This window comes from Pelophylax lessonae, assembly GCF_965119305.1.
Source record: "Pelophylax lessonae genome assembly, chromosome: 12".
Taxonomy (NCBI): domain Eukaryota; kingdom Metazoa; phylum Chordata; class Amphibia; order Anura; family Ranidae; genus Pelophylax; species Pelophylax lessonae.
This window is the reverse complement of record NC_138779.1, coordinates 53,250,115-53,538,472: the sequence shown is the minus strand read 5'-3', so window position 1 is coordinate 53,538,472 and position 288,358 is coordinate 53,250,115. Positions and strand designations below refer to the sequence as shown.

Below are 288,358 nucleotides of genomic sequence, written 5' to 3'. Positions count from 1 at the left end.
CATAAAATGCCAAAAGGGAAAAATGGAAGTTTTGTTTAGGTGTTTAGGATAATATTCTACTGAGAATCACATCAAATTTAAGGGCCCTTTCACACGGGCTTTCCGATCAGGTCCACCTGTCACTTTTTCTGGTGGACCTGATTGGATGCTCCATGCACCCCTATGGAGTGGCGGATGTCCGATCCTGTCCATGAAATCCATACCAAACCTTATTTTCCATCCGTCTGGAGGATCGGATGAAAATGGACAGGCGGTTACTCTGGTGGTTATAGAGTTAGACTGGCTGAAGCGTTTCAAGGCCTCACCTCTCCTCAGAGCCACTATAAATATTATAATTATTTGTGTAGATAGTTTCCCTAGTTTACTTCACATTCACTTGGCATCAAGCAATACCTTCCTAGTGGACGGCCAAATATGGGGTAAAATTGGAATACGACAGGGCCATGGGTTACACTTATAATTTCAAAATTTATGAAGGAAAGGACAGCTAGCTAAACCCCCTCTAGATGCCCTACCTATATAGGGACAAGTGGTAAAATTGTCTGGCAGCTGAAATAACCACTGTTTGGAAAGGGTTACCAACTATATATAGACAATTTCTACACAAGTCTCCCACTTTTCCGCAATATATACCTAAAGAAGAGCGTGGCCTGTGGGACAGCATGGTCCAACCGCAAGGGCTTCCCACAGAGATTGGTCACCAAGAAATGGAAATGGGAAGAAAAAGCCAGTACGCGGAATGAAGAGGTACTAGCCCTAAAGTGGAGAGATAAAAGAGACGTCTACATCCTTTCCACAATACATGGTGACACCTTGGTGGAACTTCAGACAAGACAAGGTCCTGTCCAGAAGCCAAAATGTGTACATGAATATAACCTATTCACGGGGGGTTGGATATGAACAACCAGCTGATGCAGCTCCACTTGGCCACCAGGAGATCACTGTTTTGGTATAGGAAAGTCGCCATTTATTTGATTCAAGTGTTCAATTCATATGTTATTTTTTCCAAGTGCACCCAAAGGTCCCTAACCTATCTAAAATTTCAAGAGGACATTATCAAAGCCCTCCTCTATCCCGATGGCCATGCCTCTTAACAAATTTGAGAATCTTCTCCAAAAAGTCCCCTGCTGAGAACTGACCACCATGTGTCTGCTGTTGAGCATCTCCTACTAAGAATCCCCTGCTGGGGGTTGATCGCCCAGATTCTACTGCTGAGAGTCATTGGCCAAAAGCCAAAACCCATGAGTTTTATAACAATCCTCTACTGACAGGGGATCAACCATAAGTCCTTTATTGAGAGTTGCCTGCTAAGAATCCCCTGCTAGGAGTCATTTGCCAAGAGTCCACTTAAAACCTCCTGAATTGGCCTATGTTAACCCCTGATCAGTTACTGTAGGATAGTACCTGTTTAGGTAATCTCATATGTCATTTCCCTGGGGCAATCGCCATACTCAGGAATCCCTTTGGCCCATTAGCCTAGTCTATTGAGTCCGCTAGGACTCTAGGCGCTGGTTGGTCACTGAGACTGGTTAGTCATACTAAATACCTTGGACCTCTTTAAAAAAGGGGTCATTTGGGGGTATTTGTACTGTCCTGACATTTTAGGGCCTCAAGAAAAAAGATAGGCAGTCACTACATCAGAATTAATTAATTTTCAATGATATTTAGCCTAGCTTGTAGACTCTAAAACTTTCACACAAACCTATTGTCATACACTTACCAGGTTTTTTTTTTTACCAAAGACATGTAGCAGAATACATTCTGGCCTACATTTATGACAAAATTTGATTTTATTGGATTTTTTTAAAAACAGAAAGTAGAAAATATTGTTCTTTTTTTCAAAATTTTCGCTCTTTTTTCACTTATATCGCAAAACATAAAAAAAACCCAGTGATGAATAAATACCACCAAAAGAACACTCTATTAGTGTGAACAAAATTATAACAATTTCATTTTGGTGCCTAGACAGCAGTTCTACCATTATCTCCAATTAAGGCGTGCTTTGCAGGCTCAGACCCGAAATTCTACTATGATATTGATGGAGCATGCCCCGTGGGAAAAGTTATGCTAGAAAGTAAAAATTTTATTTGGGTACAGTTTATTATGACTGAGTAATTGTCATTCAAAGTGCGAGAACACTGAAATCTGAAAATTGGTGTGGGAAGGGAGGGGGTGAAAGTGCCCAGTATTGAGGTGGTTAAGTTTAACCATGATATTCCTCCTATAATCCCCATGTAGAAAAACAATTATACCCAAATTCCTATCAGAAACAGGTCAAATGCATTACATAGGATTTGTATCCATGATTTTCCACCCATTTTCCCCGTGTCGAAAAATAATTTAACACATATTTTTATCAGAAATAGGTTAAATATGCTCCTTTGAATGTGTAGTTATGATATTCCCCCATAATCCCCATGTAAAATAAAATTTATACCCAAAATGTTTTCAGAAACAGGTTAAATATGTTCTTTGTTTAAATATTTATATGCATATCCCTATCAAAAACAGGTCAACTGTGTTTCTAGGCATGTTTAGCCATGATATTAAACCCATAACCCCCTTGTAGAAAATTAATTATACCCATAATGTTTTCAGAAACAGGTTAAATATGTTCCTTGTTAAGTGTAACCATGATATTCCCCCCATAATCCCCATGTAGAAAAATAGTTATACCCATATTCCTATCAGGAATAGGTCAAATGCATTACATAGTCTGTGTATCCATGATATTCCACCCATAATCCCCATGTAGAAAATAATTATTCACATATTTTTCTCAGAAATTGGTTAAATATGCTTAAATATGCTCCTTGGAATGTGCAGCCATGATGTTCCACCCATAATCCCCTTGTAGAAAATTAATTATACCCTTTTTAATTATCCCCTTTTTAGAAACAGGTTAAATATGTTCCCTGTTAAGTGTAATTATGATATATTTCTTTTACTATGATTCTGTTGTATAGGTGCATATATTTATCAGCAAGTGAACAGGTAAACATTAGCAACTGCTCTCTGCAGGAAAGAATAACATATTTTGAGTAACAACAAAGTACGGTAATTACCATTTATGTGTGTAAAAAGTACACTGACACCTAGTGAGAGTGCTGAGCATTGCAGCCAATAATCCAATCATCCTATCATCCCAAAATGCAGTTTCGTAGATCCCTGATAAAACAAATGCACATGTAATATCACTGGATAACCGCTGCCTAGTCCAGCCTGGGAAGCCTTAGAAAGCAGCATTGTCTACTGATACAAGGCGCTGCTGCTGTGGGAGAACACTGCTGGTATACAGGAGGAAGATGACAGCATGAAGTCACACGCTTTGGGAGAGCTGGTGGGTGTGGAAACAAGGATCAAAGCCACCTATTTTTTTTCAGCAGACAGCGCTGCTTTTTGAGGCTCCCCAGGCTGGACTAGCTGGTCGTTATCCAGTGATGACATTAAATGTGCATTTGTTTCTGCATTCATGTAAGTGGCCGATTGTCTTTTATGTTTGTTATTAAAGGCTTTTATACTACACTTATGCTGGCAATACATGGATCAAAATTCAGCCAGTTCAGCAGGGACCAGCCGAGATTCGATCTATGTATGGGCAGCCTGATTGTACTCAAGTTGATCCATCGATTGACTTGGGTAGAACCAGCCTGTAGGATTTTTTTTACATTTGATTACTGCCAGCAACTATAGCTGCTGGCAGTAATCTTTGTGTTCTGCCAGCTGGGAAAGCTCCCCGTATCCCCCCGCCCACAATAGCGCTCTTTGTGTTGATCAAGTTAATTAATTAATTGATTACCCCATACACCCTCTGCAAAAGAGAAAATAGGCGCCGATGAGTGTAGCAGATGTAGCTTTATTACATGACAACAACATAAACTCACATAGAAGATGGTATATATCTTCATGGCTCTGGGGTCCCTTCCTGGTCCGCGGTGGTTCTGTCCTCTAGCTGACCAGCAGCCGGGAGATGACACTACAGAGAGGACCAATTGAAGGGACTGGATCAAACAGAGGCAGCGGTGGAACGCATGCCTCACAGATGGACCGCACGAGCGTGATGGCTGGGTGGGGCGGTAACAGGTTTTGGAGCATGCGCAGAAGTGCTCCTTCCTCAGACCAGTCTGAGGAAGGAGCACTTCTGCACATGCTCTTAAACCAGTCTGAGGAAGGTCTGAGGAAGGATCACCTCTGCACATGCTCCGAAACTCGTTACCGCCCCTCCACGCCATCACGCTCATGTGGTCCATCTGTGAGACATGCGTTCCACCACTGCCTCGGTTTGATCCAGTCCCTCCAATTGGTCCTCTCTGTAGTGTCATCTCCCGGGTGATGGTCAGCTAGAGGACGGAACAACCACAGACCAGGAACAGACCCGAGAGCCACGAGGATATATACCATCTTCTATGTACGTTTATGTTGTTGTCATGTAATAAAGCTACATCTGCTACACTCAGCGGCACCCATTTTCTCTCTCGCTTGCCAGGAGGACTTTGCTTCTTCCTGTTAGAGCTGCCCTCAGTGTTAGCGTGGTGCATCTGAGCACCCCAGAAGTCCGGTCATCGGTCTGGTTGCCCCTCTCCCATCAAGACTCTTGTATTGGGGACCCATCTCCCATCGGAAGCACCCAACAAACTCTTTCTCCCATACACTCTCTGCAATCATTGTATATAACAGAAGAAAAGTAACATAGAAGGCAGAAGAGGAACTTACAGGAAGGTCCCCATCACTGTTCTTGGTGTCTTTTTCTTCCATGTTCCCATAAAGGGATCTGATACAGATGTCCCCTCACAAATGTAGTATCTGGGTATTTATGGAAAAAGCTTGGTGTGTTCCTCATGGGTATTCTGGACTGGATGCCAATAATTTTCATAAACCTTGAACAAATATTGGCAGAAGGATTGTAAAGGCAAGAGATGTTGCAAGAGAAAATTCTATGCAAAGAAGATGTTGAATAAATATCAACATTGTATACTTTCAGATTGCGCAGATAGGATATGTATTCTTTCCCAATCTTCTATAATCCTGAAGTGTGTTTGGAGTCATGGGGAGAACAGAGGGTCACTACAGCTCTTGGTAAGGTATAAGGTATGAGCGTGTATAAAAGCATCCAACTTCCGTTTCCTGTGACCAATGAGATCAGTTGCACTTGACAAAAGCTCTCACTCATAAACCTACCCCTCTCTCCAGCACTCCTTACTCTATTCCTTTAGGCTGCATTCACACCTGAGCGTAGTGTCTTTGAGCTTTTTTCCAGTGTTTTTTTGCACATTTTTATGTGCCATTTTGGCGTGTTTTTATGAGCAACTTGCACGTTTTTATGCGCGATTTTGAGCTTTAGGGTTTTTTTAAATTAGCCAATAGAGAAAACTCTTATCTGTTGCTTTCTTTGTCGCTAGGCATTTCAGCTTTTTTAGCTTTTCCATTAGCTTTTATTTCTTTTTTTATTATGATTATTCCTTTATTTATTTATTTATTTTTCTGTTAGGGTAAGGGGTTAGAGTAAGACCGCATTCACACTGGTACGACTTGGACCGCGACTTGTCAGCCTGACAAGTCACGGTCCTCACGCTCCCATTGTGTAGTACAGGACCCGTTCTAATAGGAGCGACACAAGTCGCTCCAACTTAGAAAAAGGGTCCTGTACTACTTCGGGGCGACCTGGAGGCGACTTGCATTGACTTCCATTATGTGAAGTCCGTGCAAGTCGCGCCGAAGTCGCGCTGCACGCGACTTCACGGGTCGCCCCCTAAGTCTGAGCGACCTAATGTGAACAGAGGCTTAAGGTTAGGTTAGAGTTAGGATTAGGAGTTGGGGTTAGGATTAGGGGTTAGGGTTATCTATTATTTTTCTTTGTTAGGGTATTAATACTACTACTACTAATAATAATAATAATATTAATAATAATAAAAATAGAATAAATAAATGTAAAATAAATACACAAATAAATAGAAATAATCATAAGGAAATAATAATACAAATCAATAAATTAATACTAGGTAATAATAAATAAATAATTAACCCCTAACCCTTAAAAAACAAAATAATAATATAATAATAAGTAACTAAACACCCTAAACCTAACACAAAATACATAAATACATTATGATTATTAATAATATTATTATTAATAAAAAAATCCAGGTTTTGGTGTTCATTCATTATTATTTTCTTATTTTTATTTTTAATAATAATGTATTTATATTTTTTTAAGGTTAGGGGTAATTGTTATTTATTTATGTATTATTACGCATTATTAATGTATTTTATTTATTTATGATGATTTTTAGTACTTTGTGTATTTATTTTACATTTATTTATTCATATGATATTACTATTTTCTTTATTAAAAATTTTTTATTGAGCAAAAAATCACACAAATCCAAGTGACTGGCATGCTTCCATTCATTTCTATGGGAAAAACGTGCCAAAAACGCTTAACTCTGCCCAATTCGAGCTACAAAAAAAGCTCCAGAACTTTTTTAAGCTTCAGGTGTTTGGCTTCAGGCGACTTGGAGTGGAGATGTGAACCATCTCTTTAGAGAAAAATGTATTTTTTTCAAGGCTTATCGCTGAAACGCATTAGTCACTGCTTTTACTTGCGGATATGTAATGAATAAAACATTTTTAAGGATCTTCGGAGTTGCTGGCTCCCTCTTTCTAATGATTGTTTTCACCTCTGGCATTTTGGAGCTTCGAGCTTTATGCTACAAAATGCTGAGGTGACTGCAATATATGAAATTTATTTGAAAAACTCCTCTGTTGAAATGCTTACAAGCAAAGGTGATAGACCACAAGCGACAAGACAAAGACCAATTTGTCCCTAGTGCTGACTAAGACTCGGAATTAGAGTCTACCCCTCCTCTTCACCACTCATAATGCTTTACAAGTCTTGCAGAGAAAGTGCAACTGCAACATGGACTTTAAACCACTGTTAAAGATCCTATTACTCAATAGTTACAGGAGCTCAGAGGCAAGATTTCTTGTCATTCCCATCTACTGGATTTAAACCACAGGGTTGATGAGCTTGAGAATATAGTTATAAATATTCCCATTAGAAGTACATTGCTCTGGAAGTTTCTTATCATCCTCGGGATTTCTGGTATAGATGGAGTTTGAACCTCATCCTTCCTCAGTAGGCAACATATGTTGAATTTGAATACCAAAGATTCTCTGTGAGGAGGAAATATTAGTTCTGATTATCACATTGAGTAACTACTAGCAACAGGGATCAAAGATCGCCACTTGCCCACTTATAACAAAACAGGAAATAATAAAACAGGTGGAAGAATATTTATTGATGAGGACAATAAAGATGACCACATCTTCCTATCCATTCACCAAGACTGACTGCTGGAAGTTGTGCCCTTCCTGAGAGCTGAAGTTGGAGTTGAAGTTGTGCCCTTCCTGAGAGACCATCTATGGTAACTAAAAAACAAACTTGGACATTGTTATCACAAGAATCTAAACGAGCCTGCATTGTGCGATTGCAGAACAAAATTCCATGGAAGTAAACTGAAACAGTTTTGAAATGTATCTGTGAGGTGTAGGAAAATTGAGATTTTTCTTGCTATTTTGGTGTGTTTCAGAGTCATGTAGACTCTGGTTAAGGGAAGGGCCTGTATAGCTAATAGAAAATAATAGAAAATAGGAAATGTAGCCACCCTGCTGTAAGCATGAGTGTCTCTATACATTTAGTGTGCATGGTTGCAGTCAGCCAATACCATTTATAGTTTGTGTCTTATTCAGGATCCCCTAAGCTCAGCCTGGCTGTCAGTTCTCTCTTCAGTCAGTAGGTGGCAATGTTACTTCTGGCATTAGTGTCAAATCACAGAAAGGGTTTGAGTTATGAATTTTGATATCCTTTTCCAGCCAACCACTTGGAGTTTATTTTCCAGTGGTGCATCATGGGAAATGGTATTAATATTTGGGGTGAGCTATATTTGGTCTGCGGAGGGTGCAGGTATGGAGTTGATTCTTTATGCCTACCTGACAGCCTGAAGAGGCCTGTATGTGATTAGGTCTGGAGCTTAGCATACTTGAAAACTGTGCTGGATTTGCCAGGACAGTCACGCTTTTCAGTAAGCTATCCCTCCATAGCCATGTCCCGGCTGCATCCGATGAATCTGAGCCAGGGGACAGCAGCAGCTCTATATGCTCTTTTTCTTTCCCTCTGCATTATCCCTCGTTACTCTGCCTCTTATAGCACTCTCTCCAACATCTTCCCTGTACTCTTCTCTGCCCCCCAGCTCCAACCCCCCCCCCCCACAGCATGATCCTCCTGTGGCTCCCCTGTTGCCAGCCTCTCCTACTCTCCCTCCCACCGGCTTCAGCTGCTGCAAGTGAGCCGAAGAAGGATTGAACTAAAGTAAATATAGCCCCCACCGCTGTTCTGACACTCCCTGTCACGGTTCTCGCTGTGCCTTACAGACGGTCAGGCGTGGCCGCCGTTAAGTACCTAACAGGGGATTTGAACCGGGGTACTTTGATGTTCTGTCCTGTTATCCTGCCTCTGAGCCACACTTCAACTCATATGGATCCAGTCTTGTTTATCTGGCATTGCCTGCAGCATTAGGGGGCTGGACTTTCCCTGTGTATGCTCCTGTCTCTCATTGTCCACCTGAAGCTAATTGCTCGTTTAGGCAAGGTATAAAACACTGCCTCTCCCTGAGAGAAGTGTCAGTTTATTGTTCCTGGTTGACAGACTTAGTTCCTGTGTTCTTGTCTCCTGACCTTCTGTTCCAGACTGACTCCGGCTTCTGTCCTTACCTCCGCTCCGTGTTTATCCTGACTCGTGGCATGGACTGGAGAGGAAGGCCATTGGGAATCAGTGCACCAGAAAATGTAGATCTGTCACAGCAACTTTTGTGTGCCACTCTGCATGTGGAGGAAACCGCTTCTGTACCATAGACTGCTGCCCATATTTTGCCCTTCTGACCCCCCAGTACTGTGTCCTGTTGTCCCCTGTAGTTTTCACTCCTGACCCTATCAGTACTGTGCCCTAGTGCCCCCCTGTATGTTGCCCTCCTGACCTCCCTGTACTGTGCCCTGGTGCCCCTGAACAATACCTTTCTGTTCATGTTTCTGTCCTTGTTATGAGAAATCGTCCTATATATACAGTATTTTAAAATTGGAATATTACATACAGTTTGTAAAACATATGCCTGTAATAAATACATTAGGGTAAATTGTGGAGAGGGAGGTTGAGGCCTGCAAAAATCGAGGTAATATAGTGGCACCTTCCCCCATGTAGTTTACATGTGCAAAAAGAGAGGGGGTTACAGAGCAACCAACTGGTGGAACTGTACCAAGGGGGATTTGAGTGTGCCTCTAAAGATATCTGTATATGCTTGTATTTCCCAAAGGAGAAACAGCAAATAAAAAAAAATAACACAATTTTATTTAAATATCATATTATACAAATTCTGTAAAATCTACATTATTTGATCAAAACAGATCATAGCATTGAACAACTCATACAAGGTTAACGGTGATGCATAACCATTGCTGGAACTATGCGTTTCGCAGTGGATGCTTCCTCAGGGTCCAGCAAAAGTGTTTATACATTAGTATTGTGTCAGTTACAAAGATCTAAGGATATATAATACATTGATTAGAATTATGAAACACAGTATATCAATACATCCAAATAGACAGAAAATTATTTTAATTAATAAAATTTAGAGATATATTGATTTAATCTATGTTATTTTATTTCCTCTACACATTCACAAATGAGATTTTTTATTTATTTGTATCCATTTCTTTTCTAATTTAATGAGAGACAGGATCTCCTTATTGAAATTATTAATTTATTAATAAGGAGATCCTGTCTCTCATTAAATTAGAAAAGAAATGGATACAAATAAATAAAAAATCTCAGTTGTGAATGTGTAGAGAAAATAAAATAACAGATTAAATGAATATATCTCTGAATTAGAAACTAAAATTATTTTCTGTCTATTTGGATGTATTGATATACTGTGTTTCATAATTCTAATCAATGTATTATATATCCTTAGATCTTTGTAACTGACTCAATACTAATGTATAAACACTTTTGCTGGACCCTGAGGAAGCATCCACTGTGAAACGCGTAGTTCCAGCAATGGTTATGCATCACCGTTAACCTTGTATGAGTTGTTCAATGCTATGATCTGTTTTGATCAAATAATGTAGATTTTACAGAATTTGTATAATATGATATTTAAATAAAATTTTGTTATTTTTTTATATTATTTGCTGTTTGTCCTTTGGGAAATACACGCATATACAGATATCTTTAGAGGCACACTCAAATCCCCCTTGGTACAGTTCCACCATTTGGTTGATCTGTAACCCCCTCTCTTTTTGCACTAATAAATACATTAATAGGTTAATGAAATGCTTCTTGTAGAACCATACCCATTTTAGATGAATGCCCCACCCCTATTTAAAGTACATTCTCCGCCTACAATGACTTGCTGGACACAAAGCAAAAAAGATGTCTCCAGAAGTTTTTTTGAAATGTTGGCAACTATTGCTTGGGCCTGTGGCTATGTCTGTCTGGAAACAGGATGGAGTCCCGTAGAGGATGGTTGACTCTCCTGGAGAAGGAATGCAGTGCCATTCATATAGTTTATTGAAAGATCCTAGTCCACAGGAGTGTCGGATTCGAATTAAAGGCGCTTTCATGTGCAGTAACATGTTAAGTGACAGAGTTCTGCTTTAATCCGGAGCATCTTTTAAGCCCCGTACACACGTGTAGAATATAGTATGAAATGTTTTTCTAATTTAATTGCATGCAAGTCTCATATTGCATACACCAGCGATACTATATATATATGTATATATATATATATATATATATATATATATATATATATATATATATATATATATATAAAAATTACATATTTTTTTATATAGTAAATGTATTCTAATCATTAGTTAAAACAGTACATAAACATTTTAAATGTGGTAAAAAGTCATGTGCATAATTAGTACTCTAGGTATGTATATAAAAAACAGGAATTAACACTATATTTCTTCCGTACAGTTTCCCAGCAGCCCACTTGAGTGGATAGAAGTTGATCACAGTTTTAGGGACCTCTGGAATTTTCCTAATTGCGGAGGAGCTATGGATGGGAAACATGTGCGCCACCCCCAAACTTTGGATTTTTTACTTCAACTACAGGGGTTTTTATGTATATTTTTATATCATAATGCTGGCAATAGTAAATAGCAAAAAATTATTTAATAGATTTAGATATTGGAAAGAATGGGCAGAACTCAGTTCTATCATCGCCTGCAGACTGGAACTCTCAACTTGCCCACCACATGTGAGGACACAGTGAAAAACATGAACTTTATTTTTGTGCCTGATGATGCCTTCGCATTAGGTGAACATATCTTGAAACCGTTTCCTATGTGGAATCTGATACCAGAACAAAGGATCTTTAATTATAGACTTTCAAGGGCCCACATGGTTGTTGAAAATGCCTCTGGGATTATGGCAAACAGATTTCGCTTTTTTTTTAACAAGCATCATTATGGCAATGTACAAAATTGATACAATAGTGCATTGCTGTTGTGTCCTTCATAACTATTTAAGGCAAATTTCCCAAGCATACATTACACCATTGGAAAGGGATACTCAGAAAATAGCAGCAATTCTTGGTGGTAGTGGCCCCAGAGGTGAGGAAAGTATGGAGGTGCTCACACCATTAAGCAGTGGACATTCGAGGCTCCCTACACTAAATGCCAGGCAATGACCGCTGGACTAAATGAACTATTGTGCTGGCATTCGGGCAGTACCCTGGCAGTATGTTATGTAAACATATGTGACTTGATTTGAATATTTTCAAATACCCTGGAAAATTCTGTAATCAAATGTTAGAAGAAATATGTTCTAGTTTGAAGTACTGTAACTTGTGTGAACAATGCAGTTACCACTTTGGATTTTTTTATAGCTTCAAATACCCTTTCAAATCATTTAATCAAATCAAATGTTTTAATACATATATTCTTTTTCCTTGTGCTGGTGTGAACAATGCACCCTTTGGATTTGTAATACCCTTTAAAATCTTTAATCAAATGTGTTCTTGTTTGAAGTGATGTAACTTTTACTGTGCCTGTGCCAGCTGTCTGTAGACCGAAGGAAACAGAGCATGAAATAATTTAATTGCACATGTTTTAGTTCAGAACAATGCCAAACTATCTGGAAACAACAAGGCACACGTTGTGAATTAAAACCGGTTATGTGAAACATATCTAAACACAAAAAAAAAATAAAAAATCACCCAAAAAATCCCATATTTTTTATTGCACTATAAGTTGACAAAATGTTGGTACAAACAAATCAAACAAAAGTGGCTCCATGATTACAGAAGTGGGAAAAATATGTCTTTTTCTATAGAGAAACATATTTTTTTTTATTTATATGGTTATGTCAAAAAAGCATAATTTTGGTTAATCAAGGACATACCTTCAATAAACATTATTTGTTGTCGTGCCTTCTCTACTATTATTAGACAGGAGGAAGATCAAGAAAATTCCCTTGTTAAACATTAAAAAACACAATATTTCTGGCGCAAAAGATATTCGCTGTGTCTGCAAAAATTCAATATAAATAAATCCATACAATAGTAGTCCATCAATATGAAATATGAGTTCAGAATGCAAAAGGTGGCAGCTGTCCTCAGAGTCTAGCCAGCTCTGTATCTGAGAATAAAAGAAGGGGGGGTAACACTTAAATTCTGTGAGTTTTTATTATAGTGCGACAATAAATTGCTTGTGTATTACTACACTTAGGTGGCGCTTCCTTTTCGACCCCCCCCCCCCCCCCATTGGTAAAGATCATGGTATTTCCCAATTTCCATACCATATGTCCATTCCAAAATGAACATTCTCTTGTTAAACATTTTTCTTTATCCCGACTTCAATACCAAAAAGTAGAAGATGGGATAAACAAGAACATTGTTTTTCCACAAAGTATGTATTATCTGCCATAAAACAAAAAGATGAAAGAAAAAAAGGTCCAATGACCCATTCACACTATGTTGTTTTTTTTTTTTATCGCAGGCAGAATCGCCACGATTCTGTCCTGGCACAGCCCACTGCTTTATAGAAGCTATTTAACACCCTGGTACTGAGCACAGGCAAATATGCGGCCTCTCTGCACCTGGCCCTTTGCACCGAACGGCTGCATATTTGCGCCCACTGTGCTCATGGATCACGGAAAGCTCCCGATCTGTGCTTGCAATTGAGAGTTTTTTGTTCATGTGACTGTTGTGGCAGCCAATCACGTTGGTCACATGGGCCAGAGCCCCGTACCACCATTCCAATCCCTCTAAAGGGCCAGCAGGACCCTTTTAACGGGTTCAATGAATGCTACCTAAACATGATGATGTGCGATTGGATAGCATACCATTTGGAAATCGCCTACAGAAACTAGAGTATTCTTCTGATGGTTCCAAATGCCATAGTGTCAATGGGGCCTAATAGTTTTCATGCCATCCTTATAAAAGCAGAGAGAAAAAGCAAGATCATTATCTTGCTCAACATGCTTTTTCTGTCAACAATAACAAATTTAAATGCTTTTATTCCTTGTTTTCCTGTCCTCAAAATCATTCAGGGAAAAACATGAACACACTCTTGCTTAACATTTAACCGCTTGCCGACCGCCGCAAGTACATATACTGTGGCGGTCAGCCCCGTGCAGGCAAAGTGACGTACCGGTACGTCACTAGCCTGTGAGCCAATAGGGGGCGAGCGCACGCCCCCGTTCGTTCACGGACACCTCCGCGTGAGTGATCGGCGGACCCGATGTCCGCCAGTCACTCGCGATCGTCAGTTACAGAGGGAGAAAGGCAGGCGGCTAATGACAGGCAAAGCCGCCTGTCATTCTTCCCTGTGTAACAGCAGAGATCATACGGTCCTGCTATGTAGGATCGTAGATCTCTGCTGTTACATGAAAAGCCACATCCCTGCACAGTAAGAATCACGCCCCTAGGGACACACTTAACCCCTCCTTCTCCAATAAAGTTAACCCCTTCCCTGCCAGTGTCATTTTTACAGTAACATTGCATATGTATAGCACTGATTACTGTAGTAATGTCACTGGTACCCCCAAAAGTGTCAAAAATGTCAGTCAAGGATCCGATCTGTCTGCCGCAATGTCGCAGTCCCACATAAAAATCGCAGATCGCCGCTATTACTCCTTAAAAAAAAAAACAACAAAAATGACAAAAATCTTTCCCTTAGTTAGTAAACGCAATAACTTTTTGCTTATTGCGATTTTTTTTTTTACCAAACATATGTAGCAGAAAACAAATTGGCCAAAAATGTTAAAAATTTTTAAATTTTTAAATTTTTTGGGGGGAATTTCATATAAAAAAATATTGTTATTTTTGCAAAATTGTCGCTCTTTTTTTGTTTATAGGGCATGATCAAAAAATCGCACAGGTGATCAAATACCACCAAAAGAAAGCTCTGTTTGTGGGAAAAAAAGGACGTTAAATTAGTTTAGGTACAGCGTCGCACGACCGTGCAATTGTCCGTTAAAGTCGCGCAGTGCCGAATCGCAAAATAGGGCCTGGTCAGGAAGGGGGTAAAATCTTCCGGGGCTTAAGTGGCTAAACTATTGCAGTAAAGTGGAAAAAAACTAATAACAAGAAAAGTGACACACTTAATGAGCTCAGGAAAGTAGCAGATGCATTCTATAAATGATGTAAAAAAAAATCTGTATGCAGCAGAACCTCCAGTTTCCACTAATACTTACCTAAGCTTACTCTTGATTCAATAATGTGCACAAGAGCCTCATTTCCTCACGGAGTCTCCCTCATTCTGTATACAACAGCGCCCCCAGACCCCACTAGACCTGAATAACCTCGTTACTTCAAAGTGAGATTAAACTCCCTTGGTAGATTTTGACCTATAGGTAAGATTAGCCTTACCTATAGGTACATTAAATCTCCTAAATGTGTACCGTTTTTAATATATTTACCAGTGAAGACGCAAGCGATGTGACCAGCGCATGCGCTCTGAAGGAATGTCATACCAGTACCGTTCCTTCAGAGTCCTGGTCCGGGAACATTTTATTTTATTGTGTTAAAACGGCGGTTTTAATACCGATTTAGACACAATTTATTTAGAAAGTTAACTGGACACTTACGTGAACATGATGAGCTCTTCAAAAGATCTCAGAATGGTGTTTTTAACAAAGAGCTGAATAAAATAAGGGCATTCCAAAAATCAGGAACAGGAACGGAGGACTTATATGTACCATGCCTATGATATTTCTATGTTTTTTAACCAAACAGATTGATGCAGGAGCCTCTATAAGCACTTTCCCATCAACCTCTGCAGCCTCACCAGTCCCTGAGGGTTACTTATCCCCGGAACAAGATCTAGAAAATGAAGAACGATTCACACAGGTGTGGCAGAATTCCCAGCCATTTTGCTGGATGTGGGTCCGCCAGGGTTACCGCTAGCAACAACAGCACATTTAAGCATGTTCTTCAACTGTTAACACTGAGACAAAAAACAGTCCGGCATCTTTGGTTTTGTATTTATTTAGGAACTTGGATGGGAGAAGGGAATGAGTGGGATACTCCTCTGGCTCAACTATACACAATTAGAATGGGACACTGAAAAAAATGCCTCTTGATGCTGACTTGACGCTGGTTGAATGCAGGTCAACGCCCGTTGGCGTTACTTAACTCTGACTTGCTGTCTGTGGACTTAAACTGACTTCTGACACTCTCCAGTGATACAAAAGTCATTTGCACTGCTCCCTTTAGCCCTCCCGGCTGAGGTAGCTTAACTGTGAATACTGCTGCAACTCCTAACTCTTCGGGGCTCACACTAGCACCCCCTTTGCTTTTCAGGGTTAAATTCTGGCACCCCCTTTCTAATCTTACACAGGCTATCTGGCTTCTGGATCCCTTTGACCTTCTCCAGAGTGGTCCTCTATCCTAGGCAGACCCTGAGGCAGTTTACAGTACTCACGAGACTGCTTTCTTCAGAAACTTCAGCCCCCACAGCTCCGCACGGTCCTCAGCACACTGGATCCCTCTCTGCAGCTCAGCTCAACCCCCTGTCCTCTTAGGCCAGCTGCCTAGGACAACCGTTCCACGCTGACAGGAGGAGAGACAGCCGTCACCTCCCTCCTGGGACTCTGCTTCCCGCCAAAGACACTCTGTCATGTGCTACCCTCAGACTTATACCCCATCCCAGGATGCATTGCGGCATATTCTGCCCTCTGGGATAGATACAAGCCATGGTGTGCTTTCTCTCAAAGGCAACTGCTGCGCTGCAAAGAAAACCTAAAGGCTCCGTTGGCTTTGGAATTGTGGTAGACAGCAAACTAAAAATGATGTCAAATTAGCAACAACTGGCGGAAATGTTGCTGCTTGAAGTTCTGCATAATGGAGTTAATGGCCAATTAACACGCTGGACCCATTTAGAGGAACAAATGGGTCCAGTGTGTTAGAATTTACCCGCTGCTCTCTGATAGGCAGACAGAGCCAAAACTATACTCACTCTCTAGCACCTACCTAGGAGGGTGCTACATATATATATATATATATATATATATATATATATACAGTATCTCACAACAGTGAGTCCACCCCTCACATTTTTGTAAATATTTTATTATATCTTTTCATGTGACAACACTGAAGAAATTATACTGTGCTGAAAAAGTCATGTGCGTCGGGGGGAGTCGGGTGACGTCACTTCCGGGTTTACGGCCGTGACCGGAAGTTGTGATTGATACCGCATTGGCGGTCAGCGTTCACTTGTATCGTCTATTGTGTAAGTGTACTACATTTTCTATTAAAATTTTTTTGGGAACATACTGCACCATGATGGCCCCTCTTTTATTATTATCTCCATGAGACACCTTGGCACAGTGAAGGAGTCGTCTAGGAAGTAGAGGTCATTAGTGAAGAGGAAGGTGCTGTTTTTGTTCGGGACCCCACCATCTATCCACAACTGAGGAACATCACAAGAAGCTTTATTATTACACACGCGTGTTTGGTGTGTATTGAGGTAAGCGGGCACTACACACTATTTCATTTGGTGATAAAGAAGGACACTTTGTTTGATCATAATCTAAGCATCAAGATTTACGGTTTATTTGAAGAATCATCACTTTATACACTTATGATTTTTTCATATACCACTTGGAATCATTTGGACTTAGTTGTGTACTATTTTTGCTGCACGTCATTGAACATTTATGTTGTATGAGATTTTTATATATTATTTTCTGATTTTTTGGGAATACCACATTTGCACTTTTGATTATTGAAGGATTAGCGCGGATTTTTTAAAATGTTTTTTGATTGTTTGCACATTATCACTTATGGTGGGGACACTGAATAGAATTGGTTGCTTTTTCTGTTGTATTTGATTTATTTGAATATAATTTTTTGCACATATTTTGCACAAGTTTGTTACACCATATCTAGAGTCAGACCCCTCAGGTAGCGCATTGGTCCTCTTTTCATTTGATATACTCACTCTCTAGCACTTACCTAGGAGGGTGCTACATATATATATATATATACAGTATCTCACAACAGTGAGTCCACCCCTCACATTTTTGTAAATATTTTATTATATCTTTTCATGTGACAACACTGAAGAAATTACACTTTGCTACAATGTAAAGTAGTGAATGTACAGCTTGTATAACAGTGTAAATTTGCTGTCTCCTCAAAATAACTCAACACACAGCCATTAATGTCTAAACCGCTGGCAACAAAAGTGAGTACACCCCTAAGTGAAAATGTCCAAGTTGGGCCCAAAGTTTCAATATTTTGTGTGTCCACCATTATTTTCCAGTACTGCCTTAACTCTCTTGGGCATGGAGTTCACCAGAGCTTCACAGGTTGCCACTGGAGTCCTCTTCCACTCCTCCATGACGACATCACTGAGCTGGTGGATTTTAAAGAACTTACGCTCCTTCACCTTCCGTTTGAGGATGCCCCACAGATGCTCAATAGGGTTTAGTTCTGGAGACATGCTTGGCCAGTCCATCACCTTTACCCTCAGCTTCTTTAGCAGGGCAGTGGTCTTCTTGGAGGTGTGTTTGGGGTCGTTATCATGTTGGAATACTGCCCTGTGGCCCAGTTTCCAAAAGGAGGGGATCATGCTCTGCTTCAGTATGTCACAGTACATGTTGATAGATCTGTATGGGCTGTAAATCCTCCACCACACCTCCAGTGCACCCCGTAGCAATGGACACTCACCAGATATAACAGCAAAACTGGCACTTCTATGTTATCAGCATGAATTCTTCTCTTCAAACCATCCTCCTCCTCAGCAATTATGGTTCCTCAGGCCAGTACGGCTTCCCCAAAACAGATCAGTGAGCCTCTTGGTTTTCACTCAAACGGCCAGATCATATATCACAGAGCCACCAATTAGAGTGGAGTGAGATAAAGGAAGCCAATAGTGTGATACCGTTTTAAACTTTTATTGCCCACACATATTACACAAAGGTTTCCTCAATTATTATTTCTCTAGTGTTATCACATGAAAAGATATAATAAAATATTTACAAAAATATGAGGGGTGTACTCACTTTTGTGAGATACTGTATATTAAAAAGTTATCAAAGTTTTGTATGATAATGAATATTATTTAGATATTATATTATTGATTATTGTGGAGAATTATTGTTGATATTGCATTCTAGCAAGACTTGTTTTACCAAAGTGTAATAAAAATATTATGTTTAACACATAGATTTGGCTTCTTCTTTATGCTGAAACGTACTGTGTGCTCTTGTGCTCCTACTTCTATACAAATTTCTGATTACTACAATTGTGTCAAATACCTCATCAGTGTCAGTGCTGACCAGGAGGTTGATGAGGAGTGCTGAGTGCCCATCAGTGCCCACACATGAGTTAAGAAGAAAAATTACCTATTAACTATAAAAAAAAAAAACGATTTCATAAAGAAAAATTGGGTGATTAAAAGAAAACTGTTTGTGTGATAAAAAAACAATAACCGTTTACTTTGGGCACAGTGTAGCATGACCGCGCAATCGTATTTCAAAGCGTAAAAGCTAAACATTTGCCTGGGCAGGAAGGGGGTAAAATTGCTCAGAAGGGAAGTGGTTAATGGTGTTCTATTTTGCTTTTAATCTATGCTCACATCATGTTCCAAAGAGAGGACATTAATGGCTTATGAAATTGAACAATGGGCAGATGACATTACGCAATGTAATGTTAATGGCATTTTATAATCGCATAAAAATATCTAGTGCTAGATGAATGTCAGTCACTTGCTGCAACAGTACAACTCATTTTTTTTATTTGTTTTATTAGAATTTCACAAGGGATACATGAGAGATAATAATAACAACATACACATTGTCAGCATCACTAAAATGTTCTTTATTTTACAATATATTATTATCAAATATTATACACTGATATTATCCACAAGTAAAATGATTTTGTAAAATTGGTATGAAGTCAAATAACAATAGAAAAGATGATTTTTCGTTTACCATGATCAATATTTAAATTTTGCTGTTTTCTTTCCAGTTCGTTAGTTTGTTTCAAATCATGCGCACTGCCATTCCCTTGAAAATTTTTGTCTGATTACTATACTATTGATATGATCGTTCCTTCTGTTCACAAACAAAAAAAAATTTGTCTTGTTCATTCTGTAAGGCTCCATTCACACCTGGGCATTTTTGAGTGTTTTTCAGCTCCAAAAACGCTAAAAAAAAACATTCCAATACGCCCAACAAGTAAAACCCCATTCATTTAAATGGCCCCTGATCACATCTGAGCGTTTTGCAAAACACCTGTAGCTGAAAAAAGTACATGAGCTTCTTTTTGGGCTGATTGCCAGCGTTTTTGATAGATGTCAATGCCTGCCTCCAAAAACGCCTGAAAAAAACGCCTGAAAATCGCGGTAAAAATCGCTGTAAAACGCTATGCTCAAGTGTGAATGCAGCCTAAACTTCATACGATCAGCCATAGTCTCTGGTGTGACTAGTCGTGTACTAATGATTAGATTATCAAACGATCTATGCGAAAGCTATTACTTTCATACAATTTTCTCACCGTGTGTATCGGGCATTACCCTAATCCTCTCTCCCATCTATTGTAAATAATAAACACTAGAGATGTGCAGCCAAAACAAATTATTTTATTTCAGATTAATTTGTTAACCTCCCTGGCGGTATGATTATGTCTGGAATTACATACCAAAAGCGGTACAATTCTTTTCATGGAAATTTGGCGTTATGTATTATAGGCCTATAATTCTTAGTAATTACTGACTTAAACCTGACCAAAACAAGACTCTAGTAGACATCCCAGATGTGATAAATTTGAAACACAAACGCATAAATTATAATCGAATCAATAATATTATTTTATTATTTAATATATAATATATATAATAAAATTATATTATTGATTAGATTATAATTCATGCATTATATATTATATATAGACATGTGTGTGTTTGTGTGTGTATATATATATATATATATATATATATATATACGTATATATATATATATATATACACACACACATATATATATATATATATATGTATATATAATATATAACGCATTAATTATAATTGAATCAATAATATAATTTTATATATATATATACGCATATATATATATATATATATATACCGGTGTATATATATATGCATATATATATATGTATATATATATATATATATATATATAAATATATATATGCATATATATATATATATATATATGCATATATATATATGCATATATATATATATATATATATACACATATATATATATATATATATATATATATATATATATATATATATATATATATATATATATATATATACACATATAAAGTGTGTTTTGTGTAACGTTTTTTTTTTTTTTTGAATTTCCCTCCCTAGTTCCGCTCCCATGCAGCATTGCTGCTGCAGGGAACGGAACTAGGAAGTGATCGTACCGACGGAGGGACGGAGGAGCGGCGGGACTCTCGGCTGGCGGTCGCAGCAATGAGAGATCATCGCTGGATCGCCAGGATAAGGTAAGAGAACACCGCTGCGCTCTCTGCAATCCACCCTGAGCGTGACTCGGGGTTACCGCTCCTGCAATGAAAAATCAACCCCGAGTCACGCTCGGGATTACCGCTAAGGTGGTTAAGTCAATCATTTTGTTTTATCATATTCGCTATGTTAGACTGATTTGTTTTTGGAATTCGTTTCGTATATTCGGATTTGTTTTGTAAATTGGTTGTTCCAAATTGATTAGTATTTTCGGAAGTTATTTTAGAAAATTCAGATTCATTCCTTATGTCATAATGTTATTTCAGTGACTTGCTTGGGACTTTGATGTGACTTTGATGCAACCTGTTTGTGACTTTGATGCTTTGGGTCTTTGGCTTTGGGCAATCATAAAAAAAAGAGTGTGACACGTACTGTGTTATAGAGTGTGACACGTACTGTGTTATAGAGTGTGACACGTACTGTGTTATAGAGTGTGACACGTACTGTGTTATAGAGTGTGACACGTACTGTGTTATTGAACTTACAAAACCCTCTGAAGTCGCAAACGAATGAATATGAATGAATATGTTGTTTTCATTATAATTTATTTTGGATTTGTTGAAATTCGTTACTATTGTGATTTGGAAATTCGGATCAGTCCGAATGTCGGAATACCAAAATTTTGTTCGAACTCTGATTCCTAACAAAATGAATTGCACATGTCTAATAATCACCTTTCTGATTTTATCTTAAAGTGACTGGCGCCCATCTGCTCGCACATCCCACTATTGCCTAAGCGAGTTACACCCTGAGGTGAAATGGCAGCCCACCCTATCCACCTCAACTGTGGGGGTAGTACTTCTATTTTGGACTAATTACAGTCATTCGAGATTTGCCAACAGTTCGAGCCGAGCAAAAGTTTGGCCCGAACTTCGCCTGTTTACCCATTCTGTGAACATCCAAATTTGCAAGTGCCCCACAATGCACTGCACACTTCACAGTGCATTCTAGGGCCCAAATTGGATGAAGCCTTGCACCTGACCAGCACTTCGCCAATTAGCACTGTCAGAGCCCTGATTGGACAAAGTGATGATGACTTTCTCCAATCACTACTCAGTACTCATATTCCCATCCCACACTATAAAGGAAGCCTTTGTAGTGTGAAGTTGGAGATAGAGCAGAGCTTATTTTGCTACTAGCAGTTAATGTGTTCTTTTATTTTGACTCTGAGTATAGAGTGTTAGTGTATTGTTAGCATAATCTGTGAGAATAGTGTGTCGGTGTGGAGTGTTTTGGTGTAGTTCAGTGTTTAACGACGCTGGTGTTCCCCCATTTTTTTTTTAATCTTTTTTTTTTATATATATAATTTTGACAGTTTTTCATTGAATAAAATGCATCCAATTACACATTTCCCAGTATCTATAATCCATAAAATTTGGGTAATAAGCCCCACCCCCCCATCATGTCTGGGAGGCCAACAAGAAAAGGCAGACATTCCCATGTCACTATGAGGGGGCCAGGAGCATCTGTGTCCACAGGCAAAGGTGGACATGGTCTGTCCACAGGTAGGGCACCCTTGTCTCTGTATAGTGGTGGTGGACTGGCTTACTAAACCATTCTCATTCTCCTGATCCTCTATGACCCAAGCTAGCATTAGTGCACAGTCCACCACTTATTCTGCCTCCTTGTCCACAGCTACTCCTGCCACAGCCCCAGCATCATGCATGGATGAGTCAGCTAAGGTATTTGAACACAGCATCAGTCACTTGCTTATTGAGAATGCACAGACATTACTTGATTCTGATGTTTGTTCTGAGGTAGAGGAAGGGACTAAAATGAGCCTACAGAGAAGGGAGAACGCTGATAAACAACAAACTGGCAGTCATGTTCTCCCAGCCGCAGCATATTGCCAAGTTGGATGATGGAGGGGATGTTGATGATGAGGTCATTGACGCGTCTTGCGTGCCGGATAGAGCAGATTAGGAAAGTTAGGGTGAGGCACAACCACAATGAGGTAGGATGTCCTCTAGAGGCAGCCATCATAGAACAGTAGAGAGCAGCCACCCTAATCCATCAGATTGTGGAGCTGTTATTTCCCGGCCCACTTCCCATAGCTCAGCTGTTGGGCCTTTTTAAGCACAATCGCTCTGTTACAATTTGCAATCTCTGCCACAAGCAGATCAAGCATGGCAAAAAAAAACACCAGCCATTTGGGCACCACATGCTTAACAAGGCATTTGACCTTCCACTACTTAGCCCGTCAACAAGTAACTGTGTGCACAAAGACAGGCTCAGGGCACCTTGAGGAGGCGACAAGGATGGTGAGCAGTGACAATGCATGCATCAATGACACAATCCCTCTTGTGTTCCTGCTGAAGCATACTCTCCTCTCAAGGCCTGCTTTATGCAGACACCATTCTTGTGATGTCACACAACAAACAATACCTTAAGAGATATTTTTCAGTCCCCAGAAACCTTGGCAGTATTACGTGGCTGGGAGGAGGCGGTTCCACATACTGTAATCCTCAGTAACCTTGAGTACTCTGCTTCTCAGGCCTCCACAAACTTGTGGTGCATGGGCTCCCTTATTCTTCAAAGCCTACGAAAGGACCAGAGAATTTGTGGCATCAAGGATAAGGATAATTCTTGTCTGGCAACCCTCCTTGACCACTGTTTAAGTGGGGGGAAATCTTGGAACTCATGCTGCCCTGTCAGGGAAAGCAGGGGATTAAATTTCTTGAGGACTCCTGAAAGAGGCGTTTTTGTAATGCCTTTCCAGACTCTGATTCTAATGTCACTGAATAAGTGTTATTGGGATCTCAAATCTCTGCAAAAAGTCATTTTTTGGTATAGGTTTCGTGAGCACAAATAACCCCCAAGGACCAATTTTTTGACAGATGCATTTTTGACAGATGCAATTTTTTTACAGCAAGGCCAATTCTTGCTTTCATCAAGAGTACCTCTAGAAGGTTATCGGGTGAAAGCACCAACACCCAAAGATTAATTTTTCTGCAACTGCTTGACAGGGGCGTCAAGTTTCTAATATTTTCAGCAAGGACAATTCTTGCTTTCATCAAGAGTACCTCTAGAAGGTTACAGGGTGAAGGCACAAACAACACCCAAAGACCAATTGTTGCACAACTGTATGACAGGGGCCATAGCTGAAGATACAAGACACCTGCATCAAGAAGACTCCTTTGTCGTCGCCCCCCCCCCCCCCTACAAAGAAAGGAACATTTGGCATTTGACAAACCCCCATTACCAAGGAACTCTTTCTTAGAGGCCAGGTCATGTACTTTGTGCACAATTTATCAAACAGCGTTGAGTTTCTGTGTTTAATGGGTTGTGGCGTCAGGAGACAAAAGGAAGTAGTCTGACATTAAACTGGTCATTCTCTCTTCCTTTTCTGACTTGCAACTATAGGTACTGACCAAGTTACTGCTTGCTGCTCTTTATTCTACTAGAGACTATATCCATAATTTTCTTATTCATTTGTGTCAAAAGTTTAACCTCATATTTGCTTAAACCACTTTTTGTTGATACGGTTAACTATCAAACCTTGAGTAATAAATCATTTGTTTTACTACACCCTAGTTTTGGTGTATGTGCATTATATTTACTATTCATGAAATGTCTGAACCCAGGGTGTCAGAGGTGTCGGGAGAGTTGCAAGGTCAGGGGAACCAATGGGGTCAAGTATCTTCAAGTGGCCCTCACGGGGGTAGCGCTACATGTACAGGATGTAATCAGAATTAAAAGCTAGAAAATAAAGCCAAAGTGCAGGTATATGAATCCCTGAGCCAGCAAACTGTTGTACCCCATACACACCCCTGTAGTCATTGTACAGTATATATTAGAAGATAAACAATATAGAAGGCAGCAAAAGAACTCACAGGATGTTTCTTTCCTCCACTCTCCATGTTCTTATGAAAGGGTCTCCTGGAAACATGTCCTCGTAGGTGCTTCCCACTCTGGAGACTTTTTGGGCAGGTTGCCAGTGATTTTAAACAATGAAAAGTAAATTAAAAAAGAAAGGCATCCTACTAATAACTAAATTTGTACAAGTATAATATTTCCTGTAGGATTGCAAAAATAAATTTCCCAAGATACAAAGAGAACATTCTATGCAAACAAGTAAGCTGTGGTGGAATAATAAACATCTATACTTCCAGATTACACAATTAATACAGTCAGGTCCATCAATATTGGGACATCGACACAATTCTAAATTTTTTGGCTCTATACACAACCACAATGGATTTGAAATGAAACAAAAAAAGACGTGCTTTAACTGCTGACTTTTAGCTTTAATTTGAGGGTATTTACATCCAAATCAGGTGAAAGGTGTAGGAATTACAACAGTTTGTATATGTGCCTCCCACTTTTTAAGGGACCAAAAGTAATAAGACAATTGGCTGCTCAGCTGTTCCATGGCCAGGTGTGTGTTATTCCCTCATTATCCCATTTACAAGGAGCAGATAAAAGGTCCAGAGTTAATTTCAAGTGTGCTATTTGCATTTGGAATCGGTTGCTGTCAACTTTCAATATGAGATCAAAAGAGCTGTCACTATCAGTGAAGCAAGCCATCATTAGGCTGAAAAAACAAAACAAATCCAACAGAGAGATAGCAAAAACATTAGGTGTGGCCAAATCAACTGTTTGGAACATCCTTAAAAAGAAAGAACGCACCGGTGAGCTCAGCAACACCAAAAGACCCGAAAGACCACGGAAAACAACTGTGGTGGATGACCGAAGAATTCTTTCCCTGGTGAAGAAAACACCCTTCACAACAGTTGGCCAGATCAAGAACACTCTCCAGGAGGTAGGTGTATGTGTGTCAAAGTCAACAATCAAGAGAAGATTTCACCAGAGGGAATACAGAGGGTTCACCACAAGATGTAAACCATTGGTGAGCCTCAAAAACAGGAAGGCCAGATTAGAGTTTGCCAAACAACATCTAAAAAAGCCTTCACAGTTCTGGAACAACATCATATGGACAGATGAGACCAAGATCAACTTGTACCAGAGTGATGGTAAGAGAAGAGTATGGAGAAGGAAAGGAACTGCTGATGACCCAAAGCATACTACCTCATCAGTGAAGCATGGTGGTGATAGTGTCATGGCGTGGGCATGTATGGCTGCCAATGGAACTGGTTCTCTTGTATTTATTGATGATGTGACTGCTGACAAAAGCAGCAGGATGAATCCTGAAGTGTTTCGGGCAATATTATCTGCTTATATTCAGCCAAATGCTTCAGAACTCATTGGACGGCGCTTCACAGTGCAGATGGACAATGACCCGAAGCATACTGCGAAAGCAACCAAAGAGTTTTTTAAGGGAAAGAAGTGGAATGTTATGCAATGGCCAAGTCAATCACCTGACCTGAATCCGATTTAGCATGCATTTCACTTGCTGAAGACAAAACTGAAGGGAAAATGCCCCAAGAACAAGCAGGAACTGAAGACAGTTGCAGTAGAGGCCTGGCAGAGCATCACCAGGGATGAAACCCAGCGTCTGGTGATGTCTATGCGTTCCAGACTTCAGGCTGTAATTGACTGCAAAGGATTTGCAACCAAGTATTAAAAAGTGAAAGTTTGATTTATGATTGTTAATCTGTCCCATTACTTTTTGTCCCTTAAAAAGTGGGAGGCACATGTACAAACTCTTGTGATTCCTACACCGTTCACCTGATTTGGATGTAAATACCCTCAAATTAAAGCTGAAAGTCTGCAGTTTAAAGCACATCTTGTTTGTTTCATTTCAAATCCATTGTGGTGGTGTATAGAGCCAAAAAGGTTACAATTGTGTCGATGTCCCAATATTTATTGACCTGACTGTAACTGAACTAAATGCAACATTTTATTCTTTAGATTTTTTTTTTTGTGTAATCATTATTTTAAATGTAAACAGCACAAATAATAAAGTAAAGAAAATTAGTCAGCATCCATAAGAACAAGTCACATAAAATGTTTACAGGGGGAAACATTATTATCACAGCAACCACAAAGCTTCCAATGCCGCTATCTCTTGTCCAAAAGAGGCATACATCATCTACATTATGAAAATAAGAGTAAGACAACATGGTGTGCTGACCTGAGACATAATAGGATAGATGAAAAGAAAAAAGAAATGATGTCACAAACAGAATCAGTGCAAACAATGACCCGCTGATGCCGCCACAGAGGTGTACAGTTTAGACAAACAACCTTGGGTTAATTCAGGAAGTTCTCTCTCCCGACCACCCAGCGGCCAAGCGGCTAGGCCAACCACCCATGGGGCGAGACCTCATGTGCTGTAGGAATGCCCTTAAGTGACCCATGGAGGGAAGCCAAGCAGCAGTTGGAAAGTCAAACTACATATAGCATGGGTGAGACCAGTAACTAAGTCAAGCTGAGAGAAAAAGTGTATCCAGTATCAGGCCATGACAAAATAAATAAAACAATACAGGGAAATTACCCAGGATAAAGGACGCAAGGTGTTGCTGAGGCTCCGAAATGCGTCAACCACAACCAGGTCACAATCTGAAAAAAAGGGGTGCTAGCAGGAAAAATCTTGCTATGCCATAATCAAAAGAAATAGAGGTGGGAAAAAAGGAATCAGGATTGTTGGTGCACCTGAACAGTGATGTCACTAGGGTTGGTGTCACCTGGTCTGGTAAAACATGGTGTCAGCCCCCCCCCCCAATAATTATTTTCCCATAAAACACTGCATATAATGGCAATAGCAGTGACATTGCCTATCAAGCACGTCGCGGTGTGCATTCCAAACCATCCTGTGTAAATGATGCGGTCGGTGCCAGTGCGCCAATCCGTGCACTGTCACGGATGCCGGTGACACCATTGCGGTCGGATATCACTTCCTACTTGATGGTGTCACCCAGTGCTGGGACATCGTCATCCAGCGCTAATATGGCAAACTGCAACCCCCCCCCCCCCCCAGGTGGAGGGGGCAGGGCTAATTGCGGTGCACAAAGCAAAAGGCTCCATCCACACCTTTGCAGATGTGATGAAGTGTGCATGTTTTTGCACAGCATTTCAATGAACTGCCCTAAAATCACACTGAATAAAACACATGGTACTTTGTTATTATGCGTTTTGCCACAGGTGAACGAGCGCAAAGGCAAGGGGTATTATGTCAAAACAACTATATCACCCAAGCGCTCACTGCGATAGGGATGACAGGCTGGGAGCTTCAAACATAAGTACATGAAAGAGAAAAGGAGGTGCAAACACCTAGTGCATTACCCTTGGACACCTTTAAAAAGTTTATTAAAATGTCAAAAACATACTCCAAAAACATACTCCCAAACATGAAGAGTAATAATCGCATATAGAGCTTCCACCACATGTGGAATTGGACATGTCCCTGTGTTTGGACTGCTTTTTTTTTTTAAGTTTTTTAAGTTTTTTAAAGTTTTCATTGTATTATGAACTTATTCACTTTTATAAATTTTTATTAGATATGTACAATTCATGGATATATATGAATGTTTGGATATTATTTCCCCTGATTACAGGCTCTCTATTGTCATGTCCCTTTAAGAAATAGTGAGGGGAGGAGCCGCTATATTGTTATATAAATGAGGGCAAAGGATCTCTGGGGTGTTGAGATCTGAAGAAGGAGGCTACGCCTCCGAAACGTTGTCCTTAGCAACCCCATGCAAGTCATGCTCTGGGTCCCGATCGTGGAGTCTCCCTCTGCTTAACCGCATTGTCAGTTTCTCTGAGCGGCTATAGCATCGGGCTCCTGGAGGGTGTGTGGCGGCGGCTGGACCGTGCGCAGGCTCACCACATCGAGTCTCCTTGAGTAATCCGAGGCGGTTGGCTTAGCCGTACGATACTCACTGACTAGTGCAGGACGAACAGCTGAGCCGCCGAGGCTAGGAGGAGAGAGCCCTGTAAACATCATCGGGGGATATTTATTTCCATGCATGACTTCCTATCTGTTTGTGAGTACCTGTTTTTATGGCTTCTATTAACTTCAAATAAATGGTGTCACACTAGGGCGGTGTGCGCTCTGTTCCTTTATTTTTTATTTTTTGTATCCTTTCTCCAGTCATCTGATAAGTCACATGACAAGGGGAGAGTGGAAGGACAATCTGCCTTCATTCTTCAGTGCTGCACTGAGACTGAGGTGAGTTCTCAGTCTCAGTGCTAGCTGTCTATCGCCCCCTGCAGGCTGGAGGGAGGAGAAAGCTTAATCCTCCCTCCAGTAAGTGTCGACAGCTGCTCCTTGTGACAGAAGTGAATCCGTATTCACTCCTGTCAGGAGTAGCACTAGCAGTGCGCACCCCATCAACACAGTATCCAGGGGTGCCTACTTGGACCTGCCCTTGTATGGGCCCTGGTGTCACCCCTCTGGCAGTCCTGCACCCCAATAGGGATGCCACTGCCAGGAACCATTACAGTACATTGGTTTTGACCCATTTAGTTGATTTTTGTGATACACAAGATACTGTGTCCAGTACATAATCAGTCCAGATAGTGAAAAAGTCTAACACATGTGGTATTGCCATACTCTGGGCACTACCAAGGACTAAATTGTTCCAGGAAAACTCTTTTCATGCTGAGCTAATCAAAATGACCACAGCGAATAGAATTCTAGGATGCATCCCTAGAGGGATCACCAACAAGAGGAAGGAGGTCCGGGCTCCCCGAAATAGATCTTTAGTGAGACCTCATTTAGAATACTGTGTCCAGTTCTGGAAATCTCACTCACAGAAAGATATTGATGAGATAGAATGAGTCCAGAGATGGGTAACAAAAATGGTGAAAGGTCTGAGGGATAAAACATATTGAGGGCAACATCAGAAACTTAATATGTACAGTCTGGAGGAAATAAGGGAAAGGGAGACATGACTGAAACCTTTAAATACAACAAAGCGGTGAATAAGGTTCAGGAGGGCAGTTTTTTCAATATGAAACCGAAATCAAGAACACCGGGACATGAGCTCCAACTACCTGGAGGGAAAGTTCAAAACTAATCTTTGAAAGTATTATTTTACTGAAAGGGTAGTTGATGCTTGGAATAAACTACCAGCAGAGGTAGTGAGAGAGTCAACAGTAAATGGCTTCAAACATGCTTGGGAAAAACATAGATCTATACTCAGACAACAAAGTTAACAAATAAAAAAAAAAAAAAAATAAATGGGCACACTTGATGGACTACATGGTCTTTCTTTATCGTACATCACAGGACACAGAGCAGGCTTTAAATATAACTATCTGGGTTATGCGCCACCTATAGGTGAATGGACACTGGCAGATCAATCAAACAGGAATTCCTCCCCTATATAACCCCTCCTATACAGGAAGAACCTCCGTTTTTTTGCCAGCGTCTGTAAGGTGATGGTAACTGATGTGCTGCATGTGCTTGTGGAGCATACTTGGAGGTCCAGAACAGTTCTGCTGAGCATCATGTACTTCATTCGGATTCATTAAAAAAACTTTGAGCCAAAATGGGTGGTACTCGAGCCTTGCTGTATAGGGAGAATCCTCAAGGTTTTCCTGTAATGAAGCCTTATGGCACTAGACCCTGCGTAATGGCACCCTGTGTAGTGTTTGCTCTGACCAAGGTGCTTTCCAGAAGGGTTTTATACAGGTCTAGGGGAGACCTTGTAGGTCTTTTATGACAGAGCTCGCCGTGATGGGGGAAGGTTGGACTCCTGTTATGATTCAGAGTCCTGCTGCGGGAATGGTAAGTTTGCCTTTGTAGTATCTCTTAAGAGATCTCACTGTCTGTCATTCTTATAGTGGCCACTGGGGGGCAGTGTGCTGTTTGGTCAGAACAGAACAGTATCTTGTCACTCAGTGCCCAGTGTCAGTGGCCATCATCCCTGTAAATTGTAAACAAGAAAAGATTCCCCTATGTATGGGACTGTAAATGCCACTGAACACTGTGTTATGTATAAAATATCTTTATTTTTACAAAATACATACAATGATAACATAAATCAATAACATCACAGGGCATAAAAATATGCATGCATATGACAGACCAATTACCGAACACAATAGGGGCGCTTAGGAGTACAAGGTGATCGTGGAACCGGAACCGACCCTACGCGTTTCGGGCAAAAGAGCCCTTCTTCAGGGGTCACCCAAAGCTCCAGATACAGTACCTAGTATATCTAAAACAAGGAAGAAATGTTTTAAGTGTGGTATAACAAGGTTAGTCCGTATATATATATATAAGTAAGTAGACAATATGTTTACTATTTTAAGTTTCATAATATATACTCAATGTTCATGGACCTACCCTTAGCGTCTATCCCTATGGGTTGGATTGGTCTGTCAGCTAAAAGATGGTATCGCTACCATTAGGAGGAATGCCCAAATTCCCACAGGCCCGTTCCGGGGCTGCGAAGTCCGTGAGAGTATAGAAAGGAGTAGTAGCATCCGCCCAGAGGAACCAGGGAGGCACCACGATGACCGGCAGAAGAAATTGGCTCAGTATAAACTACTCCCGTAAGGGGGAGAGGGATATATCCATGTAACAACCTAGTACACAGAAAATGAAGTAGCAAGAATAGTAAAAAGTAGATTAGCTGATGGTAGGGATATACAACAAATTCGTCACTGTACGCTTAAAGTGACAAGAGGCAAATATTTACCTGTATTACACAGGAAGGATGAGACCGCAGAGGGTCCAGAATAGTACAAGTAGTAATAATCTTGTATAGGTAAGATCAAGGTGTATGTGTATCTGTAAATGTAGATGGTATACCAGTAAGTGAGTAACAAATAATATTAAACCATCTTAAGTAAAGAGTAGTGACTTAGATAGTTTTATAATTCGGAACCAACGCCCAAAGAGGAAGAGAACACCATAGGGTTGTGAGAAATGTGGAAGTATATAAGGTGAGTGTCAAAGAAAATAAAGACAAGAGAAAGGGTAGTACTCCTTTAGCCCCAGAATATGCGTCTATTTATTTATTTCGTCATGGCTTCTGATAAAGCAGTAACAATAGCCGCTCGTAATGACGTTTATCCCAAAAGGGGGGGAAAAGAACACTTTGGGCATATATATAAGCATCAAAGACAGATTTATGGCGGTGTATATATATGCATACTTATCTTAGGTAAAGGGTGCCATTTATAAGTCCGAATATATAGCCATAAGCCTCTATGTGAGGGCATTGAGGTATAATTGGGGATTATGCAAAAACGCATGCAAAAAAGAGCAGTGTACAGACCCATACAGATGGCAAAAAAGCAAAAAGTAAGTGTGCCAATGAAACATGCAGAGAGGGTCCCCATATGGGGGGAAAGAGGGTGCCCGTAGGAAACAGAATAAAAATATAGATATAAAAAGGAAAGGTGAAAGATGTGCCATTATATTCAATGGTGTCGACCAATCTGGTGAGAAAATAAGCTTACCTGTCTCCTATCTCGCTATGGGCTTGGCATCCTCTGCAGAGGAACGCCAGCCCGGGCTGTTGATAAAGGGTGAAACAGACGCCAGCGCATGCGCACTAGAGGCATGCGGCGTCATCACGATAATGTAGGAGCCAATCCGATCATCTGCCCGTGTAGCGCAGACCCCGCCCATCCCGGAAGGAGAGGCCGTGTCTGCGCTCCACGGGCACCGACGCGGGAAACCAACAGTTCCGGAGGGACGCTGGTATGAATGGGGAGAAAAAACCTCGAGGGCTCCCCCTACCCGCGCCGGGGGGACCTACAGCTGGCGCTGGGATGGTGCATAGAAAAGTCAGCCGAAAGCTGGCAAAGGAGAGAAAGTAGGAAAGGGGGTAAGGAGGGAGAGAGGGAAAAAGAAAGGAAAATGAGAAAGGAAGAAAAGGAAGAAATGAGCAGCAGAGAATGATCAGGGAGATTAAGGACGTGCCGTACAAGGCAAATCAGACAGAGTTTTGTATCTGACAAAAAGTTAATAAAAGATTGGATCACAATCCCTAATAGAGTAGGGATATTTAGTCATGTATTGCGGGGGTCTGACTATATTGTCAACTTTGAAGCCGATCATTGTGGAGAGTTCAAATCGAAATTGGAGGGGGAACCACAAATATGGATCGATATCAGTCTGCCATTTGCATGTAACAGATGGTGTAACAAATATATCTATACAGATTATAATGATATCACATTTACACTAGTATAGCCCCCAGAGGTATAACCGGAAACAGATATCCAATCTTGTACAAAACATATCCCCATGTATGATCTACACACAATCATTAACTTCACATTTAAATGTAACACAATGTCACAAGGAAGAACACACACAAATGTAGTACAGTGTCACAAGGAAGGACCGTAACTATAGGTACCCTAGTATTGTAGTATTGATTGTAAGGTGTAGTAAAAATATCTCCATATCTCTCATAATCCCATATGGAGCAATCCAGGTATCCTAATATCCCCATATATATATATGTATATCTACACATGCATGTATAGTATGCAACATGGGTAATGTCATGTTCACCAATACCAAATGCTTGATAAGATAAGGCCATAATTGGAGTATATCAAGGATTTTTTTTCCTCCCCTCATATGTAGACTCTGTAGGAGGCATGTCCATGTGAACAGATTGGGTGTAGGTAAATAAGAATTAAAGGATTTAAAGATTATATATTTGTATCCCAAATCAATGAAAGAAGGGACACTTCATATCAAGGGGAATTGGAGTTACTACTTTTCCCATCCACCTGAAGCAAAACCCTCCAGGAATGGTCGAAAACTGACGACATCATTCAAACCCGGGGCTGTGGTGGCATTGAGATCTATAATCCACCGGGTTTCCCGCTGTAGAAGGGTCTTATTCCAGTCCCCCCCACGGGGGCTGGGATGGACCCTATCTAGGGCGAGGAATTTGGGTACTGGAGGGATTCCCATGTGCATGTCTCGTACATGTCTACCAAGTGGTAGATCTGGGTCTCGTTTTTGCATGCTCAATACATGACGATAAATCCGTTTGTGAAATGGTAGTTGGGTCTTCCCCACATAGTAGGAACCACAAGGACAAGAAAGTAGATAGACCACCCCAGCTGTTTTGCAATTCACAAAGTGGTGTGCTTTGAATATTTTGCCATTGGGGAGACGAATATTTTTTTCTCTATTTATGTATTGGCAATAATTGCAACCCCCACAAGTGAAGGTCCCAAACCTTTTGCATGGGTCTTTACGATACTTATCAACAAATTCACTGCGTGTTAGATAATCTTTTAACGCTTTTGTCCTACGGTACGTAATGGACGGTTTTTTGGTGATATGTGGGCCAATGTGTGGGTCACAACTCAGCATGTGCCAGTATTTTTCAATTGCCTTCACCACCTGTCCATGTTGTTCAGAATATTGCATTATGATGCGAGGAAAATCCGCATCAGGCCCTCCTGATTTAGTTTTTTTATTTTTAAATAATAGTTCTTGTCGAGTAAATGAATTAGCTCGATTGAACGCTTTCCTGAGGCAGGTTTTGGAGTAGCCTCTTTTAGATAGACGTTTCCTTGGGTTATTGGCCTCGATTCTAAATTTGATGTCATTTGAGCAATTTCTGCGTATCCGAAGATATTGACTAAAGGGTATGGATCTGACAAGTGGTGTGGGATGAGAGCTGGTTGCATACAGGATAGTGTTCGCGGATGTGGGTTTACGGTATAGGGTGGTTTGTAAATTACCCAGAATGTCTTTCTCGATTGTAATGTCGAGAAAGTTGATGGAATTTGAGTCATAGCTCATGGTAAACTTTAAATTGAAGTCATTTACATTCATCAGAGCAATGCCCTCAACAAGCTCGTCCACGGAGCCGTTCCAAATGACCAAAACATCGTCAATGTAGCGGTACCAAGTCAAAATATGACTTGTCCAGCTTGTAGGTGAATCATCTGAAAGTAATTGACGCTCCCACTCCCCCAGGTACAGGTTGGCATACGATGGGGCACATGAAGTCCCCATCGCTACCCCCTGCACCTGGAGGTAGTGGGAGCCATCAAATGAAAAAATATTGTTGGTAAGTATGAAATTAAGGCCACGCACGAGGAACCCATTGAGGTCGCTCTGATGTCTATCAGTTTGAGACAGAATTTTTTGGATCACCCGGATGCCCCGTTGGTGTGGTATCGAACTGTAGAGTGCTTCCACATCGATAGCCACCAACAGGGCATCCGGGGGAATCACAGTGGATTCCAACATCTGAAGTAGGTGAATTGTATCCCTGACTTACGAGGGTAAGCTCTGCACGTAGGGACGCAATTTAGAATCAATGAATTTGCTCAAGTTTTCTGATATGCTCCCACATCCGGACACTATCGGGCGACCAGGGGGTTTGGATGGATGTTTATGTACTTTTGGCAAGCTATAAAATGTAGGGACAACTGGGAATTTGGTACGTAAATATTCCCACGTGGGTTTGTCGATGATGTTATAGAGGTAGGCGTGATCAACCATAGTATAGAATTCCAGATTGGATCTCTCAATGGCCCCCTTGGAGATAGGCCTGTACCACTCCCTATTGTTAAGTATTCGAAGACACATTTCCCTGTATTGGGTGTTGCTTAATATGACGATGTTCCCGCCCTTGTCTGACGGCTTTATCGTGAGATCATGTTGTTCTACTAGATGTTTTAGGGCTCTTTTTTCTTCATTCGACAGATTAGACATAGTCGTGGAGAATTTTATTTTATTTATCTCCTGTGTAGTCAGAGAGATAAATGCCGCCAGGTTTGAGTTAAGATTTAAGGACGGGAACATGTCCGATTTTTTACGGAATAGGGGGGTTGTCTGAACAATCGACTTATCGTGATCGGTCTCTACTGGGTTTAATAGTGAGTCCAGATCAATGGTGTCAATGACATCTCTTTCTTCCTGTTCCTCGAGGAGGGATATGAGGCAGTCTAGAGCTTCTTTCTCTTTTGTGGTTTTACTATCTATGTTTGTGGGGAGAGATTAAATACGAGTTTTTTTGTCATATTGGGATTTGAGGAGGACCTTTCTAGCAAATAAGTGTAGGTCTTTTATGATGGAAAATTTGTCCGGTTTGCTCTGGGGGCAGAAACTTAGGCCTTTTGAGAGTAAGGACAATTCCGCATTGGTGATGGGGTAGTCCGTGAGGTTAATAACATCACTATGGTCTTGTTCAGGGTTGTTATCGATGGGATTTGAGTAGGGTGGTATATACTGTCCCGGGGTTAATAGTTGTAGGCCAGGATCCAAGGAATCTCTTAGATTTCCTGGTCTCCTGTTTCTAAAAAACCGTCTGAGTCCTCTTCGTTCTCTGATCCTGCCTCCGTTGGAGCCGTGTTAGTGTTTGGACGTTTAGGTTGTTTTAATAAAGTATTAGTAGAGTCCGATGTGTTGGGGATATTACGGTTTTGGCGGGTGTTGTATGCCCCGATTACTGGGAGTACTCGACCCCCTTCTGTAATTTGTTTTTTCGATGGATTTTTAACTCTAGGTGAATTTCGTTTATTCTTAACCGATTTTCTAGGGACATCATGTTTAAAAGACGAGGAAGAGACGGATGAGTTCAAAGAGGAATTAGAGCCATATTGGTTTCTCGAGGGTCTTAGGCCTCTCGGGGGTTGATATGTGGAGGAATTAGACCATTTATATGCTACTCGATCACGGAACGCTACTCTGTCCCTACAGATTTTTCGTTCTTTTTTGATGATGTTTTCGCTAATGATTTTGTCAAGTTGTATTTTAATATTGGACTCGAGATTTTTATACCTCGGTGAGTCTTGGAATGGTGTTAGTTTCTCATATATTTTATCAATTTTACCTTCCAGAAGTTTTATGCGTTTATTATACTCCTCTACTAGCAATAGCATCATATTTTTAGAACAGATCTGAAGATTTGATTCCCAACGTTTTTTGAATGCTTCATCCAGATCCTCCATGGTAGGGAAGATCTGGATGCGCAGACCAAACGGGTTAATATCCTCTCTAACATATTGTTCAAAGTTCTCAATATGTAGATGTAAATTGGTTTTTTTCTCAACTGTTTTCTTAAGTTGGAAAAACAGAGAGTCCAATTCGGACTGTGTGCTGTTTGGTCTGACCAGGTCGTGCTCTGTGAGGAGTATTGGGCTGCAGTTTCTCCTTCAGCCACTAAAGGGCGTGGGATTGCTCAGTATAGTCTACTCCTGTGTAGTGGAGGCAGGAAGTGAAAGAGTGGCCATTTTGGCTTATGTTAAATTCACACGTGGGCTGAAGGTTCAGTGAGGCTCCTAGAGACACAGAGCAATATATGGATAGGTATAACAATCTAATTTTACAGAGCAATATATGACTGGATAATCTGTATACTTGCTACCTAATCCGGGGGGCCTGTACAACTGTTTGTCAATAAACGGTGTATGGGTATCGGTGCACTTAAAGGTGTTGTGTCTCCAGAGTAGCGTGCATTTGACCTGCAGGAGCTTACATTTAGGCTGCATTGAAGTGGCATAGAGGCTGCATTCAGGATGCATTGGATAAATATATGCTTGGCTAGTCCTGCTAAATTAGTATGGGGCCAAGCGCAGTTGGACAGGTGCAGTATCATATGTGATTATAGCCTGCATACCTGTGTAATTGCATTGAACTGTTACTGCATACATACATACATGCGTTTTTACATTGAACTGCATACATGCATGCATATTTGCATTGAACTGCATACATACATTCCTATTTGCATTAAACTGCATACATTTAGGCGTATCTGCATTGAACTGTATACATGCGTATTTACATTGAATTGTATACATGCGTATTTGCATTGAACTGTTTACATGCGTATTTGCATTGATCTGCATACATACATGCTTGCTTGCATTGAACTGCATACATGCATGCGTATTTGCACTGAACTGCAAATATAAATGCTTGCTTGTATTCTGGGCCAATTCTGATCTTATATATGTAAAGATCAAAATTTTTTTGCCAAACAATTACTTAGAACCCCCAAACATTATATATTTTTTAAACTGAGGCCCTGAAAAAACAAATGGTTGTTGTTGCAATTTTTTATGTCACACAATATTTGCGCAGTGGCTTATCAAATACAAATTTTCAGGAAAAAATATGCTTTAATAAATTTTAGTTTTAGTGCATACTAACACAATAAAATTCAAATTTTTTTAACAAATTAAATTGCACAGGCCTTTGTAATGGCGACAAAGTAGGATATATTAACCTTAACAGGTTACCAGTCTAGAGTTACACAGGAGGTCTGGTGCTAGAATTATTGTCCTCTCTCAGATTTTTCACGGCAATACTTTGCATGTGTGGTGTGATCACCTTTTACATATGCATTTGGGACCTAATTGCACAGGGGCACTTTCATCGACACCACCTAAACCCAACCCCCCCACTCACGCGACAACAGCAAAAGAGATGAGCCCGCAGGTGAACCTGGCCAGCTCACTCCTCTTTGTTCCCTGCAGAAGCGGAGCCTGCTGCTGCAAGGATAGTTAATAATCTTCTGATTGGGCAGCACTCGGGCAGGGAGTGTGGTCAGCTGGGCAATGGGGGAAGGGACCCCAGCCCTCACAGATGAATGGAGCAGATACGAGATAGCAGAGTAAGTCACCGATCGAGTTTTGTGTGTTCAGATTGGTGTGGTCAGGTGGGGTTTAGTTGGGTCTAGTGAGGGCTTTTTAAGTATGGGGGTGACTAATGCATGTTTTAGAGAGTTGGGAAAGATGCCAGAAGAGAGGGAGATATTCAAGACGTGAGTTAGAGAGTGTAGAATAGAGCCAGAGGGTGAACGTAGCATTTGTGAGGGAACAGGGTCCTGGGGGCAGGTGGTAAGGTGGAGGTTAGAGAAAAGTTTAGCAACCTCATTTACAGTGGCGGGGTTGAATGAAGAAAGTAATGATTGTACCTGTGGACATGGGGTGTTAAGTGGGGGAAGTATCTGTACAGCAGAGATCTCTTCAAGAATTGAATCTATCTTATGTTTAAAGTGATCGGCGATCTCTTGGGCAGTGAGTGAGTAAGTGGATGGAGGTAGTGAAGGACGAAGTAGAGAGTTGAAGGTAGAGAAGAGTTGACGGGGACGAGATGATAAGTTGTTAATGAGAGTGATAAAATAGATCTGCTTGGCAGTGAGGAGGCAGACATTGTATTATTTGAGATCAGATTAATATTGGCTGAAATCTTTCTGAGACTTACGCCACAGACACTCAAGAGCGCAGCTATGTTTTTTCAGACTTCTAGTGTCATCTGTTTGCCAAGGTTGTAGGGGTTGGATTCTGTGTTTAGTGAGGGGGACCAGTGTGTCCAGGGAGGATAACAGTGAAGTGTTGTGGACAGAAGTGATTAAGTTGGGGCAGGACAGGGATGAGATTTCGTCATAGAGGTGGTCAGTAGCAGAGTGGAGAAGAGAAGGGTTGAGGTGGCAAAGGTTTCTACGGGTAACTGTTAGGCAGTTGGAGGGAGAGGAGGTGGAAGAGAGGGAGAGAGTGAAAATTATAGGGTAGTGATAAGAGAGAGGGAAAGGATTGTTTCAGAGGTTGCACGGAGTGGGAGAAAACAAGATCAAAGGTGTTCCTGCCAGAGTGAGTAGAAGCCTGTTTCCATTGCTTTAGGACAAAGGAGGAGGTTAGACTGAGAAGTTTGGAAGTAGCAGGAGTGTTAGTATTAACAGGGATGTTGAAGTCACTGAGAATGATTGATTATGAGAATTTCTTTTTTGTCGATTTGTGGTGCCTCAAGTCAGGTGTGGGATTTTAAGGGCAGGAGTAAGGCGAGTAAACAATAGTGGTACAGTTTATAGATAAAATTTATTCACATGTATAATTATATACAGAAATTTGAGTGAATTGATGGGTAAAGTCCCATTGTGATAGTGAAGAGAAAGTAGTAGGTGTGTTTACACGTGAAAACGGTGACTTAGACAAGAAAAGTAGATGGTCCTGCTCTGCTGTTCCTCATATCAAAGAATGGGAAATGGTTGCAGAGAAGGGCCTAATCGGTATTCCGACATGTTTCGGCCTGTAGCGGCCTTTATCAAGGATGTTACCGATTCTAGGAATAAGTACAATAGATCTGTCAGTAATAATATATAGTTGTTCAGATTAGATTATATATAGAATTGTAATGTAACATACATATTTTTTGTCCACTTTCTGGAGTATTGCTTTCCCAGACTTTCTCCGGGAGCTGCAGGAACAATGCTGTATTGGGTGAAAAAGGTGTGGTAGGGTTGTAGTTTGAGCCACAAGTGAAAAACAACATGAAGGGTTGTTTGTAGTAAATAATATAAAGTATAATAATAATTACTTCTTGGGCCACGTTTTTCTGGTCCAAATGGTTCAATGTGGCTATGATATATAGATTTCCACATTGATAGAGATCATCTGTGGTGTTTGCACATTGATGGAGATCATCTGTGGTGCGGGGTTTATAAAATATAGTACATAGTAAAAGTAAAGGATGTGGTTTAAGGTAAAGTAGAACATCCTCAGTTGAAGTACTAAAAATCAAAAGTTTTGGAATTGTATAAAGAATTAGGACTTGGTTGAAAGATGTTTGCACATCTTTTCCAGGTCTATGCTTACGCTTTGTAGAAGGGTATTGGTGTAGTATCACAGCATGTTGCCTCCAGGTCCTGTCCTCCTGCGGTCCGGGAGAGACTGAGGATCTGGAGGTGTTCCCCGGCCTTTTAAAGGCTGTCGCACATGCGCAGTGATGTGCTGTGTGACGCCTATGGGCGGTGTCCGTGGTCTGACGAGAGATGCGTCTGCGTGCGGCAGATGCGGCATCCCTTGTAGCCGTGCGGACGTGCCCCTACGGCCGCCGACACGGAATGAAAGCCGCAACCCCCAAGGGGGATAGTGGAGGGTACAGGACCGACCAGTTGGCTTAAAGATGCCCCGATCCAAAAGGGGAATCGGGGCTTTCCGTGCCGGGAGTTCCTGGAGTTCTGGAAATGAGCAAAAGAGGTGGACGAACAGTATCATAGCAATATATGTGATATATTTAAGGTGATACACTGTACAGAAGTGTAAACACCAGTTAGGTACATATAAGGAAAAAATAAATAAAGTAAACAAGACATGGTATATATAGTAGTGTCTTAGTGCAGCAATATAATAGTGGAAGGAGAGGGGGGATGTGAGACGGTCTGGATCGGGTCAGGGTGGGGGAGGGTTTTTTACGGTCAGGTATCCCCGCATCATGTTTTGCGATGTATTGGAGGTTAGGATGGGCAAATGATGGCCAAATGTGAGGTTGATCCAAATAGAAGTGGGTTTTGTTGATGATGAGTTTAGTCTTTTTTGCCGGAAGAGAATCCTGGGAGGAATGGACGATAGCTTTGGGCTTCATTTAGCCCTGGTGGGGTAGTAGCCTTGAGAAGTGTAATCCAGCGCATTTCTAATTGTAGCAACGTTTTGTTCCAGTCCCCCCCACGTAGTGGGATATGGATCCTGTCCAGGGCCATGAAGTTAATTTTTGGCATTTTATAGTTGTGGTTGTCCCTCACGTGTCTGCCTAGTGGCACATAGAAATTGCCAATGTGCATGGTTTGGAGGTGTTGATTGACCCTTTTCCCAAATTCCTGTCGGGTCTTTCCTATGTAGAAGGACCCGCATTCGCAGGTCATCATGTATATTATTCCTCTGGTTTTGCAGTTGCAAAAGTGCTTTGGTTGGAATGGGTCTCCATTCGGTAAAATAGTATTAGTTATTTGACGGATGACAGGGCATTGGGCGCAGTCTCCGCATGGGAAGGTGCCTTTGTTCTTGCATGGGTCTCTTTTAGATCCTTCCTGGAATTCACTGCGTACTAGTTGTTGTTGGAGGGAGCCTGCTTTCCTAAACGTAATAGGTGGATGGTGTGGTAGGAACTTAGAGGTGCTGGGTTCTTCCATGAGGATGGGCCAATTCTTAGTAAAGATGTTTCTGATTTCCTGGTGTTCGTTGGTGAATCTGATGATGATGCGAGTATCAGTTCCAGTTTTGGTGGGTTGCTTGTTTTTGAAGAGAAGCGTTTCTCTGTCTTTGTTGTTGGCCCGATTAAATGCCTTGCGTAGTGAGGTTTTGGTGTAACCTCTTTCTAGAAATCGGGAAGTGAGTGCATCAGCTTCCAATTTGAAGTTGGCTGGGTCATTGCAATTTCTCTTGATTCTAAGGTATTGACTGTAGGGTATGGAGTGGATAAGAGGTTGTGGATGAAAGCTTGAGGCATGGAGAATGGAATTGCCTGCTGTCTCCTTTCTATAGAGAGTGGTGGAGATTTTTCCGGTGGGGTCTTTATATATTAGGGTATCAAGAAACGATATTTGATGTTTGTTATACGACATTGTAAAAAACATGTTATATTCGTTTTGGTTCATCTTAGTTAGTAAGTCAAGTATCATGTGTTCTGGTCCGTTCCATATAATCAATATATCGTCAATATATCTTTGCCATATGAGAATCTTGTCAGTATAGATGGTGTTTACTTCATTTGATAGGAATTCTTGCTCCCATGAGCCTAAGTAAATATTGGCGTAAGAGGGCGCGCAGCTGGTTCCCATCGCAACCCCACACGTTTGGATATAGTAGTTGCCACCAAATGTGAAGACATTATAGTTGAGTATGTATTGTAGCATGTCTGTGATAAAAATATTGAAGTTTTGGTCACGTTGATTGTGACAGCGACGTGTTTTTTCGATTATTTGTATTCCTTTGGTATGGGGTATGTTATTGTATAGGGATTCCACATCAATCGTAATTAAGTATGTTTCTTCTGGTATGGTGATGTCATTGAGTATTCTGAGAAGATGAAGGGTGTCTTGGGTATAGGAGGGCAGGTCTTTAACATGAGGGCGTAGGTATCGGTCAATAACTTTACTCATGGACTCTGAGATGCTTCTGTTTCCGGATATAATCGGTCTTCCGGGTGGGTCATCTATGTTTTTATGCAATTTAGGTAATGCATATAGTGTCGGAGTTTTGGGGTGTGGTGTTCTTATGTATTCCCATAGGTTCTGGGAGATGGTACCTTCCCAGAATGCGTTATCCACTTTGGTATAGAAAATTTGATCGTATGATTTGATCATAATTGGGGCGATCTGTTTGTAGCATTTGGTGTTGGAGAGTATTGTATGGCACATATTTTTGTATTTTTCTTTGCTCATAACAACTACATTGCCTCCTTTATCAGATGGCTTAATGATAATTGTGTCATTATTTTTGAGTTCTTGAAGGGCTCGTTTTTGTTTGTTGGTCAAATTGGACATATGTTTTTTCTCTCTGATTGCTTCTATGTCCTTGGTGGTTTGTCGCACGAACAGTGCGATTGCTGGGTTGGTGTTGAAGGAAGGGAATTTGTTTGATTTCTTTTTAAACGTAGGTGTGTCTGAAGTTGCTTCTGGCTCATCATTGTCAGAGTCTTGGTCTGGTTCACTTGGATCATCCCAATCATCTAGGTCACTTTCTTGGAGTAGTAGGTTGAGGTCCCGGATGGCTCTGAACTCAGCCGCTGTAAGTGTAGGTGTGGCTTTTGGTTGGGGTTGTTTGTGATAAAGAGTTTTGAGTAGCAAATTTCTGGCAAATAAGTTGACGTCCTTGATAGTTTCAAATTTGTCTAGGCATGTATTAGGACAAAAGGAGAGTCCTAAAGATAGCACTTCTTTTTGTTCCTTGGTTAGTGTGTGGGATGATAGGTTTATTACCGTTTTTCTTCCTCCTGTTTCTTCTCCGATTGATGTTTTCTGGGAGGTTTGGGGTTCGTTTTCCCTAAAAAAACACCCTGTTGTTTTTGGTCGACCTTCGATCTTGTGAACATGTTATAGGCTTTGGGGGGTTGGTCCATGTTCCCTGATTGCGTGGCTTGTTCATCTGCCATATTAGTTCCTTGGAATTGAGGTTCAGTTTCCTGAGTATTTTCCTCATCTGTTCTGCGTCGGGGTTCTTGTTGTTTTGGAGGTGGTCCTCTTCTATTTTTATAATAGTCAGGGCCAGAGTTGTATGAGGATGAATCTGATGAGTAGTAATGTTGTCCTGTTTTATCTGAAGGTCTGCCATATTGGGTTCTGCGATTGGTCCGTTGGTTTGCCCATTTATAAGCTCTGCCTTGGGCGAAAGCATTCTTGTCGCGCCAGTATTTCCTTTCTTTTTTTCGTAGGATGTCCTTTCCATATTCTTCAAGGTGCGATTTAAGTTTGTTTTCCTGTTCACTGTATAGTTGAGCTTTTTTGAGAGGGGCTAGTTGTTCGTAGGTTTTTTTGATGTCAAGGTCTAAGGTTTTTATTTGTCTCAGATATTCTTCTTGTAGAAGAATCATTAAGTTCCTTGAACATTCATTAAGTTGGTTTTCCCATTCTTTCTTAAGTTGGGTTGTAACATTTTCCATAGTGGGAAAAATTTGAATTCTTAATCCTACAGGGTTGATCTTCTCGCTAATATAGCGCTCAAATGTTTTAATGTGCCAGTGTAGTGCCGACTTTCTCTCCAAGTGTTTTTGGAGTGTTCTGAATAGTGCCAAGATATCGGATTCTGTTTGTTCTTTGGCTTTGAAGCTGGTGTGGATGCCTGACATAAGAGTCTCCCATTCATCACCAACCAGGTCCCCCACATCTTTTTCTCCTTCTTCTTCAGTCATCCTCGCTAGCTAAGAGGAGGATGTTGCTTTAGAAACAGGCAATCAACAGGGCTTTGCTGAGACTGTGGATAGTACCACAGCGCAAGCTATGTTTGCCTGGGAATAGTAGGTTTGGTGCTATTGCTGCTTAGCGACCATAAGATAAATTTTATAAAAATTGAGTATTTCCAGAGATCCGAGAGGCTGTGGATGTGTTATCCATCCGGGGTATTAGTTGAAGAAATGTTTTTGGATCTTAACTGGAAGGGAAAGTAATAGTTTCTGCCACCATCCCGAGAGTATAGTTTTGTCGATTTGTGGTGCCTCAAGTCAGGTGTGGGATTTTAAGGGCAGGAGTAAGGCGAGTAAACAATAGTGGTACAGTTTATAGATAAAATTTATTCACATGTATAATTATATACAGAAATTTGAGTGAATTGATGGGTAAAGTCCCATTGTGATAGTGAAGAGAAAGTAGTAGGTGTGTTTACACGTGAAAACGGTGACTTAGACAAGAAAAGTAGATGGTCCTGCTCTGCTGTTCCTCATATCAAAGAATGGGAAATGGTTGCAGAGAAGGGCCTAATCGGTATTCCGACATGTTTCGGCCTGTAGCGGCCTTTATCAAGGATGTTACCGATTCTAGGAATAAGTACAATAGATCTGTCAGTAATAATATATAGTTGTTCAGATTAGATTATATATAGAATTGTAATGTAACATACATATTTTTTGTCCACTTTCTGGAGTATTGCTTTCCCAGACTTTCTCCGGGAGCTGCAGGAACAATGCTGTATTGGGTGAAAAAGGTGTGGTAGGGTTGTAGTTTGAGCCACAAGTGAAAAACAACATGAAGGGTTGTTTGTAGTAAATAATATAAAGTATAATAATAATTACTTCTTGGGCCACGTTTTTCTGGTCCAAATGGTTCAATGTGGCTATGATATATAGATTTCCACATTGATAGAGATCATCTGTGGTGTTTGCACATTGATGGAGATCATCTGTGGTGCGGGGTATATAAAATATAGTACATAGTAAAAGTAAAGGATGTGGTTTAAGGTAAAGTAGAACATCCTCAGTTGAAGTACTAAAAATCAAAAGTTTTGGAATTGTATAAAGAATTAGGACTTGGTTGAAAGATGTTTGCACATCTTTTCCAGGTCTATGCTTACGCTTTGTAGAAGGGTATTGGTGTAGTATCACAGCATGTTGCCTCCAGGTCCTGTCCTCCTGCGGTCCGGGAGAGACTGAGGATCTGGAGGTGTTCCCCGGCCTTTTAAAGGCTGTCGCACATGCGCAGTGATGTGCTGTGTGACGCCTATGGGCGGTGTCCGTGGTCTGACGAGAGATGCGTCTGCGTGCGGCAGATGCGGCCAGGGCCGCTGATAAGGCAGTACAGCCAGCCCTCCTGTAGGGGGCCCGAGCCTCATCAGTCCAAAATGGGGCCCGGGCACCTGCAGGAGAGGAGAGCCGAGCCGGCTGTACTGTCTTGTGACTCCTGTGAAATCCCCAGCACTGCTGCTAGCTTTGTCCCTCCGTTCTCCAGTCCCTTTATTTAATCAGCTGTTCTATGCTGGCTTTGTTCTCAGTCTGCATCCCGATTTTGGAGCTGCAGGGACAGCTGTAGAGACTGTCTCTCTCTGCTTTTGCCTTGCAATTGTTACACTGCTGGGTCCTAAAACTCCCCCTCCCCTCCCCTCCCCCTGTGATCGGCAGTGTTCTCTAGTCTTGCAGCAAGGAAAGATGAAGGTAAGAAGTTTTTTGCCTGCTCCTCCTCCTCCCTGAATCCCCAGCTCTGCTCTCCTGACCTCACCATGCTCTGTGTGCACTGTAACCTGCAGTGGCTAAAGGATTTGAATGTTGTTTGTAATGCTTCTGCTGAAAACAGGGTGAGTGGGAAGGTGGGTGTGAAGGTAAATAAAGTTCAGAATTGCAGCTGATGCACATCTCCACCAGGCCATTTCTATAAGCCACCCCTGAGGCCCCATTCACACTAAGCAGAGCAGGGATGCATGTTACTGCTCACATATATATATATATATATATATATATATATATATATATATATATATATATATATATATATATATAATTTTATTTTTTTTAAGCTTGTTTTTTGCACATAGGGAAGTCCATTCACTTGAATGGGCTGCCCTACCCTTTGACAAACACACCATAGAAGGTCTAGAACAATTTTAGGTGTGCGGCTTTGCAAGTTTGCCACATGACAGAACATGGGTCTGCTAACTTTTTTTAGAGTGCCATTAAAAATTAATGGCACCACAATCACTATGTGAGTTTGCAGTACATTTTTAAAATGCGTGAGAAAACATGCGTTTCCCATGCACTTTGTCACATGTTCAGGAAATGCAAGGTGTTAATGCAGCCTAAGGACTCTTTTACATGGGCGCCTGAGCCATGGATTTACCGCCACCCCTGGCTGTGCATCCGAATCCTTAACAATGCAGTCACATAGGGCTGTACACATGCTGTGGCTGAAATGTTTTACTACACAGCTGCAGCATTTTTAACGCATGCTGCAGAGTTGGACATGTAGCACCACCTATCACGCTGGGTTCACACTGTTGTGTGGAGCGGCTCACAACAGGGGATCTAGTGCGTTCCTGTTCTCCATTTCAGGAATGAATCAGGCCCAAATTCTTGGCTCAATTCAGACCTGAAACAGACCAGAAAACGCACAGGACTCTTCTGCAAACCGCTCTGCAGCCACCCTGGAGCTTTGTGAACTGGCTCCATTAAAAGCCAGTCACACTCTCCTGACATACAAATTGGATGCAGAAAAACCCACGTCCAATTCGCATCAGTGTGTGAACCCAGCCTTAACCCGACCCCCCCCCCCCCTTTTCAGTTAAAAGGGGCTGATCTGCAACTGCAAGCCAAACACCTGACTCGGTTGCAGCATGGTCTCGCAATGTAAAATTACCATTCAGCAATTTTAAAAAAGTATAACAAAATACAGGTGTCAGGAAGTAGAGTTAGCAAGGGTATGATTTCTGTCATGGCTGCAAATCCGCATTGTAACCATGGCATTTTAGCATAAATGCAATTTGATATTTTTTTTTGGGGGGGGGGCCCTATCAGGTGGGCTGTAGGGGGCCCCGTAATTTCTAACAGCGGCCCTGGATGCGGCATCCCTTGTAGCCGTGCGGACATGCCCCTACGGCCGCCGACACGGAATGAAAGCCGCAACCCCCAAGGGGGATAGTGGAGGGTACAGGACCGACCAGTTGGCTTAAAGATGCCCCGATCCAAAAGGGGAATCGGGGCTTTCCGTGCCGGGAGTTCCTGGAGTTCTGGAAATGAGCAAAAGAGGTGGACGAACAGTATCATAGCAATATATGTGATATATTTAAGGTGATACACTGTACAGAAGTGTAAACACCAGTTAGGTACATATAAGGAAAAAATAAATAAAGTAAACAAGACATGGTATATATAGTAGTGTCTTAGTGCAGCAATATAATAGTGGAAGGAGAGGGGGGATGTGAGACGGTCTGGATCGGGTCAGGGTGGGGGAGGGTTTTTTACGGTCAGGTATCCCCGCATCATGTTTTGCGATGTATTGGAGGTTAGGATGGGCAAATGATGGCCAAATGTGAGGTTGATCCAAATAGAAGTGGGTTTTGTTGATGATGAGTTTAGTCTTTTTTGCCGGAAGAGAATCCTGGGAGGAATGGACGATAGCTTTGGGCTTCATTTAGCCCTGGTGGGGTAGTAGCCTTGAGAAGTGTAATCCAGCGCATTTCTAATTGTAGCAACGTTTTGTTCCAGTCCCCCCCACGTAGTGGGATATGGATCCTGTCCAGGGCCATGAAGTTAATTTTTGGCATTTTATAGTTGTGGTTGTCCCTCACGTGTCTGCCTAGTGGCACATAGAAATTGCCAATGTGCATGGTTTGGAGGTGTTGATTGACCCTTTTCCCAAATTCCTGTCGGGTCTTTCCTATGTAGAAGGACCCGCATTCGCAGGTCATCATGTATATTATTCCTCTGGTTTTGCAGTTGCAAAAGTGCTTTGGTTGGAATGGGTCTCCATTCGGTAAAATAGTATTAGTTATTTGACGGATGACAGGGCATTGGGCGCAGTCTCCGCATGGGAAGGTGCCTTTGTTCTTGCATGGGTCTCTTTTAGATCCTTCCTGGAATTCACTGCGTACTAGTTGTTGTTGGAGGGAGCCTGCTTTCCTAAACGTAATAGGTGGATGGTGTGGTAGGAACTTAGAGGTGCTGGGTTCTTCCATGAGGATGGGCCAATTCTTAGTAAAGATGTTTCTGATTTCCTGGTGTTCGTTGGTGAATCTGATGATGATGCGAGTATCAGTTCCAGTTTTGGTGGGTTGCTTGTTTTTGAAGAGAAGCGTTTCTCTGTCTTTGTTGTTGGCCCGATTAAATGCCTTGCGTAGTGAGGTTTTGGTGTAACCTCTTTCTAGAAATCGGGAAGTGAGTGCATCAGCTTCCAATTTGAAGTTGGCTGGGTCATTGCAATTTCTCTTGATTCTAAGGTATTGACTGTAGGGTATGGAGTGGATAAGAGGTTGTGGATGAAAGCTTGAGGCATGGAGAATGGAATTGCCTGCTGTCTCCTTTCTATAGAGAGTGGTGGAGATTTTTCCGGTGGGGTCTTTATATATTAGGGTATCAAGAAACGATATTTGATGTTTGTTATACGACATTGTAAAAAACATGTTATATTCGTTTTGGTTCATCTTAGTTAGTAAGTCAAGTATCATGTGTTCTGGTCCGTTCCATATAATCAATATATCGTCAATATATCTTTGCCATATGAGAATCTTGTCAGTATAGATGGTGTTTACTTCATTTGATAGGAATTCTTGCTCCCATGAGCCTAAGTAAATATTGGCGTAAGAGGGCGCGCAGCTGGTTCCCATCGCAACCCCACACGTTTGGATATAGTAGTTGCCACCAAATGTGAAGACATTATAGTTGAGTATGTATTGTAGCATGTCTGTGATAAAAATATTGAAGTTTTGGTCACGTTGATTGTGACAGCGACGTGTTTTTTCGATTATTTGTATTCCTTTGGTATGGGGTATGTTATTGTATAGGGATTCCACATCAATCGTAATTAAGTATGTTTCTTCTGGTATGGTGATGTCATTGAGTATTCTGAGAAGATGAAGGGTGTCTTGGGTATAGGAGGGCAGGTCTTTAACATGAGGGCGTAGGTATCGGTCAATAACTTTACTCATGGACTCTGAGATGCTTCCGTTTCCGGATATAATCGGTCTTCCGGGTGGGTCATCTATGTTTTTATGCAATTTAGGTAATGCATATAGTGTCGGAGTTTTGGGGTGTGGTGTTCTTATGTATTCCCATAGGTTCTGGGAGATGGTACCTTCCCAGAATGCGTTATCCACTTTGGTATAGAAAATTTGATCGTATGATTTGATCATAATTGGGGCGATCTGTTTGTAGCATTTGGTGTTGGAGAGTATTGTATGGCACATATTTTTGTATTTTTCTTTGCTCATAACAACTACATTGCCTCCTTTATCAGATGGCTTAATGATAATTGTGTCATTATTTTTGAGTTCTTGAAGGGCTCGTTTTTGTTTGTTGGTCAAATTGGACATATGTTTTTTCTCTCTGATTGCTTCTATGTCCTTGGTGGTTTGTCGCACGAACAGTGCGATTGCTGGGTTGGTGTTGAAGGAAGGGAATTTGTTTGATTTCTTTTTAAACGTAGGTGTGTCTGAAGTTGCTTCTGGCTCATCATTGTCAGAGTCTTGGTCTGGTTCACTTGGATCATCCCAATCATCTAGGTCACTTTCTTGGAGTAGTAGGTTGAGGTCCCGGATGGCTCTGAACTCAGCCGCTGTAAGTGTAGGTGTGGCTTGTGGTTGGGGTTGTTTGTGATAAAGAGTTTTGAGTAGCAAATTTCTGGCAAATAAGTTGACGTCCTTGATAGTTTCAAATTTGTCTAGGCATGTATTAGGACAAAAGGAGAGTCCTAAAGATAGCACTTCTTTTTGTTCCTTGGTTAGTGTGTGGGATGATAGGTTTATTACCGTTTTTCTTCCTCCTGTTTCTTCTCCGATTGATGTTTTCTGGGAGGTTTGGGGTTCGTTTTCCCTAAAAAAACACCCTGTTGTTTTTGGTCGACCTTCGATCTTGTGAACATGTTATAGGCTTTGGGGGGTTGGTCCATGTTCCCTGATTGCGTGGCTTGTTCGTCTGCCATATTAGTTCCTTGGAATTGAGGTTCAGTTTCCTGAGTATTTTCCTCATCTGTTCTGCGTCAGGGTTCTTGTTGTTTTGGAGGTGGTCCTCTTCTATTTTTATAATAGTCAGGGCCAGAGTTGTATGAGGATGAATCTGATGAGTAGTAATGTTGTCCTGTTTTATCTGAAGGTCTGCCATATTGGGTTCTGCGATTGGTCCGTTGGTTTGCCCATTTATAAGCTCTGCCTTGGGCGAAAGCATTCTTGTCGCGCCAGTATTTCCTTTCTTTTTTTCGTAGGATGTCCTTTCCATATTCTTCAAGGTGCGATTTAAGTTTGTTTTCCTGTTCACTGTATAGTTGAGCTTTTTTGAGAGGGGCTAGTTGTTCGTAGGTTTTTTTGATGTCAAGGTCTAAGGTTTTTATTTGTCTCAGATATTCTTCTTGTAGAAGAATCATTAAGTTCCTTGAACATTCATTAAGTTGGTTTTCCCATTCTTTCTTAAGTTGGGTTGTAACATTTTCCATAGTGGGAAAAATTTGAATTCTTAATCCTACAGGGTTGATCTTCTCGCTAATATAGCGTTCAAATGTTTTAATGTGCCAGTGTAGTGCCGACTTTCTCTCCAAGTGTTTTTGGAGTGTTCTGAATAGTGCCAAGATATCGGATTCCGTTTGTTCTTTGGCTTTGAAGCTGGTGTGGATGCCTGACATAAGAGTCTCCCATTCATCACCAACCAGGTCACCCACATCTTTTTCTCCTTCTTCTTCAGTCATCCTCGCTAGCTAAGAGGAGGATGTTGCTTTAGAAACAGGCAATCAACAGGGCTTTGCTGAGACTGTGGATAGTACCACAGCGCAAGCTATGTTTGCCAAGGTTGTAGGGGTCGGGCCTGATTCTCTGTTTAGTGAGGAGGACCAGTGTGTCCAGGGAGGATAACAGTGAAGTGTTGTGGACAGAAGTGATTAAGTTGGGGCAGGACAGGGATGAGATTTCGTCATAGAGGTGGTCAGTAGCAGAGTGGAGAAGAGAAGGGTTGAGGTGGCAAAGGTTTCTACGGGTAACTGTTAGGCAGTTGGAGGGAGAGGAGGTGGAAGAGAGGGAGAGAGTGAAAATTATAGGGTAGTGATAAGAGAGAGGGAAAGGATTGTTTCAGAGGTTGCACGGAGTGGGAGAAAACAAGATCAAAGGTGTTCCTGCCAGAGTGAGTAGAAGCCTGTTTCCATTGCTTTAGGACAAAGGAGGAGGTTAGACTGAGAAGTTTAGAAGTAGCAGGAGTGTTAGTATTAACAGGGATGTTGAAGTCACTGAGAATGATTGATTATGAGAATTTCAGAAGAGGAAAAAGTAGGGTAGCCAGGCAGAGAAGTCATCAATAAAGGCTGCTACTGGTCCAGGGGGATGGTAAATCACAGCTATCCTTAGAGAAACTGGAGAGAAAAAACGAATGCAGTGTGCCTCAAATGAGGAGAGTGGCAGAGAGGGTGAAGTACCTGAAAGGTGCTTTGTGGGGCTAGAAGGATTCCCACTCCCCCTCCCTTCTGTCCATTGGGTCTTGGGAAGTAAGTCCGGAGATGGCCACCATGAGAGAGGGCAGCAGGAGAAGTAGTGTAAGATTCATGAAGCCAGGTTTCAGGAAGGGCAAGTAGATTAAATGAGTTAGCAATAAAGAGGTTGTGGAGAAAAGAGAGTTTGTTACAAACAGAGTGGGCATTCCAAAGGGGGCAAGAGAAGGGGAGTCTGGCTTTTGGAAAAGGAGGAAAGGAAACTAAATTGTGTGGATTGCGGCTGCTGCCAGAGGGTTCGGGGTAATGGGTGCATTGGGTACAATTAAGTGATGGAGGCCCAGGCTTTGTGGATATATCACCAGAGGTTTGGAGAATCAGAAGGGTGATGGAGGTAATGTGGGAGTGCAATTTATAAATAGGGACATGCCCCAGTGTCCTGAAAATGTTATTAGTGTGTGGACTTAGATTTAGCAAGAGTTGGTGACTGTAGAAATAAGGAGAGGACAGAAGTGAAGGAGTTATATATAAGCTGTGGGGTAGAGATAAGGGGTGAAGAAAAGAGAGTTTAAGGAGAGAGGACACAAATGTCAGAAGGAGTGGTAGAGAGTGTATGTTAAGTGGAAGGAGAGCTGAAGGGCTAAACAAGATCACCTGCGTGCTGTGTTGTGCAAAGTATTTTCCTGTATACTTTCACTATGTGAATTAGCTGAAGTGCAGAGTCGGAAGTGCTCCCACTTACATAAATACCCCCACTTATAGAAAGAACCCCAGCAGCAAATGTGCACCCCAGAAAATGTGCTTTTCCAATAAAGATGCTTAGTTTTATACTGTTAGAGGTGGGGGTGGTGCTTGTCAATTTACTAATCAAGAATTAATAATGGACAGCTGCAAGTCAGGGCCCTTTATGGTTTCTTGCACTGGGGCCCTGAAGGTTCTATTTACGCTTCTTTGAGGAACTGTCCCTGATTTGGAACAAAGTCCCTCTGTCCTCCTCATTTGTCCCTCATTTTGGTCTGATCTATATAGTTGTATATAAAATGCACTTTTTATCTTTCAAAAAGTGTTTCCCAGTGCTAAACCTTTCATCCAATTTCTAAATTGCTGCATTTCTACATTTCAAAAGCCAATATTAGGGAATAGTAGTGGTAAAAATAAAAGCACTTTTGGGTTTAGCTAATCATTTATTTTATTATTCTCCTTTAGAGGGTGTGGCTATATACTTTTGCTGATAGGTGTCCCCCGTTCTCATCTCAAAAAGTTGGGAGGTATCCATAATCTCTGTTCTCATCTGCATAAGAGCTAGGGTTTGAGAAACAGCAGCACACTAAGCTTCCCAGTGAAAGGCTGTGCATGGGGGTGTGTCAGGAAAAGTCTGATGATTGGAGAAGAGCAGGCTGAGTTCCCAGCACAGTTAGAGAACTGACCCTTGTGTGTTCTCCTACTTAGTGTGGTCAGTTTTTAATAGGAAAGCAAAGAGACTGGCAGGAACACCAGCAATTTCACACAAAGGAAGCAATACAAAGAAAACAGGATGTTTTCTCATACCAGTACATGGTACAGCAGGTATATATCAGGAATATGAAATGTTGGGTTTACATATTCTTTACTTTGCTTTATTATTTTGTGTCTCCCATTTATTATTATGAGTTTTTTGTAGAAAATCGTATGATCTTTATCTGTTTCTATGTTTTCAGAGATATGACAAAAATGAACTGTAGGATTTTGTACACCTTTTGTTTTGAAACACCTGGAATGTACGATATTTAGCTGATTTAAATGAAAGCATTTCATTGGGATTTAAACATTCTTTATTCTCAAATTCTGATCAGTTCCCGATGCATGTATAAATTATTCATACATTTTTGACCAATGATAACCACTAATAAAGATTCTGTGATTTATGTGCTTACAACCTGGCGGTGAGTATTCATTAAGTTTGCAATGATTTGTTTTTACATTTCTAAATCTGGTTAGAGCTTTAAGTGAGAACATTAAAAAAACAAATACATTTTGATTAATTTTATTTCATGTATCTCTATTGTAATATTTGTCTTGATTTTCTTTTACATTTCTAAATACAGTATGGTTAAACTTTAGATTTACATTAAAGAAAAAAATTGTTTGTTTTATTATTTTGCCATTTTGTTTGTACATAATCTTATCATCTTTATCTGTTTCTAGATTTCCAGAAATGTGACAAATTCTCAGCAGCTCTTTGGTCTATTTTTTGAATTTTTTTTAATGGCTGGCTAGTCCTGCTAGTTGCTGGTACTAAATTTTATTGAATGCAGGATGTTTTTAATTTATTTTCTTTAAAGTATTTTGACTTTACACCATTAATGACCAAAAATAGAGAAAAAGTTATATAGTCAAAAGACTTGTCATATCATTCCCATCTCTGTGTAACATAGGATTTGGCTTTCTATTTAATCATGATACATATGTTAAAATCCAGAATTTTTAAAATTGTCTGATGGTCATAGGGACTTGTTCAGAGTTTGTATAGAGTGTTTATAGATCAAGGATTATTTGCCGCAAATCAACAATTGGCCGTATATATAGATTATGTAGTGATGTATAATGACATGTCATTAAAAAAGAAGTATGGGATTTTTTTTGTTCATTTTAGAATCATACATTATCTAGGTGGATACAGCATCAGTCCTTCATCCGCTGACTCTAAGGCTGAGAACTGAGCAATCAAACACCGCCGATCAATCAGTTCCCAGAGCTCCCTGAGCAGAGAGCTGGTAACTGTCAGTCACCGCTCTCTGATTTGCCCCTCCAGCGCTCACCGGAGTGCTGGGCTGTGAAGGGAGTGGGAGTGGCCGGCTCAGGCTCTCGGCAGCTCAATGTAAGGCTGAGCCGGGTGCCAGTCCAGGCATGTAAGCGGATCCCAACCATATGGTTGAAATCTTTCCTGAACCTGGACTGGCTCTGTGACATCAGCCAACAGGGGGCTTGCGAAAAATGGGTCACTGGAGTGTAGAATGAACTACACTCCTGTGATGCACAGGAGAATTACTTCTAAACGAGCTTTGGCTGTACTACTTTTAAATATAAAATGAAAAAAGAAAAAAAATGTCTCCATTGTTTGTTTGAAAACTGTCATTATCTAACAAAGCAGAAGCAAATACCCTGATAAGCTGGTACAATATTATTGTGTACTGATACAAAGTGTCTTACTCTTAGACATTGTATGCTATACTAAACATTTATTTATGGTTGTTACTGAGATCTGTGATGCCCAACTTTCCCTCTCTTGCTGATAGCTGTGTTATGCGGCAAGCTTACTTAAAGATGGTGCTCATTGGACTTTTAATAGCGAAGCATATAAAAGGCGTTTATTGCTGATGCACGGGAGGCGTTGAGCTGTCTATCTCGTATAATTCAACAATGACTACAGTTTTGTCTTATTTGATGATGATAATGGTAATATCGATTTTGATCCTCATATTTGAACTCACCTGGAAAGAAAATTGGATTCAGAATATTAAAATACTTATTATAACACTTCGTTCATCTAATATAATTTGTTCAAAATATTCGAAAAATAAAAAGTTCTTCACAGTGAAAAAAAAGCACAAAAGCTATTAAGGTTGGTAAGCTTTACTTAAAGCAGAATCAAAGTTTCCTTTTTAAAAACCACTAGCAGGCTTTCTCTTAACCACTTCAGCCCCGGAAGGTTTTACCCCCTTAATGACCAGGCCATTTTTACTTTAACGTAAAATTGCGCGGTCGTGCAATGCTGTTTTACCCCCTTAATGACCAGGCCATTTTTACTTTAACGTAAAATTGCGCGGTCGTGCGACGCTGTACCCAAATACAATTGATGTCATTTTTTTTCCTACAAATAGAGCTTTCTTTTGGTGGTATTTGACCACTTCTGCGGTTTTTAGATTTTTGCGATATAAACAAAAAAAGAGCGACACTTTTGAAAAAAACGCCATGTTTTTTACTTTCTGCTATAAAATATTCCCAATAAAAATTTTTTAAAAATTTAATTTTTTGATCAGTTTTGGCCAATTTGTATTCTGCTACATATTTTTGGTAAAAAAAATCCCAAAAAGCGTATTTTAATTGGTTTGCGCAAAATTTATAGCATTTACAAACTACGGGATAGATTTTTGGACTTTTTATTTATTTGTTTTTTATTAGTAATGGCGGCGATCTGCGATTTTTAGCAGGACTTCGACATTGCAGCAGACAGATCGGACCCCTAACTGACATTTTTGACACTTTTTGGGGACCAGTGACACTAATACAATAATCAGTGCTAAATAATATGCACTGTTACTGTATAAATGACACTGGCAGGGAAGGGGTTCATACTGGGGTGGTCAAAGGGGTTAAATGTATGTCTAATATGCTTACTGACTGTGTGGGGGGATGGTTCCGTGACAGGCACAGAGAGATTGCAGTTTCAGCTCAGCTGAGGTATTTGTATATCGCTATCATATCTCTTCTCAAGCGCCTCTTCTCTTTAGGGAGAATATGTTTAGTTGTCATGTAGTTGCCCACCCGATTATTTTTATTTCAGGTCTTCTTGTAAAGTGTCTATATCCTGATGTGAAGTTATTGCCCTGCTTACTTTTGTGTCGTCAGCAAAAACTGAGATCGATCTATTTATACTGACCTCTAAATAATTTTTAAATAAATTAAACAGAATTGGTCCTAGGACAGAGCCTTGGGGTACCCCACTTACCACCTTAGACCTTTCTGGGTACACATTATTTATTACCACCCTTGTACCCTGTAACCAGTTTTCTATCCATGAACAAACCTTATGGTCCATGCCTACAGACCTCAGTTTGTAAATTAAACATTTATGGGGAACTGTATTGAATGCTTTTGCAAAATCCAGATATACCACATCCACAGGCCTTCCCTTATCTAGATGGCAGCTCCCTTCCTCATAGAATGTTAACAGATTGGTCTGGCAGGATTGACCCTTCATAAACCCATGATAATTACTACTAATGATACTGTTTTCACCAGCAAATTCTTGGATATAGTCCCTTATCTTCCCCTCCAAAAGTTTACATACTTTTGATGTTAGACTGACTGGCCTGTAGTTTACAGGAATATGTCCTTTTTGGAGTATTGGTACCACATGGGCTTTTCTCCAATCAGCTGGTACCATTCTTGTCAATATGCTGTCCATAAGGATTAGGAATAATGATCTGGCTATAACCTGAATTCTTTGAGGACTCCCTGGTGTAAGCCATCCACTCCTGGTAATTTATTTGTGTTAAGCTTTTCTAGTCTTTGCTGTACACCGCCTTCTGTTCACCACAAGAGTACATGTTACTAATAATACAATCTTGGTTGTTATACCCCTTCTTTTCCTGTGTAAAAACTGAGGAGAAGAAAGCATTTAGTAAAGTTGCCTTCCCCTTGTCATTTGTAACCATCTTCCCTTCATCATCCTTTAAGGCCAATGTGCCCTGACCCAGCTTTTTTACTGTTAATATATATTAAATATACAGGCTTAAAAGCCTATTTAGTTGTAATGTTCACTATTTTACATGCTTGCTCTTCAATACTTATTGTATTTCATGTACAGATTGACAGAGGCACCTTTTAGTGGCCGTTCTGGAACCAGGAAAATTGCTACTTTATACATTTTTAAATATCCTGAATATATGGGTGTACAGTAGGTCCAACTGATCTGGGGGGAGGTGCACAATGTCCCTTCCCCAGCCTTTGACTGGACAGTGAAAAGAGATGTAGCAGACTGATAACCTCCCCTTTAAGTTACTCTGCTCTCTCCTCCTATGGGCATGTCCTTTGCTAGCATACAGAAGAATGCAAAAGGCTGCTACCAGATAAAATTCTGATTTTTACAATACTGGCATTTAAAAAAATACACTTGAATATGTACATTAATACTGTGTCTTTTATATCTAACTGGAGTTCAGGTAGGTACGTACACTGATTGTATTTACCCACTTGAGTCCTGAATGCTGTTTTAAAATGGCACTGTGGGACTATTTGGAAGGGTCTGAAAGGTCCTTGCCTGCATTTAAGCTGGAACTGATGAATGCTAGTGACAGCCGGCATCCAGCACTAAGCCAAGGAGATAAAACAATCAACTCCTAGGCTTCTACTCTTGCTATACAGCACTCCATAGGAGTGCCCATAGCAGATTGCTGTAAACACAATACTTCTGCAATTTGTTGACACCGAAGTCAGATGACATCACACTTGACAGCACTTCCTCCTAATACAGAGGCTAACCTACAACACAATTAAGGTGCAGAAATACTTGAAACCTGCATTGGATAGCTAGCTGCCTTATCTTTATTAATAATCACACCCAAATTTACACTATATTGTAAAATGTATTGGGACACCTGAACATGAACTTTAATGGCATCCCAGTATTAGTCTGTAGGGTTCAATATTGAGTTAACCCACCCTTTGCCGCTATAACAGCTTCAACTCTTCTGGGAAAACTGTCTACAAGGTTTAGGAGTGTGTCTACGGGAATGTTTGACCATTCTTCCAGAAGTACATTTTTTAGGTCAGCCACTGATGTTGGGCAAGAAGGCCTGGCTTGCAGTCATCGCTCTAATTCATCCCAAAGGTGTTCTATCGGGTTGAGGTCAGGACTCTGTGCAGGCCAGTCAAGTTCCTCCACCCCAGACTAGCTCATTCTTGTATTAATGGACCTTGCATTAACTTGTGGACCCACTAGGCCAAGCCTTAAGATGTTATATAAGAAGACATACAGGTTGAACAATAAGACTGTGCAAAGAGCAATGATTAAATGTGCAGTAACGCACTTACTACTGGTATGACTTAAGCTGGGCTGGCCTACCCTACACCTTAAAATCTGTACAATCTCCTTTAGATCTACCAACCCATACCTCCCAACTGTCCCCTGATTTCGAGGGACTGTCCCTGATTTGGAACAAAGTCCCTCTGTCCCTCATTCCCCTTCATTTGTCCCTCATTTTTGTCTGATCTATATAGTTGTAGATAAAATGCACTTTTTATCTTTTAAAAAGTGTTTCCCAGTGGTAAACATTTCATCTAATTTCTAAATTGCTGCATTTGCAGACATCCCAACCTGCAAAAACTCATTTCAGGGAGGTGGCAAAGTCATTTCAGGGAGGTGAGCCCCCCCCACATGCCGCCGTCCCCCCCCCCCCCCACGCACGCCTGCGCCGCACCCCCCCCCCCTTTCCAATTTAACACTACCAGAGAATAATGAAATGAAATGTAATCAGTATACCTGGTCACTGGTGCTGGTCACTGATGCTGGTACTGGTCACTGATGCTGGTACTGTTCACTGGTGCTGGTACTGTACTGGTCTGGTAACTGGTGCGGGTACTGGTCACTGGTGCTGGTACCGGTCACTGGTGCTGGTACTGGCCTGGTCACTGGTGCTCGTACTGGTCTCTGGTACTGGCCTGGTCACTGGTGCTGGTATTGGCCTGGTTACTGGTGCTGGTTACTGGCCTGGTCACTGGTGCTGGTCACTGGTGCTGGTACTGGCCTGGTCACTGGTGCTGGTACTGGCCTGGTCACTGGTGCTGGTACTGGCCTGGTCACTGATTCTGGTACTGGCCTGGTCACTGGTGCTGGTACTGGTGCTGGTCACTGGTGCTGGTACTGGCCTGGTCACTGGTGCTGGTACTGGCCTGGTCACTGGTGCTGGTACTGGCCTGGTCACTGGTGCTGGTACTGGTGCTGGTCACTGGTGCTGGTACTGGCCTGGTCACTGGTGCTGGTACTGGCCTGGTCACTGGTGCTGGTCACTGGTGCTGGTACTGGTCACTGGTGCTGGTACTGGCCTGGTCACTGGTGCTGGTACTGGCCTGGTCACTGGTGCTGGTCACTGGCCTGGTCACTGGTGCTCGTACTGGTCTCTGGTACTGGCATGGTCACTGGTGCTGGTACTGGCCTGGTCACTGGTGCTCATACTGGTCTCTGGTACTGGCCTGGTCACTGGTGCTGGTATTGGCCTGGTTACTGGTGCTGGTTACTGGTGCTGGTTACTGGCCTGGTCACTGGTGCTGGTACTGGCCTGGTCACTGGTGCTGGTCACTGGTGCTGGTACTGGTCACTGGTGCTGGTACTGGCCTGGTCACTGGTGCTTGTACTGGCCTGGTCACTGGTGCTGGTACTGGCCTGGTCACTGGTGCTAATCACTGGCCTGGTCACTGGTGCTGGTACTGGCCTGGTCAATGGTGCTGGTACTGGTGCTGGTCACTGGTGCTGGTACTGGTGCTGGTCACTGGTGCTGGCACTGGTGCTGGTCACTGGTGCTGGTACTGGCCTGGTCACTGGTGCTGGTACTGGCCTGGTCACTGGTGCTGGTCACTGGTGCTGGTACTGGCCTGGTCACTGGTGCTGGTACTGGTGCTGGTCACTGGTGCTGGTACTGGCCTGGTCACTGGTGCTGGTACTGGCCTGGTCACTGGTGCTGGTACTGGCCTGGTCACTGGTGCTGGTCACTGGTGCTGGCACTGGCCTGGTCACTGGTGCTGGTACTGGCCTGGTCACTGGTGCTGGTCACTGGCCTGGTCACTGGTGCTGGTACTGGCCTGGTCACTTGCTGGTACTGTCACAGAGTGGGGTGTCACAGTGTCACGGTCCTGCGCGCGCCAAAATGCCTCCTGGAGTAGAATGTGGCTGTAGTAGAGAGCAAAGCCGCTGCTTGCTCTCTGCAGCTCCTCCCACAGGCGGAGTGCATGACTCATATCACTCCGCCTGTGAGCCGGATCTACTTTGGCTCCGACGTGATGTCTGTGCAGGCTCAGCTTGCTGACAGCTGTCACACTCCTGCCTGCATCGATCGATGAGTCATCTCACCTGACTCACTCACTCAGACTGACTCACACACAGAGCCGGGATATTGCCCTGAGCTCGCGGGTGTCCGTGAGCTCAGGGCGGATAGCGGGAGTCTCCCGCGACTTGCGGGAGACTTGAGATGTCTGCATTTGTAAATTCAAAAAGCCGGTATAAAGGAATAGTAGTGGTAAAATAAAGTACTTGTGGGTTAAACTAATCATTATTTTTTTGTATAATTCCCCTTTAAGAGGATGCAAGCGGGGGGGGGGGGGGGCTGTCCTATGCTTGCATTGCTAATAGGTGTCCCTCATTCCCATCTCAGAAAGTAGGGAGGTATGCAGCAACAACAACATACTATGAGCACCTGCCTGACTGGATACAGATGAAATGGGTTGTTTAACCGCTTAAGGACCGCCCCACGTACATATACTGCAGCAGGGTGACCTCTAAGCAAAAAATCACATACCTTTATGCAATCTTCTTCTTTGGCTCTGGGACACGCACAGCTGGAGCCAATCAGCGTTCATAGAGAGGCAGAACAGCGGTCTGTCTATGTAAACAAGGCAGACCACCTTTCTGCCAGTGTCAGGAAGGACATTCCAGCCGGCAGAATGACTCTTCTAGACAGCCTCCTGATGCACTTATTTGTGCGCATATGTGAACGTCTATTGCTTGCATTCGCGAACGTCTTTTGCTCACGTGTGCACATCTGTTGCTCGCATTGGCACCAAGAAAGTAATATAAAAACTGAACCTGTGCTATGCTTCAGTGCTCTCTTGTCTACAGCGTTCTCGTGTATACCTGCAACCTGTTAGTCTGCATCTGACTACTGTTAACGACCCGGCTTGTCTTGACTTCTCCTGAACTCTCCCTGCATTGATCCCGGCTTGCCTTTGACCACGCGTCTGCCTACGCATCTGCACCTGATCTGTCTGCCTGTTTATGACCCGGTTTGTCTGATTCTGCTCCTGTCTCCACTGCTGCTGGACTGCCTGCTGCAAGCCCCTGCCTTTGTTCCACTGGTGTCCATCCGGCATTCCTGCTCCACTGCCATCTACTGATGGTCTCAGCCTGCTCCTGTCCCCTGCTCAGCGGTTTCCATCCGGCATTCCTGCTCCACTGCCATCTACTGAAGGTCTCAGCCTGCTCCTTTCTCCTGCTCAGCGGTGTCCATCCGGCATTCCTGCTCCACTGCCATCTACTGAAGGTCTCAGCCTGCTCCTTTCTCCTGCTCAGCGGTGTCCATCCGGCATTCCTGCTCCACTGCCATCTACTGACGGTTTCAGCCTGCTCCTGTCTCCTGCTCAGCGGTGTCCATCCGGCATTCCTGCTCCACTGCCATCTACTGACGGTCTCAGCCTGCTCCTGTCTCCTGCTCAGCGGTGTCCATCCAGCATTCCTGCTCCACTGCCATCTACTGACGGTCTCAGCCTGCTCCTATCTCCTGCTCAGCGGTGTCCATCCGGCATTCCTGCTCCACTGCCATCTACTGACGGTCTCAGCCTGCTCCTTTCTCCTGCTCAGCAGTGTCCATCCGGCATTCCTGCTCCACTGCCATCTACTGACGGTCTCAGCCTGCTTCTGTCTCCTGCTCAGCGGTGTCCATCCGGCATTCCTGCTCCACTGCGATCTACTGACGGTCTCAGGCTGCTCCTGTCTCCTGCTCAGCGGTGTCCATCTGGCATTCCTGCTCCACTGCCATCTACTGATGGCCTCAGCCTGCTCTTGTCTCCTGCTCAGCGGTGTCCATCCAGCATTCCTGCTCCACTGCCATCTACTGATGGTCTCAGCCTGCTCCTGTCCCCTGCTCAGCGGTTTCCATCCGGCATTCCTGCTCCACTGCCATCTACTGAAGGTCTCAGCCTGCTCCTTTCTCCTGCTCAGCGGTGTCCATCCGGCATTCCTGCTCCACTGCCATCTACTGAAGGTCTCAGCCTGCTCCTTTCTCCTGCTCAGCGGTGTCCATCCGGCATTCCTGCTCCACTGCCATCTACTGACGGTTTCAGCCTGCTCCTGTCTCCTGCTCAGCGGTGTCCATCCGGCATTCCTGCTCCACTGCCATCTACTGACGGTCTCAGCCTGCTCCTGTCTCCTGCTCAGCGGTGTCCATCCAGCATTCCTGCTCCACTGCCATCTACTGACGGTCTCAGCCTGCTCCTATCTCCTGCTCAGCGGTGTCCATCCGGCATTCCTGCTCCACTGCCATCTACTGACGGTCTCAGCCTGCTCCTTTCTCCTGCTCAGCAGTGTCCATCCGGCATTCCTGCTCCACTGCCATCTACTGACGGTCTCAGCCTGCTTCTGTCTCCTGCTCAGCGGTGTCCATCCGGCATTCCTGCTCCACTGCGATCTACTGACGGTCTCAGGCTGCTCCTGTCTCCTGCTCAGCGGTGTCCATCTGGCATTCCTGCTCCACTGCCATCTACTGATGGCCTCAGCCTGCTCTTGTCTCCTGCTCAGCGGTGTCCATCCAGCATTCCTGCTCCACTGCCATCTACTGACGGTCTCAGCCTGCTCCTGTCTCCTGCTCAGCGGTGTCCATCCGGCATTCCTGCTCCACTGCCATCTACTGAAGGTCTCAGCCTGCTCCTTTCTCCTGCTCAGCGGTGTCCATCCGGCATTCCTGCTCCACTGCCATCTACTGACGGTCTCAGCCTGCTTCTGTCTCCTGCTCAGCGGTGTCCATCCGGCATTCCTGCTCCACTGCGATCTACTGACGGTCTCAGGCTGCTCCTGTCTCCTGCTCAGCGTTGTCCATCCGGCATTCCTGCTCCACTGTCATCTACTGACGGTCTCAGCCTGCTCTTATCTCCTGCTCAGCGGTGTCCATCCGGCATTCCTGCTCCACTGCCATCTACTGACGGTCTCAGCCTGCTCCTGTCTCCTGCTCAGCGGTGTCCATCCGACATTTCTTCTCCACTGTGATCTACTGACGGTCTCAGCCTGCTTCTATCTCCTGCTCAGCAGTTCCCATCTGGCACTCCTGCTCCACTGCCATCTACTGACGGTCTCAGCCTGCTCTTATCTCCTGCTCAGCGGTGTTCTTCCCCTGCTTGATCCTGAGAGTCCGTCCAGCCCAGCTGCTAAAAAGACCAATAGGCACTCGTGCCACTCTGCACTCCTGCCTGCTCTATCAGGGGCCCCGAGTCAGAGGTGTAAGAGAGGCCTTCTTCCTCATATCAGGCTCTTCCACCAGGTACGTGACAGCCAGAGAGGAAAATGGATATCTCATGTTTCTGCTAAGCAGAAACACAGATCTCTTTTTTCCTTTAGTCAAAGCACATCCCCCTACAGTAAAGCCCTCATAGGGAACACATTTAACCCTTTGATTGCCCCTGGTGTTAACCCCTTTCCTGCCAGTGTCAATTACACAGTGACAGTGCATTTATTTTAGCACTGATCACTGTTAGGGTGTCACTGGTCCCCAAAAAGTGTCACTTGGTGTCAGATTCGTCCGCCACAATGTCATAGTCCCACTAAAAATCCCTAAACGCTGCCACTACTAGTAAAAAATATATAAAAAATATAAAAAGTCACTAAATATATCTCATAGTTTGTAGACGCTAAAACTTTTGCACCAACCAATCAATATACACTTATTGAGATTTTTTTTACCAAAAATATGTAGTAGAATACATATTGGCCTAAAATTAAGAAATTCGATTTTTTACATTTTTTTATTGGATATGTTTTATAGCAGAAAGTAAAAAATATATATATAATTTTGTTGTTGGTCTTTTTTTTGTTTATAGCACAAAAAATAAAAACTGCCAGAGGTGATAAAATACCACCAAAGGAAAGCTCTATTTCAATTTTATGTGGGTACAGTGTTGAACGACTGCGCAATTGTCAGTTAAAGCAACACAGTGCCGTATCCCAAAAAAATGGCCTAGTCAGGAAGGGGCTAAAGCCTTCCCGGAGCTGAAGTGGTTAAGAAGGACTTGTACCATATGGTTTTGCTAGATCTGAATGAGATAGTATAGAGATTACACAATCAGATATGTGTGGCCAGTTTCGGAACTTGTGTTGATAGCTGTTAGGCTCAGTTCACACCTATACAGTTTGCTTTTGATAATTTCTGCAGTGCTTTTTGCACACGTGATTTTTACCACAGTTTTACTGTGATTTGCGTTTTGCATTTTTTATGCTTTTTTTTTTTTTTTTGGCCAATTTGTTGTTCGGCAGATAAAAAATGCAAATCGAGGCAAAAACCACACTACATGCTTTCTGCAGCTTCTCCACTGAAGACTATGGAACCAAATAAAGCATTGTTTTGCTTTGAAAAAAGTTCCTGACCCTTTCCAAAAATGCAGCAGCCAAAAAAAAGCATAGATATGAACATTTACCATAGGAAACCATGTTAAATGGACTGTAGTGCGTTTCTGCACAAAGCAATAAAAAACGCATAGGTGTGAACCAGAGCTTGAGTCTAGTAAACACATTTTTGCTCAGAAATAAAAAGGAAAGGTCGCTGACTCGCTGTACTATGATGATTGTGCGGCGATCTCCTCCACTGTTCTATTGTCTTCTGACAGGGGTACTGCACCACCCCCACCAGAACACACCAATCAGCACTCACAGCCATTGGCTGCCAGCGCTGGTCAGCTGCTGGTTGGCTGCTGGTTTTCCAGCATACCCGTTCAAAAGAAGTCGTTTTGTGAGAATGACTTCTGTCAGGAAGGTAGCTGTACACGCTGTTCGAATGTCGGCTGGTTTCTGCTGAACTGGCTGATATTTAGATCAGGTGTACCCAGCATTAGAGACTCCCAGGCAGTGGTGCTGGTGGTGTCCTATTTGAAACGCGTACTATTTGGGTGCCTTGCACTGCGCTTAGCAATGAAGACAAACGCACCTTCTTAAACAGACATTGGTACAAGCAGTATGATTGGCTGCACGTGTCAATACATTTTTTTTTTTCTTTTCAGTTTGATCAAAAATTTTGTATTTGTATCGTTTCTCCAATTGTTCTTGATGTTTCTATGTTCTTCCCAGGACTTCATGTCCTCCTGTAGTGACTGTGACCTAGCCCAGAAGGAGAAATATTTAGGAAGCACTTACCATTTTTGACCAGTAGATGGGGACATCACAGCAGAGAATGTTAATATTAATTCCCAAATTGGCCAAATTAGCTTCTTTGAGTGGTGTAATATTATAGGTTATTTTTGTGCTCGGTGGGGTGTTCTGTAGAAATAAAGAATAATGATGCTATTAAATATTCACCTATCATCCTGTGCTACCTAAACAAATGAAAAATACCTAGCAAAAGATTGGGGTGCTTTGAGCATTGTAGGGACTGCACAGACAGTGGTGAGAGCAGGAAATAAGGGTTAGGCCCCGGGTGTAAAAGGGAGGAGAGGCATGCAGTAATAGTGAGAGGTGAGCATTGAGTGAAAATGGGGGCGGGGTGAACTAGCTTGCTGAGAGAGGTGCAGTGGTGATTGGGGGTGCCCAGCAGTGAAAGTGAGAAGAGGGGCGTACAGGCGCAGTGTTAAGCATGAGGTGGGATATGGCCTACAAGCAAGGTGATGGTAGTGAAGACACATTGGCAAGAGGAGGGGTAAAGATGCAGTGGTGAAAAAGGGGGGTTAGCAAGGGCACAGAAATGTTTAGTAGTGTGTAGCAACATGTATAGGCATGCAGTGAGGGCAGTGTGAAGTATCCATAGGGAGAGTTGTCAGAGGGGTGTCCAGGCGTAGTGATGAGAGCAAGGGGGTTCAGACATGGTGGTGAAATGGGGGTGTGCGGTTGTGATGTTGAGAGAAAAAGGGATGAGTGAATTGTGCGGATCAGATGGTGTTGGGATGGATCAGAGTGATGGTGGGGTTGCTGGCATGTTGGCTAGAGAAGGGGACAGTGTGCAGGTATTTTGGTGGGAGTGGTGGGGTGTGTGTGTGGGCAGTGGGTGGTTTAGGGGGGGGGGGCTACAGGTCGGGTTATTTATGGACGGAGGTAGGCGTGTCCCTCTCAAGGGGTATTTCAAAGTAGTTCCCAGTGACCAGAGATGTATAGTAACTAAGTAGAACTACTTCACTACTGTACTTAAGTACCGAAAGGCGGTATCTGTACTTTCCTGGAGTAGAATTTTTTTCTCCTACTTCCACTTTTACTTCACTACATTTTTTCAATGATTTCAATACTTCTACTCTGATATTTTTTTTTGTGCTGCATAGTTACTCGTTACTATTATACAAATTACCACTGCCAGAACAGTAGATGGCAGGTTTCATGAAGCTCAAAACATGTGTATTATCAGCGCATACGAAAATAAATGCTACTGTATGTATAAATAAAAGCTGCATTTGAAATAATAAAAAACAATATGATGTTCAAACTTTTGACTTTTTTCTTTAATAGCTACATAACACAGTACTTGTACTTTTACTTTCAGTACTTGAGTAGCAATTTTTTTTTCAAAACTACTGGTACTTTTACTTTCTGTACTTGAGTAGCAAATTTTTTAAAAAACTACTTGCAATACTTAAGTACAAAAAATGTTGAATACTTTAGTACTTCTACTCAAGTCACTTTTTGATCGAGCAATTGTACTTTTACTCAAGTATGGGTTTCGAGTACTTTATACAACTCTGCCAGTGACTTGTACAATGAAAAGTAGATTCAATAACAAAGGCATCCATCCAATAACTGAATTTTGAACAAATATTATGTTGGCAGTGTGATTGCAGAGATAAATTCCCTAAGATCTAGCAAGACAAAAAGAACATTCAATGCAAACAAGGAAGCTGTGATGGAAAAATAGATGTCCATGTTACGGACGTGACGTCAGACTATTTCCATCTTGCGTGACCACCATCTAAATGCCAACAAACTGAGAGGTTGTCACTGAGTTTGGTTATGCAACTACGCAATTAACCCTTTACTCTGCCACCAAATTTATTTATTGAAAAATATCAAATGTTCACAATATTAGCAAAAGCAATTATGACCTAAAAATAAATGTCTGTTACACACATTGTCACCACAGACAGATATATCCAGAGGTTTGCCATATAGTTGCCCTCTTTAAAGAGACAGGGACTGCAATCAATGAGCAATATGTCTCAGTGGTTCTCATACAGGTGTTCTTTGCTTTGATGGTAAAGGAGAGCAGAGGCTGTGAATGCAGTCCCTCTTTTCTTGTCCACGAGGGGGACATTGACAGAAATTATCTGATTAATTAAGAGGTCTGAAGAGTGCCCAATAGGATGTCACAGGTTAATGACCATAAGAAGGGATGAGTGGATTGTGTGGATCAGATGGTGTTGGGAGAAGACTGATGGTGGTGTTGCTGGTGTCTTGGCTAGAGAAGGGGACAGTGTGAAGGTATTTTGGTAGGAGTGGTGGGGTGTGTGTGTGGGCAATGGGTGGTTTGGGCGGGGGGGGGGGGGGCTACAGGTGCATTAGTGAAAGTTGAGGAGGGGGCATGTAGACATGGGTTGGGTTGTGCACGGGCACATTAGTAGAAGAGGGGCATCTCACAGGTGTTTTGGTAAAAGTGGGGCTAAGCATGCACAGGTGCAGTGGTGGAAGAAGTAATGTAGGCATGATGTAGGAAATATAACTGCAGGTACAGTGGATGCTGAGAGAAGGGGGTTATAGGCACAGTAAATGAGGAAATCTAGCTGAAGGTATAGTGGGTGTTGAGACAAGGCAGGTCGGACAAGGTGGTGAGTCAGTGAAGGGGTTTGCAGGCATATTTGGCAGTAAAAGAAATGAAGTTGCTATTGAATTGAATGTTGATAGAAAATAGGCTGCAGGCACGGTGGGTTCTAGAGGAAATGTCAGTGTGACATGGTGCATGCGGGGAGATGTGGGGGTGATGGGGGAAATTTGCAGGAAGGAGGATCAGTAGTAGTGGGGAGAGGGGCTGGCTGACATTGTAGGAGGGGTGTTGGGTGATAGTGGGGGTTCTGGCTGACATTGTAGGGGGTGTTAGGTGATGGTGCAGGTAAAAGTGGTTAGGTGATAGGTAGGGTACACTAAGCAGCAGCAACAGAGTTATGTTCCCTTCCCACACACAACCCATCGCTTTTCCTGTTTGCACCGCTGGAGATGCTGACAGAGGGGTTGAAAGGCTGCTTTTTTCTGCTGCTGTTGCAGTCGTCCCCTCCTCAGACTGCCTGCTGTCTGAGCCCTGATTATAGTTTGAAATCTGTCAGCAGGGCTGCTGTTAGAAATCATGTGGCCGTACAGCTTTCCTGACAGGGGACAGCCTCCCCAAAAAAAAATATCAAGACATTATTTTCACTAAATATACATTAAAATCATAATTAGGGGACACAATCACAAAATAACTTACAGAATTCCTGCTAAATCTAAGACCAAATTCCATTGAGTTGATAAAAAAAGCTCTATGTGTGATGATCTTTGGCTCACTCAACTGGGTGCTGTGGCCTGTACAGGTTGAATCATTCTTTTTATATTTGGTTGGAGCTGTGTACAGGCAGTGTATGTTACGCTTTGGGGACACAGTCGTAGGTCCTAATTTGTCAGGCAAGTGGGTGCTGGTATACAGCTTTGAACACTGACAGTGCATATTTGGGGCACAGTTTACTATGCTTCAGTTATGAATGAACACAGTGAGTGATCAGTACCGATCCCTCACTGTGTTCATTCAGGAAATGAAGGGACCGGTGAATATGACATTTATTGCCCTTCTATCCCCCCTATCCTGAAACGATTCCCTGTGACATGCAGCAGCCAGCAGAAGGGAGAGGAGGGGAAGCTGGAAGAGCTAAGGGGGAAACAGGAAATCAGGGGGCCCGGGCCACAGGGGGAAATTAATTCTAGACAGATGAACAGAGTTTGTGATCGGTGCAGTGGGGGTGTAATTACTGGAACCAATCGCCTTGCGTGACTCCCCCTGCAGGAGCTGAAAATCAGCGGGAAAGAGAGGAGGGGAATCTGGAAGCACTGTAGAGAAAAGGGGCACAGAGGGGACCTGCAAAGCAAAGTAAAGGGGGGTGATTGGTGTGGGGTATCAATTACTGGAACCAATCCCCCCATGGCTCTACCTACAGCAGCTGAAAGCTGGTGGGAGGGAGGGGAGGAGAAGCCTGCTTATAGCTGCTGCAGAGAGAGCCATGGGAGATTGGATCCAGTAATTGACCACCACCCCCCCCCCCCACTGCATCAATCCCCCCTTTTGTCCACAATCCCCTTCCTTCTGCTTTCAGCTGCCTGGGCCCCACGGTTAAACTGGCCCAGGCCCAGTACAGGAGGGATGGCTATATCCCCTTATCAGCGGCCCTGTCTGTCAGGGATGAGGAGGAGATGGCTGCAGCAGTAGAGATGTTCTTGACCGTCTGTTATCCCCGTGGACTGTATCTCTGGCAGGAGGAAAAGGATGTGATTCTGTGCCGGGAGGGAGGGCTCTTATTAGTAAAGCAGGCAGCAAGAGTGCGGCATTCAGGGGAATGTCCCTTCCTCTGATTGCTCCTAAGCACTGTAATATGACCACGCAGAGTGACCAGACATTACAGCACAGCAGTGGTGGGGCTCAGGTGCAGGCGTTGGGCTCAGGTGCAGGTGTGGGGCTCCAGAGCATGTTGTTGCTGTTGTTCCTTTCTCAGCCTCCTGCCTGAAGCCTCTCCTCCTCCTAGGGAGACTGGACAGAGTAAAGAATATCTAGGGACTGGTAGGGGCAGAGCGAGGATCTTTGATAAGCGGGCTGCAGGAGGTTGGTAAAAGCAAAATGACAGGCTGAGGCACATCTGATTTGATGTGGAATATTCTTACAGCCCGATTGGCCAATGGAAGAGGTAGGGAGCAGAAGAGAGGAAGGGGAACTTGCTACAGTAGGCAGAATCTACCAGTGGCAAAACAGAGGGGTTGCGGGGGGGCTCTGACTAAGATATTATCCTAATGGCAGTGGTCTCCAAACTGTGACCCGGGGGCAGAATGCAACCTCTGCTTGCATTTATCTGGCCCTTGGGGCACTATTCCTCCCATTGACACCCATAATGGGCCTTTATTACTCCCCGTAATGCCAAATGTGGGGCACTGTTTACTACCACTAATGCCAGAACAATTTTTACTCCCAGTGGCCACAGTCTGGCACCCCTAATGCATGAAGGACAGTACAGTGGCCCTTTGTTTAAAAAGATTGGAGAACTCTGCTCCATGGGAAAGTTAAACTGCAGAGAAAATGTAATTCTAACTTAGCTTTCATGTTATTAAGGAAGGAAGGAAAGGTGTAAGGTGCCCTTTCTCCAGGTAGGTATCTGAGTGTACTGTATATTCCATCTGATGTAAGAGAGATTCCCTTAGGCAACTTTTTAGAGGACAGGGGCCGTGGATCAGCTTAAAACTCAGATCTACTGTTATTAAATTGAGGAGAGTAACAAACAGGTTGTGTAAAGACCGTGACTGATTTTTATTTAAAGTCGCATTCTTTAGACAACCAGAGCAATTAAGGATTAGGAAAGATCCTCATCATTAGGTACTGAAATAATTCTATTTTGGAAAAACAGAGCCAGAATGGTCCTGGGAAATAAACTGGGTATTACCCAGAGAAAAGGTATTCAGTAGTCGCTAATTTTGCCCAACCTTTTGTTATAGAATACTGTACATTTCCTTGATCACCTTCTAAACCCCAATAAAGGGGGGTCTTCCAAACCCCAGAACCCTGAAATGTATTGGATTTCTATTGAATTTAATTTGACCTTATTATGACTGGATGTTTTTTTACCAGTCTGAATAAACTTAAGAAACTGTTGTCTGTGAAAACCCCAGGAGATCATCAGTTACATAAATACCTAAACCAGCCCATCTGGCAGCAACAATCATGCCATGATCAGAAGATAAGATTTTTTCCCTATTGAATTATGTGAACATTATCTGAACTTTACCTGTGCATTATGTACTGTAATGTATTGCTCTGCTGCCACATGATTGGCTGTTCCTAATATTTATAGTACAGGCTTTAACAGACAATATGTGCACTCAAGCGGTCGGTGAATGTGTATATTATCTATGATCTTAGATATACAGTAAGTAAAGTATTATGATATTGCCAATGGATGGAGTTCTCTGTTAAAAACTGTTAAAAAGAGGAATGATTACGATGTGTGCATATAAGGTGTCACTGCTTGCAGGATACACTTTGTTTTTATAGATACGGGTATCTCTATTAGACTTACATTGCTCTGGAAGTTTCTTATCATCTTCAATATTTCAGGTATTGATGGAGTTTGGGCCTCATCCATCCTCAGTAAGTAACATTTGTTGCTGTTAGAAGTCCGGATGCCAATGATTCTCTGTGAGGAGGAAATATTTGTTGATTATCACATGATGTGACTACTGGTGACAGAAACCCCAGATCACCACTTACCCGCTTATAATCATACAGGATGGTGGAAGAAGAATTATTGATGAGGACAAAGAAGACGGCCACATTTTCCTGTTCATTCAGGAAGATCGTCTGCTGGAAGTTGATCCCGTCCTGAGAGCTAAGTGGCATCATCACCATCTACATTAAAAAATATGGCCAGTGTTATTGGGGGGGGGGGGGACTACAACAGTCTACAGTGTGCTATTCTTTGGAACTCAATTTTAAACAATTCTTAATGTGTATCTGTTGGGTGTAGAAAGGTTGAGATGTTTCCTACCATTTCCTTGTGTTTCTGAGTCATGTAGACTCCAAATAGAGTTGACACAACAATGATGAGGACAAGAAGAAGTGCCACGGAAACTGCCACAAACCATGTCTTCTTGGGCTGCTTCATCACGGGGAAAGGGCTGTATGGCTGATGGATATAGAATACAAAAATAGAAAACATAATCTTATATCTCTCCTTATTTTGGACCCAAATCACTTTTCTGCTCTGCTTCTGTTGTAAACTAATTTTGTCATTACGTCACTCCCAAAAATGTTTGAGTATGGTGTAATCTCATGCTTTATAATTCAGCATCCTACTACATTGATACTGCTGTTTTTACTTTGTAGCAGATTATGGTTACGGTATTATTATTATTATATTTTTATTATTATTATATTATTATATTTTTATTATTATATAATAATATATATAATATTATTATATAGCACCAATAGTTTGAACAGTGCTTTACAACATAAAGGAGTCAGTACAGTTACAATACAATTCAATACAAGAGAGTTAGGAGGGCCCTGCTCATGACAGATTACAATCGAATACAGCCACAGCTGCCCACTAAGCATGCCCATAGATTTCCCTCCCTGCCATGTTAACACATTGTACAGTATATAGTAATGCAGACATCAAGCCCACTGGACGCATTTGGTATGAAATGGAATGTTAATTTCGAGCCAGGTCTTTGTGTCCAACATCAGTACCTGACTTCACAAATATTCTTTTGGACCCGAATTTCCACAGATATCCTTAAAAAATTTTGTGAAAAGCATTTGCAGAAGTTTGGATGTTTTTATAGCTGCAAAGGGAGGTCATATTCTACAAATATTTGGCTATTTAATGTATATTAATATATTTATTCACACCCAGATGTTTTATTTATATATTTCAGATTTAGGAGAAATAATGTGTTATAATAAACAGGATGTAGTGAGATCTAAAAGCCCAGAAATAAAGACAAGGTACAATTGTTTGACCCCCTGGCCCTGCAGACAGTTGTAGCTCCTGTAGAAGATAAGTGATATCAAAGGCAACAGAGAAACTCACAGGAAGGTTTCCATTGCTGTTCTTTGTGTCTTTTTCCTCCATGTTGCTATGAAGAGGTCTCTTGGAAAGGTCTCCTGATAGATGCAGCGTCGGGTTATTTATGGACGGAGGTAGGTGTGTCCCTCTGAAGAGTTATTTCAAAGTGGTTGCCAGTGACTTGTACAATGAAAAGTAGATTCAATAACAAAGGCATCCATCCAATAACTGAATTTGAACAAATATAATGTTGGCAGTGGGATTGCAGAGATAAATTCCCTAAGATCTAGCAAGACAAAAAGAACATTCAATGCAAACAAGGAAGCTGTGATGGAAAAATAGATGTCCATGTTACGGACGTGGCGTCAGACTACTGCCACCTTCACCAACTTGTGACAAATTGCTGGTCAACCTTACACCTTGCTGTCACTGATTTGCAACAATGCCACTCTCAGCCTCACTCTGCACAAAGATTTTCTATCTTGCGTGACCTCCATCTAAATACCAACAGACTGAGAGGTTGTCACTGAGTTTGGTTATGCAACTACGCAATTAACCCTTTACTCTGCCACCAAATGTATTTATTGAAAAATATCAAATGTTCACAATATTGGCAAAAGCAATTAAAATAAATGTCTGTAACACACACTGTCACCACAGACAGATATATCCAGAGATTTACCATATAGTTGCACTCTTTAAAGAAACAGGGATTGCAATCAAGGAGAAATATGTCTCAGCGGCTCTCATACAGGTGTTCTTTGCTTTGATGGTAAAGGAGAGCTGAGACTGTGAATGCAGTCCTTCTTTTCTTGTTCATGAGGATGATGCTGACAGAAATTATCTGACCAATTAGGAGGTCTGAGGAGTGCCCATTAGGATGTCACAGGTTTATAACCATACAATGTCCATTCCCTACCATACAGTTTTTTACAGGTATTAACCACTTCAGCCCTGGATGAAGGATCCCCTTCATGACCAGGCCATTTTTTGCAATATGGCACTATGTGTCTTTAAATAACAATTGCGCGTTCTACACTGTACCCAAATATAATGTATGTCCTTTTTTCCCCACAAATGGAGCCTTCTTTTGATCACCTCTGTGTTTTGTAGTTTTTGCGCTATATAGAAAAAAAATGTCTGACAACTTTATAAAAAAAAAAAATTATTTTTTGTAAAAACAAAATCCCAATATGTGTATATTAATGGGTTTGTGCAAAATCTATAGTGTCTACAAACTATGGGATATATTTATGAAATTTTTATTTCTTTTTTTACAAATTCATTAATTTATTTTTTGCTAGTAATGGTACCGATCAGCGACCTTTAGCAGGACTGCGATATTGCAGCGGGCAGATCAGACACATAACTGACACTTTTGACACTTTTTTGGGGAACCAATGACACTAATACAGTGATCGGTGCTAAAAATATGCACTGTTGCTGTCAGTTTTAATTTTTCGTCACCAAAAACATTTTCATTAAGATTTTCATCAGTGGCCTTTTTTACAGTGACGAAAACTAAACAAAAAGTACACCCCATTTTCGTCCACTGACGAAAACAATGACGAAAATCAATTCCGTTTTCGTTAAAGTAAACAATCACCATGTAAAACAACCTATTCAGTTTAAAATAGAAATGAAAGGCAAAACATTTTTGTATAGATAATAAAAAACATTGTAAATACCTTTTTTCCATTTTTTATAAGTAATCACATTCCCTATGTTCTCAGCTTCATAAGAGCTGAGGGAGGGGAAGCAGCAGCACACTGAGCTTCCCAGTGAATGACTGTGCATTCAGGACAAGTCTGATCATTGGAGGAGAGTTCCCAACATGTAAAGAAAACAAGCAAAGAAAGGCGCCTCTAAGTGTAGACTGTATATTCAATTTTAATTGTAATAAACACAAAACTCACATTGAAGTTTGTGGGGTGGAGCATATAAGGCGATGAAATGCCCAAACAAAATGTGGTGAATGAACCATCTTTCTCCTGCGCTCAGAAAAAGAGGCTTCCCCAACTGCTTTTCCAACTGGACTTTATGAATGGCGTCTCGGCTGGCTAAGATCTTGCTGCCCTAAAGGACTAGGGCAGTCCAACAATACTGCAAACAAAAACACAAAAGAAAGGCGCACTGACCTAGCGCATTATCCTCAATATAGGCTTTAATATCAAAACATAAAAATGGCTACTCACAAATGCAGGTGAAAATCAATCACATCAGACTCATAAACTTGAGTATCAGAAGTAGCCCATACAGATGTCCATTGTCTTATTAGGATGACGGCTGATGCGTTTCGAGGCAAATGCCTCTTCCTCAGAGCCACTGTGGCATGATCTACTCACAGGTTTAAATACCTGTGAGTAGATCATGCCGCAGCATTACCGGCCTCCTCAGACCACCGTCCAGAGCACTGTGCAGCATTACAGGCCTCCTCAGACCATCCAGAGTGGCTAAATCTGTAAGTTTGTTCAAACCTTAATACCATAAATAATTATTATTATTAGTTTGGAAATTGTAGAGAAATGCCTAAATATTGCATCACAATTTACCTAAACCCATTTGATTTTAGACCACTAAAATTAGTTGTAGTCGATTAAAATGTACTGAAGCTTTTAGTCGACTAAATATGTTTAAAACAAAAACAACTGCAAATTACTAAAATGGGACTACAACTAAAACGGCATTTTAGTCAAAAGACTGACTAAAACTAAATTGAAATTTCCTGCCAAAATTAACACTGGTCACTAATGACACTGGCTGGGAAGGGGTTAACATCTGCCTGTGTACTGAACGATCATCTCGTGGACATCGAGTCTGCGGGACCCACTGATTGGCTCGCTCTGTATAGAATCGCAGGGGAAGTGAGCCACCAGCGGCACGCACTCGCGCCTGCTACCCGGAAGTGCAGGATCACATGCTGGCAGTTGGCAATTGGTTAATATCTTCTAATATGTACAGGTTGCATTCTGGTAACTGGTATATTATTATTCGTAGCATGGAATTTCCATTCCAGAGCTGAACTAAAGAAGTTTTTTTTTTTGGGGGGGGGGACTTTGAATGAGACGTATAGTGACATACACTTCCATCCCTAAATCTATATATAAGAAAAAGGAGGGTTGGGACTTTAAATGAGGCATGTGTCACATGGCTAACAAACTAGTCAATGTTAAAAAAACGTATGTTTATTTTCTTGGAACAATAAATAGCAGAGCAGTATCGCAGTGGGTACATACATAGGATTGTAAACATGTCAATGACATATTGCAAATCATATATTGTATACATATAAATAACATGTGCAGAAGTCGCAGTGGCGGTGTTGCCGTCTTGGCTGACACTTGGGGACCTGCATCTGAGCCTCAGGGGGCGGAGATAGCCGCTCCAGTGAGGACGCTTCTCCTCCTTCGTCGTGCCAGCGTGACGTTAAGTGGGACTCTCCTGAACAGGCTGTGAGCATATAACACCCTCATTCAGGATTAGCAAGTTCCTTTGGTAACAAATCCTATGGAATACAACGCTTTGTAGCACCAGAAGGTAATCACGCTGCATCTTTAGTTCACTAACATTTCTGCTTTTTGAGCACACATCTTCACTTTCCTTTTCTTTGATGGCATATAAGTCACCCCTATATCACATTATATATTTTTCCCACAATTCTCTTTTTTATTTTCCCCACTCTATGGTCACGCTTTTTTGGCCCAACTTGCTTTTCCACATTGGTTCTGTACCCTTCACTCTATTTGTTTATGGGCCCCTCTCACGTTTATCAGCATACCATTATTATACATTCATTGTTATATACAATTTATTTAAATTCACAGAATTGGAGCCCATACCTACTATCACTTGGATACTTTTCTTTTGGGAGATAATTTAGGTGCTCCTGCTCCCTTCATGAGTCCCTGTTACTTCAGCTCCCAGGACAGACATTACAAGCAGCCCTTGCCTCCAGCTTCACATGCTCCACACACAGCTGATATGTGAGTATTCAAAGGGATGGGCAAATGTCTCTTAACTTAAAAGTCTATGGAGGTGCACTCCTGGGATTATAGAAAGGAATTTAGTACTGTTATGTGTCCCTATTCTACAAAAATGTCATGTCTGACCTGCGATTCCTGGAAAACATGGTTGCTTGGCGCACTCATGCAGCCTTTAGGGCGCCCAGTCTGTATTATCATCACAGTCCATACCTCCAGATTGCACAGTATATAAAGTATAACTAAAGCAAATGATAGATTAGTGAAAGGTTAGAGCCACTGCCATTTATTTATTGCTTTATGTGTCCCAGTTTGAGGGAATCGCTCTCTCTAACTGCTCTGTCGCCAGGAATGAAAATAAGGTTTAATCCAAAATTTTGAGTTGACACCAGAACAGGAATAGAGGGGAAATCTTGTTCCTGTGAGGCTGGGTTCACACCTAATTCAGACGCGGCTGACAGCAGGGGCCTGATGCGACCCTGTTCTCCGTTTTAGGGACAAACCAGGTCCGAATTTTTGCCTGAAAGACACACAGGGCCCCTGTGCAATTCGCTCCACAGCCACCCGGGAGATGTGTTAACCGCCACCATTGAGGTTTTGGTCTCAGTGGTGCATTTCCGTGCACCTTCACTTCCCCTTCAGACACTTATTTTCCTGCTTGCTTTCACTTTCTCCATGGATATTGGTTCTATAACTATTTTTACTCATCCTTACATTATGTAGGAGTACAAAGGAAAATTCCCCTGGGTTTGGGATTTTTTTAGGCACACAATTATAAATGATTTAGAGGTCTATGCAAAAAATTATAACATTTATTAAAGTGATAAACATATAAATGTAAACGATATAAACATTACAGGCAATGTATGATCATCAAGAGTACAACCATAACCATGAGATGACAAGAACCAGTGCCCAATATATTTCAGAAAGTCAGTTCCCTTCTTCAGGGGTGGTTCAAACTGGGAAGTGTTCTGACAACAAAAACAACAATATGATTATGCCGTTGAACATTGTGAAGACATTCATTATAGCATATATTGTTCATATACACATAACATCAAGTGAATCCATGTATTTTTCTATGTTTGTTATAAGGTAACCTGTATAGCTGTTGATGTTGTTAAAAAGAAAAGAACACTTACATGGTTAGTCTTGTGATAAACGTAAAGCCTGTAGGGTGGTTAAAAACAAGCTGGTCTGCCGCAAATGTGAATCCACCGTCCTAGATGTTTGTATGTCCCATAGGTCAGGAACGACCAGTGTGTTGGATTATATCATGGGAAAGATCTTACTGTGGGCCCCCTGTCTCCAAGCAAGTGTGGCCACCTGAAGTCCCAAAAGGAGGCTAAGGCACCAGAGGGTAGACAATATGGACCAACTATGGGGGGAGATATAACAAATAAGGGATATATTAATTAGTTTTAAAATCATTAAAGATCTCCAAAGACTTGCCAGACACCTGGGTCATCAGAGATGAAGTCCAGTGTGTCCTGTAGCAAAGTATAGAGGATAAGCAATTACCTGTATGGCCGTGGACAGCGAGCAGCACATATGGGGATCAACCAGCGTGGTCCAGAAAGTATGAGAATTGCGAGATAGTGTGTGGGTTTAAATGTTACCTTAATTAGGTCCAATCGTCCGCAGCTGGTGTCCTGCCTGACGGGGCTTCCTGGACCGTGGACGCCAGGACAGCCCCGCCATCGGGGATGCGCATGACATACGTCATCGCGCTGGCGGAACCGGAAATGGCGTCCGCGCTCCACCGGCACGGGTCACGCAACCGGAAGCAGAGGTCTGCATCCGGTTTACGATTGGCCGGGTCCGCCCATGTCCGCAGAGGACTGCAGTGGGCAGGGCCAGCCAGAGACAGCGAGCGCCATAGGGCGGTCTGTCTCACCCATGCCGGGGTGGTCACAGAAGCAAGGAAAGAAGGGGGCAAATCTGTTTGATATTACATAAGGGTCACTTGCTATTGTAGCATTTTAATGAACCTAATAAGTTCCAATGTAGATTACCTCACCAGATATATCCTAAAGAGTGTTAAAGGGAGATCTTTACTAAAATGTGGGAGTTATTGTAGACTTGGAATAAAGTCTACGCAGGAATTGGTTGCGGTGGACATTCACATGTCGGGAAACACAGCCTGAAATCAACCACTCCTTTACAATTCTGTGTATACAAGATGGTACATGTAGTAGACATGATAGATGTTGAATATTGAAAAGATGGTATACATACATGATAGAATACTATTAATCATAAAAATACAAAACATAGTACAGTACATCTATTTCTCCATCCCTCCCGAGGTGAATCCCTCCAAAAATGGTTTGAACGACATGAATCGTATCTTTCGCGATTCATTTTTTGAGTAAGGTTGAGGGCGTTCCCATCTCCTCCACGGCAGTACTTGTCACCATTGACGTAGAAGCTTTATACAGCTCTATACCCCACGAGAAAGGTATAGCTGCTATTCAACATATTATTTCACAAAAAGTACCAAATAATGCATACAGTGAATTTATACTTAGCCTCTTACGTTTCATTCTTACACATAATATCTTTATGTTCAATGGCTCCCACTACCTCCAGGTGCAGGGCGTAGCGATGGGCACATGTTGTGCCCCATCCTACGCCAACCTGTACCTGGGGGAGTGGGAGACATCCTTCCTAGATGATGAGACCATGTCGCTATATACGGACCACATCTCCTTGTGGACCCGTTATATAGACGACGTGTTCCTCATCTGGGAGGGTCCCCTTGAACTACTATATACTTGCCTGGAAAGAATGAATAGGAACGAGATCAACCTACTCTTCACAATGAATTTGGACCCTAACCGCGTTACGTTCTTAGACGTTGAGATTTTTAGAGGGAAGGATGGTACCCTGCATAGTGGACTATATCGCAAGCCCACGGCAGGGAATACCATCCTCCATGGCTCCAGTTTCCATCCTGAGCCATTAATCCGATCGATACCAATAAGCCAGTATCTTCGCTTTAGGCGCAATTGCAGCGACTTGCAATCTTTTCAACTCGCTGCAAATGATCTGCGCAAAAGATTGACAAGAAGAGGATACTCAAAGATGTCTCTCAAAAAGGCATACAAGAGGGCCCTCTCTAGTGATAGACGGGAACTTCTCAATCCCTCTAAATGTAACAACACTAATGACAGCAACAATATCAGGATAATTACCCCTTATATGTATCAACATAGTAAGATCAAAAAAATAGTGACCAAACACTGGCACTTATTAACCTCCGATCCTATCTTAGGACAGTATCTCCCCAACACACCAGGTTTCACCTATAAAAGAGCTCCGGCACTCCGTGACAGGCTTGTCCGGAGCGAATTTAACAGCAGTGATATGATGTGTTGCAAATATAAGGGTACCTATATATGCGGTTCGTGCCACTATTGTGGCTATATGTTGACACAAAAATCTCCCAGTCTACCTAATGGCCAAACTTTCAAGGCGCGACATTTTGCGAACTGTCGCACGATCGGTGTCATCTATTTACTCCTATGTACTTGCGGATGCTTTTACATAGGAAAAACCAAACAGGAGTTCTGGCGACTCGCTTACCGTCACATCCTCAGTTTGCGCAAGCTGGACCCTGAGCTCCCTCTTGGGCGCCACGTGAGTTTGGTTCATGGGGGAAAATTCCCCAAGATTAAATTCCTGATTTTGGACCGTATCCACCCCAGCTCCAGGGGAGGAGACTGGAACAAAAGTCTCCTCCAACTGGAGCTGAGGTGGATACATTCCTTAAGAGCCACTGAGCCTCCGGGCCTAAATGGAACTATGTCGTTCAAACCATTTTTGGAGGGATTCACCTCGGGAGGGATGGAGAAATAGATGTACTGTACTCTGTTTTGTATTTTATATGATTAATAGTATTCTATCATGTATGTATACCATCTTTTCAATATTCAACATCTATCATGTCTACTACATGTACCATCTTGTATACACAGAATTGTAAAGGAGTGGTTGATTTCAGGCTGTGTTTCCCGACATGTGAATGTCCACCGCAACCAATTCCTGCGTAGACTTTATTCTAAGTCAACAATAACTCCCACATTTTAGTAAAGATCTCCCTTTAACACTCTTTAGGATATATCTGGTGAGGTAATCTACATTGGAACTTATTAGGTTCATTAAAATGCTACAATAGCAAGTGACCCTTATGTAATATCAAACAGATTTGCCCCCTTCTTTCCTTGCTTCTGTGACCACCCCGGCACGGGTGAGACAGACCGCCCTATGGCGCTCGCTGTCTCTGGCTGGCCCTGCCCACTGCAGTCCTCTGCGGACATGGGCGGACCCGGCCAATCGTAAACCGGATGCAGACCTCTGCTTCCGGTTGCGTGACCCGTGCCGGTGGAGCGCGGACGCCATTTCCGGTTCCGCCAGCGCGATGACGTATGTCATGCACATCCCCGATGGCGGGGCTGTCCTGGCGTCCACGGTCCAGGAAGCCCCGTCAGGCAGGACACCAGCTGCGGACGATTGGACCTAATTAAGGTAACATTTAAACCCACACACTATCTCGCAATTCTCATACTTTCTGGACCACGCTGGTTGATCCCCATATGTGCTGCTCGCTGTCCACGGCCATACAAGTAATTGCTTATCCTCTATACTTTGCTACAGGACACACTGGACTTCATCTCTGATGACCCAGGTGTCTGGCAAGTCTTTGGAGATCTTTAATGATTTTAAAACTAATTAATATATCCCTTATTTGTTATATCTCCCCCCATAGTTGGTCCATATTGTCTACCCTCTGGTGCCTTAGCCTCCTTTTGGGACTTCAGGTGGCCACACTTGCTTGGAGACAGGGGGCCCACAGTAAGATCTTTCCCATGATATAATCCAACACACTGGTCGTTCCTGACCTATGGGACATACAAACATCTAGGACGGTGGATTCACATTTGCGGCAGACCAGCTTGTTTTTAACCACCCTACAGGCTTTACGTTTATCACAAGACTAACCATGTAAGTGTTCTTTTCTTTTTAACAACATCAACAGCTATACAGGTTACCTTATAACAAACATAGAAAAATACATGGATTCACTTGATGTTATGTGTATATGAACAATATATGCTATAATGAATGTCTTCACAATGTTCAACGGCATAATCATATTGTTGTTTTTGTTGTCAGAACACTTCCCAGTTTGAACCACCCCTGAAGAAGGGAACTGACTTTCCGAAATATATTGGGCACTGGTTCATGTCATCTCATGGTTATGGTTGTACTCTTGATGATCATACATTGCCTGTAATGTTTTTATCGTTTACATTTATATGTTTATCACTTTAATAAATGTTATAATTTTTTGCATAGATCTCTAAATCATTTATAATTGTGTGCCTAAAAAATCCCAAACCCAGGGGAATTTTCCTTTGTACTGTTATTCAGGGATGTGGCACATCTTTCTGGATCTTCAAACAAAAGAAATGACCGCACTTCCGATAACTTCAAAGAAAAGGAGTGTCTTTATTCCACATCAATCGAGTTGGCAAATACAAATACACACTGTGAGTGCAGGACAATCGGTGGACGCGTTTCACGACTGGATATGTCGCTTATTCATCACCAAATTCACTCTGGATGTGCATCGGCCATATATACACCCCATACATACAGCTGGCAACAATTGGAGTCATCAAGCTAGTTGTTCCTCCCTTTGGTCAGCTGTTGGGAATCTACGGCTAGATTGCACAGACAGAGTGATCCCAACAAAATCCAAACTTAAAAACACTTGTGAAAAAACATTTTACATATATATAGATATCAATCAAATGAATATCCTTAGTGGTAAGTGCTAAAGTGAAAAAATAATCAAGAATAAAAACATATATTCAGTGTATATAATACATTAATTATATATATAAAAAAGATATATGCATGTATAAAATATAAATAAAAGGAATATGTGTTGAAAAAACCTTTGTGAGTGACTTGAAAATTATGTTGATATACTATAAAATATTGATTGGTCATGTGCCATGTCACAAAAAATTCTTGATGTCTAAAAGAGCCATTTAACCGGCCGCAAAAACGATGTATTGTATTCAGAAAAGGAGCAGTTTAAATATCCAATATGCAAAAATGTGGAAAAAGTAAAAAGCTCTAATCTGTAAATTTCTGCCCAACAATCATGTGCAAAATAATGCGGTGGTATATTTTTGAAAAAATAAGAAGAAAAAGTGAAAAAATAAAAAAAATGAAAAATGAATAAAAAATTCACAGTGTATATGAATTACCGCATCGATGTCTCAAGGATATGTTTCCGTGAAACATTTACAGATGGTGAAACACTAGTAAAATTATATAAGAGATAGTCACATGTGTGTGAATCGTATGTATAAAAAAATTATTATTATTATCTCCATATATTAATGGATATACCCGATTCAACATAATCAAATGTGACTAATCTAAAAATGCAATGCACAGTGACATAGTTTATATTTATCTTATTTTTCTTGAGTTGTATAAACAGCGATGGGTGCTAATCAATGTGGACACATTGTAGCAACCCATTGCTATATTGAAACATGTTACTAATGTCAGTGTGCAACTCCTTTCTCATGGTTGAATTTCTCATATAGTGTTAAAACCACAAAACCTCTTTTTAGAAGAAAAGCCTTACAAAGAAAAGGCCGTCCAAAAAGAGGGGGAAAGGGGATTGTTTGGGAAGAAAAAGAAATACAAAAACAAGGAAGAATCGGGTACAGATCACTATGTATTAATAGAGTAAATTTGGCCAAAATTAGCTCACGATTTAAATTGGTTAAACATGCTAATAGGATACCCGATGTGTTAAAATCGGCCAGTCTATGGGTATACATGGAAGTTTATCTTATCTAAATCAATCTAAACAATCTAAGATTTGATTATTGTATTGTTTTATTTTATTATAATCTATTTTATCACTATGAATACTGACATCTTCCATGAATCCCAGAGGCAGGGGAGAAAAAATTGGGAATGAACCTCCAATATGTTGTTATAATTATGTATTTTAATATTGAAAATCTATGGTACTACAGATGACTCCAGGACTCTAACTAGAATGCATCCAATATTTTATCACATATATATGTACATCCTAAACGAGCATGTGGAGTCCGGAGTCATCTCTATGATTCTCACAGATCTTGAGAAAAACTTAATAGGTGCCATTAAAGTGCTTATATATATACATTCTAGCTAGGATAAAATGGTCTCAGATATTCCTATATGAAAAATTATCACTGGATATCTTGTATGAATTTTATCAAAGCAGGGGAATGTTGGTAATGATCATTATTCTGGACAGATGTTGAACTGGTATGAATACTAGTGTAACTAGTGGACGTTTAGGTATAAAAATGTGTCACGTCCCACTCAAAATTCATACCTTCGGGTATTCTTGTACGGAGTTTGAATATCCAGAAAACTTCACGTTTGCAAAGTATCTGAAAAATATCTCCTCCTCTTTTAGGTTTTGAGATTTTTTCAATGACCTGAACCATGACTAGGGAAATATCACCTTCATGTAGGCCGTTGAAATGACGAGCGACATTAGTTGATTTGAAACAACGAATGTCGCTTAAGTGTTCTCTAAATCTATCCTTGAGTCTCCTCGTTGTTCTGCCCACATATTGGGTTGAACACTTTTTGCAGGTGATCAAATATACGATATAATCAGAGTTGCAGTTAAAAAACTTGTCTATTTTGTAGGTCCTGCCACTAATAGTGGATTGAAAATGAGGACTTTTTAAAATATGGGGACAAGTGACACAGTCTTGTGCCCCACATCTGTAGTTTCCTCTACAGTGTAGCCATGTTAACGATGGGGGAACCTTCTTAGTTTGATACATACTAGGGGACAATACATTTCCCAAAGTAACCGCCCTTTTTGCCACAATATTTAGTCCCTTTCCCAGAATTTCATTACATGCATGGTCTAGATATAAAATAGGTAGATGTTTATTTATTATAGATTTTATATGGTTAAATTCTAGACTATATGGTAATGCCAACGTGACCGAAGGTGTAGATTTATCTTTTTTAAATTTTCTTTTTTTTCTACTTATATTCTTGTCACTGGAGGGACCCTTTGTCCTTTGTATAACATTGGGGTCAAATTCCTGGTTTGTGGATGCAGTTTGATTGGATGCAGTGAGTTGCAGAAGATCAGTGCGATTTCTCTCAAGGGCTAATCGATAGGCTCTGTCCAACATCCACTTGGGATAGCCTCTCTGGAGAAAGCGTTGGTATAGGGAATATGATTCCTCTTTAAAAGTATCACTGTTACTGCAAATCCTTCTGAGCCTCAAAAACTGCCCCACAGGGATCCCTTTTATTGTGTGGAGAGGGTGTCCCGACTTTGCATGCAATAGGCTATTGCCTGCCTGGGGCTTTCTATATAGGGAGGAAACAACTCTATCTCCTACATGACTCAAGGTTATGTCCAGAAATGCAATTTTATCCGGACTGGAAACGCCCGTAAAGGAGAGGTTTAAGTCGTTATTGTTCAAAAACAAAGTAAATAATTCAAGATCGACAGATAAATAGTAAATCGTCAATATAGCGACGGTACAAAAAAATGTTATCCCTATATGGGTTTCCACCTCCAAAGATGCGGGACCTCTCCCACCAACCAGTGGCGTCTCCAGCTTTTATATTTAGGGGGGGCACATGGGGGGACGGGATCAAAAGTAGGGGGGCCAACTATAAAACGCAATTTTTATATATATATATATATATATATACATACACACACATACATACACTATCTATCTTAGAATGCACTCCAGAGGCTTTGTTACAAATTCACTTTGTTTTATTTGTTGAAAATACAATGACACCTACACTGACACCTACACTCAGGGCCGGCGCTACCACTAGGCGGACTAGGCACTTGCCTAGAGCGCACTGCCACCTAGGGCGCAGCCACGGCCGCTGGTATACTGATTACATTATGCAGGATCTCCCAATTGCTATCCCGGCTCCCCACTCCAGAGGAAGCGGATTTTGTCTGTTCTCAGTGGTTTTCCTCCACAGAGGCGCTGAAGTCTGGCTCTGCACACCAGCTCCGAAGCAGAGGATCAGACTCCATCCCGACACAGACACTGACTTCTCTACCAACCAATCCCTGCTTAATGCAGAACACGGGGCTGCGCACTGCAGTCTGGGAGATGTAGTTTTCCATGACTCGCATCCTTCTCTGTGTATGGGCAGCTGGCACAGCTCTGAACTAAATTACCCAGAATGCAAGGGTTTGTCTGGCAAAAACTTTATTCAAACACCAGAAAACTTCCCAAAATGTGAGTTAGTTGCTGAGCAGAAGGGCAGTTGTGTCAGGCGGGTCACAGCTACTACAACCCAGATATCAGAGGATGAGGCGAAAATTTAGAACGGAGGACTGCTGAATACACATAAGGTGCTTATAGAGGTTGTATGGGGAATGCATGGAGTGTGCTGTAAGTATAGGGGGTGTATGGAGAATGCATGGAGTGTGCTGTAAGTATAGGGGGTGTATGGAGAATGCATGGAGTGTGTTGAGAGTATAGGGGATGTATGGAGAATGCATGGAATGTGCTGTAAGTATAGGGGGTGTATGGAGAATGCATGGAGTGTGTTGAGAGTATAGGGGATGTATGGAGAATGCATGGAGTGTGCTGTAAGTATAGGGGGTGTATGGAGAATGCATGGAGTGTGCTGTGAGTATAGGGGGTGTATGGGGAATGCATGGAGTGTGCTGTAAGTATAGGGGGTGTATGGAGAATGCATGGAGTGTGCTGTAAGTATAGGGGGTGTATGGAGAATGCATGGAGTGTGCTGTAAGTATAGGGGGTGTATGGAGAATGCATGGAGTGTGCTGTAAGTATAGGGGGTGTATGGAGAATGCATGGAGTGTGCTGTAAGTATAGGGGGTGTATGGAGAATGCATGGAGTGTGCTGTAAGTATAGGGGGTGTATGGAGAATGCATGGAGTGTGTTGTGAGTATAGGGGGTGTATGGAGAATGCATGGAGTGTTTTGTGAGTATAGGGGGTGTATGGGGAATGCATGGAGTGTGTTGTGAGTATAGGGGGTGTATGGGGAATGCATGGAGTGTGCTGTAAGTATAGGGGGTGTATGGAGAATGCATGGAGTGTGCTGTGAGTATAGGGGGTGTATGGGGAAAGCAAGGAGTGTGCTGTAAGTATAGGGGGTGTATGGAGAATGCATGGAGTGTGCTGTAAGTATAGGGGGTGTATGGAGAATGCATGGAGTGTGCTGTGAGTATAGGGGGTGTATGGGGAAAGCATGGAGTGTGCTGTAAGTATAGGGGGTGTATGGGGAAAGCATGGAGTGTTTTGTGAGTATAGGGGGTGTATGGGGAATGCATGGAGTGTGTTGTGAGTATAGGGGGTGTATGGAGAATGCATGGAGTGTGCTGTAAGTATAGGGGGTGTATGGAGAATGCATGGAGTGTGCTGTAAGTATAGGGGGTGTATGGAGAATGCATGGAGTGTGCTGTAAGTATAGGGGGTGTATGGAGAATGCATGGAGTGTGCTGTAAGTATAGGGGGTGTATGGAGAATGCATGGAGTGTGCTGTAAGTATAGGGGGTGTATGGAGAATGCATGGAGTGTGCTGTGAGTATAGGGGGTATATGGGGAAAGCATGGAGTGTTTTGTGAGTATAGGGGGTGTATGGGGAATGCATGGAGTGTGTTGTGAGTATAGGGGGTGTATGGAGAATGCATGGAGTGTGCTGTAAGTATAGGGGGTGTATGGGGAATGCATGGAGTGTGCTGTAAGTATAGGGGGTGTATGGAGAATGCATGGAGTGTGTTGTGAGTATAGGGGGTGTATGGAGAATGCATGGAGTGTGCTGTAAGTATAGGGGGTGTATGGGGAATGCATGGAGTGTGCTGTAAGTATAGGGGGTGTATGGAGAATGCATGGAGTGTGCTGTAAGTATAGGGGGTGTATGGAGAATGCATGGAGTGTGCTGTAAGTATAGGGGGTGTATGGAGAATGCATGGAGTGTGCTGTAAGTATAGGGGGTGTATGGAGAATGCATGGAGTGTGCTGTAAGTATAGGGGGTGTATGGAGAATGCATGGAGTGTGCTGTAAGTATAGGGGGTGTATGGAGAATGCATGGAGTGTGCTGTAAGTATAGGGGGTGTATGGAGAATGCATGGAGTGTGTTGTGAGTATAGGGGGTGTATGGAGAATGCATGGAGTGTTTTGTGAGTATAGGGGGTGTATGGGGAATGCATGGAGTGTGTTGTGAGTATAGGGGGTGTATGGGGAATGCATGGAGTGTGCTGTAAGTATAGGGGGTGTATGGAGAATGCATGGAGTGTGCTGTGAGTATAGGGGGTGTATGGGGAAAGCAAGGAGTGTGCTGTAAGTATAGGGGGTGTATGGAGAATGCATGGAGTGTGCTGTAAGTATAGGGGGTGTATGGAGAATGCATGGAGTGTGCTGTGAGTATAGGGGGTGTATGGGGAAAGCATGGAGTGTGCTGTAAGTATAGGGGGTGTATGGGGAAAGCATGGAGTGTTTTGTGAGTATAGGGGGTGTATGGGGAATGCATGGAGTGTGTTGTGAGTATAGGGGGTGTATGGAGAATGCATGGAGTGTGCTGTAAGTATAGGGGGTGTATGGAGAATGCATGGAGTGTGCTGTAAGTATAGGGGGTGTATGGAGAATGCATGGAGTGTGCTGTAAGTATAGGGGGTGTATGGAGAATGCATGGAGTGTGCTGTAAGTATAGGGGGTGTATGGAGAATGCATGGAGTGTGCTGTGAGTATAGGGGGTATATGGGGAAAGCATGGAGTGTTTTGTGAGTATAGGGGGTGTATGGGGAATGCATGGAGTGTGTTGTGAGTATAGGGGGTGTATGGAGAATGCATGGAGTGTGCTGTAAGTATAGGGGGTGTATGGGGAATGCATGGAGTGTGCTGTAAGTATAGGGGGTGTATGGAGAATGCATGGAGTGTGTTGTGAGTATAGGGGGTGTATGGAGAATGCATGGAGTGTGCTGTAAGTATAGGGGGTGTATGGGGAATGCATGGAGTGTGCTGTAAGTATAGGGGGTGTATGGAGAATGCATGGAGTGTGCTGTAAGTATAGGGGGTGTATGGAGAATGCATGGAGTGTGCTGTAAGTATAGGGGGTGTATGGAGAATGCATGGAGTGTGCTGTAAGTATAGGGGGTGTATGGAGAATGCATGGAGTGTGCTGTAAGTATAGGGGGTGTATGGAGAATGCATGGAGTGTGCTGTAAGTATAGGGGGTGTATGGGGAATGCATGGAGTGTGCTGTGAGTATAGGGGGTGTATGGAGTGTGCTGTAAGTATAGGGGGTGTATGGAGAATGCATGGAGTGTGCTGTAAGTATAGGGGGTGTATGGGGAATGCATGGAGTGTGCTGTGAGTATAGGGGGTGTATGGAGTGTGCTGTTAGTATAGGGGGTCTATGGAGAATGCATGGAGTGTGTTGTAAGTATAGGGGGTGTATGGAGAATGCATGGAGTAGAGAAAAGGACACACTGAAAACAACAAAAAAAACCTTCTCTTTTGTATCTAAACTAAGAAAAGGTTTTGGCATGAGATCCTGAAGCAATACAGACAGAGGTAATTCCTGTAGGGAAAACTTTTCAGCACTCACTAACCTCATGGCTGCACTCAAAGACACCCGGGGCTGCCAGCTAAGCTCCTCCTCCCAGGCCAGTGTGTAATCAGCCAGAGAGAGCACCAATGTGTGATTCAGCCACTCCCCCCTCTCCCCGCCCACCAGCTCGATCAGCCTGGGAGAATCCACTTTTCCACAGGCATATGAGAATCCTTAGACTGCTAGACCTAGGAGGCTAAACGCCGGGCACTGCAGCTTGATGGCCACCCCTGACAGGTGTGCACTCTAGGTCGACCTGCTCACCCGCCTGCAGACTTACTAATTTCTCGGGGGGAGCAATTTCCCCATTGCCCCCCCCCCCCCTGGAAGGAAGGTGGCAGGGGGTGGGACTGACTGTAACTGCTGTATGTGTACCCACAGCATGTAAAATAAACCCGAATTATACACTGCTGAGTGTCCACATACAGCAGTTACAGTCAGTCCCTCCCTGTCTCCTTCCTCCCCAGCAATATAACGTCCACTGTTTGTCTGTGCATGGGCTGTCTGACAAAGGGGGCGGGTCCCGCATATCAGTTACGCCCATCCCGACATCAGAGCTACATTTTGACAGCTCTACTCTCTCTGCTTGCAGCTGCCTGGCTTCCTACCAAACACTGGCGCTGTGCGCAGCACGAAACGGAATGAGAATCCAATCCATGACTGTTGTGCACATAAATTGGGGGGGCACATGGGGGGGCACAGACTAATTTTGGTGGGGCCATGGCCCCCTCTGGCCCCCCCCTAGTGACGCCACTGCCACCAACCCATGTAAAGGTTGGCTAGGGAAGGTGAGAACTTGGCTCCCATCGCTGCCCCGCATCTTTGGAGGTAGAACACACCATCAAAAGCAAAATAGTTATGTGTTAATAAATAATCAAGAATTTCTATCAAAAAAGCCTGTAAGGTAGATGACATCTCTGTATATGTTTCTAAGCTGTAACCAACCGCTTCCAAAGCTAATGTGTGTGGAATGGAGGAGTACAGACTGGACACGTCACACGTGATCCAGCTGTACTCCTCGGACCACACAAACGAATCCATAATTTTTAACAGATGGTTTGAATCTTTCAAATAGCTTGGAAGAACTTGCACTATATATTGGAGTTGTCCATCCAACCATTCTCCTAGTCGTTCGTTCAGGGAGCCAATGCCTGCTACAATTGGGCGTCCATGTACTGGATCCAATCCCTTGTGTATCTTTGGCAGGTGGTGAAAAATTGGTGTTATTGGGAACTCTGGGATCATATTTTCAGATTCCTTGATGGAAAAGGCACCTATGGCTGCCCCTTTCTTAACGAGCTGCTTTAGGACATTTTTGAACTTGTTGGTCGGATCACTTTTTAACGGTTGGTATGTATTTGTGTCAGTCAGTTGTCTCAAAGCTTCAGCTTTATAATGTATTTTATCGAGGACAACCACGGCTCCCCCCTTGTCCGCATTTTTGATGATGATGGAGTCATCTTCCTGTAATAATTTCAACGATTTCCTTTCATTTATGGACAAATTGTCTGCATTGGTATTTACATATGTGGACAGGTTGGAAGCCAGCTCAAAAATGTCATTTTCGACTAGTTTCTGGAACTTATCCATTTCAGCCGATCGGGATTGTATGGGATAAAAAGATGATGGTATATTCAAATTAACCCGTTGTGTTCCCTCATCTCTGTCGGGATATATTGAATGTGATTCATGGATTAGCTCCTCTAGCTCCGACACAGCACATTGTTCACGAAACGATAAAGTCGGAGAATGTATTTGGCTGTTATCAGGAGGATTAGAGTCCAGATCGATTCCCTCAATTATATTGTCCTCAGGGTCCACAAAAAAATGTCTCTTTAGGGTTAAATTTCGTACAAATTTGTTGATATGTAGTGTAGTATCAAAGGGGTCAAAATGAGTGTAGGGACAAAAATTAAGTCCTTTGGATAATAAAGATGTTTCATCTAAAGTGAGACTCCGCTGAGATAAATTTACTACATTGTTGAGCATTACTTGCGATGTGTCCTCAGATTGTATTGACCATTTGATGGATCGCTGGTTCTTCTTTCCTCCTTTCCTCCTTTGGGAAAAAACTACCATCAATGAATATCTGGATTTGGAGCGTATCCCGAGAGGTTTACGTATAAAAAAGTTTCCCACATTTGATCTCTTCAATGAAGAATTAAAAAAGCAGTGGACTGATACACTTTCCACCTGTTCCTTCAAACTCATGAAGCTTATAGTAGACTCGAAAACATTGGAACTAAAGAGGTTGCAGGATGAAATCTCTAAATTACAGGAAGAAATTACTCCATTAAAAAGTAACCCTTTGTTTACGGATTTGGATCTTAAATTAAATGATAAAATAAATAAATTGGAAACTAACACGATTAGCGGCAAAAAAGAGAAGCTACTAAGAGATAAAGTTGACTATGAAACAAACAATGTCTATATCTGGAAAAAAACAAACACCTGGAGCCGCCACTATCAAAAGAAAAAAGTCAGCTTTTCAGACCCGGAGGCCACGGGCACTGACACATCAGTAGCATATACATCGTCCGATACGTCTATTGACTACACACAGACGCCCAGACCACATCCTGGTTCCTTTAATGAGTCAAAAAACGAGCCACGAAGGGGCAGAAATGTAACAAAAAAGAAAAAAACACCAAGAAGGCCAAAACAAGGAGAGGAGGAAAGAAGAACCAGCGATCCATCAAATGGTCAATACAATCTGAGGACACATCGCAAGTAATGCTCAACAATGTAGTAAATTTATCTCAGCGGAGTCTCACTTTAGATGAAACATCTTTATTATCCAAAGGACTTAATTTTTGTCCCTACACTCATTTTGACCCCTTTGATACTACACTACATATCAACAAATTTGTACGAAATTTAACCCTAAAGAGACATTTTTTTGTGGACCCTGAGGACAATATAATTGAGGGAATCGATCTGGACTCTAATCCTCCTGATAACAGCCAAATACATTCTCCGACTTTATCGTTTCGTGAACAATGTGCTGTGTCGGAGCTAGAGGAGCTAATCCATGAATCACATTCAATATATCCCGACAGAGATGAGGGAACACAACGGGTTAATTTGAATATACCATCATCTTTTTATCCCATACAATCCCGATCGGCTGAAATGGATAAGTTCCAGAAACTAGTCGAAAATGACATTTTTGAGCTGGCTTCCAACCTGTCCACATATGTAAATACCAATGCAGACAATTTGTCCATAAATGAAAGGAAATCGTTGAAATTATTACAGGAAGATGACTCCATCATCATCAAAAATGCGGACAAGGGGGGAGCCGTGGTTGTCCTCGATAAAATACATTATAAAGCTGAAGCTTTGAGACAACTGACTGACACAAATACATACCAACCGTTAAAAAGTGATCCGACCAACAAGTTCAAAAATGTCCTAAAGCAGCTCGTTAAGAAAGGGGCAGCCATAGGTGCCTTTTCCATCAAGGAATCTGAAAATATGATCCCAGAGTTCCCAATAACACCAATTTTTCACCACCTGCCAAAGATACACAAGGGATTGGATCCAGTACATGGACGCCCAATTGTAGCAGGCATTGGCTCCCTGAACGAACGACTAGGAGAATGGTTGGATGGACAACTCCAATATATAGTGCAAGTTCTTCCAAGCTATTTGAAAGATTCAAACCATCTGTTAAAAATTATGGATTCGTTTGTGTGGTCCGAGGAGTACAGCTGGATCACGTGTGACGTGTCCAGTCTGTACTCCTCCATTCCACACACATTAGCTTTGGAAGCGGTTGGTTACAGCTTAGAAACATATACAGAGATGTCATCTACCTTACAGGCTTTTTTGATAGAAATTCTTGATTATTTATTAACACATAACTATTTTGCTTTTGATGGTGTGTTCTACCTCCAAAGATGCGGGGCAGCGATGGGAGCCAAGTTCTCACCTTCCCTAGCCAACCTTTACATGGGTTGGTGGGAGAGGTCCCGCATCTTTGGAGGTGGAAACCCATATAGGGATAACATTTTTTTGTACCGTCGCTATATTGACGATTTACTATTTATCTGTCACAAATCTGTCGATCTTGAATTATTTACTTTGTTTTTGAACAATAACGACTTAAACCTCTCCTTTACGGGCGTTTCCAGTCCGGATAAAATTGCATTTCTGGACATAACCTTGAGTCATGTAGGAGATAGAGTCGTTTCCTCCCTATATAGAAAGCCCCAGGCAGGCAATAGCCTATTGCATGCAAAGTCGGGACACCCTCTCCACACAATAAAAGGGATCCCTGTGGGGCAGTTTTTGAGGCTCAGAAGGATTTGCAGTAACAGTGATACTTTTAAAGAGGAATCATATTCCCTATACCAACGCTTTCTCCAGAGAGGCTATCCCAAGTGGATGTTGGACAGAGCCTATCGATTAGCCCTTGAGAGAAATCGCACTGATCTTCTGCAACTCACTACATCCAATCAAACTGCATCCACAAACCAGGAATTTGACCCCAATGTTATACAAAGGACAAAGGGTCCCTCCAGTGACAAGAATATAAGTAGAAAAAAAAGAAAATTTAAAAAAGATAAATCTACACCTTCGGTCACGTTGGCATTACCATATAGTCTAGAATTTAACCATATAAAATCTATAATAAATAAACATCTACCTATTTTATATCTAGACCATGCATGTAATGAAATTCTGGGAAAGGGACTAAATATTGTGGCAAAAAGGGCGGTTACTTTGGGAAATGTATTGTCCCCTAGTATGTATCAAACTAAGAAGGTTCCCCCATCGTTAACATGGCTACACTGTAGAGGAAACTACAGATGTGGGGCACAAGACTGTGTCACTTGTCCCCATATTTTAAAAAGTCCTCATTTTCAATCCACTATTAGTGGCAGGACCTACAAAATAGACAAGTTTTTTAACTGCAACTCTGATTATATCGTATATTTGATCACCTGCAAAAAGTGTTCAACCCAATATGTGGGCAGAACAACGAGGAGACTCAAGGATAGATTTAGAGAACACTTAAGCGACATTCGTTGTTTCAAATCAACTAATGTCGCTCGTCATTTCAACGGCCTACATGAAGGTGATATTTCCCTAGTCATGGTTCAGGTCATTGAAAAAATCTCAAAACCTAAAAGAGGAGGAGATATTTTTCAGATACTTTGCAAACGTGAAGTTTTCTGGATATTCAAACTCCGTACAAGAATACCCGAAGGTATGAATTTTGAGTGGGACGTGACACATTTTTATACCTAAACGTCCACTAGTTACACTAGTATTCATACCAGTTCAACATCTGTCCAGAATAATGATCATTACCAACATTCCCCTGCTTTGATAAAATTCATACAAGATATCCAGTGATAATTTTTCATATAGGAATATCTGAGACCATTTTATCCTAGCTAGAATGTATATATATAAGCACTTTAATGGCACCTATTAAGTTTTTCTCAAGATCTGTGAGAATCATAGAGATGACTCCGGACTCCACATGCTCGTTTAGGATGTACATATATATGTGATAAAATATTGGATGCATTCTAGTTAGAGTCCTGGAGTCATCTGTAGTACCATAGATTTTCAATATTAAAATACATAATTATAACAACATATTGGAGGTTCATTCCCAATTTTTTCTCCCCTGCCTCTGGGATTCATGGAAGATGTCAGTATTCATAGTGATAAAATAGATTATAATAAAATAAAACAATACAATAATCAAATCTTAGATTGTTTAGATTGATTTAGATAAGATAAACTTCCATGTATACCCATAGACTGGCCGATTTTAACACATCGGGTATCCTATTAGCATGTTTAACCAATTTAAATCGTGAGCTAATTTTGGCCAAATTTACTCTATTAATATATAGTGATCTGTACCCGATTCTTCCTTGTTTTTGTATTTCTTTTTCTTCCCAAACAATCCCCTTTCCCCCTCTTTTTGGACGGCCTTTTCTTTGTAAGGCTTTTCTTCTAAAAAGAGGTTTTGTGGTTTTAACACTATATGAGAAATTCAACCATGAGAAAGGAGTTGCACACTGACATTAGTAACATGTTTCAATATAGCAATGGGTTGCTACAATGTGTCCACATTGATTAGCACCCATCGCTGTTTATACAACTCAAGAAAAATAAGATAAATATAAACTATGTCACTGTGCATTGCATTTTTAGATTAGTCACATTTGATTATGTTGAATCGGGTATATCCATTAATATATGGAGATAATAATAATAATTTTTTTATACATACGATTCACACACATGTGACTATCTCTTATATAATTTTACTAGTGTTTCACCATCTGTAAATGTTTCACGGAAACATATCCTTGAGACATCGATGCGGTAATTCATATACACTGTGAATTTTTTATTCATTTTTCATTTTTTTTATTTTTTCACTTTTTCTTCTTATTTTTTCAAAAATATACCACCGCATTATTTTGCACATGATTGTTGGGCAGAAATTTACAGATTAGAGCTTTTTACTTTTTCCACATTTTTGCATATTGGATATTTAAACTGCTCCTTTTCTGAATACAATACATCGTTTTTGCGGCCGGTTAAATGGCTCTTTTAGACATCAAGAATTTTTTGTGACATGGCACATGACCAATCAATATTTTATAGTATATCAACATAATTTTCAAGTCACTCACAAAGGTTTTTTCAACACATATTCCTTTTATTTATATTTTATACATGCATATATCTTTTTTATATATATAATTAATGTATTATATACACTGAATATATGTTTTTATTCTTGATTATTTTTTCACTTTAGCACTTACCACTAAGGATATTCATTTGATTGATATCTATATATATGTAAAATGTTTTTTCACAAGTGTTTTTAAGTTTGGATTTTGTTGGGATCACTCTGTCTGTGCAATCTAGCCGTAGATTCCCAACAGCTGACCAAAGGGAGGAACAACTAGCTTGATGACTCCAATTGTTGCCAGCTGTATGTATGGGGTGTATATATGGCCGATGCACATCCAGAGTGAATTTGGTGATGAATAAGCGACATATCCAGTCGTGAAACGCGTCCACCGATTGTCCTGCACTCACAGTGTGTATTTGTATTTGCCAACTCGATTGATGTGGAATAAAGACACTCCTTTTCTTTGAAGTTATCGGAAGTGCGGTCATTTCTTTTGTTTGAAGCTACCTTGGATTGCGGATCCGACCAGCACCTGATCCCAGCCTCACCTAGAGCGGTCTCCCTTGTTTGGATTCTGCCACATCTTTCTGGATCACCTACCACGAGCAAACCCCTTACATTATGTAGGAGTGGCATTTGCTATCCAATTATCTTTAGACACCTGGTGGTGTCGTCTTTCAACCTTATGCAGTACCCCATGGAGATTGCACCCTTGTTGACACACTCTTTCAAAGGCGCCCGGGTCATGCTATTACCACAGTTCCCGGAAAAGATCACCTTAGTGGCCCGGGTATAGCAATACTGCATGCTGTTTGTACTGTAGTTTTATGTAAGTATACAGGATTTGATATTCCCATCCTTCCTCATGTGATGTGCCTTTTTTGATGCTTGAGTTAATATATTAGTTTACATCAGTATTTATATTAGCGTGTAGATACAATGCTGCATCTTCTCCTGAGGAAGTGGTTTTTCACCATGAAACGCGTAGAGATTTAAAAGACGCAGCCATGTTTTTATTCTATCTTTTTTGTTTAATACATTTTTATTGTACAAACAAATGTTCAAATACAAAGAGAAAACAAGGAAATCCCCAGGAGGGGGTATGCAACAGAGTGGAGTACAACAAGGTAAGTAAAACAGTACAACTTAAATAACGGGGAAACAGTAACACTCCGAGACTAAGAGGATAGTAGCCTAAGATAGGCTTATCACCAGAGCAACAAAGATAAACCAGCTCATATAAAGCCTCTATTGCATTATACTTAAATCTGATGATATCCATAATACCTTCCTGTTGTTCCATGCAATAAAAAGTGTCAAACAAGGAGAAAAGCAATTTATTAAGACTTATCAATTGCCTACAAGGTTTCAATGGCCTTGGGACATGTATTCAGCAAAAACATCAGCGTAGGTAAAGAACAACCAGCAGGCCCATATCTTGTGGGCCCATGAGGCAAAGCCCCTGTAGTCGAGTGTCATGTCTTCCATATGGTAAACACAATCTACTGCCAGTAACCGCTGCTTAATTGTGGGTATGGTTGATTGTTTCCAGAATCTGGGTATAAGTAACTTAGCAGCATTGAGGAGTTGTGAGGTGTAATCGATCAACGATAACGCCCTGCTGGTTCACCCGTGCAATGAAACAACACCCTGAAGGCAGGAACAACATTCCAAATGCTTTACTTAGAAAAGTCTAACATTCAGAGAGAATTCTTCCCCAATTCTCTGCACTAACTACAAGCTGTGTGCTGCCCCGGGATACCTGAAAAGATAGTGCCTGTACAATACAAAGTCTATCAAAGGCATTCCTCCAGGGCTGGTGTCTTTATGATGACTTTAAATCTTGATGATGAAAGACAACTTTGTTTTTCTCCTCACGGGTGTTATTTGTCGTCTCTCTCTCTTACAGGTACCGGTATCATTCTTAGCTCTTCGCTAGGCCTTTATCACTAAAATGGTGTTGGAGATAACTCAAACCCCAAACCAACCCTAGCCAGCTCTTTCCCAGGGGGAACCACCCACACTGGACCACTGTCCCATATTTATATCACAAGATTAGTGGGCCAGACCCAGAGAAGAACCTGCCAAAAGACCAAAGAACCTGGAAAGGCAACTAACTCTTACTCTCCTGGCCGGGACAGCTGGCTATTCCAACCTGCTTACAGACTGCATCCTGTAGTACCCTGGCTTAACCATTCCAGTGAAGGTTGTACCTGTCTATAAGGAACCCATCGACAACTGGCTGTAAGGCCTTTTCTAGAACTATGTTCTCTCTGGCAGGCCACACAATACAACCTGTCTTGGTCATGACCTTAGTTTGTCAAACTGACTGGGCTAGGGAAATTAGGAGATATATGATCACCTTTGGTAGTTGATCCCCTGATCATAGAACATTTAGAGCCCATGCCTGCAGCCCTGAGCTTTAGGGTGGACTGTTTTCTTGTGGTCTCCCCCCTTATTCCCTTGTATTAGTGAATATGAGGTGGAACATGCATGGAAGAAGAATTTACTGTGCATATCCTTTGAGAGACAGCATCTCTTTAGAGTTTCCCTGGATAAAATCATCAAGGATATTAATGGGGCAAGATACAGAAGAAGCTTAACCACTTGCCTACAGTGCACTTTCACCCCCTTCCTGCTCAGACCGATTTTCAGCTTTCAGCGCTCTCACACTTTGACTGAGAATTACTCAGTCATGCAACACTGTACCCATACAAAAATTGTGTCCTTTTTTTCACACAAATAGAGCTTTCTTTTGATGGTATTTGATCAATACTGGGTTTTTTATTTTTTGTGCTATAAATAAAAAAAGACTGAAAATATCGTGAAAAAACGCATTTTTCTTTGTTTCTGTCATAAAATTTTGCAAATTAGTCATTTTTCTTCACAAATTTTGGCCAAAATGTATACTGCTACTTATCTTTGGTAAAAATAACCCAAATAAGTGTATATTATTTGGTCTTTGTGAAAGTTATAGAGTCCACAAGCTATGGTGTGAATCATTGAAAATTGATCACACTTGATCACACCTGATGTACTGAAGGCCTATCTCATTTCTTGAGACACTAAAAAGTCAGGAAAGTACAAATACCCCCCAAATGACCCCTTTTTGGAAAGTAGACATTCCAAGGTATTTAATAAGGGGCATGGTGAGTTTTTTGAAGTTGTAATTTTTTCCCACAATGCAGTGACTGTTTACTACCGCCGGTGACAGCTGTGTTCCTACGGAACACAGTGCCACCGACATGACCGCGCTGCGCGCTCCCGATCGCGCATGCGCGGTCATCTCCCGGGCGCCTCCATTGTGATCGGCTGTGTCATTGGAACACGGCCGATCACGTGGGAAACAGCCACGCCCATTGGCTGTTTCCCCCCTGCCGGTGACGTGGGGTGTCCCGGGGACGGCGGCCCAGGATAATGGTCGCACCGCTCCGCCGTCATATGACGGCGGGCGGGTGGCAAGCGGTTAAGGTTCAGTCCATGAAAACACACCCCTTAATAGAGGCCAAGAAAAAGTCCTTTTGTTACTCCCAGGCCTCTACTTTAAAAGCCGCACCCAAGTCTAGCTCTCAGTTCGCCTGTAAATTGTGGACTGCCAAGCACCCCCAATAGGTTTGCCAACTCATCCCTTTAAACCCGAACACATATTAATTGCATAAGTTCTAAAGGCTAATATACTGCAGATAAGGCACTAAGTGAATTTATTTAAACCCTTAATTAGTCACAGAACCTGTGTAAATATTATGTGCTCTGGTTTAAAGAGATGAGGTGGCAACCCTACACCCGAAGCCTTCATCTAAATCCCCTTCAGCATGAGGTGGTGCCCTCACTTTCCAAAGAGGATGGGCACTCTGTTAGATTTGACAAAAACATAGAAAAACTGCTTTTCAAATGCTTTTGTGCTGGAAGTAGTTTCCAGTAACTACAGGTTACACTTTTGCTCCCAGCCCCCTCCCAGTTCATGACTTCAAACCTGCCTTTGTCAATTGCAGCAAATTTCCACGCAGCCCTAAAGGGTTTTCTAGAGCAATGCATTATTACTTCAGACTGTGGCAGAATGGTTCCAGGGGTTTTACACCAGCTTGTACACAGTTCCCAAACCAAAGGGAGTCATCTGTCCCATCTTGGATCTCAAGACCCCCAATGTCTACATTTGGGCCCAGAAATGTCATATGAAATCTATGTGGCCTGTTATAGCTTCCCTTCACCTGGGAGACCTTCTAGCCTCTGTGGATATCAGATTTGCATGTCCCCATTTTTCTCACCACACCAGTGATTTCTTTGCTTTGTTGTGGGCCCTCTGCACTTTCAGTTTGTGGCCCTTCCAATCAGCCTGTATTATGTACCTGACATGGTCACTAAGGTGTTAGAATGCTTTCTGGGTCTTATGCCAGACACAGCTAAAAGCCAAAGTTTTTCTTCCCCAGCAAAAACTTCAAACTCTCTGCTCCAAGACTTTGACTCTTTAGTCCAGTAGTCACCCGTCTCTTCCCTTATGCTTGGAATTCCTAAAACTAATGGTAGCCCATCAAGACAGTCCCATTGACCAGTGCAAGTCCAGATCCCTACTATGGAACTTTCTGTCAATCTGGGACAAATCAGTCTAGTCTTTGGGCAAACTAATTCATCTGACACCAAAGACCAAGTTGTCCCTGGCTTGGTGCGTCACAAATTCTGATCTGAAGTTGGGGAAGAATTTTCTTCTGGTCCTTTGTAAGATCCTCAAAATGGATGCAAGTGTGTCAAGCTGGGGAAGAATCCTGGGACCCTGTTGGTGCAGGGGACTTGGAGGAGGCTCATTTTCTGGTCAACGTTCTGAGACGTCAGTCAATTTAGCTGTCCCTGTAATGCTGGACCTCCCAGCTGAAAAATCATCCAATCTATGTTTAATTGGACAATGGCATGGCAACAGTGTACATCAATGAGTGGGAATCAGAAGGTTTTTCATGGCAAGAGAGGTAGAATGGATCCTGTACTTGGCAAAACTTTACATTCCAGATTTGTTCACTATTTATATTCCAGGTCTGCACAATTGGCAAGCATACTTCTGTTGCTGACAGTGCCTGGATCCAGAGCAGTGGTCCCTACACCCACTTACTGTCCCCACTGTCCCATCTATCTGGTGAGCATATTTGTTGCACACATGTATGAAGGTCGAGGTTCCTTATTTTATACACTTTGGAGCAGGAAGAGTTTTATAAGGACGTTTGGCGTATGGTATACTTTTCGCAGAGCACTGCATATGAAAATTTTTACACTTTATTGGTGAATAATTGTTTTGGGGCTTTTATTCATATTTTATTTTTCATGGAGTTTGATGAGTAGAATTACTATTGTGTTAGATTGGTTTACATTATTTATTGGAGCCTTGCACATTCTCTTTGATTTTTTCCCTTTGTACGTAAGGCATGTGGGCAGAGCTTGGTGCCTGATAAGGGGACCTTTGTGAACACACTCGCTAATGCCCTAGGAACACCGGCACAGGGCCGGTCATTTACAGTCAGCATTAAGCACATTACAAGCACATTGTTGTGCCAGCTGCTTTTCTTTCAATTTAGATAGAGGCTTCAGAAATGTTTTTTATATATTTTATTTTATCCTGTAAGGAACCCTTTGTGGACTTCCAAAAGGATCAGGTGATTTTGAGGCCCAGAATTTCCTTCCTACCAAAGATGGTCTGTCTTGAAGCAAGTTCTCCTTTTCACCTAAACAAAGTCACTGCTCTTCCATCTCTTTGGCTCCAGTTCATCAGAGAAAGATCTCCCTCCATTGCCTGGATGCAGTTTGTGTTGTGCTAGTCTCACACTTACTCTTTTTCTGAAGATTCCTTCCACCATTTCTCAGTTGCTTAGACAGACTTTGGGTGTTAATGAAAAAGTTCCATCCTTTCCTGTTCAGGCAAACCCTTCTAGATCTGTGGGTTCTTCTTGGGCTTTTTCGCATTAGACAACTGTTGTCCTGTTCACACTTTCTCCAAGTTTTATCAGGTAAATGTTCAGGCCTCACATAATGACAGCTTTAGACATAAGGTCATTCAGGTGGCTCTTTGAGATTCAAGCAGTCATCATTGTTTTTTGGTTATGGGCCTGTTAGCATATAGTTTGCTGTTGCCTACCCCTCATTTGGGATGCCTTTGAATATCCCAACTGCTTAAGACTTCCCCTGTCCTTCAATGGAGAAAGAAAATAGGATTTTTGTACTCAATGTAAAATTATTTTTTAGAGTCCATGACCCACCCCTCTGTGTTTATAATCATGCTCTTGGTAATGCATTGCTACAAAAGTAAGGCATACTGGGAGCAGGAAAGGTTATCCTGGGCTGACCTACAATTTTTTTGTTTGCCAATGTCTAATCCACCTGTAGGTGGCAGTATATTGATAACCTATATGTAAGACTTCCTATGTCCCCCAAAGGACTTCAAGAAAAGGGTTTATAGTGAGTGCAAAAATCCTAATTTTTGATGTTGTGTGTAGGCCTAATAGAAAGGATCTGAGTAGTTTTCAGGAACAACACAGACAGTTCATACATCCTATATCTAAAAAAAAATAAATAAACTCTGGTTAGAACCATTTTGGGAACCATCATATGCCAACTCCACCCAAAGCAAAGTTTTAGTTTGACGTGATTGCTGGAAAATTGAATCACATTATGGGTTCTTACATTTCTTGTGAGCTACTATTACTATGTTAAAATATGGTATCAGCCTGCCAATAAATTTTATATAATGTAGAAGTTCAGCTGTGAGAGGGTAATATCTTTGTTTGGCTTGAGACAGAATATCTCCCTATTATGGGAGGGGTAAAAACACAAATTATTGTGGGGAAATGTAATTCCTTGTGGAAGGGGCAGAGGCACAAACTACTGTGGCAAAATGTTATCTGTAGTTTCTGATTTATTAAGCAGATGACGTTGGTGATGTAGGGTTTGTAATGCTTTGTAAAGTATTGCATAATTACCATCATTTTTCTAGTGCAGTAAAAAAAGAAAAGAAAACATCATAATTCGTTTGTTAATAAAACATGCTTTCATTTCTTCCTCTCTTAAGAGCCAAGGTAAGTAAAACGTGCTTTGTTCCCTGCCAAAGCAGCTCACTAAAAGTACCTATACACTTATTACCTAAAGCTGACACCTGAGAAAAAGCCAATGGACACATTGTTAGGGAAATGGCAAACACAGGTTCTTCTGACCCAGTGACAGACTCTGGCGTAATATACTAGATGAAATGTATTTACACAGCAATAAAAAAACAATCCTAACTTCATTTATCATTTCCTCCTAGTGAAAACAGTTTCCCAATTGCCACATAGCAAATAGAAAGATTATAGAAAATAAACAGTGAGGAACTAAAGTCTGAAATTCATTGGTGGATGAGGGGTGTGATATTAAAATAAATAAGTGAGTTACTATCCATGGGCGTCCGCATGACGGGGGGCAATCCCCCCTCCTGAAATCTTAACCTCCCCCTTTAAAGTGGTTGTTAAGCCACTTTATACTATCCTGTCTGGTCTGTTTAATAATCTTGTGTGCCCGTGCCCCTGTGTATGTGTTTTAAAAAAAATAAGCCGTTCTTTACCAGTTTTCAGAGCGCTGATCGCCACTCACGTGACCCGCCAGTCACCCGCCTGCTACCTGTCTGACAGCTGCCTGCAGTGGGTGGGGCAGAGGATTCCCAGCTGATGGTCGGGAGGGGAGGAGGAGTGGCCGAGAGTAGGAGAGAGGCAGCGGGTCACGTGAGCAGTGATCAGCGCTCTAAAAACTGGTAAAAAGCGGCTTATTTTTCCCCTTTAAAAATAAATACTCACGAGACACGGCTTGCACGGTAACTGACATCAGCAGCCACGTGGACCACTGTTCTCAGCCCTAGGCCCCGCTGCTATCATTCCAGGAAAGGGGGAGCCCGGGGCAAGGAAATTGAGGAGATTTGTGACCCCCGTGCACAGAGGCACAGCACGTGACATCACAGCACGTAATGATGTCCAGTGAGCTCAGCAACACCAAAAGACCCGGAAGACCACGGAAAACAACTGTGGTGGATGACCAAAGAATTCTTTCCCTGGTGAAGAAACACCCTTCACAACAGTTGGCCAGATCAAGAACACTCTCCAGGAGGTAGGTGTATGTGTGTCAAAGTCAACAATCAAGAGAAGTCTTCACCAGAGTGAATACAGGGGGTTCACCACAAGATGTAAACCATTGGTGAGCCTCAAAAACAGGAAGGCCAGATTAGAGTTTGCCAAACAACATTTAAAAAAGCCTTCACGGTTCTGGAACAACATCCTATGTATAGATGAGACCAAGATCAACTTGTAGCAGAGTGATGGGAAGAGAAGAGTATGGAGAAGGAAAGGAACTGCTCATGATCCAAAGCATACCACCTCAATGAAGCATAGTGGTGGTAGTGTCATGGCATGGGCATGTATGGCTGCCAATGGAACTGGTTCTCTTGGCATCTATCAATCTCTATTTATTGATGATGTGACTGCTGACAAAAGCAGCAGGATGAATTCTGAAGTGTTTGGGGCAATATTATCTGCTCATATTCAGCCAAATGCTTCAGAACTCATTGGACAGCGCTTCAAAGTGCAGATGGACAATGACCCGAAGTATACTACGAAAGCAACCAAAGAGTTTTGTAAGGGAAAGAAGTGGAATGTTATGCAATGGCCAAGTCAATCACCTGACCTGAATCCGATTGAGCATGCATTTCACTTGCTGAAGACAAAACTGAAGGGAAAATGCCCCAAGAATAAGCAGGAACTGAAGACAGTTGCAGTAGAGGCCTGGCAGAGCATCACCAGGGATGAAACCCAGCGTCTGGTGATGTCTATGCGTTCCAGACTTCAGGCTGTAATTGACTGCAAAGGATTTGCAACCAAGTATTAAAAAGTGAAAGGTTGATTTATGATTGTTAATCTGTCCCATTACTTTTGGTCCCTTAAAAAGTGGGAGGCACGTATACAAACTGTTGTAATTCCTACACCGTTCACCTGATTTTGATGTAAATACCCTCAAATTAAAGCTGAACGTCTGCAGTTAAAGCACATCTTGTTTGTTTCATTTCAAATCCATTGTGGTGGTGTATAGAGACAAAAATATTAGAATTGTGTTAATGTCCCAATATTTATGGACCTGACTGTATTTGGAATTTATAGTTTATAATAATATTTTTTAATTCATTTTTAAAACGAAAAGATACATACAATATAGATACTGTCCAGAGAAAAGCGATAGGAAATAATTTCTAATCCAGCTGCACATATACATTCCATTTAAATCAAATCGAGACATTACAAATAAAAATAAAATAAAATGTGTACAACCCCATAGCAATGGAAAATCGGTAATAAACAAGAATGTAAGTATGAGTAAGAGCTGAATGCCCACAAATCTCTGTGCATGGGTTATGACTTCTGATTCAAATCAGACTGAAAAGAATAATATAGTATAGTAAAAAGAAAAGAAGAAAGGGGCATGAGCACTGATATCGAAAGAAAAGGCAAAGAACATAAGGTAGGTGCAGGTCTGGGAGAGACAAATTGAGGACCTATGAAGGCTCCCTATGGGGATGGGGGGGGGGGGGGGTAAACAAGGAAGGGGGTGAACGAGGAGGTTCCATTACTTATTGGTATTACGACTGCATTTGTCCAATTGTCAACTACGAATAGGGGTGGAAGATGGAGATATATTAGGTGCTAGAGTGGAGACCAAGTTTGTGATGTTGTAAAGTGGATCCAAATGTACCATAAAGATTTAAATTTATCCTACAACTCAGAATCAGTCACCAACATCTCCTCCATGCGCATTACATCATTCATAGTGGAAACCCAGAATGACAACAGAGAGGACATTGGTGACTTCCAAAATAAGGGTATGATTTGTCTCACAGGTGAGAGAAAGTGTCTCAACAAATATCTCTTCTGGGAGGCAACAGAGCCAAGTAGGATGGAAAGTTGAGCAATTACAGGTGAGGATGTTAAAGTTGTAGTACTGCCCCCTAGAGGACTGCTGAGAATTACACTTTCTGGATTCCCCTGGGTTACCCGTAGCAACTGATAGCATATAAACAGCACTGAAAGTTCTTGGCTCAGTCAATAATCAATCCAGGGGATGTTGTTTTTGTGTTTTTTATTTGGAACCGGGATAGGAGAAGGGATGAGTGGGATATTCCAACTATTGACTAAGTGTCATTTCTTCAGTGTTGTCACATGAAAAGATATAAAAAAATATTTACAAAAATTTGAGGGGTGTACTCACTTTTGTGAGATGCTGTACGTACAAATTGTCCATGCATGTGTGCAACCATACTCTACATGCCAGTCCCACACCCAAGCAATCGAGGAGGATTCAGGAAAACCAAACCTGGGAACCTATTTTATAATTATTTACCAGGAAAAAATGTATGAAAACTCAATCAAGTGTATCAAACTTGTTGGCCAAGGGATCGCTGAGTGTCATAACTGATCACATATGCAGCACCATGGCAGTTGCAGTTTAAACAGAGGCAGCTTCCTTGGCTGTAAAGGATAGGAGGGTTTAATTCTGCTTTAACAGCTTTAGGACCGCCCGCCGCACATTTACTGCGGCAGGCTGGCCCTCCTGCGCGAAACAGGGTAGCCATACGTCGGTCACGTGCTTGGTGCTGGGGGCGAGTACAGGGATGCCGATGCATAGGGCCGGTGGCTGCGATTGCCTCTGGGCACCCACGATCGATCCCTGCTGAGAGAGAAGGACGGTCAGCTGTTGTAAACACAGCCGACTGTTCTTCTCTCTGAAATGATCACAGAGCACCTGGGATCCTTCTATATAGTTTCACAGGTCTCTATGGTCATTCCACAAGCCCCTCTCCCCACAGTTAGAAAACACTCCCCTAGGCTCACATTTAAACCTTTGATCACCCACTAGGTTAAACCCTTCCCTGCCAATATCATTATTACAGTAACAGTGAATATTTTTAGCACTGATTACTGTAGTAATGTCATTGGTCCCCTCAAAAGTGTAAACAATGTCAGTTAGGGATCCGATCTGTCCACCGCAATGTCGCAGTCCCGCTTAAAATTACAGATCGCCGCCATTACTAGTAAAAAAATAAATAAATAAAAATGACATAAACCTTTCCCCCAGTTTGTTGACACGATAACTTTTGCGCAAACCAATCAAAATACTCTTATTGCAATTTTTTTACCAGAAATATGTAGCAGAATACAAATTGGCCTAAAAGGAAGAAAACTTTTGATTTTTACTTTTATATAGCAGAATGTGAAAAATATTTCTTTTTCAGAATTTTTGCTCTTTTTTTTGTTTATAGCGCAAAATTTAAAATGGCACAGGGGATTAAATACCACCAAAAGAAAGCTCTATTTGTGGGGAAAAAAGGACATCACTTTTTTTACAGTACAGTGTCGCACGACCGCGCAATTTTCATTAAAGTAACGCAATGTCGAATCGCAAAAATGGCCAGGTCATTAAGGGGGCAAATCCTTCTGGTCCAGAACTGGTTAAGGCTGTCGGCAGATCGGCCTCTATAAATTCGGCATTGCCTAAAAACGGAGAGCAACTGAGAATGTGCAGAATGGGGTAAAACAGTTATATTACTAGATTTTAAACAGTATAGACAATTATTTTTAATGTTTTACATAGCTATACCTGCAAAAGGGTGCCAGCCTGAAGTGATCTAGCAGGACTTAATTTTCTGACTAAAGCTCCACTTTATTGTATGATGATTATCTTAAAGCGGAGTTCCAGCCATTTACTCACCTGTCCAACGGTCCAGCGATGCGGCCGCCGGAAGCCTCGATCCTCTCCCTCGGCGCCGGCATCACTGCTGTGGGCACCCGGCTGTTACAGTTTGCGGCTTCACAGCCGGGTACCCACTGCGCATGCGCGAGTCGCGCTGCGTGCCGTGATTGGCCGGCAATCTTCTGGGACCTCTGACGTGTCCCAGAAGATTGCAGGGAGGGAGGGGGAGAGGAGAACTTCCGCTCAGGGCGCCGCGGCGCTCCGAGCGGAAGTGGGAGCGGGTACCTGTCAAAACTAGGTACCCGCTCCCCCCCCAAAAAATGACATGCCAAATGTGGCATGTCGGGGGGTCAGGACTCCCTAAAGCGGAAGTTCCACTTTTGGGTGGAACTCCGCTTTAAGTTCAAACTGTCAATCATGTAGGAAAATGCACTTCACCCTAAGTTTAAACCTTTAAACTGATAACATACAAAAACATTCCAGGTTTTATTTATCATTTCCTCATAGTGAAAACAGTTCTAAAGCTTCATTTATACCTGTGTGGTTGCAAAAGAAGCCAATTAATTTCGGTGGGTGGCCTACCCGCAGAAACATGGGAAAAGAAGTCCTCAACCATTTTTTTAAATTGTGCCACATGCGCCAAACCAATGGCACCTCCATATGGCTTCTGAAGTGCAGCGCATTTCTCTGCTGGTCAGGAATGCACGCATTCCCCACCCCCACCCTCCTAAATGCATCAGAGACCATGGTGGTGTATATTACATCAAGGGAGTTTACCAAAGTTCTGTTGTCTGTTCCAGTAAAGGTTCCCCGTGTGAAGGGCAGTGACCCTATTCAAGATGCCCAAAAGAATCCACCCCAGGGTAGTTTGTGACCCACACTTGGCGCCCCACAAGGAGGGGAACATGGAGGAGGTGCTACTTGCATATCCCCTACAGACAGGTTATAAAAAAAAAGGGGGGGGAACCAACGTTTTAAGCTTACCGGTGGATGGGGGCATGTGATTGTTGTGTACTGTAAGGTTCCATTCAGATCACCCTTGGTAGATAATTCACTGTTGTGACTTATCTACCAAGGGTGACCTCTGACCATTCTCCTTCAGAACTCATTTTACAGGTATCCAGATCCACTGATGCCTTGATCTGGCATATGAGCCCTTACTGGCTTGTGGAACCTATGGTTCTATATACCTGAATAGATGCTTTATCCAACTATTGGGTAGAAAACACTCAGGGTGTTTCCAACCTGGTTACATGGGATGCCTTTAGAGCGGTAATGCGGGGTGCTTATATGACGGAAGCCAAAGCCCTTAAGAGAACCAATGGGGAACAGATAACCACCTTAGCTGTTAAGTTGCAGGAGGCTGATGAACGACATGTCTCAGACCCTTGCCCTCTCTATTATCAATTGTGGGGGGGGGGGGGATACACAGAAAGCACACAAGTTGACTCTGGCGTAAAAAACTAAGAAGCAGCTTTTATATCAACATCAAAGAGTATTTAAATCAGGAGACAAAAATAGACAACCTCTTGCTTTTTTAACTAAGCCGATACCCGGGCCCATTACTGTCTCTAGAATTTATTACAGATACACAAACCTATACTCATCTCAAGATAAGATTGTGGACTCCTTTTTTCAACTTTATTCAGAGCTTTATAGTTCTCAAGCCCACTATACTCCACCTGAACATTATGAATATGTAGACTCCATACCCTTTCGCACCCATGTCATGTGCTCATAGATTTTCTCTCAAAAGCACCAATCTCAATAGACGAGAGCGATCGAGCACTTAAAACCTTTGCCAAACACAAAACTCCAGGCCCGGACAGGTTTCCCATCAAATGGTACCTAGCTCACCGAGAATCTTTAGTCCCAAGATTACATAATCTTTATACAGTTATTTTTGAGAGAAGATTGCTTCCTCTGTCTATGTGGGAAGCCCTGGTAGTACTAATCGCTGCACCTAACAAGGATCCCCTTTATTGTGACTTATATAGACCAATTTCCTATATAAATGCGGATCTTAAAGTTTTTTTCCAAAATTCTGGCTACCTGTCTAAACTCAGTAATCACTATTTTAATTAACTCAGATCAAACTGGCTTCATCCACGGGCATTCCACACATATCAATATACAAAGTTTATTTACTAATCTTCTTTTACTAATCAAATGTTTCTTCAATACCCCGAGCTGTACTTACCCTTGACACACAGAAAGCCTTTGACTTCGACTTGAACGGCCTTACCTGCTTTATATGTTAGACAAATTTGGGCTTGGGAGTACCTTCCTTACATGGATCTGTATCCTGTATTACCAACCTCTAGCCCAGCTCAGGATTCATTTAAAAATTTCTAGACCCTTTGCTATTCATCGGGGTACCAGACAGGGCTGCCCACTTTCCCCACTATTGTTTGCTCTTGCTATAGAACCCCTGGCACAACTTCTTAGATCTTCTTCTGACTTACAGGGTATGTGGGTTGGTTCTCTAAAAGAACGGGTATTGCTATATGCGGATGTTATGTTGCCTTATCTTTCCAATCTCCAAAGCACAATACCTAAGGTAATGAATCCTATTACAAATTTTGGAGTCTCTTCTGGATTAAAAGTAAATTGGTTTAAATCAAGTGTGCTGCCTGTGGATCTGACCATTCCATTTATTCTTGTTTCAGACTGCTCTCTACAAAGTACTTCCTCATTTAAATATTTAGGGGTTATAGTACAATTACCAGCATGTATGTATGTTTCAAACAATCTCCTACCTTGTATAGCCTTCTTTAACCACTTTACCACCAGATGATTTTGCTGTCTTCCGTCCAGGCCACTTTTTGCGATTCGGCACTGTGCGACTTCAACTGACAATTGCGCGGTCGTGCGACGCCGTACCCAAACGAAATTTACGTCCTTTTTTTCCCACAAACAGAGCTTTCTTTTGGTGGTATTTGTTCACCTGTGCGATTTTTACTTTTTGCGCTATAAACAAAAAAAGAGCGTTTATTTTGAAAAAATAACAATATTTTTAACATTTTTTTTATATGAAATTGCCCCCAAAAAAGATGTAAAAACCAATTTTTTTAAAAATTTTTGGCCAATTTGTTTTCTGCTACCTATGTTTGGTAAAAAAAAATCGCAATAAGCGTATTTTGATTGGTTTGCGCAAAAGTTATTGCGTTTACTAACAAAGGGAAAGATTTCTGTCATTTTTGGTGTTTTTTTTTTTAACGCATAATGGCGGCGAACTGCGATTTTTTTTGCGGGACTGCGACATTGCGGCGGACAGATCGGACCCTTGACTGACATTTTTGACACTTTTGGGGGTACCAGTGACATTACTGCAGTAATCAGTGCTATATATATGCACTGTTACTGTAAAAATGACACTGGCAGGGAAGGGGTTAATTTTATTGGAGAGGGAGGGGTTCATGTATGCCTGGTGCTTACTGACGTGTAGAGGGGGGAGGTGACTGAGTGAGTCATGGACAGATCGGATGTCCAGCTATGCTGAACAGTCCGATCTGTCACTCCCTGTCACTATGGAGATCCGCCCGCTTGTGTTTACACAGGCGGGCGGATCTCCACACTAGATCCCCGGCAATCGGGGCAGAGCAGCGGCGATCGCCGCTGCTCCTCCCCTGGCCCGACTCCCGCTGTGAATGAAAACAGCGGGAGCGAGCCTCCGGCGGCGCGCAAGCGTCGCCCAGAAGGGGGAGTGTCTGACGACGTAGTACTACGTCGTCAGACGATAACGAGCCACTCTGCCGCAGTAATATTACTGTGGGCGGAGGTAAAGTGGTTAAAAATAAATTGGCCAGTTGGGAAAGTCTACTCCTGACTTTGCTGGGAAAAGTCAATCTTTAAAAAAAAAAAAAAAAGATTTTGCCTAAATTTCTGTATATTCTGTCAAATTGTCCAGTATAAGCTCCTTAAGGCATTTTTCAGTTAGAGAGTTAGACTCTCTCCTAAAATCAATTCTTTGGCATCCTAAGAACCCCAGAATCTCTGTGGAGATGCAGCAACTGCCTACCCCCCAGGGTGACCTAGCCTTACCAAATTTGTCATTATATTATTATGCCTCACAACTTGTGTACATACACTGGTGTTTTTTTCCCCAATTAAATAATACTGCTACAGCTGCTGAAGCAGCCTTAGTTTCCTCTTATGAGACCCTGACCAACTTTTTCTATAGAAGAACTGTTCAGGCCACTGAAGGGACTGATATGTTAAAAGTTTCATTCAAAATCTATGGGCATTGTTTATCCCTAATACCCGACTCCATCTCACCTAACCACCCAATCTGGTTTAACCCATTCTTTCAACCTGCCTAATGCCCACTCTGGGCACTGAAACATTTGAAATATGTACACCAGTTATATGACCATGAGCGGTTCAAATCCTTCACCCAAATGAACTGGGAATTTGATGTTCCAAATTCCTAGCATTTTAGAAACCTCCAATTAAAACATACAACTACGACTCAACTAGGACTTACAGTATAGAGGTACGATTTCAGAATTCCACCCTAGAAAAAGCTGTTACAGCCCAAACACACTAAGTTGATCTTCTTTTTCTTTAGTACTCTGATAAAAAAACGAACACACTCATTTGCAGACCTTGAAAGTCCGCTGGTCATCTAATACCCCAGATCTCTCAGATGAAAACTGGGAAGAGCTTCTTCATCCCTATTTTGTCAGTACTATCTCAGCCCGGGATAGACTAATTTGATTGCGTATTTTTAAGAGGGTTTACTATACACCATTCCGGCTTTTCAAGATGTAAGAGATAGTACTGAGTGTCATAAATGTTCTGGGGATCTGCTTCACATGCTTTGGAATTGTGAAAAAACAAGACCATTCTGGTCTAATATAACCCAATTTGTAGCCACGCATTTTTGTCTTCCTAATGTATGTAATCCAAAATGGTGCCTATTGGGGGTGTTGGAGGAGATAGATTTTGGTTCCTATCAAAAACAATTCCCACGCTTTCTACTGTTTTATGCTAGGAAAACTGTTGTATTACAATGGATACATTCAGTAGTTGTTCCCTTAATCAGTGGAAGACCCTGATCAATCAAGTATTGCCGATTGCCCTCCTAAATTTAATGAAAATTGGGGCCCATGGATAGAGCTCTTTGATACCTGTGCATTGCCCTAATCCCTAACACTAGTATATGTATGGAGGAGTGGGTTATTTTTCTATGAAATGTGTGATGAGACCAATCTCGCCACTGGGCGTTGGAGAAGCCTGGTTGCTCGCCTCCTGCAATGTGACTATGGACCCTCTCATCAGCCCATGCTAAACGTAAACCGCATGGCGATTGGACTGTGTTTGTGGCATCCGAGCGCTGTTTGGATATGTTGAGCGCTCAGATCCAGGCTATCTGGGGATGGGTTGAATATGGGGTTCTGTTCAGTAGATTGGGAGTTATGCATTTTTGTGTACTTTGGGTTTCTGTAACCATGTGGCTAATGGAGGATGCCTCTATCCTGGAAGCTAAACCTAATTATATCTTCCATTGTCTCCAGGATAGAGGTCGCAGTGAAAACTAGTTTAAGCTGCAGAGAGAGGGGGGGGGATTTTTTCCAGCAGCCCCCTCCTGAGGAATGTCTACTGATTTAAACGGAGTGCTTTTGTCTAGAGTGGGGGATGCTCTGCTTCTGGGAGTCTGTAATGTGATACATGTCTGTTTGTGTTACAGTCTTCCATTTGGTCCCCTAGGGGAGTGTCCACCAGGTGGGAGACCTGTATAAATACGGGGGCAGGTAGCCCTCAATAAACATACCACTGCTTGACCTTCCACACGGAGCTTTGTCTCGTTCTTGGGGGGATTCTCTGTATGCTGCTGGAGACTGATTGCTAGGAGTGTAAGCTAAAGAATGCTTCTCCTGTTCGTCTGCTAGCAGCTATTCGTGAGGTTCCAGGTTGGAGTGCTATTTTGTATCCAGTTCGGAAGTTTGATGTCCTGCAAGTAGCTGTGCCTGTCTCTCAGAAAGGGGCATATCGCCTAAATGGATTTTAACCCCTTGTCTGCTGAAACGGTCCGTTACATTTGGTGGCAGCGGTGGGATCGTTCCTACAGCCAGAAGGACAGCTACAGGAGACACCATTGCTCTGGATTTTACAATTGAGGGCAACGCATGTCCCAGTACAGCGACCCTGACAGCACCAGCATGGAACCAGCAGTGGAGTTCAATGAGGGTGCCATGGATGACCGAGATGCAGTCCGTAAAGGCATCTGGTACCAGGCACTGGGTATGGTGGAATACCAGCGGGGCGAGAGACTCCCCAAGGAAGACCAGCGACTGCAGAAGCGACTAGCCCTGCGGATGCCCTTCCTGGGAGAGCAGCCCCTGGAGGAATGGGTAAAGGAATTGGAGCTCCGGGTATGGCAGGAGATGTGGCTGGAGGATGCCTACCAGGCGCTCTGGTGGTATGGGGCACAGTACCTGCCCTGGACAGCCGAGCATGACAAGCCAGAGGGAGAGGAGTTTGATGGTCCTGGCTTGTTATGGGAGTCTTTTTCAGAGCTGGAATTTGGGAGCCCTACACAAGCCCGGTTCAGTGATCTCTTGGAGTGGAGGGAGAGCAGGTATGACTGGGACGACACTCACGAAATTGAGCAAGACCTGGTCCACCTGGTGACCCGGGAGATGGAGCTAGAACAGGGCTACCAGCAGCTGTTCCAATACTATGAGAAGGCTCAGCAGGAGAGCAGCAGGACAGACCCAGAGCCAGACCCATTCAGAGGGGACGAGATGGTAAAGTTTTACTGGGAAGAACCCCAGGTGGCTGGTAGAGATGGGACCGAGGTCTCTCCACCGGTCCTGCAGGGAATTGGGAGCCCAGTCTCCATTCCCCAGCGGCAGTGTAAAGTGCAGGGAGAGGAGAGCAGCGTCCTCCCTCCCCAGTGGCAGGCTGAGTTACAGGGGGCAGAGGTAGTTGTTCCTGCCCCCCAGCAGCAGAGTGATATGCCAGGAAGGCAGTGTGAAGTGCAGGGAGAGGAGAGCAGTGTCCTCCCTCCCCAGCGGCAGCGTGATTTGTTGGGAATTGGGAGCCCAGTCTCCATCCCACAGCAGCAGAGTGTCCTGCAGGAAACAGAGAGCCCAGTCTCCTTTCCCCAGCAACAGGACACTGTATTGGTAGCAGAGACAGTCGGTCTCCCTCCCCAGGGGCTGGAAGTATATTTGGGAGAGGAGCTTGTTACCCCCTCTCCCCATGGACAGTTTGATTTGTTGGGAATTGGGAGCCCAGTCTCCATCCCACAGCAGCAGCTTAACGTGCCAGGGGGAGACAGTAAGCCCCCCAACAGTGCAGATGGGACCGTGGTCTCTGCACTCACAGCACAGGGGGTAGGGACAGTCGGTCCTGACCCCCAGCAACAGGGCTGTTTAGCCAAAGGGAAGACAGTCAGTCTTCCCCCACAGCAGCATGGTGGTGTATCTAAAGGGGAGACAGGCAGTCTCCCCCTCCAACAACCCGTCTCCAACCAGGCTACTTCTGTGGTAGCGCTGGCACCAGGGCAGAGTACCGCTGGTCTCTGCCCACTCAGCAACCCACCAAGGCAGTCTGCCAGTCTCCCACACAGCCAAGGTGAGGCACCTGGACATGGACAAATTTCTCTTCTACCCAGGTGTAGTAACCAGTTCTTTTGGGTGGGCTGTACTGCTGTTTCTGTTTTGTGGGTGGGCTGCTGGACTAACAAGGGCACTGACCGGCAGAAGGTCAGATACCCTGTTAGTCTGTTTGGAAAAGGGGAGAAATGTGATGAGACCAATCTTGCCACTGGGCGTTGGAGAAGCCTGGTTGCTCGCCTTCTGCAATGTGACTATGGACCCTCTCATCAGCCCATGCTAAACGTAAACCGCATGGCGATTGGACTGTGTTTGTGGCATCCGAGCGCTGTTTGGATATGTTGAGCGCTCAGATCCAGGCTATCTGGGGATGGGTTGAATATGGGGTTCTGTTCAGTAGATTGGGAGTTATGCATTTTTGTGTACTTTGGGTTTCTGTAACCATGTGGCTAATGGAGGATGCCTCTATCCTGGAAGCTAAACCTAATTATATCTTCCATTGTCTCCAGGATAGAGGTCGCAGTGAAAACTAGTTTTAGCTGCAGAGAGAGGGGGGGGGATTGTTTCCAGCAGCCCCCTCCTGAGGAATGTCTACTGATTTAAACGGAGTGCTTTTGTCTAGAGTGGGGGATGCTCTGCTTCTGGGAGTCTGTAATGTGATACATGTCTGTTTGTGTTACAGTCTTCCATTTGGTCCCCTAGGGGAGTGTCCACCAGGTGGGAGACCTGTATAAATAAGGGGGGCAGGTAGCCCTCAATAAACATACCACTGCTTGACCTTCCACACGGAGCTTTGTCTCGTTCTTGGGGGGATTCTCTGTATGCTGCTGGAGACTGATTGCTAGGAGTGTAAGCTGATGAATGCTTCTCCTGTTCGTCTGCTAGCAGCTATTCGTGAGGTTCCAGGTTGGAGTGCTATTTTGTATCCAGTTCGGAAGTTTGATGTCCCGCAAGTAGCTGTGCCTGTCTCTCAGAAAGGGGCATATCGCCTAAACGGATTTTAACCCCTTGTCTGCTGAAACGGTCCGTTACAAAATGTATATCTAATTCCTTTTTTGTGCTCTATTTTCTACTAAACCTTGGTGTTTACCATATTGACTACCAAATGTAGGTGCGATGTCTGGTTTTGACATGAATTTGTTTTTTTGATTTATTTTATTTTCCGGAATTGTATGGATACCCCCAGGGCTGGCCCAAGACATTGTGCTGCCTGGGTCCAAGAATGAAATGCTGCCCCCCCTCCCCAAAAAAAAAAAAAAATCAAGCCCAACAAAAGGCCCCCACATCCATTATTTTATGTAAATGTAACCTTTAGAAAATATTTTATATACTGTTATCTTCTTCCATAACTCACCACCGGACCGGTCCACCAAACACCCACTGCTGTCTGTGCTCAGTCCTCCTGTCACTCCTGTGTCTGCAGTGCCCACCGCCCTAGAAGATCCAGCCTGCCCTGCGTGAGATTGAGTGCGCTCATGTCTGATGTCATTGCACACACCACGATCAGGTGAGGGACGTTCCCCAGAGGAAATATTCTGCCTCCTCATACTCATCTGTTTGCACTATGGGCGGCAGTATGAGATGGGGAAATGCCACTCGAAACACGCTGCAAACTGATGTCACACAAAACTGCTGGAAAAAAAATCTTGGGATTCAATTTGCTGCCCCTCTCCAAGTGCTGCCAGGTCCAATGGAGCCAGTGGGACCCATGGTAGGGCCGGCCCTGGTTACCCCATTCTGCTCGGGGAATTATACAGGTTCTCTTTACAATATATAGTGATTCTCCTAACAGTAGGGAACAATGTCTGTGTAATATGGATGAAATGTTGACTGTTCCCTTCTTTTGCTGAAAATGTTAATAAAATAGTTAAAGAAAAAAAAAAAAACCTAGTACCTCTAATCCAACTTAAAATTATACAATTTAAATGAATACAGCTATTCTTGTATCATTCTACTGGCCACATATTGTGGCCATCCTCACTATCAACTGCATTCTCACATCAAAATAATTAAAAAACCTTTACCCATCCTACAGTTTTTAGTGCATCATGGTGGACAGTTCCAGGACAAGGTCAAATCTAGAACCCAGAGAAAATGGGCCATACTGCGCCCCCCCAAGATGTATGAGCATTATGTGCCAGCAATATCCCCCTACAAAAACAATGAGCACTAACCTGCATGCTTACCCCTAAGAATAAATCCCCCCTCCTCCAAGTAGAAATCCGCCCTCTGCTGAAATTCCTGTTCTCAGCACAAATCCCCCCCCCATGCCCCTGATTCCCCCCAGCTCAAATGCCCCCAATAAAATTCACCCTTTCTAGCACAAATCCTCTACTCCTAAAATGTCCCTCCTAGTACATATCCTCTTCACTTAAAATCCCCCTCCTAGCACAAATCCCCCCCAAATCCCCACTCCTAGCGCAACTCTTCCCCCCATCCCCCCTCCCTACACAAATCCCCCTAAATCACCACTCTTAGCACCCCCCCCTCCCCAAATTTCCTCTCCTAGAACAATGCTTACCCCATGCTGTCCCCCAAATTTCCCCTACCAACACAAATCCCCTGCCCCCTACCCCTTGTGGTGCCCCCTGCAACTCATATGATAACACAGTGCCCAGTGCAGCCATCCCTCCTGCCCACCCCTTGTCCTGGCGCTGATGGTGAAGGCGGTCACATTGCCCTGACAATGGTTGTGGTTTCAAGGTCCTGGTTATATAGCACTCACTACATACACTGCACATGTATGTCACAGTCCTTGTACCCTCAAGATATGCCTACATTTCTGGCCAAAAGTGAGAGTCTAGCAGATGCATATAAACTTTGGAACCAATGATATCTTAAGAAAATTAAAACTCTTCCATTACATATGCTTTTTTTTTTTTTTTTGCAGAATGTTGACATAGAATTAGCACTTTCTGTAAGCCTAGCCAGGATTTTATTAAAATATTTGGAGACTGCTTAGCAACCAGCAACTGCTGAGATAATGAACACTTTGGCCGGAGGTATATAATGTACAGAAGCACATACAGAATGCAGTGACCAGGACTATGTAATGTATAGCACATATTACAGACTGGAGTAACCAGGATTACGTAACATTTAGCACAGCTAACAGAGTGTACTGGCCAGGACTATGTAATGTATAGAACAGCATAAAGAGTGCAGCAGCCAGGACTATGTAATATATATGTAATATATAGCACAGCTACAGAATGCAACACATAGCACTATGAAATGTATAGTACAGCCTACAGAGTGCAGTGTCCTAGAACAGCTCAGAGAATGCAGCATTTATCAGTATGTCAAATATAAGCACTAAGCAGTGCTCAGCACAGCGAAATCTTAAAGCCAAAAATAAACCCACCAATTTAACAATTTAAAAAAACAGTTACATTCTCGGCATGCCGGTAATGCTAAATGTCACATTTGCCTGTGCTGTGAACCAAACTGTCAAACCATCAAATGGCTGTTGTCATAATTGATGACATGTGCAGCATCATGGCAGTTGCAGATCAAACAGAGGCCAAGATGGCAGTTTTCTTGGCTGAAAAGCAGAGCAAGATTTGATTCTGCTTTAAATCGGTAGTCAGTGGTAAATTGCATGCATTGGTGATTAATTGTAAGTTCCCTCATTCATTGGTGGTAAGTGTCCCTTAAGTTGGTGATCCCTGGTGAAGTACACTTATTTCCCTCATTTTTGCACATTAAGCTGCTTCAGCAAAACATTTATGAATAAAGAGAATTCTATATATTTTCTGTGTTTGCTGTAGGGTAGTTCAGATTATTTTATTTATTATTCTTTTGTGGGTTTTTGTGTATTTGATCATTACTTTCTGAGAATAACAGTAAAATAATGAGGCTAATGAGGGTCTTTTTTGTCACAAGAACAAGCCCAGGATAGTGAAAACATCTTCTGTAATTCTAGGGAGCCATTTAAATACCATTACACCTTAAACACCAAAATATTCTTCATTAATCATTTTTCATTGATTTCACTATGTTTCACCAAAATTCAGAAGGTTTTTCCCATTTTTTGTTGAGATTTCAAGGGAATAACTGCTCTCAGTTTTAGTCATGCCTACAGATTGTTTTTTTGCTGTCACTTGGCAGAAGCTGGGCTGTTACCGGCTGTGAGACAATTCAGGAAATTCAGAAGCACAGGGAAAGTCCACTGTTTAATACCAGGAAAATAATTAGTGTGTGTATAGCTGAAGGCACTGTGAGGGACATTTATCAACTGTGGATGCAAATCAGTCTGCCTGTCAGATAACAGATCCTATGAGACAGTTTTTATGAGTGTTTGCGATGCTCATGCCTGTACTCCAGGACAGTTACTTGAGAGAGATTTGCATAGGTCTGTGACAGATGTACCACTGGACATGAGACAGATTTTTACTCACACATCTAAGAAGTGGTCAGGGTCAGGTGTTATTCTGCCACAGTGCTACTTTAGAGCAGCTAAGGGAGACATTTATAAACTGCCTAATTATCATAATTCTATCACTGCTCCTGTTTAACAACCCCTGATTATGTGACAGAATTGATAAATGTGCAATTATGTGTGTAGCAAGAGGAAATCTTTTCATTTTGTTGGGCTATTTCCTCATTTGTTGCATCTCTAAGACGGGAAATATGGGAAATCTCCCACACAGGACACAGATTGCAGAATATAAGCTATCAAGGGGTTTATCCCTTCCTTACTTTATTCAGAATTTAACTGACATATACAAAGTTTTTTTCTACATATATTACAGTTTTTGTGTTGCTCTTTCTCTTTGAACATTATTGCAGCATATGGATGATTTTTATCCATTGGCTTTCTTTTGTTTTAAGATATATATATATATACTGTATATACACGTACATAATGTGTATGTGTACACGTATATATTTTTTATAATTTCTTCTGTTTCATTATGTACACATATATGTTCAAATTTTACTCACTTTCTCAAACTATATTCACAATTTTGTTGAGTTTATTGTTTTTATACAAATTGATGTGTCAGGTTGGAGCAATCAGTTGGCCAATTGAATTTGGGTGTGCACCCATGGGTTTACCCCTAAATGATGGCTTCCTGTTGCATATCTTTGTAGTGAACAAGCAAGTAGCATTCATGTGAAACGCATCTACTATATTCTACCCTGCTGTACCTTGTACCCCATATGTGAATAAAGAACCTTTTCATCGAATCCTTTTGGTGGTGTGCGACCAATTTCTTCACACTTGCTCACTGTCGTGCAAACTTTTGTTATTTCCATCCAAAGTCTGCTAAAGAGACGAAAGAATTTATTCCAAAAATCTCTTATCTTGTTCCGAGTGCACTAAATTGTGGCCTCATCATACAGACTGGCTCCCCAAGCCGTTGTTTACAAAATAAAGAAAGCTTGCAGGGAAAATCAATTTAAATGTCATTCTTTTTCTTTATAAATGTCCGTTTTGCTGCAGCAGGTTCTATACACGGTACAGATGCGCCACTTTACCGGAAAACTAAGGGGACCACAAGACACTATATTTAAGGAATTTTTCATTTTTATTATTTCACTTTAAGCATCAGTAAATCACAGTTCATTTAAAAATGATCTTTTTCACAAACTTATTTTTCATTGATACATGTCCCCCAGGGCAGTACCGGACCCCCATACCCTTTGTATGCCCCATATTTTGCATATAAGCCTTCAAAATGGGCACTTTTGATTTTTTCAGTTTAGGTACCATAGATTTCAATAGGGTTCGTTGTTCGGCTCCGAACTTGCGATGTTTGAAAGTTCTGGTGCAAACCAAACAGTGAGTCATTCAGCCCATCTCCAAACATGAAGTTTCGAAGGGCAAATAGCTGCAATAGTTTAATTTCTTTTTACAAATATACCCCCTTGCTCAGTCTGTCTGTTGACTAGCTAGAATTGGCATGGTCTTTTTACTGTACTGTTAGCGTAGTCATAAAGCCCTTGGTTCTGGATTTATATATTTTGGTCAAAATACAATCACATACTTCAATATTTTATAATCCAAAACAAATTAGCTGGGTTAGGTTTGCACTGATGCCTGAGCACAGTTAACTCATAAGAGGTGTCAGTGTTTGTGGTAAAAGGTTAGTGTAGGGCTCAGAAGACACGAGGACCATTGGTTTGGTAGTATCTACATAGTTTGGTCAAAATACAATCTAATACCTTGAGATTTTATTACATCTTTATAGATAAGATGCACTTTATGGGTTAGCCAGATTCAGTGTGCTCTGAGGTCAGGTAACCCATAAAAGTTTTTTGTACTCTGTGAAAGGTTACTGCAAGACTCACCAGACAGAAGTACCATTGGTTCTAGTTGTAGCTACATATTTTGGCCATAAACATCATCATTTTGTGTGGATGGACATATGGATGGGTGAAAGGCTGGATTTATGGATTAATGGATGGACATATGGATTGATAAATTGACATGAGAATTTCTAAGCCAGTGAATAACACAATTCAAGAAACACTGGTTGGGTTGCTTCAGGAATTGTGTGGTTTTGGGCAGTTCTGACAAATTTACATGCAGATATGCAAGAGAATCATAAATGATCAGACTGTCTATTCTGCTGACTGGGTCTTCACTGAACAGATATGAGGCACGTGTGGCAATCCTGCTTGCAATAGTGTGATGTACCTTTGTCATTGCATCCCTAATAACATCCATAATTATCTCTGGCAGGCTTGGGCCTGTTCAGGTGGGCGATGTCACTCTGCATATATTTAAAGCTTCCATCACATAGGTGTAGCACCTCTCCACCCAGAGTGTGTCAGGAGCACACCAACCCGTAAAACCAAACAAGAGAGACACAGCCACACAGACCTACAACAGACCAGCACATGGAGATCAAGGTAGGACTAAGCTAGATACTAATTGCAAGTGACGCCAACATTACATGCATATAGCTCTGACTGTGCAAGGAACCGTTCAGTATCTTTTTCTATACAAATTCAGACATGGCTATATTAAGGACTATTCTGTTCATATACAGGCAGGAATATACCTGTAACTGTTCTATACATATTTAGGCAGAACTATACCCAGACCTGTTGCATATATGTATACCAACAGGACTCTGCCAGGGACTATTATGTGTAGATGTAAATAGAAATATACCAGAAACTGCAATGTATACACTATATTGTCAAAAGTATAGGGACGCCTGCCTTTACACGCACATTTGTTTTAATGGCATCCCAGTCTTAGGCTGTGGGTTCAATATTGAGTTGGCCCACCAGCTTCAACTCTTCTGGGAAGGCTGTCCATAAGGTTTAGGAGTGTGTCTATGGGAATGTTTGACCATTCTTCCCGAAGTGCATTTGTGAGATCAGGCACTGATGTTGGCTCGCAGTCTCCACTCTAATTTATTCCAAAGGTGTTCTATCATGTTGAGGTCAGAACTCTGTGCAGGCCAGTCAATTCCTCCACCCCAAACTCGCAACTCGTTCATCCATGTCTTTATGGACTTTGCTTTGTGCACTGGTCCAAATCATTTGGTGGAGGGGGGTTATGGTGTGGGGTTGTTTTTCAGGGGTTGGGCTTGGCTCCTTAGTTCCAGTGAAGGGAACTCTGAGGGCATCAGCATACCAAGACATTTTGGACAATTTCATGCTCCCAAATTTGTGGGAACAGTCCAACGTGACTGTGCACCAATACACAAAGCAAGGTCCATAAAGACATAGATGTTCAAACCTTGTGGACAGCCTTCCAAGAAGAGTTGAAGCTGTTATAGCTGCAAAGGGTGGGCCAACTCAATATTGAACCCTGCTGGCTAAGACTGGGTTGCCATTAATGTTCATGTCTTTGTAAAGGCAGGTGTCCCAATAGTTTTGACAATATAGTGTAGCTACAAGTAGGACTATGCCAGGGATGGTAATATTTTGATACAAGTAGGTCTATGTCAAATAGTAGGACACTATTAGGGATTGTTCTATACATATACAGTACCAGGAGGAATACAATGAAGGGTGTTTTGGTGAAAAATATATCTGTAATTCAGCTTGCCTACCTGTAAGAAGAATTTCCAGGCCTACCCTGAAGGCCTTTCCTGCTCCTTATCCCTTGCATATGTTATCTTTTAATGGCTCCACAGGCTGCACTATACAGTATGCAGATCATAATAAACACATATTAAGCTGACAGATGCTTCGCACACCTCACACACTTTCTGATGCCTGGAGAGACATCTCAAAATAAAGTGTGATGAGATAATCTATGCAGTGATTAGGACAACCCTTGTGAACCGGTCAGAAAGAGAACCTTTCACAGGTCACAGTTGATTCTCTTCTCCAGACCTGGGGGTAGTACCACCTGACTCCTGTGAGCAGTGCTAGTCCCTGGAGTGCATACCACCATGCAAAGGACTCTGGGGTTCCAGGGAGTGGTATCATCCAGCATTCCAGCCAGGTGTCTGTTGTACTGGCAGGTCCTCTTTAGGTCTTCATGCCTGGTGTATTCACAAATATACAGTATTTTTGAATTTGGGAAATGTAGTTACTAGGCAAGAAAAGACACACAAAATGCACGCTATGCTAGCTTTTAGGCATTTTTCAGGTGATCTCATTGAATTCTACTGGGGCAAAAACACACTACTCTAATGCTAGCCATACGTTATATAAAAAATCATTCAAACTCCTTTTCGAATAACACTCGGTCACAAGAGCATATGATAGTCACATCATGTAATGACCGAGTTTTTTGATAAATCGTTCAGTGGACATAAATTGATCAGTTTTTCGTCCGTTTCACATATGTGCAGTGCAAACAGTTCAATTTTTAATGGGCGAGAAACATATTAACCTTTCATATTATTGTACGTTCGGCAGAATTTTCCAACCTGTTCCCTAAATTTTTTGGGCTCTGAAAAGTAAAAAAAAACGATTTTCTATATGTGCCTATTAACTGGACAAAAAACAAATGGTCCAAATGACAGATTTTTAAACAATTTTTTGCCTAGTGTAGTAGAAGCTCATGCCTTTTTATGAGCAACAAGCTTCAAGCGACCCTACATGGAAATTGGAAATGGAAATTCTAGTGTTGAGCATTGAAGTGCGTCTAGTGATGCTTCAATTTGTAGTTCAAATCACTCAGGTGTGAACGGGATCTAAAACCAGGAGACGGAACAAACCCAAGTAGCACATAATACAGAATAAGCCTTAGGAAAATTTAGTAAAGAGTAGTGGAAGATCAGAGAGAATCATTCATTTTGGCATACCTATAGCCCCCTGCAAAGCCTGGGGAATAGAACATTTGGAACAATGTTCACTTTTTCAAGCATACACGTGCAGTTCAAATGGTGAGAATTGTCATCTTACATGTACATTACAAAAGACCCAACTTAGACTTGATATAATTTATATTAGCAAACCGTTTTATGAGATGTATCTTTACCCATTCACATGCAATGTTCACCCTAATGGTATTACAGTGAATGACTAAAGATAAATCTTAAAACATCCATTATAGGCTTATATTGGATATTTTGCAATGTACGTGTAAGACAGGGGTCTTCAAACTATGGCCCTCCAGTTGTTCAGGAACTACAATTCCCATCATGCCTAGTCATGTATGTAAATGTCAGAGTTTTACAATGCCTCATGGGACGTGTAATTCTGCAGCAGCTGGAGGGCCATAGTTTGAGGATCCCTGGTGTAAGATGATAATGTATGTAAGGTTCCTTTCACACTTGCAACAGTGTTTACCATCCATGGTGGATCCACCACAGATCATAAGGGTAGTCATAGCACATGAATGGCTATCAATATTGTACATCTCATAAAATGGTTTGCTAAGATCCATTATTTAAAGACATTCAGTATGCACTGCTTCCTGGTGGTTTTTTTTTTTTTTTATGACCAACTGACAATTTTGCTTTGAGGGACTGCACCAAAACTGCAAGCCATGTGTGTGACTTGCGGTTGTGACGCAGTCCTATTTACTTTCTTTGTAGTGTTTGACGGGAAGTCCTTTCACACTAGCAGCAGTATTTACTGGAGGAGGTTAAAGGGAGGTTTTCAGGCATCCAGTAGGCGATACCGCCGCTTTCTTGTGCCTGAAGGTTTTTTTTTTTGCTTTTTTGTTTTACTACCAAATGGCAATTTTGCTTTGCAGTACTTCACTGCAGCTGCTGTTCCCATTTACCTCCATAAGTGGGTTTCATAGGAAGCACCACCTGTTAGACATGTGCAGAATGAAAAAATTTGTTTCATTTTGTTTATTTTCTGTATTTACACACATTTGTTTAGTTAAATCTGTTTAATTTGTTTTTTGGATTTGTTTTGTTTATTTAAATTCAAATCTCTTTGAATTTTCCAAATTCAGAAAATTTGAATTGATTCAGATTCTATTCCAATTGCATTCAAATTGGAATCTGATTCCATTCCAAATTGAACTTATTCTATTCGAAAATTTAAATTTTGGAAGATTGTTATATTTTTTTCTATTCTATTATTTTTTTCTATTTTATTCTTTTATTTTCTGTTCTTATCTTTTCTTTTATACTGTATTCTTTTATATTCTATTCAAATTCAAATTTATTCTATTCAAAATTCAAACTTCAGAAAATAGTTATATGGTAAATCATTTCTATTCTTTTCTATTGTTTATTCTATTCTATTATTTTTTAATTCTTTCCAAATTTGAATTTATTCTATTCGAAATTTGAATTTCGGAAGAAGGTTATATTCTTTCTATTTTATTCTATCCTTTTCTTTTTTCTAGTCTACTCTTTTTTCTTTTCTATTCTTTTCTATTCTATTCAAATTCTAATGTATTCTATTTGAAATTTGAATTTCAGAAGATGGTTATATTCTTTCTATTTAATTCTATTTTTTATTCTATTATTTTCTATTCTATTCCTTTATTTTCTATTCTATTTTATTTTGTTCTTTTATTTTCTATTTTATTTTCTTCTGTTTTACTCTGTTCTATTCTTTTATTTTCTATTCTATCCCTTTATTTTCTAATCTATTTTTTTTCTATTCCTTTATTTTATATTCTGTTCTGTTTCACTGTATTATATTCTATTCTTTTTATTTTTTTCTATTCTTTTCTATCCTTATATATTCTTTTCTATTTTATTCATTTATTTTCTATTCTATTTATTCTCTTCGGATTGAGAGATTGTGGACAGGCTGCAGGAGAGTGTAAGAGACTGTGAACATATTATGGTAGTTGTTGGACTGCAGACATGATACAAGAGCTTGTTAGAGACTGCAGCCATGATACAATAGATTGTAAGAGACTGCAGACATGATACAAGAGGTTGTCAGAGACTGCAGACATGATACAATAGATGGTCATAGACTGCAGCCATGATACCAGAGATAGGCAGAGATTGTGGACAGGCTGCAGGAGAGTGTAAGAGACTGTGAACATGGTATGGTAGTTGTTGGAGATGCTTCAGGAGACAGTCATGAAACATATTACATACAGTCTAGAAACATATTACATACAACTGTTAGAAATCACTGCTATAACAGGGCAATAAGGTAATACAGATTCGCGTCTGCAGGGGCCCTGGGGCTGCCCAAAATGCTAAAAGGTTGCATGTCTCTTTTATTTACAACTGACTGTTTTATGGAGCTCCAGGGCGTAAAGGTATCACATACTACTGGAGCTTAGATCCAGGACCCTCTGGTCTCAGCTGTGGTAGCTGCAGAGTCTCTTGCAGCTGCTGTGCCCCTCCTGTCCAATCACAGGACACTTTGTTTTTATACCTTAGTATGCTTGCAGATATTACAAAGTGGCTGAATTCTTAGAGTTCAGCTTTAAAATAAGTATTAAGAATAGATTTAGAGATAGTGCCATGGTTGGAGCAGGGCCATCTTACCGAATGGGCATGCTGGGCAGTTGCCCAGGGGCCCCACCTGCCCAGCGACCCAGCCAAGCATTAGTTCCGATTCTCGTGTGCATAGAAGCACCTGTCCGCCCTGCGCTGCTGTCAGGCCACTTGAGCCGTGGAGGGGGAGCCCACAACTGTTCACCTCCATGGGAACAGGCACACACAGGACAGTCGAGTCTGACTCCCGTCCATGTGTGTGTTCACTGGACCCAGCCACCCAACTTGGAAGCTGTCATTAGCCTGGCACTGCTGTACCAATAAATATTGCCTTATCGATAATTTGCATTTTTATTCTCGTGGGTGATTGTGTAGGCAGGGCCCCAGAGCACTGCATTACCCGGGGGCCTATAATGCTCTTAAGATGGCACTGGGTTGGAGTTATTTTTAGGGTTAGGGTAATGTTAGCGTTAGGGTTAGAGTTAAGGTTGGGGTTGGAGTTAGGTTTAGAGTTGGTGTCATCATTAGGGTTAGTGTTAGGGTTATAGTTAACATTGGGGCTAGAGTCTGAGTTAGGGTTAGTGTTGGGTTATAGTTAATGTTTGGGATAGAGGTAGAGTTAGGTTAGTGTTAGAGCAAGTTTAGGCTAGCTATGGGTATAATTAGGGTTTGTGTTAAATATGGGTTAAAGTTAGTGTTAACTTTGAGAATTGAGGTAGCTTTAGGTATAGAGGTAGAGACTGTGATAGCCATATTGTTCCTCAACCCCATCCCTAACATCATGTTGCCAGTTAATTAGAGGCCATTTTAGACACAGGAAAAGGTCAAGCATAGTTGAAAGGAGCTACTGTAACCCCCAGAAGACACAATTTCACCTTCCCCAGTCAGGGCCGCTGATAGGGGGGGGGACCACCAGTCCTCCTGTAGGGGGCTCGGGCACACAGTGAGACCCCAACAGCATGGGGTCTGTCGGGCAGGGGGACAATTACTGAAGGAAGCCCTGTGCGGCTCTCTGCTGCAGCTGAAAGCCAATTTCTCCCCCTTCTGCCAGCTTTTAGCTTCTGCGGGGAGAGACATAGATGCAGGACATTGTTCCTGTAATTGCTTCTCCGACACCGATCCCCATTCCTATTCTGCCTGCTTCGTATCCCCCCTTCCTGTATGTCCCCCTTACACTGTGACACCCCCCTCCCCCCACACCCCAGAGCACTGCAGGCTTCCCTGTCCTGTAGTACAATACCAAATCCAAATAATAATAATAATAATTAAACATTGTAGTAAATAATTTATGAAAATTGTAAAATAAAATAATTGTAAACATTTTTAACATTTAAAAAAAATATGTATATTTTTTTTTTTTAAATGTAAAAAACAAAAAGGACTAAATCACACAGGTTCTCTGTTATGTTTTTGTCCGCTAATAATGATTTTAGTAACAACTGTCTTGATATATTCAGCGGGGGGGGGGCTGCCAGGTAGGGTGTATGGGGCCCCGTGATTTCTAACAGTAGCCCTGTCCCCAGTAACTCCAATGCATTTCAATAATAGCTGAATTTCACCAAAATATCCAGATTTTTACCAATATTGGCAAGTTAAAAATCTTAATTTTTCTTATCCTTAAGTGGCAGCTACCATTTAGGCTAAGGAGGGATGTGAAGTAGAAAAAAAAAGACTGGAAAAAGTGGAATAAATCACCAGGACCAGATGGCTTACACCCAAGTGTCCTCAAAGAACTTAGTCAGGTTATTGCTAGACCACTATTCCTAATCTATAAGGACAGTTTACTGACCTAATTGTACCAGGTGACACGCAAAAAGTTAATGCAATACCAATATTGAAAAAAGGCCCACAGATACAGTATATACCTGGAAACCACAGACCAGTCAGTCTAATATAAATAGTATGTTAACTATTAGAGGGGATGATAAGGCTCTATATTCAAGAGTTTACTCATATAAATAGAATCATTAGTCGTAAGCAGCATGGATTTATGAAGGATTGTTCTTGCCAGTCCAACATTCTATGAGGCGGTAAACTGTCATTTCTATAGAAGAATTCCAGTGCACCTGTTGTATCTGGACTTTGCCAAAGCATTTGATACGGTACCCCATAAATGCTTAATTTACAATTTGAGGTCTGTTGGCATTAATGATAGTGTATGTATCGGGATGGAAAAACTGGTTAAAGGAATGCATCCAGAGGGTTGTGATCAATAGCATATATTCTGAATAGTCTAGAGTGGTAAGTGGGGCACCCCAAGGCTCTGTCCTGGGACCAATTCTGTTTAATGTGTACATATATGATATAGAGGTTGGAATAAATAGTTCAAGGTCAGTATTTTCTGATGATACAAAGCCAAGCAGGGCAATAACTTCACAACAGGATATGGCAACCTTGCAGGAAAACCTTGATAAAATAGAGGGGTGGACAAGTACATGGCAAATGAGTTTTAATATTGACAAATGTAAAGTAATGCTCTTGGGGACTAAAAATATAAATGCAGGTTACACCATAGGGGGGAGAACCCCTAGGGGGAATCTAGGATGGAAAAGGATCTGAGGGTCCTAGTAAACCACAGGCTCAGCAATGTTATGCAATGCCAAGCAGCAGCAAGTAAAGCTAGCAGACTATCAGTGTGCATCAAAAGGGGATCTACTCAAGAGATAAAACTTTAATTCTGCCACTTTACAAGACTGGTTTTGCGGCATCTTGAGTATGCCTCAGTTCTGGTCTCCAGTCCTTAGGAGGGATGTGCTGGAACTGGAGAAAGTTCAGAGAAGGGCAACAAAACTGATAAAGAGCCTGGAGGACCTCAGTTATTAGGAACGACTACATACATTAAATGTATTCTCTCTGGAGAAGAGATGCTTAAGAGGAGATATGATTGCAATATACAATTATCCAAATGGTGATCCTAGTATGGGGCAAAATACTTTTTAGTTTTAGGTCAATAAGGAAGACATTCAATGAAGTTGAACAAGAAGTGGTTTAATAGACATGTGCAATTTGTTTTAATCCAAGTTTAAATTCAGACAAATTTTTGGTTATCCAAATCTCTGAATGAAATAGTAAGGAATTTTGTTGAAATTTGTTTGGTTTATTCGTTTTTAAACGAACTGCAGATTTTTAGAATGATTCAAATTCTGTGTGAAGAATAACTGATTGTTAAGGAGCGGGCCGGGTAGCCATCCGCCGCGTCCTTAACAACCGATGACACATCAGCTGTTAGCAGGCTTCCTTACTGACAACTGAAATGTAAAAAAAGAATGCCGACAATAAAAAATTCTGAGAAAAACAGTGTGGGCTCCCCCCCAATCCACACCGGGCCCTTTGGCTGGTCGGTGACGTCACAATGGGGCGGGGAACCTTCGATGAGGCCAGAGATTTTTCTTTTTCTTTTTTTGGGTCCAGCGGTGCAGCAGGTGTCGTGATTGACAAAGGATCTACATCGGGGGACATTGTTTTTTATTTTTTTTTAAATTAACGAATTGTCAAAAACTCGTGTACTGTCTTTATTCACTTTTTACACTTTTTTGGAGAACGCGTACCATACTCATTCACATGGGGGGGCAGGATCTGGGGGCCCCCTTATTAAATGGGGCTTCCAAATTTCGATAAGCCCTCCGCCCGCAGACCCCCACAACCACCGCCCAGGGTTGTGGGGAAGAGGCCCTTGCCCCATCAACATGGGGTCAAGGTGGTTCGGGGTACTCCCCCCCCAGATAAGGGTCTGGTATGGATTTTGGGGGAGACCTTTTTTTAAACTTAGGACCCCACGCTGTTTTTTTCTGACTTTTCTATTGCCAGCATTTTTTTGTTTACATTTCAGCTGATGGGTCATTGGTTATTAAGGACGTGGCGCTCAATTTCCCGGCCCGCTCCTTAACAACCAGCTATTCTTCAAACAGAATTAAAATTTGTCAATCATTTTTCGACTGATCTGAATTTGAATCATTCTGAAAAGTTGGAATTCGTTAGAAAACGAATAAAGTAAATGAAATTGAAAGAAACAAACAAAACTAAACTAATTCCAAAACGAATCAATGAAACAAAATTATTACCATAACGAATAGTTCCGAAACTAAACAAATTTTTTCGTTCTGCACAGTCTATGATTTAATCAGAAACTGCATTGGGGGTTCTCTACTATTGAATATTGACAGCTTAGGGAATGCAGTATACAGAGATATGGGGAAAGACACAAATATATATACACACTCATACACCAACACACACGGGTTGAACTGGATAAATTGATGTCTTTATTCAACCTTACCTTACCAACTATGTAACTATGCAAGTAACAGTTGGCAGTTTCCTTCTAGAGGACCTGTAATGAGAGATTTATTTTAAAAAATGTATTATGTTGAAGGAGCTTTAAAGCTTTTTTGGCTGTACTTCTCCTATGAATCACAAAAGTGCAGTTTGTTCTGCAATACTGTGACCCATTTTCAGCTGACAGCAAGCTAAAGCCCGCTGTCAGGTTATGTCACAGACCTGGTCCAGGCTCTGAAAAGATCCTGACCATATGGTCAGGATTCACCCAGATGCCTAGACCAGCAGCTGGCTCAGCCTCTCAGTGATCCACAGAGACCCTGAGCCAGCCGCTCCCGCCCCCTCCACAGTCCAGTGCTCCAGGGAGCAATGGAGGGGCAGAGTACAGCTTTCTGCATCCTGATGTTTGAGTGTTGAGAGATCAGCAGTGTTTGATCGCTCAGTTCTCGGTCTAGAGTTGGCGGGGGACAGATGCAATATCGCACCGATGCTGCATCCACTTAGGTGAGTATAATTTTTTTTTTTCTTCACGAATCCCATACTTCTCTTTTAAGTATGTTTCCAGGCTTTTTTCTGGGATCAAAACTTCCTGAATCACTTTACCAGAACAAAGAGATTACAAAGTTATATCTATTAATCTGCATGTCTGTTTTGGGTCAGTAACTTTAAAAGTACTTAAGTCCTTGGATCAGCATGACGGGCAGGCGCCTAGCGTAGTCAGAAGAAGAGATCATCAAAGGCAGCCTACATCCATTAGAGCGGGTTTCCTTTAATCTTTTCCTAAATCTCTTGAAAATCAAGTGATGCAGAATGCAGCTTTTCATGCTATCATCCACTGTAAGTAAGTAAGCATTCTTCTGGCAAATACAGTGGGGGATTTCATATTAAGCTAAGACATCACGCAATTTACCAACAACCACTCAAATCTGAAATCTACGCTACCAGTAAAGCTTGCTTTCAAGTCAATCTAACAAGCAATGGAGCACGGGACAGCAGAGGACAACGAGGGTGCGATAATTGGATTGGCAGCTTTACAAAGTTTATTCTCATTTACATAATCTCTGTTATTATTATAATCTGTACAGCACCTCGCCCCAACCTCCCACGTGAAACAAACTGGATTTCCGTAGGAAAGTCTCTGTACATAACATTAGGAGATAATAAAGGTCCTACAATATTTTCTGTATAACACAAACCATGTGTTGTAATGATACACTTTGTAACAGTTAATTAAGCAACAAAAAATGCAGAAACAATATTGATGGTAAAAGAGTGTTAGGTGGACGCACCCAGAAACGTGCAGGTGGCTGACACCTCCAATCTTAAGGCACATGGGGTCATTGATTGAATTGATTTCGGGATTTCACTTACTCTATTCAGAACTAAGAAATACTGTATATATTGTTTAAAGAGATATACTTTTTGGGGCTGTTTTACTAAAACTGGAGAGTACAAAATCTGATGCAGCTCTGCATAGAAACCAATCAGCTCCCAGGTTTATTTTATGTCAAAACTTAATTTAACAATCTGAGGTTAGACGCTGACAGACACAGCTGCATCAGATTTTGCACTCTGCAGTTTTAGTAAATCATCCCCTTTAAGTATTTTAGCCCATGATCACATTGGTCCGATGTGACATGTCAAATCGCATGTCAAATCGGAGCCAGTTGACGGCAATTGCACCGTCAGAATTGGTGCGACGCCGACTTTGCGGCTTCGCACCAATTCTCAAAAGTAGTTTCTATACTACTTTTAGTGACTTTGGGGGGCGATTTCCATAGACATCTGTGCAGGATCCCGCACAGATATCTGTGAAATCGCCCCTGAAGTCGGACTGAAATGCTGTTTTGAAATCGTGAACTCAGCTAAACTCGCATAATTTCAAAACAGCCTCAGTGTGATTCTAGGCTTATATTTTTAATTGTAATTAATTGTAAAAGGTTTCCTGGGTTATTAAGTGTAAGGCTGGGGTTCGCACTAATGTGATGCCAAACATCACATGTGATTTGCACCTTTGCATATCACATTCAATGTCTGTGCGATTGCGAATTCAGCCATTGTGTTGGCTGGAATTGCATCATATTTGAACCGAAATGGTGCAGGACCCTTCTTTCGTCTGCACTGGAATCAGGTTTCATGGGTGTTCAGACTCATGCGATCCGATTCCTGTCTGATTTCACAGTTTGCACTGCGTTCTGCAAACCGATTTGGGGTGTCATTAACTTTACATTGCCACCCACAGCAGTGAGCAGTGTGAACTGCCTGCGAGTCTGATGCAATGCGGGAACTCGCACAGGAATCGCTGTGGTTCCCGCATCGCATCAATGTAAACCAATCCTTCATGTCAGCAGTAAGGATAAAGTCAGGGCTGGTATTAGCGTTAGAGGTAGAGTAAAGCCTCGTACACACGATCAGATTATCAGAGGAATATTCATCAGTTTTTTTTTTTCTTGCATGCTAGTCTCATATGGAAAGTGAAGAGGTTACTTTCATACGAAACTTCTCGTACGACAGAATTCAATTTCAGAAGTGATGTCATGTGTTGAATTGTTTTGTATGTGTTCTTTAATTTCCGAGCATGACTAGTCTTGCTCTTACTGACAAAAACTGTACTAATTAAACAATAATTGGACGTTGTGTTCACATACGATAAAAATTTTATAGCCTGCATATCCAGTTTTTATCATCCGAAAATTCAGAATTGGCTGTCAAATGCACTATACTAATGATCTAATAATGATCTTCCGATTCTCTTATTGTGTGTACGGGCCTTAACCACTTGCCGACCGCCGCAAGTAGATATATTGCGGCGGTCAGCCCCTCACAGGCAAAGTGACGTATATATAAACGTCACTAGCCCGTGAGGCTCTGGGGAGCGAGCGTGCGCCGCCGGAGGCACGCTCCCGCACGGTCACGGACCCCCCCGTGCGTGTGACTCGGCGATCGTCGGGGGAGAGGGAGAAAGTCAGGCGGCTAGTGTAAACAAGCCGCCTGTCATTCTCCCCTGTGTAGAAACACTGATCATACGGTTCTACTATGTAGGACCGTTGATCAGTGTTCCTACAGCTCAAGCCACAGCCAATCACAGTTAGAATCACGCCCCTAGGGACACACACAGCCCCTCCCTCTCAAATAAAGTTAACCCCTTCACTACCAGTGTATTTTTACAGTAACAGTGCATATGTATAGCACTGATTACTGCAGTAATTTCACTGATAACCCCAAAAGTGTCAAAAATGTCAGTCAAGGGTCCGATCTGTCCGCCGCAATGTCACAGTACCGCAAAAAAAAAAACGCAGATCGTCGCCATTACGCGTTAAAAAAAAAACAACAAAAATGACAAAAATCTTTCCCTTTGTTAGTAAACGCGATAACTTTTGCGCAAACCAATCAAAATACGCTTTTTGCGATTTTTTTTTTACCAAACATATGTAGCATAAAACAAATTGGCCGAAAATGTTAAAAAATTTTGATTTTTACATTTTTTTGGGGGGGAATTTCATATAAAAAAATGTGAAAAATATTGTTATTTTTGCAAAATTGATGCTCTTTTTTTGTTTATAGCGCAAAAAGTAAAAGTCGCACAGGTGATCAAATACCACCAAAAGAAAGCTCTGTTTGTGGGGAAAAAAAGGACGTCAAATTCGTTTAGGTACAGCGTTGCACGACTGCGCAATTGTCCGTTAAAGTCACGCAGTGCCGAATCGCAAAAAAACCCTGGTCTTTAAGCAGCCAAATCCTCCGGGGCTTAAGTGGTTAAGAGTGATAGTGCTAGATTCCCTGACATCAAGTTTACTGGTAACCAAACCAAATGCCGTTCTAAATAATTATGTGCAATGTTTAAGCTACGTACATCAGAAGTTCCTGACTCCAAACTTCTCGTTACTATAAAGTCAAAATTTTTAATAAAATATATAAAAACTGAAGATTTTCCACTGCTAACTGCTCACAATTGCAGCCTGAATTTAACCACCTTCTTCCCAAGCCTATTCTGATACTTCGCTCCTATATGTAAAAATCTACTTTTTTTGCTAAAAAATTACTTAGAACCCCCAAACATTATGAATTTTTGTTTTTTGTTTTTTTAGCAGAGACCCTATAGAATAAAATGGTGGGTGTTGCAATTTTTTATGTCACACGGTATTTGTGCAGCGGTTTTTCAAACGCAACTTTTTTGGGGAAAAAAACACATTAAAAAAAAAAAAAACAGTAAAGTTAGCCCAATTTTTTAGTATAATGTGAAAAATTAAGTTACGTCAAGTAAATAGATACCTAACATGTCACGCTTTAAAATTGCTTCTGCCCGTAGAATGGTGGCAAACTATGGTGCTTAAAATTCTCCATAGGGGACGCTTTAAACGCCTTTACAGATTACCAGTTTAGAGTGGTACAGGAGGTCTGGGGCTAGAATTATTGCTCTTGCTCCGACGTTTGTAACAATACCTCACTTGTGGTGCGATCACCGTTTACATATGCGTGCAAGAGTAACGCATGCGTTTGCATTTGCGCATAAGCACGGTGAGACAGTGGCACTTAAATTTTTATGACTTATTTGTTTATTCATTTTTCCTTTTTTTAGTACAAACTTTATTGCTATCACAAGGGATGAACAACATCCCTTGTGATAGCATGGGCCGTGACAGGTCCTCTTTATGAAGAGATTTGGGGTCTATTAGACCCCAAATCTCTCCTCTGGCCCCAGCATGCAGGCGATTGGACTGAGATCGGTCCGATCGGCAGCTTCTCTGGTGGCCAGGTAAATATAGGGGTGGAACCTGAAATGATGAATACTCGTCGCACCCGGTTTCCAGGGCTACAGAGACAGGGGAACGACATCAGTTCCTCGCTGACCGCATCGCTCCTGGCCTCCTGCAATGGGACCGGAGAGGCGGCGGTGGCAGGAGGGGGGTGGAAACCCCTTCCGCCACCCACATAAGTGATCGAGTGGCTAATTAGTCTCTCAGATCATGTCTGCATTCTACAGAATCCCTGGGCGGAAAATAATGGTACCAGGATCACGGGATGATGCCTTTAGGTGCACCCATGATCCCACTAAAACCACTGAAAGCCAAGGATGTACGGGTACGTCCTTGGGTGGGAAGTGGTTAAGAAGTCAAATTAATTTGAACTTTTCTTCCACATTGTTCTGTAGTCAAATTGCCATTTCCTCTCCAGCGACAAATTCACTGCAAATCAATAGGAAGTATATAAGCGGTTAGCTATGAGTAACATTGTAACTTGGTGAATACATAACAGGTAATCATTGTTAATGCATTCTCTGATGTAGCGATTATTAAAGGTGTAACGGTGTATAATATATGATGATTAAAGTGTTACTTAGTCGATATGGGAATTAAATTACCTGGCTTTGGCACACACTGATATTCATTTTTATCCTTCTTCCAGTCGCCCGCCATTCCCGCCACCATGAATGAGAAGCGGAAGACCTGGGCATGGGGAATCCTTGTGCTTTTCCTCCTGGCTATTATCGTAGTAGGAGCCACCTTAATCGGGGTGTACATGACGCAGAAGCACACGGAGGCAGTAAGTTGATCCAATGACCTTCCTGGAAGGAATTTTGTGCATATCAGGATTAAAGCAGAACTAAAAAAAAAAAAAAAAAAATAGAAACTACTGACTAACCATTTATTAGGTATAATAAAGATGCTTTACCAAAAAACTCACCTTCAGTCTGGAGCTGTCTACTGTAGTAGTTCTTTTCTGCCACTAGATGTCCTCACCCATCCTTGTTGAATAACTGACAGCATCATCCAACCCACTTCTTCCTCATTGACCTGCCCCCAGTCTGTGATTGGATAATGAAAGGAGAAGCATAGCAATGTTTAGCTCATCTCTTTGTCACTCTGATCTCCTCTCCTATCAGCAAGCTTTTTTTGCTGCCTTCCTTTCTCCCAGTCTGAGTTCTGCTGTACAATAGACAAAAAGCTGATACCAGATCAAGTTCAGCTACTTAATGATGAATTAATGATTACAGAGCTGCAATAATTTGTCTTTTATATCTTATTGGAGTTCGACTTTAAAGTCGATATTTAAAAAACAAAGCCCTTATTATAAAATATGTATTAACTATTGTATTATAGATGCCTGAATACTGGATTCATAACTATTTGCCTATTATCCTCTATACCTCAGCTCTCAAGCTGGTAGAAGGAGGGCCAGCACTAGGAGCTAATCAGTGCTCTGTTTTTTGTTTAGTGTTGGGATTAGACTCCATTCACACTACCGCGACTTGTCAGGCGACTGGTCAGCCTGACAAGTCGTGGTCCATTGTGTGCTACGGGAACCGTCCTAATAGGAGCGACTCAAGTCGCTCCGACTTAGAAAAAGGTTCCTGTACTACTTCTGGGCGACATCGGAGCGACTTGCGTAGACATTCATTATATGAATCTGTGCAAGTGGCCCCGAAGTCGCGGTGCACGCGACTTCACAGGTCGCCCCCAAAGTCGTGCCGCGTTAGTGTGAACCGGCACTTAGTGTTAGCATTAGGGGTATTTTTAGGGTAAGTGTTAGAGTTGGGGTTAGAGTTAGGGTTAGTGTTGGGATTAGAGTTAGTGTTAGTATTAGGGATATTTTAGGGTTAGTGCTAGTGTTGGGATTAAAGTTAAGGATAGTGTTAGCATTAAGGACAGAGTTAGAGTTAGTGTTAGTATTAGGGATATTTTAGGGTTAGTGCTAGTGTTGGGATTAAAGTTAAGGATAGTGTTAGCATTAAGGACAGAGTTAGAGTTAGTGTTGGGATTAGAGTTAGTGTTAGTATTAGGGATATTTTTAGGGTTAGTGTTGGGATTACAGTTAGGGTTAGTGTTAGCATTAGGGATATTTTTAGGGTTAGGGTTAGTGTTGGGATTAGAGTTAGTGTTAGTATTAGGGATATTTTAGGGTTAGTGCTAGTGTTGGGATTAAAGTTAAGGATAGTGTTAGCATTAAGGACAGAGTTAGAGTTAGTGTTAGTATTAGGGATATTTTAGGGTTAGTGCTAGTGTTGGGATTAAAGTTAAGGATAGTGTTAGCATTAAGGACAGAGTTAGAGTTAGTGTTGGGATTAGAGTTAGTGTTAGTATTAGGGATATTTTTATGGTTAGTTTTGGTATTATAGTTAGGGTTAGTGTTAGCATTAGGGATATTTTTAAGGTTTAGGGTTAGTGTTGGGATTAGAGTTAGTGTTAGTATTAGGGATATTTTAGGGTTAGTGCTAGTGTTGGGATTAAAGTTAAGGATAGTGTTAGCATTAAGGACAGAGTTAGAGTTAGTGTTAGTATTAGGGATATTTTAGGGTTAGTGCTAGTGTTGGGATTAAAGTTAAGGATAGTGTTAGCATTAAGGACAGAGTTAGAGTTAGTGTTGGGATTAGAGTTAGTGTTAGTATTAGGGATATTTTTAGGGTTAGTGTTGGGATTACAGTTAGGGTTAGTGTTAGCATTAGGGATATTTTTAGGGTTAGGGTTAGTGTTGGGATTAGAGTTAGTGTTAGTATTAGGGATATTTTAGGGTTAGTGCTAGTGTTGGGATTAAATTTAAGGATAGTGTTAGCATTAAGGACAGAGTTAGAGTTAGTGTTAGTATTAGGGATATTTTAGGGTTAGTGCTAGTGTTGGGATTAAAGTTAAGGATAGTGTTAGCATTAAGGACAGAGTTAGAGTTAGTGTTGGGATTAGAGTTAGTGTTAGTATTAGGGATATTTTTAGGGTTAGTGTTGGGATTACAGTTAGGGTTAGTGTTAGCATTAGGGATATTTTTAGGGTTAGGGTTAGTGTTGGGATTAGAGTTAGGGTTAGTGTTAGCATTAGGGTTATTTTTTAGTTCTAGGAGAGTAAATTGGGATTAGTGATAACATTAGAGATAGAGGTTGGATTATTAATAGCATCAGGGTTTCTAAAACCATGTTCTTTGCTCATAAAGCGCCCTTCGACACAAGTCCACTGTACCATTAAAAACCACCAAAAACAGTTTCAAATTCACCTTCCCTATTAACTCCAATGCATTTCACTGAATGGCAACTCAGTTCTTCAATGCATTTGTCACTAAGTAGTACAAAGTAAATAAATGAAGTGGTTTTGCAGGTGGTAGAGATGGCATTCAAGGACAAGGCCGGTGAGAACGTCCAGCAGACGATCATGTTGAATAATAAAGAGAAGGTGGCGGCGTTTTATGTGAGCACCAACAATGTGTCATCCACCATCCTTTATGACTACGATCATGTGAGTAATATGTGTTCATGACTGCTTGCAACTCGCTCAGTTCTACACTTAGATTGTGGCTTACTGTGCATCTGTAGCCAACATTTTTGTTTTAGTTTTGGGGATTTTTAGAGTGGGGATGAGTTAGAATTACTGTCAAGTTTTTATTTCTGTCTGTGATCCCCATAAGGGAGATTTTCACTTACTTTATGTCCAGACAGGTTTAGTAAGGTGCGGAAGGGTGAACTTCTGACAATGATTGATTTAATTTTTCTCTGTGCCTTTCTGTCCAGATTACTGCATGCTATTTCTTGTATAAATGTTGCAGGGACAGGAAAATTACCGATTTCAAAATGATATATAAAATATTTTATCTCACTGAGCTACCTATGACTCATTTTTTTATACACAAAATCTGAGCTCTTTTTTTTTTTTATTTGCCCAAGGTGTTTTTTTTTTCGGGGGGAGGGGGGGGTTGTTTTTTTTTTTTTTCTTTTTTTTACTATTTTATATTTGTGGGTTTTATTCCCTTTTTTTTTTTTTTTTCTTTGAAAAAATAAATAAATAATGAGGGCTTTTCTAGAAAAAAGAAGCTTTCGTAACCCTTTACAAACCACTAAAATAGCTACAAAAAATATTGATGACTCACTGACTGTAACAGAACTAGGACTAACCCTATATATAACTAATGGATAAACTAAATGCTATTTAACAAAAATCCACCCTGACTCCTACATAATTTAAAACTAGATTTCCATGTTTGACTCATACATTTTCCCTCCCATAGCTCAGAGAATTGATTTCTATCTTCTGGCATACAGAATGGTATCACACAAAAAAGTGATACCACTTTTATGCCTTCCCCGAAAACCCATGCATTTCGCCAAAATGACAAAATTTGAAGTCTGCCAATTTTTGCCAAAATTTCAGGGACATGAAAATTCTAAGTTTCACTCATTCCTAGTTGCAGAGTAATGGGGAATGGGGTCCACACTACTATTTTTTAGGAGGATAATAAAAAATAGAACTGCATTTTAAAACTGGAGGCTAATTCCAGTTTAGCAAAACCCCAAAAAAGTTGTTTTTAAGGCTAAATTAAAGTACTTGCATCCTCTCTGTTTTATAAAGATCTAAAGTACTGAGGGTGTGTTTTTTTTAAATACCTTTTTTCACACCGCCACTCTGCAGTCACGTGATCCCACTCCGCTCTCCTTCCCCTATCTAAGCAGAGCAGCAGGAGGAGCTGAGATTTCCTCTGACGTCAGCCGGCCAGCAGGAGGAGGTCACGTGACTGCAGACTGGTGCTGTGACAGGACGTATTTAGGATTATATTTTTAAAAAAACTCACCCATAGTCATCCATTGGGGGCGCAGGGGGGCGACACCCCCCCTCCCATCCATGCATCCTGCCCCCTAATCTACATGGAGGGTGCCAGATGCATGGATTCCGATAGGGTTTTTTGTTTTTTGAAGCACGTGATTAGAGCCAGAGGCTCTAATAGGCTTCAAAAAAGAGTGGGCTCGGGGAGCAGAGCACTGCGCCCTGAGCCCACCCAGTTGTATGGCAATAGCCAATGAATATTCGCTATTATCACACTGATTCTCCTTCCAGCCAATCAAGAAGCGGGTCGTGAGACCCCTTCCCTTATTGGCTGAAAAGAGAAGCTATTTTACTGGCCGGAGGAGGTAAGAATGCTGGCTGTCCGGCCGGCCGGCCAGCCCACTGGGGGGTAGTGTATTTGCCTACCAGCCGGCCGTCCTTCCTGCTGGAGGGGGTGGTGGATTTGCTGCCCCCCCAAATTATCATGCACCACTGCCCACATTACTTTAGATCTGCCTAAAACAGAGGGCATACAAGTAATTTGGAGATGCATTGGAGCAGAAACAGTGGCAGGAGGAGAGGGAAGGGGAGGGAAGGGGAGAAGATCGGCTCTCAAACACAGATTGAGCTGACAGGCAGGGAGGGAAGGGGAGAGACTGCAGGCTGATGGAGGCACATTAACTAATCATAGATCAGCAGCCATGATCACCGTGATCAGCACACTAAGGGGGACACAGGAACAGGCAGGATCAACCGGGTATTTTACAGCATAGAGAGGGACAAATTACACCGCAACAGCACTATGCTGCTCATGCTTTAAAGGAACAGGAACTTTTTTTTTTTAAGGTTACAACCGCTGGCAAAATCATCCCCAACCACAACCATATTGGCTTAACAAATCAGGTAGAGGATCATCCCTTTATGTCCAGCCTTGGTCCTGCTTGTGCCCCTCCCTAGAAGCACCTTGATAATACCAACTGAGATCAGGGCTATGCAAGATGCAACAATAGCAAAACTAGATCAGCCTTTTTCAACTAGGGTGCCTTGAAGTTTCTTCAGGGGTGCCTTGGCAAAATGCCTAAAAATAGCCCAAAAATTGTATACAGGCCAGCATGTGGATGAAGGCTGCTTTTTAGGTACACTAAGGCGCACCATTACAACCTTCTAGCTGCTTGCGCCCTAACGACCAATGGGATCATCAGTTGATGAGGATATCAGTCGCCTGCATAGCATGCTTGTTTGACCCTCCCCTGCCCCTCTGCACCAGGAATGGGATCACATTAGCTGAATGATGGAGAAAAAATGAGGGAGAAGAGAAAGATTGGAATACCAGTCAGTACCAGTTTGCAAAAGTGTATTTGCTTTGGAAGAATGAATCACCTCTAACGTTGGATGTCCCACTTGGACTTGTCGGTGTTGCTGCATTATGTAAAATTATTAGAATAGATTTACATTTTAGAATGGGGTACTTCGAGATTGTCCATATATTTTAAATAGCACCTTGACAGAAAACAGGTTGAGAAACACTGTACTAGATTATAGAAGAAATGGAAGTACCTTTATCTAACTTATCTGCAACATTTTCCCATATCTCATCCCAGGGTTTCATCGGCTTCAGGCGCACCGGTGGAAAGAGTTGTTACATCGTGAAGATGGGAAACATCGATGTGCCAACAATGTCAGATATTCTGAAGAGCATCAGGCAATTCCAGCATCTGGTAGGGACCATTTTCTATGCAAGTACAACACAAGCTGAGGTTTCCTATTAGACAGGCAGTGTGAGTGCCATTGCTGGCTGCTGAGAATAGACACCACTGAGCAGATAAGACACAATTAAAACTCTGCATTTTACCTGAATGTTTCATGTGCAGCAGCTCTGATAGCTTCATGTTTCATGCACCAGGCTTGGAGGGTGGTGGAGTTGTTGAAAATAGTTGCATGTGTTAGGGGGAACAACCTAAGGCTAAGTTCACATGTAGGCGTTTTGGGGCGTTTTTGGGGAGTTTTTCTGCTCTAGGATCAGCTCAAAAAACGCCCATCAAGACCAATCCTATTCATTTCAATGGCCCCTGTTCACATCTGAGCGTTTTGACGTTTTAATCAAAACGCCCAACGCTCCAAAAAGTACATGAGCTCCTTTTTGGGCAGATTACAGGAGTTTTTATTTTTTTTCCATTGGTCACTAGTCAACCTAAAAACACCTGCACTAAAACACCTGTAAAACCGCCTGTAAAACGCCTGTAAAGCGCCTGAAAAAAACGCCCATAAAAACCCCTGAAAAAAACGCCTGTATTTAGCAACGCCAAGATGTGAACGTAGCCTAAGGCTGCATTCACATGTCAGCATATTGATCGCGATTCTGCTCGCGATCCGGAAATCATTGCAAATCGCGGGACGCCTGTGCGTTGCCCGTGATTTGCAATAGCACCCCAAACGCTGTGCAGAGCTTTTACCACCAGACTTTGTGGCTCTGTATCTTAGGCTGCATTCACATGTCAGCGTATTGATCGTGGGCAGAATCGCAGCGATTCCGCCCGCGATCCGGAAATCATTGCAAATCGCGGGAAGCCTGTGCGTTGCCCGTGATTTTCAATAGCACCCCAAACGCTGGGCGATGTTGCCGCGATTTCCGCCAGCCCAATCGCGGTAACATCGCGCAAAAAAAATCGCGGGACGCATTATGCTCCAAAGAAGCTCATGTACTTTTTTGGGCGTAATGCATCCCGCGATTTTTTTTTGCGCGATGTTACCGCGATTCGGCAGGCGGAAATCGCGGCAACATCGCCCAGCGTTTGGGGTGCTATTGAAAATCACGGGCAACGCACAGGCTTCCCGCGATTTGCAATGATTTCCGGATCGCGGGCGGAATCGCTGCGATTCTGCCCACGATCAATACGCTGACATGTGAATGCAGCCTAAGATACAGAGCCACAAAGTCTGGTGGTAAAAGCTCTCTACAAGAGAACCGAAAGGTAGCCAGTAGTAACTGTTAAAAAAAAAAGCAGCCAGCAGGTGGCTCCACCTATAATATTTGACCTTTTTAATCTGCTAAGTAATAGTTTCCAGAACTTTGTTTTGTAAAATAAGCCTTCTTCTGTCTTTCTTCCTCAAACAGAACTCAACAAGCAGCAGTGATTTATCATACGACCTCTTGCCAGGTGTGGAGGCCGATAGGACCAAGCTGGGTGTCCCCATCAACATTCTGTGTAGTGATGTCCCCATCTCCTGGGCCACACTGGTGAGTTATGCTGCAGGTCAATAATGTGTCAGTTACAGGTAGTCAGGATGGGAAGCTTCAGGGTACAAATTCCTATCTATGTAATGGGATGCTGCAGACTTCGGGGGCCCTTTCAGTGCAATGCAAGCTGATTACACATGCTCACACCTCTAGGTTTCCAAGAACCACACCGAGGCTTTTTTTAGTTATAAATTATTGAGTAGTTTGTTGTTGCTTTTCCTTGCATTGCTTTTCATGAAACTTGATTCTCACACCTGAAGCCATGTGAGGTTGATAAATCATAAAACGTGACCAGACGTGTCGTTTCCCAGAAGTCATAATGTCTACTGTTGTGTCAACATGACAATCCTCGTGGGCGGGATGTTTTTTTGGGTGTGTTCTCTTCTTGCCCGTGAGCCATTTAATAATTTTATTTGTATATTTTCCTTTCTCTAGAATGAGAACCCACAACTGCGCTGGAAGTTTTCAATCAGGTTCAACATCTTTGGCATTGATGTGACTTTAAACTTTGAGTCTTGATTATTCCACTCTCATTTCTGGATCATATCTTTGAATGTTGGCTGTATTTCCAGAGCCTGAGCTCAATAGCTGGTCTCCTGTGCTTACCAAGTCCTTCCTAATATTCCCCTTGTCGTCTTAAGGGCCCTCGGGAATTGAACTGATAGTATATCCAACTCAGCCTTCAAGAATATACAAACATCTACAGGACTGAATGACAAAATTGTAAATAATCAGGCAAGACAGACCATAGTGGTTTCACCTCTATGCCCGGTCTTCCATAGGCAACAAGCAACCTGTGTCAGGACTGAAAAATATTTTTAAAACATTTTATGTTGTATAATTAAGATCAGCCTTTCTCAACTTTTTTACTCCAGAGAAACCCTTTAAATATTTTTTTAGGTCTACAGGAACCTCTACTAAAAAAAAAAAATAGGGGTCAACAGGAACAATGCAGCTTATATTGGTGGTCATGGAGAAAAATGCCCCCTTACAATGGTGGTCAGAATGGCACTCATGCAGTGGGGAAAATAATTATTTGATCCCCTGCAGATTTTGTAAGTTTTCCCACTTAAAAAGCAATGAATGGTCTATAATTTTGATCATAGGTGTATTTTAAATGATTGAGACAGAATATCAACCAAAAATTAAGAAAAAAGAAACACATGATACAAATGTTATAAATTGAGTTGCAGTTCAATGAGTAAAATAAGTATTTGATCCCCAAGCAAAACATGACTTAGTACTTGGAGAAACCCTTGTTGGCAAGCACAGCGGTAAGATGTTTCTTGTACCAGGTTTGCACACATCTCAGGAGGGATTTTGGTCCACTCTGCTTTACAGATCTTCTCTAAATCCTTAAGGTTTTCTGGCTGGCTAGGTCACTTCATGACCTTAATGTGCTTCTTCTTCAGCCACTCCTTTGTTGCCTTGGTGGTATGTTTTGGGTCATTGTCATGCTGGAAGACCCATCCATGATCCATCCTTATGGTGTGAATACACGATTAGAATATCACCCGATCATTCGACCACCGACTTTTGAAAAAGTATTTTTCGGTCGAAAACGTTGCCAACATACACGGTCCAAATATCGCCCGACCGTTGCCTGCCGACCATCAAAACAGTGTTCGTCGGTCGAAAACGTTGCCAACATTAACATATTATACAGATTTAAACTGAACGACCTCAACACCAACGTATAGAATATCGTTCTTTCGCAAACGAGACGACAGAATTTTTCGTGTTTTTCAAACGGTATTTTTCGTTCTCAATATCGATATCGCTCATTGATGGCTGGGCATTAACGAGTAGAATATCGGCCGATCGCTCGCTGAACGGAAATTTTCGGCCCATTTTCTTATTGTGTATTCCAGCCATTAGTGTTCTGGCTGAGGAAAGTAGGTTCTCATCCAAGGTTTTACAATTCATGGCCCCGTCCATTGGCCTCTCAATGTGGCAAAGTCGGCCTGTACCTTTAGCAGCATAATGTTTCCACCTCCGTGCTTGACTCTTGGGATGGTGTTCTTAGGGTCATAGTCAGCATTTTTCTTTTTCCAAACACAGCGAGTCGAGTTAATGCCAAAGAGCTCTATTTTTGGTCTCATCACAACACTTTCTTCCAATCCTTCTTTGAATAATTTGATGTTCATTGGCAAATTTCAGACAGGCCTGTACATGTGCCTTCTTGAGGAGGGGGATTTCAATTCATGGCAGCGTATTGTGTTACCAATGGTTTTTTGGTGACTGTGGCCCAACTGCCTTGAGATCATTCACAAGCTCCTCCCATGTAGTTCTGGGCTGATCCCTCACTTTTCTCATGATCATCCCTACCCCATGAGGCAAAATCTTACATGGAGCTTCAGACTGAGGGGCAATTGATGGTTAATTTGTATTTCTTCCATTTGCGAATAATCGCTCCAACAATTGTCTCCTTCTTACCAAGCTTCTTGTTGGTGGTCTTGTAGCTCATTCCAGCCTTGTGCAGGTCTACAATCTTGTCCCTGATGTCCTTTGACAGCTCTTTGGTCTTGCCTGTGATGGTGAGGTTTGAATGGATTCTGTGGACAGGTGTTTTTTTACACACATAACGAGTTGTCGTTAGGAGCACCTTCTTAAATGAACAGAACTAATCTGTGTACCACATGAGCACTTACTGTAGCCAGTCTGTGGGAGTCAGAATTATTGGTTGGTAGGGGTCAAATACCTCTTTTACTCACTAAACTGCAACTCAATTTATAACCCTTGTATCGAGTGTTTTTTCCCCGATTTTTGGTTGATAGTCTGTCTCTATTAAGATACACCTATTATACCCAGTGCTGTATCCTGGCCTAGGCCAACAAGGCCTAGGCCTAGGGCGGCACTTTGCAGGGGGGGCAGCAAAAAAGCTGCACACCGCAATAAAAAAAAAGAGCCTCCTCCCAGCTCCCACATGAAAAGGGTCCCCGCCGGCTTGCGCAACACTTTTAGTTTAGTGCCAGTATTATGGGGCGAATTGGGCCAGAGGGAAGGGTCCAGGAGGCAAATCAGTCTGGCACCCCCATAAAGCAGTCACACTGCTACCTGCCGGTATGATAGGCTGCACTAATTGGCACTGATAGGCAACACTGGTGGCCACTGATGGGGCTGTACTGATGGCCACTGATGAGGCCACACTGATGAGCCTGCACTGATGGGCAGTAATGAGACAGCACTGATGAGGCTGAACTTATGAGAACTGATAAGGCTATGCTGATGGGCACAGATAGACTGTGGTTGTGGTCTGTGGTGGGTGGGTTGTGGTACAGATGAGGGGTGGGTCATATTTAAATTAGGGGGTGCACAAACCTAGTCAGGCCTAGGGCAGCACAAAACCTAAATACACCACTGATTATACCAATTATAAAACCTTCATTTATTTGTAAGTGGGCAAACTTACAAAATCTGCAGGGGATCAAATAATTATTTTCACCACTACATACAGCTAAAATTGAATATATTCCCAGAGCCTGAGCTCAGGAGCTGGTCTCCTGGGCTTACCAAGTGCTCTCAAATATCCCCTTTTTGCCACATCGCTAGTAGTCAAGAAAAACCCTGCTGAAAAAAGGATCAGTGGGAGCAATGTACCTTACATTGGTGGCCAGTGGGAAGAATGCTGCTGTTACAATGGTGGTCAGATTGGCACCCCTACAGATAGCTATAAAGATAATTGGAGTCATGGCGTTGGCTCATCCAAGGTGCAGTGGGCCCAGAACTATGCAGGCCCTATTAAATGGGAGGTCAATAAGCCACAACTCTAGGAACTCTCAGCAACCTCTTGACTCAGGAAGACCACCAGGGATCCATGTAACCCTAGTTGAGAATGGCTGATTTGGAATGGCCATTTCAGAAGGCAGTAAATGCTGCTTCATGTAGTTTAGGGAAGAAAAACTGCAATTTAATCCATTCAAGAACTACAAGTCCCAGGAAAGATTTATGTGTTGATGTGTTGACAAGTCTCACTAAACTCAGACAAACTTTGGTTCACCGTCTTTGGTGGAATTACTGGCCCCAACACATCTTAGCTGGAATTAGATACTGGAAACAAGGACACCTGGCCAATGTGTCATAGCTTGAGTGTTGTGTCATCACCTACAATGCAGTGTCAGAGGACGATTCTTTGAAGTGGAAAAATTAAAGGGCCTGAAAACGTCTTCCAGAATCATAAATTATTTTTGCAGCTTTGTCTTTGAGCATCTCATAAAATAAAGAAATTCACACAAAAAAATGATGTAAAAGGCATTCTGTCCCAATGACAAAGGAGCCATGTGTTGTTTTTTTTTTGTACTTTTATGTTATTTTGGTGAAACGGACAGAACTACTGTACATTCACTTGTCAACTAAGATTGTTACATTTTAGGAGAGTCCTGCTGTTGAATATATGAAAAATAAACCCTTTAGGCTGGATTCACACTAATGCGTTTTCATGCTTTTTGCAGCAATGCATTTAATTTTACATGGGTTCCTATGGAACACGTTCACATCAATGCATTTTTGGAAAGGGTCAGGGACTTTTTTCCTGCAAAATGCAGCGTTTTGCATGTAATAGTATTCAATGGACCTGCATCCAAAACGCAAGTATTGCGTTTTTTTACCGCGATTTGCGTTTTGTGTTTTTAAATCTGCCCAACAAAAAATTTTCCCAAAAAACCCCAAAAATCATAGAAAACGCAAAACGCAAATTGCGGTAAAGTCGCGGCAAAATTGCGGTTAAAAAAAACATGGAAAGCACTACAGTAATGCTCAAAAGCAACATGCATAGGTATGAATCGAGCCTAAATCTAGAGTTTGTTCTGCCTAAGGCTCTGTTCATACGTGAGCGTTCTTCAGCTCGTAAAACGCTTATCTCTGGAGTCTCAAAATACCCAACAAGCAAAATCCTATTCATTTTAATGGCCCCCGTATGAACGTTTTGTCACCTGAAGCAAAACGCCTAAAGCTTAAAAAAGTACAGGAGCTTCTTTTTTGGCAGATTACAAGCGTTTTTGTTAGATGTCAATGCCTGCCTCCAAATCCCTGCAAAAAACACCCAACAAAAACGTCTGAAAATTATACGCTTCAGGTGTGAATGGACCTAAAATTTGCACAATTTTGCTGTGATTTTTAGTCCCTGCACTACTTTGAAGTTGTTGCAGCTTGATATGAATGGTACTCATTGGAAATCATGGGATACAACTTGTCATGCGACTTTGCAGTCCAAAATTGCAGGACAAGTGTGAAAGGGGCCTTAATTCTGCCTTCCCTGGTTCCTCCTTTCCCCCTGTAGTTCTCACTCTGGCAAGAGCCCGCAGTTTAAGGCTCAATTGACACCAATGCATTGTTTCATGCTTTTTGGAGAACCGCTGTAAATTTTTTTAACATAGGTTCCTATGGAACATGTTATCAATGCCTTTTTGTGCCTATGTGTTTTTATAAAGGGTCATGGACTTTTTTAACCACTTAAGCCCCGGAAGATTTTACCCCCATTCCGACCAGGGGGTATTTTGCGATTCGGCACTGCGTGACTTTAACGGACAATTGCGCGGTCGTGCGACACTGTACCTAAACGAATTTGGCGTCCTTTTTTTCCCACAAACAGAGCTTTCTTTTGGTGGTATTTGATCACCTGTGCGATTTTTTGATCACGCGCTATAAACAAAAAAAGAGCGTCAATTTTGCAAAAATAACAATATTTTTCACATTTTTTTTATATGAAATTCCCCCAAATAAAATGTAAAAATCTAAATTTTTTAACATTTTCGGCCAATTTGTTTTATGCTACCTATGTTTGGTAAAAAAAAATTGCAAAAAGCATATTTTGATTGGTTTGCGCAAAAGTTATCGCGTTTACTAACAAAGGGAAAGATTTTTGTCATTTTTGTTTTTTTTTTTTTAACGCCTAATGGCGGCGATCTGCGATTTTTTTTTTGCGGTACTGCGACATTGCGGCGGACAGATCGGACCCTTGACTGACATTTTTGACACTTTTGGGGTTACCAGTGACATTTCTACAGTAATCAGTGCTATATATATGCACTGTTACTGTAAAAATACACTGGTAGTGAAGGGGTTAACTTTTTTTTGAGAGGGAGGGGTTATGTGTGTCCCTAGGGGCGTGCTTTCTACTGTGATTGGCTGTGGCTTCAGCTGTAAGGACACTGATCAACGGATCTACATAGTAGATCCATGTGATCTGTTTTTTTTGCAGCGAGGAGAATGACAGGCAGCTTGTTTACACAAGCTGCCTGACATTCTCCCTCTCCCCCGCCGATCGCCGAGTGACCGGCGGACATCGGGTCCGCTGGTCACACGCGCGGGGGGGTCCGTGTCCACGCGGGAGCAGGAGCGCGCCTCCGGGGGCGCGCGCTCGCTCCCTAGACCCTCACAAGCAAGCAACGTAGCCCTACGTTAGTTTGCCTGTGAGGGGCTGACCGCTGACGTAGATAGTCGTGCGGCGGTCGGCAAGTGGTTAAATGCAAAACTATGCTTTGTTTGCATTTTTAGTTCTAAAGACTTCAATGGAGAAGCTGCAGAAAAGCATGTAGTACATTTGAACAGCGTTTATACAGCAATTTTGCCGCAGTTTGTGTTTTGCCAACAATGGTTGTGTTGTGTTTTTACGAATGGGCGTTCTTGTCAAACCAATCTCTTAGCATTCTACGAGGAGGTGAGCTGTGAGCTAGATAGGGGCAGACCAGTGGATGTGGTGTACCTGGATTTCGCTAAGGCGTTTGATACAGTTCCCCATAAGCGCTTAATTTATAAAATAAGGTCTGCAGGCATCGACCGCAGAGTTTGCTCTTGGATACGGAACTGGCTAAAAGGGCGTGTCCAAAGGGTGGTAATAAACAGCGCATACTCAGACTGGTCTGAGGTGGTAAGTGGGGTCCCCCAAGGCTCAGTCCTGGGACCAACCTTGTTCAATTAATTCATCAACAGCATTGAGGACGGGATCAGTAGCTCTATATCAGTTTTTGCAGTTGACACAAAATTGGGCAGGGCAATAACTGCACAGCATGAAGCAGATATCCTACAGAATGACCTGGACAAAATAACAGAGTGGGCAACGACATGAGGTTTAACGTGGAGAAGTGTAAGGTTTTGCACTTGGGGACTAAAAATATAAAAGCACAATACACTTTAGGGGGGAACCTTTGGGGGAATCAAAAATGGAGAAGGATCTGGGAGTCTTGGTAGAGGATAGACTAAGCAACAGCATGCAATGTCAAGCGGCAGCTGCCAAAGCCGGCAGAATATTAGCATGCATAAAGAAAGGGATGTATTCCAGAGATAAAACTATAATCCTTCCACTTTATAAAACTCTGGTCTGACCGCATCTGGAGTATTCTGTCCAGTTCTGGTCGCCAGTCCTCAGGAGGGATGTGTTGGAACGGGAGAGAGTCCATAGAAGGGCAACTATACTAATTAAGGGATTGGAGGACCTTAATTATGAAGAGCGTTTACAATCGCTTAATTTATTCTCCCTGGAGAAGAGACGCCTGAGAGGGGACATGATAGCAATTTACAAATACCTCAATGGGGATCCCAGCTTAGAAAAAAAGCTGTTCAGTCGCAAGGATTGCATGAGGACTCGAGGACATACAATGCGATTAGAGGAGAAGCGCTTTAACCTCAGGCAACGCAGGGGGTTCTTTACTGTTAGGGCTACAAGATTGTGGAATTCTCTACCACAAGAGGTGGTTTCTGCGGGAAGTATGGCTACTTTCAAAAGACTCTTGGACATACATCTCAAGGATCAGAACAATAAGGGGTATGAGAGATGACTACGGCCACGCGCCTACACAGGTTGAACTGGATGGACTATTGTCTTTATTCAACCTCAACTACTATGTAACGAATTTTCCCAACAAAAGGCTTATAAAATGCAAAACGCTAATTGCGGTAAAATCGGGGCAAAAAATGTAAAAAATGTGGAAAGCACAGCAAAAAGCACTACAGAAACGCTCAAAAGCAACATGCATGGGTGTGAACCCATCTTTTCCTGTAGTTGCACCTGCAGCCAGGCACACAGTCACTATTTGGCTGAATGAATAGTCTAAGGGTAAGCTTTTCTGATACTTTATTGCAGAACTTGAACTTGGATAGGAATATGGTAACTGTAGGATACTCCAGTACCTCTAGTAACAACTTGAGAACACTAATCTTCCTCCTATTATTGTTGTGAGTTCTTGCACATGGAGTTAGTGGACTGGGCTATACCAGGACACCAGGCACAATTTGCCCTTTGACCCATGCTGACTCTAGCGTTAGGAGGGGTAGCAGCAGCACACAGTCTCAGGCATCTCTCTCTCCAGTCTGTACTTACTAATGTCCTTGTATAATTGGACACCTCCTTACAATATCTTCCAGACACCTTTTTCAGTGATACCAGAACATTGGCATAGACGAAAGTCCCTCAGTCAGCTCCGGCAATTTTCAGCAGAAGAGGCCCCACAGCTAGCCTAGGTGGGAGCCCCAATAAACAGCAGACACATGGCAAGCCTGCCCATGAGGGCAGCAGCCCTCCAGGCCAGAATCTCCTCCTCTGGAAAAAGAACCCCTCTTCTCCAGGTCACCCAGGAACTGATTGGAGAGATGGTGGGAACCCCTCATAACGGCCACAGCAGGTGTACAGACTCGGGAACTCAGTGCAGGGATGGTGGAAGCTCCTCATAACGGCCACAGCAGGGGTACAGACTCGGGAACTCAGTGCAGGGATGGTGGAAGCTCCTCATAACGGCCACAGCAGGTGTACAGACTCAGGAACTCAGTGCAGGGATGGCGGGAGCTCCTCATAACGGCCACAGCAGGTGTACAGACTCAGGAACTCAGTGCAGGGATGGTGGGAACCCCTCATAATGGCCACAGCAGATGTACAGACTCAGGAACTCAGTGCAGGGATGGTGGAAGCCCCTCATAACGGCCACAGCAGGTGTACAGACTCAGGAACTCAGTGCAGGGATGATGGGAGCCCCTCATAATGGCCACAGCAGGTGTACAGACTCAGGAACTCAGTGTAGGGATGGTGAGAGCCCCTCGCAATGGGCACAGCAGGTTTGCAGACCCAGGAACTCAGTGTAGGGATGGTGGAAGCCCTCATAATGAGCACAGCAGGTGTGCAGACCCAGAAACTCTGTGAAGGAATTGTTTGAACACCTCAGAATGGGCACAGCAGGTATACAGACCCAGGAAATCAGTGTAGGGATAGTGGGAGCCCCTCATAATGGGCACCGCAGGTATTCAGACCCTGGAACTAAATGCAGGGATGGTAGGAGCCCCTCATAATGGGCACAGCAGGTGTGCAGACCCAGGAACTCAGTGCAGGGATGGCGGGAGCTCCTCATAACGGGCACAGCAGGTGTACAGACCCAGGAGCTCAGTGCAGGAATGGTGAGAGCTCCTCACTATGGGCACAGCAGGTGTACAGACACAGGAACTCAGTGCAGGGATGGTGGGAGATCCTCATAATGGGCACAGCAGGTGTACAGACACAGGAACTCAGTGTAAGGATGGTGGGAGCTCCTCATATTTGACACAGCAGGAATGCAGACCCAGGAACTCAGTGCAGGGATGGTGGGAACCCCTCAGATAAAAATGTTGATAGATAACTGTATTTAAAGAGAACCAAGGGCAAAATAAAAAATAACATAAATATGATTTTAAGTCATATGAAATAAAGCTGAACATTGTGAGCAGCAGTCTTATATAATGGTCCCAACTCCTTTAACAGCCACCTTTTCCAAAAAACTTGTCCTATTCTAGGAAGTGGAATACTGAAATCCACTGGAAGGATCAACAGATGACGATATTGTATTACATGGGGATCTCCGAGTACCGCAAACCACTGTCCTAAGGCTAGTGACGGACAACACTAGTCTGACAATCCAGCCATTTATTTTATCATTTATCATTTATTTTATCATTTTCTAGGGAGGTACTCCTCCCATTTCATTTTTGTAAATATTTTATTATATCTTTTCATGTGACAACACTGAAGAAATGACACTTTGCTACAAAGTAAAGTAGTGAGTGTACGGCTTGAATAACAGTGTAAATTTGCTGTCCCCTCAAAATAACTCAACACACAGCCATTAATGTCTAAACCCCTGGCAACAAAAGTGAGTACACCCCTAAGTGAAATTCTCCAAATTGGGCCCAATTAGCCTTTTTCCCTCCCCCAGTGTCATGTGACTCATTAGTGTTACAAAGTCTCAGGTATGAATGGGGATTAGGTGTGTTCAATTTGTTGTTATTGCTCTCACTCTCTCATACTGGTCACTGGAAGTTCAACATGGCACCTCATGGAAAAGAAACTCTCTGAGGATCTGGAAAAAAGAATTGTTGCTTTAAATAAAGATGGCCTAGACTATAAGAAGATTGCCAAGACCCTGAAACTGAGCTTCATCATGGTGGCCAAGACCATACAGCGGTTTAACAGGACAGGTTCCACTCAGAACATGCATCGCCATGGTCGACCAAAGAAGTTGAGTGCACTTGCTTAGCGCCATATCCAGAGGTTGTCTTTGGGAAATAGACGTATGAGTGCTGCCAGCATTGCGGCAAAGGTCGAAGGGGTGGGGGGTCAGCCTGTCGGTGCTCAGACCATACGCCGCACACTGCATCAAATTGGTCTGCATGGCTGTCATCCCAGAAGGAAGCCTCTTCTAAAGATGATGCACAAGAAAGCCCTGAAGAAAAGCAGACTAAGGACATGGATTACTGGAACCATGTCCTGTGGTCTGATGAGACCAAGATAAACTTATTTGGTTCAGATGGTGTTAAGTGTGTGTGGCGGCAACCAGGTGAGGAGTACAAAGACAAGTGTGTCTTGCCTACAGTCAAGCATGGTGGTGGGAGTGTCATGGTCTGGGACTGCATGAGTGCTGCCGGCACTGGGGAGCTACAGTTCATTGAGGGAGCCATGAATGCCAACATGTACTGTGACATACTGAAGCAGAGCATGATCCCCTCCATTTGGGACTGGGCCCCAGGGCAGTATTCCAACATGATAATGACCCCAGACACGCCTCCAAGACGACCAATGCCTTGCTAAAGAAGCTGAGGGTAAAGGTGATGGACTGGCCAAACATGTCTCCAGACCTAAACCCTCATGAGCATTTGTGGGGCATCCTCAAAAGGAAGGTGCGCAAGGACTCTAACATCCACCAGCTCCGTGATGTCATCATGGAGGAGTGGAAGAGAACTCCAGTGGCAACCTGTGAAGCTCTGGTGAACTCCATGCCCAAGAGGGTTAAGGTAGTGCTGGAAAATAATGGTGGTCACACAAAATATTGACACTTTTGGCCCAATTTGGACATTGTCACTTAGGGGTGTACTCACTTTTGTTGCCAGCAGTTTAGACATTAATGGCTGTGTGTTGAGTTATTTTGAGGGGACAGCAAATTTACACTGTTATACAAGCTGTACACTCACTACTTTACATTGTAGCAAAGTGTAATTTCTTCAGTGTTGTCACATGAAAAGATAGAATAAAATATTTACATAAAATGTGAGGGGTGTACTCACTTTTGTGAGATACTGTGTATATATATATATATATATATATATATATATATATATATATATATATATATACAGTACATATATGTGACTGTTACTATCACCGTTTTTGTTTACTCTTTTGTTTATTTTCGGAGGACACCAAAGATTTATACATCTTTTTTCCATTTAAATACATTGTTTGAAGTTTAGGTTCCCCCATATCCACCCCCCATTTCCCCAAGCTCATTCCCCGTCCTAAACTTTTTTGTTGTTGAGGGATGTCAAACTCAATTTCAATGTGGGTCGCATCAGTATTATTGTTACTCTCAAAGGGTTGGTTGTATCTGCAAGACTAGATGTCCAGACCAAGTCCCCCCACCATCAGAAGTCAAAAGTCCCCCACCCTCCCTTACATCACAGTGCACCCCCTTTACCTTGTCCTGCTGCTGGGTAGAAGCTGGGGCTTAGCTTGGAAGCAGAAAGTGCAGGGTCTGGATGAGGACCAGAGGAGGGCTGGAGTCAGTTGCTGGGGTTTGCTGAATGCTGAGACCAGTGAAGGTAGAGATGAAGGGGAAGGGGGGGAGTGGGGGGCTGCGGGTGCACAGAGAGGTGCCGGATCTGTAGGAGAAGTTCTGTCCTCCTCTCTGCTGCTAACTCCTTAGAAAGGGGGCTGTCAGAGACGAGCATCTTTGTGGTTGCACGAAGAAACGCAGGATCTGGTAGAGGAGTTCTGTCCTCCTCTCTGCTGCTTACTGCTGAGACAAGTTGGGGCAGGGATGGGGGGGGGGGTCGCATCTGCAGGAGAGGTGCGAGGGTCGCGTGAAATTTCCTGAAAGGCTGGATTCGGACCACTGGCCTTGTGTTTGACACATGTAGTTTAACAGATCGCTGCTGTTTTAGCAGTCAAAGATCATGCTTGAAAATTCCATAAAATATTACACTGGCCGTATAAAGCATTGACATTACTAAAAAAATAAAAAGACAGATTGGTTAAACACACAAAGAAAAAACAAGACAAAATGGAATAAAAGATCTCAGCCAGCATTGCCTATCTTGTAGAATGTATATTTTCAGAGCTACATAGGGAAGCCTATTAGAATGAGCCTCCTCTCCAGGGTAGGACAGGCTGGCCACATTACCAGTAAGAAAACACTAGATGGCAGTAGAGCTCCACAGCCGGCCGGCGATTGCGCAGTATAAGAAGTGTGAGCCGTGTGCCTCTCCGTAGAGAATGCGACTGTGAGAAGGAGAGTGAGAGAGCCGGTGACACCCTGCAGGTAATTGTGTCCGGTGTCCCCAGTACCCCCTCCACATACATTGTATACTGTACTGACTATACACTGCACCGGGTACCATATATACACACCACACAGTGTACTCCTCCACATACATTGTATACTGCAGTCTGCTCCGAGTATTCTTTACAGCACACAGTATACACTGCACTGTACATTACATATTCTCCATATATACCATTCACTATAAGACACAGCATAGTGTACATTATATACCCTGCACACCTCCATATACATTATATATACCCTGCACCCCTCTATATACATTATATATACCCTGCACACCTCTATATACATTATATATACCCTGCACCCCTCCATATACATTATATATACCCTGCACACTTCCATATACATTATATATATATATATATATATATATATATATATATATATATATACCCTGCACACCTCCGTATACATTATATATACCCTGCACACTTCCATATACATTATATATATATATATATATATATACCCTGCACACCTCCGTATACATTATATATACCCTGCACACTTCCATATACATTATATATATATATATATATATATATATATATATACCCTGCACACCTCCGTATACATTATATATACCCTGCACACTTCCATATACATTATATATATATATACCCTGCACACCTCCATATACATTATATATACCCTGCACACTTCCATATACATTATATATATATATATATATATATATATATATATATATATACCCTGCACACCTCCGTATACATTATATATACCCTGCACTGTACATTAAATATTCTCCATATATACCATTCACTATAAGACACAGCATAGTGTGTATATATATATATATATATATATATACCCTGCACCCCTCCATATACATTATATATACCCTGCACCCCTCCATATACATTATATATACCCTGCACACCTCCCATATACATTATATATACCCTGCACACCTCCCATATACATTATATATACCCTGCACCCCTCCATATACATTATATATACCCTGCACACCTCCATATACATTATATATACCCTGCACACCCCCATATACATTATATATACCCTGCATACCTCCATATACATTATATATACCCTGCACCCCCCATATACATTATATATATATATATATATATATACCCTGCACACCTCCATATACATTATATATACCCTGCACACCTCCCATATACATTATATATCCCCTGCACACCTCCCATATACATAGATATATATATATATATATATATATATCTATCTATCTATCCCCTGCACACCTCCATATAAATTATATATATATATATATATATATATATATATATATATATATCCCCTGCACACCTCCATATACATTATATATATATATACCCTGCACACCTCAATATACAATATATATATATATATATATATATATATATATATACCCTGCACACCTCCGTATACATTATATATACCCTGCACACCTCCCGTATACATTATATATACCCTGCACACCTCCCGTATACATTATATATACCCTGCACACCTCCCATATACATTATATATACCCTGCACCCCTCCATATACATTATATATACCCTGCACACCTCCATATACATTATATATACCCTGCACACCTCCATATACATTATATATACCCTGCACACCCCATATACATTATATATACCCTGCACACCCCCATATACATTATATATACCCTGCATACCTCCATATACATTATATATACCCTGCACACCCCATATACATTATATATACCCTGCACCCCCCATATACATTATATATATATATACCCTGCACACCTCCATATACATTATATATACCCTGCACACCTCCCATATACATTATATATCCCCTGCACACCTCCCATATACATATATATATATATATATATATCCCCTGCACACCTCCATATAAATTATATATATATATCCCCCCTGCACACCTCTATATACATTATATATATATATATATATATATATATATCCCCTGCACACCTCCAAATACATTATATATATATATATATATATATACCCTGCACACCTCCATATACAATATATATATATATATATATATATATATATATATATATATATATATATATATATATATATATATATATACCCTGCACACCTCCGTATACATTATATATACCCTGCACACCTCCCATATACATTATATATACCCTGCACACCTCCCATATACACCATATATTCCCTGCATGCCTTTATATACATTATATATACCCGGCACAACTCCATATACATTATATATACCCTGCATACCTCCGTATACATTTTATACACTGTACAGTGCATAGAACACTGCCGATATATCACACACTGTGATAAGAGGGTTCTGCCAGCCCCCATCATTCTGCCCTAATCACCGCACACTGTGATCGCTGGTGGCTGCTGGTAGAACTCTCACTGTTGGGCACCATTTACTCCTCCTATTGATTTTCAGTGCAGTAGATCTCCGGTTGTTTTCCAGCTGCAGTCATAAGGTGTCTCTGATGGTGTGGAGAGATCTGTAGGTGTATTTTGTTATGGGATTGTCTTTATAAAACATAATGTAACGTGTGGCAGCCTCACAGGGAAAAGGCAAACCGTGTCATAGCAAACCCCATAGAACTGAAAGACTGTGGTATGTGCAGCCAGTGTGACACCAGAGAGGGGGGGGGAGGTTACACCATGACATCATGGGGAAGATTTACTAAAGCTGGAGAGTGCAAAATCTGTCACAGCTCTACATAGAAACCAATCAGCTTTCAGTTTTTTTTTGTCAAAGCCTAATTGAATAAACTTAATGCCTCGTACACAGATCAGATAATCAGATGACTTATAATAATAATGACTTATCATTGGCATTGGCAACGCGTACTAAACGTATGATTTTTTTTTTTTCATGCGATTCTGGAAAAGCTTCCTGGTTGTGTAGCTAGGTATCGGAGAGTGCAAACCAAAAACAATGGCGGCCAGGCTTCTTCGTGTTTCTGATCCTGCGCGGTCTTGGAATATTTTAGCGGACGCATATTGTACTGATTAAACGATCGTCGATCGCTAGACCATCGTACGACAAAAGTTTTCCTGTTTGTCCCTTCAGGTTTTGTTGGATCGGCTGTCAAAAGCTGTGTACTAACAATCAGATTATTGTGCGATCAATTCGAAAGCGATTCTTTTTTGTACGATTATCTGATCGTGTGTAGGAGGCATAAGTTAGAACCTGATTGGCTACCATGCACAGCTGCTCCAGATTCTGAGTGCACAAGTTTAAAGCTGGATACACACTATACTGTACAACTTTTGTTGTTAGATTTCCTTTAGATTTACCTTCAATTATGTAGTTGAAGGGGCTGACTGACTGCATACAAATTAAAAGGGTTTAGGTTTTACCTCATATTATATGGTTTTGGCCAATCTAAAGGAAAAAAATCTAATGATAATTGTATAGTGTGTATCCAGCTTTAGTAAATCTCCCCCAATGCAGCACTATATACACTGACACAATGGGCTCGATTTACTGAAACTGGAGCGTGCAAGATCTGATGCAGCTGTGCATGGTAGCCAATCCGCTTCTAACTTCAGCTTGTTTAATTATGCTTTGACAAAACAACCTGGAAGCTGATTGGTTTCTATGCACAGGTGCACTAGACTTTGCACGCTCCAGTTTTAGTAAATCAATCCCACAGTTGACATCGTAATGTGCAGTCAATGTGACACCAGAAAGGAGGCTACATTCTAATACACTGCAGCACTATATACACTGACACACACTGCGGCCACTGCATCGCTGTGTACACTGACACACACTGCAGCCACTGCATCGCTGTGTACTCTGACACACACTGCGTCCACTGCATTGCTGTGTACACTGAGACACACTGCGTCCACTGCATTGCTGTGTACACTGAAACACACTGCGTCCACTGCATTGCTGTGTACACTGAGACACACTGCGTCCACTGCATTGCTGTGTACACTGAGACACACTGCGTCCACTGCATTGCTGTGTACACTGAGACACACTGCGTCCACTGCATTGCTGTGTACACTGAGACACACTGCGTCCACTGCATTGCTGTGTACACTGAGACACACTGCGTCCACTGCATTGCTGTGTGCACTGAGACACACTGCGTCCACTGCATTGCTGTGTGCACTGAGACACACTGCGTCCACTGCATTGCTGTGTGCACTGAGACACACTGCGTCCACTGCATTGCTGTGTACACTGAGACACACTGCGTCCACTGCATTGCTGTGTACACTGAGACACACTGCGTCCACTGCATTGCTGTGTACACTGAGACACACTGCGTCCACTGCATTGCTGTGTACGCTGAGACACACTGCGTCCACTGCATTGCTGTGTACGCTGAGACACACTGCTGTGTACACTGAGACACACTGCGTCCACTGCATTGCTGTGTACGCTGAGACACACTGCGTCCACTGCATTGCTGTGTACGCTGAGACACACTGCGTCCACTGCATTGCTGTGTACGCTGAGACACACTGCGTCCACTGCATTGCTGTGTACGCTGAGACACACTGCGTCCACTGCATTGCTGTGTACGCTGAGACACACTGCGTCCACTGCATTGCTGTGTACACTGAGACACACTGCGTCCACTGCATTGCTGTGTACGCTGAGACACACTGCGTCCACTGCATTGCTGTGTACGCTGAGACACACTGCTGTGTACACTGAGACACACTGCGTCCACTGCATTGCTGTGTACGCTGAGACACACTGCGTCCACTGCATTGCTGTGTACGCTGAGACACGCTGCGTCCACTGCATTGCTGTGTACGCTGAGACACGCTGCGTCCACTGCATTGCTGTGTACGCTGAGACACGCTGCGTCCACTGCATTGCTGTGTACGCTGAGACACGCTGCGTCCACTGCATTGCTGTGTACGCTGAGACACGCTGCGTCCACTGCATTGCTGTGTACGCTGAGACACGCTGCGTCCACTGCATTGCTGTGTACGCTGAGACACGCTGCGTCCACTGCATTGCTGTGTACGCTGAGACACGCTGCGTCCACTGCATTGCTGTGTACGCTGAGACACGCTGCGTCCACTGCATTGCTGTGTACGCTGAGACACGCTGCGTCCACTGCATTGCTGTGTACGCTGAGACACGCTGCGTCCACTGCATTGCTGTGTACGCTGAGACACGCTGCGTCCACTGCATTGCTGTGTACGCTGAGACACGCTGCGTCCACTGCATTGCTGTGTACGCTGAGACACGCTGCGTCCACTGCATTGCTGTGTACGCTGAGACACGCTGCGTCCACTGCATTGCTGTGTACGCTGAGACACGCTGCGTCCACTGCATTGCTGTGTACGCTGAGACACGCTGCGGCCACTGCATTGCTGTGTACGCTGACACACGCTGCGGCCACTGCATCGCTGTGTACACTGTCACACACTGCTGACATTTCTGTTCTTGTATTATGGAGATATCAGATCTGTGGTGGAGGTCATAATAGTAAAATAAAACTGGTATTGTTATGGGACTCCCCCAGGTGTTTGCTATTCCTTGACTAGGACCTCAGATGTCGGCATTCCAAATGTTGCACTGCTGTGTTATTGGATCCCAAATGGCAATGCCAGTGTATTCTAGTACCCCAAACATTGGCTGGGCCGTGTTCTCTGACCTCAAATCTTAACACCACTGTGCTCTAGGACCCCAAATGTTGGTTTTGCAGTGTCCTGGAACCCACACATGTCAGTGCCACCATGTCCTGGGGCCTCAAATGTTGGCTCCCTTGTATTTTTGCACCCCATATGTCAGCACCACTGTGTTTTGGGACCCCAGATATCAGCTCTGCAGTGTCCTGAGAACTTAAATATTGGCACCTCTGTGTTCTGGGACCTCAAATGTTGGTTTTGCAGTAATCTGGGACCCCAAATGTCAGCGCTGCCTTGCTTTGTCAGTACCTTTTTTGGATTCTCTCCAGACCTTCTACTCTCAACCATTCCAACCCCCCTCTGCCCAGTGGTTGGTGCCATATAATTCTTTAGCCCTCCACCCCCTTTCCCCAGTCGTTGATGCCCCCCACTTTTTCCCAGGTCTGGACCCCCCCCCCCCCCCAATTCTCCTTAGTACTGGCTCTGGCCTCTAAAATCTGACTTCCAATAGGATGTGATATTTCCCTTGCTGTGCTGTTCATTCATCTTAGTAGGTGAGTCGGTGGTGACCCCTGCCAACCAATCGACAGTCACCTTTCGTTGTACTGACTTGTGTAAACTATAAAAGGTGAAGTCTGTTTGCTGTAGGGTACGGCAGTGTACACATCAGGAGTGCTGTGTTGCTGTCCAAAAAAAGTCCTTTTAAGTACTGTCAGTGGACAGGAAACAGAGGTGTCAGTGATACAATCCTGCCTATAAAATGGCAGTGACACCCACCAGGAAGAAGCTCTCCCTGTCATTCATCTAGGGTCACTCTGCCCTCCGGGGTGCCAAACAATACCGTACATGGCACCAACACCACAATACTGCCCAGGGTGTTACACAATGGCCGGGATTACTACAGGGTGAATCTGATGTAGAGGGAAACCATATATGCTCTTGTGATTGCTGCTGTGTTAACCTGAAAGTCATTTTATTCTTTTATGTTTGACATAACCTAAGGCTGGCCATACACTATACAATTTTCTTGTTCAACTTTCCTTTAGATTTACCAAAACCATGTAATATAGGGTCAAACCTAAACACTTTCAATTTGTATGCAATCAGGAAGGCCCTTGCACTACATAGTTTAAGGTAAATCTAAAGGAAATTGAATAAGAAAATTGTATAGTGTATGGCCAGCCTTAACCCTGCAGATCTTTCTCTTTAACCCTTTTGCTGCCAGAGCCGTTTCCAAAAGGTTTTCTTCTTTTTTTTTTTTTTTTTACCCACATTTTAAAAAATATATTTACGCTTGATTACTTAATGTTAAATATTTTCTGAAAGCAGAGACCCTGCAGAATAAAATGGTGGTGGTTCCAGTTTTTTTTTTTATGTTCCATAATATTGGCACACTTGTTAAGTGCAAAATTTCTGTTAAAAAAAAAAAAATACACTAAAGTAAATTTTGGGACACACAATATATTACCCAATTATTAGTAACAAATTAAAAATGATGCTATGCTATAAAAGTAGATACCAAACATGTTAAGTCTTAAAATTCTGTGCATCTGTGAATGGCAACAAACTTTGGTACCCTCCATTTTACATAAGTGACACTTTTGTTTTATACTTGCCTAGGTGGATGCAGCATTCATGAGCAGAGAACCGCTGTTTGCTCTGCACTCAGCCATGCCCCCCCCCCCAACGCAACCACTGGAGCGCTGGGCAGTGGAGGAGGTGGGAGCGGCTCGCTGACAGGCTGAGCCAGGTGCCGGTCCAGGCTCCTGGGTGGATCCCGACCATATGGTCACGATCTTTATCTGACCTGGACCGGCTCTGTGACGTCAACTGAAAAACGAGTGATAGGCGTGCAGAATGAACTGCACTTCTGTGATCTGCAGGAGAAGTACGGCCAAATGAGCTTTGGCTGTACTTCTCCTTTAAAAGCCTTTACAGGGTCTCACTTTTGACATAACCATGAATAATAAGCCTAGAATTATTGCTTCCACTCTGGCATGTGTGGCGATATGTAACGTGTCGCGCAGTGACAACATGTTTCTGCTTGTATGGGGGGGCTCAACTTTTTTTTATTGGGGGGGGGTTAAGTGCTTGAGTGTAAGGTAATTTTTTTTTTTTTTATCTTTTTTCACATATTAGACAAAAAGTGTTCCCCCTATGTGATACTATATTGTTGTGATGGCTTTATTGAGACATCGGGGTCAGGTATCTCACTGGCCCTCCATTGAAGTTAATGCTCCATTAGCTTCTTCCCTGGCCACAGCAGCTGGAGGAAGTGCCAGTCAAACCCACAAATGATGTACGGTAATACATATCACTTCAGGGTTCTGCTAGACTTGGGAGATCAGCCAGGGAATTTTCCATGGTCTCCCTCCTCTCTACCCAACAGCACTCGCCATACCAGTCCCAGACCTGCAGGTGGAGTCTGGGAAACCTTGCGGTGGGGTGGGGGCTTAGGCATTGTACCGGAGGTGTGCGGAAGCCATTGGGTGGCTGTAGAGTTGGTTTGTCGGGTTTACACGCACACCCAGCTGCCTTAGTAGCCTTGGGGCTCCAACTTACGCTAGTGTGACTTTGATGTGACTTTACACTCATTGACCCTCAAGTCCCATCAAAGCAGTGCAGGAACCTTTTCAAAGTCCCTGCAAAGATCGGAACAGATGCCATTGAAATCAATGGCCTGTGACTTGTCATGCAACTTTGTGTCTGTGACAAGTCACACTAGTGTAAATGGAGCCTAACTGTAAATCCCCTCACTGCTTTCGATGTGTGCCGTCTGCCAGTGGCAGCGAAAGGGTTTAATCATCCAAAAATATTCCAGGTGCAATATCTTAACATTTCTTTAAAATGCAGTCACAGCCGAAGCAGAAAAGCCAGCATGCTGCAGTTGACATCGGCTCAAATTGATTCTTTTAGGCCAACCCTACAATAAAAGCAGAACAAATGGCTCTGTTTATATGGGGGCAGGAGGAGCGGGGACCTGGTTTTGACAGGTACCTGCTCCCACTTATGGTAAGATCGCTGCACAGATGTCCAGCCCCTCCTCCTTCCCCTGCTGCCTTCTGGGACCATTCAGAAAGGAAATGGGCTCTTAAGCCACAAGGCTTCACTTCCTGTTTCCCTTACTATGAATTAGGGATCGACTGATTATCGGCAACACCGATGTATCAGAGGCCGATATGCACTTTCCCCGATATATTGGAAATGGCCCCAGCGGTTACCGATATTGGCGATATTGCCGTGACGTCATTGCGTATATTGCGCCACGTGCCTCCGCGCACTGGGAGTCGGGACAGCGCCTGCGGCCTTCTTAGGCCACCTCCCTCAGCCTCGTTTTTTGGAGTCTCACATGTGTGCACAGTGTGTTTTACACCCGCCGCGGCCACACTGGAGTCTCTGCATGCAGTGCAGTCGGGACAGTGAGTGATTTCTTCTCAAATCAATCATACAGTACAGTGCAAGTTGTGTAACGCAGCCACCATGGCCACCCACCCACAGCTAGCCGGTACCAGCCAGCCACCCAGTCCCACACACCCACAGGCCTGTACCAGCTAGCCAGCCACAGGCCCTGGGCCTGTACCAGCCTGCCACCCACCACACAGGGTGCCAGCCAGCCAGCAACAAAGGGGGCCAGCCACCCACCCACTACAGGGTGCCAGCCAGCCACCAAAGGGTGCAAGCCAACTACCCACCACAGGGTGCCTACCAGCCAGCCACCCACCACAGGGTGCCAGCCACCCACCAAAGGGTGTCAGCCAGCCAGCCAAACTGCTAGAAAAAAAGCTAGACAGTGGATTGGCGTCAGTGGACTACTGCTACAGTAGTGCGCCACTCACTGCTGCAATGATTTTAAATTATGAGGAGTTCCCACCATTCCTGTATTGAGTTATTATGGCTATACCCCTTCTGTGGTACTGAGTTCCCCATGTAATACAATATTGTCTGTTGATCCTGCCAATAGATCCATTAGTATTCCACGTCCTGGAATAGGCCAAGCTTTTTTGCAAAGGTGGCTGTTATAGGGGTTGGGGCCATTATATAAGACAATGTTCAGCTTTATTACACATGACTTAAAATCATATGATGTCATTTTTCATTTTGCCCATGGTTCTCTTTAAATAGTTTTCCATCAACATTTTAATTCTTCAGTCTCTAGAGGGATTCTGTATGTGAGATCCCTGCATTGAGTTCCCAGCTCTGCACATCTGCAAGGTTTGGAATACCTGCTGTGCCCATTAAATGGGGTTTCAACCATTCCTGCATTGAGTCCCTGGGTCTATATCACTGCTGTGCCTATTATGAGGGGTTCCCACCATCCCTTTGCTGAGTTCTCCAGCTCTGCACACCTGCTGTGCCCATTATGAGGTCTTCCAACCATCCCTGAACTCCAACGTCCAAGATTTGCACATCTGCTGTGCCTGTTGTTGGGGGTTCCCTGGGCTGTACACCTTCTGTGCCCATTAAGTTTTATGTCTGTGAGTCATCTTTGCATTTTAGCCATGTCGGCTGACCTCCTATGGCATGAAGTTGGCACTGGCTGGTTTCATAATAAGGAAATCTCGGATTTTATGGGCTTTTGCTCAATGGTTGCCTCTGCATAATGTAGATAAGGTTGGCCGCTCTGTGACCCCGGCTGATGCGTGTTCTTTGTGTGTCTTAACCAGGAACTTCAAAAGTTTATGCATTTTGATTTATGGACCAAACACGTCGTCTCTAGTGGCCCCCGCTACCTAGGAATTCTGCTAATTCCAGACAATATTATCTAACCTGTGCGTGTGAATTGGGCTGCATACTCCAGTGCAAATATGCACTTTGTCTTCCAAACAGTGAGCTGTAAAGATGGGAAATGTGTATAGAGGGGGTTTTATCACTGAGGCTGCTGTGTGGGGGGGGGGTTTTTCCTAGCACTTAAAAGTGGCAGTAAACTCAGTTACACCACTTCTACCTACAGATAAGCCTAGAATGAGGCTTACATGTAGGTACTGTGTATATCTCCTAAACTTGGCTGGTGATGCAGCAGTGACACAACAAGGTGAGGGACATGGCGGCAGTGGATGCCCACTAACGGGCGCTGCCATGATGGATCTGAAATGACCGGTGCTCTTTAAGGCCTCATTCTTGCTGGTAGTTGGAATCTTTAATGTTTTCAAACATAATTTAGGTTTCTTATTTAGAATAATAGGCTGTCAGGTTAGTAAAACAGCGATGTCAGAACCGGTTCAATCATACAGTTTGTAGTGTACATAGATTCGCAAAACCAATGGAATAAAGGAATATTCCTGAACTTTGTTTTATCTCATTGTTACTGAGAAATGCATCAATGCAGTGCATGTTATCTCAGTTTGCAGAGCTTGGATTCACTGAATGAGTTTACCGAAAATGTAAATATTGCAGAATATACAGCCTCATTCTACATAACTAAGCTCCATTTCATGCTGAATAAACAAAATTATTAATGCATCTTAAGAAGATTATCTTTAGATTGTTTTACTCCAAAAGCATTTTAACCACTTAAGCCCCGCAAGATTTTACCCCCTTCCTGACCAGGGGGTATTTTGCGATTCGGCACACGGCGATGCGTGACTTTAACGGACAATTGCGCGGTCGTGCGACGCTGTATCTAAACGAATTTGGCATCCTTTTTTTCCCACAAACAGAGCTTTCTTTTGGTGGTATTTGATCACCTGTGCGACAAAAAAAGCGTAAATTTTGCAAAAATAGCAATATTTTTCACATTTTTTTTTATATGAAATTCCCCCCCAAAAAATGTACAAATCAAAATTTTTTAACATTTTCGGCCAATTTGTTTTATGCTACCTATGTTTGGTAAAAAAAATCGCAAAAAGCGTATTTTGATTGGTTTGCGCAAAAGTTATCGCGTTTACTAACAAAGGGAAAGATTTTTGTTGTTGTTTTTTTTTTTGTGCGTAATGGCGGCGATCTGCGATTTTTTTTTTTTTTTTTTTTTGCAGTACTGCGACATTGGGGCAGACAGATCGGACCCTTGACTGACATTTTTGACACTTTTGGGGTTACCAGTGACATTTCTACAGTAATCAGTGCTATATATATGCACTGTTACTGTAAAATTACACTGGCAGTGAAGGGGTTAACTTTTTTTGAAAGGGAGGGGCTATGTGTGTCCCTAGGGGCGTGCTTTCTACTGTGATTGGCTGTGGCTTCAGATGTATGAAGAGTGATCAACGGTTCTACATAGTAGAACCGTATGATCATCCTTCATACACAGGGGAGAATGACAGGCAGCTTGTTTACACAAGCCGCCTGACTTTCTCCCTCTCCCCCGCCGATCGCAGAGTGACTGGCGGACATCGGGTCCGCCGGTCACACGCGCGGGGGGGGTCCGTGACCACGCGGGAGCGGGAGCGCGCCTCCGGCGGCGCGCGCTCGCTCCCTAGACCCTCACAAGCTAGTGACGTAGCCCTACGTCACTTTGCCTGTGAGGGGCTGACTGCCAACGTAGATAGTCGTGCGGCGGTCGGCAAGTGGTTAACAAAATAAATTTTATAAAAATAAAAAAATATCGGATTTTAAATTTAAAAAAATATATATCTGCTAAAATGTATTTATTTTTTTAAATTATCGATTTTTATTTACCCTGGCATGTTCAGAGCAGGGAGAAACCGTTTATTACTGGGTTTTAAACCGTATAGGCACCTAGCTTTAATGTCTTTACATAACTATACCTGCAAAAGGGGCCAGCCTGAAAGACTTTTTTATTTTCTCACTAAAATTCCACTTTAGGTAGTTTACTGATGCACAGTTTAAAAATAAATAAATCACACAAGTTTTTGTAATTTTTTTTTTTTTTTTTTCATATATAAAAAAAAAAAAAAAAGTTGTTGTGGTGCCCGTAAAGTCCATGGAATATGGTCCACAAAACTTTAAATGTATTTACTGAATAACATTGGGGCCTGGAACTTTAACGAATGTCCACATTACCACCCAGTGGCTCCTTGTTCTATTTCTCCATTTCAGAAAAAAATGAAGAAGTGGACAACTAACACCCTGCACACTGCACACCCTCCGGTACTCACTGTACTTACCTCTGTGGGTAATGAGTTGGCAGTGCCCATGCAGCTGGTGTAGTGGTCCAGGGATTTAAAATCTTCACACTTATTCCTCTTCTTTTCTTTAGGGCTTCCAGGAAAGATCAGAGCAATTTTGATTGGTCCAAGCGGTCACATGCCAATGCTGAGTGCTGACCAATTGAATTTGCTCAGATTTACCCCAGAAGCCTTACAAAAAGAAGAGTGGGGATTTTAAATTCCCAGACTACTACACTGCCTGTGGGGGCATTGACTGCTCATTACCCATGGAGGTAAGTACAACAGGGACTGGGGTGGTGGGAAGGCTGTAGGGTGTTAGAATACAGTGCCTTGCGAAATTATTCGGCCCCCTTGAACTTTTCGACCTTTTGCCACATTTCAGGCTTCAAACATAAAGATATAAAACTGTAATTTTTTGTGAAGAATCAACAACAAGTGGGACACAATCATTAAGTGGAACAAAATGTATTGGATATTTCAAACTTTGTTAACAAATAAAAAACTGAAAAATTGGGCGTGCAAAATTATTCAGCCCCTTTACTTTCAGTGCAGCAAACTCTCTCCAGAATTTCAGTGAGGATCTCTGAATGATCCAATGTTGACCTAAATGACTAATGATAATAAATAGAATCCACCTGTGTGTAATCAAGTCTCCGTATAAATGCACCTGCACTGTGATAGTCTTAGAGGTCCGTTTAACCACTTAAGCCCCGGAGGATTTGGCTGCTAAAAGACCAGGGGGTATTTTGCGATCCGGCACTGCGTTACTTTAACGGACAATTGCGCGGTCGTGCGATGCTGTACCTAAACAAATTTGACGTCCTTTTTTTTTCCCCACAAACGGAGCTTTCTTTTGGTGGTATTTGATCACCTGTGCGATTTTTTTTTTTTTTTTTTTTTTTTTTTTTTTTTTTTTTTTCACGCGCTATAAACAAAAAAAGAGCGTCAATTTTGCAAAAATAACAATATTTTTCACATTTTTTTTATATGAAATTCCCCCAAAAAAAAGTAAAAATCAAAATTTTTTAACATTTTCGGCCAATTTGTTTTATGCTACATATGTTTGGTAAAAAATCGTATTTTGATTGGTTTGCGCAAAAGTTATTGCGTTTACTAACAAAGGGAAAGATTTTTGTCATTTTTGTGTGTTTTTGTTTTTTTTTTTTTAACGCGTAATGGCGGCGATCTGCGATTTTTTTTTTTTTTTTTTTTTTTTTGCGGGACTGCGACATTGCGGCGGACAGATCGGACCCTTGACTGACATTTTTGACACTTTTGGGGTTACCAGTGACATTTCTACAGTAATCAGTGCTATACATATGCACTGTTACTGTAAAATTACACTGGCAGTGAAGGGGTTAACTTTATTTGAGAGGGAGGGGCTGTGTGCGTCCCTAGGGGCGTGATTCTAACTGTGATTGGCTGTGGCTTGAGCTGTAGGAACACTGATCAACGGTCCTACATAGTAGAACCGTATGATCAGTGTTTCTACACGGGAGAATGACAGGCTGCTTGTTTACACAAGCTGCCTGCCTTTCTCCCTCTCCCCCGACGATCGCAGAGTGACCGGCGGACATTGGGTCCGCCGGTCACACGCGCGGGGGGGTCGGTGACCGAGCGGGAGCGCGCCGGCGGCGGCGGCGCGCGCTCGCTGCCCAGAGCCTCACAGGCTAGTGACGTATATATACGTCACTTTGCCTGTGAGGGGCTGACCGCCGCAGTATATGTACTTGCGGCGGTCGGCAAGCGGTTAAAGCGCAGAGAGCATCATGAAGAACAAGGAACACACCAGGCAGGTCCGAGATACTGTTGTGGAGAAGTTTAAAGCTGGTTTTGGACACAAAAAGATTTCCCAAGCTTTAAACATCCCAAGGAGCACGGTGCAAGCGATAATATTGAAATGGAAGGAGTATCAGACCACTGCAAATCTACGAAGACCTGGCCGTCCCTCTAAACTTTCAGCTCATACAAGGAGAAGACTGATCAGAGATGCAGCCAAGAGGCCCATGATCACTCTGGATGAACTGCAGAGATCTACAGCTGAGGTGGGAGACTCTGTCCATAGGACAACAATCAGTCGTATACTGCACAAATCTGGCCTTTATGGAAGAGTGGCAAGAAGAAAGCCATTTCTTAAAGATATCCATAAAAAGTGTCATTTGAAGTTTGCCACAAGCCACCTGGGAGACACCAAACATGTGGAAGAAGGTGCTCTGGTCAGATGAAACCAAAATCAAACTTTTTGGCAACAATGCAAAACGTTATGTTTGGCGTAAAAGCAACACAGCTCATCACCCTGAACAAACCATCCCCACTGTCAAACATGGTGGTGGCAGCATCATGGTTTGGGCCTGCTTTTATTCAGCAGGGACAGGGAAGATGGTTAAAATTGATGGGAAGATGGATGGAGCCAAATACAGGACCATTCTGGAAGAAAACCCGATGGAGTCTGCAAAAGACCTGAGACTGGGACGGAGATTTGTCTTCCAACATGACAATGATCCAAAACATAAAGCAAAATCTACAATGGAATGGTTACCAAATAAACATATCCAGGTGTTAGAATGGCCAAGTCAAAGTCCAGACCTGAATCCAATCGAGAATCTGTGGAAAGAACTGAAAACTGCTGTTCACAAACGCTCTCCATCCAACCTCACTGAGCTTGAGCTGTTTTGCAAGGAGGAATGGGCAAAAATTTCAGTCTCTCGATGGGCAAAACTGATAGACATACCCCAAGCGACTTACAGCTGTAATCGCAGCAAAAGGTGGCGCTACAATGTATTAACTTAAGGGGGCTGAATAATTTTGCACGCCCAATTTTTCAGTTTTTTATTTGTTAACAAAGTTTGAAATATCCAAAAAATTTCGTTCCACTTCATGATTGTGTCCCACTTGTTGTTGATTCTTCACAAAAAATTACAGTTTTATATCTTTATGTTTGAAGCCTGAAATGTGGCAAAAGGTGAAAGTTCAAGGGGGCCGAATACTTTCGCAAGGCACTGTGTGTGTGTGTGTGTGTGTGTGTGTGTGTGTGTGTGTATATATATATATATATATATATATATATATATATATAATCTCATTCAAATGAAAATGGCTGAGAAACATATATTTCTGTTGCATTGTGGGTGTTTGGGAGGGTCTCCTGATGTGTTTTGCAAAAAAAGGCCTCTGAGCGTAAACGCGTCCAAACGCGACACAACTGGCGTTTTTAAACATCGTTCTGTAGCTGTCAAGTACCAGTGCTCAAAGGACTTTTTCAAACATCCCGTGTCATTGTAGCCTTAAAGTTGTTCTAAAGCCTGAACATTTATTTTTTTACCCTATTCCTTGCATTAAGATAAATGTTTTAGGCATTAAAAAGTGAAAGTAAAAGAAAATCCCAGATTTGGGTTGTCCCCAGCAAAGTAAAAGAGTAGGGGGAATCTTCCAATGGGGATACTAGTTCTGGTGACCTGGGGGACCCCAAGAAATTCCCTTACATTGCAGGAATTTCCTCTCACTTCCTGTTTGGCTATTGGACAGGAAGTAAAGGGAAATCTCTGCAATGGGGCACAGATGATGGAAAAAAATCTGACGGTTACCACCCTCCCTTGCTCCATCCAAAATGAAAAAAATAATTTTTTTCCTATAGTTCTACTTTAATTTTGTGTCTCTTTACCTGCCTGGACTTCAGCTTACATAAAAGAGAATTGAATAATGTAGATATTTATTTTATTACAGAGTCGGGGGTCTGGAGCCCCTCTGTCCTCAGCGCTGGTCTCTTCATTGTCCTCAGTACAAACTGAATTGGATTCTATGGCTATCGTGTGACGAGGGAGTGGAGCAGACTTTCTAGAAGTGGAAATTGGCCTAAAAGAAAGGTAAGGATCTGCCTGAGTGCCCATTACATAACTAAAATCTATTCCAGGCTGGAATTTGGTCAGGAAGCCGCACCTGTATGTGAAGGTTACCTACGTAATAACGCAGTCTTACTAATGCCGTCACCAGGCTGTGTGAGGAGCACAGAGCTTTTAAAAAATTTCTTTAGCTGGATTCCTCCATGTCTGTTGACAGCTATGCAAGTGCGACACTTTTTTTTTTTTCTTTGCACGCTCAAGTGCATTGCGTTTTCGATCAGCCCATTCATTTCAGTTTAAAAACAATAAGGCTCCATTCACACCTGGGCGTTTTTGAGTGTTTTTCAGCTCTAAAAAAAAAAACGTTCCAAAACGCCCAACAAGTAAAACCCCATTCATTTAAATGGCCCCTGTTCACATCTGAGCGTTTTGCAAAACGCTTGTAGCTGAAAAAAGTACATGAGCTTCTTTTTTGGCTAATTACCAGCGTTTTTGATAGATGTCAATGCCTGCCTCCAAAAACGCCTGAAAAGATGCATGATAGTAATTCCAAACAATGCTTTACAAAAAATTATTGGCCCAAGTAGGTGTGGCGACGTCATGTGCGCTAGCTCGGTCCAACGTGTTTTGTTATGTTTATGCTCCCGATGCCTTAGGTTGGCCGCTGAAACGCGTTGGGCGACTTACCGCACATTACATCGCCATGCCTACTTGGACCAGTCATTTTTTGTGAAGCATTGTTTGGAACCTCTATCATGCTGCTTGGGATTGTTATGCATAGAAAAAGCGCACATTTTTATTCATCTGAGTAGTGTTCATACTTTGACGTGCAATAAATCCTTTTAATAATCAAAAAGGACAGATCCTGCACATGCTGATATACAACAAGTACAAAGAGGAGTACTTCACCAGCCCATGGCGCTATCCATGTATTCACCTCCTTTGTTTGTATGTTTTTTAGCTGAAATGTCCCGGTTGCTGCTGCTCCTCTCTCACTCCACTGGGGGGGGGGGGGGGGGCGGATCAAAACAATTCAAATCTGTAAAGAAAAGCGCACACAACCTCGGGCAATAACGCTTTAATAAAGGACAATAACACAGTACATTGGAATTGCACTCACACTTTTTCTTTAAGGCAATCGCTTTACAGCATTCCAACAGGAGCTACTCGCTCCTCCCGTCCCTCCAGATGGTGACTCTGCGGAAGGAGGCTTCGCCTCCGAAACACGTTGTCCGTAGCAACAGCAGAGGCAGTGCACCTGTGTCTTGAATCCCCCACCTCGCAGCTCCGTACAACTTGTGGCTCCGGCTTTGGCTGAGGCTCCCCTGAGGCGCCGTAGATCACGTCGGTATAGTGCGCAGGCGCACCAGAACCGGCATCCGGTGACCAGGCAACACAGGAAGTGAAGGAGAGCGGGGATACAGCGTCGGTAGCCGCGGATGAGGAGACCGCATAGTCACCATCTGGAGGGATGGGAGGAGCGAGTAGCTCCTGTTGGAATGCTGTAAAGCGATTGCCTTAAAGAAAAAGTGTGAGTGCAATTCCAATCTACTGTGTTATTGTCCTTTATTAAAGCGTTATTGCCCGAGGTTGCGTGCGCTTTTCTTTACAGATTTGAATAAATCCTTTTAGACAGTTTAACCCTATGTGGATTCTTCCCTTTTGATTTTATGTGGAGTTTCGTACATTTATGGTCGCCATTGATATTACCATTGATTGGATTCACAAGATTTATTGCTGAACTCCAGCCAAACAATATGAACCGGATCTCTGCTTGATGGAATTGTCATATTAATGCTGATTTGACTCTGTAGTGGAGAGTTCATTGCTGTTTCAGATCAGTGTGAACGGGGCCTGTTTAGATAAGTCTGTTTCTCTAGCGCTCATTGACAGACGTAGTCCTCGGTGATACACCACCTTCGGGTTATGTTGCCTCCACAGGAGCAGGACTAGACAGGAAATTAAAAAGCTCTGGCCACACCCTAGGGGCAGTCCCAGAGGGTATATCCTCTCTCTCTCTGCCTCAGCAAATCAGTTATTTTCTGTCTAGTTAGGAGTAAGGACCTAGATACCTTGCTGGGATCTTAGGTCCTGGCAAGATTTTTTTCTTAAAGGATTTTTTAGACAGCTTTTTTTCTCCAGTGTTCCTGTGAGATCTTCAAGCAAGAAAGCTGAACTGGGCGACGGGCTGGATGTTGAGATCCGGTGGTCACCCCAGTTCAGCCTACGAGCGCGTGCAGGCCATAGCTCCGCGCTGGGTCGGCCGCGACAAAGTCCCATTAAAGGACTGACCCCGCGAGTTAAACGTCTCGCTGAAACGCCAAAGACCATGAGTCACGGCGTCCATATCGGTCGACAGCCCTCCCGCCCCGGTGGAGAGGGGTACTGTCAGGAGTTGGTGCCCGCCTGGTTCCGGTATGGTGAGTAGTATGTTCCCCCTTTCCCCTGACGGGTCTTGTGGTGAACGCGGGCCCCTCTCTGTATGGTAAGATAGAGTCCCTCTCTATCCTATAAATGACACAGATCCTCCTACTTTGAGTGTGATTTTATGTGCAAAAAGCCAGGAGGCTTGGTTTGGGAGCTAACAATCTAATTGTATACATGTTAAAAAGATTATAATCGGTGGCATTCTGGGAATCTTACGGTGATAAGAATAAGCTACCTACCAGTCAGAAGCCACGGACATGTAGACTGCCTTCCTAATCAGATCTCCAGCTATTAGCAGGCCTCCCGAATGGCCATGCGGTCCGCCAGGGCCGGTACCGCCAACCACGCCAAATCCCCATGCAGAGAGATTGTTGTGTGCCCTGCAGCACACCGCTATTCAGTACAGGCCGCCGCCATTTTTTTTGCTGGATCGCACGAGCCGCCATTTTGGCGTAGCCTCGTGTCTCCAGCATGGGGGCGGCCATGTTTGAGGTGATCCAAACACCTCGTGGAGCTAGGGGAGGCGCCGGAAGGCGTGCAGAGGGGCGGAGCCGCCTCCTTTCTTCCTGGGCAGCCAGCCAAAAGACTTCCTGTTTGTCAAGACAGCGCTGTAACCTGTTGCAGTTAAACTCTGAGCATCAAGTGGTGAGCCTGGGGGTCTATCTCTCTCTCTCTCTCTCTCGATCGATAGGGATCCCTAGCAGGTAACACTAAGGGGCTTTTTGTGGCGCTGGGGGTCTGGAAAAAAAAAAAAAAAAAAAGTTTTTTATTTTTGAATTATATTATCCAGGAAGTGACTGGAATTATCATGGACCCTGCCACACATATTCCCCCACCTGTTTCCCTCGAGGGGGCCACGGGACCCGCCGGTGCACAGAGTGTAGAGTCATTTACAGCAATTTTGGAGTCTATGGTGGCTCGGGTGGAGGAGGTGGTCAAGGAAGCGACCCCCGCCTACCCCTATACTATCTGACACCTCTGACTCTGATTCAGAGATGGTCACTGCAGTTGCAGGTTCCTCTGCAAAGGCTGTTATCCCAGGTAAAGCCCCCTCAGACAGTGAGGAGGACGCTTCTTCTCCTGCTATAATTCAGGAAGAAGCATTGGTGGACGCACTAGTTGTGGCAGTGCAGGAAACCTTAAAACTTGAGGCTTTACCGGCAGAGGCAACTGAAACAGAGATTCCTTTTGGTACTAATAAGCCCATCAAAACGGTGAAGGTTTTTCCTGTACCCAAATGTTTCGGTAATCAGATTAAAGGAGAATGGGAGCATTCTAAACGTACCTTTACTATTTCCAAGCGTATTGCTAGACGCTATCCGTTTGAGGAATCCATCATTAAGAAATGGACGGTACCACCAGTGGTGGATCCACCTATTTCCAGGCTGAATAAAGCCACGGTTATCCCAGTGGAGGACACTTCGTCCTTTAAGGATCCGGTGGATCGAAAGATGGAAGCAGAGTCCCGCACCATCTTCTCTCTGATAGGGTCAGCATTTAGACCAGTAATTGTTATTGGTCTAGTTTCCCAGACACTTACGGAATGGGTGAAAATGGTACGCCAAGACCTTAGGGGAAAAGATATTCCCCAGGAGACATCTGATTTGATGGAACAGATTATACAAGGGCTACAGTTTATCTGTGACGCAGCCTTGGACACTACTCCCTTATTAGGGCATGCATCTATGTCAGCGGTGATCCTCAGACGTGTGCTGTGGTTAAAATGCTGGTCAGCTGACCTAGGTTCCAAAAAGACCTTGACAAATCTCCCTTTTCAGGGGAATCGTCTATTTGGGGCCAACCTAGATGAAATCATCAAGGATGCCACTGGGGGCAAGAGCACTTTTTTGCCACAGGCTGCTAAAGCTAAGGGACCTCGCAACAAGCGAGGACCTTTCTTTACCGCCCATAAAGGGCGCCCGGCTGGTACTAGCGGGAAAGGCAAGACTCCTCCAGGAGGGTTCAAGAAGGGCTGGTCGGACAAGCAGAGGACCAACCCAGCCAAACCCGAAGCAAAGGAGTACACAGCCTGAAGGTGCGCCCCCACCCGGTTTCAGGGTGGGGGGACGTTTTCACCGGTATTCAGGACATTAGATCGAGCTTCAACCACTACTACCGGTGCGATTCTTCCCTTCCAACATTTAAGTACTACAGGAAGCGGTAGTTACCGGTCCCTGAATAGATCTTTTCCTTTACCTTTTCCTAAGATTAGTCCCTATACCTCACAGGAATCGGATCTGGTTGACCAGATAGGCCAAGTAGCCTCTAGTCGGGTGACTTCGGTCCCTGAGGTTCAACCAGAAAAGATCACCCTTCCTGATATCAATCAGGTATCTGATAAATGTGTGGGAACAGAAAACGACCAGACTTTCTCGGATGGTCGGGGCCAGATACCTCTAGGGACGCCTGGTTCAGATTCTATCAGCGCCAGTGGTCCTAGAAATTCTAGGCTGGCCTCGTCAAGCCGGCCTGGCCGACTTGGACATGCTAGTCGCAGACGTTCCGTGGGAACTTCGTCTCAGGGAGTGTCTGTGGTCTCAAGGACCAATTTACCATCATGCTTTACAGTCGCTGGGTTTAATGGCCTGGCCATTGAGACCCAAGTACTGAAGGACAGAGGTTTGTCTACTTCAGTCATTCCTACCCTTATTAAAGCAAGGAAAGCGACTTCCAGCAAGGTCTATTATCACACATGGAAGACTTATATTGCGTGGTGCGAATCTTTAGGATTTCCTCCACGTACCTATTCGGTGACTCGAATATTGGCCTTTTTGCAACAAGGGGTTGAGCAGAAGCTAGCCTTGAGCACCATCAAGGGTCAAGTTTCAGCATTAGCAATCTTCTTTCAGAAACCTTTAGCTACCAAGTCCTTGGTGCGGAATTTCATCCAGGGGGTGCGGCACCTGGCTCCTCCAGTCCGCGCGCCCTTACCGCCCTGGGATCTTAATTTGGTTTTGTCGGTTCTACAGAAACCTCCCTTTGAAAACATCAGGGAGATTCCCTTGCTTACTTTATCCCAGAAGGTGGCCTTCTTGGTGGCTATTCTGCTCGCAGGGTGTCAGAACTGGCTGCATTATCATGCCAGTCCCCATACCTAGTGATTCATAGGGATAAGGTAGTACTTCATCCTAAGCCATCTTTTCTTCCTAAGGTGGTTTCAGATTTTCATCTGAATGAAGATATTGTACTACCTTCCTTGTGTCCTCAGCCCAAGCATCATCGGGAACATGCGTTGCATTCCTTAGATGTGGTTCGGGCAATCAGGGTATACCTGAAAGCTACGGAATCATTCCGTAAGACGGATTTACTTTTTGTGATCACGGATGGCCCCAGAAAGGGTTTGCCTGGATCTGCCGCGACCATTGCCAAATGGATTAGACAAACGGTGGTACAGGCTTATTCTATTAAGGGTCAGAGTCCTCCGTTCCCTGTTAGGGCGCACTCCACTCGAGCGCTCAGTACTTCCTGGGCCTTTCGCCATCAGGCGTCAGTGGTCCAGGTATGTAAGGCGGCCACCTGGTCGTCGGTACATACCTTTACAAAATTCTATAAAATTGATGTGACGGCATCGGCGGATGCCTCATTTGGCCGCAAGGTTTTGCAGGCCGCAATTTGAGGAGACCGGTGGTCTACCTCGAGGGTTTTTTTCTGTTTGGAAAAAAAAAAAAAAAAAAAAATTTCTCTTTTTTGTTGAGTCTCATCATTAAGGATGAGCATTGTAAACTTCTAGTTGGCACCGGTTGGGCCTTCTAGATTGGGATTTGATTTCCATTTTCCCACCCCTCATTTGTGATACTGCTCTGGGACGTCCCGAAGGTGGTGTATCACAGAGGACTACGTCTGTCAATGAGCGCTAGAGAAAAATGGATTTTTGTAAAATCTTACCGTAAAATCCTTTTCTCTTAGCTCATTGACAGACGTAGTCCCCGCCCCTCTGTTTTTGAGTTGGGTTGGGTTAAAATCTCTAAAGACTGCTTTTTCACATAACTGATTTGCTGAGGCAGAGAGAGAGAGGATATACCCTCTGGGACTGCCCCTAGGGTGTGGCCAGAGCTTTTTAATTTCCTGTCTAGTCCTGCTCCTGTGGAGGCAACATAACCCGAAGGTGGTGTATCACCGAGGACTACGTCTGTCAATGAGCTAAGAGAAAAGGATTTTACGGTAAGATTTTACAAAAATCCATTTTTTTTTTTTTTTAAAGGTGTATTAGAGTCGGCTGACCCCTCCTATTTGTCCTAGGACTTTAATGAGTGCTTCTTAGAAAAAAGTGACTATAGTAGAAGACTAGAAATGGAACTCCATGTATAAGGGTCCAGAGCAATATTTATTTATTTTTTTAAAGGAAATGCAAATGCGTTTGGCTTTGTGCCCTGCTTCAGTTTGGCTGCCAAACTGATCCTCTTCAGCCCCGAGGAAGGGGGACTCCCACAACCCCCCAAATGCATTGACTTTACTTGACTAATTTAAAGTGGAAGTAAACTCCCCTATCGTTTTCAGCCAAGGAAGCTGCCATCTTAGCCTCTGTTTAATTTGCAACTGCCTTGATGCTGCACATGTGATAAGTTATGCCACCAGCCATTGGATGGTCTGACAGTTTGGTTGAGAGCACAACCAATGTGACAGCTAGCATTTCCGTCATGCTGGGAATATTAACTCTCTTTTTTTGAAACTATCAAATCGATGGGTTTACTTCCGCTTTAAGTAAAATCGTACTCTGAACTCACAGGTGAAGTGATGCTTCTATTCATTATCCTATAATCAAAGCCTTTTTACTTCCTTTTGTATGTTGGTAGTTTTTAACCATGGGTCTGCTCATATTCATTCGGCCTGAAATATTCATTGTTCTATGGACATGTCTGGGCTTTGTATGCTGTGATTGAAGCTGGTTAAAGTATATGTAAAGCCAAAACTGCCCCATTTGGAAGCAGTGGGCTCACTTCCTGTCTATTGACGTATATCCAATAGAACAGGAAGTGAGGGGAAATCTCACAACTTAGACAAAAAGCAGCAACAAGAACATGTTTTCTAGCAGAGGCTGAAGGTGAAAAACCTCTGACTGTGACCCCATGGGAGGTTGTCCCTCACTTCTGTCCATGTAATGAGGGGGGGCAAACAGAACAAGAAGGGAAGAGAAAACTCCTATGTGAGACAGAAAATGATGAAGCTGGGTTCACGCTGTTGTGAAAATGCACACCTTGCATGTTTGTGTCCTGCTGGGCCACTCACTTTTAATGGTGCCTGAGGCACCTGTACAGTGGATGTGCGTTACAGTGCATCACAGCACATAGTAATGCACTACGATGCCTTGTGGTGAGCTGCCTCAAAGGACTGTTTTGGTGCATTAGGCAGGCTATTAAAAAAAAAAAAAACCACAAACGCGTGCATCACAAAAATGTGAAGCCAGCTTTAATCTGTGGTGCCAGTATGCAGAGTGGCAAACCCTGAACCCAGGTACAAAAATATACATCAGAATTGCTTCACTGATAATTTATGGGTTCAAACTCTGCAGCAGAAACATGACTGACCAAAGACTGCCTACTTGTAGGAAGTGACTGTGTTTTTAAAGTGGCATTAAAGGCTTTTTTTTATTTATACCTACAGGTAAGCCTTTAATAAGGCTTACCTGTAGGTATAGTAAATATCTCCTAAACGTGCACTGTTTAGGAGATCTTTACTTTATCAACGCCAGTGCTGTCCCTGATGCATGCACACTGCGCTCTTAATGGACGGCGTACCGTCCATCGACAGAGCTGTGCCACGGTTGAAGTCATTGTGTTTTGGCCAGTCAATTGGCGGCTGCCCATGAACCCAGAAAAGACCGGCCGGAGGGCTTTGTTTTCAGGTAAGTCTTTCATAATGTGCTAGTATGCGGTGTGTACTAGCGCATTATGACATTACTTTGCAGGAAGAAGCTTTTTGTTCTTTTGCGGTTTACTATTGCTATAAGCAGAACTTCACCTAAAAATTACAGTACTCCTCCTCCTCCAACAATTTTTTTATTTTTTTTTGGGGGGGGGTACCTCTTTCTGACAGGCACCCGCTCCCATTTTGGAAATAGCTGCCTACGCATGAATTATGTCAGCTGCTGATTTTTAAAACCTTTAAGTAGAGTCAAGTGATTACTATCATCACCCATTTAGATCTTTATAGTTCTTGACATATGACATTTTTGTCCACTTGTGTTATGTCAGATTTATCATTGCTGATACTTACCTGTGGCCACCTGGGAAGTTTGCTTATTGACAGCGGTTTCCTGAATGATGGCATACAGTAAAGCCCCGTACACACGTACTGATCGTCGGCCAAACGATCGGCCGTCTTTTGTCCAGGGCTGTCGTGTCTGTTGAAAACTGCAAAAGACTGCACACGAATTTTGTCGGCCAACAACAGCCGACTGCAGAAGTGATGTCATGTGATGGTTAACTTTCCTTGTCTTTTTTCTTTTCTGAGCATGCCCAGTCTTGCTAATCTGCTGTTTGTCGGCCGAAATCTGTACTGACTGGCGAACAATCGGCCGTTCTGGTGACAGCCAGCAAATATTTTAAAGTCTGCATGACAGATTCTGTTCGGCCGAAAGTGCGCTGTCGGCTGTCGGAAGCATCATACTAACAAGCCTACAATCGGCCGATCAGTCGGCGGCCGAATATTTACGGCCGACAATCGGTACGTGTGTACGGGGCTTAAGCCAATATCGGGTGCACAGGCTGTATCCCAGCACTGATAATTTTATATGATCTGCTCATGTTTATGTGTGAATTTTTTAATTTTTCCCGTATTTTGATCTTAGTGGAAAATGATATTCAGTATATTGTACACAGTTAGGTTTATGCTCTGGTTGGTGGTGGGGCTTGAAGTAAGCATTTATTGGTGATGGGGGGCAGAACATTAGCACACTGACACTTGGGGACCCAGAACACTTCCAGTCCAGGGGACACCCTGTCACCCTCTCTCCCGCACAAGGGTTGATTTACTAAAACTGGAAAATGTGGTGTAACTCTGCATAGAAAGCTTCCAGGTTATTTTGTCAAAGCTTAATTGAACAAGCTGAAGTTAGAAGCTGATTGGCCACCATGCAATAATAACCTGATGGAGTTGCTAACCATTCACCACTCTCCAGATCATATGAAGGCCATGCTTGGGTGGAAGTGGGCTTGCACAAATGTCTCAGGCTGCATTCACAACTCCGCGATTCTGCCTGCAATTTCAAATGCCGGGGTCTGGATGACAAATCACAGAACACACATTTTGAGATGCCATTCATTTGAATGGCACCTAAAATCGCGGTTCGGGCCTGCCGCGATTGTCGTGCCATAAATTGCACTGCAATTGCAGCAACCCGAATCGCGTGAAGCTTGTCGCCCAAAGTTCTGAAGCTACCTTTTTGGGTGACAAGCTTCATGCAACAACAATCGCTGCAGAACCACACCGCAATTTTAGGTGCCATTCAAATGAATGTTATCTCAAATGTGCGTTCTGCAATTTGTCATTCACACCTTGGCGCTTTGAAATCGCGGGCAGAATCACGGCAAATCGATTCAAAGCGCTGAGGTGTAAATGCAGCCTTAGTGTTTTATTATCCTTTATAGTCAACTGTGAAAATCACAATCGACGCTTATATCCACTACCAACCCCAGTCATAATCCTGACTATACACTATAGATTTATTCACACCCTTCAACAAGAGATAAAATACGGAAGTAATATTGGCAAGCATAAATCTGAGAAGTTAATATAAAACTAGCAGTGACGCTATACACCCGATATTGGCTTCCTCTCTGCCATTCCAGGAGTCGCATCACTCTGGAAACCTCGGTCATTGCCAATAGGAATTGCCATACTCAAGCAGCCACAGGTCAGTACCAGCAATGCCAAATCTGAATGAAAGCAAATGAACCAAAATATTTGTACTGCAAAATTCCCTACATGGGTTCTTTATTGTCTGACTTCACCCCTTTTGGGCAGTGTGGTCACTTCCTACATGTGGTCATTCAGTGATCAGTCTGCTGCAGAATTCTATCTGTAATCTTAAGACATTCCTGATGATACCTTTTCCTGTCTGCACGTGTCTTAATGAGCCCTGAGTCACCATGAAGGATTCTGTATATCGGAACATTCCCATCCTGTGAACATAACCTGGCCAGTTTCAGAGTGGAGTATTATCCTGTATGCTACAGCAAAATATTACATGTTTATGACAAAATAGAAGTCGGTGATGGAACAGCTTCAACATCTCCTGTGAGAATGTGGCTTGGGGAGGTTAAAGTGGTTGTAAAGGTAAAATACTTTTCCTGGCAGTCTCCATGGCAGCCTACGTGTGGGTTAACCCCGCCTCCTCTCCAATGGTATAGGACCCCCCTCTATAAATTTCAGCTTGCAGGCACAGCCAGTGTTCCTTTTTTGTCCTCCTCCAAGGATCAACTATTTGGATTATTTCCTGTTGGAATTTGGTCGGCTTACCTCAGAATGAAAAGTCGGTGTCTATGTCCAGGGCCCAGCCACGGGCGGGTGAGTGACATTTCAAAATCCCCTTTGGCTGATAACTGTGCGGTGCTTCGGATGGCCGACGGATATCCTGACAGGGTCTGAAGATTTGTCTCCTCCATGGCAGTGTTTTTGTTATGTTTGTTTGTCTCCAAACTATCTTTCTTTGCTATCCCTGGTGGCCCAATGGCGGCTGGAACGCTCCGTGCGTTCCAGCCATCTCCTTCCTGCTTCCCCTCCGCTCAGTCCGGCGGACGCATGCGCTGTATGGTAATGGAGCTCCGCTCGCTGCCTGCGCATGCGCACTTCGCCGCGATCGGAAGCGAGGCCTGGTCCGCGCATGCGCACTTGCGATCACGGCCGGCCATCGCTGACGTCATCCTGGCGCGAAAATTTAAACGCCTGTCAGCTCCAGAGCATTTGGGAATGCACTGTGGGCATAGCGACGTCTTCCCGGTACCTTGTCCGTTTGTTTACCAGGTATGTGGGGACCGGATGCTGCATACCTTTTTGTGGTATGCAGGGGGGGGGGAGAGCGGTTGGATGCATATTAGGACAACACCTGAATGTTCCTTATTGCTTTGTAGTGATCCCTGTATGCTCTACTTCCTAGTGAGTTTGTGGTTTTGCCTGAAACATGGATCCTGCTTCACCGCCCTCTTGTGGCCAGCCCTCTCACAACAGGTGAGTGCTGGTACATTTAGAGGGATATGAAGGGAGGGATGCTGGCTCATGATTCATGGCTAAATCCTGTGTCTCCCTGGATTTCTCTTTCTCCCAGCTCCTCCAGGTCTGGTCAAGAAAGAGACCCTGTCAGGCCACGAAGAGAATCATCTTCAAGGTCAAGACGCCGTGAGTCTCCATCAGGGAGCAGACATGAGAGGAGACGCTCACATTCCTCCTCCAGACACCGCACACACCGCCACAGTAGCCATACGGCCCAGAGAGCCTGTTGGGGTTGTGGGGCGCATGTCCCGGAGGACAAGTCCCTTTGCGAGCCCTGTTTCGCTCGTGCAGCTGGTGAAAGAGAGTCTGAAGATCAGAGATTAGAATCCCTGGTGAAACGGATTGTCCAACAATCCATGAAAGAGTGGAATGCTAGTCCCACACCTGGATCTGCTACTCCCAGCTCTCCTGCTGATGCTCCTGAAGAGCAAGGTCCCTCTCAGCCAAGCTTCACTTCCGGGAAATCCTCAGAGAGCGATTCGGAAGAAGAGGAAGGTGCAGTTGGGGGTTTTGATTTTGCCCTTGTTGCACCTCTCATAAGAGCAGTCAAAGAGGCTCTGAAATGGGAAGATCCCAGTACCCCACAAGTAAAACAGAGAAGGTTTTTCAAACATTTGGGGAAAGAGCGGCTAAACTTTCCGCTCCTGTCAGAATTGAAGGATGTCATCCTAGAAGAGTGGAGTAAAGGGGACAGCAAGACCTCCTTATCCTCCAAACTGTCCAAGTTGTATCCTTTTAAATCGGAAGAAGTCAGTCACCTGGAATCAGCTCCTCTGGTTGATGCTGCAGTTTCCAGACTGGCTAAACACGTTACACTCCCGCTGGATAATGCGGTGTCCTTTAAAGACCCTCTGGATAGGAAGATGGACTTGGATTTAAAAAGAATTTATGTCACAGCCGGTGCGGCTTGTAAACCTGTGCTAGCACTAGCAGCCATGTCTAAGGCCATGGAAACCTGGGTTTCTGATGTTGAACTAAAATTAAGAAGTGTGTCTGAAGATGCAGTAGAGAACTCTCCTGTTCAGGAACTGAAGTTAGCTTCTGTGTTTCTTGGAGAAGCATCCATTGATGTGTTACGTCTCTTATCCAGATCCATGTTGGCTTCTGTCACAGCCAAACGGGCCCTGTGGTTGCGTCCCTGGCTGGCAGACCCAGCCTCTAAACAGGCTTGGTGCAAAATCCCTTTTGAAGGTTCCTCTTTATTTGGAAACAAATTGGATAATGCAATTACTAAAGTGACGGGTGGAAAGTCAGGTCTCCTTCCCCAAGATAGGCGCCTCTTTGGCCCTAAGAAGCAGCAACCAAGAAAGCAGTTTGCAGAGCGATCAAAGGATGCCCGCTCATATAGGCCTGGGCGAGATTACAGGAGAAATTGGAAGAGCAGCCAAGCATCCTCTCGTAAGCCGGTCAGAGGCTCAGCACCTTCCGGTCAAGAAACCTCGAAGTCCTTTTGAGATTGGGCCCGTTCAGACATGCCAGGTGGGGGCACGCCTGCTCCACTTTCAGCGTGTCTGGGCGGCCTCAATCTCAGACTTCTGGACCATCAGGACAGTGTCCACAGGACACACATGGACTTTCTCAACAGATCCCGTGTCCAGATTTATTCCCACTCGCTTGCCTTCTCAGGACGAGAAAAACGTTTTGCTCGACTATGTAAGCACTTTGGTAGCTCAGGGCGCAATAATTCCGGTGCCCGTGCAGGAAAGATTCCAAGGCGTGTACTCGCCCCTCTTTCTAGTACAGAAGAAGAATGGATCCTGGCGCCCTGTGATAGATCTCACCTATCTCAACAGGTTCATCAAGAACGAAAAGTTCAAAATGGAAACCTTATCTACTATCCAGAAAGCAGTACTTCCAGGAGACTGGCTAGTGTCAATAGATCTCAAAGACGCGTATTTCCATGTGCCTATAGCAGTAAACTTCCACAAGTACCTTCGGTTCGCGGTAGAACATCAACACTTCCAGTTCATCTGCCTTCCTTTTGGCCTGTCCACATCCCCAAGGGTGTTTTCCAAGGTCCTTCTAGCTGTGGTGGCTCTAATCAGAACAAAGGGTGTACGTCTACATCACTACTTGGACGATCTTCTACTGTTGTCACAAGACCGGGATCAACTTTTGTTCCACAGGGACCTGGTCACTACAACTCTCATGGAGTTCGGGTGGTTGTTGAATCTTCAAAAAAGTCATCTGGAGCCCTCTCAACATCTGGTCTATCTAGGGGCTCAATTCAACACCGTTCAGAATACACTTTCTCTGCCTCTAGAGAAAATCCCGGTGGTTCGGGAGAGGATCCTTCCAGCCCTCTCATCCTCTTTTCTGACGGCATCCCAGTGTCTCAAGATCATCGGCACAATGGTTTCGACGGCCCCTATGGTCAAGTGGGCACTGTGGCGAATGCGGCCCTTTCAGAGGGGCTTCCTTCGGCAGTGGAATCCGGAAGATCACGATCAGCATATCTTTATTTCCCACAGCATGAGGAGCAGCTTATTTTGGTGGCTCCAACGCAAGAACCTGCTCAATTGCCATTCTCTAGTCCCCATCACATGGGTCATCATTACAACCGACGCCAGCAACTCTGGCTGGGGAGCCCATTGCATGACAGAGGTGGCTCAAGGGAAATGGCCCCCGCAAGCCCACTCCCCGGTTTCCAACGTCCTGGAGCTTCGTGCGGCTTTTCTAGCTCTTCAAGCTTTCCATCATCTAATAGAAGGCAAATCCGTACTTCTTCGAATGGACAACACCACGGCAGTGGCTTATGTGAAAAGACAGGGCGGTACCAGGAGTCTCTCCCTTCTTCAAGAAGTAGACCCAATCATGACATGGGCCCAAGCCCATCTGTCCAACATCTCGGCGGCCTACATTCCGGGGCCACAGAATGTTCAGGCAGATTTCCTTTCCAGAGTTCAGTTGAATCACAACGAGTGGTCTCTCCACATAGACTCATTCAAGTGGATTCTGTCCCTAGGGGTCTCACCAGAAGTAGACCTGTTTGCATCTCCATGCAACCACAAGCTAGTCCGGTACTTCACACGCAGCAAGTGTCACCAAGCATGCGGAACGGATGCTCTGACCGACAGATGGGAATTCAGCAGGGCATATGCTTTTCCCCCATTTCCCATCATCCTCAGATTTCTTCAGAGACTCCAAGCGGAAGATGTGGAGATCGTCATGGTAGCCCCTCACTGGCCGAACAGGCCCTGGTTCCCACTTCTCCTGCAACTCAGCTATCGGAGCCCGATTCCCCTGCCCATCAAACCAGACCTTCTCTCGCAGGGAACAACATTACACCCCTGCCCCGCCTTGCTCAGGTTAACGGTCTGGTTCTTGAGAGGGAGAGGTTGGAGTCACTCGGATGCCCTCCTGGGGCAATCCCTACTTTAATGAACTCTAGGAGACCTAGCACGAACAGAGTTTACTGTAGAGTCTGGTCTAGATTCTTGGAATTCACGTACCCGGAGGGAAATCATTCCCTGAATTTCGGAGTTCAAGAAGTCCTGAAGTTCCTTCAAGCAGGTCTGGATAAGTCCCTATCAGTTGGGACTCTCAGGGTGCAAATATCAGCCTTATCGGTGTTCTCAGGGTTCTCCTGGGCCAAGCATATACTCATACAACAATTCTTCAAAGGTGCGGTCAGACTCAGACCTCAGAGGAAGCCAAGGTTCCCAAAATGGGACCTTCCCCTTGTCCTTAACGTCCTTTCAAGATCTAGTTTGTCGGACTCCATTAAAGATCTTACCATTAAAACAGCCTTTTTAGTAGCAATCACTTCAGCTAAAAGAGTTTCTGAGATTAGTTCTCTTGGTTATAAAGAACCTTTTCTCACGTTTTTCCCGGACCGAGTAGTCCTAATTCCGATGCTCAATTCCAATCCGAAGGTATCATCGGTTTTTCATGAGAACCAGGAGATTGTACTTCCTACCTTTCGTTCTTCAGAGGATAATGAACCTCATCCCTTGGATGTAGGGAAAACTCTTATGGAATATCTCCAGTCAACGTCTTCTTTCAGACAATCGGATAATCTCTTCGTCCTTTTCTCAGGCAAGAATAGAGGGAAACGGGCCTTGTCAAGGTCCATTGCGGCCTGGATTGTGTCTGCCATTCAGCGAGCTTACTGTGTAGAGGGTTTGGCTCCTCCGGAGGCGGTGACAGCCCACTCGACGAGAAGCATCTCAACGTCCTGGGCGGCTTCACATCATGTTGCACCAGAAGTAGTCTGCAGAGCAGCTTCATGGTCTTCTGTAAATACGTTCATGACACATTATTGTGTGGAGCCAGCCTCCTTATCTTCAGTTAATTTTGGCTTGACTGTTTTGTCTGCTAATAATTTGAAGTAAAATTTGATTTGAAACATTCCCACCCGTGTGGTTTGGGCTAGTTATTTCCCACACGTAGGCTGCCATGGAGACTGCCAGGAAAACGGAAAATTCCTATCATACTTACCGTAATTTTCCTTTCCTGGTGGTCTCCATGGCAGCCGGAGTTTCCACCCTCTGGTCTTGGATTCGGCTAAGATATGGAACACTGGCTGTGCCTGCAAGCTGAAATTTATAGAGGGGGGTCCTATACCATTGGAGAGGAGGCGGGGTTAACCCACACGTAGGCTGCCATGGAGACCACCAGGAAAGGAAAATTACGGTAAGTATGATAGGAATTTTCCGTTTTCTCTTTCATTTATTGACAGACACAGCTCCTGATTCTTCTTAAACATTGGGCTATACTGCCCCCTACTGTAGTAGGACACTAGGCAGAAAAAAGCTTAACGATGCCTATGGACAGTCTCAGGGGGTATACACCCACTCTCAGCTATAGGCACTCCATTTTCTTTCTGCCTAGTCAGGAGTAAGGACCTAGTTCCTTGCCGGGATCTCTGGTCCTGGCAATTTTTTTTTTTTAATGGAATTTTTTCCTATCTTTTTGTTATTTTGTTTGCAGTCTGGTCAGCGAGCGCATGTAGACCGCAGTTCCGTGCTAGGTTGGCCACGACCTAGCCCCACTGGACAGGGGCTGGCCTGCGAGTTAAACTTCTCGCGAGGAAGCATACGACCTGGCCTTGACCTGAGTTGCAGCGTTTCTCCTGCCCGACAGCACCCACATTAGGATGGAGCAGTGGTCTGTCCGGAGCAGTGCCCACCCTGTTTCTGGTATGGTAAGTACAGTAGCTGTCTCCCCTCTACTCCTGAAGGGTTTTGGAGTGGACTCGGGCCCCTCCCTGGGAGGGTGGGACCCCTAGGTTCCCCTCCTCTGAGCCCCCCCCCCCCCAGCCCCTCTAAAATGTCTGTGGTCACTGTGGGTCTTTTGGTTCTGTTGGTCGGCGTCCCCTTTGCGGGATCGCAGTTGGCAGCCTCCCCTGATTGTTATGTTTTCCGGGTGAGCTCAGTATATAGCGACACTACTGGGTCTGCGTGCACACACCCTGAGTGCTCGGATAGTGAGGAGGATTCCTCTGCTCCTCTAGCCACACATGAAAAGGCGCTGGTGGATTCACTGTTTGTGCCAGTGCGTGACACTTTAAAAATGGAGGTTGCGGCTGATGCTGCATCTGAGGAGCTGGTCCCGTTTGGCACCCACAGGCCCTCAAAAGCCGCGAGGGTGTTCCCTTTTCCACTTACTTTGACAACATTGTCAGAAAACAGTGGGGTTGTCCAAAACGCAGTGGTTCCTAAGCGCTTTTTTCTTGCGGTGTCATGAGGATTAACTGCGTTTTTTTTAAAGGTGGACGGTCCACCTGTAGTGGACTCGCCATTTTCCAGGTTAAATTAAGCTACCTTCCGGTTGAGGAATCCCCGGCCTTTAAATAACCAGCTGATAGGAGGGTGGAAACTCCGGCCCACCATATGTTCGCTGTGGCTGATTCAGCACTTAGGCCAGTATTTACTATTACCCTGGTGTCCCAAGCTTTGTTACGCCGGGACCTGGAGGGGAAATGGCTTCCCCCTGTCTTTGCGGAGCTGGTGGATCAGTTGGTCCAGGGGCTACAGTTTCTGTGATGCCTCTTGGATGTGGCTCCTTTGATTTCTAGGCTGTCTGTATCAGGAGTGGTCTTTTAGGGTATTATCTGGCTGAAATACTGGTCTGCGGACCAAACTTCTAAGAAGGACTTATCTGATCTCCCCCTTGTAGGGAATTGCCTGTCTGGAGCTTCCTTGGATGACATGATTAGGGTCTCACAGGGGGGGAAGAGTACTCTTCTTCCGCAGACTACCAAGGGCAAGGAGCCCCGTTGTAGACGTGAGCCATTCTGCTCGGCTCAGAAGAGGTTTTTTCGTCCCTCATAGTCTCAAGACAAGGGATCAAAAGTCGGGGCCTCCACCGGAAATACCATTTTTCTTCTTTATTCATCCGCACTTCTGAGTCCGGCCGCCTATAGGCAATTACGCCACTAGGCGATTCGCAAGGGCTCCTGGGATAGCGGCGTCATGTATCCCAGCAGCCCTTGCGAATCGCCTAGTCACGAAATCTCGCGTTATTTCCAGACCGGCACCAGCTGTACTCAGGGATGTATTGCTTTCAGTCCGTGCTCCGCCCAAAAAAAGGTATTTCCTTACAAAAAAATAGTTTACATTGGTAAAAGCATTTTCAAAGGGGATTATGTACATCTCAACTTATTAAAATGGGTGGAACTCCGCTTTAAAGTGTATTTATGCGTTTGTTTGTAAATTAACGCTAGAAAAACCGCTGCACAAATACTGTGTGACATATAATCTTGAACTTCCCATTTTATTCTCTAGGGTCTCTGCTACAAAAATGTATAAGGTTTGGGGGTTTTAATTAATTGTCTAGCAAACGTACTGATTTTTACTTTTAAACAAAATATCAGAAGAAGGCCTAGTCTTAAAGGGGATAGTGCCTGAAGGTACTCCTTGGATGTTGGGACTCTCTATGTAGCCTGGCTGTGGAAAAGTCTAACACATGTTGTATGGCCATACTCAGGACGAATGGCAGAATGTGATTTGGGGTGTAGTTGCAAGTATGCCTATGCCGTATTTAAGAAATAACTTGTTAATATGACATATGTGAAAAAAAAAAATCTTTATTTTCTTCATTTTCCAAAGAACTTTGGGAAAAAATTACAGCTTCCAAAAACTCGCCAAGCCTCTTACTAAATACCTTTTGGGTAGCCTACTTTCCAAAAAGGGGTAATTTGGAGGATATTTGTGTGGTCTTGTTAGGGCCCCAAGAAATGTGAGAGGCTGATGATTTCAATGATTGGCACCAGAGCTTGTAGACTTTATAATGCAGGCCATACATGGGTCGAATTCTGATCAAATATTTCTTTCAAAAATCAAATTTCTTGTGCTTTGTGATCCGATGATGCCGCAATTGATTTTGAAATTTGATGAACCGAGCCTTCGATTTAACCTCATGTTGCTACAGAAAAGATTTTTGGTGGGCGGGAAACTTATTTTCTTGGAATTTTTCTCTTCTTTCCAGTAATTTTTCTTTTCTTGTGCTCATGCGCATTTTCTTTTTTTATTATATTTTTGACACTATTCTCCCATCATTGATTAGAAAATTGTTAGTTTTTCAAAAAATTCCCGATTACTCAAATTAAGTACACGAAAATTGATCATTGCTGCAGCCCACTAAGGATGTGAAATTCGAATAAAAATTCTTAGATAAGATTTTTAAAAGAAAATTCTTTCGAAATTCGTCCAACGTATGGCCGGCCTAACTTTCACACAGACTAAATCATATACACTGATTTGGGTTATTTTTACCAAAGAAATGTAGCAGTATAAATTTTGTTTAAAATGAATGAAGAGTCTTATGTCTTGTTTCCGTGCCTTAAAAACAGCTATATTTGAAAAATTTATGAAGAAAAAAAACAAAAAAAATTTTTCAAAAATTTTCAGTCCTTTTTTTATCTATAGCGCAAAAAATAAAACCCAGTGGTGATTAAATACCACCAAAGAAATTTCTATTTGTGTGCAAGATAAAAATCTTATATGGGTACAGTGTTGCACGACTGGCTAATTGTCATTCAAAGCGCGACAATACACTGAGCTGAAAATTGGCCTGGGCAGGAAGGGGGTGGAAGTGCCCAGTATTGAAGTGGTTAAGGGGGTATTAACATTCAGTCTCAGTGGCGCCGCCCCCCCCCCCCCATCCATGTGTCCAGCCCCCTAATCTACATGTTGGGCGCCGGACGCATGGAGTTCAATAGGGTTTTTTTTTCTTCTGAAGCACGTGATTTGAGCCAGAGGCTCTAATAGGCTTCAGAAAAGTGTGGACCCGGGGTGCCCCGAGCCCACCCATTGTGTGACAATAGCGAATGAATATTCGCTGTTTTCACACGGATCCTCCTCCTGGCCAATCAGGAAGCGGGTCCGAGACCCATTTCCTGATTGTCTGAAAGGCGAATCTTTGCCATTGGCCCAGGAAGAGGAGGAGGAGGGAGACGCGGAGGACCGAGAAGCCGCCGCTGCATCAGGTAAGTGCACTGGTCTCTCTGCACGCTGTGGTCACTCTACATTGAAGGGGGCACGCTGTGTTCCCTCTACATTGAAGGGGGCACGCTGTGTTCCCTCTACATTGAAGGGGGCACGCTGTGTTCCCTCTACATTGAAGGGGGCACGCTGTGTTCCCTCTACATTGAAGGGGGCACGCTGTGTTCCCTCTACATTGAAGGGGGCACGCTGTGTTCCCTCTACATTGAAGGGGGCACGCTGTGTTCCCTCTACATTGAAGGGGGCATGCTGTGGTCACTCTGCATTGAAGGGGGCACGCTGTGGTCACTCTGCATTGAAGGGGGCACGCTGTGGTCACTCTGCATTGAAGTGGGCACGCTGTGGTCACTCTGCATTGAAGTGGGCACGCTGTGGTCACTCTGCATTGAAGTGGGCACGCTGTGGTCACTCTGCATTGAAGTGGGCACGCTGTGGTCACTCTGCATTGAATGGGGCACACTATACTTTGAATACTGAAGGCCCCTTTCACACTTTTGTGACCTCAAAGTCATGCAATTTTTTGGAGCATTTTTTGCCGCAAAGCAATGCCTATTACATTTTTCTCAAAAAAAATTTTGAGCACCAGCCGCCACTGTTCAGTCTATAACCACTTGACATCTGGATCATCATATTAATCACTATTGAAGATGCTTTGGCTGCTTCTACTATTGTGACATATAAAAAAATAATTCTTCATTAGCTGGCGGCTCACAACTGACACCTTTGCCTGGAGCTGCACAGTGCATTCCTATCAGGAAATAAATGTGCAGGGCCTGGCAGATGAGAGTCATGCTGGGCAGATCATACTGGACTCCTCACAGCTGGTACAACACGTGGAGCTGCATTCTACAGTCAGCAGTTACATCACTTTTCCTAGACAGTCCTGAGCAGGAGGGGGCGGCCCTTCTTGCCTATACATATAACCCGAGCAAACACAGACAACGAGACATCCAGACCGGCCACCTGAGCATTCTCTGTGCTGCTGTATGTACAATACCTTTTACTTCCTCTTATGTTATGTTTTATAATGTATTATTCCTTCACTCCCTCTTATCTATGACATGTTCACCCCTTATTATGTTAGATTAACTTTACCTCCTTGTATTTGTTATCTTTACTTCCACTTATACATGACACATACAGATACCTGTATCTTCCTCATATATGTTCTTCCTATAGGCCTAGTTTACAGTTGTAGTCGGGGCAATAAAAATAGGCAATTAAGCTTTGATTTCTGCTGTCCCTTTTAATCTCACAAAGCAGATTGATGGGGCTGTACATGTGCCATGGTGTGCTTTGTTATACCCCCTCTCACGTTTCGCGTTCATTACTGCTGCTGAATGCAACTCAGTGAGAATGGCCATGTTGCTATTGGTTGTGTGCCGATTATGTTCTCTTATACATCACACATTTACCCACTTTTATGTATTCTACCCTTACCCCCTCCTATACGTTTCACATTAAACTCCTCGTATGTTTTATACTTTTTGCCTCCCCGTATGTTTTATACTTTTTGCCTCCCCGTATGTTTTATACTTTTTGCCTCCCCGTATGTTTTATACTTTTTGCCTCCCCGTATGTTTTATACTTTTTGCCTCCCCGTATGCTTTATACTTTTTGCCTCCCCGTATGCTTTATACTTTTTGCCTCCCCGTATGTTTTATACTTTTTGCCTCCCCGTATGTTTTATACTTTTTGCCTCCCCGTATGCTTTATACTTTTTGCCTCCCCGTATGCTTTATACTTTTTGCCTCCCCGTATGTTTTATACTTTTTGCCTCCCCGTATGTTTTATACTTTTTGCCTCCCCGTATGTTTTATACTTTTTGCCTCCTCGTATGTTTTATACTTTTTGCCTCCCCGTATGTTTTTATACTTTTTGCCTCCCCGTATGTTTTTATACTTTTTGCCTCCCCGTATGTTTTTATACTTTTGCCTCCCCTCACATACAATAGGGTTGATTTACAAAAATTTGAGAGTGCAAAAATCTGGTGCAGCTGTGCACAGAAACCAATCAGCTTCCAGGTTTAAGCCCACGTTCACATTGGTCGGAATTGACATGCGATTTGGCGTGTCAAATCTGAGCCAGTTGCCGTCAACTGCATTGTCCGAATCAGTGTGATGCCGCACGATTCCCAACAGTAGTTTCTGTACTACTTTTGACGACTTCGGGGGGGGTCGATTTTAATAGACATCTGTGCAGGAACCCGCACAGATGTCTGAAATCGCCCCCGAAGTTGGACTGAAATGCCAGCTTGAAATCGTGTGTTCAGCTAAACTTGCACGATTTCAAAGCGGCCTCAGTATGAACATAGGAATATTGTCAAAGCTTAATTGAACAAGCTGAACTTAGAAGCTGATTGGCTGCCATGCACCGTTGCACCAGATTTTGCACTCCCCAGTTTTAGTAAATCAACCCCCATGTCATTACACTGACTGCATGTAGTGTGGATTGTATTCTCACTATTGTGTCCTGTCAGCTCTTGCATGTCTTGGCAGTCTGTACTGCTCGTGCTCTGCAATCACTACCTGTATGCTAGTCTGTCACTACTTCTTGGTATGCATTATTGTGACTGATCCTAGTTTTTTCAGTGATCTTTGCACAGGTAGTGCAGTACAAAGGAGCATGAAATCGCATGTGTTGGTCACTAAGTCAGGCATTGTTCCTCTGCACCACCAGGAGTGGTGTACACAGGTGGTTTTACCTTATTGTATTCATCATACCCGAGTCTGAGCTGCATTCACATTGTGCAAATCTGTGCTTTATTTTTATTCCTTTATACAAGTCAAGCTGGTGGTGCAGGATTTAAACGGTTTAACTAGGTGTTAGCAGCAACTCCTCCTCACTGCCTGTTAAATACCCTCCTGAAGAGTGATCCAACATGGGTCACTCTTTACTCTTCAGAGGGCAACACAAGTGTAGACAAGCCCATGGAGTTTTACAGGCTGTTGGCAGGTGGGCTAGACGGCATATTTGGTGCCTTTTCACACAAAAACATCAGAAACTCATGCACAGAGGCTAACCAGTCCACCCAGTGTGCACAAGACCTTATCCAAGTAGCAGCAGTTCATGTTTTGGTGATCTTGCTTCCCCCCAGCTGTGGTAATTAGGGATGTAAGGTTGCTAATTAAGTCACCTGTGCAGAAAACATAACCTGCCGGCTACTTGAGGACTGGAGGTAAGAACAGCCTCTGGCTGCATTTTTATTTTTACTTTGTGGTTTAAAGGGTCAATCCAAAACTATTATGTCAGTGATTGACGCTGGAGAGTTAAACTCTGTGGCAGGACAAGGACCTTTTAGCATCCAAGGTGAAAAGACCAAAATGATCACCACCTTCCTTAAAGGAACTACTTAACAGCAAAGGTTGCACCCCATTCCTGCTGAAGCCCCCAAAGTGGCCACCTGCTATGCCTACTCCTCGGCTCAACCCTGGTTAAACTGAGCTGACCGTTTTCTTCTAACCCTCAACTATTGATCTGTGGATAGAGATCCCGGACCTGCCAACTACTGCAGCCTGTATCCACTCCACTCCGCTCCACTCCAGCAGGTACAAGACCATCCATCCTTACCTAGGTCACTCCTGGCTTAGTACAGCCATTGATGTCTTTGGAAGGGTTTGTACACATCGTATGAGTGTAATTAGAGAGACCGCGGCAATCGGAGCAGAGTGTTCTGCAGAGGATACAGGGGATGTGGGGTCTGCCATTAAGAGCGTCCCACTCTCCCTGCGGAATTTGTTTTTTTATTGTGGGGCATCAGACTGGAACCAAACAAACCCTGCTAGTTCTTGTGGAACAATGGCAGGAGCGCCTCACCTGGTGAAAAAAATGTAAAAAGCCTTCCATTGCCTGAGTCCACCACATTCCACCTGTAGCTGGAATATCACTTTTAGGTGGACTTGCACTTCAATCCATTGTTTGCCAAATTGGTGGTAAGAAAATGTCTTTTTGGCCTTAAGCACCAATCCGATTTTTTTTTTTATTTATTTTTTTATTGTTCCCATTGTTTTAAATAAGTGACAGCTGCTTTTTTAAAGGATAAGTTCATCTCTTTCAGGTCCTTTCACAAGGGTGGTCCAATCAGGTCCCCCAGTCAGTTTTTCAGGTGGAACTGATTAGACCCTTTATTCAATCCTATGGAGAGGCCGATGTCAGCCATGACATGTCCGCTAACATCTGCCGCTATCCAATCCGATCCTGTCCAATAAATCCAGACGGATGGTGACCCTATCTTGCATCCCTCAGGAGGATTGGATCGAATAAGATCTGGTGAAAACGGAGAGACAGTTTGATTTCACCTGATTTCTCCATAGGGGAGAGCAGGACTGTGTCCGACTCCGCTCTGCACAGTGAGCTGAGACAGACCTGACAGCCACCTGCTCAGCCAGGATCAGCGGAGCGATTCCCCCCACTAAGCAAAGCGGATCTCCTGTGTGAAAGGACCCTTAGGAGCATACCACATGTTACACTCATGTTTAGGGTGTAGCGTATCATATTCCTATGTACCAGAGCTCCCATCTCTGTGCCAGTGGGTGGGAATCCTGACTATCCGTCTTTGAAACCAGCGCAGCTGTGTAGAGCTCCGCCTACACAGCCATGTCATCCAATCAGAGACCCGTGAATGATAAAACTACTAGTACCGACTTCCACTGCGACAGACCAGCTTGTATTTTAAATGGCCTTCATGCACTCTGCTCAGTGCACTTCTCATTCCTTCTCTAGCTTTGTAACAGCCTGTATGAGGATACGGACAGAAAGCTAGACGACTATGCAAGAGCCTGACGTTGCACCCACAATCTGCTGATTTTTGTAGGTTCAATAAAAAAAGATTATTGAACGGTTTCTTTACCTGCAAAAATGTGAATTTTTTTAAGCTGGTCTTAACATTTAATGAATTTGCAGACGTTCAGCAGTAACCTGGGAGAGTGAAGTTATACCTGTCGGGAATAACGTAGCATGTGATCTCATTTCATAAAGTTTGTGCGTCAGGTTTCATTCTATGGCGTGGGTGTGCGCTGGGCTTGTGGTGTCAGATAAGACTAAACTGTATTTAATGCAGTAATTATGATTGCACTTCAAGCACCTTCTGTCACTGGCACTCTGCATGAGCTGGATTCTGGACTGATAAACCTAACTAGCTACAAAACTCTGACATTCCATGTAAACCCTAACTGAATGACCTTTTTTAGTTCAAGCATTTGGTCCCACGTTGCATCTGAGCTCCTGTAGTCTCTTTGTAGCCACTTTCTGTCTACATGTACTCCAGCGATGATTTCAGAGCAGATTTTCTGATAAGAGTGGGCCGTTCTTGTGCATTGTCTCCATCAGTAGCCCATGTGACAGGGGGTGACAATGCAGATGTAGAATTGGGAGACAGAGACAAAATGTTGTCACCCTATAAAAGGAAGTGCCTAAAAAAAGGAATGTCGATCAGGATCACCAGAAGTTGCTTGTGGGCAATAAAGCCCACCTTTTTTGCCATGGCACGCAGGTGTCTGCATCAAAAAGGGGTTAATTTCATAAATAGGTTTTATATATACTGTGAGAAAATTTCCAGTGCATTTTCTAAACGTACATTTATGTACATGTGAGTTATTACCTTACAGCGTGGAGGTCCTGGCTGTAATTCCCACTAGTGTCATGTTTTCTGTGTGGGTTTCCTTCAAAGACACTAATGCAGGTACTTTTCCTGGCACTCTGAACGACCCATCCCTGTTCGATGCAGGGATGCTATGGTGAGGTGGCTACCTCACTGGACGCCATGCGGTTTCGCACCGCAATTCTCCTGCGTCCTGACTGCGACTCTCCCTGTCCCATGTACAGTGGCTTGTTCGCTTGTGCGGGTTCCCCACGCCATTTAGAAGGTAAGTGTATCTGTGTGGGGAACTGTCTGTTTGGGGGGTGTCAGTCTGGGACTGTGAAACAATGCCTCTGTTCACACTGTTTGGTCTCCCTGTCTGCTTGGCTGCATTCTGTGGGCTGCAAGGAGGGGGGCTATGCTGCACTGTTCTGTGTCAGATTATGTGCTGGGTTTTACTGTGTGACAGGCTGTGTGCTGCGGGGCATGATTGTATCGTGTTATGCACATTTGCGGCGACCGCTGCGGCGGTCCGCCATTATTTTACTTTACTGCATGTGTTTTTGGCGGATTCACTGTGTGGAGGAGCGGCGTTTCGGCGCCAAACGCCGCCATTTTGGCGGCGCTCGCTCCAGCCGCATGTTAGCACTGCAGGCGGCCATTTTTTTGTAGCCTTCCATAGGCTTTAATAGAGCGCCCTACGTGACATCACTTCCTCTTCCCTGGGCGCACCGATCGAGGCAGCGGTCTCTCCAGGTTTTTACCTCTCTATCCCTGTATCCTTGCCTGAGTTGTACTTTTTCCCTGTGGGGGTCTGCTTGTGCTGGTGTGTGTGTGCGGTGGGCTGCGCTCGCCACGCTTTTTAAAGGGGCAGTTAACCCTTTATTATTCCACATACTTGGGGGCATGGATTCTCAGGAAAGCAAATTCCCTGCCACCTTGGTGGGAGGCCAAGGGACTGCTGTGTCCCCCCCCAGGGGGTGATTTGGCTACGGTTGTGGCTAACCTTGCTTTTGCGGTGCTGAGTAGGTTCAAGCTGCGTTATCCTTTCACGCCCGCTACTGATGAGCGTTGGTGTGTGCCACCTCCGGTGGATCACGCGATAGCGGTTTTGAATAAGTCCACTGCGGTTCCTGCAGAGGATACCCCGGTGTTCCGGGATGCCACGGACAGGAGACTGGAGTCTCTTGCTCGTCATACTTATTCTATTACTGGCTCTATGCTAAAAGCTCTTTTTGCTTCACTTATGGCAGCCCAGGCTGTCGCGAATTGGACGCAGGTGCTTAGACGCGTCCTGGTGGCTGATTCTGCCCCACCGGCGACGTTGGCCATGGTGGATCAAATCCATCAGGATGTCATGTATTTGTGTGATGCGGACTTGGATATAGTACTGGTGGCTGCACGTGTGCACAGTGTGGCGGTGTTGTCTCGCCGCCTGGTTTGGTTGAAGTGTTGGTCTGTGGACCAATCTTCGCGCAAGACCTTATCCAATCTGCCCTATGATGGATCTCTCCTTTTTGGCGAGTCCTTGGATACACTGATAAAGGGGATCACGGGTGGTAAGAGCACGCTCTTGCCCCAATCCCACAAGGCTAAGGGCGCTCAAGGTAAGAAGCATGCCTCTTTTCGGCCCTCTCAGGGGTCCTTTCGTGCCTTTCGGTCGCACTATAAGGGCAAGCCATTCAAAGGTCAAGGCTCCCAAAAGAAGCCGTGGACAGGTAAGCAGAAGTCCGGCCAGTCCGGATCCGCTGCCCATAACAATGCGGCCTGAAGGGGCGCCCTCACCCAGTTCTGGGGTGGGGGGACGCTTGCTCGGTTTTCTTCAACCTTGGCTGGCCCGTGTTCGGGACAGGTGGGTTCAGGAAATCGTTCGGTCTGGCTACAAGATCGAGTTTCTCTCTCGGCCGGAGAGCAGATTTTTTTCCCTCAAATCTTCAACTGTCTCCGGAGCGTTTGCGGGATCTGCACCTGGCGGTGCGGGACCTGCGGGCTCAGGGAGTGGTGGTTCCGGTGCCTTATCGGGACAGATTTCGGGGGTTCTATTCCAATCTGTTCACCGTGCCCAGGAAGGAGGGCAAGGTACGTCCAATTCTGGACTTGAAAGCTCTGAACCGCTTTGTGCGGGTTCGCAAGTTCCGCATGGAATCCCTGCGGTCGGTGGTGGCTGCCCTGGTTCCGGGGGAGTTCATGGCCTCCATCGACTTGAAGGATGCGTACCTTCACATCCCGATTTTCGAGGGTCACCAGAGGTACCTTCGATTTCGCCATTGCGGAGGATCACTACCAATTTGTGGCGTTACCTTTTGGTCTCGCTTTGGCTCCACGGGTATTCACCAAGGTGCTTGCACCGGTTCTGGCTTTGTTGAGAGCCCAGGGCATCTCTGTCCTGGGGTATCTGGACGACATTCTGGTTCGGTCTGCGACCAGCCAGGGTCTGGTGAAGGACCTGTCTGTCACGACGCAGACTCTTCAGGAGTTTGGTTGGACGATAAATTTTCCAAAATCGACGCTGTGTCCGTCGGTTCGTCTTCCCTACCTGGGAATGATCCTGGACTCGGTCCAGGCGAAGGTCTTCCTACCGGACGACAAACTCAGGACTCTTCAGGAGGAAGTCAGGTCCCTCCGGGACGTTCCGTGCTCGTCCCTCCGGACGTGCATGCGGAGCCTGGGATTGATGGTCTCGGCCTTCGAGGCGATTCCCTTAGCCCAGTTTCACACGCGGGGTCTCCAAGCGGAGATCCTGTCCAGGTGGGACGGGCGACCGCAATCTCTGGAACTCCAGATTTCATTGAGTCATCGCACCAGAAGGGATCTTCTGTGGTGGCTCCAGTCCCCGACGGTGTCGGGGGGCAAGTCTTTTCGTCCTCTCTCATGGACGGTGATCACCACGGATGCCAGCCTGTCGGGCTGGGGTGGTGTTCTGGGCGTTCTGTCCGCCCAGGGAACTTGGTCGGAGGAGGAATCCTCCCTCCCGATCAACATTCTGGAATTGCGAGCGATAAATCTCTGCCTTCGACGTTGGACGGACAGGCTGCGGGGCCGTCCGGTTCGGGTGCAGACGGACAATGCCACAGCGGTGGCCTACATCAACCACCAAGGGGGCACCAGGAGTGCCCGAGCGGCTCGGGAGGTGGCCGACATTCTGTCTTGGGCCGAGACGCACGTCCCGGCAATAACAGCGGTTCACATTCCGGGGGTGGAGAACTGGCAGGCGGATTATCTGAGTCGCCAGACCCTGGACCAGGGGGAATGGTCCCTTCACCCGGATGTCTTCCAGATGTTGTGCGCGAAGTGGGGTCTTCCGGAGGTGGACCTGTTTGCGTCTCGTCTGAACAACAAGGTGGGAAGGTTCGTGGCAAGGACGCGCGATCCTCGGGCAGACGCGTCAGACGCGTTGGTAGCTCCGTGGCATCAGTACCGACTGATGTACGCATTTCCACCAATTCAACTGCTGTCCAGGTTCCTTCGCAGGTTAAACTCGGAACCGCACGCGGTGATTCTTGTGGCACCGGACTGGCCTCGCCGGTCCTGGTACGCGGACCTCGTAAATCTGGCGATCGACGCGCCGTGGCGTCTGCCTCTTCGAGAGGATCTCCTGTCTCAAGGACCGATATTCCATCCTGCTTTACAGTCGCTGGCTTTGACGGCCTGGCTGTTGAAACCAAGGTCCTGAAGGATAGGGGCCTCTCCCCTGAGGTCATTCACACCTTGATCAACGCGAGGAAGTCTTCCTCGGGGAAGGTCTATTACCGTACTTGAAAGGCCTATTTTGCCTGGTGCGAGTCCAGGGGGTATTCACCTCGCACGTACTCTGTGTCTAGGGTGTTGTCCTTCCTTCAAACGGGTGTTGACCAGCGTTTGGCGCTGGCTACGATCAAGGGTCGGGTATCTGCATTGGCCGTTCTTTTTCAACGCCCTGTGGCGTCTAACTCCTTGGTTAGCACTTTTGTTCAAGGGGTGCGACATCTGGTCCCTCCTAGGAGGGAACCTCTGCCTCCTTGGGACTTGAATCTTGTTCTGTCCGTGTTACATCATGCTCCTTTTGAACAGATCAGGAGGATCTCGTTGGCTATGTTGTCCAAAAAGGTCGCCTTTTTGGTGGCGATCACTTCGGCTCGCAGGGTGTCGGAGCTGGCAGCTTTGTCCTGCAGGTCTCCGTATCTGGTCGTTCACTTGGATAAGGTGGTCTTGCGACCTAACCCTTCTTTTCTTCTGAAGAGGATTTCGGAATTTCACCTCAATGAGGACATTGTCTTGCCTTCGCTCTGCGCGAAGCCCAAACATCCGAAGGAGGTGGATTTACACTCCCTGGATGTTGTTCGGGCGATCAGGGTTTACCTGAAATCGACTGAATCTTTTCGCAAGTCAGATTCCTTATTTGTTCTTCCAGAGGGTCCTCGGAAGGGCATGGCGGCGTCGGCTTCTACCATCGCCAAATGGATCAGACAGACCATTGAACAGGTATATGCTTTGAGGGGAAAAGTTCCTCCTATGCCTGTGAAGGCGCACTCTACGAGATCTCTGAGTACGTGTTGGGCCTGTCACCATCGGGCTTCTGTGGCCCAGGTGTGTAAGGCGGCGACTTGGTTGTCCTTTCACACCTTCTCAAAGTTCTACAAGGTGGATGTTCAGGCATCGGCAGATGCTTCCTTTGGCCGCAAGGTTCTTAGTGCGGCAGTTCTTTAGGGTCCCTTGTTTTGGGCCCTTGGCTGTTTGGGATATATTTTTATCCCTAGGTTATTTGCTTTTTTCCTGGGTTGTTGCTCCTGTTGAGCAAGTTTTTTTCATGCTACCCAGCTGGTTCCCTTCCTTTGGTAAGGTTCCTTTCTCTGATGTGGAGACGGCAATGCCTTAGGCGCGGCTGCGTTTCCCACCCCTCATGTTTGCACTGCTTTGGGACGTCCCCATAGTGACGAATATGAAGTGGCGGCGACTGTCGGAGGACGTAAGAGAAAACGGAATTTTTGTAAAATCTTACCTGTAAAATTCCTTTCTCTGAGTCCTCCGACAGTCGCCGCCCCCGCCCCTCTTTTGGGGTTTGGTTGTATACTCTACTGCTATTCCACTGAAACTGAGGTATGGATACAGGAAGTAGGAGGTTATTGACTGAGGGGACCACCTAAAGCTTTAATATTGACATATTCTGTTGCCTAGCTACTCCTACGGAGCAAAGGTCATTAACCCCATAGTGACGAATATGAAGTGGCGGCGACTGTCGGAGGACTCAGAGAAAGGAATTTTACAGGTAAGATTTTACAAAAATTCAGTTTTTCCATCCGTCCAGCGGATCGGATGACAACGGACCGACGGTCCGTTCCCATCCGATTTCCCCCATAGAGATGCATGGGGTACTGACAGCTGTATCTCCACACACAGCGCGGAGAACAGCTGTCTTCCTCCTGCTCATCAATCCCCCGCTGAGAGAAATGGAGTCCGTTCGACGGACTCAGTGTGTGAAAGAGCCCTTAGTCTTGCACAGTTGTACCGGCTCCTCTCCTGTAATGAAATTTGGTTACTCTGTTTTTACTGCACACTGTGAGCTTTTCACAATGTGCATTCGAAGGTGAAGAAAGTCAAAGCCTCCCTTATTTCCTGACTGAATAAGGCCCAGAATCATCTAGCTCCTTTCTCCCTATGGCTGGCCATACATGTTTAATTTCTTCTGTACAATTTTCTGTTAGATTTACCAAAAACCATAGAATATGGGGTCAAAACTAAACAACACTTTCAATTGTATCAAATTAGGTAGGCCTGTGTACTATATAATTAAAGGTAAATTTAAAGATAATTGTATAATGTATGGCCAGCCTAACTTGCCTGCCCCTTTTCATTCATTGGATTTCAGTGCTTTCAATCATAGAAACTTTGTATCACACGGGTGTTACCCAGTGTGGTATGCATGCAAATACAGCCTGCCTAGAAATGCCCACTCCTCCAAACTGACCTTCGCTCATTAAAGGGTTTGTAAAGTCAGGAAGGTTTTTTTATCTTAATGCATTCTTTGCAATAAGATAAATAACCTTCTGGGTGAAGCAGCCACCCCAGCACCCCTATTACTTACCTGAGGTCCCTCTGTATCCAGCAATGTCCACAAGTCCCTCAGCCATCCGGGACTCTCCCTCCAGATTGGCTGGGACACAGTTGTTGTGTTAATGGCTCCCACGGCTGTGTTAATGGCTCCCGTGGCTGTCAATCACTCAGCCAATCAGGCGAGAGAGGGGGCTGGGGCCAAACTACAGCTCCAAACCACAGCTCTGTGTCTGAATTGGACGCACAGAGCTGGAGCTTGGCTCAGGTGCCCCATAGCAAGCTGCTGGCTGAGGAGGCACTGGACAGGAGGAAGGTGCCAGGAGCAGCGAAGAGGGGGTGGAGGCTGCCCTGTGCAAAACAAACTGCATAGAGAAGGCAAGTATAACATGTTGTGTTTTTTTTTTTTTTTTAAAGGAGACTTTACAATCACCTTAAAGAGGATCTCCGTCCCAACAACTCCCCCCCCCCTCCCCCTCCCAACCAAGACATTTAAAGTCGGCAGCTACAAATACTGTAGCTGCTGACCTTTAATATTTGGACATTTACCTGTCCATGTCCAGGGACCCTGCCATGTCGACACCCCAGATTTTCTGATCGACTCCTGGGTGCTGCCACTGCCATTCGTGTTAAGGGAAACCGGCAGTGAAGCCTTTTGGAAGTGCGCTGCCCTTTCTACTGGCCTGGCAGCGAAGGAAGAAGGAGAGGGGACCTCCCCCCCCCTCGAAAGGTAGTAAATGGGTCATCGGATGGAGGGGGAAGCAAACAAGCGGCGTTTCCCCTTTTGGGTGGAACTCTGATTTAAGGCATTTTAATATTTTATTAGAACTTCTCCCAAGAGCCAGCCCACTGCTTGCCAAAGGCTAGGTCCACACAGGACAATAAATCAGCCAAAAATGATGGGCTCGGCATGAACCAGATGACTTTTGGCCCATGTGTACAGCTCCAGCTCCCAGTTTGACAGAAGCGGGTCTTGTAATTGGATTCTGCTGGACGAGCATGCTGGAAAAACAGCATCTGATCAGCGCTCGCAGCCAATTGCTCAGAGCGCCATTGAGTGTGTTCTGGCGAAGGAGCAGTCCCCCTTTCAGAATAGAATAGCTCAGCAGGGGAGTTTGTCGCACTAACATCCCATATAAATCCTGTATAATAATGTGTTAGTACACCGATCTGCAGGTTTTTTTTATTCAGCTCGCTGGGCTGAGCAGGGAACCCAGGTTAAGGGGCAGAGAGCTCTTTAGGGGAGTGCTGAGGCCCCCCACCAATCAGGATCTGCCTGCATTGTAGCACAGAGACCCGTTGATGTCAACACTGGGACTAATGCCTCGTACACACGCAATGATTATCGGCCGACCGATCGTCCGACTTTTGTCCAGAGTTGTGTTTTGTTGGTTGGAATGTGCTCTAGACTGCACACAAATTTTCTCGCCCAACAAAATTCTACTTCAGAAGTGATGTCATGTGCTGGTTTACTTTCCGTGTGTTCTTTCTTCTCTGAGCATGCCCAGTCTTGCTCATCAGATTTTTGTCTGCCGAAATCTGTACTGACTGACGGAAAATCGGCCGTTCTGTTGACGGCCAACAAAAATTTTATAGCCTGTACACCAGATTTTATTCGGCCGAAAAGTCTGAGTCGGTTGTCGAAAGCATCATACTAACAAGCCGAAAATCGGCCGATTGGATGTTGGCCGAAAATTCCTGGCCAATAATCCATGCGTGTGTACGAGGCATAAGGCTAGGCCCTAGGGTTCACACTATCGCGTTTTCTAGTGAGGCTTGCGTTTTGCAGAAATGCATTTAACATGATTTCCTATGGGCAGCGTTCACATTTATGCTGTTCCTGCGGGTGTGTTTTTTTTTTTTTTTCTGGGACTTTCTTCCTCGCAGCGTTTTTGAGTTTTTGGACCAATAGACTTCAGTGGGCCCACATCCAAAACGCAAGTGCTGCGTGTATCCTGTGTTTTGCGACCCATGTTTTTGACCATGCTTCACTGCAAACACCTCCCTCTGAAAACGGGCTTCCCATGCTGCCCTGCAAAACTATTGTTTTGGCTAATGCAAAACACATGAAAAACACAGGTACAAAAACTTATATGGAAAAACGAACCAACTGGAAACTGCATGGGTGTGAACCTATCCTAAAATAAGGTATATAATGAAGGCCCCATCACACCCAAGCAATTTGAAACTTCACAAGAAGCACTTCAATGCTTGAGGCAGAGTCGTGCTTATGGCCCCATTAGAATTCTAAAGTGAGTGCCTGAAAAACGTCTGTATTGCTTGCTTTTTTTTTTTTTCCCTAGTAACTAGCTCTTCATCGACTAAAAAAAATAATTAATTTGGCTGCAAGCACTGATCGAATGGTGATTTTTCCAGCGTGACCGTTTGGCAGAAGCCGGACGTTAGACCAACTTCTGCTGAACGTATAGCAGTACACAAATACTGAAAAGTCAGCCGGTTCCTCCTGCTGAACTGGTTGATCTCTCTTCTTTCTTTTTTTTTTTCTTGATCAGCTGATCTAAACAAACTGACTGTATTCCCCCATCCACACGTTAGAGGTGACTAAAGGAATCCTCCCCACTGTGTCATTATATTTGTAGACGGCAAGAATTCTCCATTGCCAGAATACACTGATCAGCTCTGGGCCCTATTGACTTCAGTGCTGATCGAACCCAAAGTTTTCCAACATTCCTGTGATAAATAGGTCGACTCCTCTCAAACAGGGACAGCCATAGAGGAATTAAAATTTTGATCCGTCCCGGCGTCTACAGCCAGCTTTAAAATCTGATTTTACTATTTTCTATCTCTTTAGATTTATGGTCAAGCAAACTAATACATTAATGGATAGGTTTACCATTTTTTTTTTTACCATAATGATTTATTTTATGTCCAGCCTTCCTGTGTACCAATATACCATTAATGTACTCCTATTGCAGAAAAGATTAAGCTTTCTTAGTATTTTAGAACAACCTAACCTGTCCAGCTCCAGCTTGTGCCATAAAAAATGTTCATGGTTTCATGGTATGTAGATATGGGACGTTGAGGGCTTGTTCACACTTGCTGAAAATACTAAAGCTTCTCAAATGCGCCTATAGCGTTAATTTATTATTTTTGATTTATTTATTTCAAGTACTTATATAGCGCTGTCAATTTACGCAGCGCTTTACATCTACATTACACATTCACATCAGTCCCTGCCCTCAAGGAGCTTACAATCTAAGGTAATGTGCTTTAATAGGTGCGGTTGATAAGCATTTATTGAGCAGTAAAAAAGCCCCCCCCAAACCCTATATGCTCATTTGCGGTGCGGTTGACCTGCATTTTTGGTGCGTTTTTATAACCGCACCACAAACACCTATTGAGAACTGTAATGTACTACCACGTTGCAACAGCATGCCAGTGTGGTTCTGGTGTGTTACCAAAGACTTGAAGGACAAATGTGATGGATAAATATCCTACAATAACAGACTATAGTGGCCACGTAGAGGAGATATACTGGATAAAATCACAACATTTTTATTATCCAAATTTTAAAAAAATTTAAATTAACCCCCCCCCCCCCCAAACGAGAGGGGGAGAAAATACTTTAGCTTGGAAATTAGGGATAAACCGATTATCGGCAAGGCCAATATGCACTTTCCCTGATATATTGGTATTGGCCCCGGAACTGGCCGATATTGCCAATTATTTTTTGTGACGTCATTCTGCCTTCTTGGGCCGCCTCCCTCGCCTGGAGTCGGGACTAGTCTTGTGGGAGTGTATCACAGCCATACACCCACCCACAGCAGCCCGGTGCCAGCCAGCCACCCACATCCACAGTCCCTGTACCAGCCAGCAATCCACAGGCACTGTACCAGCGAGCCAGCCAGCCACCCACAGGCCCTGTACCTGCCAGCCACAGGCACTGTACCAGCTAGCCAGCCACCCACAGGCCCTGTACCTGCCAGCCACAGGCACTGTACCAGCTAGCCAGCCACCCACAGGCCCTGTGCCAGCCACCCACCCACCACAGGGTTCCAGCCAGCCACCCACCACAGGGTGCCAGAAATCCAGCCATTAAGCATTAAACAAAAATTAACATGTTCAGTACCAGATTTGTGTCAAAAATTGTCTTTACTTTTCAAAACTTTAAATGTACAAAATATCGGCCGATACCGATACTTTGTGACCAAAATATCGGTATCGACCCTGAAAAAACCATATCGGTCTATCCCTTTTTGAAAATACAAGATATAAAATCCGTGCAAATGGTTGGAAAAATCTATACAATTCATACAGTAATTGTGATGTGATATTGTCTCTACGGTCAACATTTTGCCACTAATTTGGCTTCCTCAGGACCCGGACATAAAGCAGATGTTTGGATTACCTAAAACAGCATAGTGTTACAAATTTCACTTTGTGAAATGTATATTTGTCACTAACGTTTTTTTAGGTAATCCAAACATCTATTTTATATCTGGGTCCTGGGGAAGCCAAATTAGTGGCGAAACGTTGACCATACAGACAAATCACATCCCCATTACTGTCTGAATTCTATTGATCTTTCCAACTATATGCATGGATTTTATATCTTGTATTTCCAAACTGAAGTGTTTTTCCCCCTCTTGTTTAGGGGTTGATTTTCTAATTTTTTTTTTTTTTTTTTTTTTAAATTTCTATTATAAAAATGTTGTGATTTTAATCACTATGTTTCCTCTCTGTGGCCGCTATAATTTATTGTAGGATGCTGGGGATCCTCCCTGCTATTTACCTATCACATTTCTCTGTATTTTTTGGATGAGGCCCAGGTCTATCATTCTACTTAATAGGATTGAAGGAATTAAAGTGCTTCAACTCCTTTCAAACTCGACATAAGGCTTTAATTTTGAAGCTATGCTAGCGCTTTATGGTATGATCATGTGAACAACAGTGTGCTGTCCATAGTATCATTTGCATAGGCGTTAAAAACGCCCCTCGAAACGCCTGCTTTCAGTGTGAACTAGGCCTTCGATACTAGAAGTAATTCACCAGCTCACCTCATTAGCGCGCACCCTGCACCTATTCTCTTCCTCCAGGAAAATGTTCCCACTAATCCCTGTACTCGCGTGTAGGCTGTGGTATTACCCACTTAAGGACCATGCCTATTTCTGACAGTATTTTTTTTTACTTGGAACCCCCAAACATATATATATATTGTGACAGGAAGTCAGGTAAATCTGGGAATGTAGTCACTGAGAGGAGACACATTCCCACCTGCTTTGAAAAGTTCACTGATACTATAGGGTGTTGGCTGCAAAAAGAGCCAGCAGGAAGTTGAAAACCATTCAGCTGTTCAGAATGAGGAGATCAAGGCCTCTATAATTTGTCCAGAGAAAATCTATTGAGTGCTGCCTCCTGTCGCCGTGTGGGCTGGGAGAGGAAGGCAGACATACGTGTACCTCCCGACGCCGTGTGGGCATGGGAGAAGGACTGCTGCCTCCTGTCGCCGTGTGGGCTGGGAGAGGGGGACAGTCGGATGTGTGCCTCCCGACAAGCTGGTGAGCATGGGAGAAGACCCCCTACAGCGATGTGAAGCTAAGGAGGGTAACCACGAGTGAAGACGTCTCAAAGGTGAGAAGACAAAGTGTTCCATGTGAAGAGTGTGAAGAGTAAAGGGACCTGTTAAATGAACTGTGTTCAATGTGAAGAATCTGAAGAGTAAAGGATCCTGTTATAAATGAACATGTGCTGTGTGAAAGAAAACAAAGGGACATGTTCAATGGACAATGTTTGTGCTGTGTGAAAAGCAAACAAATGGACATTTGAGTGTCTGCTGTAGGATCAGCAGTGTCGGCCCAACAGTAGGTTGGAAAGACTTCTTAGGTAGGTTCCAGCGTGAGAAGGTAGCCGCCCACAGAGGCAAGGATTTATTTTGTCTTTTATTTTATTTTGGCTGTTTTGATGCTTGCAATTGTGTTAAGTAAATTGCATGAATAAATCAGTCTTGTTTTCAACCTCTAATCGGCTATCTCTCTGTGAAAACGCACCCCCAAAGGGGTCATCCACGCCTACCACCGAGCTAATCCCTTACATATGGTGGAGGTATGCAGTGGGCATAAGCAGAGATCCCTGCAAGGAAGTGCAAATGTTTGATGAACTTTATCTGGTGCATGAGATTGCACAATCTATGTGTGCAGGAGAGAAGATCCTGACAAAAAAAAAAAAAAAAGTGTTTTAAAGAGACAGCGGTCTCAAAAAAATTATTTGATGAACTTTGTTGTGTCTGGTGCAAGTGACTGCACAAACTGTGTGCGCAGGAAAAGAGATCCTGCAAGAGAGAGAAAAACTACATGTGTTGAAGAGACAGTGGTCTGAAAATTGTTTGCTGGACTGTGAAAAATTTGTTTGTGGAGTTATTGAAGATGGGGCGGTCCAAACGCCTGAAAAATGCAAAGATAGATGAAATGAGAGACCGGATTCTATGGATGGAGGGGATGTTGCCGTCTGAACCAGCCCCATCCATGCCTAAAGAGAGTCTACTAAAGAGGAAGGTTGTTGTCCCTAGCAACACTGATGAAACTGCTATGGAGACGCAGTGTGCTCAGATGAAAAGTAAACTCAAAATGGAGGAGATGTTGAAACATCTGATTATATCAAATGCAGCTCAACAGCAAGCAAATGCAGCTCAACAGCAGGCAAATGCGGATTTTCAGCAGAGCTTTGCAGCTCAACAAAAGGCTCATCAAGAGAGCATGGCAGGCTGGAAACAGAGACGCCAGCAGCCAATGGAGGCCATCGGTTTGGAGGAAACCGAGTATGTGTGCAGGGCTGAGTTGGATGCCTTGCAACGGAAAATGGAAGAAAAGGAACAAGCCTTGGAATTGCTTAAAATGGAGCATAGAAACTTGCAGGAAATGAATGAACTACTCAAGTCTCATGTGTTACAGTGGGAAGAATCCACTGCTCTTCTTTTGGTCGAGTTGCAAAAACGTCAAGACACTATAAAGGAGAAAGATACCATCCTCATGGAAAAGGAAACTGAAATTCAGACTTTGCAGAAGCAAAGCATGTGTGAAATGTTGGAGTTGCGTAATCAGCTGGAAAAAAGTCTTCAGTGTTTGGAAGTTACAAAAATAGACCTGCAGGAGTCGCAGGAACAGAATGTCGCTCTGAAAACGACATTGTCTCTCAGCGACAACGAGAAAAGTGAAAGAGAGGCTAAATTACTGAGTACTGTGTATGAGCTCACCACTTTGAGCAATGTGGTAGATGAATTACGTGCAGACTGTGAAAGTTGGAAAGGTGAAGCCCAACGTTTCCAGCAGCAGTTAAAGGAGAAAGAAGCCTGTGTGGCAGAATTACAGTCTCATTCCCAGAAACTAGCCAATGAGGTGAAGGCTCTTATGCAGGGAAAAGGAGATTGTGAACATAAGAGGGAAAAAGTAGAGGCACGGCTTCTGGAATCGCAAGTCAAGGTGTCAGAAGGTGACCGATTGTGTGCTAAGCTGTTAGAGAAGGCAAACCGACTGCAGGTTGAGTTGGACAATGTTACAAATCAGCTTTCTCAAGCAGACAGCAAATCTAGAGAAATTGCGGAAGATTTTTCTATCTTGGAATCGCAGCTGCAAGACACGCAGGAACTCTTACAGGAAGAGAGGTGTCAAAGGCTGAGTTTTAGCACAAAGCTCAAACAAATGGAAGATGAGAAAAATGGCTTCCTGGAACAATTAAAAGAGGAGGCGGAAGAAAAGAAAAACCTATCAGAGCAAGTCGCAACATTGCAAGCTCAGATAGCGGATATGAAAAAACGCATGGAAAAAAGCGTTGGTTCATTACAGTGTGTTGAAGATGTGAAACAGAAGTTTGATCAGATGCTTGGTGAAGAGAAGACTGTGTCTGCAAAATATGCAGAAGAACGCGCCCGTGCAGAAACGGAGGTGCGTGATAACGAGAGCAAAGCCCTGTTCTTGGCTCGCTCTTTGGAGGAAGCTCTAGAGTGTAAGGCTGAACTAGAAAGTGTTAACAAACAGCTGCGTACAGAAATGGAAGAATTGGTCAGCTCCAAGGATGATGTTGTGAAAAGCGTTCAGGAGCTAGAAAAGTCTAAACGAGCCTTAGAACAGCAAGTAGAAGAGATGAAGATTCCGTTGCAGGAACTGGAAGAGGAATTACAGGCAACAGAGGATCTGTCCCAAAGAGGGGATAGTGTGCCTGATTAAGTTTTTAAAAGGATCAGTGTTTTGGGGTCTGTCCTGAGTGAGCCTCAGAAATGTGATGACATGTGGCTTGAATCACCCCTGTGGAATAAACCGTTCCTTCAAAAACTTCAGCAAACAAAGGAGCTGTGTAAGAAATGTGATGTTTTCTCAGTTCAGGCTGAAAACCTAGTGGAGAAAACTAAAGCGGAGAAAACTAAAGCAAGTGATATAAATCTGGGAGAAAAAAGCAAACGCCACCTAGTGGAGAAAACTAAGGCTGTTGATGAAAACGTGAAGCAAATTAAGTTCAAGTGCCTTTCAGGGAATATTTCCAAAATGGAACTGGTGAAAGACAGGTGGCAGAAATTTGATCGTGATCTTGAGATACATTCCATGTGGAATTCAGATAGAGAAAAGGAACTAGGTGACCTTGAGCGGTCAAATAGTTCAGCAGAAAGTGCATTGAAGAAACCTGTAAAAGAATGTGTTGCAGTTCCATGCTTCTTCACTGATGCAGAGAGGAGGTCTATAATGGATACCACCCAGATCGCTGGGTTCAACTGTGTTGTTACCTTTGACCCCTATGTTGGTGGAAGGAAAGTTGATGATGTTCTGGTTGGCTTCTTCTGTGAAGAGTTTGGCAAGAAATATAAACTCAATATCAAATCAAATAGTAGGCCTTTACTGCGACTCGCTCAGGAGGGCGAAAAGTTTAAGAAGTTGATGAGTACAAATGCTTCAGATCTGCCTATGAATATGAAATGTTTGGTGAATGATATTGATATCTCTGGGAAAAGGAACAGGGGTCACTTTGAAGAAATGTGTGACAGCCTGTTGTCTCAATTGGAAAATCCTCTGCACAGCATCTTAGAGCAAGCAAAGCTCAAGAAGGAAGATCATTCCCTTTTACAACAAAAAGTCAATGATTGTGTACAGCTGTATGGAGAGGCAACTCAAGTCACAGAGGGATGTCAAGAGTCCCTACTTGGAACAAAGCTTAGTGAAGCAAAGGTTCTCAAAGTTTTGTGGAAAACATTTATGGATTGCAGAGAGAGGCGTCTTAAGAATGTTGAAGACATTAAGACTAGCCCAATTGAGTTGCCTATGGATCACGGTCCTCCATGGTGGATTGGACAGACGGTTATGAGGGACAAGCCGTCTGACATTTATGAGAAAGCTGTCAATGAAGATGACAGAAACGAGAAGGAGCAAAATTATGCCAAAAATGCAGTTGAAGAATGTGTATATGAGATGAGAGACAAACTGTGTGGCATTTATGAGAAATCTGTCAGTGAAGATGACAGAAACAGTTTCATCCGGAAGCTTGAGGATAATAGGAGGCTTATCAGTGAGTCAGCAGTGCCTGACACATGCGTGCCTGGAAATATGTGTCCCAACCCTAGGGTTGAAACAAGAGGGGGGGGTATGTGACAGGAAGTCAGGTAAATCTGGGAATGTAGTCACTGAGAGGAGACACATTCCCACCTGCTTTGAAAAGTTCACTGATACTATAGGGTGTTGGCTGCAAAAAGAGCCAGCAGGAAGTTGAAAACCATTCAGCTGTTCAGAATGAGGAGATCAAGGCCTCTATAATTTGTCCAGAGAAAATCTATTGAGTGCTGCCTCCTGTCGCCGTGTGGGCTGGGAGAGGAAGGCAGACATACGTGTACCTCCCGACGCCGTGTGGGCATGGGAGAAGGACTGCTGCCTCCTGTCGCCGTGTGGGCTGGGAGAGGGGGACAGTCGGATGTGTGCCTCCCGACAAGCTGGTGAGCATGGGAGAAGACCCCCTACAGCGATGTGAAGCTAAGGAGGGTAACCACGAGTGAAGACGTCTCAAAGGTGAGAAGACAAAGTGTTCCATGTGAAGAGTGTGAAGAGTAAAGGGACCTGTTAAATGAACTGTGTTCAATGTGAAGAATCTGAAGAGTAAAGGATCCTGTTATAAATGAACATGTGCTGTGTGAAAGAAAACAAAGGGACATGTTCAATGGACAATGTTTGTGCTGTGTGAAAAGCAAACAAATGGACATTTGAGTGTCTGCTGTAGGATCAGCAGTGTCGGCCCAACAGTAGGTTGGAAAGACTTCTTAGGTAGGTTCCAGCGTGAGAAGGTAGCCGCCCACAGAGGCAAGGATTTATTTTGTCTTTTATTTTATTTTGGCTGTTTTGATGCTTGCAATTGTGTTAAGTAAATTGCATGAATAAATCAGTCTTGTTTTTCAACCTCTAATCGGCTATCTCTCTGTGAAAACGCACCCCCAAAGGGGTCATCCACGCCTACCACCGAGCTAATCCCTTACAATATATATATATATATATATATATATATATATATATATATATATATATATATATATATATATATATATATATATATATATATATATATATATATAATATAATTTTTTTTTTTTTTTTTTTTTTAGCAATGACTCTGGAGAATAAAGTGGCAGAGTCGTTGCAATGTTTTTTGCCACGCGGTATTTGCGCAGCAGTCGTTCAAACGCAATTTTTGGGTCAAAAACATTGGTACTTAAAAAATCTCCATAGGCAACGTTTTAAAAATTTCTACAGGTCACCAGCTTGGAGGTACAGAGGAGATCCAGGGCTAGAATTATTGCTCTCGCTCTAAGGCTCCATGCACACAGGGCGTCATAAAAACGTGCTCCGACTTGCGGCGCGACCTGCACTGTGAGAATCTTGAGGGGGAACTCCACGCCAAAATGGGGAAAAAACCGGCGTGGGGTTCCCCCCAGGTTCCAAACCAGGCCCTTCGGGTCTGGTATGGAATTTGAGGGTAGCCCCACGCCGAAGACCGGAGAGGAGCAGACAAGAAGCAAAAGAGCAGAAGACCGGAGAGGGAGAAGACGGGATGAAGATTTTTAATAAACTTTCCAAAATGTCTCCTGTCGTTATTTACACACACTGTCTTTTATGGGGTGAATGGGTACAGTGTACCCCATACCCATTCACATAGGGAGGGTGTCCGGGATCTGGGGGGCCCCCTTGTTAAAGGGGGCTTCCAGATTCCTATGAGCCCCCTGCCCGCAGACCCCCACAACCACCGGCCAGGGTTGTGGGGATGAGGCCCTTGTCCTCATCAACATGGGGGCAAGGTGCTTTGAGGTTGGGGTGCAGAGCCCCCCCTGCCCCAAAGCACCCACACCACCCATGTTGAGGGCGTGTGGCCTGGTATGATCCAGGGGGGGTGGGGCCGCTCGCTCGTCCCCTCCCCTTTCCTGGCATGCTGGGCTGCATGCTCGGATAAGGGTCTGGTATGGATTTTGGGGGGGACCCCACGCCGTTTTTTTTATCCATTTTGGCGTGGAGTTCCCCCTCAAGATTCTCACAGTGCAGGTCGCGCCGCAAGTCGGATCAGTCCGATCCGACCTACGGTGCGACTTCTATTCAAATCAATAGGGAACCATTGATTTTGAATGGAAGAAAAAAAAACGTATAACGTGGCTTAACGCACGTTTAGCAACGTTATTCAGCCTTTAGCAGCGTCAGACGTTTTTACAGCTTGACGCTGCAGCTCCAGAACGCACAGTTCCTGGGTTTTTTTTGGAGCTGTAAAATGCCTATGCCACTTGGAGCTCCTAAAAGCTCTATGTGTGCATGAGGCCATAGAATAACATGGATGGGCATTCTGCAGCTGCAAAAAAAAAGTCTGACGCTGCTAACAGCAGCTCAAAAAACGTCCAGTGTGCATGAAGCCTAACTATCGTGGCAATACCTCACCTATGTGGTTTGAACATCGTTTACATATGTGGGCACAACTTGAATTTGCGTTTGCTTCTGCACGCAAGCTTGGAGGGACGGGGTGGCTTCGATTTTTTTTTCTTCCTTATTTTACTTTTTACACTGTCCCATTTTAAAAAAAAAAAAAAGTTTTTGATCACTTTTATTCCAATTGAGTGTAAACATCCCTTGTAATACAAATAAGCATGACAGGTCCTCTTTAATGTGAGATCTGGGGTCAAAAAGACCTCAGATCTCACATCTACACTAAAAAGCAAAAAAAGTCAATTTTTTTTTTCATCATGAAAAAAAATGGGCCCTTTAAGGCCATTGGTAGGAAACTATGTATAAGTCAAGTAGCTTGCCCTCACTCAACTTTCTGCCTAGAAGGGGAGAGGATCGGATCATTTTCCCCGCTATCGACGGCTCCAGGAAGCTGGGAAAACGACTGGAAGGGGGGAGCGGGGACCTCTCCCACTGCCCATAAGTGATCCCGTGGCGAATGGATAAATAAGCATGTCCTATTTTTTTGTTTTGGTAAATCTAAAGGATCAGATTGTATAGTGTATGGGCAGCTTTGTACAAGTACTTAGGAGGGAGTGGGCAGAGACATTCAGCTGTCAGGTGCAGGGTGTGTGCTAATGAAGGTGAGCTGGTGAATTACTTCCCGTGTCTTTCAGTTTTCACGTCCTAAATCTACATACCAGGAAGTCATTACTTTTTCTATGGAGCAGGCTGGAGCTGGACAGGTAAGGTTGTCCCTAAGATGCTAAGAAAGCTTTATCTTTTCTGCAACAGACATACAATAATGGTATGTTGGTACACGGGGGAGATGGAATTTAAAAAAAAAAGGTGATCTAAGCCGTTAAAAAATCACTGCTGGCATTAGAGAGATCCCTCTGATAATCCACCTTCTCTTGGCCAGCCCAGTAGAACTTCAGTGCAGAGAATGGATCCACAACCTTTGTGTGCCAAATAATCGAGACGTTTATTCATAAAACAGAAGCTACCCGCAGACAAATAAATAAATGTACCCTTAATGGATTTTCCATTATGCGTGCTTATTCATAAGGCTTATGATTAGGCATGCATAGTGCGGAACACGTCAAGGTTGCATGTGATTACCCGTCTATGTATCTTCTTCATGAATAAACCTCTCAAATGTTTGGCTTTGCAGTGAAATTTACACAATGTCAGCTCACCCTGCCAAAGATTCTCCAGCATATTCCCCAGAGTTACAATCCCTTGGCTCCTGCATGATAAACAAACTGAAGACCCTTTTCGCAGAGATCAGCACATCCTGGGTAAGTTTACAAATCCGTCTTTGAGTACTTTAGAACCATCAGCTATGACCCAGAACAAGTGGTGCTAATGGTTTATTTGGATTATTAATAAGGCCTACTTTACACTTGGGGTTGTGGGGAAGGGTGGAGGGGCAATAAAAACATGCAGTTCAGCATTTGTATCTCCCCCCCGACCCCCCCCCCCCCCCTCCCACAACCACTTAGCTTTAGCCTGCAAAGGTCACTAGATTGAACTGAACACATGCCACGACAAGAATTAAACCCCCTATCACATTCAGTGCAGTACCATCATGTAAACCCTACCCATTTGAGTAATTGTCACACCGCAAGCTCTCCCCCTTAACCACTTGCCTACTGGGCACTTTTACCCCCTTCCTGCCCAGGGTAATTTTCAGCTTTTAGCACTGTTGCACTTTGAATGACAATTGAGGGGTCATACAATGCTGTACCCAAACAAATGTTTTTTTTTTTTTTTTTTTTTGTGCTAATCACCACTGGGCTTTTTTTTTTTTTTTTTTTTTTTTTTTTTTTTTTTTTTTTTTGCTAAATAAAACGAAAAAAGACAGAAAAGTTTGGAAAAAAAAAAGTTTTTTATTTTTTAGATTGTGTTATTTGCAACATTTTATAAGTAATTTTTCTCCTTCACTTTTGGATGCCGATGAGGCTGCATGGATGGGCATTGATGAGGAGGCACTAATATGCAGCACTGATGGGTGGCACTGATGAGCAAGCACTTATGGGCATTGAAAGGCAGCACTGATTGGCATCACTGCTGTGCATTGTTGGGGCTGCACTGATAACCAGTGCCCTGATTATCTGTGCAGATCTCCCCTGTGAGGAAATGCCGCTGATCAGCTCTTCTTGCCTCATACACTGTTAGGGTGAGGAAAGGAATGGCATTTCCTTGTTTACATGTGATCAGCTGTGATTGGACACAGCTGATCACATGGGTAAATAGCCTCATCATCGGCTCTTTACCAGATCGGTGATGCGCTGTGTCCCAGGGACAGAGCGCACCACCATTTGCCCGTGCGCCCCTGTGGGTATGCAAGCGTGGCGACAGTGGGACGACGTCATATGATGTACTAAAACGAACGAGCCACCGCCCACCCATCATTTGTCAATGTGGCGATAGGAGATGGTTAAACTGCCAAGGCAACCCGATAGGGGTGTAGACATGCCTTTGCCGTGATACTTTACTTCATGGCTGTGGCAAGAATTAAACCCTCTGCCTCTTATAATGGACAGTTTCACCCACTGCACATGACCCATTGAACCTAATGGGGACGTGCTGGTACTGGCACACAGCCATGTGCAATGTGGTTGTGGCGTGATGATGTAGACTTTTAGAAGGTAAATAGGTAGAATAACAGTTCCTTGCCAGCTGTCAAAGATTGTTCTTCACAGAGCAACAACATATCACTCTTCAGAGGCCTAACACAAGTGTAAACAAGCCCTAAATCTGCCAATAGCTAGGTGAGCCTGCTTGATTAGATGTGCACCGAATGTCTTTGCTATGCATAGTTTCTGGTAGATCTAAAGAAATGTATAGAGATTGTACAATTGGTTTGTAATTTTGTGTGGCCAGTCTTAGATGGGGACAGGGATGGGTGAAAAGCGTTCTACTCTAACCAGCTAGTAAATTAAGTTGAACAAATAGTCTGTACTTTGTGACCTTTATCAGTGCTCTGTAATGACATAATCTAGAAATATGCAGTCTGGAGATAAAGCAGAGTTTATTGTGAAGCTTTGTTTTCCAGCAGAGACCACATGCGGTGAGGAGGCTCAGCGAGGAAGAGGAAGGCACCGGTCACAGCAAGGTAAATACTCACAGCGACTGGCTGTCTTGCTGACACAAGAATGCCACTTATGTGCACTTTTTCCTCCTAGCTCAGGGTTATCTCCTCCCCGACTCCCGTCTGTGCTGCCATGGCGACGTCTGGCCCATTCTGGCCAGTCTCCCTGCTCTCTCTCGAAATTGCAGTCTCGTCCAGCTCAGATTTATTATTGTTCAGGTTTAATCCCAGAGAGAGGTTTTTGGCTGTTTGGGATTTATTACTCTGCGGCGAGCTGGGATTTGACGCAATAAGATAGCGGCGCTTCCTAACATCCATTCTGTTCTTATCAAGTGGCATCAGATCTTCCCTCCCGGATACTAGAGGGAATCAGACAGCCTTACAGCTTGGCAGGAGGTCTGTAGAATGACTGGCACATCATAGCGGGTACAGGCACTATGAGGGAAATCGGAGAGAGCACAGATCCTATGAGACCTATCTGAGAGGGTACAGTTATTATAGGATAGTTTAGAAAGGGCACATTGGATTAGCAACAGGCACTATGGGGCATCTTGGAGAGGGCACACGCACTAGTGGCTACAGACACTGTGACCCATCAGAGAGCACAGAAGCTATGCTACACATCATTAAGGTCACAGATACCAGGAAACGCAACAGAGTGGGCACAGGCACTATGAGTCATCAGAGAGGGTGCAGGCACTATGGGACACGTAAGAAAGGGCACATTGGAGGAGCCACAGGCACTATTTGACACACCAGAGAGCACAGATGCTATGCTACACATCAGAAAGGGCACAGATACCAGGAGACGCAACAGAGAGGGTACAGGCACTATGGGACACGTAGGAAAGGGCACAGATACTGGGAGACCCATCAGACGGCACAGGCACTATGTGGCAGATCGGAGGGGGGTGCTTTGTGGCAGGTTGGAAGAGAGCACAGGCAACATGGGGCAAATTGGAGGAGAGCACAGGCACCATGTGGTGGGGGGCACAGGTACTGTGTGACTGTCTAGCTCTTGCAGCTGGCAAAGCTTGCTGACACTTTTAGTTCCTCAGCAGCTGTAAAGAAAGTTTGCCCACCCACTCTTCAGAGGCTTAATAGGTTGCACAGAGTTGATTATTGTGCGAGTTTTCAGTTTTATTTTATTCTGTTTTTTTTTTTTGTGCAGCCCCCACACTTAGATGGCTTCTGTGCCAAGTTTGAAATCGGAGAGATTGCTGCTGCTAGAGGACGGTATCCCCCCATCCAAGAAACCCAGGTAATTATTTAATTTAATCTCCTGTAATGGGAGCCCTAGGGGAAATGACCCCAGACCCCTGTCCCTGTCTCCCTCCTATGTGATTAATGTAATTCTCTTCCTTGAGGAAACTGAGGACTCCCTCAAGGTCAGAGGGGGCTTTGCTGGATGGGAAAGCAGGTGAGAGAACAATGTCACCAACAGTAATTTTATATTTCTGTTTTGTACATTGATGGACACAGCTCTTGATATTCCTAACCATTGGGTTATACTGCCCCCTAGAGGGGTAGGACACTAGGCAGAAAATAATTCTGGCTACACCCATGGGCAGTCCCAGGGGGTATACTCCATGTCTCTGCTATAGCCCCTATTGCCTAGTCAGGAGTAAGGATCTAGTTCCTTGCTGGGATCTTTGGTCCTGGCAAATTTTTTTAGTTGGAAAATTTTTTCCTCCTGGATTTTTCCTGTGAGATCTTCAAACAACTGCCAGACTGGGCGATGGGCTGGATAATCTAGATCCAAAGGTTACCCTAGTCTGACCATTGAGCGCACGCAGACCTTAACTCTGCGCTAGGTCGGCCGCAACATAGCCCACTGGACGGAGGCTGGCCTGAGAGTTAAACGCCTCACGAGGTCACATACGACAGGGTCTCGGCCAGAGTTGCAGTGTTACTCCTGGCTGACATACCCAATTTAGATGGAGAGGGGTTCTGTCTGGAGTGGTGCCCGTCTGGTTCTGGGTATGGTGAGTAGCTGCCCCCCCCCTCTCCCCTTGGAGGGTTTTGGGGTGGACGTGGGCCCCTCCTTGGGAAGGTCAGACCCCCCGGGTTCCCTATCTTCCCACAGGCACCCCCCTTACCAAGTCCCTTAACTTGCCCCCCCATACGCTGGGGTTGTTTGGGTGGTCTGGCCACTTTCCTGGGATAACTGGCGATTGGGGCCAGGGGTGTGCGACCGGACGATCCACTGTGCAGGGGGTTCTATCTGGCGGGGGCTCCTACCAGGGGCCACCATCCTGCCTGGATCTGCCTTTGAGACCTGGTCTCCCTTCTGGGTCCCTGTAAGCCTCATGGTGCTGTGCCATTTGCACGCCATTTTTACACGGCCATGTTTGTGTAGTCCGGTGGCCATTTTGTTCTGGTTTTCCATTGGAAATAGCAGCGGTCATGACAGTGGAGCCTGGTGGGTGGCGATTTTGGCTGTGGGAGCCCCTCCTCATCCCATGGTGCTGACTCCTGGATCATTTTACTTCCCGATCGCCACACGTGTAGTGCAGATTCTCCTGGTGGCTGCAGGTGCCTGTTTCTGTGGGTGGTGAGTCTTGTGGGGTCCTCTCCCTTTCTGCTGAGGATCGCTTGGTGCTTTGTACCTGGCGACCGGGTGGTGCTGCCAGCGCGTTGGGGGTTGTCCCTTAGCAGTGTTTTACACTTTTTGTGGGGTCCCCCTGGTGACTCATGGAGTCTTTTGGAGCACTTTTCCCGACCTGATCCTCTCTCTGAGGCTGCGGGGCCCTCCGGGTCCCAACCATCCATCTATGCACTGACTCCAGTCCTGGAGTCCCTTGTGTCCTGAGTGGAGGTGGCTTGCCTGCGACGGGCTAGCAAAAAGTGCCCCTTTTCTCATCTTTCTCATCAGATCCTTAATCTGCTTCGGCCGCTGCGGACGTGGGTCACCCTGCTGGGTCTGCAACCATGCGCCTGGCATCCTCTGATAGTGAGAATGGTTCCTCCTCTGTTTTGGCAGTGGTCCTTCAGCGTGTCTTTTGGCTCAAGTGCTGGTCTGCAGATCAGACTTCAAAAAGGGCCTTGACTGATCTTCCTTTTCAAGGAGATCGCCTATTTGGAGCTACCCAGGATGACATAATTAAAGGTCTCACAAGGGGGGGGGGAAGAGTACCTTTCTTCTACAGGCTAATAAGGGCAAGGAACCTTGTGGCAGACATGGACCTTCTTTCTCAGCTCATAAGAAGTTTTTTCATCCCTCAGGGTCGACTGACAAGGGCTCAAAGCCTTTCAGGGCCTTCTGGAGGATCCAAACGAACCTGGTCTGACAAGCCAAGATCGGGTTTCTCCAGACCCGAGGACAAGGCTCCTTCTGCATGAAATTGCGCCCTCACCAGTATTGAGGGTGAGAGGATGTCTTCATTGGTTTCCGGACCCGTGGACTTCCAGGGTGCAATTCAAGTGGGTCCGCAAAGTCATTCGGTCCGGCTACAAGATAGTTTCGCTCTTGTCCCCTTGCCAGGTTTTTCCTTCCAACTTGCGCCTGTCCCCAGACCGCTTACAGGGCCTGTTTGGCGCAGTACAAGTCCTGTTCCTTCAAGGGGTGATTGTCACGGTTCCGACCCCAGAACATTTTCAGGGATTTTACTCAAACCTGTTCACAATTCCCAGGAAGGAAGGCAAAGTGCATCCAATCCTGGACCCCAAGGCAGTAAACTGTGCAGGTACAGAAGTTCAGAATGGAGTCCATTCAAATGGTGGTGGCATCCCTGTGTCAGGGGGATTTTCTCACCTCTATCGATATCAAGGATGCCTACCTTCACCAGGGGAGGACTGGGCCAGGGGGCAGGGGGGCAATTGCCCCCCGGGCCACTCTGATGCCCCGTAAAAAGGCTGCACTGCTTCTGCCACAGACATGCCTAAAGGATTCCTGGTGAAGAGAAGTAAAAAGTCCCTGCCGCTGACCTACTGAATGCTGGTTGAAGACACAGACAGGGCGCAGACCCCCCCAGCATGAATGGTGCAAACTCTGTTTGAGCAGAGGCCGGTTCCATGCCCCACTGGAGACTCTTCTGCCCCCGGCCAGCTCAACCGAACTGTCCCACATCCCCCTGCTGGACAAGTCGGGAAACTGGATTCAGCCGGTAAGAAGAGAGTATCTGGAGCAAGGCTTCAGCTTGGGATGGGGTACAGGAGGAGGATTGGGAGGAGGGGTGAGGGAAAGTGGGAGGGGGGCACCATGGGCCTCTGGTTTGTACTTGCCCCCTGGGCTGAAAGTTGCCAGTCTGCCCCTGACCTTCACATTCCAATATGTGTCAGTCACCAGAATTTTCTCTGCATGGCTATGGGAGAGGAGCATTATCAGTTTGTGGCATTCCCCTTTGGTCCCGCATCTGCTCCTCGGGTTTTCACAAAAGTGTTTGCCCCGGTGCTAGCTTTACTATACCAATGGGAGATCGCAGTACTAGGCTACTTGGACCATCTCCTTCTGCGAGGGGAGTCTCCCTCTGCTCTAGTGGACAACCTGGAGATCACAATACAAACTCTGCGGGAGTTCAACTGGATTTTGAGATTTCAGAAGTCTGCCCTGGTTCTGTCCACAAAGCTGGACTATTTGGGCCTGACTCTGGACTTGGCCTTAGCCAGGATGCTCCTTCCTCTATACATACTCCAGAAATTGCAGGCTGCAATTTTGCCTCCTGCTGTCCAACAAATGGTCATCCCTCCGGACTTGCATGCAGGTGCTGGGCCTGATGGTATCTACCTTCGAGGAGGTTCCATTTGTGCAGTTCCATACGAGGTCCCTACAAAGGGAGATTCTGACCAAATGGGACAAGACTCTACATTCTCTGGACAATCGGATCCGGCTGAGCCGGGAAACCAAGTCCCTGATATGGTGGCTTCATTCTCCGACCCTTCGACTGGGAAAATCCTTCCTTCCCTTTTCCTGACTACCGATCAAATGTCTTGGAACTCGGAACGATCTGTGTCTGGATCATTGGATGGATCATCCTCAGGGTTGTCCAGTGCGCATTCAATTGGACAATGCCACGGCCGTAGCTTATGTTAATCACCAAGGGGGCACAAGAAGTGTTCTGGCAGCTCAGGAGGTTGCCGGCATTCTAAGGTGGGCAGATCGGTTTGTTCCAGCCTTCTCCGCCGTACACATTCCTGGGGTGGAAAATTGGTAGGCGGATTACCTCAGTTGGCAGGCGTTGGACGATGGGTAGTGGTCCCTTCAACCGGAGGCGTTTCTTTAGCTGTGTCTCTGGTGGGGCACCCCCGAGGTGGATCTGTTGGCGTCTCGGCTCAACAGAATGGCGCGGAGGTTTGTGGCTTGGTCAAGGGGTCCTCTGGCGGATGCCACAGATGCACTGGTGGCCCCATGGGGTCAGTATCGTCTGATTTTTGTCTTCCCTCCTCTCAAGTTTTTACCCAGACTTCTAAGCAGGATCGAGGCAGAAGAAATTCTGATGATTTTAGTGGCTCTGGACTGGCCTTTCCAGGCTTGGTACGCCCATCTGGTGTGGCTGGTCGCCAATATTCCTTGGCAGCTACCTCTCAGGGAGGATCTGCTGTCCCAAGGACCGATCTTTCATCCTGCTTTACAGTCGCTGGCTTTGACGGCTTGGCTGTTGGAACGCCAGGTGCTGAAGGATAGGGGTTTATCGGAGTCGGTGATTCCTACATTGTTGAAAGCTAGGAAATCTACTTCTAGGAAGATCTACCATCGTACATGGAAGACGTACATTGCGCGGTATGAGTCTCTTGGGGTTCATCCTTGCTCCTTCTCAGTGGCTCGGATCTTAATCTTCCTTCAACGGGGTTGAACAGAAATTTGGCCTTGAGTACCATCAAGGGCCAGGTATCGGCTTTGGCAGTCTTCTTCCAAAGACCTTTGACCACATACTTCCTGGTGCGTACCTCTCTTCAGGGTGTCCTCCAGTGTGGGCTCAGTTGCCGCCTTGGGATTTTAATTTGGTGCTTTCAGCTCCACAGAAGCCTCCCTTTGAAAATATTCCCAGAAGGTGGCCTTTTTGGTAGCTATCACCTCTGCGTGCAGGGTGTCTGAACTGGCAGCGTTATCCTGTCATTCACATTCACCTTACCTGGTAAATCACAGGGATAAGGTGGTACTTCGCCCCTGTCCGTCATTCCTTCCAAAGGTTGTCTCTGATTTTCATTTGAATAAACACATTGTGTTGCCTTCTATGTGTCCCAGACCTAAATATCTGAAGGAAGTTGCCTTGCATTCCTTGGATGTGGTCCGGGCAATTAGGGTGTACCTGGCAGCTACAGAGTCTTTCAGGAAGTCAGACTCTCTATTTGTGCTCACAGATGGACCTCAAAGGGTTGTCCGCTTCCTCTGCGAACATTTCCAGATGGATCGGACAGTGGTTCAGGCCTATTCCATCAGGGGTCAGGTTCCTTCTTTCCCCGTCAAGGCACTCTACTAGGGCGCTTAGTGCCTCCGTGGCTTTCCGTCGGTGGTGAAGCGTCAGTGATGCAGGTTTGCAAGGCGGCCACCTGGTCGTCGGTGCACACTTTTACAAAGTTTTATAAAGTGGATGTGTTGGCATCTGTGGATGCTTCTTTTGGCCGCAAGGTTTTGCAGGCTGCTGTTTAAGAGGACCTGATCCTCTTTAGGGTGTATTTTTTTTTTTTTTTTTTTTTTTTTTTTCTTTCAGGTGGGCTCCAGTTGTTTGAGCTCCTGTCACCTGGTTGGCTAATGTTTAGCCTTGGGAACTTATTTTTGTTCCCACCCCTCATGTTTGACACTGCTTTGAGACGTCCCAATGGTTATTAATATCAGGAGCTGTGTCCGTCAATGAACGAGAGAGAAAATGTGATTTTTGACTTACCTTAAAATCCATTTCTCTAATGTTCATTGAAGGACATAGCACCCACCCCTCTGTTGAGTTTTAATTCTCCTAATGCTGCTTGTAACAAAAATTGAGTGGCTTCAGCAGAGAGGGACTAGACCCCCTGTGACTGCCCATGAGTGTAGCCAGAATTATTTTCTGCCTAGTGTCCTACTCCTGTAGGAGGCAGTATAACTCAATGGTTATGAATATCGGGAGCTGTGTCCATCAATGAACATCAGAAAAATGGATTTTACAGGAAGTCAAAAATCCCATTATTCTGCTAGTGATGGGATTAAATTCTAACATATTTATAAGAACATTGTCATACTGCGATTAGACGTTTGATGGAAGCAGCTTTCATTCATGCATGCCATAAACACAATTCCTTATGTAAAGTGCCAGCATGTTTTGTAGTTTGTAAATTATGTAATCTAATCAGATTTCAAACTCCAGACTCGACAGGGAGATGAGGCTGGAAGCTTCAGTCAATATATTTGTATTATCTTTATTGCCTTATTTTGTATTATTAAAAGGGAATGTAAAATATATATATTTTATTTTTTGATATCTTATTGAAGAGTTAGACTTTCAGTTATGGTTTTGCTGCTGTGTCCATGCTAGGGTGATTTATGCGCTCTATTTGTCCTGATAAATATTGTCCCCAAAATAAAAAGTGATGGGAAATCCAAAATGTAGGAGTTGTCGCCAAGTATGAGAGAAGGGATAGTCCTCCCATTGAAAGACCCATTACAGTGACAGCTGTGCAAGATGGTAATTCCCCACACTTTGGCGATGTACCCTAATTTCCTCCTGGCTTTACCAGGACAAGGTGGTCAGGGAAATCCCCCCAGCAGGACATGGACAGCACAAAAATAAACGGATGGGTTTAAAACCTTTCCTGCCCCTATTTCCTACAGTGTTTCCCCCTGAAAATAAACCTGGGCTTTATATTTTGGCACCAAAAGACACATTGGGGCTTATTTTCTGTGTAGGTCTTATCTGTAATGTGTTGTCTTCTCCCTCCCTGCCTGTCCGGAATCCCCTGTGTGAACCTAGTAAATGTGGTTTTAAAATCCTAGAACCAACTCTATTACTGTGTTCTGTAATGTCCAGTGTGTTTCTGTAATATAATTGTGTGAAATACCTTCATTACAGCGCCGCTCAGCCCATCTCCCACTCTGCTGTTCTTCTCTTCTCCCCCGCTGACAGCGGGGGTCACGGAAGCGCCAGCAGAGGGAGGAGAGAGCCAAGATACATTAAGGTGTGCGATACCGACAACGGCCAGCAGAGGGAGGAGAGATGCAGGAATGTGTGCTTCCGTGACCCGCTCCGAACACTGCAGAGGGGAGGGGCTGAGATCCTTCTCTGACAGCTATGAGAGGAGGAGAAGAGCTGAGCGTGGAATCGGGCTGTAATGAAGGTATTTCACACTATTAGATTACAGAAACACCCTGGACATTATATAACACAGTAATAGAGTGGATGGTAGGATTTTACAGGCACTAAACTAGGGCTTATTTTTGGGGTGGGGCTTTTATTGCAGCCTTCCCCGATAACAGATCAAATAACAGAGTAGGTCTTATTTTCAGGGTAGGTCATGTTTTCGGGGAAACGCGGTACTACTTAAATTGCATACTCTGATCTTGCTACACACTGTAAACATCTTAAATTTGCATTGGAAGCAGCAGCAAGTCAGAGCCTTTTTCCCCCAGTCTGACTGTCCCTGGCCCACCCCTTTCATTCATTGGATTTCATTCATTTCTTTCAATTATGTAGGGACAACATTGCATGTGGGCTTTACCTAGGAATGCCCACTTATGCAGGCTGACATCCACCCATCAAAACATTTTGATATTTGAATAAATCCTTCCATTGCTTGCTATGTGCAGCACCCTGCTGGCCCCTGTCACCAGCCATGATCTGCCTATATTGCAGACAGAAGTATAGAAACCCACTAATGTTGCTGCGTTTGAAAAAAAAAAAAAAGTATGTAATAAAGATTGAAAGGTTTTATTTAAAAATGTCTTTGGCACATTGTAGAAGGATGAAAGTGGGAACCGGGAGTGCAAGATATAGGCAGATTAAAACTCAACTTTAACTTTGTACAGACCCATAGAACATAAAGGTACACTATAAATCATTATTTTTATTAATTCGTTATGTGGCAGGAGCTCGGGAACTAGGATAAGGTAGTAGGTGTTAGATTAGGAGGTGGAATAGCTGCTTTCAGTAGAACCAAATCACACAGGTTTGTGATATGACAGGGTTACTTAAGCAGTAGATATTGCCTTCACTTCTTTCAGAAAGCACGCTTGTATGACCTTATTGTTGTGACCATTCTAGTAGTATTCTGCAGAGCTCTTATCTTCCACAATACTTGTGGAACTATTCAATACCACCCTCCTGCTGATGCGCAGAGGTATTCTGATCAGAACCCCACCAATCGAAGTAAAGAGGTATTCCAAGCTAAACATTTTGGTGCCCCTTTATTTATCCCCAAAGGCACCAAATTTGTATTTAGCGGAGCAAAATCATTAAGGTATATCCTTAGTTACCATATCTTTTTAACCTTGATCTCCATCATACCAACAGTCCTTGAGCAATGCAGGGGTTAATCCTTGAAGTGTATGAGTCAGGAATGCTTGTCCCACCCATCATGCTGTCGGATGTTTCCATTATTGTTCTGCCAGCTTAGGACCATCGCCCTTTCCTGGTCCGCTGACTCCCTCATCCTGGTGAGATCAGCCGGAGAAATGCTCATTTTATGTTGGGAAATGAGGTGTAAATGGCCATTCGACTGTGTGCACCTCCAAGGAAACCTCAGAGGGTCATGCAGTTCAGTGCACTTCTTGAGATGAGCAGACCACTATTAAATTGTCCTATTTAACTACCAAAAGTGTCTTGGTACACTGACCCTTTTTATTCAATCTCTAAATGATGCATTTGTTTTTACAAAGCATTTTATTGGTTTTTCAAGTTTTATAATAAAAAGGGGCGAACAGGCACAGGGAAATACTGCAAGGGAAGGCACACTTCATAAGAGACTTCAGTGTCACAGTAGTATATATCGGCAAAGATAATACTACCAAGCAATGCACATGGAGGTCATAGCTGAAGAGGTCAGTGCGGTGCACCAGTCAGTGGGTTGCTCTTTGCCGTTGATAACCATTGACTGACTTTTTTTTTTTTTTTTTTTTTTAAACTAGGATTGCTTTTATTGAGAAAAAAATGGGGTACAAAACCGTATATCAACAGTTACAAAAAAATAAAAAAGAATAGTTCCAGTCTCAAGAAAGATATATAATTTACAAGAGTCTTATAAAACATCCAGGATATTACATATTAAGGTTCACTGGGACAGCCACGGCTGCCAAATCTTATTTCCCAGGACTATTCCTACTGAGCTAGGTTAATGTGTACATAGGCAGCACCTTGTCCAGTGCAGATTCCCATGAGGCAAAGGGAAGGGGGAGAGGGAGAGATCCATTTACAAAGGATTCCTTTTTTTTAGCAAAGTATAGTACATACGAAATCAAGAGTTTCAGGCATCTAGGCTGCTGCTCATCTCATGAATACCTAGTAGACCCTGTTCAGGAGTCATCAGGAGGGACAGTTATAGACGTACAGTAAAACCTTGGATTGTGAGCATAATTCGTTCCGGAAACATGCTTGTAATCCAAAGCACTCTTGTATCAAAGCAAATTTCCCCATAAGAAATAATGGAAACTCAGATGATTCATTCCACAACAATTTTTTCATAAGTCCTTCAGTTTATAGTCCATATAAAAATATTATAGCATTGCGATAGGTTGTGTAACCATAAAATGTCCATCCACAAATGGCCGCTTCCACAAGGGGATTAGAAGCAAAATCCAGCAGGAGCTACAGAGTATCAAAGAGAAGAGAGGCGCCTCTAAGTGTAGCAATATGGTTCCATTTAATGAAGGTACAACATTTAGCAACTCGCATGGTTGATGAATAAAACGGGCACATCGAAGTATGCAGGCATCCGGGGTAAAGCTGTCCACATAGACTATCTTCTGCACCGCCGGCTGCCAGTCTGTGATCCTGACCGGGAAGACCACCCTGGAGTAAAGCGATCTGAAAGCGAGGGGCAGCATGGAAGGGATGACATAGATGGCGGTGTGGAGGATGGTCTATGTGGACAGCTTTACCCCTGTTGCCTGTATCCTTAGATGTGCCTGTTCCAATCATCAACCATGTGAGTTGCTAAATGTTGTACCTTCATTAAATGTAACCATATTGCTACACTTAGAGGCTCCTCTCTTCTATTTTATACTCAGCTGTGACTTGAGGCTACTTGTATATCAAGACATCGCTTGTATATCAAGTCAAAATGTATTTGAAAATTTTGCTTGTCTTGCAAAGCGCTCTTAAACAAAGTTACTCTCAAACCAAGGTTTTACTGTATATTGATAGGATCAAGTACATCCGCCCAGAACCAGGCCACCCTGGGAAAAGTCCAGAACATGTGAAAGAAGGAGCCATCTGAAGAGTGACAACGGGTACAATCTGGATATCTAGATGGTACACTCTATGCAGGAATTTAGTTTGGCGCAACTTATCCCTAGATGAGATGACCAGTTTAGAGTTGCCTTCAAAACATTCCTGTGGCCTGGTGTGGTCCAGGGGGGGTGGGGCCGCTCACTCGTCCCCCCCCCCCTTTCCTGGCCTGCCGGGCTGCATGCTCGGATAAGGGTCTGGTATGGATTTTGGGGGGGACCCCACGCCGTTTTTTTGTGGGGCTACCCTCAAATTCCATACTGGACCCGAAGGCCCTGGTTTGGAACCTGGGGGGGACCCCCACGCAGTTGTTTTCCCATTTTTGGCGTGGAGTTCCCCCTCAAGATTCTCACAGTGCAGGTCACGCCGCGAGTCGGATCCGACTTGCGGTGCGACTTTCATTCAAATCAATAGGCTCCCATAGGGAACCATTGATTTTGAATGGAAGAAAAAAAACTTATAACGTGGCTGAACGTAGGTTCATCACGTTTAGTCACGTTTGGCCGCGTTTCTGCGTTTGAAACGCCGGGAAACACACGTTCGAACGCAAATAATTGCGTTCTAAAAAAAAGTCCCTGAACGCAACTGCCTGCAAATGACTATAAACGACCATGTGTACATGGACAGATAAGATAACATGGAGCTGCGTTCAGGGGCTTCTGAAAAAAATGCCCAACTGCTCCTAAACGGCCATTTCCAGCGTCCCGTGTACATGGAGCCTTACCTTGTTTGTGAAGAAAATATACTCACCTTTCCTCCACTTCCTCCCTCTGCGGCTGCGGCCCGCGCCGTCACTTCCTCCTTGCATTGATTCCTGGGAGCTGAACGTCATCGCTCCCAGGAATCAATGCACCTCGTCAGTTCCGATGCGGGCGCGTCATTTCCTGCTAAACAGCTTCTGGGCATGCCCAGAAGCTGTAGAGGGATGACACGCCCGCACCAGAAGTGACGAGCGGTGTCTGCGCAGGCGCATTCTGGGAGAAGAGGATGCAGAAGAGGATGCGCTGGCTTCAGCTGCCCACACCTGAGATGGCAGCGCTGGACAAGAAATTTTCAAGGTAAGTATTTCTTCTAAACAGTAAGTGCGACCCGGGACAGTTCAGAGGCTATCCATTGTGGAATGTACTAACCCTGACTGTCCCGGGGGTATTTTTATCTAAATTTCACCCCCCAAGGCCGGAACTCCGCTTTAACCATGACTTTTACCATTCGGTTTTGGAAACCGATTCAAAATAACTGATCACATTGTTAATCCATAGATTAATTAACCAAACAAACATAGCTATGATTATACGTGTAGTCCTATCATGGGTGACCTTGCCAGTTATCACTAATGTCTCATCCCAGTACATTCCTTTTTATGAGGAAAAAAAAAGAGAGGGGGGCAAGGGAGAGGGTCACGTCTGCACAGAGGTAACATGACACATACAAGATGCAGAATGAAGAGTTCAGCATTCACACACAATTCTCTCTCTAAAATCGTTTACATTTTTCCCATTTGTACACAACACATGCATATCGTTCTCTCACTTTCTTTTAGCCTACTTCCCTGCTTAAGTTAGTGTTATCTCCCTAAAATCTGCTTTGCTTCTAACTCTGTGTTCTACTCCGTGTACATGACTTCTAAACACAGTGGCACTATGTTGAGGAATACCTATTAAAAGCATTTTGTTCTGCCCCTTGTCCCCTCTTTGGCAATTAGTCCTTCAGGAGTCACCGCCAAACCTTTAGCAGACCAATAATTAAGGCATATGTGTGGAGATCTCTGATCATACTGTCATAAGGGAGCAAAGGGAGTTGAAAGGGTGGTAGGGCAAGAAAACAGGGCTGTGAAAGGACAGCCTCTTTTGCTGTTCCATCAGCCAAGGCAATGCCTCTGGAGACAAAATCTCTCCCACATGTATGTGCCCTACAGTAAACCACAGCAACCTCTGAAGGCATCCATAAGAATTTTGACTAGCTCTGAATGAGAGATAGACTTGCCATCAGCGGAGACAAATCACCCCCCGCATCCATATATGGCCAAAATCATTGTGTACAACACCATGCGCATATTTGGACTCAGTATAAATATTGACTGCAATCATGAGGCTCAGTAACCTCATCAGTTTCTTCTTTTAAACCCAAAAATGCAATAAGAATGGGGGCAGGTCCTGATGTGGGAGAAGCATAATGAATAGTCAGAGAGGTAGTAGACAGGAAAAGTATCTCCTAACCTCTTATTCTCTGAGCTGTCATATGTTGTGTGTTCAGATTTTTTAACAATTGCAAAACTTGATGTGATGTTCCAACGTGAGAACCGTTGATATCTCTACCCCCATTGCGCAGGCTGCCAGAGCCCATAGACATGCCGGCATTCCTTATACTGGAACTACCTTGGAAAAATAGGTTACAGGTCTCAACTTACCTCCATGCACCTGAACAAAGACAGCAGCCATTGTTTTACTGTTCTCTCTCGTGTACAAATGAAAAGGTTTACAATAATCATGGAGTCCCAGCCCTGGGGCAGTTACCATTGCAGTTTTCAACCTTGTGTAAGCATATATTTTTTCATCATCCCAAGTCACTAGGTCTGGAGCTTCTGTCAACGTGCTTTGTCAGAGTATATTATTATCAAAATGGGTCAGTTAGGTCAGGTATCCATTGACAGCAGTAACCAATCATACCTAAAAAGGACACCATGCCCTTTTTTTTTTTTGTTTTGTTAGTGGCCATGCCATTCCCACGACAGCTGTAACCTTTGCAGAGCTTATTATTGGGAAAAATTCCCCCGGGTTTGGGACTTTATAGGCACAAAAGTAATAAAAAAGATTTGAATATACACAAAAATAAATAATTTATTCAAAATACACAAAATACAGAATTTCAAGATAAAGAAAAAATCTCAAGCAACAATGGAATATTGGCTACTCCGAGACCGTCAGGTGGATTGAGAACGTGCTATTCCTGCTGAAAGACTATCTGGCAAAATAAACTAGTGCTTGGCATCCATACCTTAGGACTTCAGATGGCCATTTATATATATGGGGATAATACTTGTCTGACACTACATCCAGTTCAACCTAGGATATCTTCTTTATTCCTAAATGGAATAAAAAAGCACTGCCAATCTGCAACACGGTCAACCGACCTTGTTTTTAGCTTGATCTGCAAGCACCATAGTCTAATGCAAGTATAACCATAACACTTCAAAAGAACCACCCCTGAAGAAGGAAAAGGTGTTTTCCGAAATATATTGGGTTCCAGGTTCTAGATAGGGTTATACTTATTGTCATTCCATTGTTGCTTGAGATTTTTTATCTTGAAATTCTGTATTTTGTGTATTTTGAATACATTTATATATTTTTGTGTATATTCAAATCTTTTTTATTACTTTTGTGCCTATAAAGTCCCAAACCCAGGGGAATTTTTCCCAATTTTTTGCATTACCAGGGATGTGGCACACACACTAGGAACACTGGTCACGAGCAAAATCGGGGGGGGGGGGGGGGGGGGGTGAGTGCAAACCCAAATACTCAACCTGTGGGAGTCAGAGCTGGACCTTGTACTGGGAGACTTTGTGCATTATCTTTACACAGATAATTCAGCAGACTTACAGTATCAACCTGACTAGCCTCCAGGGAGGGGACTACACAACAGTAAGTCATCGACCTACTGAAGGAGGATGAAACCCTGACCAGTTGTCCAAGACTGCAATGTAGCATGGAGTGCTATGGAGCAGACTGCAGGTGAGTATATAGCCTTAGGAAAGACGGGCACAGGTTAGTTGGCAATCGTCAAAACTGAATGCCGACTTCCGGTTCCGGCGTCAGATGGTGAGGACGTGAGCGGCTCCTCTCCCGCTGAGCCTCCACTGAGCCTGCCTCACACACCCGCCGAATGGATGCCATTCTCGCTGGGAATTCCTCCTGCCGTCCCCGGGGACCCCCCTGTGACTGACATACTGGCTGTGCACCGAGCCATCCACCCAGCTTGCTGCCATTTCACAGGCCGCGCCTCCCTTCACAGCAGCAAACATGGAGGACTCTGCTATCACCCTCACAGGGGAGCTGACAGGCTCTCTCCCCTCAGGTACAGCTCTGCATACTAACACTGGTCCAGAGGAAGACATAGCCCACCTCCGCGTTGCTGAGGCAGTAGCTGCACTTTTAAGACACACAATAAATGCAGCAGTGGAAACAGCAGTAGCCCAGGAACAGGAGCTTGGGGCACAGTCAACAGCTGCATGAAGCTAAATTGAGAATAGCTACTCTGGAAGAGGACATGCAGCAGGCTTCATCCTCTATACATAGCCACGACCTAGCATTTCAAATAATGCAGGAAAAAATTAATGACTTGGAAAACAGGTCTAGAAGAAACAATTTACAGATCATTGGGCTACCTGAATAATATGCCCCCTCCTCACTATTGGACCTCTGCTCTAAAACTATTCCCTCAGCTCTGGGTCTACCAGCACCTTGTGTTGAAAGAGCCCATAGAATAGGGCCCAAGCTGGAAAACCACACGTCTCCTAGACCCACTATTGTCCGATACATAAACTACGCTGATAAGCACCTCATCTTGGAGCAATATAGACAACAGAAACAGCTCGCAATTGATGGTCACAAATTCCTTTATTTGCAGATTATTCCCTTATTTGCAGATTATTCCCAGGAAGTCTCTACCAAACGCAAAGCGTTTTCAAAGATTTGCTCCATGTTTAATAGTATCAAATTTACTATGGCGTTCCCCCGCCGTTCTACATGTCACCTCCAGAGATGGGGGAACACATTTCTCTTCATACCCCCCTGGAAGCGGAGCACTATCTCACCACACATAATATCCCGCTACAAGGAGAAGCTCCCCAGCCAGAAGACCCTCTCTTTCCTGTAAATCGCAGAACAGCCCCTGTAAAGATTCCAGCAAAAAGGGGCGGTTTGGCACTTTCATTCCTTCCTTTAAGCCATAACCCCACCAACCGGCTCATTCAAATTGCCTTTGGTCCTCTCTATTGTGGACAGAACTAAATTACCTTTTATCAAACACACCGGGGATGGAACTTGTACTTTTATAATCATAGGCTTTCAATCCAGCCTGTGTAGGTCTCCAGGACCTATGGCTCACTCAAGACCAAATAGAAAAAAGTGAAGTCTTAGATGACATGTTTTATTTTTATTTGTATTTTTGTTGTTTAAGTTTTGTATGCTCTAACCTGGCCTATTATGGGCTCCTATCTCTAGATGCTGTGCCTTTTCAACTCGTATCATATGCCTTCTTATCCGCCATGCAGGTCATACCCTTTACCTCGCCCACTCAGCTCACATGATTGACATTTGGAGACTTGTGCATCCCCTTGACAGGGAATTTTCTTTTTACTTGAATCCTCACGACTCATGGGTTAGACTGGATTACTTTTTTCTCCACCCCTGACCTCCTCCCCTTTATCCCCGAATCAACCATTCATGAGCTGGCCATTTCAGACCATGCCCCCATTTCTATTGAGATCTCAAATGGCCCCCCGCTAGACACACCTAAACTGTGGAGGTTTCCCACCTTTCTGGCCAAAAATCAAGACTTACAAAAGATGCTTTAGGAGGCGTGGTCTGAGTTCATCAGATTAAATCATACTCCCGACATAGACCCGATTTTACTTTGGGAGACTGGAAAAGCCTTTCTTAGGGGTATAATGACAGCATATGTTTCTAAATTTTTAGAAAAACTCCTTAACCAAATTTCGACAGGCAAGTCTACGACTTCGACAAGCCCAAACTGCACTGACTCTACAGAGCACCCCCGAGACCAAAAGACTCTGGCAGGATGCCAAAAGAGATTTTGACCTATGGATTGAACACCAAGAACAAACTAGAAATGCGAGATCCGACCTCCTCTTCCATAAGCATGGCAATAAGGCAGGGAAGTTACTCGCCAGGTTGACCAGAGGTCATTGTAAACAAAAAAAAAAAGACGACACCGACCTAGATCGATAGGTCAGCGCTCACTGCAACAACCTTAATAATGGACCATGCATGATGGATGCAATTATACAGAGTCAATAAATGAAATCCAAAAACCTGTCCATAGACGTGAGACTCCGATGTGACGTGATGGATGGATGGAAATGTGGTGGTCTCTGACGTGGAAGATGTAGGAAGTCCAAGGGACTTGAGGGTGCAAGGACCGGCAGCTCCTTGGTGAGGTGAGGGATCCCGCCAGACATATAGATCCAGGAAAACAAGGGTGCCAGGTCAGAAGTAATACTTTGTAAAAACAACTTTTATTAAGAAGAACTTACATAAAAGCAGGCCAGCGTCAGCATGCAGGTGATCAAAGAAACGGGTCCCGAAACAACATAATAGACTGAGGGATGATGTTGGTGGCATACGTCCAGCATCGGGTGTGCCGCTGGTATCCAGGGATGGAGGTCTGGAGGTACTGGGAGGAGTCCGAACACACCTCCCCCGGGGATGTCGGCAGCGCTCAGCCAAGAGCCGGATGTACCGTCACTGGGCACTGTCGGTTCCTCCACGGAAGCCGGCAGGGAACAACTAAGCAAGCTGTGAAGAGGAACTATTAATAGTCCTGTTATGAATGTGACAGGGGTCCTCAATGATTGCTAATGAATACTATAAATGAACCAATTGAAAAAGGGGGATAAAAACCAATTGGAGAGTGATAAAAACATATAAACCTGAAAAGGGGAGCTCATAACTGGGACATATGGCAATGTATGAATGTAAAGTATACATATGTAAAAATGTGTATGCACCTACATACATGAGGATATATACATACACTACATACCTACATACACTACGGATTAGTGCCAGGACATGTGGGTTTGCCACTGCACTTTCCCTGCACCACTCTGCATTAAAAAAGTCTGTGCCCTTCTAACTCCCCAGCCCTCCTGGCCCCCAGCGCCGTGCCCTTCTGATTCCTGAGTATTGTGCCCCCGACCCCTCCCTATACCTTGCCCTCCTGACCCCAGCCCTACATCCTACTGACCTCTTTGCGCTGCCCTATATCCTTCTGACCTCTGTACACTGACTTACATCCTACACTGGCCAGAAATCAGAGCAGATAGCCAGGTCTGAAACTAGTCAAGAAAATCAGCCTGCAGTACTAGATGTTCTGCTTTCATGATGAACTCATCAGACTTTGGGGGGGGGGGGGGGGGGGTGACCAATCACTCCCCAGACATGAAAGAAATTGTGAATGAAAGTGAATGCTGAGTTTCTCACCAAAGCTAACTTTTAGGGTAGGCTAATATTTTTTTTTTTTTTTCTTTGTTTTGTTTTTTTACAGTGACATTGGTTATAGCATTTTTTTCAAAGTTTTCTTTGTGCCATCTTATTATTATTTTTTTTTTAAAAGGGGGGGTTGCTGCACCCCAGTGATCTTTCATCTCTTCAATGTTGTCCAGGTAGATCCCCCCCCCCCCATCTCTCTGAATTTGTTCTATATAGAGAAATTAGGACCTCCTTCCTTTGCTGGTGATCCCTCTAGTGATACATGCCACATTTTTGTTCCCTTTCCCCACTGCTAGACCACACTGGTTGCTCATTTTGCATTCATTTGAAATAAGCACCCCCATCTTTCCTCTGTTTTTATGAGCAACCCTGTACCCCCAATTATGTTCTCTACTAGAGAATTATTTCTCCTTAAGGCAGACCTTCACACAAAAGGGGAAGTTCTGCTTTATGTCCTCCTCCCCCTTCCCCCTCTACCATATTTGGCATATCATTTGGGGGTGGGGGGGGGGGGGAGTGGGTACCTAGTTTTGACAGGTACCCGATCCCACTTCTGCTTGGATCGCCTAGGCGATCCGAGTGGAAGTTCTCTCCTTCGTCCCCCCCAACAGTCTCCTCCTGGGACCTGTGACTAGTCCCAGAACAATGCGGGACCATTTACAAGAGACAGCATGGCTTACGCACGTGCAGTGGGCAGCCAACTGTGAAGCCGAAAGCAGCATAGCCGGTTGCTCACAGGATACTGGCGCCAGGAACCCTAAGGCTAGTGAGGAACTGGCCCAGGGGAGGATGGCGCTGGACCCCTTGACAAGTGTCCTTTTTAGTAAAAGTAGCTACAGGATTTGTAGCTGCTGACTTTTTTTTTTTTTTTTTTTTTTTTTTTTCCAAAGTGAACACTTTAAGTGCATTATTTTTAAGCTCTTTTTAGAGAAGACATTTTACAAGCTGCCTGTGTCAGTTAACAAGTGCAATTTATCCCACCTGAGCACACAGTCAGGTACATGCTGGTTAATAAGTAATCCCAGCAGTTTTCTCGGCTGGATGAGACGCACTTCAATACTCCTCTCCCACACCGCATGATTCTTCTGTCAGATCTGATTTTTTTTTTTTTTTTAATTAATCAACAAGGAAAAAACGAGTCCCCATTACTGGTCAGTTCAACTTGGGTTTGATGAACAACAAAGAGCATAAGTATCAAAATGAGGAAAACATATTTTGATACAGCAAACACTTTGAATGTAAACCTGTAGTCTAGCTTCATGGAGTTAATCTGGCTCCTGTCCTGGTTATCTGGTACCTTGGTTGAAGTCCTTATTCTTGCAGAGAAGCCCAAAATCCCAGGGTGCTCTATAAAGAAGGCCAGAGCTTGTATAGTTGCTGCCACATGTTTATCACTCTTGGCCAGTGAGGTCAACCATTGTGGTTTTCTAGCCAGCTAGAAAGTACAAGTGTCAGATATGAGTGATACATACCAACAATGCAGACTATGCTTGCAGTTTCCTTTTACAGTGAAGCATGGGGGTTCCAGGCTCCTGTGGTACACTGCAAGAATAGTTAAGATACCTGTTGATGGAGGAAGCTTCACTTCATGGAACCCTTATAAATTCACTTTTATCACGGAGATCTATGTTTTAGGCCTCATGCACACAGGGCATTTTTGCAGCGGCTTTGAGGAGCCTCAGACGTGTTTTTTTTTTTTGCAGCTTAAAAACTCCCCTCCATGTTGTTCTATGGCCTCACGCACACACAGGCTTTTAGGAGCTCCAAGTGGCATAGGCGTTTTTAAGCTGCAAAAAAAACCCAGGGCCTGTGCGTTCTGATGACCAGCATCAAATGTAAAAACGTCTGACGCTACTAAAGGCTGCTTGACATTGCTGATACAGCGTTCTTCCATGTTATACGTTATTTTTATTTTTTTTATGTGAAAATCAATGGTTCCCTATAGGAGCCCATTGATTTGAATGGAAGTCGCATCACAAGTCAGATCGGGATGATCCGACTTGTGGTGCGACTTATGCTCTGAGAATCTTGAGGGGGAACTCCCCCCCCCCCCCCCCCCCAAGGTTCCAAACCAGGCCCTTCGGGTCCGGTATGGATTTTGAGGGGAGCCCCACGCCGAAAAACAGCATGGGGTCCCCCCCCCAAAATCCATACCAGACACTTATCCGAGCATGCAGCCCGGCAGGTCAGGAAAGCGAGCGGCCCCACCCCCTCCTGGACCATACCAGGCCACACGCCCTCAACATGGGGAGGTGGATGCTTTTGGGCAGGGGGGGCTCTGCAGCCCCCCCCCACCATCCCAAAGCACCTTGTCCCCATGTTGTTGAGGATAAGGGCCTCTTCCCGACAGCCCTGGGCGGTGGTTGTGGGGGTCTGCGGGCAGGGGGATTATTGGAATCTGGAAGCCCCCTTTAACGGGGGGGGCCCCCAGATCCCGGACCCCCTCCCTATGTGGAGTATGGGTTACATTGTACCCCTAACCATTCACCCCAAAAAAGGCAGTGTATGTAAATCATGACAAGAGACATTGTATGTAAATCCTGACCTGCCCGACTGCATGCTTGGATAAGGGTCTGGTATGGATTTTGGGGGGACCTCACGCCTTTTTCTTTTCAGCGTGGGGCTCCTCGCAAAATGCATACCAGACCCGAATGGCTTGGTTTGGAACCTGGGGGGACCCCTGCACTTTTTTTTTTTTTTTTCATTTTGGCGTGGAGTTCCCCCTAAAGATTCTCAGAGCGCAAGTCACACCACAAGTCGGATGACGACTTCCATTCAAATCAATGGGCCTGTTAAAAGACGGCTCATAGGCATCCATTGATTTTGAATGGAGGCAGAAAAGCTCTGCTAAAAGCCAACGTGGCCAAACGTGCAATAACGCCAATGGAAAAGGCTACTAAAAGCACGTTTTTACGTCTGCCTTTTCCTGGCATTAGAAGTGGTTCTGCAGCTAATTTTTTCTGACGCCCTGTGTGCATGGGGCCTTAGCAGTGCATATTTACTTTGAGGATTTGTTTAAGCTTTTAGAATTCTGGAAGGAAATATTAAAATTTTGTAAAGAAAATTATACCTGTTAGAATCTCTGCAGAGGTTTTCCTAGAGCTTAAACCTTCCTGTTTCTTAAATTTATAGAAGATACTTTGATGATACTCTTTAATGTGGACATCAAACCCAATGCCAAACCTAAATAAATTGAGCCCCCCACCCACCCACAGAGCCAGAGATAGGCAACCTCCTCAGAGGTCCTTCTATCTCCCAGTACCAGCCCAACTGCGACTGTGGACATCAATGTGTGTGAAAGCCTGCCTAACTGCCTACATTAGCCACTAGCTACAGCAGGTATGAATGTAAAACAGGTATGATGGTGCAGGAATTGAGGCTGATCTGCAGTTTAATGGCGCAGAAATTTGGAGCTGATCTGAGGTCCGAAATAAACTGATGCTTAAAGACTAAGGTCACCTTCTTTCGAAAATAGCCTGTGCAGTCAAGGGGCCCCAGTATGTGTGTGTGTGTGTATGTGTGTGTGTGTATGTATATATGTATGTATATATATATGTATATGTATATATATATATATATATATATATATATATATATATATATATATATATATATATATAATAAAAAATGTTGCTAGTACATGAAAACTGCTGGCTGCTCCTTTTTTAAAGGTTTTCGCATCCTAGTAACAAGGCACAACTGGGAGTTCTTCAGTCAGGCTTCCAGGAGGGCCCAGATAGCCTAAAGTGTCCATAATATTAATGAACATTTTAAAAAAACACTGTTTTTTAATATATACTGGGACCCCCTTGGCTGCAGAGGCTATTTTCTGGAAAAGGTGAAGATGGCATTTAATGTGGAAAATATTTCTGACCTAAGCTATTAAAAACATGAGATAGTTACCTAATCTGCAAAAATATCTCACCTGCAGGTTCTCTCCTGTGCTTCCATCTGGCAATTGTTTAGATATTAAGCGAATGGACAAGTAATGGAGTCAGCCCCTGGTTACTTCAACCACCCTGAAGTGCTAGCATTCTACTTTTTATTTAATTCCCCTCTCCGTTCACACCAGCTGTAAACGGCAGCACAACCAAACCTACAGGTTTACGGATCAGATTACAAAACTGGGCCGACATCTTCCCCTGAGAGCCTTCATATTGGGCTTGGATGAAGGACTACCCATGCCGATTTATATTTGGCTTAATAATTAACCCCATTGCTGAGACTTTTTTTTTTTAATTTCCTGTCCTGGTGACACCAGAATAAGGGAATGGGAGGACACTTGCAACAATGAAAACATTGTCAAAAGTTCAAAGCTCAATTTACTTTAATAAAAAATAAAATTGGTCTTTTAAACTGAAGCTACCACAGTGGTCATTGGTCTGTACTAGCTCGGTTAGATGTCGTCTTGTGCCTTTCAGAAAACTACTGCCCAGTCTGAAGACAAAGAAGCCTCAAGAGCTGGTGTTGGTGATCGGGACAGGGATCAGTGCCGCTGTCGCCCCCCAGGTTCCTGCACTGAAGTCCTGGAAAGGGTTAATCCAGGCCCTGCTGGATGCCGCCAACGACTTTGACCTCCTAGAAGAAGAGGAGAGCAAAAAGTTCCAGAAGTGTCTCCACGAGGACAAGAACTTGATTCATGTGGCCCATGACCTCATCCAGAAGTTGTCCCCGGTCAGTGCCTGCACACAATAGTATATACTACTAACTGCTACTAGGGTCTACAGTAACTGTGAAGAAACCCACCACACAACAATGTAAAGAGAGAAAATGTATTTAAAGTGTTGGTTAGCTGGTGAAAAACAAATGCCAGGGTGGGATGGGGGGGTCATATAAAATCAAGATAGATGGTGTCCCTAGTGGGAATCAAACCCAGGACCCTGGTGCTGCAGAATCACATGATAAACACCCTACCATATTGCAACAGATAAATCCATTTCTGTTTTTAGAATTCATTGCTATTGAACCTATTTCTTTCAATCTTCTGTAGCGCACCAGCAATGTGCGGTCCACCTTCTTCAAGGACTGTCTGTACGAGGTGTTCGATGACCTGGAGTCCAAGATGGAGGACTCAGGCAAGCAACTGTTACAATCCGTGCTGCAGCTGATGGAGCATGGTGCTCTCGTCCTGACAACCAACTTCGACAACCTTCTGGAGATCTACGCCTATCACCAGGGGAAGCAGCTGGAGTCCATCGACCTCACTGATGAGAAGAAGGTAACGACAGACGCCATCGTCAACCAGCATCCCATGTAAATGACACTGCTGGGAGGGACAGGGAGATTTTACACATGATTATCCCTTAAATGGTTACAAAATACATGATATAAAGCCTCACTTCAGGCAAAATCTATATTCAGTAGATTGTGAGGAAAATATAGTCCCCATTCGCATTAGGAGCATGAAACGTAAAATGTTGTCTTTTTTTTTTTTTGCTCTTAAAAGCCCAGGTACTGCATACAGCTGACTATAGCCATGGATGGCTATGAAGGGTATACACTGTTTCTCGCATATAGCTTACAGATTTTCAGCATTAGGGAAATACCATATATACAGGATCACAAAGCACCGGCATATGTTGACGTACAACCATTTGTGTATGCAGCACCACAACTTCATTGTACACTGTGCATGAGGTCAGATACCCCTGGTGCAGAAAAACATGGGCCACATGGGGCCCGGCAGCTGTCTTTGAGCAGCCTGTTTGCCTTTTGGGCACCTTATTGAACTTTGCAAAGCTGCATCAGGGTGGCGGGTGCTGAAGCGGTGTCTGCGACCCAGCATTTGGCACTGAAATACAGTACTTTGAGGTGGAGCTGTCTCATCCTAACTTGGATGAGGCAAGAAAGAACTTTTTGCTGGAGCTGACCGCTAGTGTGATAGGGTTAAACCTCACTGACACTGCAGAGATCACCAGTGAGTGTAGTGTTTCACTACCTCTGCAAAAGACCATCAGTGGGCAATGGGAGGATTATATTTCACTGGCATTGCAAAGACCACTAGTGGAAGGTGGGGGGGAAGGGATTCATTTTCCCTGCTTCAATATGACATCTGAAAATTTGGACTCGATGTCAAGGAGCCACCAACCAGCCCACTTAATGTCATTGATAGTTAAAGCTTAGCTGTTTTTTCCTCATGGACAATAAAGACACTTTTAAACTTTCCCAAATAATGCCTTGCTTTTTGATCAATTAATGCTTTTTTTTTTTGCTTGATATCAGGTCAATCTGCATAATTTACAGTGCCGAGGTGCTGGAGGGAGAATTAAAGCAGGTGCCACACATCACATCCAATGTGTTTCAAGGAAGGAAATTACATTTTCCTTGATTCCATGGGAATCCACTGACACGTTGGGTGTAAATGCTAGTGTCCTTCCCACCCACAGGAGGAAGTGGTGGCATCACCGCTTTCCTTCAGGAAACTGCAGATAGGAGGAAATTTGAACGAGAGCCAATTTTCCTTCTGGAGAAAACAGTGGTGCACAGTCTCAAGAAACGAGGGACATGGGGAACTCCTGCCTGGAGTTCAGCTTTAAAGTCCATTTGCACTTATACAGCCAAATTGGGATAACACCTACTTACATTTGGTACATGTTCTCAATCACATAGCATATCTTAAAAAACGTTTTAAAATGGCTGCTTATGCTTAGATGCTTATTTCTGATATATACTTTTGCAAAAGAAGATCAAAGGCTTCCCTGGGGGTTTTTCGCAGCAAATAGGCTAGTAAACAAATTTAAATTAATTAAATCTTTAATCCTTTGCTAGGGCGGACCAGGATTAAATCTACTTTGCAACTGATGAGATCTGCCAGCACAGTAAAGATGGGGTTAATTTTTGACAAATTGAAAAACCAAATGATGGGCCAATCTAGGAAATTCTTATGCAGCAATTAATTGTTAGGCATATTAAATGCCAAAATAATATAAGGAAGGAGAAGGGGGGAGTAAACCAGTAAATTTAAATGGAAAAACTAAGTAAAAAGAAAAACTGGTTTGATTTACTACAACCACCCAGTCCAAATGATTAAAAAACATTTGGACATAAATATCACAAAACATGTATCAAAAGACTGGCATGATGAAAAAACCGCACCAATAGACAAACCACAAGACACACATGATTGTAAGCCCTAAAGAGCAGGGCCCTCTAGTTTCTCCTGTTTTGAACTGTATTGTAATGCCTCGTACACACGCAACGATTATCGGCCGACCGATCGTCCGACTTTTGTCCAGAGTTGTGTTTTGTTGGTTGGAATGTGCCTAGACTGCACACTAATTTTCTCGGCCAACAAAAATCTACTTCAGAAGTGATGTCATGTGATGGTTTACTTTCCGTGTGTTTTTTCTTCTCTGAGCATGCCCAGTCTTGCTCATCAGATTTTTGTCTGCCGAAATCTGTACTGACTTACAGAATATCGGCCGTTGTGTTGACGGCCAAAAAAATTTTTATAGCCTGCACACCAGATTTTATTCGGCCGAAAAGTCGGAGTCGGTTGTCGGAAGCATCATACTAACAAGCCGAAAATCGGCCGATCGGACGTTGGCCGAAAATTCACGGCCAATTATCGACTCGTGTGTACGGGGCTTAACTGTCTATTGTCTTCCCTCACATTGTAAAGCACTGCGCAAACTGTTGGCGCTATATAAATAATGTAGAATAATAATAATAATGAATAAATAAAATCATCCAAGCATAACCCCTCCCCCTCCATTCTTAATGTCAGGTAAACCACATGAAAGGTGAACATATACATATATGTAAACGTAACCATAAAGAAACAAAGGGGATATATAGATATAGATATATATAGATATATATATATCTTGGTCGACCATTCACATGGGCTGGTATCAGGTAAAAAAATATATACATAGTCTCCTGGTAGATACTCATACGAGGAGGATTCAACCCACATAGGTAGAATAAAGTGCTTTAAGTACGTTGGAACAATTCAAGCTGTGCAAAGTTTTCATCCGTAAGCGCAAGAGAACAGTTGGAGTTGCTTGTGTGTGTGGTCTAGAGGAGGCTATATCAAAAAACACTTGGCATAGTAAACATGTAGAAGTCAATAGATTGTGTTGTTTATATACCTCCCTCGCACATCACACAATAAGCAGCACAGAATTGGAAGAATTCCTCATATCCAAAGCAATCAACATAAAGTAAATGGCGTTGTATACTCATCCATGGATGAAATCCAAATAATTGTCCAGCATGTGGTGTTAGGAGAGACCAAGCTTGAGATGTCAAATGATCCAGGATTAAGTCCACCGTCCAGTCATGAGAGTTCATGCCAGTCCTTTTGATACATGTTTTGGGATATTTATGAGCTTTTTTTCTTTTTCAATAAATGGTTGATTTCTTTTCCAGTGTTTTGATATCATTTGGACTGGGTGGTTTTAGTAAATCAAACCAGTTTTTCTTTTTACTTAGTTGTTAATTTTGACAACCAGCCACCCCAGCCTCTACATAAACAAAGAGAGCTAAGTATATATCAGAAATATGAAATCTAGAAAAACACATGGAGATAAGAAAGCTGCACACCTGAAATATTGTATTGCAAAAGATGATGAAAGGTTCCCTTGGGGTTTGTTTGCCGCAAATAGGCTATCCAACTAATTTAAATGTATAAAATAAGTATTTTATTGTAGAAATGTTAAAATCCACAACATTTTTTAAAAAATGAGCGCTGGTTACATAGATGGCAGATATACTCAAATTTTTTTTTTTTTTACAGTAAATTATCTTGCCCCAGATAAAATGCTCCAACGTGTTTCGACCAAACAAGTCATAGTCTTTAGAGGGGGGACTGTTATCTCCAATAGATGGGAGAAGGCATTGAAACTAGATTTTCTTTTGCTTTTCTCAGACCTCACCTATAGCATTCTGACCATCCACATGACAGGGCCCAATGTGATTGACTTACAAGGGACCATGCTTAGGCCATCTGAGCACCGTCAAACCTCCCACAGGCAGGTGCACGCAAGCGTGCTCAGATGCAGATCAGCGCTCAATGTGGCCTAACCCGATCTCCTCTGAACACTGAAAACATGTTCCCTTGTAAGTCAGTCAGATTGGGCCCTGCCATGTGAATGGTAAGAATGATTGATATAGGTGAGGTCTGGGATAACAAAAGAATCTCTGGTTTTAACGCCATCTCCCATTTATCACACAGTACTCCTGAAGAAGACTATGACTTGCGTTGGGGCGTTTGTCTGGGGCAGGATCATTTTATTGTAAATTTTGTTTGAGTATACCTGCCTACTTTGCATGCTTTATGGGTCATGACAAGAATCTATGTACCCAGAGCTCATATTTTAAAACCTACGTGGATTTTAATATTTGTACAATAAAATACTTTTTATACATTTAAATTTGTTTCATAGCCTATTTGCTGTGAAAAAAACCCTGGAACCTTTGATCTTCTTTTGCAATACAATATTTGGGGTGTACAGCTTTCTTACCTCCATGTGTTTTTCTTAATTTCATATTTCTGATATATACTTCACTCTTTGTTTATGTAGAGGCTGAGGAGGCTGTTTGTCAAAGTTAACCCTGTCTTTACTGTGCTGGCAGATCTCATTATCAGTTGCAAACTGGATTTAACCCTGTCTGCCCTAACAAAGGATTAAAGTTTTAAAAGCCGGCCTCGTCCATTGTATGTTAAACCCTCTTAGAAATGCTTGCAGTCTGTCATAAGACCTTCTCCTGAGAAACATCTAAAAGATAAGAAATACATTTATTATATATATTATTAAAATTATAAATATCATAAATCTATTAGATGAATGATATTTAGAATTTTATTTTTTGGTATGCTGTGTAAATGGAAACATAATAAATACCGACTGGTGTCCCTAAATATATTTGCAAAAGTGGAAATACTTTATATATTGCATGTATCTGATGCTATACAGTTGGTTAACAACTAAAATGACACAGCTCTAGCTCTGCACATATTGGTTTGTGTCTACCATCATATTTCCACACAGTCACACGCAAAGCTCACAAGCATGTATTAAGTCAACTGTATTACTAGCCGTGTGGAGAAGTGACACAGATCGCTCATTATCAAGATATCCAAGCTGTTTTCTCACCAGGTACTTGAATGGGCTCAGGAGAAGAAGAAACTTAGTGTCCTACACATCCACGGCGTCTATACAAACCCCAGCGGCATCGTCCTCCACCCAGCTGGCTACCAGAATGTCCTGCGCAACACAGAGGTCATGGTGAGATTACAAACTCTAATATCTAAATTTAAAAAGAAAACGAGAGAGGAAGTGTCTGATTATTGGCACTCTGAACTGAAAAAATAAAGTGTAATCTGATTAGCTGTATTAGGGGTAACCTATATATTTTCTTTTTCAGTTGTTTTAGATTAGCCCCAGTTGTGTTGTATGTAGGTACAGCAAGGACCGACTGAATTTCGATCCATCTATGGTAGTTTCTGCTAGAGAAGTCGATCTAATTGGAATTGGAAAATTCTTGTTGAATCAGCGCTGCAATTTACTGTATTATGACAGAGGAGGAGTCCGCTGTCAAAACACAGTAGCACAACGGGGAGGATTCCCCCATCCACACAATCAAGGAAAACCATTCATTTTTCTGTTTCTTTTATTTTATTTTTTATTTTTTTATTAGCTGACTATGGCAAGCTTTAGCCATTGATCACTGCACACATTTTTGACACCTAGTGATCTCTCTTATTGACTATCCTAAAGGCCCACTATAGGAAAAAATAAAAAGTACTGTATTCTACTGACTGGTATGGAGTTAACGTGGAAGTAAAGGCAAAACCTAACTATCTCTAAACCTACTCTCAGCCACATTCTAAGCCTAATCTATCTGGCCCTGTAAAGAAAAAAAATCGATATAGTTGCTTTTTCTGAAGCCGCTCTGGTCAGGTCCCCACCTGTGCCCTCTATGTGCAGGAGAAAGCAGACAACAGCTGGGAAGTGACGTCAACCATAGACTTACTGTGTGTGGGGCTTCTGTTCTGGGCTGCCTCTCCTACACACTAAAGGCGCCATTGACCGCTTAGCCTGGGACCGGAGTGGGTACAGAAGAGGTAAGTATAGCGATTTTGCCTTTACTTCAATCTAAATACTTTTTGCTGATAGTATTCAGTATATGAATATTTTTGAAATCACATGTCTATTTATATTTTCTGCACATTTACATGCACACAAAGCTGTCCAACTAAAGTGATAGTTATTGGGGTTGGAACTATGTAACACTAGCAGAGGTGTTTTAAAATGACCCCCTTTTTATCCATATGATTTATACCTTTTTTACAAATGGAAAAAACTGTTGTAAGGCATCTTTCATACTGGCAGTATGCGTACTACCCTCTGAAAAGTGATCTGCAGTAAAGCAGTAGCAATTTTACATTGCAGGATCATGCAGCAACTGCGAGCCAAGCATTTGACCCACAGTTGCAGTGCAGTCTTATTGATCTCAATGGGCAAGTTTGAAAGATGTTGCCGCCTGCCAAACTCTGCAGCCTGAGTCAAAGCGGAGCTCCACCCAAAAGAGGAAGCCCTGCTTTTTCAACACCCCCCCCCCCTCCCTCCACTGCCACATTTTGGCCCTTTTTGGGGTGAAGCGGGTACTTGGTTTTAGGCAGGTACCGGCTCCCACTTCCGGGTAAGATCACCGCACATTGATCTATTTCATATCCGCCCTTCCTCCTTCCCCCCCTTGCTGCCTTCTGTGACCTGTGTGTTTCCCAGAAGACTGCGGGACCAGTTAGAAAGCCCAGCGCGACTTGGGCATGTGCAGTAGGAAACCGACTGTAAAGTCTGAAGGCTTCACTGATAGTTTCCCTTACTTGCAATGCCTGTGCCTGCGCCCAAAGTTGATGGACGAATCGGCTTGGGGTACCGACATCGTGGGATCCCTGGACAGGTAAGTGTCCTCCTATATCAGTAGCTACAGTATTTCTAGCTGCCGACTTTTTATTTATTTCTTTTAGACGGAGCTCCGCTTTAAAGATGCCGTGGCTTCGAAGCAAAGAATCACAGCCACGGCATGTGTACAGCTCTGTCAGACTGCGATTTTAACATTTGGGAGGGGCTTGGCTGTGGCCGGAGGGCAGTAAGAACAGTACCTCAGCTGCCTGTTTTTAATCATGGCCCCCCCCCCCCCCCCCCCGGCTGCCCATATGATCCCTGCCTTTTTAAAATGTGTTTGCTTGAGCTGCTCTTAAATTTATTTAAAATCACATGCTCATCAAAACAAATGCAATGTGAACAAAATGTTCCTTTTAAATGCTGCAGTGCTTTGCTGCACATGCATCACTTAGTGCTAAATACCAGTGTAAACCACAATGAAATGCAAATATAACTAAATATGAAAAAAATTATGAAAAATAGAAATGCACAAAAAAACATACAATCCACTGAACGATATCAATATAAACCACAACAAAGTGCATATGCTATTGAGTGCAAAATAGATGTGAAAAATAAATATACATGAAAACCTGCACAAAAAACATATAGTCCACTAAGAAGTGCCAATTGAAGAGTGCTTTGTGTTCCACAATGCGGAAACTCCACAGTTGCTCTACTGTGAGGTGCTCCTAATTGGGAGTGGATGGTCTCTTACCACAGTGTATTGATCCTGATTACAGAGATCAAGGGAAGCCTGCAGCGAGTCTCCTGGGCGCTGATGTTAATAGACCCAAAGATCCACAGCATGCATCAAATGGAAAAAGCGCATCATATGGCCAAACATGAATTGGGGAGAAGCCTCATAGTGTGAATCAGTAAAAACAATTTATCAAAACTTAAACCGATGTACACTTATGAGAAAGCAGTAAAATCGAGCATGAAAAAAGCTGGCCAAGGTGTCACACGTGCTCTCCATCCAAGGATGGGGCTAAACAAAAAAAGGTAGGAGATAATGAGGCGAAATCTGGGTTCACACTACTGCGATGCGGAAAGTTCCTCATTGCATCTCCCCTGAAGACAGTTCACACTGCCCTCTGCGAACTGCTGCCCCCAGATTGGTTCGCAGATGGTTCTGCGAATTCAGACAGGAATTGGATATGGATATGAACACCCATGCGATCCGATTCCAGTGCTGGGGGAAAAAAAAGGTTTGAATGGGATGCGAGTTCAGCCATACAAACTGTATGACAGGAATTTGCATTGCACAGACATCGCATGTGATCTGCACAGCAATGCGGTGCGAATCACATGTGATGTCTGTGTTCACAGTAGTGTGAACTAGGGTTCGACCAATATATCGGCAACACCGATATATCGGGGGCCGATATGCACTTTCCCCGATATATCGGAATCGGCCCCTGAGGTACCGATATTGCAGATATTTCGGGAAAGTGCTGTACCGGAGTGATGTCTGCAGCTAGAGGCATCACCCCGGTACTGGCGTCCATAGCCGACAGTCGGCTGTCTTGAAATGACAACCTATGTGGCTGAGAAGCCACTCGGCTGTCATTACAAGGAGCGGGAGGGAACGTCCCCCTCCTGCCCGGGTCTCCCATCCCACCGTCATGACATCACTTCCGGGTACTCTGCGCCAAATTCAAAAAAATGACAGCATTCAAAGCAGCCAAACTTGGCATTTTGAATGCTTTTAAGTGCAGATGAGGGGTTTGGGGGTCTTTTAGACCCCCCAGATCCCTCCACAAGAGTACTTGTAAAAAAATAAATAAATATTAAAAAAAAAAAATGTCAGAATACACTGATCAGCGGCTGCAGCTGCTAAAAGATAAAAAAAAATATCCAATGTCCCCTTGACAAAAGTCAGTCAAAAAATTGGCTTCTTTCGAGTAGGAACTGTCACACTGATCGAAATTCATCCATTTCTTGCTGAGGACTAATAATAATACAAATAAGTTGCGCTAGAAAAAAGAAACATATAATTTGAATTATATTAAGAAAAAAAGAATGATATTAAAAAAAGTGTCCATGTAAATGTCCAATAAATGGAAACGTGATGTGGGGTAACTGTGCAGGTACCGCTTACCGGAAACAAAATAAGTATATGCCAAAGGTGACAACAATACCTGATGCACTTGGGAAGTTGACCACGATGGACCTCACGGTTCCCACGCAGATCGCCTCAGTATGTTGATTGCATGTGGAATACACAAATAAAAAAACGCCATAGCGTAAAACCAAAATAACCAATATGAGGGTAACACCCAAAGTGATAGGAGACACCAAAAAATCTAAGTGCTAATGAATGGATCTGATAAGTGGTCGTGAAAATAAGTGGAAACTCAACCACCAAGTTAAACTCAATAGGTACTCCTTACCAAAGTGTAGGAAAAAAATATAGCCAAGATTGAAAAGCCAGTCACCTCCCCCGATAGGAATGCAGCTCACCAAAGTGAAGAGTATAAAGAGCATGAAAAATTTGCAAGGGGTCCCGACCATGCAAAACCAGAGTGAACAACAACGATTCTAAATACCCTTACCGACTCCAGGTAAAAATGGGCAAAGATGGTAATGAGATGCTCGTAAGATCAATCTTCTGTGGCCTCCGCTAGATACTCAGGGTGTTGGAGAGGAGCGTCAACCATAAAACACAGAAGAGGACGCCATAGCATAAAATCCCACGAGTAATTTATTTGAGTAAAAAGGAAAAACACTTACAAACACCGGAAATAAATGAGCCAAAGGAGAGTGGTAGCAGCCACCGGCCAAACGGCTCCGCTCGCCCGTCCTTCTTGGACACTACGTGAAGGTGACGTCAGCACGCCGTGACCTGACGCGTTTCATCAAAGATGATGTTATCAAAGGTACGGGCGGCGTGCTGACACCACCTATATATAGCTAAGAACAAGCGCTGAATCGATGACCGGAAGTTCCCTTGCCACCATCTTTGTTATGGTATACAGGAACCGGAAGCCTCTGACATGGCCCGGAACTGTCAACTAACTAAACCTGAGGAATGTAAACAATATGACGTGGACCGGACTACCAATAGTATTCTTTAAAAAAACGAGTAAGATTTTAAATTCTTAATCGGTCTTAACTAAAAAGGAACTATTATAGCGAAAGCTAAATATTGGTTTATTGTGAATAAAAAATAAAAAATATATAAGAATAACTAAAAAGATTATTTTTAGTTATTCTTATATATTTTTTATTCACAATGAACCAATATTTAGCTTTCGCTATAATCGTTCCTTTTTAGTTAAGACGGATTAAGAATTTAAAATCTTACTCGTTTTTTAAAGAATACTATTGGTAGTCCGGTCCTTCCGGTCTACGTCATATTGTTTACATTCCTCAGGTTTAGTTAGTTGACAGTTCCGGGCCATGTCAGAGGCTTCCGGTTCCTGTATACCATAACAAAGATGGCGGCAAGGGAACTTCCGGTCATCGATTCAGCGCTTGTTCTTAGCTATATATAGGTGGCGTCAGCACACCGCCCGTACCTTTGATAACATCATCTTTGATGAAACGCGTCAGGTCACGGCGTGCTGACGTCACCTTCACGTAGTGTCCAAGAAGGACGGGCGAGCGGAGCCGTTTGGCCGGTGGCTGCTACCACTCTCCTTTGGCTCATTTATTTCCGGTGTTTGTAAGTGTTTTTCCTTTTTACTCAAATAAATTACTCGTGGGATTTTATGCTATGGCGTCCTCTTCTGTGTTTTATGGTTGACGCTCCTCTCCAACACCCTGAGTCCCTAGCGGAGGCCACAGAAGATTGATCTTACGAGCATCTCATTACCATCTTTGCCCATTTTTACCTGGAGTCGGTAAGGGTATTTAGAATAGGTGTTGTTCACTCTGGTTTTGCATGGTCGGGACCCCTTGCAAATTTTTCATGCTCTTTATACTCGTCACTTTGGTAAGCTGCATTCCTATCGGGGGAGGTGTCTGGCTTTTCAATTTTGGCTATATTTTTTTCCTACACTTTGGTAAGGAGTACCTATTGAGTTTAACTTGGTGGTTGAGTTTCCACTTATTCTCACGTCCACTTATCAGATCCATTCATTAGCACTTTGATTTTTTGGTGTCACTTATCACTTTGGGTGTTACCTTCATATTGGTTATTTTGGTTTTACTCTATGGCATTTTTTATTTGTGTATTCCACATGCAATCAACATACTGAGGCGATCTGCGTGGGAACCTTGAGGTCCATCGTGGTCAACTTCCCGAGTGCATCAGGAATTGTTGTCACCTTTGGCATATACTTATTTTGTTTCCGGTAAGCGGTACCTGCACAGTTACCCCACATCACGTTTCCATTTATTGGACATTTACACAGGCACTTTTTTGAATATCATTCTTTTTTTTCTTAATGTAATTCAAATTATATGTTTCATTTTTCTAGCGCAACTTATTTATATTATTGCTTTTTGGGGTGTCGGTCACACTTGAAGTTGCTGCTTTTTTCTTTGTGGACTAGCGCAGTTGTCCTTTATTTCTTGCTGAGGACTACCATTTCCAATATTTTACAACAACCACTGTGCAATTTTACTGTAGAACAAAAAGCGTGGTCCTATATACAGTGCAGAGAACTCTTTCAGTCTAGGTGGCTCCTCTAACATCCTCATTCCTTCCTTCTGCAGCGGGAGATCCAGAAGCTGTACGAGAACAAATCCTTCCTGTTTTTGGGCTGTGGCCGCACTGTGGACGACACGACTTTCCAGGCACTCTTCCTAGAGGCAGTGAAGCACAAATCAGATCTGGAACACTTCATGCTGGTCCGGCGGGAGGACGTAGATGAGTTCAAGAAGCTGAGGGAGAACATGCTGGACAAGGGCATCAAAGTGATCTCTTATGGCACAGAGTATACTGACCTGCCGGAGTACTTTGAGAGGCTAGCCAATGAAATCTCCAACAAGGGCCGGACAGGTACTCAGCCAGCTTTTACTTGATATCTTCCCTGGTTCCACATATGCATTTGTGTACTTCTCAGATAGGAGGAATTCCAACAAAAACAGCAGCACTGCCTAAAAGGCCCCCAACCGCAGTCTGGGAATTTTACATTCTTTGGCAGAGTTCCTTATGCTGAGAGAATGCTGATCTTTATTCTGTTGTGGAACTTGGAATATGCAACAGTGCATGCTCCCAGCTCCAAGACTGCTTGGCCACAAACAGTGCAAGTCTGACACTAACAATCAGGAACCATGCTGAACTGTTCCCGATCACGTGATTACTATGGCAGCAGTCAGGATGATCACGTGAGTTTATTTACAAACAGAAGTACCATCTCTACTGCCACTGTACCTGGCATCTATCTATCTATCTATCTATCTATCTATCTATCTATCTATCTATCTATCTATCTATCTATCTATCTATCTATCTATCTATCTATCTATCTATCTATCTATCTATCCATCTATCTCACGTCATCTGAGAGATGCAGCCCTTCCAAGTTTCATCACTATTGGGTAATGGCCCCCTCTGCAGGAGCAGGCTAGGCAGTGAAACTTCATTAAAAAAACTTTCACTAGACACACCTTTAGGGGCTGTCCCTTCAAACATTACCCCCAGACACATAGAGCTAGAGCTTACTAATCCGTTTCTTGCTGCCTAGCCGTGGAGTAGGACCTAGGTTTCCCTGCTGGGACTCCAGTCTCAGTTTTTTTATTTATTTTTCTTTGGGAAATGTTTATTTTATTTTTTCTTCACTCACGATCGCTAGCTAGTCAGGAGGATCCTCCTGGTGAACTAGAAGAGACAGCCGGGCTGGGCTTCGCACTGGATAATCTAGATCCTTATGGTACCCCAGCCTGGCTAACGAGCGTGTGCAGGTTGTGGTCCACCCAGGCCTCGCCACGATGGTGCCCCGACGGATGGGGACGAGCCTGTGGAGAAATTCTTCGCCGAGACGTATCAACCTGGAACGCCCTGTGTTGCAGCGTCCCCCCTTGGCTGACGGCACCCCTACTCAGAGTGGGAGGCGAGCTGTATCGGAGCGGAGCCCGCGGTCCATGGTATGGTGAGTGATGCTACCCCCCGTGTCCTTGGGACAGTACCTCTGTGGGGGGTGATGTGGGCCCTGTCCTGGGGATGTCAGAGCTGCGGTCTCTGTGAGCTCCCCCCTGGCCGGTCTGAACGGATCCTGCCTCCCTGCTCCATAGGGGGGCGCTCTAGTGGTGTCTACTGCGTGGGGGGGTGGATGGCCCCTACCTTGTCCTGGGGGGCTTCCTGTAGTGGATTCCCGCGGTGGCCAGGGTCCCTGGGCTCCTGATGGTGGGCACCGTTTTCGGCCGCCATTTTGGGTGTGGGCAAGCCTGGCTGCATCAGTATGAGGGCAGCAGTCATTTTTTGCATTGCTGTATGCTTTTGGCACCGTTTCCCGTTGCCATCTTGGATGTGGGCAAGCCGCATTGTGAGGGTGGCGGCCATTATCCCTGCTTCCCCTATACTTTCTATTGGCACCATGTTTGTGTAGCTCAGGGCACTTTGGCCTCTAGTGACGTTAGGTCACTTCCTCCTGCCATTTTTTCACTGACTGCAGAGAAGCGTGAAGAGCGGTTTGTCCTCTCTCAGGCACAGTACAGGGTTTTTTAGTCTTTTGGGGCATTTTTCTCTGAACATTTGCTTTAATCAGTTTACCTACTTATTAAAAGGGGACTCCAGCGGCAGCGCAGGATCGCGGGCTGCCATCGCGGATTTAAAGGGCCAGCGCTCCTTTTTTATATCATTGCCAAAATGGAGTCCTAGAATGGCAATTTTCCCACTGATCTGGTGTGTGCATCCGGGAACTCCGGATCACCTTCCCTAGCATCTTTATCTGCAGCCATTGAAGCTTTTGTGTCTAAAGTTGATCTTGTCATTTCACAAGTTCCTATTCAAAAAATGCCGATGCCCTCTTTTCTGATTCAGAGCCTGATGTGGTTGCCACGGACACTGCCCTCCCTGAGGGTTAGTAAAAAATATATACAAAGTATATTCCATGCGCCAAGGATAAGGTGTATGATAGTATAAAACCAACCTATGTGCCTATGAGTTAATCAAAATAAATTGTGAAAAAATGTTGTGGATAAAGCAGCTGCTGTATAATGAGAGTAAGCTGACAGATGAATGGTCTTTTTAAAAAGGCCAAATACAGCGCTTGCTGGTTGAAAAGCTGATATAGGGCAGTATCCCTGTCAATCTCTGTGATAGGTACAAGTATAAAACATAAATATTCCAATATATATCAAATGGATAAAAATTACATAAAAATGATCAAGGTTTCTCAATAAATAATTAAATAATTAAACATGTGCCATAAAGTGCATAGGTGACTTAGTGTATGACATATAAAGTTTAAATTCAGCAATGAGGAGACAATCCAAAGTAAACGGTGACTTTTGTGCTCAAAAATGAAGTCTTTAGTGAAAAGTGAGTCTTCACAATTCGAAGGTGCAAGTGCTCTGGCTTGGTTGGCTATAACATCGATTTCTTGTTCCAAGTGGGTGAATAAATTGGATCACTTACCAGATCTAGTGGGTCTTATCTGCCGTATGGCATTAGGACCATTCAGGCTTTGACGGCCCCCTGGGCCAGAATAGATTCCCCTTTTTTTGAGATCCCATGGGCTGGTAACGGCTCCTCTAGGTTCCGGGGTATGATGACCCAATATAGTGGGGAAGGAAAAAGAAGGCTCCAAATAGTGTAATATTGTAAGGATTCAAATGTTTATTTACCCATACATTGGGGACATCACCGGAAGGGACGAAACGCGTCAGTTTGGACCGCATAGGGTCATCACGTCACGTAGGTGGAACGCAAGCCGGAAGCCAGCTCGTTATTCCGCGAGGAGGACGCGCAGCCTGCACCGCTGACCACCAGTGATAGTGTACTCTGCTTTTACTATCTGAACCCAATGTATGGGTAAATAAACATTTATTTTTTCGGGTGTCCCCTAAGTTGGACCACACTGTTTCCAGGTTAAATAAATCCACGGTGATGTCCGTGGAGGACTCCCCGGTGTTTAAAGACCCGATGGACAGACGCGTGGAGTCACTTTCCCGCCACATGTACTTGGTGGCGGGCTCGTTCCTCAAGCCTGTGTTCGCTTCCATGCTAGTTTCTCAGACAGTTACTGAATAGATCAAGATGCTTAAGAGCAACCTGCTGGCTGGTCGGTTCCGCCGACTCTCATTGAGCTCAGGGACCGAATGGCATAGGCCATGGTGTATCTGTGTGATGTGGCCCTGGACGAAGCTCCTCTGGTCGCAAGACTTTCTGCGGTGGGGATTGCACTCCGCCGCATGGTGTGGCTTAAGAGCTGGTCGGCAGACCATGCCTCTAAGAAGACCGTGTCTGATCTCCCCTATTTGGGGGAACGTCTTTTTGGGGACTCCTTGGAGGAGATTGTCAAGGGTCTCACAGGGGGTAAGAGTACCCTTCTACCCCAATCCACGAAGGGTAAAGCAGAGGGGTCCTTCCTTCAAGGCTCACCTGGCGCTTTTTCGTGCCTCAGGGGCGCAGGAGAAAAAAAAATCCTTTAAAGCCTGCGGCGGTAATAAGAAGTCTTGGTCAGGTAAGCCCAAGGCTGGTCAGTCCGGTGCTGCGGCTCAGTCTTCTTCACATGAAGAGAGGCCCTCACCCATTTCAGGAGTGGGGTTACGTCTGCGTTACTTTCGGGAACTCTGGAAGTCTCTAATTCAGGACAAATGGGTTCACAAACTGATTCGTTCAGGGTACAAGATCGAAATTTCGATCTCATCCAGCAGACAGGTTCTTTCCATCAAATCTCCATCTGTCTCCGGATCGTTTAACGGATCTCAAGGGGACAGTGTAAGATCTTTTTGCTCACAGCGTTATTGTCCCGGTTCCTCAGCGGGACAGATTTTGTGGGTTTTATTTACACCTGTTCACGGTGCCCAGGAAGGAGGGCAAGGTACGTCCGATTCTGGACCTCTAATCTCTGAACCGCTTTGTGTGGAAGCAGAAGTTGCGGATGGAATCCATCCAGTCAGTGGTGGTATCTGCACATCCCTAGCTACGAAGGTCATCAGCGGTATCTCAGCTTCGAAGTGGCAGAGGAGCATTTTCAATTTGTAGCATTACCCTTTGGTCTAGCTTTGGCTCCCAGGGTCTTCACCAAGGTTTTTGGCTCCGGTGCTGGCTCTGCTATGCAAGAGGGGGATTGCGGTCCTCGTTATCTGGACGATCTCTTGTTGAGGGCGAGCTCGTGTGCCACTCTGTCAGACGATCTGACGGTCACGGTTCAGACACTCCAGGAGTTCGGGTGGACCAACTTCCATTGACCCCGTCATCCGTCTTAGCTACCTGGGCATGGTCCTGGACTCTGCCCAAGCAAAAGTTTTTTTCTCCCAGAGGAAGAGCTTCAGACTTTGCAGGGCGAGATCAGGTCCCTCAGGGACAACGATCTCTCCTCCCTGCGGAACTGCATGAGGTCCCTGGGGCTGATGGTGTCGGCTTTCGAGGCGATCCCGTTTGCCCAGTTTCACACAAGGCCTCTACAAGCGGAGATCCTTGCCAAATGGAACAAGGATCCGCAGTCCTTGGGACAGGATGGTATGTCTCAGCCATCTCACGAGGTCGGAGCTATCGTGGTGACTTCTGTCACCCGCTCTGAAGCAGGGCAAGTCTTTTCTGCCCCTGTTGTGGACGGTGATCACCAGGGATGCCAGCCTGATGGGCTGTGGTGGAGTACTGGACACTCATTGTGCCCAAGGAACGTGGTCGACGGAGGAATCCTCCTTGCCGATCAATGTTCTGGAGCTCAGGGCAATCAAACTCTGCCTGCTCCATTGAGTGACTCGGTTGCGTGGCCGCCCGGTTCGGGTTCATACCGACAATGCCCCGGCTGTGGCTTCCATCAATCACCAAGGGCCAAGGGGGCACCAGGAGTGCCCAGGTGGCCAAGGAAGTGGCCGAGATTCTGTCTTGGGCCAAGGCACATGTTCCAGCTATCTCCGCTGTTCACATTCCGGGAGTGGAGACTTGGCAGGCGGAATATCTGTCGTCTGTCCTTGGATCAGGGGGAATGGTCCCTGCATCCGGAGGTGTTTGGTCTCCTGTGTGCCCGGTGGGGGACTCCGACGTGAATCTGTTTGCGTCTCGTCTCAACAAAAAGGTGGAAAGGTTAGTGGCCAGGACTCGAGATCCTCTGGCCGACGCCACAAACGCATTGGTGGTGCCATGGCACCGGTATTGGCTGAATTCTGCCTTTCCCCTGATTCAACTGTTGTGCAGGTTCCTCCGCAGGTTGGCGTTGGAACAGGTGCAGGTGTTTCTGGTGGCCCCGGACTGGCCTCATCGGTCTTGGTATGCAGACCTCATAAAGATGGTTGTCGAGCCTCCCTGGCGGCTACCTCCTGAGAGAAGATCTGCTGTCTCAATCTTCCATCCTGCTTTATGGTCTCTGGCCTTAACGGCCTGACGGTTGTAGGCCAGGTGTTGAGAGACAGAGGTCTCTCCGATACAGTAATTCCGACCTTGCTGAGAGCTCGGAAGGCTACCTCCCAGGAAGATTTATCATGGAAGGCGTACATTTTGGTGGCGAGGGTGTTGGCTTTTATTGCAGGAAGGTGTGGAACAGCGTTTGGCGTTGGGCATGATTAAAGGTCCAGTGTCGACCTTGGCCATTTTCTTCCAGCGTCCCTTGGCGACTAATTCCCTGATTCACACCTTTATTCGAGGGGTGAGTCCTCTGGCTCCTCTGCAGGGGGCTCCTTTGCCTCTGTGGGATTTGAATATGGTTTTGTCCGTTTTGCAACGACCGCCCTTTGAAAATATCAGAGACCTCGCTCTGCCTTTGTTGACCCAGAAGGTTGCCTTTCTGGTGGCTATCACCTGTGCGTGCAGAGTGTCTGAATTGGCTGCTCTGTCCTGCCATTCGCCTTATCTGGTTGTTCTGTGACCCAGCAAGTCTTTTCTTCCTAAGGTGGTGTCTGTCTTCCATCTCAATGAGGATATCGTTTTGCCTTTGCTTTGTGTGAAGCCCAAGCATCCCAAGGAATTTGCTTTGAATTCATTGGATGTGGTTCGGGCTATCAGGATTTACCTGTCGGCCACGGAATCTTTTCAGAAGTCTGATTCCCTGTTTGTCCTTCCCAAGGGACCTCTGAAGGGTTTGGCTGTGTCCGCTGCAACCATTTCCAAATGGATCAGACAGACTATTGTTCAGGCCTATTCACTAAAGGGTCAGGTGCATCCTTTCCCTGTGAGGGCTCATTCTACTAGAGCTATGGGTGCCTCTTGGGCTTTTCGCCATCAGGCTTCTGTGGCTCAGGTGTGCAAAGGGGCGACCTGGTCGTCTGTGCACACCTTTACAAAATTCTACAAGATTGACGTGATGGCATCTTCCGATGCTTCCTTTTGGCCGCAAAGTTTTACAAGCTGCAGTTTGTTGAAGAGACATGTTTTCTCTTCTTGGGGTGAATTTTTGTTCTGGGGTTAGCTCCTGTTGGTTGAGCTTCTGTTGCCCTGTTGGCTAAGTTTTTTCCTGGCATTGTTGACACTTTGCCATTTTGTTGGTTGCGTCTCTTCCCACCCCTCACACCTGCACTTCTTTGGGACATCTCAATAGTGATGAAACTTGAAAGGGCTGCGTCTGTCAGAGGACATAAGAGAAAATAGAATTTTTGTTAGAACTTACCGTGAAATTATTTTCTCTGAGTCCTCTGACAGACGCAGCCCCCGCCCCTCTATTTTGGGGTTTGTTGTCTTCCTGTAGTGCTTGCTACGAAACTGATTAGTAAGCTCTATGTGTCTGGGGGTAATGTTTGAAGGGACAGCCTGTGTCTAGTGAAAGTTTTTTAATGAAGTTTCACTGCCTAGCCTGCTCCTGCAGAGGGCGCCATTACCAAATAGTGATGAAACTTGGAAGGGCTGCGTCTGTCAGAGGACTTGGAGAAAATAATTTTACAGTAAGTTCTTACAAACATTCTATTATATATATATATATATATATATATAGATAGATAGATAGATATAGATATATATATATATATATATATATATATATATATATATATATATATATATATATATATATATATATATATAAAATATATCTTGCAGTGCTGATGTTATTGGGAGCCCTGCTCCCTTGTTCTGGGGTCACTGCCCATTTATAGTGTTTAAATGTGTATATATATATATATATATATATATATATATATATATATATATATAAAATATATTTTAATATATGTGTGTATGTATGTATCTATGTATGTATGTGTGTATATCATTTTTCTGAAATGGAAAAAAACACCACTGAGGTGTAAATTCAAATGACCAAATAAAAGCCTTCTGTGTCGAAATAAATGAAAAATAAAAAAACAAATATTTTAGGTAGGCAAATTTAGTTAAAAGCACCCAAGCGACAGTCAGATCCATTTCTTTTCTTTTTCATTAATATTTGTAGTAATAGTTTCAGGGTCTAAGTCGGCTCTCTTCCGCAGGGCTCCACATAAAAAAAAAAAAAAATTCAAATAAAGTATTCAAGCAACAATGTTATAATCCATTCATATTTTTCCTGTCCAATACTTATTGCTTTTAATGCGGTAGTAATCTCTAAAACCACAATCCCCAGCAATCATAAGTCCACTATGTATAACATTTCTAAGCACACAGGATTGCAAATTAGCATTATGGCATCGTTCTTACTGTCTGCAGCTTGGTTTCTTATTTATCTGCTCTGGCTTATGAAGCCGACGCCATACTTGCAGTTGCCTCCTGATTCCATCCTCTGCTGAACTTGCACTCTTCCTCTCTCTTGTAGTCAGAATCTTGCACATGTGCAGTAAATATTAACCAAGCCTTTTTTCTTTTAACAATGCCGTCGCAAAACATTGCTCCACATATCTAATAAGAATACACATGACTCGTGTCTGTGATTTGTAACGAGGGGGGAGCCGTGCTGACCCCAGGGTCTCTGACCACCCCCCACTTACACTGATGTGATTTGTTACTACTGCATATCAATAATAAGTGTCATTGCTGAGATTTTGCAACCCTACATGTTCAACTGGACCTGTGTATGCTGATATGACCTTATCCTCCTTCTCACTCCTTGTAAATCTCTCTTTATATTTTTTCAATAAAATAAGATTGAACTAAGAATACACATGTAAGTGTTCTCCCTGCTCCCATTGTTCACAAATCCTGTGACGTAGCTAGTCACATATGATTTTTCATAAAATCCTCAATGGGTCAGCAATCTTGCGATATTGCAATGCTATGCCACGAGTGCTGATGATGGAGACACGGCAACAGGATGTTTTGACTGACAACACACTGAGCATACCATGAATGGGGGACAAAATGTACATGCGCCAGTGATGTCCCTTCACTAAACACTATACTGGGACACTATAAATTACAGTGACATGTAAGTTCTGTCACAGGGGTTATCATGGGCAAAAGTATTGATTGAGAGTTTACTACCACTTTAATACAACAGACTGATGATCAAAAATAAGAAAGAAAATAACAGTACACCAGTTTTTATTGGTCAATGTCTCCATATGTTATTTTTTTTGCCACTCTTACACCTCCACATATGGTTAAAAGTATTTGGTGTTGTCTATGAATGCTGACTCTGTTTCTCTCCTCTGTGTGACAGGTTTGATAAGAGAATTGCCTTTGAAGAATGGGCCAAGCTTACTAGATAGTCCAAATAAAGGTAGGGAGTGAGAGGGGGATGCTCATAGGTGACTGCTTGTTATTGTACAATGCCTTGCTATCCCTAGCAAAGATTTTATGAGGGAGATTCACTAAAACTGGAGCACTCAGAACCTGGTGTAGCTGTGCATTGTAGCCAATCGGCTTCTAACTTTTTATTCTATTAAGCTTAGACAATAAAACCCGGAGGCTGATTTGTTTCTACGTAGAGCTGCACCAGATTTTGCACTCAAGTTTTAGTAATTTAACCCCCCCCCCCCCCCCTTGTGTCAGTGTCACTCACTGTGCTGCCTGTAGACTTCTGAATGTCACTGTTCCATGTGCAATATATTGTGTGCCCTGCTATTGAGTCATTCCGGGGCACCAGTACAAAATATTCCCCAATAAATCTTGGACTTAATGTGAGTATCTAAAACTATAGAAATACAGAAAGGTGCATCAACCAAAATCAGATAAGAGTCTAGGATAATTGTAATTGTTGGAAAAAAAAATCATATAAAAATAGCCAGCACAGTTCAGGGGCAACACCACTCCCCCCTTCATCAGGGTTGTATGAGAACTAGTATTAAACTCTCCCTGTGGAGGAACAACTTCACAGCAGTTGCTGAGCAGCAATGGAGCTTAATGTGAGTAGGGATCATAAATGTGTTGAAGGGTAGAACTTGAGATTCAAAGTCAGGAGGCAGCTCTTTCAACTGGAGTATCCTCAGGGATCCACAGAGTTGTTTGATATGTAGAAAGGTTGCGCATTTCGCAAAGATATGTAGAAAGGTTGCGCATTTCGCAAAGATATGTGGAAAGGTTGCGCACTGCGCACATCTAGTATATCTTTCTCTTTCGTTCAACGGACACAGCGCTCCATAAATTATAACTAGTGGGTTATATTGCCTCCTCCAGGAACACCTGGCTATGTCCCTGTGCCATCCTTAGCTGGTATATAACCCCCTCTCTGCTCTAGGTAATCAGTTTTAATCTGTCTATTCATGAGTAAGGACCTAGGCTCCCGGCTGGGATCTCTGGTCCTAGCAAATTTCTCCTTCCTTACATCTTTTTTGTTTTTTCTCTCGGGAGATCTACAATCAACTGCCAAGCTGGGCGATGGGCTGGATAATCTAGACCGAGTGGTCCCCCCCCCCCCCCCAGCCCAGCCAGCAAACGCGTGCAGACCGCAGCTATGCGCTAGGTCGGCCACGAAATAGCCTTATGGACAGAGGCTGGCCCGCGAGTTAAACGTCTCGCAGGGTCGCATATGACCGGGCTTGGGTCTAAGTCACAGCCGTCCCTTGGCCGACCGCTTCCCTACTTCGGTGGCGAGGAGTTCTGTCTGGAGTGTTACCCGCACCATTGAAAGGTAAGTACAGTCCCCCTCTCCCCTTTTTGGTGGTCTTCTTGGAGTGGACCCGGGTAACCTCCAGAGACGGTCGTACTTGCCTGCAGGTTCCCTCCTCCCATCCTTAAATGCCTCACTGAGCTGGGCTTCCCCCACTCCCATTCCCCCCTGTCTGGACCTAGAGTCTGGTGGGAGTCCCAAGGCAGAGAATGCAGCAGAGACCCCTGGGGTCTCCCCCCCACTATCCCCACTCTGTAAGGGTCCTGGGATAGTGTGTGTCCCACCCTGGTAGTCTGGAGGGGTCCCAGTATAGGAGACTCCTAGGTGCATGCCCTGCTGTTTGCAATGTGGGTATAGTGCAGGGGGTCCCAGTGCAGAGACTGGTGCAGCGTGCACAGCCGAGTCTCCCCTAAACGTGTGTCCTACCTTCAGGGGATGTCTCGTTGCAGAGGGTGCAGGAAAGGTCCTGGCAGCATGCTTCAGTGTTTGTAGCTGATGATGGCCATTTTCCCCTTTAGTCTGGTTGGTCTCTGGTTGGCAGCCATGTTTGTGTAGCCAGATGTCACAGGGGCCATTTTCCCTTAGTCTGGCTGGTCTCCGGTGGGCGGCCATGTTTGTGAATCCAGGTGATGTCACGGGGGCCATTTTCCCTTACTCTACGAGATGTTGGAGACAACTAAAGCCTCGTGGGGATTCCGAAGTTCCTCCTTCCTCCTTAGTTTCCTCTTCCTTTGCCCAGGACAAATATGAGCAGGGATAGCTTTCATGATGCTGGGTTCGAATTTTCGACGCTCCTCTGGTCGGTAGGCTGAGTCTTTGGGGGTCCCGGTTATCTCTCTCTCTGCTGATAGGCTGAGGGGATCCTTTAGTGTTTTTTTTTGTACTGCAAGGTCTTCCTTTCCCTATGAAGCCTCCGGGTCACATCTCCCCCACTGACCCCCTCATGGAGGTGGAAAGTCCCTTGGAACCCCAGTTTCCCATGGTTGCACTGATGGCGGTCCTGCAGTCCTTAGTGTCCCGGGTGGAAGTGGCGTGTGAGAAAAGGCCCAAGAGGAAGCGTCCATCATACCCCCAACCCCCCCACCCATTTCCCTGCTCAATCTATCTCATCTGATTCTGAGCTGGATGCTGCCGTGGACGTGGCCTGTCCAGGGGTACTTAATATCAAACCCTCGGATCCATCCGATAGTGAGGATGATTCCTCAATGGTTGCAGCAGCGAATGAAAAGCCGCTGGTAGACACACCTATTATTGCAGTGCGTGAGACTTTAAAAATGGAGGATGCGGCTGATGTAGCCCTGGACGTGGCTGTGTTGTTTGGTACGCATAAGTCGCATCGTATTTCAAAGGTGTTTCCTTATGTGCCTTATGTTGACAGGTTTTCCTGTAAGGAATGGGAACAACCAAAATGTGGTCCCCAAACGTTTTGCTGTACATTACCCTTTTGAGGAGTCCCTTTTTAAAAAGTGGGCTAGTTCACTAGTGGTGGACCCTCCTGTTTCCAGGTTGAATAAAACCACCATGATCCCAGTGGAGGAATCCCCGTCCTTTAAGGACCTGGCTGACAACATAGCGGAGGCTGTGGCACGCAGCATGTTTACTATGTCTGGTTCAGTATTGCGTCCGGTCTTTGCCTCAGCCCTGGTGTCTTAGACCCCAACTGAATGGGCCAAGCTTTTGCACCAGGGCCTGGGGGGGGGGTGAGCAGATCCCCGCTGCTTATGTTGATTTGTGACGCAGCTTTGGATACAGCTCCTGTGTCCAAACTTTCTGTTTCAGCGGTGGTGATTAGGCATGTGCTGTGGCTTAAGAATTGGTCTGCAGACGGATCCCCTAAGAAAGCTCTAATTGATCTGCCCTGGGGCGAAGAGTACCTTCCTGCCACAGTCAAGGAAAGGGAAGGAGCCTCGCCGCAGAAGGGGGCCCTCCTTCTCAGCCAATAGAAAATGTATTTCTTGCTTCTGGGACGGAGAATAAGGGAAATGGATCCTTTAAATTGTCCCCGGGATGTTCCAAGCAACCTTGGTCTGGTAAGCCTAGAGCTAGCTTCCCTTGACGAGCAAACAAGACTCCTTCAGCATGAAGGTCTGCCCTCACCCATTATTGGGGTGGGGGGACATCTTCGCTGGTTTACGGCCCTGTGAACTTCTTTGGTGAGCGTCTAGGACACAGGTGTCAAACTAGCGGCCCGCCAGATGTTGCAGAACTACAAGTCCCATGAGGCATTTCAAGGCTGACAGTTACAAGCATGACTCCCACAGGCAATGGCATGATGGAACTTGTAGTTCCGAAACAGCTGGAGGGCCACCAGTTTGACACCCTTGGTCTAGGAGATCCACAAAATGTTTCTTTTGGGGGTACCCAGAAAGCTTGTTCGTGTTCAGGTTTTTTATGTCCCGAGTCTCCTTGTGCGGATTTAATTCCTGCAGAGGGTCAGGTGATGTCTGAATCACCTAAGGGTCCCCCCTATCCCTGTCCAGGGAATTGATATACCTAGGTCTTATTCTATTTCTGACCAGGGTGGTCCTTCCTCTGCACAATCTTCAGGGACCACAGATCCTGATTCACTGCTGTCATGCAGATAGAACCTGTATGCAAAATGGGAGAGAGAACGGAGTCTGGTGGTATCCACCTTCAAGACAATTCTTTTTGCACAGTCTTACATGCAGCTCCTTTAGCAGGTTCGGCTCCACAGGAAGATACCGAAGTTCGTGACGAGGTCACGGGTCCTCTGACAGACGCCGCAGGTGTCCAAGAGCCCCCGGTAAGGCCAGTAACATCCTCAGCTAAGGCTTCTTCCGCAGTTCCTGCGAGGAATCAAGAGCGAGGATCTTCCAATCATCCTGGTAGCTGTAAACGTCCCTTGGAGGCTTCCTCTCAGAGAAGACCAGTTATCCCAAGAGCTGATCTACCATTCTGCTTTACAGTTGTTGGTTTTAATGGTTTAGCTATTGAAATCCAGGTACTGAGGGATAGGGGTCTGTCTAGATCAGTGATCCCTATGGTAAAGGCGAGGAAGCTGTCTTCCAGCAAGATATACCATCATACGTGGAAAGCGTACATTTCTTGGTGTTAGTCGATTGGTGCTCATCCTCGATCCTTTTCTGTGGCTCGGATCTTAACCTTTCTTCAAACAGGGCGTTGATCAGAAATTGGCCTTGAGTACCATCAAGGGGCAGGTGTCTGCCCCAGCAATCTTCTTTCAGCGACCCCCTAGCCACACACTTTAGTTTTTACCTTCATTCAGGGGGTTCGACATGTGGCTCCACCTGTATGGTCTCTTTTGCCGCCATGGGATTTAAATTTTAAATTTCGGCTCTCCAGAAACCCCCATTTGAGAATATTTGGGAGATTCCCTTGCCTACATTATCCCAGAAGGTGACTTTCTTGGTAGCTATTACCTCGTCCAGTAGGGTATCAGAATATGCAGCATTATTCTGTCGCAGTCCCCATTTAGTGGTCCATAGGGATAACGTGGTTCCTCGTCCCTGTCCATCATTCCTGCCCAAAGTTGTCTCTGACTTCCATTTGAATGAGGATATTGTGTTGCCTTCCTTGTGTCCCAAGCTGGCTCATCCCAAGGAATTTGCTTTGCATACCTTGAATGTGGTTCATGCAATTCGGGTGTATCTGGCAGCTACTGAGTCTTTTCGGAGGTCAGACTCTTTTTATGGTTACAGATGGACCAAGAAAAAGGCTGGCAGCTTCTTCAGCTACCATCTCCAGATGGATCAGACAGAGGCGGTGTCTCAGGCCTATTCCATTAAAGGTCAGGTTCCACCTTTCCTTGTCATGGGGCATTCTACTTGGTCGCTGAGTGCTTCTTGAGCCTTCCGTCATCAGGCTTCAATATCGCAAGTTTGCAAGGCAGCCACTTGGTCGTCGGTGCATACTGTCACAAAATTCTATAAGGTAGATACTTTGGCATCTGCGGATGCTTCTTTTGGCCACAGAGTTTTGCAGGCTGCTGTTTAACGGGGGCTGTTCCCTCTAGAGGTGTGTTTTTTTCTTTAAACCTTTATTTTTCAGACAGGGCTCCTGTGACCCAATTAAGGGCTCTTATGTTTAGTCTTGGGTTATTTTGCCCACCCCTCATTTTCCTTTTGGCACTGCTTTTAAACATCCCACTAGTTATGGAGCGCTGTGTCCGTCGATGAACGAAAGTGAAAATTTGATTTTTGTACTTACTGTAAAATCCATTTCTCTGAGTTCGACAGACACAGCACCCACCCCTCTATGGAGTTCTGATACTTTTAACACTGCTTGCTACTAAACTGCTTACCTAGAGCAGAGAGGGGGGGTATACAAAAAGCTGAGGATGGCCCATTCGAGTAGCTCTGTGTTTTTTGTTCTGCCTAGTCCTACTCCTGGAGGAGGCAATATAACCCACTAGTTATGATTCATGGAGCGCTGTGTCTGTCAAACTCCAAGAAATTGATTTTACGGTAAGTAAAAAAAAATCCCATTTTATTGTACATGACAAAAGAAGCCACATTTCAGAACTTTCCTTTTATTTGGCCTGAGAAATAAAAGAACATAATATACTATCAACATTGGTGATCTGAGTAGATACAGTCCGGTCTATAAATATTGGGAAATAGACACAATTCTATTCTTTTTGGCTCTATACACCACCACAATGAATTTGAAATGAAACAAACAAGATGTGCTTTAACTGCAGAATGTCAGCTTTAATTTGAGGGTATTTACATCCAAATCAGGTGAACGGTGTAGGAATTACAACAGTTTGTATATGTGCCTCCCACTTTTTAAAGGGACCAAAAGTAATGGGACAGATTACCATCATAAATCAAACTTTCACTTTTTAATACTTGGTTGCAAATCCTTTGCAGTCAATTACAGCCTGAAGTCTGGAACGCATAGACATCACCAGACGCTGGGTTTCATCCCTGGTGATGCTCTGCAAGGCCTCTACTGCAACTGTCTTCAGTTCCTGCTTGTTCTTGGGGCATTTTCCCTTCAGTTTTGTCTTAAGCAAGTGAAATGCATGCTCAATCGGATTCAGGTCAGGTGATTGACTTGGCCATTGCATAACATTCCACTTCTTTCCCTTAAAAAACTCTTTGGTTGCTTTCGCAGTGTGCTTCGAGTTCTGAAGCATTTGGCTGAATATGAGCAAATGATATTGCTCCGGTGCTAAGAGCTCCTCTGTGTAGTTTGGATGCAAATTGAACAACCGCAAATCCACCTGAAGGATGCAGCCCTCCTCAGATGGGGTAATTTAAAGTAAATGCTACAAAACAAACCAACGGATGGAAACCCTATTTTCCATCCGTCTGGAGGATCGGATCGCATGAGAACAGCCAGGTGGTCCGTTCTCGTTTTCTCTCCCTATAGAGGACAGCGGAGAATCTGACAGCTCCGTCTCTGCACACAGAGCAGAGATGGAGTTGTCATCTGCCTGCTCAGCGGGGATCGACGGATCGATCCCCTGCTGAGCAGAACGGACCTCGTCGGATACACCGCCGTGTCAAAGGACCCTTATTGGCTTTTATCAGTTGCTACTTTGTGAGTATCCATTTATAGCACTAAAAACTTTTGTTGTCATTTGTGTGAGATTCACCCTCTCTATTCATCTGGTTTACCATTCACAATAAGAAGTAAAAGCAAAGCCTGAATTTGTGGGTTGTCCCCAAAAAAGTAAGAGGAACTCTTCAAATAGGGACATTAGAATTCCATGGAATTGTATTTCCTAGCCCTTATTAGGAGGGTTCTAACTTAGATCCCCAAAATGCATCTTTTCTCATTATGTACAATAAAAAAAATCTACTGAACTAACATTGGCACTGTAGCGCTCTCCTTCCTTCTGAAACCTTTCTCCTAATGTAAGTAGGGAGTTTAATGAAATCTCACAGCCAAGACAGAAAATCATTATAAAATACACAGCAAAGGCATGGCCGCTATTGTAATAAGTTGATCATAGACCATCTCAACGGACGCATAGGAAGCACCCCAGATACCAGGATTCTCTATCTATCCATAAACTCTCTAGGTATTTGGAGTTAACTTTGAACCAGGATAGCAGGAGAGATCAGAAAACTATATAATCTCCCTTCCTCCTTCTTGCTTTATCCTCTTCTTGGTTCCTTTGGTTATACCACATAAGGTGATTTTTGCATACTTGTACATATTCTGTTGACCTGTATACATCTGTACTAAGGAAAAATAGCATGCATTCCTAAAAGTGCTGATTGGGGGCTCTTTATACTGTACAGTTATTACAATTTTACCACTCATATCATAAAACATTTTTTAAGAACCTTTATTTGTAAGGATTTGTATGCACTTGGGTAATGCCTTTAGTCCAGGGTGTTTTATTTGAAATTGCATGTGTAACAAATTTTGCATTACTCTAAGGATATTAATCTGCATTTACTCTACATACTAACTGATGCTATATTTTTGTAACAGAAATGTAATTTTAAGAAACCTCCTACAAAAAAAAAAAAAAAAAAGTAAACTGGTTGAATATAAAGAAGCACTCAATATTCTTTTAATTTGTTACTATTAACCATTTGTAGTACATCACAATGCAAAAGAAATAAAAAATCCCCAGCACACCTACCCAAAACAAAAACTATATGTTGGGACACACGTCTGTGCCAAAGCACCTCTTCAAAGTGCGCTCCTTCACTCCTATAACGGAGTTCCCCAACATAGGACTCATTTACCAATAAATGTTACCTGGAGATATCCCTGTCCCCCTGTTAAAGGTATAACACCACTCAGAAGCCCAGACTTGCTCGATGCAACTAAAATGTCCTAGTATGTATCTGTACCAAATCCAACAAAGCAAAAATGGCAGCTGATTAGAATAATGTATAACTAGAAAGAGCAGCCTTGACAGCATTGTGGCTTCACAAATACTTGCTAGTTTATGCAAAAAAAAATATATATAATTTTTTTTTTTTTTTTTACCCAAAGTGACATTTAGACTTGGTCTTTGTGCAGACTATCTGATAAGTGTGCTTGGAAATGTTTGTATTGTTCAGTGGATTGCCCTCCCCATGTGTTCCTTTCTTGTGTAATACTGCACCATTGCCTTCTTTGGCACTATACAGTGCTGAAAACCGGTGTGAGAAGTACCGATCACACAGTTCCATAGTAACATATAAAGTCACCACTTCATAGACAAAAATAGTAGTGGCACTTTTGATAGTTAAAGCTTAGACCTAATCCTTTGGAAGAGCAAGAGAAGGTTGCAAATTCAAATGGTGCTAAATTCAGAATTTCAGTCCAGTATAGCTCAGCTTGGGCCAGATTTAACTGGCTTCTTGTGCTAATTCTTGATGGCATTACATCCTGTGGTCACATGACGATATGCAAATGCCCTTTGTTTTGAGCTTGGGACATGTGCCCAGGATAGCAAATAATTGTTTATGGTTGGTCTAGATACTTGCCGCTTTTACAGGGTTCAGATTACAGTATGTAGGTCCTTTTCCGGGCATAGGTGGGGGTCAGTCAGCAGCAGGTTTATTAGTCCATATCGGAAGTCTTTATTTCGAATAAGTATTTGTATTTAAAAATGTGATGTGTGGAGAGGGATATGAGATTAAGGTACCCAAACCCTATAAGTGTACATAGCATCTTTTTTTACTGATTTGTAATGTTGGAATGTGAACTAGTTCTGTAGATCTGTGTTTGTAGAGAGAGGAGGCCGTGCGTTCGTTTTTTTAAATAAGGATCATTGCAGCTCCTAGTAGCCTGTAATCTGCAATTCTGGACATGTTCCTTTTTATATTTCCTAATTCAAGGCTGGACTGCAGCTTTCCAGCTAGTTTCCAGCTAGTTGCATGTTCACGGACTCCATTGCAAACTGTGCAGGGGCCCTTCTAGATCGTCCAGGCTGAGCTCACCTGACCAACTCTGCTATAAACGCCTTTTTGCTACACCACACACGGCACCCGTCCTGGGAATTCATGATTCTTTTTTTATTAATGCAGTTGTGATTTGTACAAAGTTGTCTAAAATCGAGGGCACAACTAATATTAACAAAGGAACAATATTTGGAATCCCATTTTATGAGAAACCCAGGATGTTGATCTCAAATGGCTTAATCATCCAACACAGATGTTCTTGTTACTGTGGGGTTGTTTTTGGGACATCTTGCATCAACATGCCCTTTGGCCCATCACTTCTACATTGTAATGATAGATCACATATCAGTGATGTCCAAACAAAGCTGTAATCTGCTTGTTTTCCAAACGAAGGCTCTGACAAGGTCTTGTGCAACTTCAGGAGCTGAAAATAGAATGGACGGAGAGGAAGATACGCATGGAAATCCTGAAATTACCAGCTACAGTCTGTAGGAGTTTTGGATTCCTAGGAAAGGCTGTTGCAAGCAAAGTGATAACTGAAGTTCTAATCTTAAGAAGAGAATGGATAATAGAGCGGTCTGCTACTGGATAAAAACAAGGGAACCTTCATGATGTTTTGGCTTGTAGAACATTACTGGTTACCTTTTTAAATTGAAATCCTTGTTGGATTAGGATTAGCTGTTGGATATTACATAATATTGTGGAACTCTGGTCCTTTCTTCTGTGTTTTCTGCTGTATACCACACATCTAAAACCAGATAACATTTGATAGTACCAGTGTACCCAACGCTGCAGTACAAAGTCATCTCCACGTGAAAAGGGATATTTCAGGTTTGTATGGCTGATGACAAATTTAATTTTTTACTAATTCCCTAAATCTCTTAGGCACTTCTGAATTAATACTTCACCAGAATTTACAGCTCTGCCATTCTGTGCCATGAATACTACAAAACCCATCTTAGGGTGATTTGGTCAGCTGTGCCAAACTTGCTGAAGTATCAAAGGGTATTGAGATGCTTGAACTCCGTCCCTTGCTATTATCAGGCCATTAAATACGCACAATTCATTCAAATTGTGTCTTTTTGAAAGGGTCAAGTTGCATGTTTCATGCCTGTGTTTGTACTATAGTAGTGTATGGCATGCTGGGGGAACAGTTTTTATTGGATGTAGCACAATAAAGAAATAAAAGTTAATTTATACATTTTCCTAACCAGGAGCTTGAGTCCATCATAATCGTTTAGCGGGTTATCCTTGAACCCTAGATATGGACAGTAATGGATTCTAGTTTCAGCGTAATTTTATGAAGATGTGTATATTCTGTTTGTACCTCCCCCTTTTTTAGATGAGATGAAGGCATTGAAAAATTGTAAGGCTTCACACACACCAGCACGTTTGTCAAACTCATTCAAAATCATGTGTACAGTATTTGCACATTTTTAGAAAACGTGCTAAAAAACAGGTTTCGTGTATGTGGTGCTATTCATTGTTAATGGCACCACAAATGCGGCAAGCAGTTCCATGGAAAAAGCACCATAAAAGCAGCAAAATTTAAGGCAGCAAAAATCTTCTTGTGCTACTTTGCCTTGTGTAGGGCAGCCTATTGAAATGAATGCTAGCACTAGGTGTGAATGGGGGCCTTAAAATCCTGGCTCGACACAAAGTTGTTTTATTTCTCATCCCTTCTTAAATCAGTTTTCATGTCCTCAATTGAAATGAACTTGCCTCAGAACATTGGGTGTAATATTGTCAGTAGATTGTACTTTTTTATTTTGGCTCTTGTCACTGAAAACAGGGACTGTTGTGTGTTTGAACCCCTGCATTGTCTGTCTCAGAAACCAAATAACAAAATTCTAATATCTTGGCGTTGCTGTTTTTAGGGTTTTCATGCGGTCAGGAGTTGCACTCTGAAGAGGAAATGGTTGGTCGACCCAGGTATGAAATTCCAGCAGTATCCTTTGCAGAAACGGTGAAGACAGACTGTCGTGGACAGACAGAGCACTCGTGCAAAGCCACCACTTCTCATCTTTCTAGCAAATCACTGGAGATAAGTGACCAGATTATTGAGCCAGACTGGACAAACTGTACCCAGACGCCCCTGTCTCCAAATATTCAACCTTCTAAAGAGGACCAAGGTCTACCACCAGCAGTGCCTAATGCATGGACAATTGAGGAGCATCTCAAGAGTTTTATTGACATCCAGGAGGGATTACGGAAGGGGATCATGACAAAGATGAACACACTGCACCTAGACTTGTGTCAGCTGACGATGGGTATTCACAAAAACAATTCCGTGTTCCGAAAAATGCAAAAGGTGGAGACCGACCGAAACCAGTTGTTGAGCCAGATGAACGCCAATATTGCTAAACTAGCCACCAGCTTGCAAATTTTGGCAATTCAGCAGAACGCCAGCCAAAGAGAGCTACGTGATCTTTTGGACATGCATAGGGGATCATCGCCAACATCTCTGGAGGATACGGCTCTTGGAAGCCCATCTATAGCTACTATCACCACCCTGTCACCTCCCCCTACGCAGTATCGCTACTCTACCAGAGCCAGAAAAGGACACACTCCAGCATTAAACTACTCCAGTGACACAAGGCCACGTCCTGCAAAGAGAGGGCGTAAATAAACCTTCACTTTTTGTCTTTTTTTTTTTTTTTTTTTTTTTAATTCTTTCTTTTGAAAGAAAGTATTCTTGGGGAAAAAAACATCCAAATGCTAAGTTGTTTTGTTCTAGAATTAAAACATTTTGAAAATTTCACAAGTGCTTCTTTTAATCCACGTAAAAGATTGTATCAGTCTAATTTTTTTTAAAGTTTCCCTATCACAACTTGCTATAAAGGCAGAAAGCAATATATTCTCTTTAATGTCAGAGTCCAGTGTAGGAAAGTTAAAAATAATGTACACTACTCAAAAAAATTAAAGGCACACTTTTGAATTCGGAGTATAGCTTTAAGTCAATTAAGCTCCTGGGATATTGATCTAGTCAGTTAAGTAGCAGAGGGGGTTGTTAATCAGTTTCAGCTGCTTTGATGTTAATGAAATTAACAGGTGCACTAGATGGGATGACCTCCAAAACAGGAATGGTTTTACAGGTGGAGGCCATTTACTTTTTTTTTTTTCCCTACTCCTCTTTTCTGACTGTTTTTCACTAGTTTTGCATTTGGTGAGGGTCATTGTCACTACTGGTAGCATGAGGCAATAGCTGGATCCTGTAAAGGTTGCACAGGCAGTCCAACTCCTCCAGGATGGCACATCAATATGTGCCATTGCTAGAAGGCTGGCTCTGCCTGTCTCCTGGAATATCCTCCATGCTCTTGAGACATGCTGAGAGACAATTAGTTGAAGATGGCTGGACAGGGCTGTAGAAGGTCCTTTAGCAGGACCGGTATATTCTCCTTTGTGCAAAGAGGAACAGGATGAGCACTGCCAGAGCCCTACAAAATGACCTCCCAACAGGCCACTGGTGTGAATGTCTCTAGCCAAACAATCAGAAACCGACTTCATGAGGGTGGTCAAAGGGCCAGACATCTTCTAGTGGTCCCTGTGCTAACTGCCTGGCACCGTGAAGCTGGATTGGCATTTTCATTCAACACCAGAATTGGCAAATCCACCACTGGTGCCTTGTTTTTTTCACAGATGAGAGCAGGTTCACCCTGAGCACATGTGACAGATGTGAAGGAGTCTGGAGAAGCTGTGGAGAACACTATGCTGCCTGTAACATTTTTCAGCATGACCAGTTTGGTGGTGGATCAGTGATGGTCTGGAGAGCCACATACATGGAGGGACAGGCTAGACAATAGCACCCTAACTGCCATTAGGTATTGGTATGAAATCCTTGGACCTACTGACAATGCTGGTGCTGTGGGTCCTGAGTTCCTCCTGGTGCACGACAATGCCTGACCTCATGTGGTGAGAGTATGCATCCAGTTCCTGGAGGATGAAGGAATTAATACCATTGACTGATCCCCACACTCGCTTGACCTAAATCCAATAGAACACGATGTTTCAGTCTATTTGACGCCGCCAGGTTGCACCTCAGTCTGTTAAGGAGCTCAGTGATGCCCTGGTCCAGATCTGGGAGGAAATACCCAAGGACACATTTGCCATCTTATTAGGAGCATGCCTCGACGTTGTCAGACATACTGTACAAGCATGTGGGGGCCATGCAAACTACGGAGTACCATTTTGAGTTGCTGCAATGAAATGTCAGAAAAATAGACCTAGCCTGCTGCATCATTTTTTTTACTTTGATTTTTGTGATTCTTGGAATTCAGCCCTCCTGTAGGTTGAAATTTTCATTTCCATCAAACGATGTGACATCCTTTAGTTCCTAACACATTACACATGATGTGTTTTCAAAGTGTTCCTTTAATTTTTTTGAGCAGTGTATATGTAAAGCAGAAGGATATGGGAAATCAAATTTTTGAGTAGTCACAGAAATGGAGAGAAAATCTTTCCCTCACTTTTGTAGAGATTTCTTGTTTACTGTGGAACAGGAAGTGAAGGGAAATCTCCTCCTCTTCTAAGGAGAAAAAAAAAAAAGATTTTGGCTTTAGATAGAATTTAACAATAGAAAAGTGGTGTCTTATAGGCTGGAATGCCTGTTGGCCTCCGAACCTCTGTGGTAGGACATTGCCATAGGACCTTATTCTTTCCCTGCCCACCTTGGACTTGTAATAAACTTGTGGGGTTTCAAATATGCCGCTTTATCTATATTAGAAAATTAAAAATCCATTGGGGATGTTGGGAACCCCTCATATTGGCACAGCAGGTGTGCACACCCAGGAACTCTTCATAATGGGCACCAAAGGTGTGCACACCTAGGAAGTCTTCATAATGGGCACCAAAGGTGTGCAGACCCGGGTACTCAGCACAGGTATGGTGGGAACCTCTCATAATGGACACAGCAGGTGTATAGACTCCAAGCTTGGCAAAAGGATGGTGGGGAAAAACCTCATAATAGGTACAGAAGGTATGCAGAGCCAAGAACCCTACACAGATGGTGGGAACCCATCATATTGTCACAGCAGATGTGCAGAGCTGTGCACTCAGGGATAGTGGGGACTCTTCATACAGGCTCAGCCTGTTTATATGCAGGAACTTGGCAAAGGGATGGTGGTGTCACAGCAGAATGTACACAGATGTGAAGTCAGTGCAGGGATGGTGGAAACCCTTCACGATGGGCACAGCACACATAGAAGGATTTATTAGGGTGTTTATATTGTTTGCTGTATCATATTTTGAGGATTCTTTTCCATTTTCAGATCTGTAGATTTTCCCTGTATCAGACTTTCAAATAAGCAGCTCTGCTAAAATGGAGTAAAAAATGTATTTTATAATTTAATCTGAGGAACAGTAAAGCTTAATCACTGTTACACTTCTAGGAAGAAGGCAATGTAATGACCAGAAAATCTATATATAGTATCTGGATTATCCAAGGACAAATAAGTCCTGTTGTATAATTGTCCATTGAATGTTGTCCTTGTAAATGTACCAATTTAACCAAATCTCCTGGAACTTCCCCCAACAGTACAAGGCAATTCCCCAGAGCTTTCAAAACCAAAAAGGAAGAGAAGGAAAGAGCATATCTAGTGCAGTTTAAACACTTTATTGAAAAAATAAAAAATGCACTCACATATTTTATGTTGTAAACGGGCTCTGTATAAAAGCCACAATTTAGGTGGAGCATAGCCACCATAGAAGATAATCTTTCTGATCTAGGTGAGACTCGATATGAGACTGATCTTTTTATTCTTTATTTCTGCTTAATAAAGTTTTTAAAGCGGTTGTAAACCCGAAAATGAAAAAAAAAAAAAAAAACCTGCAAGACAAAGCCATAATGAGCTAGTATGCATCGCATACTAGCTCATTATGCATTACTTACCTTAGAACGAAGCCCCGACGCGGACCCCCGGACATCGCTGCGGGCGCCGCCATGATCCGGAAGCGTCTCTTCCGGGTTCGGCGGCTCCAGCTCTGTGATTGCCCGCGGGAGTGATTTTCCGGCTAGGAAGCTGCCGGCTAGGAAAACTGAAGGTCCCCCCGGAGCTTCAGAGCGCATGCGCCGCTCGCGTGAGCGGCTGCATGCACTGCAAATATCTCCTAAACCGTGCCGGTTTAGGAGATATTATACCTACAGGTAAGCCTTATTATAGGCTTACCTGTAGGTAAAAGTGTCAAAAAGCGGGATACTACCGCTTTAAGTGCGCTAGATATGTGCTTCCCTCCTTCCTTTTTTTTTTTTTTTTTTTGTAAGAAGGCACAGTGGCCTGCATATGTAATGATCAAAAATGGCTGCTTCAATGACATCCATGCATAGAGGAGCAATGTTCCCAAACCATTAACCTAAATATTATCAGTGTATGTAATAATGAATGTATTCATTATCTTTAAAGGTCCTCTCTAACGGTAATTAACAATAGCAATGTTTGCTATTATGCTTGTTAGCCTAAAACACCTATGCGCTGATTTCGTTTCTTTGCCATTATTGGGCCCATTTAAATAGAAAACTAAAGTTAGAAAAATGGGGGGGGGGGGGGGGGGAGATACATTTATAAAGACAGTGGTGCAGACACTTCAGGCTCCACCTAGTGGCTTGCATTTTATGAATGAGTTGCACAATGTAGAGTTGTGTAGTAAACACTGGTGGCCAGTGGATACCAGTATCCAGTCGTCTTTAATAATCGCTATTAGCTTTGGGCTTAGCACTTCCAACGATCACTCGATCTCATAAGAGTGACTTTCATGACCTCTGAGGCTTCATAAATATGCTCAAAATTGTGCAATTTTTGCATGTGTTTTTAAAACTCGCAAAAAAACAAGTGTCAAGCTTGCGGTGCCATTCATTAATGGTACCACAAATGCTGCAAATCAATGCATGAGAATTTCTGCAAAACACATGGTAGAAATGCGCAAAGCTCAACTCTCAAACATGCATAGGTTTCCCTAGTCATGTGCCACAAAACTCACACATGTGCAGCCAAATTTAGCGCATGTTTTTATGCAAAGTGAATTCAGACTAGAGCCACCCTGTGAAACAGAGGAAAACAGTTGGCTAGGCCTTTTACTTTGAAAAGTTTTTAAAATGACCAACTGATTCACTTTAAAGCCGAACTGAACTATTAGTTGAAATTAGTAAAATACATTCCTGGTGCATCAAAACAAAACCGAGTTTCACACTTTTAAAAAGCAACCAGAGCCTGAGTAGAAAAGCCTGTCCCTTGCCCGCATGCCACAGTTAGGCTCCATGTACACGGGACGCTGGAAATGGCCGTTTAGGAGCAGTTGGGCGTTTTTTTCAGAAGCCCCTGAACCCATCTACATTTTATCTTATCTGTCCATGTACACCAGGTCGTTTGCAGTCATTTGCAGGCAGTTGCGTTCAGGGACTTTTTTTAGAACGCAATTATTTGCGTTCGAACGTGTGTTTCCCGGCGTTTCAAACGCACAAACTCGTCCGAACGCGTCTGAACGCGTCCGAACGCATCCGAACGCGATGACCCGCGTTTAGCGTTCACGTTTTTCCATTTTAAAGGGGAATAATTTTTTTGACCTCTAGGAACGGTTCTAAACGCAAACGCCCCTAAACTCCCTTAAACGCCCGCTAAACGCGGGTACAAACGCGACTGAACGGACGTTTCAAACGTCCTAAAAATTCCAGCATTCAAAGGGACTTTTAACAACGTCCCGTGTACATGGAGCCTAAATGTCCCTTGCTCTGTGTGGAAGCAGTGCAGAGCAAATACCTCTGCAGAGAGACCACCAATTCCACACAGAGAGCAAGGGTGGGCAATATGCTTTACAAGGGGAAGGCTTTTCTGCTCGGGCTGTGGCTGCTTTAGCAAAAAACAAACTAAGACATTTAACACATTTTGTATTGATGCACCTGGAATGTATTTCTTTAATTCCGTACTACTTTAAGGTATATGCCACCTGGTGGATGTATTTACAATTACACAAGTATAGCCATTGTTCTACTCCTGGGGCTGACAAGTGAGATGCGGCTTGTGTGACTGACTGCCCTCCGCTATTCATTCACAGAAGGCTGATTTGTATTTTGTAAATGGATTCACATAAAACAAAGCCTTCCTTCTGTGATTGGACAAGAGGAGAGGATGGGTGGGCAACGTGCCTGCAGTGCACTGTAAGACCTTAAGGTCCTGTATCAGAGGGCTGAAAGTATAGCAATAGCTGTATGCAAAGTGTTCTTTGCTTGGATGAGGTGGAAATTGTGACAGCACTGTCTCACCTTTGCACCTTGTCCAGTCAGAGAACACTTTGTATTCATTAAGAAAATGTAAAGTCTTCCCTGAATGATGTCTGGGCTGAGCGAGCAACCTCCTGCATTCACTGCAGCATGGCAGCCACTGGCCCCAGTAACTAGCGGTGTCAGTGGTTTCCAGCTTCCGTGGAATTCATACAGGTATGGCACAAACCTACTTGGATTGGCCCAGCTGAACCAATGCAACTGCAAAAATTGCTATACCTAAATTTCAGATTTAATTAGTTTTGCTTATTTGTCTTTTATTAGTAACCAAAAACAGAAAAGCCACTGAAGTGGCTACATTTGCCCGGGGGGGGACTTTATATGAGGCACCACACTTATATTTATAAAGACAAAGTAGAATTGCATACTATAAAAATTGAATGATTTTATTGCACAAATAGCAACAATTACATTTATAAATTGACCCATGAGACATGTTGGACTGATCCAATAAAGCAATGATAAATTACCAATATAAGCATACACATGAAAATCATAATAAAACCCTGCATCTTAATGCACTCTACGCGTTTCGCGAAGTATGATTTGCTTCTTCAGGAGAGGATGCATGTCATGCATCTAAAAAGTAAAACCGTAGTATAAGTAACGTGTATATATATTATATTTTATAGGTATCTAGACTGTATCAATATCATGGGTATTGAGTCAAACATTGGACAATGAACTATCAAAGCTCTATACTCACTGAATCAGTCTGCTCAGGACAAAAACTGGAGAATGCAGTCGGCTGTGAAGTCTGAGCCGGGAGCCATGGGGGGGACCAATGAGCGAAGGGATGATGAGGAACGCAGAGCAAGTGATGCAGTGTATAGAACCTGTGTTTGGGTGTAGATAGGAGGGGGAAAAAATAGGGGAAGATCAGTATCACTTGCTCTGCGTTCCTCATCATCCCTTCGCTCATTGGTCCCCCCCCCCCCCCCCCCACGGCTCCCGGGTCAGACTTCCCTGCGACTGCATTCTCCAGTTTTTGTCCTGAGCAGACTGATTCAGTGAGTATAGAGCTTTGATAGTTCATTGTCCAATGTTTGACTCAATACCCATGATATTGATACAGTCTAGATACCTATAATATATATATACAATACTTATACTACTGTTTTACTTTTTAGACGCATGACATGCATCCACTCCTGAATAAGCGAATCATACTTTGAGAAACACGTAGAGTGCATTAAGATGCAGGGTTTTATTATGATTTTCATGTGTATGCTTATATTGGTAATTTATCATTGCTTTATTGGATCAGTCCAACATGTCTCATGGGTCAATTTATAAATGTAATTTTTGCTATTTGTGCAATAAAATCATTCAATTTTTATAGTATGTAATTCTACTTTGTCTTTATAAATATAAGTGTGGTGCCTCATATAAAGTCCCCCTGGGCAAATGTAGCCACTTCGGTGGCTTTTCTGTTTTTGTATGCATATTGGGATGGAGGCACACCACTTTAATGTTAGATCCAGATCACACGTCTCTGCATTCATTTATTAGTAACCACTATTTTCTTGTGCAGCTTTACTTGCAGTGAATTTATGGCCAGAGTAAAGACACTGACTAAATTCTTCTGTTCCCCTAGGCTCCAGCACATGAGACCTGACCAATAGTCACCACATGAAGTTCTGGTGGAGAGCACAGCTGAAGCAATGGCAGCATGAATGTTCCTGCTATGTATGCTTACCAGGCTGGTACATCAGAGACGCGGTCTTGTATGGCGGTTTTATGTAACTCCCATAGAGGAGTGCTAGTCCTATTTCTTTTCTTGCTTTCAGGGTTTGTATGGTTAATGTGTATTGGAACACTTTGCAGTATGTAAGACTACGGTATCATAAGCAGGACAAGCCAGTTCAGAGCTGCTGCACTGTGATTATTTATTGTTTAGCTTCTCTGTGCCAGGGCCAGATAAACTTTGTATGGCCCAGCTGTGAATGTCATGGGGTATTTCTGTAAATTAAAAGTTTCTGGCTCCCAAATGATTGTGTATTTGCCTCTGCAGCTTTGCTTTGTCATGAGTTTATGCTCCACCCTTGAGGGGCAAAGACCCTCCCATGAGAAACCCCATTACTGGAATGAACAGGCAGTGATGAATAGTACGCAACTCTTCCTTTTTGGAACATTAAGCATGTGTTTTTTTTTTTTTTTTTAATCATGTTTAAAATGTTGTTTCTTTATTGTTTGAAGTAAAGAAAAAAAGTTTTGATGATTCCACAGTCCAGATGTTTAAAAGAGTAAAAGATGCAGCAGGACAGGATACAGTGCACCAGAGCTCAGTGATGTAAACAGCTGCTCCATTAATACATTAGAAAATGGAAAGAGAAGGCTGCTTGAAGCCCCTCTGTTCATACTGCTGCAAGACGGGCTTAAGTCCGTATAAACTAGGTCTTGGGGTGCATTGGCAGCCTATTCACTTCACTTCAATACTGCCTTAAAGCAGACGGTTCAAAAAAGTTAAATTTTTGGCACGTCCCGGGAATGTAACACTCCCACTGGTTGTGCTCTCAACCAAACTGTCAAACCATCCAATGCCTGGTGTCATAACGGATCACATATGCAGCATCATGGCAGTTATAGATCAAAGGCCAAGATAGCAGCTTCCTTGGCTGAAAACCCATAGGAGGGTTTACTTCCAATTTAAAAAAAAAAAGAAACAAAAACCTGTTATACTTGCCTGTCTATGTACAGAATAGACCCAGAACTTCCTCTTCTGAGGTCCCCAGCCAGCAATCTTGGCTCCTTCACTTGTGTGTCTGCCCCCATAGCAAGCTGCTTGCTATGGAAACAGATGTCTAGGCTTGCTCCCAAGCTGTCCTGTGTGTGGCCATAGACACACATAGCGTGGCTTGGCTCTGGCCCCTTCTCACCGGATTTGACAGTGGGATCCATGGCTCCTGCTTCTATCAGTCTGTTATGCCAAACCAGAGAGGGAGCAGCGCTGGACTGATACAGGACACAGGTAGGTATTTAGGGAGGGAGGAAAGCAAACATTTTTAGTGAAAGGTAGTTTGTTTTTTACCTTAATGCATAATGTTTTAAACAAAAAAAAATAAATATATATATATATATAACCTTTAGGGCTTTTTTCGGCGGATCTGAACGGTCCCCCCATGCATCCCTATGGGGCATCGGATGTCAGCGGAGACATGTCCGCTGACATCCGATCCGTCAAATCTGGACGGATGGAAACCCTATTTTCCATCCGTCCAGCGGATTGGATCGGATGAGAACGGAGCGACGGTCCGTTCCCATCTGATTTCCCCCATTAAGATGCATTGGGGATAGACAGCTGTGTCTCCGCACACAGCGCGGAGAACAGCTGTCTTCCTCCTGCTCAGCAGGGGATCGGCGGATCGATCCCCGCTGAAAAAAACAGACTCCGTCCAACGGACAGAGTGTGTGAAAGGGGCTTTAGACTTTAGAACAACTTTACTGCAACCCACATGAATGCACAACAAAAATGTAAATGGACCCTCAATAACTACACGGCGGTGGTAAATACCTACTAAACCCTAAAAACCAATTACATGAACCCCAAGTGCAGTAACCCACAACAACCAAACTGCATATCCTATTGACCTGTCTCTGGTTATACTGCAAACTGATTGCTGGTTTGTAGATGTCATACTCTGCATTCAAGGGATGAAGTGTAGGAAAGGTCTGCCTGCAAAAATCCCATTCAAATCCAAATTTTATGTCTGAATTTGATTGGCTAATATGAGGCCTGAAACTATTTCTCCAGTTAGACATCTAGATAAATGGGGACAAATGATTTCTAGAATGACTTCAGACAGTAGACGCAACAAGTAACAGCAGTGGCGATCAGCCAATCAGAACACATTACTCTGACTTTAGGATGCTGAAATCTGGTTGCTCTGGGTTATAGCATTTTTAATCACCCATCTCCCTCTTTTGCATATTAAATGCTTGTCCATTTGTTTCTGTATTCTGATTAAATGGACTGCTAGGTCCAATAAGGGATTGAGTCAAGACCACCAATTTGGGGGTATTTGAAGAAAACTGGACCAATCACACCAAGGAACGGCCTAAAGGTCAGAATATGGGAAAGGGAAAAAGAAAAGAAGGAAAAACAGAGAAATGTGAGGACTAGGGGGGACTTTAATGGTACCGTATTGGAAGCTAATACAACAAGGGTATAAAAATACAAACTTTTATTCATGTAACTCATAAAATCGAAATGCAGAGACAAGACATGTATAAAACCTACAAAAATTGTATATAGAAAAAGATCTCTCAGAATAACATCTTGTTTGGTGTTTCGCTATCGCTTCTTCAGTAAACGCTTTAACACGTTTACTATAATTTTATTTCCTTTTTATTGTACCCATACACCTACTCGTCCCGGGGAATATCACATAGTGCAAGCTCTCTAGTTTTTCCACCTGCCCATTGGTGTTGGTTCTGTGTGGGCGAGTATGTCACTGGTGCTGGTGATCCACTCTGCGGAATTTTGATATGTTAACTGACATTGTTTATATTTTAATGTAGAGAATTCGAGATCCTCTCATTACAGTCATATGTCCCTGAAGAAGCAATAGCGAATCACCAAACAAGATGTAATTCTGAGAGATCTTTTTCTATGTACAATTTTTGTATGTTTTATACATGTCTTGTCTCTGTATTTCCATTTTATGAGTCACATGAATAAAAGTTTGTATTTTTATACCCTTGTTGTATGAGCTTCCAATACGGTACCATTAAAGTCCCCCCTAGCCCTCACATTTCTCTGTTTTTTTCCTTCTTTTCTTTTCCTCTTTCCCATATTCTGACCTTTAGGCCGTTCCTCCGTGTGATTGGTCCCATTTTCTTCAATACCCCCAAATTGGTGGTCTTGACTCGATCTCTTTTTGGACCTAGCAGTCCATTTAATCATATCATGATATCTGGGATGTAGGTACTTTCTTCTATGGTTGTAACAACACAATCCTATTAATTATTTGTCTCTGTATTCTGTTAGAATTGATGCACAAAATATGGAATTGTTAAGTACTTACAATAATAAAAATGATTTCACTGAAAAAAAAAAAAGTTTACTTAAGTCAATCCGATCAGCTGTTTGGAGGGTGTCGTTCCAGATGTGAAAGTTTGGTGATTGTGTCCATGATGTAGGAGACTCCATATTTAGTACTTGCCAGTTCATTTTTTTTTTTTTTTTTACAGAATTTTTATATTTTGCAATGTCAGTGTTTAGAACTAATGTATCATCACAATGGACTGCAGGTCCAGAGAACAGTAACCTGTACAGCAGATTATTATACTACAGTGAAATCTTTCAATAGCTGTGTCACCACATATGTACAATTAGAGTCCAAAATGTTCCCTACAAAGTAAAGTTGTAGGATGGGGGCAGATTGCTTATGTTGGAAAAATCTTACTTTTACAAAGCGGATTTTGGGTCTTTAATGAATATACAATGGTTTCCATGCTGAAACCGATTCACATTCCTAAATACTGCCCATAGCAAGCAGCGCAATTCACAACACAAGCATCAATGTTATGTACAATTTGGGCATTCTGAGGTCATATGCTCCAATCAGTTTTTTTATACCATGTAGTTATCAAC

General features: G+C 43.5%; 4 protein-coding genes across 9 annotated transcripts in view; 2 read left to right on the top strand and 2 right to left on the bottom strand.

Moving 5' to 3' along the window:
- LOC309567981 (surfactant protein C-like) overlaps window positions 1-4,800 on the bottom strand; it is a 22,667-nt gene extending 17,867 nt beyond the window's left edge. Inside the window, exon 1 of the mRNA XM_082273538.1 lies at window positions 4,714-4,800. Within this exon, the coding sequence (XP_082129664.1) occupies window positions 4,714-4,755 (42 nt within the window). The 5' untranslated portion in view covers window positions 4,756-4,800. The remainder of the gene's footprint in view (window positions 1-4,713) is intronic.
- Window positions 4,801-55,287: 50,487 nt separating this feature from the next.
- Window positions 55,288-73,848, bottom strand: LOC309568246 (surfactant protein C-like). The gene is made up of 6 exons (XM_082273913.1): window positions 73,709-73,848; window positions 72,659-72,796; window positions 72,382-72,519; window positions 72,191-72,307; window positions 66,111-66,233; window positions 55,288-55,716 (listed from the first exon to the last, which is right to left on the bottom strand). Exons 1-6 carry the CDS (start codon window positions 73,748-73,750, stop codon window positions 55,663-55,665), a joined length of 612 nt encoding a protein of 203 aa, XP_082130039.1. The 5' UTR covers window positions 73,751-73,848; the 3' UTR covers window positions 55,288-55,662.
- Window positions 73,849-123,063: 49,215 nt separating this feature from the next.
- LOC309567743 (surfactant protein C-like) lies at window positions 123,064-146,223 on the top strand. Its single transcript, XM_082273189.1, has 6 exons — window positions 123,064-123,186; window positions 137,796-137,933; window positions 140,471-140,608; window positions 143,509-143,625; window positions 145,023-145,145; window positions 145,581-146,223. The coding sequence occupies exons 1-6, from the start codon at window positions 123,175-123,177 to the stop codon at window positions 145,662-145,664; spliced, it is 612 nt and encodes a 203-aa protein (XP_082129315.1). The 5' UTR covers window positions 123,064-123,174; the 3' UTR covers window positions 145,665-146,223.
- Window positions 146,224-157,901: 11,678 nt separating this feature from the next.
- FAM118B (family with sequence similarity 118 member B) lies at window positions 157,902-284,759 on the top strand. Of its 6 annotated transcripts, none has more exons than XM_082274277.1 (11): window positions 157,902-157,915; window positions 174,348-174,487; window positions 221,117-221,176; window positions 222,324-222,413; window positions 244,154-244,406; window positions 244,723-244,950; window positions 249,836-249,964; window positions 256,292-256,577; window positions 265,267-265,326; window positions 276,371-277,114; window positions 284,360-284,759. In XM_082274277.1, exons 4-11 carry the CDS (start codon window positions 222,337-222,339, stop codon window positions 284,371-284,373), a joined length of 1,791 nt encoding a protein of 596 aa, XP_082130403.1. In that variant the 5' UTR covers window positions 157,902-157,915; window positions 174,348-174,487; window positions 221,117-221,176; window positions 222,324-222,336; the 3' UTR covers window positions 284,374-284,759. The 6 variants fall into 6 exon arrangements, with proteins under 6 accessions (XP_082130403.1, XP_082130401.1, XP_082130400.1 ...); XM_082274275.1 differs by having other exon boundaries at window positions 249,821-249,964; XM_082274274.1 differs by having other exon boundaries at window positions 244,133-244,406.
- Window positions 284,760-288,358: the final 3,599 nt, after the last annotated feature.

Bases quoted from the DNA above. Each gene is read 5' to 3' on its own strand.
- LOC309568246 (XM_082273913.1), bottom strand. From the start codon at position 73,750: ATGGAGGAAAAAGACACAAAGAACAGCAATGGAAACCTTCCT. The intron at 72,308-72,381 runs GTAAGTGGTGAT...TCCTCCTCACAG, and splicing joins TCCTGTATGATTATAAGCGG to AGAATCATTGGCATCCGGAC. The intron at 66,234-72,190 runs GTAAGTCTAATA...TTATTTCTACAG, and splicing joins TAAGAAACTTCCAGAGCAAT to AACACCCCACCGAGCACAAA.
- LOC309567743 (XM_082273189.1), top strand. The intron at 140,609-143,508 runs GTGAGTAATATG...ATCTCATCCCAG, and splicing joins TCCTTTATGACTACGATCAT to GGTTTCATCGGCTTCAGGCG. The intron at 143,626-145,022 runs GTAGGGACCATT...TTCCTCAAACAG, and splicing joins TCAGGCAATTCCAGCATCTG to AACTCAACAAGCAGCAGTGA.
- FAM118B (XM_082274272.1), top strand. From the start codon at position 222,337: ATGGCTTCTGTGCCAAGTTTGAAATCGGAGAGATTGCTGCTGCTAGAG. The intron at 222,414-244,132 runs GTAATTATTTAA...TAGCTCGGTTAG, and splicing joins CCCCCATCCAAGAAACCCAG to ATGTCGTCTTGTGCCTTTCA. The intron at 265,327-276,370 runs GTAGGGAGTGAG...TGCTGTTTTTAG, and splicing joins ACTAGATAGTCCAAATAAAG to GGTTTTCATGCGGTCAGGAG.